The sequence below is a fragment of the Centroberyx affinis genome, unplaced genomic scaffold (genome assembly GCF_046629955.1).
Source record: "Centroberyx affinis isolate AG114_WGS23_722 - 3 ecotype Tasmania unplaced genomic scaffold, CSIRO-AGI_Caff_v1 ptg001292l_1, whole genome shotgun sequence".
In the NCBI taxonomy this organism is placed as follows: Eukaryota; Metazoa; Chordata; class Actinopteri; order Beryciformes; family Berycidae; genus Centroberyx; species Centroberyx affinis.
This window is the reverse complement of record NW_027279798.1, coordinates 228,909-500,000: the sequence shown is the minus strand read 5'-3', so window position 1 is coordinate 500,000 and position 271,092 is coordinate 228,909. Positions and strand designations below refer to the sequence as shown.

Here is a 271,092-nt window from a genome sequence, read left to right as displayed (position 1 = left end):
GCCTAGTGCAGTGTGTGTGTGTGTGTGTGTGTGTGTGTGTGTGTGTGTGTGTGTGTGTGTGTGTGACAGTGTGTGAGCCCTGGCTATGCTGTGTGATCTCTGTGTTCTCTCTGTTCACTCTCCTCTGATACACTCTGTTCCCAAGCCACACCATTAGTGGCCCACTGGACGCTCAGAGATACGACTGCGAACCCAACAGGAGCTTTTACTGACATGCACCAAAGGGATATGGCACGCTCTGCTCCATTAAAAGCATTTAAACTTATTTTTGTGGGCCCGACAGTCTTTTTTTTTTCTATTTTTTCTTTTTTTTTTCCTGAGTTCTGCACGCAGCCCTCTGTACAGAGTTTTGGATTCTTTCCCACTCCTGCTGCACATTAAAAGCATTTAAACCGTGGTTCCCCCGAACTATGGGTTAGGACCAAAAATGGTTCATTGGCCTATTTCTGATCTGTTCTCGCTCAACAAGAATAGCAATAACATTTCATGAGCCTGAGTCATAGGACAAGAGACCTAAATTTTCATTTTGCTGTGAGGGTAAACCAGGCGGAAGAACTCTGAATTTAAAGTTACTTAAGTGAGCGCAGATATTCCTAAAACTAGAATATTCCTTAAGGTAGAAAATCTTTCATTTAGAGACAGATTTGCTACTTTCTATGTTTAGTTAACATTTCCCCAATCATTTTGCACTGCCTGCCATATGTAATTAGATTGTTTAACATTTTTCGTCCTGAAATACAAACTTCAGTGTCAAATGTAGCTCGAAATTAACGGCTGTCCCGGCCTACAAAGACGCTCCAAATGAGAAGAAACGGATATGACAATGAAGTAAGACAACATGTTTTTGAAGGATTATTTCCTAGTGGAGACTTTCATTTCTTCCTGTGGGTGTCAGGTGATTGACAGTAAGCAGAGCGTAACGGAATGCATGCACCAATATGAAAACGCGCCACAATGAAACAACAATAAAACAAACTTTGACAAAACGAAATTAAGCTTCATGTTTACTGTGATGGATTATCAAGCTCGGGCAATTTCCAACTCTGTGGAAGTTGTTTTTTCATATTGCAAGAATGAATAGCAGCAAATGGCTTTTTCTAAAGGTAGACAAATGAGTCAGGATATCTCCACCTAAACTGACTGTGTGCAGACTCCACCTGTAATAATGTAACGGAGAAGGATAACTGCACCGTTTGGCACAAACTTTAAAAAAAAACACCGGCACTATAGACTGGTTTCTTGGCTGTGAACATTTGTTGAGTGAATCATCTATTCCTGTTTAAACAGGCTGAGTCACTACTAGTGTTGGTACTACACTGAAAAGTATAATGGGTTATAATGGAGAAACAATGGCTTTGGCTACAACTGTTGTTTCAATGAGACCCTTGATCACCTGATCATGCCAAAGTGCATTAAGTGGCAAGTCTGGATGCAGAGAAATTGTATTTTCCTCACATTTCTATCAGATCGTCCAAGAGGGAGATGCAGGTGATCAGACTTGCATTGCAATTTGAATTCTTTGGATGCAATGCACATAGAAGCAATGCAAGTGGAATGGGAGAGAAGGAATAAAGTAATACAGACACAGATTTACATACATACACCCACAGGAGACGCACAACAGGCATTTTTAGGCCAAATATGGACATAAGGCGATCTTATGAAGTCCAGTCTTCAGATTCACATCTCAAAAACATAGCAAAATAACAGGTGTAACTGTATCCAGCGGCGCTCCTCTGACAAAACTTTACTTCTGGCAAAAAATGGCTGGTTATTATAGCTATTTGTCAGGTTGACAAATGGCTGCAATTGTGGCCCTTTCACACCGATAGTGTGAGGCTAGATTGACCATTTTGATCGCTACAGCAAATACAAAGATATTGTTGTCTGCCCTGATCAGAGTGAAGTTCATTTATTTATATAGAATGAGCCTGCCTAGATGTAATATGCAACAATATGCAACAATGTAATACAGTATGCAGAGCTGTGCTTGCTTCTTACACACTCGTTATCATATGCAGTCCCTTGTTAGATTAGTTACAGTTAATAGATGCATTAGGGCAGCTGGTTCTACTTTAGACTGGGAATGGGTGCTGTTTAGTATTCTGTGCTGTTTCGTATTCTACCCTTCTATTTTCTTGTCTATTGTATATTTTACCCTTGGAAAAAAAAGAACATCATTTAACCTTTTGTCACTGATGTTGTACCTGTTTGATAAATTGCTTTTCCAAGAGGGTTCCTCGTTATAAATCCCTTTAGCTTGTGCTTTCGATCGCCGCAATAAGTGAGGAGCACTCATCAAAATAATGGCCACCAAAACATCTTAAGACGGCTTGACTCAGACAGCTGATTAGAATAATACTGTGTTTCTGTGTTTGGGTCCGGCGTAAAAAAATAGTTTCCCATGACGTCTTCATATGTTTTCTTGTGGGAAAAGCTGCAGGTGCGGTTCCTTACAGACTCCGCAAACTCTTTCCCTCCCTGTACCTTCCTCTGCTCTTTCAGGAGTTTTTTTTTTTTTCTGCACCCATGGGACAATTATTGGCCAAGATAAATGAGGCCTTTGCAGTGTGATGTCGTTCTTGGCAAAAGCTAAAGTCGAAAGCCAGAGGTTACAGATGGCTCACCGTCGTTCTCCCTTGCTCTTTTTCTTTCGTTTGTTTCATTCGTTCGTTTGTTCTTTCTTTCTTTCTTCATTTCTTTCTTTATTTCTCACCCCTCCTTTCGCTCTCCTTTCTTTCTATCCCTTCTCTGTCTCCATCCCCTTTTGTAATGGTGAGCGGTGTAACAGGGATAGTGGAGGAATATGGAAGGCTTATGCCATCATGCTAAGATCAATGTAACATGACAGGGGGCTTTTTGGCCAGGTATTTATAGACTGCAGCATTATGGCCTCTCTCACACAGAGACACTTCATCATTAGGAGCAAATCAAATCGCTCTTGTGTGTGTGTGTGTGTGTGTGTGTGTGTGTGTGTGTGTGTGTGTGTGTGTGTGTGTGTGTGTGTGTGAGTGAGTGACTGTGTGTCTGTGTTCGAGGGTGTGGAGGGGCCAGTCAAGGAAAGTGGAAAAGAATGTCAGTGTCTCTCACTTGCCTCTCCCGGCTGTCCCTGGTCACAGTGAGTATGCACAGAGGTGTGTGTGTGTGTGTGTGTGTATGTGTGTGTGTGTGGTCACCCATAATGGCACAAGGGCAACATCTTAACGCTTTATGCCGCGGCTTCCTTTTCAGAACAATCTCTTCTCCATTTTTCCCACCTGCACTAAGCCATCGAAACTATTTTCCAAATGCTTTTCTATTCCCTTCAAAACAACATGACATTTTCAAGCGTATTAGCACTTCAATAGACCTAGATTAAATTTGCACTTTGATTTTGCTTGATCTTGTCATCGCATTTAAGTGCCATTTGAGGGGCAAATTTGGGAAGAAGATTGCTGGAAGAAGGAGTAAGGAGCCACTCAGCGAAACTCTATTTATAAACCGCAGGGTGCTGATTGGTTGGTGCTTAGTTGCTCTTGTCTTCATTGGTTAAAAACACATGAAAGAGTGAGAGTGCACGTGCACGCACACACACACTCATGCACACGCCCCACACGCACATACTCATACATGCACAGACACCACCACCAGCTTAGGCATGCATGTCTTCTAATTAACATCCCAACCCCCAAGCTGTAACATACAGTACAGACTAACAATAAATTCACCCTCCTCCCCTACACACACACGCACACATACACACACCTCTGCTAATCCTCTATGTGTTTGCTGAGAGGCATTCCCCTCCCCCCCTCCCCCCCCCCCTTCCTCTCTAACACACCATCTCTCCCTCTCTCCATCACCCCCCTTCTCCCCCTCTCCTCCTCTTCTTTTTCCTCCTCATCCCCAACTGCCTTAAAAGAAAAGACTTTTAAGACTTACGGATCTTAACACTTTTTTTGGGGTGGCTTAGGGGTGTTAGAGGTTGTGTGTGCCTGTGAGTGTGTGTGTGTGTGTGTGTGTGTATGAGTGCGCGTGTGTGTATGTCTGCGAATGTGTATTCGTGTGTGTGAGAGCGAGAGTGCACGTTCATGCCTGTTTGTGTGTATGCTCTTATGCCTGTATTCGTGCCTGCGTCTGTGTGTGTATGTGTGTGTGTTTGAGGGTGTGTGTGTGTGTGTGTGTGTGGGGGGGGGTGTTAAGGCTTTAGGGTTTAGAGGGATAGAGGCGAGGGAGAGGAGGAAGAAGGGGGAGAAACAACCGTGTGTGTGCACGTGCACGCCGTGCGCGTGCGTGAGAGTCAGCGACGGCAGAGAAACAGCAGCGCTAGCACTGCTTAATTAATCAACATCAAAAGGCAGCATTAAAAATGAATGGGACCCGAAGCAACAGTTTGGCTAAAGTGAATTATTCAGGCGTGGAGCTTACCCCGCTGCCCAACATTCTATTAAGAACTAAAATCTTGATTTTTTTTTTCTCCCCGTGCCCCCATTTAGTCTCTGTGTGTACCAGGGCTGCAAAGTTTGCTGCCGAGGATCAATGCCTGCTCCGGCGAGGGAATTTTAGGCAAACAACTCTCAGTCCACTTTTGCAGCTCTTGTGTTTAAGCAGAATGCCATTAGTCTCACTGCTGACCACAGTTACGGGCCCTTAGTTCCAAATTAAGGCTCTATTCCTTTTTCAATTAATTGTATTCAAGGAAGTGGTTTTCAATTAAATGAAAAAGTCGCTGAACTCTGAGATGAGGAGATCTTTAACCTAAGTGAAAATCCATTCTCTTTTCCATTCTTTAAACGTAATTTCAATATCTAGCCCCCCTATCTGAGTGAATTAAACCTGAGATAATACACATTTTAATCATTTATTATGCACTGTGTACTTCGGGAGTAACCAGCTTCTGTCCATCACGACTCATGACTGTGAATGCTGGTTGCTATTATAGGAGATTGCCATCATGCATCTGTCCTGCTTTCCTATGAATTCCTACATTTGCACTGAATTAATGCAGTATCCCACATTCATTATTTAACAGATGTTGTCAAATAGCACTCGATGGGCACGCTGCAATGCAAAACTCTAAATCTACTTGTTGCCAAACCGCACGCCTTCAGACAGCTGAAAAAAGAGCGACATTTGAATTTTACTAGCAATTCCTCTTGGGGGCGGAACAACAGTGCCGCAGCGATTCGCTGTAGCATGAAATGAAGGCAGTAAAAAGTTGAGACTTCCGATGATGGCTACGTCTTTATGTATCTGGTAAACACAGATGCCACGGCTGGCCGACGTGCAGCTGCTCCTACCGCCGCAGCCGCAGAGCCACACAGGAGCCGTAAACCCTGTCGACCAGCCAGAAGCAGTCTGTTGCATTCTGGACTCGCTTCCTGCTACGCCGGCCCAAAGCACAGACTCTCTGTTAGCGTCGGCGCCGGGGGAACAGCCAAGGAGAGAGGATGAAGAAGTGGGGGTAGAGGAAGAGATTTGTGGGAGATGAGAGCACAGGGGAAGGAAATGAGGAGAGTCGGGGTGCAGTGGGAACCCAGACGAAAGCTGCGGGACTTTGTTAGCATCCATTTAGTGTTCTGTTGAAGGACAAACCAAAACCAGATTGTTTTATAATTCACATCTTTTATAGAATGGGCTCAGTGCCTGTAAGCCCGGGCCAAAGCAAGGGGGCTGTTTGAAGATTTTAAGATTTCCTAAGCACATGCAGTATTTGTGACCCTTGTTAACATTTTAAGTCGAAGACAAGCCAAAACAACCCTGCTGTGCAAAGTTTTATTGTTTTAACAAATTAATATTTTATAGCTGGATTTACCAAATCCTCAGCATGGTGTAGCTGCAGGAGTGTAGCAATATCAACGGATGACATTTTTCTTATGTTTCAGCAGTTTTAAACAGCGACAATAGAACTACTTGGAGGGCTTTCAGGGTCTGGAAAACTTTTACTCAGTATTTAATTTCACAACACAGCAACATTGGAAAAACCCATATCTTACTCATGTATTTTTAATTTCATACAGTTTGGTGTTCTGATCTTGCTCCAAAATATTTGAAATACCCAAACAAACAAGCACGCAAGCAAGCAAACAAACTCATAAATAAGTATACAAACAAACAAACAAATAAATAGATAAATAGTTTGCTAAGTACCAGTACCAAAATATAGGTATGGAAACAGACAGAAAGAAAAACATATAAGACACAGCAGCATACAGTACATACACATGGATGCACGCACACACACACACACACACACACACACATACACACACACACACATAACATGAGTGCAATATCTTTTGGAAATCTGTACCCCCATGAACTGATCTCCAGGGACACACTTTGGGCAAAAAAAAAGAAAAAAAAGAGACATCTGGAACAACAGTCTGGGTCTGTGTCTACAGGCTGTGTGTGTGTGTGTGTGTGTGTGTGTGTGTGTATACATGTATGTGTGTGAGTGTATATTCTGCTGTGTTTTACTCAACAGTCGACAGTTCAGTTTCTCCCCAGAGTGGAAGACTGGAAAATATTGCTGGTGCATGTGTATGTGTGTGTGTGTGTGTGTGTGTGTGTGTGTACGTGCGTGCATGCATGTGTGTGTGTGCGTGAGTGCACGTTTTGAATGTGTGTGTGTGTCCATGCACTTTACATCTATGCACAGGCAGTGGAAGCATGTGTGTGTGTGTGTGTGTGTGTGTGTGTGTATGTGGTGAAAGGAAGGCTGGAGGCTTTATGTGTGTGTGTGTTTCTTTCTTTTTCTCCCTTAGCGGATGCCTATTTCTAGATCGGTTTGAGGGTCAAGGTTTGGCCACCGGTGGAGAAAAGCTGTGTTCCCATTTAAAAGGAAAAAAAAAAAGCTCTCGCTCTCTCTTCACAATGAAAAGAAGACCGAACACACATCATCCTCTTAAAGCCTTAACCCCTGCTCTGCCTTATAGCTCCTCACAGCAAAAGGCCTCCCGGGGCCAATGAGATACAGCATTCACAGAGCATAGTTAAAATAAAGGGGGAGATCAAAACATTAAATCCTACCATGCTAGAGTTTCCAGTGTACATTACGCTAGCTGTCAAATTGTTAAAATTTCAATTCAAATGCTTCTTTGTTTGTCCAAGCCAGAGGTAACAGAGAAAATCTGAGAAAAAAGTCATTTCGGTTGCAGCGATTTCATCAGAGAACAAAGCTCAAAGCCTTAACCCTTGCTCTGCCTCATCGCTCCTTACATACAGCAAAAGCCTCTCAGGGCCAGTGTGCTGCACGTTGCTACTAGTTACGCTGTTATATAATTTTGTACGCACTGTTAAAATACTAATAGCCTTGACATAACAATTTTTCAAATTTGCTTCTCCATTTTTGGAATACCTCAAAACACAATTCTGTTTCAGACGCCTTCAATATGTCAAAGACTTTTATTTTAATGAGGTGGCTGAAATCCACAACTTGAAGAGACATAATTATAAAACTATAAACTACCTTATAACTAAACTTATAAACTACCTTTTAATGTGACAGATGTGAATTTTTATGTGTTCTTTTTAATTTGCTCTAGCGTGGTTTATTTAAACTCATACTGGTTACTTGGACTCGAAATTAATGACTTGAAACTTGACTCAGACACGATCTTGGTGACTCAGACTCTGGCTCACAAGTTAAAGGAAACACTGCCATTAATTCCCACAATGTAAAAAGTAATTCTCCACGGCCCCAAACCACCAATCTTTTCAGTGTCGATAAATATGCGATATCACCTTAATTTCAACTGGAATATGTCAGGATGGAGTCCAAAATTCACAAGCCACTTTAATGATTTTACCAGCCAAATCTAACTTTTAGAATAGAAAAGGACTTCCAGATGATGGCTGGTTAACTGCTGCAGAGTTAACAAGCTGACCAGTGTTTGCCTGGTGGTTAGTGTCACTTTTCCAACCCTGTTAGTGATGCTGTGTGGAGTCTACAAAGTGCTTGCCCCCAGGCCCCCTAGCTGGCATAATCTGACACATATTTTCAATAGAAACGAATGGGAGTGAAATCCTGAAAATAGAAGGATCACATTCCTGCAACATAATGTCCCATCAAAGAAAGCAGTCCTAGTGCTCTCTTCTGTGCTGGGGTATTGGAGTGCATTTCCTGGAAACAGTGCAAGTGCAGTGAATCGTGACTAATATGATGATTATGAGCCTTCACTTTCATTCTAGGTCTGGGTGACATGGTCAAAATATATCACAGTGTTTTGCTTATTTTGACGGTATGATGATATTTGACAGTATTTGATGTTGATACTGTATGAAGTAGGAAACCAAGCCATGAGATCACATAGGTCTCTCCTCCATTCTGATTTTTTACCCTACTTACAAATAAATGCTATTTAACCACAAACGAGTCATTGAATACAAAAATTACTGTAAAATATTATTTAAAATACAAAAAATTAAAAATCTTAAACAATAAAAATATAAGTATTAAATATATTGCTGTTGTCCAGTAAAAATTTTGGTGATTTTTGTGTTTTCATTTGAACTGGGTGTTTCTCCATGAGTTGAGAAAATGTTACCATGCTTTGCCTCATGAAACCCTTTCAAAACCTGCTGGATAAACTCAAAAATGCACAGTGGTCAAGCTGAAAACAAGGCTGTTTCTCTTAGCTCCTGAAAAGTTGATTTGGAAGATAACTGGTTTTCACCCGACAGAGACGGTATACTACATCAATATGTATTTGCAAAAACGTCCTGTTGCTCTCATTGTTAAAAAAATGGATCTATAGTGAGATGCTTGAAAAATACAGCAACCGCTCTACCCTACAATATTGCAATTATTGATCTCAGCCATGTCATCCAAAATAGCAATGTCCTCATCAACAAACCATGAGTGGCTCCCCAGTCGCATGAGAACAATGTTTTGCAGTACATCAAGGGATTCACGACATCCAGATGTGATCCCGAAATGAGCATTTTAAAGGCAGATGCGGATAAAGCCTGAGCCGTGGTTGTTTCTGCTGTCAGCATAGAGATGGAGGGCCAGATGATAACCTAAAATCATAACGCAATTAGTGATTTGCATTGACTTTGCCCTGCTGGGGATGGATGGAGCGAAACGATTCTGAAAAACAGTACTGCGGGACATCTTTACGCTATTTCTCCCCCCGTATTGTGGCGGTACTTTGTGAAAATCAGCTCTCTGCACACAACAGAGAGTTTTGAGATGGATGAAAGACTTCTACCAACACAACCAAAGTAGCTGCGGGCCAGGTTGGACTTGTAACCAAGATTGACTAATATTTATGGATTTTTTTGTGTGTATGTGTGTGTGTATGTGTGTGTGTGTAGGGGGGGAATGTGTATCTGTGTGTCTGAGCAGAAAAAGAGAGCGAGACGGAGGAAGAGAGAATGAGAGAGAGACTCAGAGAGACAGAGAGAAGCAGCAAGTCTCTGTGGAGTTGTTTTGGTCATGGTGGTTGAGCACTCTGATTAATGCTCATAGAGAGACACCAGATGGAGAGAGAGAGAGAGAGAGAGAGACAGAGAGAGAGGATAGAGGGAGAAATTTGGGGAGAAGAGTACCGTGGAGGAGGATGATCATAGAGAGAGAGAGAGAGAGAGAGAGAGACAGAGAGAGAGAGAGAGAGAGAGAGAGAGCAAATAAGGGGATAGAGGCAGGAGGTAAGGCAGAGAGAAAGAGATAAGACTTCTGAGTAAGGAGATGATTACAGAGAAAGAGAGAGAAAGTGAAAGAGTTGAAACAGAGAGAGCTGTGGGAGTACATCCCGAAAAAGGAGGGTTCTTCAAGGGTTTTTTTGTTAGGGTAGTGGGTCTATATTGAACTGTAGTGACTGAAAGAAGCCTCTGATTTGTTAAAATAAAAAAAAAAAGCTGGAAAATCTGAATAAAGATCCCAGAGTGGTTCTTTTATACCGCTGGTTTTGGAGCATTTCATACATTCTTAAAAGGTTCTTTACAGCCCGTGCAAAACATTTGAACACGGCACTATAGAAAACCTCCTCTAAAAGGGTTCAGCGCCACGCTGTGATACAAGTCTAAAGAACCACTTTCTACTGCTATATAGACCCTCTTTTTTTTGTTGGGAGTGTAGTTGGGGATGAGGCGTTTGGGAGAGGGGAATTGTGAAGGAGAAAGAGAGGTGAGGGGAAGGGGGAAAATTTGGGGAGACGAGAGTGGCGGGGAAGAAGATGAGGAGAGAGGGTTTGGGCGCTGCGGGATTACTCCGAGATGAGGTGAGTGGGAGACAGGAATACAGAGAGAGGGAGAGAGAGAGGGAGAGAGAGAGAGAGGTGGAGACAGCATCGCTTGCTCCTGTTTTGTAGCAACAATTAAGAATGGGCGTCTGAATTACAAATATTATGTAGTAATTTTGATAACCTTTCCCCAAATAAAAATCTACAAAATACTCTAGCAGGAGAAAGCAGAAGAGAAGAGAAACATAAAAAATTGAAAACAGATGTTGGAAATGCAGATTGTATGTCTTTAGATAAATTTGTCCATTGATTGATTGATTTGATATTATTGGACCATTTGTTGTTGTCAATATCTGACCTGAGAAAAGACGATTCCTTCACTGCGCTCAATGCAATATAGGTGTGTTTCACCAAACTACTCAATATGTAATAAGAATAATAAAAGTTGGTTGCACTCCAAAAGATGACTTGATACACAAATGTGTTTAAAAATGTTAATGCACAGAGGGCAGAAAGGTAGAGACGTTTCAGCTTTCTTCTTTCCCTGATCAATACACTGATGAAAGCCAATTTTTTAAAATGCGTTTGTGTATCAAGTCATCTTTTGGAGTGCGAGCCCCTTGTTTTTCTTATTGCATGCTAATGTCACCTTGTCACAGTTGCTAACCGAATCTGTTTAGAATCTGTTATTTGTTGTTTTTTGCACCTTTGAATTGACTTTGGGATTGGATTGAAACAGCGCGACAAAAACAGAGATTGACACAACAAGAGACGGACAGAACATGAGAGAGGCAAGGGCAGAAAGAGAGAGAGAGAGGGAGGGAGAGACAGACAGGGAGAGAGAGAGAGGGAGAGTCAGACAGACGGAGGGAGGGAAGGAGGGAGCGAGGAGACGCCAGCTATTAGAGTCGGACGGCATTGACCTTCACTCCATCCAGAACCACGTAGAACATTCAGCGCATATGGCTCCACTTAATGTGCCGAGACTTGTGTAAGTGTGTGTGTGTGTGTGTGTGTGTGTGTGTGTGTGTTTATGCCTATATGCGTGCCTTTCTGTGCGTGTGCGCGTGCATTTTTTCAATTTTTTATATATTTATAGGAGTGTGGATGTCAGTGTGAGTGTGCACGCCTGCCTGTATTTGTGCGTATGTGTGCGTCTTTGATTTTGTTTACATCCTTATGTTTATTTGTGCTTGGGCACGTGGATGTGCACGCGTGCGTGTGTGTGTGTGTGTGGATGTGTGTGTGGATGTGTGTGTGCGTGTGTATGCGTGCGTGCGTGCAAACACCGTGTGTATCTTAATTGGACTCCATTCAAGTGTTTAATTACTCATTAGAGATGCTGCAAAGCAATCTATACACCAGCTTTCCCCGTTCGCTCCCTCTGCCCTCTGTGACTTCCAGCCCGCAGAGACTCAAACGCTTTGACCCAAACTACATGGATTAGTTCACCTCGTCAATCTGGATCAACCCATCCATATTAGATGAAGATCCCTAAGCCAGAGGGCGAGGCTAAGGCGAGGCAGTCAGTTAATAGGTCAGTCAGTCAGTCGGTCAGTCAGACAGACAGTTGGACAGTCTGATAGTTTGACACTCAGCCAGTTTGTTAATAAGTACGATTAGTAGACAGTCAGACAGCTAGCGGTTATTTAGTCAGTTATTTAGCCATTTATCTGTCAGTCAGTTGGCTCTCCAGGTATTCAGTTAATGAGCCAGTCAGTCAGTTGGCCAACAAGCCGGACAGTCATTTTTTTCTCAAACTGTCAGTGAGTCAGTTACATAATCGGGGAGTTGATCTGTCAGTCACCCAGTCTGTTAATCTGTCTGTCAGACTGTCAATCATCCAGTCAGTCAGATTGTGAATAAACCCTACAAGATCTGCTGTAGATTTTCTGAATCAATAAAGGACAAAGTTGCTATCCTGGCCAAGAAAAGCCACATTTTCCTGTCAGTCATAACAAAATATCGCTGGACATGCTGATTGACAGCCAATCGGATCTCCCATGAGTAAAAAATGTCTCTGGGACCATTAAAACTGCATCGTAAAATCTCAAAAATGCATGAACATTGATGGAAAAAAAAAACTCAGCCGGTTCTTTTCCCTTCCTTAAACATTGACTTTATGGATACGTGACATTTCTGCAGGGTGCCGACAGAAATCCTGTGCTGCTTTCTTCCCTCCCCGCTGTGATGAGAGACTCGTATTGGTGTGTGTCTGGACACCAGCCACCAGCTCCCTCTCGCTTCGCTTTGGGCCAACCTTGTCGATACTAATACGGCTCCACCGCTGTTTACGCTGCCGACTGTGCCAAAGCCTGTGCTGCATCGCGGTGAATGCCCCTCCGAAAGCAGCCGGACTGATATAGGCATATCATCCACTCTGCCTGTCAGCTTGTCAGATGCACCGCGTGAGGCCGATCTCTCATCGTGTCTGTCTGACTAACTCGTCCTGCCTGTCCATCCATCAGCGGCTTTGTCACTCTATCTATCTGGCCTTGTGTGTGTTCTGTCTGTTCTGTGTGTGTGTGTGTGTGTGTGTGTGTGTGTGTGTGGTGTGTGTGTTTGTGTATGTTCTTTAGATCCCCTTTAACTGGCACCGAGGTGACAATTATCCTTCCTGGGGTCTAGAGACTTTTTCTCAAGATTTTTATGTTTACTCTGTGTGTGGGTGTTTCTTGTTTTTGCATGTGACGGGTTGTATGTGTCTGTATGTACGTGTGTGTGTGTGTGTGTGTGTGTGTGATTGTGCATGTGTGTGTGTGTGTATTTGCCAGGGATTGACACAGGCAGTGCTTAATCCGCAGGGGGCCCATGTTGCCCGTCTAGAAGGAATACATAATAACAACTCAGATGTGCTGAATGTCACCACAGTGATCTATGGGCGACATTATTCAGACTGACAGATGTGGCACTTGTCAAAACAGCGCAACTTGTGTTCTGTATGAGTGTGTGTGTGTGTGTGTGTGTGTGTGTGTGTGTGGTTTTTGGTTTTCTGGTTTATTTTTTATGCTTGCCGCAGTACGTACAGTATCCTGTGTGTGTGTTATGTTCTCTCTGTAGTTTTGCTTGTGTGCGCTTATGTATCCGCACAAGTGCCAAGTGTGGATCAAGAGATAATTTACATAATTTAACATGTACATCTGTGTTTACACATCTCAGTGTGTTAATGTATACATGTGTCTTGGTCTGTGTTATGCGTGTTAATGTAGATAAATATGTCTCAGTGTGTTATACAGTATGCGTTATGTGTTTACACGTGTGTGTCAGTGTGTGTGTTATGTGTTAATAGAAGCATACATGTGTCTCAGCGTGTGTTGTGTGTTGATGTAAGTATACGTGTCTCAGTGTGTGTCATGTGTGTTAACGGAGGTATACTTGCGTCTCAGTGTGTTATGTGTGTTAATATAGGTATATATCTGTCTCAGTGTGTGTTATGTCTGTTGATGTACGTGTCTCGGCATGTGTTATGTGTGTTAATGCAAGTATACGTGTCTCAGTGTGTGTTATGTGTGTTAAGGTCGGTATACCTACATCTCAGTGTGTGTTATGTGTGTTAACGTCGGTATACGTGCACCTCAGCGTGTTATGTGCGTTGGTGTAAGTATATATGTGTCTCAGTGTGTGTTTGTGTGGCGGTAGGTACTGTATTTACTTTGCCCCACATACCTAAGCGTCGGCAGGGATGCAGCGGGAGTTGCAGGCAGAGACGACAGCATGAGAATGGAAAGCCTCATGCTGAGAGAAAAGCAGCTAGAGAGCCTTAGCGAGAGGGGGATGATGAATGTTGGGGAGGTGGGGGGGGGTTGTGTGTGGGGGGGGGGGTGGAGGAGTCATTTTAAACATTCAAAAATAAGGAGCAGAAGGAAGAGGGGGGGTGCAAGGAATACAAATACATGAAGTAGGGGGGAAGAAAGTGAGAGGAGAGGAGGAGGAGGGAGAAAAAAGCGAGAGAATGAGTGTCATGAAGACGGAAAGAGGAGACAGTAACAATGTCAAAAGATGCTTCTGGAGGGAAACAGAGGGAGAGAGAGGGAAATTGGGGGAGTGAATGAAGCTTGAAGTGAGAGTATAAGATAGAGGGAATGGGAGAAAGTGAGACAAAGAAAGAGAGTGGAAGACAAGGAGAGCGAAAGAGGAGCGGATGGAGAGGGAGATTGAGAGTAAGAGAGAGTTAATGGGAGGCACATTGTGGGCTGAAGCTGGAGCGCAACAGACAGGGAAAGCAACCTAACAGTGGCCAATTACAGACACATACTTAGTGAAAGAGCTCTCTGTAGTGCAAAATCTTTTTAAGTGTGTCGTGCCAAATGGGAAATTATGTGAAATCATACATATTTGAGAAGTTAAATATGAAAGTGTGTGTGTGTGTGTGTGTTTGGATTTGGCCAGCAGTGTCTGGAATTGGCCATGGTCAAGGGTGGAAGTAACTAATTACATTTACTCCAGTTACTGTAATTGAGTAGGTTTTTTGTGGACTTTTTTTAAAAGTCAGTAGTTTCACTTTTACTTAAATCTGTTTTTGCTAAAGTATTGTACTTAGCTACATTTTAAATCACATCCATTACAGACTATACATTTGATCAGACAGGCATCTGCAGTGAATGGTCAGTCAGCAAAGAAGAGAAGAGTATTCTGGCTTTACTTTGTTTGTGCACTTTATTTTGTAATTTCTCATTTTTCCAATTAAGAGAATCTAGTTTGAACTCTGTCCTCTCATCCTTTTAGAGCAGAAAAGATCACATGTAAAAACATTCTCTTCTCTAAAAAGTAACTCAGTAACTTTTACTCTGAATACATTTTAAATGAGCTACTTTTTACTTTTACTTAAGCAGATTTTTACCAATAATTTCACTTCTACTTAAGTGAAAAATCTGACAGGTAACAGCAAGGTACTTTACTTGAGCAGGATGTTTCCACCCATGGCCATGCTTATTATAGTGCTACTTTCACATTGTAGCAGTATGTGGTACATGGCAAACCGGATGTTCATTATTTTCAAAAAGAGAATATGTTCTGGCAGAAATACCGCCTATTGCGCCTGCAGATGGTGCTTGGCAACAAAAATTGAATTTTCCCAACTTTTGCCTTCTACTGGGCCGGTGAGGACAAATCGGATGTTGAAAATTCTCGCAAAATTGATGCACGTACATAGATTTTTCCACCTGCTCTTTTCTCCTCTTCCAACAAAGATTAAGTACTGTAATGAATAAGCAACAGATTTCTTTGTTTGGCTGTCCAAGAGAGTGAGATGTAATGCCAAATTCTGATATCACTGGTCTATTCCAATTCCCTGCTTGCCTTCCTATTCATTTACAGTAGGAATCATATGTAATAATTTATGAAAAAAATATAACCTTTAATGAATGAATAATTTCAATAAATGAACTATTGAAAATGCTATTTAACAGATTTATTGTATCAAAGCACCTCAAATGGTCGAACCTCTTGTTAACCAAAATCACCATGGCAACAAGAAGGCATTGCCATTTCAGTTGACTGACATCCCGTGGCCAGTGTGGCTTTTTTTTTTTTTTTTTTAGGCCAAACTGTGAACACAGCATTAGCGAGAGAGAGAGAGAGAGAGAGAGAGAGAGAGAGAGAGAGAGGCAAGGGGGATCAAGTGAAGCTGGAGAAAAAGGGAAAGTTAGAGGGAGAGAGGGATGAGCTGGTGAGAGAGAAAGAGAGAGAGAGGTAGAGAGAGAGAATGGAGAGAGAGAGAGGGAAGCGTCCTTTGATGTTTGTTGGTTGATCCAGCCTGCTGTTTAGGAAGCAGGCAGGTATGGTAAACATCCTACGCCTCTCCTACCGGAGGCTTTGATCACAGCCATGGTGAGAGATGATGTTGATGACTCAGTGGTGCCGGAATTGTAAGGAGTGGCCGTTTCTCACACACACACACACACACACACATGTTACACACACTCGCACGGTACAGACACACACACACACAGCAATGCACACCCACACACATAGCCGCACACAGACACACATACTGTATACACACAATTGTACACACACACACACACATACACTGTATCTCATTCTCTTTCATTATTCTCCTTTCTCTCTAACTCTGTCATTTCGGCTTTTAAACTCCTCTGTTTCTATTTTCTCTTTTCATTCTGACGTGAACATACAATACACAAAACCCATTTGCGCAGCCCCCCCCCTTTTTCATTGATTGTTGTCCAAGTCTCAGATTGAGCCTTTTTCATCCAGATGAGAGCCAGCAGCTAAAAGTCGAGTCCTCTGGCGGTACCGGGCCGGCCTCACCAGACAATTCAATTGCTTTGAATGAATGAGGAGAATCTGTGAGACATCGGGGGATTACAAAAGAAACAAACAGATCACATTGCGTAGGTTTACTCACTGACAATATTAAAAAGGAATGGCTTGAAGAGGCGGAACAAAAACTGAAAAATAGGGCTGCATTGTAGAGACTATGTACTGAACAACATACACCTCAGAAAAGATTGTTTTCAAATATTGGCATATATTAAGCGGCAATCCTTTTAATAATTGTCTTTTTGCAGAAGACAATGCTGGGTTTCTGAAAGCAAAAATCTCTGAGAAAAAAAAGTTGTTAAGACCTGTCTTCCTCGGCAGCGCTGAGGCAAATTAACGAGTTTTCCTACTTTTGACAGTTTTATGTGTGGAAATTATGTTGACTTTCAATATACCAGAAACACAAAAGCTATCACACTCTGAAAATGAAAGATAATCAGGTTTTATCACCCGGAAAATAATTATTGTCCCGGTGGTAAAGTTGACACAGAGTGTTCTCTGAGTGAACGGATTACTGTAATGCAACTTTATAATTTAGCAATGCATTTTACTGTAACCTACTTTAAATAATATTAATATTGCACTGGCTATGAAGGGTTGAATAAGGTCTTGTTTTAAATAATATGCATATTATGAGGTCTAAACCCAAATATGCACATAGAAACAGACGCATACAGACACCAACACTTACAGTGCACAAGTGACACACATACACACACACACACACACACACACACACAAACACACCAGTTCTGTGAGACAAAGACATAAGTGTGAGTGCATTCTCATGTCTTTTGGGTCAGTGCAGTGTGTGTGTTTAATTCCAAATGACACACAGTCTGAGAAGCGTGTGGGTGTGTGTATGTGGGTGTGGTTGTGTGGAAGGGGGGGGGGGGGGGGGCATGTACTGCATAACACGCCTCTAGGTGCATGTTCACGCATACACACACACACACTCAAACACATTTTCACACACAACTGCACACCAACATGCACTGTTTAACAGATCGGAGTGCATTTGCACACCTGCCCACACACCCACACACACACACACACACACACACTGTTACACACCTGCACACACAATTTCCTCACGCCTAGGCATATTACGCATGCAGACAGTGTTACAGGAGCAGGGGCCAGGCTCTGAGAAGCCTAATAAAACCTAATGTATCCTGACACACAAGCCCTGTCTTGGATTGAGGATCCTCACTCATGGAGACCCACTTTACCAATCTACCATCTACCCAGTCACACACACACACACACACACACACACACACACACGGAAACACGCCCGCATATACTAATTCATGCCCAAAATATTAATGCTTAGATACTAGTCATCCATAAATGTATCGGCGCACAATCAATAGGCACAACACATTTGTCTCAGACGGAAATCCACAGTTGTACAAATTGAAATAAAAGACAGAAAAACTCCTCCTCCATCTGCTCTTCCTCCAGCTGGCCTCCTCTTCTTCTGCTCTGCTCGCCCGCTCCTCTTTCTTTCCTCCTTCCATTCTAATCTCTCTGTCTTTTTATTCTGATTCCATGCATCTCACCAATCTCATTATCCCTCTCTCTCCCTCTTTCCCCCTCCGCTCGCTCCCTCTCTGTTTCCCTTCTGCCTCTCTCTCTCCTCTCCCATCCTATTCTCTCTCTGCCTTTTTATCCTCATTTCGCTCCATTCCTACCTCTCTCTCTCTCACTCTTTCTCTCTTTCTCTCTCTCTTTATGTTCTTTCTTTCAGTCTTTTATTCTCATTCTGTGCATCTCTCTACTCTTTTTCCCTTTCTCTTTCTCTCTTTCTTTCTTTCTCGCTCCGTCTTTCCCCTTTAGTTGTTAATCAGAGTTGATTGGGAGCAGAGAGAGAGCCGAGAGGAGCTCCCCAGTGGATCAATGCCTCTAAATGATCTGTTCAAGGATCCCTTTAGAACCTGCGAAACTCGCTCTGATAGGGCACCGAAGCATGAAGACGCTCATTTCACATCTAACTCACTTCCTGATTTGCCCTCTGGGAGAGAGATAGGACTGCCGTTAAAAGGATAATTCGTCCCAAAGCTAAATATCCCACTAACCAAAAGTGCTTAGACCAAAATGTCTTCATTCTAGACAATCAATTACTGCCAAGGTGAGGGGGAAAATGATGAATGTGTTTAAAAAGCCCAATCTGTGTATAGCGCCATTTGCAGCATCGGGACAACTGGCTTTGTTTATGCTTATTTGATTGAAGACATTTTCTTCACTCTCAAATTTACTGAGCTTCATGATACACCATCTGATGGTGTGTGCCAGCTGAATTTTAAATGTTTTTTGAAATGGTAAATGGTTAAATTAAATTGATTACAGCCATGGTGACAGACAATGTTGATGATTGGCTAGAATAGAGTGGAGTGGCTGCTATAGACACACACACACACACACACAGACACACATGTTACCGCATGCAGACACACACATATACACACATGCACATATGCACACACAGACACACACAGATATAGACATACACATGCACTCACACACACACAAATTCATACATACTTGCATGTGAGCTTTGAGATACAAATTTGATAGTGCAGTATGTGGCAGCTGAATTTTAAATGTCTTTTGAAATGGTAAACGCTTCACTAAAGACTGGAGCAAAATGAACCTGCTTTTTGAAACACTGAGAAAAGATGCAAAAGAAAGAGATTATCAACTTCTACCCTAGGGATATACAGCATGTGGACCCATAATAACTGTAACATTTGAAAATAGTGACATATTTTCTCACTGAATGGTGCTGATATGAAATCCAAATTATACAGGACATCATTAAAGTATTAGGTATCTTAAGACCTATGGTTAAAAAAAACAACATTTTGAGGATTCATTCATCATCAGATCAGAAATATCAATTGATCAGTTCAGGTTAAAGAACTTTGCAAAATTCTTATCATATATTTAAAATGCATGCCCCATATTGGGGCTTTACGTAAACATGTGTTTCTCAAGCATGGTTAATTTGGACCATTTCTATAGAATCACTTCAATCCAGTGATTACGAGATTGTAAACAAAAGTTGAGTTCACAAACAAGCATTTACCCACATTACCATCAAGACATTAACATTAAAACCACAGTTTAGAGTTTTACATATGAAACAATACAGCCATATGGTTTTGTTAGTGTATTATAATGTTTTTCCTTCCCAGCTTTTGGCATGATTAGCAGAGTTTCGGTCAGGGGCCGCTGAGGGGGGTTGAAGGGAGATGGCAACCGCATTTTAGCACAAATGATTATGTATGCCTTATGCTAGCTGTATTTATCGAACAAGTTGTACAGTATATCTTATGCCAAAAAGAGGAAAATAGCAGGGAAGATTGCCACTATATATAAACTCTACAATGTGTGTATATAATAATGTTTGCTCTGTAGCAATGCGTGACCCAGTTCTATTCAGTATGGCAACTTCAGTGGTACACAGGGCTACTGAACTAAGCGGACATTCACACCAGCCGCCTCAATACAGTGCTCTAGGGGGTGGGATAATAATGTGCGCTCTGTATCAACTCATGACCCACTTCTCCTCAGTAGTACAGCGAGTCGGTTCAGCCAAGTGATCCGACTGGAAGAAGACGCGTTCCAACCGTACTAATAATTCCCATGAAGCGTAGCTAGCCGAGCTTTATTCAAATTGGAATTGGTCGGGATGCTAACTCTTGTGGCTCTCTTGGCTTTCTCCTGTTTTTTATTGTTTCATTATTTGTATGTATGTACACTTCCATGATGAAAATGTTTCAGAAAGCACACAAACTTGGCTGCACATTTTTTCACCTAGCTGCATCATCATTGTACCCACAATCACAATCACGCCTTCTAGGGTATTATTGCTTATTATTATTTCTACTCCCTCTATTCACCATGCCATATCAGCAAGCATCTGCTGAAGTGTCCTTGAGCAACTGAAGAGTCCCTACCAACTCCAGAGTTGTTGTTCTGGAGCTGATCCTGACCTCCCTGAGAGAAAAGGCAATTTACCTGTGGGGATCAGTAACAATCACATAATAATTAGTATTATCAGGACGACTACACTAAGGACACTCAATTACTTTTATACACTGCAATCATACAGAAATCCAATGCAGGTATTATTTTTGTAGAGGATGTCCGCATAGTCTTCTCTCAAAATGTATGTCTTACACTGTCTCCTTACTAGTAACCTAATCCCGTACCCCTCCCACCTCCACTCACTCATTATAGTCATATTTACAAGCTTGTTGTTTTGGGTTTATTTGTTTTCGTGGTGAAACTTAAACCCAAATCTTCCCCTTGTGTCTGGCAGGTTCTGGCACGGAGAGTACAGGGTGGCAGTGAGCATCAACGACTACCTGGACATCTACTGTCCTTACTACGAGGGTCCTCCGTCCCACGGGCGCATGGAGCGCTACATCCTCTTCATGGTCAACCACGAGGGCTACACCTCCTGCCAGCACAGGATGCGCGGCTTCAAGCGCTGGGAGTGCAACCGTCCCAGCGGTCCCGACGGGCCCCTGCGCTTCTCAGAGAAGTTCCAGCTCTTCACTCCCTTCTCCCTGGGCTTTGAGTTCAGGCCTGGACACGAGTACTACTACATCTGTAGGTTATCAGCTAGGGGAGAGTGATGTATATGTGTGTGTGGTGGAAGAGTGTGTGTGTGTGTGCAAGTAAGGGTGTTTGTTTGTTTGTTTGTTTGTTTGATCTGTGTGTGTGCGTGTGTCTGTGTTTGCGTGTCGTGCACGGCTCTGCTCAATATGCATTTGTAAACGATATGTAAATATGCAATCAACAGAAGTTGATTGAGAGAGCGCACACAAACACACCCTAGCAACTCGCTCGCACACCCACAGGCATACATAAACACACCTTCCATCTCTCGCTCGCTCTCTCTCACCCTCTTTATTTCTCTATGTATCTCTCTGCTTCTGTCTGGATCGTAAGTGGTGTGCTCAGCAAAGTGGTAAAAATGTCACCAGGCGTAGTTTGTAATCATTTTTATATTAGGCGTATTGATGTTTCTCCTCACTTCAACAAGTGATGTATTAGTAATACAGATGGGCCTTGTCCCCCGAGACTGTTCTTCTGAGCAGCGTTAAAAAGCTATCTTTCCCCCACAAGACGCGGGACAAATAGAAGCTGCAAATTACCCTTAAACATTGTTTTCACCTGCTCGGCGTACCAGATGGATGGGATTTACTGCATCCGGACAATTTAGCGCCAGATCAGTGTAATCACAGAAAAGTACACCAAATTGACTTTCAAAAACCTTCCTCTCATTGTCTAAACTTTCTGGCACCGGTACTCGTTCTGTGTGGGGGCGACGGTAGCCTGCAGGCTCGTGACCGGAAGGTTACCTGTTTGAATCTCCGGACCGGCTGAGAAAATCAGAGGAAAGCGAATGAATAAATGTCTCTCTCCTCCCTCACCAACTAGAATTGAAGTGCCGTGATAAAGACAGTGATTGTCCAACTGCTCTAGTGGAATGGCCAACAGCTGAAGCCTGTGGTTGTACTGGGCAACTTCCAGATGTGAAGTGTAGATGTCTTCCAACTGTATTTAAATGAAGCAGGGTGTTGCTGAAAAAGAGTGTGCATGCTCAGTAAACCATTCCTGGATGAATCAAAGTTTTAAAAAGGACCTATCAATGAAGTATAGGCCAAACCAAACTATGAAAAGTATTTGCAAATACTTGGCCCAGGTCTGTTGTCTACACAAAGACACAAAGACACAGCAGGCAAGAGACAGAGAGCTAAAGAGGCCGAGACAACTGCCACCCTAAGTCCTATTGCACTTTCCCCAGTCAACACACACACACACACACACACACACACACACACACATACACTCTTTTGTTTTCAGTCTCATGTAAGGGTGGACAGGGCCCCTCTAGAGTTGTATACTTGCTGACGATACTATTGTGTATCTGGGACCCCTGGGGGCAGTGTGTATTTCGCGAGACCGTAGCTGGGGCTCTGTGTATGCATGCGTGTATGTCTGTGTGTGTGTGTGTGTGTGTGTGTGTGTGTGCGCATTGGGGGAGGGGTGGGTGTAGGGGGGGTCAGTTGTCAAACGATTGTGAGTCCGTGAAAGGCCATGTCCATCATCTTGATTGACAACCACACACACATTTTTGTCTCTCTCTCACACACACAAACACACGCACACACAGGCTAGTATTGATGTGCAACGATGGCATGTTGACAGCTTTTCACCGCCCAGACCATCCGATGTGTGTGTGTGTGTGTGTGTGTGTGTGTGCGTACGTGCGTGCATTAGTGTGTGTTTGTGTTTGTGTGCTTATATGTGTCTCCACAGATACTCCAAGGAGTAAACCACATCGATCTATGATACCGATTTGTGGCCAGACCTGTGTGTATGTGTGTGTGTGTATGTGTGTGTGTGTGTGTGTGTGTGTGTGTGTGTGTGTGTATGTGTGTGTGCGCAAATGCCTGAATTTATGTGTATGTGTGACTGTGTGTGTGTGAGTGTGTGTGTGTGTGTGTGTGTGTGTGTTTATTTGTCATGGGTTTGACATGTTGACAGGCCTGCTCCACCCCTTACTTCTCCCAGCTGCCATCTGATGAGGTTGAATGATTTTCAATGGGTTTTCAGGAGATGGTGATTGTGGATGTGCTGGGAAAAAGAGGCGCTGGGAGAGCAGATAAGAGTTACAAAAGTGACAAAAGTGAAAAGTGTTAGAGGCCACAGAGAATAGGAGAGGTGGGGGAGGAGAGGAGGGTTATCTATCTATTTTTCTATCTAGTCTTTTTCCCCCTAGTATTCCCGTTTTTCATTGAAACAGTAGGAAAGCCAACAGGGAGACACTTGAGCGGAGAGGAGGCCAGCAGGGCTTCGCAGGGGAGCGCTACACTTTCTCTGGGCACCGAAACGGCGGGCGGGTAGGTTGGGTGATTGGAGGGAAATTGAGGCAGAGGAAGTGGGGTAGGGGAGGCATAAAAGGGTAAAGGAGGTGAAGGGCAGAGAGAAGGATGGAGGGAGGAGTTGAGGGCAGCAAGAGAGGGAGGAGAGGGCAGCGGAGAGGTCAGATTTATATCCTGTGCGCTGTGGATCTTGATGATGTTCCTCTCCAGGGTCACTCTGGGCGCTGGCTATACAGACTTCCTCGAGGGAGAAGGCCAATGGGTCTCCGCGCGCACGCTTGCATGTGCCCGTGTGTGTGTGTGTGTGTGCCTGTTCTTGCATTTTTCTGTGTGTGTGTGTGTGTGTGTGTGTGTGTGTGTGTGTGTGTGTGTGTCTGCATGTGTGAACGGTCAGAGAATCAGCCACCCCATCTCCTCCAGGTCGGCGGCTCTATTTCACATCAGAGTGAGGTGGGACTAAGAACCCAGATTCGATTTAATTTGCTCTACTTTGAAGTTTGAATCACAATAACTTTTTAACATTTTTTATTTTTTTTATTTTTTGGCATTCAGCTGGGGCGCTCAGTGGTTAAGTACTGGTTAGTAAGGACCCGGGTTTGATTCCCGGTCCTGGCCCTTTCTGTGCGGAATTTGCATCGGTCTCCTCCCACGTTCCAAAGACATTCGAGTCAGATGGATTGGAGACTTTAAATTTCCCATAGGTATGAATGTGAGTGTGGCTGAATCCCAATGTACAGACTTTCGTTTATGTTGCCTGAAGTGCTCTGCGTGTTTATGTGATTTCACAAGGGTGCAGGGGTTTCAGAGCACTGAAAAAGGCCGTAATGGGACAGACTCCGTAACTGCTAATGTTACTACTTCAATGAAGCAGTGAGGGCAAATCAATTACCTAATAGGCTGCTTTAATAGCTACATTAATGTGAAATCGCAGCTAATTGTTCTAATGTGTGATCACTTACACAGAAAATAACTTATTTGATTGCTTCTCCATCTCCGACATGTTTGCAGCATGTTGTTTACAGTTTTCGTGGTGCATTTTGTGTTGTATCAATAACGCAATAAACTAGGGGAAGTCTGCAAAGGAAGGGAAGTCTCTAAAAGTCTGCTTTCATGCCTTTAAAAGTCTCCATGAAAGCCCTTGTGGACTTTTTTGACAAGGGACAGTCCTAAACTCTGCTGGACTTGGCAAGAGCGCGCCCCAAAATCTGCAAGTCTGCGGAAGCCCAGAGATTGGGATTACAGTATAATTATGTCTGTCTGTGTTAGTCCTCTGATGGACTGGCAACCTGTCCAGTGTGTCTCCCACCCACTGCATGCTGGGACAGAGCGCCCTCGCTGCCGTGAAAAAGATTAAGTGGGTAGAGAAAATTAATGGCGTTTAGCTGGCACTGCTGTCTAAAACGACTTACAATGAGTGAGCAGGTTGGGATTCAGTGTCTTGCCTGAGGACACTTCAACAGGCTGCTGCGGGGATCAAACCTGTGACCCCCCCAGTTCCAGGATGGATGGATCTCTAAGCGCTAGGCCGACCCACCACCTGATAAGAAACGCTGTAGCCCTCCACGACAGAACACAACGATAAAGCTTTTATTAAATGTCGCCAATTACTTTTCGAGCACAATCAGCGGCGCAAATCGTTTTTCTCTCTCTCAACTAATCTCTGCTTTCAATCTCTCCTCCTTTTTCAGCGTCTCCTCACCCGAACCATGTGGGGCGGGCATGTCTAAAGCTGAAGGTGTATGTCAGACCTCCAGGTAAGTCACGCTCTAACTACACACACACACACACACATATACACACCCACACTCACACAGGTCCAGATTGGCTATCAAAGTAACATTAGGGGAGAATAAGAGGTCTGATAGAATGCCCTGGCAACACTCTCTGCTCTGATTCACAGACTAGCCAGGCAACACTTTAACACCTTCACTCACACACACACACACACACACACACACACACACACACCTACACGCACGGCCAAACACACGCACAGACACACAGAAACGCACGTATACACGGAAGCACGCGCACACACACGGGCACAAAGTGGCATACGCACATCACATCAAATCACATCACATCACACTGGGTGCGAGAGAGACCTTCTGTCCTTGTGGAGAGAGAACAGAGCAGCCTGAGAGTGTTCTCTAAAAAAATGTTACTAACTTTCAGTATCACTCACTACCAGGTAGATTTTCTCATAACAGGTCTAATAATAAATCTATCGCATACAGTAGAAGTCTAATCTAATAATAGGCGCCGCAGTTCTTTAGTAAAATTCTCCTCCTGCATCATGTTGGTAAAAGATGAAGCGTGGGGTTTGCTTACCACACAAGCGCTGAGCCTTTTTTCTGAACAGTGTGCAGTCTGGTAAGATATACTCTTTTGAAATTAGCTCCCACATAGATTGGCGTAGACAGAGCGCAGTGTTCACACAACTGTGCCAGGTTGGCCTATGATACCGCCGTTTAAAAATAACCCCACAAAAGATTGGCATAGACAGGGGAGCGGGTTGCGGCAGGCATTACGATACACTTGCGTTATCTTGAAAATCTACCTGTATGTTTTCATTGGCTTCAAAGGCAGATTTAGCCTCGTGAGTGTTGAATCTGGGTAGTAATACATCTCTCCAGATGATGACACGGCTTTTAAGAGCTCCGTAAAAGGAGGAGAGTCGGCCTTCGCAGCTTTCCGGGCGCCGATCGTTCCATATCTGCCTAAGGAAGGAAATTCTCTCCTCCTCCATAATTACTGACACAACATTCATTCTTTTATTCTGTCATTGCTTCAGCTCTTCTTTTTGATTCTGCTCTTTTGCGCTGTTAAAGTAATCTGTCTGACATTGCAACTTCCATCTCATCTGTGAAATATTGTCACTCCAGTGAGCTCTGAGCAGCTACACGTGTGAGTGTGTGTGTGTGTGTGTGTGTGTGTGTGTGTGTGTGTGTCAGCTGCTCCAGATTCCAAGTCTCTGTGATTAAACTGTAATTAGGTTGGTTAAACCCCCTGCAGAGCTCAGTTGCTGTCGTCTTCTCCTCCTCCCTCTTTCCTCTCCTCTTCCCCTTCTGCCGTCTTCTCTCTGCCTCTCCTTGGCTGGTGAAGAGGAGAGTTTTGTGGTTTTTGTCACGCACTTTCCAGGTCTTTTTTTCCCCCCTTAACTGTTCCACTTGTCTTCCTTTTTGTCTTCCTCTAAAACCATTCTCTTGTTCCTTCACTTTGTTTCAAATTGTCTTGTCTGAGTTGTCCGTCTGTGTCTCTCTCACAGTTCAGATGTTTTGTCGTTTTCTCTCTCTTTTTTTGTTTCAGATGGGTCGGGATACGACTCTCCGGAGCCCTTCCTGACTGATGGAGGACCAAGCTGGAGGCCAGGGTCCGTGGCCCTGTTAGCCGGTCTGGCCTCACTGCTCCTGGGACTCTTCTCTTGGCTGTGACCCCCCCCCCCCGCTTCCTGGAGCTCCCACCCAGGGTCGCTGGGCTGGGCTGGCTGTCCCTCTAAATCCACCACCCCTCAGGGAAGCCCTCTGTCTCCGTCCCCCTCCCACCTCCACCTCTGTACTACCACCAACCACCCCCACCGCCAGCCCCCTCCATGGCCCAGCCACGGACACCCTTCCCAGGCCTGGCTGAGAGGGTTGGGGCGCTGGTCTTGAGCTGTCTGGGAAGATGTCCCGATCCCCCAATTCTGGATGGAACGGATGTGTTGCACCTCTCAGCTGGAAAACACAAGGGAAATCTCTTTGCACTCATTTGAGGGGGTCCTTTGATTTGACTATTGACTCTTGGCCACTGATGGGGTAGATATAGCTGTGGCTATGATTAAACTTGTCATTTCAATGCAATTCCTATCATCCAATCAAGGCAGGACGCATTAAGCGATAGGCCTGGATGCACAAAAATTGGATTTTGCTCACTTTGCTATCCAATCCTCAAAGCAAGAATTGGAAGTGTCCAAGCTTGCATTGTAATTGGAATTCTATACTGTCTGGACGCAATCTAGCCACAATGAGCATATGAGCAATGTAACGAGATGGAGAGGGAAAAGTGGCCAAGACCAGAAAAAAACAAGGGAAAAAGTCATGCAGGCACAGATTTAAATAAATATGGCTATTAGAGACACGTAACATGATATATGTTGATATTTTCAGGCCACAGCAATGTGAGATAAAAATCAGACAGTCTGATCTTTATGAGCAACTCAAATATCACACTGTAATGACAAGTGTAACCATAGCCTGTCAGAGGGAGGGTGGGAGGGGTGGGGGTGGGGGTGGGGGGGGTGAGTGTGCGGGAGGGTGGTCTGGGATGCGGGGTGGGTGGGGGGTTTGGGGTTTGGTGAGGTGTATATTTTCAGGTGGGATGTGTTTGTCTTATTCATGTTTCTAAACAAAGCATTTATCACAGCCTGGCCTGCACAGGCGTCTTCAGCACTGTCTAATGTCAATACGGTCGGGTGACTTTTGGAACCATGACTTTCTCATGTATGAATGTACCACTGGTCACCCACCTCTTGTCTATCTGTATTATTATGACTGTGGTCACTTACAGTACCTTCTCTCGGACTGGCAGGATGAATGGGTCGTGGGTTGGGGCTGAAGTAGGGATGGATGGAGGACAGGTGAGAAAAGGAGGCGACACTCAGTTGCATGACCACTGTGAAACCTTCAGATCAATCTTGTTTGTAATGATGATATATTTTTTCATGGGGAAAAAAAAAACAGAAACACCCTACTACCGCTCTCTTGCTCTCCCTGAGACTTTCCAAACATCAAAGGAAAAAAAAAACAACCTCTCTCCTCACACGTTTTCTCCTGTCTGGCATGCGGTCGTTGATGGATTAGCTTGGTCTGGGAGATAAATGGACCTGCAGTGTGAAACTGACTGGAGATCAGCTCTCAGAGCCCAGGCCGGATCACAATGGACATAAACACTGACTGAAGCTGGTCCTGGGTCTGAGGGTTAAACCAATGAGGGAAGCGCATAGGCCATGGCAAATGAGGCAACTGTGTGTGGTACCATCACAAACACACACACATACACACGCATACACACACACACACACACACACACACACATATACACACACACAGTCTCTGATAACGAGACTGTTCCTCTGAGACTGTGGAGCATTCATGGACTTGACTATAAAGGGAACAGCACAAAGAGAGAGAGAGACTGGAGGAGGGAGGGAGAGGGAGAGAGAGTGTGTGTGCATCAGGGGACTGAGACTTCTTTAATGTTGGGAAGTGAACATAATGAGTAAGCACTGTGAACACACACACACACACACACACACACACGAAGACCCATGCACACACGTACAGACAAATGCATACACATATGTAGAAAAACACATGTACGCAGATACATTTACAAACACACATACACACATACAAAGACACGAGTACACACACACACACACACACACACGAGAAAACACAAACAAGGGGAAGCACTCCCTTCCCTGTTTCATCTTATTTTTGTAGCATTTAAAATCACTGTTAATTACTCCAGTGTGGGATGCAGTGATGGGGTATAGCCTGTGGAAGATTTAAAAAAAAAAAAGTGTCTTCTCTTCTTCTATTCCACTGATGCTGTCCTTTTATCGTTCTTCTTCTCTGGTTTGTGATCCATGGTTGGTAGTGGTAGGATGCCTCCAGGTCTGAGCGTCATGTATGAGTTTGTCTCCTTTTCTGTTGTGGTGTTTTTTTGTGGAAGCTGACCTCAGTCATTCAGTCAGCCAGTCGAAAGTAAACACAGAAGTCAGAGCAAGGAGAGAAACACACAAATAAAGATTGTCTTTTTGTCTACTCGAAAAACAAGCAAAGTGAGTGAAGCTTCTTCAGTGTAAATGTAAATTAATTTTCATCATTTTTCATTTCATTTTTTTCATCTTTCCCCAAGGGCAAATTATTCTATTCATTTGTTTTGATGGCACCTGGCTCTTCATTTTGCCCTGTCTGTCTTTCTCTGACGTCAAAGTCGTGGGACCGTGAGCATTGAGCTCTGCCAGTCAACCCATGAAATTATTCAGATGAAATCACCCTCTCCAATCTTCAGCTGTTTCTCCCACAGCGATGTGACAGCTAATCTGAACTGCTGACAACACGGAGACTGAATAGCCTGATAGCCTCTCCTGCCTCCTTTTCATCAGATTTCCAGCAGGGTGGACTAGCGGGTAGAGAGACCGTCCCATAGCTGAAATGTCTCAGGTTTGATCCCCTGTCCGTCAACGGCCATGTGACCCGTCGAGGTGTCCTTCAGCGAGACTTTGAACCTCTACATGCTCGCTCATTTTAAGTTGGCTAAATGCCTAAGGGCTAAATGTCTAAAATGTGAATACGAAATGTTTCCTCTCCCCTTGTGACCTCAATAGGCTTTCATCAGATCCAGACACGGATAGACAGACAGACAATAGCCACTTTTCCCCCCAGTGGGGCTTGTTAAGGCCGGGGCTAGCTTGCAACATTTATCAACGCTGGTTTAAAAGCGTTATTTGAAACCACCCCCCCACTGACTCGTCTCTTTTGGCAGCATGATGCAAAAAGAATATCAGAAATGTTGTTTTTTGGGGAAAACTGAGGTACATGAATAATAGATGAGCCTCGGCTAGCCATGTTTGGCCCTCCCGTGGAAAGCGAAGGCTAATGGCTATCGATGTCTCTGGTTTCCATCAAACTGCTTCATATGAGAGCTCAGTACAAACGGAGAAAGAGAAGATTTCAGTGAAAGGAGACGAGGGAATGAAATTATCTCTGAATATTGAGACACGAGCTTGGTCAGCCAATTCTGCGGCCGGAGAGGTATCAGGTACCAACGGAATTAGCCTAGCGTAAAATGAAGCCTGATCGAGCCTTCCCTCATCTCAATCCTTGTGAGAAGAGAGATGGATGAGTAAAAGTACTGGAACGGAGCCAGATGTGAGCAGATGTGCTCCTCGAAATCATGAGAAACCAGCGATCTGGGAAATGTCACTGACACACACACACACACACACACACAGACACACACACATGCACACGCACACATACACTATAGCTCTATATCCCTTTGTATCCCTCTTCCAGATCTAATTAATCATTTGATTAATTCAGCAATTTTCATTGGCTGGTGTACTTGTGGGACAATTATTGGCAAGGATAAATTTGGCCTATATGTTGTTGTTTTTGGCAACAGTCAAAGTGGAAAACCAGAAAATACAGACGGCAACCTCTATCCATTCTTTTTCTCTTTCTGTCTGTCTTTCTCTCTCTTTGCCTCCTCGTCTGCTGCTTGTTATTTCTCTCTCTCTCTCTCTCTCTCTCTCTCTCTCTCGCTCTCTCTCTCACACACACACACACACACACACACACACACATACACACTCACATTATTAGGCTACAGGCTAATCTATTCTCCGCTCTCCCCTGTACTTTTGTCTCCTCATATTCAACTAACTGGCATGATTTAGGAATTATGGAATTAGGGCAGCGCTCCCATCTCTATTAATGAGGAACGGCATGATGAAAGAGCTTGATCCTGAACGTGCCATCTGTAGTCACTATTACACATTCACTTAATCTCTCACTCTCTCTCTTTCTTTCTCTTACTACTTTACTTTCTATTCTTTCTCTCTTTTCCGATCTCTCTCACTCTCTCTGGCCCCCTGTCTCTCTCTCTTCCTCTGTCAAACACACACACATTGCACATTACTTGTAATTACAGAGGAAATACTAATTCTCAGTTCTTCAAGGACTGTTGGATGTGGCGTGAAATGGCACGGCACGAAAGTTAAGTATGGACCACACACCCATGCACAAACTCACGCACACACACACACACACACTCAGAGGAGTCCAGATGGACCCTGTGTTATAGCTGAATAATGCATGCTATGTAGACTCTATAAAAGATACATGGGCAGAGAGAGCTGGGCACCAGGCTCTGTGGGCAGTGTGCTGAGGGCAGCTCTGGAGCATCCCTTGTGCAATTTGGAGCTGTTATGAGGATGTTCTGCTTGTAGGTATTTAGCTGCAGGTCATCCTACAGGGGAAAATAATTTAGCTGCAGTTAGGATAAGCGTTTGCCTTTTAGACGTTGTCAGTTGATATGTTGGCTGGCCCAATGCCCAGTGTCTTTGCATTCACCTTGAGCGAGCTTTTGTGGTTTTAACCATAAAACTTGGGGAATCAAATTTCAGTGCATCTCTCTCAGAAACACTTTGAAAAACACCCAGCAGTCTGTCTTCATGTAAAATACTGGGGGGGTCTGGGTGGAGGGTAAATGCTGCACTCATGTGGGGAAAATGGGCAGCGTCTCTTTTCCTCTGGAGTCATATGACAGGACATGCGCACCATCATCTGCTGCCTTCAAGTGCCCCTCGAAAGCTCGTACTTCCTACATAACAATACGACTCGTCTCGCTTTAAAGTCCGGACGCTCGGAAAAAAAAACAACCTAGTAAAAAAATGACCTGCAACAAAAATAGTTCTTCGGTGACTGATGTTTTATTTTAGAAATCAAGCGGCACGGACCTATTTTGTGCTAAAGCACCAGAATTAAGTGGAGAAAATGCGCCACCAGGCATGTAATTGATGTTTTAAATCATTTACAAGCCAAACGTCCTTGTTACAATAAAAAAAGAAAACAGAAAAATAAAATCATATATTAATTCTAATTGTGTACACAGAATACCAAACAATAACATATCGCTTTCTCCACGCTCTCGCCCCCAAACGTCACATCTCGGCAACTTGGTTCCTTTATGTTAGTCCAACTTTGTCATTCCGATATTTCCGGTAGCACATGAAGGCATCAACCGACACACTTTTCGGAGACAGCCAGGCAGGCGGTGTTGGACAGACTGAAGGAATCCAGAAGTTGCCACTGCCAAGTTTACATACCGTGAGGAAGGAGGAGTTCCGAGGACATTCTTAAAACAAGGAAGGTTAACTGTAAGTATTAACTTCTCAGATAAGAATCTTTCTCCGTTTCCACCCAACATATTTGTTTGACGGGTAGTTGGTAGAAAGCGGAACTAGCTAACTAGCAAGCTAGCACACCAGCTAACGCAGCTAGGTTAACGAGATACCCGGATCCTGCCCCGTTTGCCATACTTCAGCACAACAGCAACTTTTCAGACAATGTAAGAAAATGTGTTGTGCTTTGACAGAAACTTTGTCACTATCATCTCGTTGATGTTGATTTATTCCATTGATTCTCTATTCAATTGTTATTTTGGGACTTTACAACCATAACTTTGTTGTTTTGGGTGTGGGGGAACACTTTTTCTGTGTGTTTGTTTTAACTAACGTTTCTCATTAGTCTAACGTCACCTGCTTATCAAGCGACTAACGTTAAGTAGTTGCTCAGCACTATTTGGCTTGAAAGTCCAGGTGTAAAGTTATAGCACACAGCCTATTTAAATTTAATACGATGGAAATGATTAACCATCTGCTACAATGTCTCGTGTCCCTTTATTTATGATTGACAGCTGTAGTAGAAAAAGCTTCACACTTTGCCATCTCTCCACAAAGATATATTTTTTCCATTGTCCGTTGTAGATTAGTCATATTCTGAGGAGGTGGTTCAGGCTTTGTCATGGCAGCATGATGTCATGGGCTTGTTGTTTGTGTACACATGGCAGAATTTAGGCAGTCAACCCCCCATCCAGTACATTTCACAACACTTCACGGCCTTCAATGTTGTCATCATATCGGACATTGAAGTGCCAAGGATGAGAACTGCGAGAGGAAAAGGCCTCGAAATGTGGGGGAATAAGCAAAGACGTCAGAGTTTGCTGCAGCTTGAGCTGGAGGAACAGGTTTGAGTTGAAGAACAGGAAATGTGTGTCTCTGTAGGAAGACATGGGTTAGACAGACTGTTGTTGCTGTAAGGAGCTGCACTACACGGCAACATGAATGGGTATGTAAAGGCTTTTTAAATTATTCTAGGTCCTGTTACAAATGTGGTGTAGTGTCACAGCTTTGTTTTTTGTCATTAGGCGTGTGTGTGGTGTGAAGGCGGGGCTCACTGTCAGACTAGTTGATGATGGGCTCAATTTGCACAGGGGCAAAAAAAACCCTACTTGTTAACCATCCAAGACTTAGGTATAACCTTTCATTACCGGGTCATGTGAGTTTAAATCCATGTCCAGCTATACTCGGAGGCTTTTTGATATCCGCTGTATTGTCACAAGTTATTGATCTGTCAATGTTGATATGTTCCTCCCCTCTTGATATGGCATGGCACCGTCATGTTATGAGGACGGTAATTTGTGTGAACGAGTCCAGTTCCAGTGTTTGAGCTGAAAGCTCACCTCAGCGTCTGGCCAAGTTCAGTGTTCAGTCAGAGAAAGCAGTCAAGGCCGTGTGAACCAAGTTCCTCCTCAAAAAAACGCAGAGTCAACAACATTAAATCCTCTGAACTGTCTGCCAGCCATCCATTTTCCCTGTTTTTCTTTCAGGACCGTCAGTTACTGCAGGTTTGAAAGGGAACTTAAAGTTCAGGGGTTATTGCGAAAACAGGAAAATGTCATTTCAACTCCAAAGGAAGGGAGGAGAGCAGGAGAGGAAGAAAATGAAAGGGAAGTAAGGCAGTGTCAATACTAGTACCTAATATGCTGCACTTACAAAAAGGACCGGACCTTTGCTCATATGGTTAACTGGCTGTCCTTGACACTGCAGTCTCTTTGTACCACAGTGCAGATCAGCTTAATTCTTTGCTCATGACGATCTTGATCTCATGTTGCCACTTGCTACAAAGACTGTCTGAGTGCCTGTGCCCTTGGTCTTTAGCTGTAGCTGTTTTCTATTGATTCAGGATCTGACAAAAGACTTCTCCATTTCATCACACAGCCTTTTGGTTAATGTTGTAAAAGGCAACACTGGACCTCGACCGCATCATAACGTGTGCTTTAGATTGAACCTTTTTTTTTTTAAAGCAGTCTAAGCTCATTTAATCAATTAGGGAATTGTATTTCTTTTGCTGTGAAAAGGAACCAATATCCAATCTATAAAGATATTATTGAGGATGTAGGCTCTACCATTATAATGTAAAGTGATGATGATTCAATTAATATTTTGAATTATGGCTGCACAATTAAGCGCATACCGTGATTTTAGTTCACGCAATAAACGATAGTAGAATGTTGGCATATCAGCAATATTTAAACAACTCATTTCATTTCGAATATCCATTGTTGTTGAAAGAAGTTACGATGCAAAATGAGATGTGATGAGATGCAAAATGTATTTTGTTTGTCAAATCATCACGTCTAATAATTGTGATTCCAGTATCTGGCAAAATTATATGGAATTAGCCTATCATTTCAGGCTTTGAACTGACTGAACTGACCTCATAGCTGGTTTCAGCAATGTAGCCAACGCTAGTAATGGTCTGCCCACTTCTGCCAGCATCCAGCATGCAATCTTATGACCCTGATTTCCCTATCGCAGCCTCCTTATCGCTGTTCCCTCATTGTTAGCATACATTCTGCTAGCCACATTGCAGCTAAACTCTATACTAACAAGGAACTGCTGTAGGCTCACAAAAAATGTTTCTGCTTTGTCTGTGGAATGGATCTTTGTTTCCTTCATCAGCAAGCCTCTTGTATGCGTTCAGACTCCTAACGCTCCTTCAGGGGCAGGAAGAGGGCCTGATTTGTTTAGGTTTTGCATCTTCTTTTTCCCTCTCCATATGGACGACAATGCACATATGTTGTTGTACTTGTGCTATCAGATTCTATAGCCTTGAATGTGTTCTCCATATTTAAGATTACACGGTTGAGAAATAGCCTACAGCAATGCATCCTCACTAACTGCCACGGCACACTAATGTGCTGTGGCGTGAGAGTGAGTGTGCCTTAAGTTTTATTTCAGCTGTAAAGAAAACTGTTTTTGTAGACATTGTCAACAAATACACTAATTTACATTAATTGGAATCTGCTTATGATATCCCGCAAAGTTAATTCAGTTTGCTCTTTGGCCAGCAGCGCTTTGCATTTTGCTTTTTTTTTCTTGTATGGTCATGGTCTTTCTCATTGGCCCACAGTGAAGCATCCAATCCCTAATGCAAAAGACTGTAAAAATGGTATTGTAAACCACAGAAGCAATGAAGCTTCACCACCTCTGATCACAGAATAGTTACAAAGACCATTCAGATATATTGATGCCCTCTGGTGTGATGTTACTGAGTGACCTTTGACCTCTCTGTCTCTCCCTTCCAGGCCTCAGAATATCGAGCTCGGTGCCACTGGAGGAGCCGCCAAACAGGACAGCAGCAACATGGAAGACATGTCCGTGGAACAGATCACCATGAGGGCCAACCAAGTGACCGATGAGGTACTGAGACACACACACGCACACACACACACACACTCTCTCTCTCTCCCTCCCTCTCTCTTTCCCTCTCTCTCTCCCTCTCTACCTCCCGCCTCAGCAAGTGAGAAGCTTGCTTAATTCATGTCGAAATGACTAATGCTTAGATGCTAATTAGCCACAAACAGTGCTGAAGCAATCAGGACAACACATTTGTCTAAGATGCAAAACCGGAGTTGCGCAAATTCAAATTAACCCACACAAACAGTCCAGGAGCTGAGCATACACATAGTCTTCTACATAGTCTTCTGCTTCATTAATGTCCAAAGTACAAACACTCGGATGCAAAACATCCACAAATGTAACAATACAGATATGACCTGCACAATTAATATGTAATTAGCACATCGGCAATATTGAAACATTTCGCTTCACTTCACACACCCGCTATAATTGAAAATAGCGAAGATGTTGATTAAAGATCCATGTGATTTGTTCATAATTGTTCATAATAAACAGTTATTGTGATTAATAATAGTGGAAATAGTAGAAAAATAATCGAGAATCATTTTAGCCATAATCATGCAGAAGAAGCAATAGAGACAAAGTTTTGGTCTTAGTCGGAAAAACTGCAGTAGGACAAAATGAAATGAATACGCACACACACACACACACACTCACACTGACTACTGGGCATGCTGCAGTATTGTAGGGTTGGGGAGGGAGGGGGGATATAATTAGATTCATTAGATTCACAGTTGATTATTAAGCTAGGCATTTATAGGAAGTGTGTGACGCTTTACGCCTAATTTAGCCTGATAGCTCCCTTATCCCTCTGTGGTTCTGACATTTTGAATGCTGTCAGCTATATCTAAGCGTTTTATTATCAAGTAGATAATTGTTTAATCAGCACTCCAGGGCATCATATGATCAGCCATCTGATTCAAATGGAGGCAAATGGACTTGCTCTAGCTGGGGATTTAGGTGTGCACTTGACTTTCCTGTGATTCTCGCTGTACTAATCGTGTGTGTTTCTTCTTTTCTTTTTCTCTTTTCTCCTTTCTTACTTGTTTTTTTTTTCTTTTTCTCTGTGTATTCGCTGACTTAACCTGTAATTTTCTCCTCTTCTCTTTCTTCTCTCTTCTGCTGCTGCCTGGTCGACTGACATCTTGTTTTGTGTGGTGGGCTTAGGAGATCGTAGAAGGGTCAGTGCATGCGAGGGTCCTTCTTCTAATGCTAACCACTCATAACCGAAACACAACAGCATTTTGTTATGATATGAGAGTGTCTCCAGGTATTTAGGAAGTCTGAAGCAGGCTGTCTAAAACTGAATTATCTCACAACACAGTCTCAAAGTCTCCTCTCAGTCAAAAAATGTTTTTTTTCTGTGTGCTATTTTCCTAGTCATCCTGGTGTATTGCAGACATATAATAGCTGTAGTGCTTGCTTTTTTGCATCTTTCAGGTTTATTGTTTATTTTGGTGGTGAAACTGGTCTTAAATTTCATTCTGTGTATTAAACAGGTGTTAAAAACAGACTTGGCGCTACTGCCATTTAAGCCATCCCAAACAAATTATAAAAATTGCCACCCCATAGTATGGCTCAAAGTTTTGTCACAGCACCCCAATCTGGAAAATTTGGCAACGGCAACTATTTTGAGCTTAATTAGCCAAGTTAAAGGATTTGATGAGACATAATGTAATGTTTATCCACCCAAGTGATGTTCTGGCTAAGCCAACAGAAGCCTGGCTAAGCTCAACACATCCCTCTCTCCAATTTCGTGTTTGTCTGTTTCTCAACTCACTGATTAATGTATTCAGAGCAAACATAACACAGAGAGAATGAGAAATCTGGTCCCCACTCGCTCTTGTTAACAGTTCATTAGCGATGCTGACAATGGAGTCATGCCCTGAGTCGTCTTCCTGCCTCGCTCCTTCGCTCCTCTACACTCGTCTGGTGTCATCCACCTCTCTTAACACCACTTGCTATTAATAGAGGCACAAAGGCTCGCTCACCTGAACTGACTGCATTCCATTTTGTCGTCAGCGCTTTTTGTGTCTGTGTGCATGTGTGCGCTTGCGTCCACCTGCTCTTGTGTGTTTTCTCCTGTTTGTGTGTGCATGTGCATTTGGTTGGTTGTCTGTGTCTTACTTAGTAGATTGTTCCCCGTTTGTGTCAGCCTCTGTCACCTGATCAGGGAGAGTCCAGACACTGGAACACAATGAGAAGGCCATATTGAGGCGTATGACATAGTCTACAGTTACACTTGCCGTTTCAGTGTGACTTTTATCATTCAATCGCACAAGGATTCACAAAGTGACAGCTGTTAATCAGATCTTCAGAACCAGATATGGAAGCGGTCTGGCTCACATTGTGATTCTACCCAATCTAGACGTAATCCAGCTAGGGCAGCAACTAACGATTATTTTCATTATCGATTAATCTGTCGATTATTTTCTCGATTAATGGATTAGTTGTTTGGTCTATAAAATGTCAGAAAATGGTGAAAAATGTCGATCAGTGTTTCCCAAAGCCCAAGATGACGTCCTCAAATGTCTTGTTTTGTCCACAACCCAAAGATATTCAGTTTACTGTCATAGAGGAGTAAAGAAAAAGCTGGAATCAGAGAATTTTGACTTATTTCTCTTAAAAAATTACTCAAACCGATTAATCGATTATCAAAATAGTTGGCGATTAATTTAATAGTTGACAACTAATCGATTAATCGTTGCAGCTCTAAATCCAGCCACAGTGAGCATGTAAGCGATGTAAAGCGATGCAGAGGGAGAGCGGGGAATCGCGAATGCAGACACAGATTTAAATAAATACAGCCAAAGGAGATACGCAACAGCTGTTTTCAAGCCAAGTGTGGACATGCAATGATGTGATCTTGTAGATTTATACTCTCACAAAACTACTTGTATCGATTTGCTGCCGGCTGTTCTCATGTCGTTATGAATATGGATGTTTTTTTTTATTCTGTGTGTTTATTCTTATTCCATGCATCTCTCCTCATCCCTGTCTCTGTCTCTGTATTGTATTCTCTCTCATATTGTCTCTGTCTTTTTATCCCAATGCATCTGTCTCCTTTCTTTATACTCCCATCGCTCTCTGTCACTTACGGGTGCGTTCACACCAATCAATAGGTTTATGCCAAATGACTGCAGGAACCGATGCCAAAAGGTTTTATGGGTATAAGGAGATGGATGTTGACATCTAATAGCCAGCAGTTACTCATGCTTGGAAAATCAAAGGAAACAAAATGAATCGAGGGCAGACTTGGAGTCAAGACAAGGTACAATACTTGCTCAGTTTATGAGCTGAGGAGCACATTTCCCAACTGCTTGAAAGATCTTAACTGGTACGAACGCCAGAGAAGGTAAAAATTACGGCACAGAGCACCGACAAGTCCATCCTGCTTAGCTAAAGTAACGGAGACTGGAATCAAATTTGTTTGTTTGCAATTGGGCAGTGTAAACCTAAACAAACCAAACACAAAAATCCAACCAAGTAAACTTTTCCATTATGGTTCAGACCAAAGAAAACAAACTGTAGGTGTGATTGCACTCTAACTCTGTCTCTGTTTTTCAGTCTGTCTCTCTCGCTCTCTCTGAAAGTGTTTGTGGGTGAGAAGCTTCCTCGCCTTTCCTCATTTACTAACACCTCCTGTTGTTCCTCCCTAGTCACTGGAAAGCACACGGAGGATGCTGCAGATGGCAGAGGAGGTGAGACTTTGACAATGTTGCTGCTCCAACTGACACTGTATCATCTTACATGTACTGCTATTGTGACGACCACAAAGCACGTATCAACTTAGTTATCAGTGGCTCTAACCCGGGTTGGGATCAGGTAACTTTCAGTTCAGTGAATCGTAATTTCAAAATTATAAGGTCCTATCTGACATTTTGGTCAAAATGAAATATTCATATTATGTAGCTCCTCAAACTATTATTTACATATGGTTGAAGTTAGATTTTTGAAAATGTTTTATTGAAGGGCATAAAAAAAAAAAAAAATTGAAAAGGTTACATTCCTCTTGTTTAATGGAAAGTGAACACTTGTAATTCCCTAAGTCTGAAAAATAGGCTGAAGGCCAATAAACCTGTACAGTTCCAGGCTCATGAAATGTCAAGATGACGTAAATTGAACCGGAATGAAACTGCAGTTCAATTATTAATGACCGAGTGTTCAATCTCACTTATTATGAATATTAATGGCCTTTTTAATTTTTTTTTCTTAAAATTTTCGAATTCTGAACAGAGCCAGCCTCCTAATTAATTTAGTATGAGTTGTCTGAAACCGCGGTTCTTGCCATTCTTTATAATACAAAAATCTATCTGTAATCTTTCTCTTGGTTCTGAGTTTGTGTTTCTCTTGTGTTTCCAGAGCAAACAGACTGGCGTCAACACCATGGTGATGTTGGACCAGCAAGGAGGTAGATATACAACATTAATACCACTAGCTCTGGTGGAGATGCCTCTATGCCTCTTATCATTTTTTCTTTCCTCTCATTTATTCATTTTTCGTTTTTTATTCATTTTTTGCTCTGATTCTGTCACATCTCAAAGACAATGAATGAAGGTAATGGTGAAGTTTTAATCTAAAGTTACAGTTACTCATTTTTGGATGTTCTTCACCCATTTTGAAAGGAGCTAATTCTAAGTGACACATGGTATTCTGACCACAAAAAATTGTTAATTAATATGAATCTTAATCATCATCCTAACCCTATTACAGCCTAAATAGTATTCTAAAATACAATAATATACACATCCTTTTGTATCAGGTTGCTCTTTATTTGTTTTTTAAGTTTTCGTGTAATTGTGAGATTAACCGGATGTGATTGTGCCAAAATATCAAGTTTACTGGCAATTGTATTATTGTATTATTGGTGGTATGTATGCCAATACAGACATTTTGTTTAGGCCTGTATCAGCTGATACGATTGGTGCACCAATTTATCGCTAGCGCCTTAGTGCCTTCAGTTAGTGGTCTAATTATATCCCAGAACCAGTCTCTTGTATTTATACTTGCTAAAAAAATTTTTTTGTTTTTCTGCCTGCAACTTGATGTACAACTGCTGTCTTAGCCATGCCTTCCTTGTAAACCAATGCGCATTTGTAATTATTTGTTGTACTATCTTTAGTAGCTTCTCTTTTTCTATTGTTATCTATATCCAATTTTTTACTGCTGCAACAGCCCAATTATTGACCCAATTTAACCATCCCCAAGGGGATCATTAAAGTTTAATCTAATCTATAAATGGATAAATAAGTTACAAACAAAACAAAATTAAACACTAAGACCAACTCCCAGTACATGAAATATACTTGGGAGAAAAAGGCGATTCTGACATGGTGTGGTGTGTCTGTGTGTTTCAGAGCAGCTGAGGCAGGTGGAGGAGGGCATGGACCAGATCAACCAGGACATGAGACAGGCTGAGAAAAACCTGACCGACCTCTCCAAGTGCTGCGGCCTCTGCGTCTGCCCCTGTGACAGGTAAGCTGTACACTAAACCCTGGTGAAGGCTGGAAGTAACAGTTGTGATTTTATTACATTTTTTTTGGACACACAATTCCCATTCATTGCCAGGTGGAGATTATGTTGTCATACTTTGTCATACATCCTAATCACATCCTGATTATTGCTGGAATGTGCTGGTTTTAACAAAATTGAAATGTTTTAGTACTTGGTTTTTCTGATCTAAAGACAGCCGATAGGATTTGTGAACAATCCCCCAAAGTTTATGAATGTGTATTCCCTACCTAGGGCTGGGTATCGTTAAAAGGTTTTTGGGACCGGTACCAGTTCTTGATTTTGATACTGGTGCTAAATCAGTACTTTTTCTGGTACTTTTCATGAGGCACTCAACTTTATTGTAGGGACTCGTTGAGTGCGAGTAAGTTGAGTGCGAGTAAGTTTACACTGGGGAAAGACGCCGAAAATTAGCACTTTTTTTTCCATACTTTATTGTTTTTACATTGTCACGAATACATTGCGAGGGGATACATAAGACCCACACACAGTACCAACCTGCTTCACTCAGTGCCAAAAAAGTACCGACCTTTGTTACCCAGCCCTATCCCTACCCAGTTCTTAACACGACAGGTGCACTGTGCTAGGCTGCGCACACTTAAAACTCTTCCCATCAAGCCATATCAATATACAGTGTCAGTGTGTGTGCACAGTATGTTCTTACCTGGTTCTAAACATGGCAAAAAATCTTCCTAAAATGCTTTCACATTGGAGGAGAGGATACTTTGACGAATACCAACAGATAAGGTATGGAAAAAATGAATTCAACTTAATTATAATTAACATCTGTAGTAATAGTAGTGGTAGCCTAGTAGTAATATTAGTTGCCATTTAGTTGCCTTACTACTCATGCCGTACAGTTCCACAAGTAGCCTTGTAGTAAGATTTAACCTTACACACTTGTCAGCCTTAACCCAGACACCTAAAGATTTCCTGGTTTGTTCTGATTTTCTGTTTTTTCCCCCCAGGGTGACGTCCATAGAGCACGACTCGCGGTACAAGCGTACCTGGGGGCTCGGAGGAAGTGACGCCGGCAGCAACGTGGGCGACGGCGGGGCTGTGATCTCCAGGCAGCCCTCGGGTGTCCGCAATGGCCAAGCCCCCCAGATGAATGCTTCGGCACCCTCGGGACCCTACGTCAAGAGGTGGGGCTCACTTCCCTCTCCTGGACATTTCACTACCTTAAGAATCTTTGACCACAACATCATCAGAAACATGTTAACTGGTATTAAGAGAAGAAGTGTTTAGAAGAAGTGTTCATTCCAAGTGATGAGTTACTGTCTGTCAAAAGCCTCATGAGAAATTCAAATAATCCCCAAACATGCAAGTTTCAACCAGTACAAACTTTGACAGTTGCAGGTTTAAAGCTGTTTACCATACTTCAAATATGTACTGAGGACCACTGGGCAGATTGCTTAAAATTTAAACTTTTTCTCAAAGAACCTAAATCATAAATGACTATGAATATATTTAGAGACTGTAATAGATGATGCGGATTTAGGTGAATGCTACAGGCCAGTATTTACCTCCTGTAATGCTAAATAGAGCTAGTCACGTGTGGCATGTTGTGATACGCTTGAGACACAAATTTCCCCTTGGGGACAAATAAAGCTCGTCTCACTTTACATCTGTGGTACAGGATAACCAACGATGCGCGCGAGGATGAGATGGAGGAAAACCTGGACGCGGTGGGCAGCATCATTGGCAACCTGAAAAACATGGCTATGGACATGGGCAGCGAGATAGACAAGCAGAACAAACAGATTGACCGCATCACGGACAAGGTGGGAGTCACTTTGATTTTCTCTCAGCGTGACCTGGGTCGGGGATGTAAACTGTTTTTTTTTTTAGATTTTTTAGAAGTTCCTCATGGATCTGCCCCTAGTGGCCGTTAAGAGGCATGACAAAAATGTTTACTGTGTATCAAGCTTAATGGCCAATTAGGGAATTAAGTATAGATATATAAGATTTTCAGGGGTACAATATGTGATTCTACATACTGTGTAGAATTTTGTCTGTCCCCCCCTCCCATTCCAACTATTGTAGTATATTTATATATTATAGTAACAGTGGATTGCTTTATAGAGAGAAAAAGGTTGAAATTGATATTGCCACCTTTCTCAACTGTTCCATCTGTGTCTTTCAGGCGGACATGAACAAAGTTCGCATTGATGAGGCGAACCAGAGAGCCAACAAGCTCATCAACTAGACAAGGAAACCTGCCAGTTTGATCCATCAACCTTGAGCCTCTGCCGCAACACACATACACACACACACCATGCATACTTGCTGCTTGCACGCACGAACACACACACTTTTCACCACAAAGAAATTCAATCAGGAAGAACGTTTTTCGCCAGCGCTGCCCTAGCCTTTTCTGCAGCAACATGTAAATAGAATACACACATACCCACACACCTAATATGCCTTTTTAGAAATTGTCCTCCTCACTATCAACTATCTACTTTTTGACACATCTATTCGTAGTGATGCTGGACATTGAGAAGCAGCGTGGGCATCAGAAACTGCACCAGAGAGGAAGTGACTGACTGCCCATCACTGCTGTTTGATACCAAATATACCCCAGCCTGTCATATCGTATCTCAGCATTTACTGGAAGAGCAGCAGCAGAGGTCAGCTGCTTTTCTTCCTCACTTTCTCTCTGTGTCTCCCTCTTATTCTTCAAGTCAGATTGTGTCGGGTTTGTTCAGAACTTCACAACATTTCTGAATGTGTGTCTCTTTGTCTTTGTCAGTGTGTGTTTCTCTGGTATGTGTGGATGAGGTCACCGATCCATACCGATTAGCTATCTTTAGAAATGTACAGCACATTCACATTCATTTGTGTATCACCCCCTGTTGGTCCTATCTTGATATGGCTGCATCTAGTTTAGTCACGCTATTATGGGATATTGTTCTGTAACAAATGCATCTCATTCAAATCATATTATTGGTTCATCGTGTAATTAAGTTTATTGTATCCATTTGTATTATTTTGAGATTAAATGCTTATTTAATTATTCTTATTAAGCAGAAATGACTTGCGAATAAAGTTGGCGTTTTTTTTTTTAAACCTTTACCATGTTTCTTCTCAAGTCATTTATGCCATTTCAAGTGTAAAAGCTATTTTGAACTATCGAATGTTGTGCTTTGGATTGAGTCACAGCAAATGTTTTTTGAGCTGGATGTCAAAGCACCTTCCCCTGAGTAATAGCAATTTTTATAGGAATGTGATTTCTTAATTTTCTTACTGATGGAAAGTCTAGAAGTTATTTTGATTGTCTGCAAGAAAATTGTACGGCTCTGACTTGCTGTTAGAAACTAATTTATATCAACCAATTGGCATTTAAATGCGAAGGATAGGTTGACAACCAGCGAGGGCCGTTCATCATTACCTCCTTAGGGCAAGGCAACTTGTTTACTTTATAATAACACTGAATGTGGGAAAACATAACAATGATAACGCTGAATATTTAACAATAGATGATTACCATTATCAGATTTGCCGTTGCCACTAGTGGATCAAATGCTGTACTTCATTATTCATGTCTTTCATGAGATATTTCATTCTGACTGCAGTATTGGTGTAAACACTTAAGCATAGCTGTTTCTCAATTGCCTACAGTCAGTCTGTTTATCTAACCTCATTCTTCTTTACCTACTTGGTGCTTAATAGAGGTTTATGGCACCCAGGAGGAGGTTTGCGGTCTATGCAGGGTTCCTACACACGTCTGGAAATGTAAGGAAAATGAATTTGGTGAAGTTTTGGAATTGCACTATTAGTCTACAAGTATGAAAAAAATATTGTTCAGTCCTGATACACATGACTGTTATAGACTCTTCTGTCATTTCTCAAAATGTGATATTTGTCGACAATACGTCATATTGAACACAACCCAAAATCTCTAAATCCAGTTAAGAAATTAGTCTGAAAAGGTGTGTAATTTTGAAATGGGAGAATGTGCAGGAACCCTGTATTCAGAGTAGAGGGTTCATGGTTCATGGTTGTGTTGTAACAGCCATTGTACCACAAACAGCTCCTCTCGCATGTGTTCTGTAAATAGCCAGTTTTCACAGCAGATTTAAAGTGAAATGATAATAACTGATGATGGAAAGCATAATTCGTTTGTTGAAGCCGCAGCCCAGCTGAGAAATTAACGCTGGTGGCAAGATGCAAAAATATTTCATGTAAATTTTGTTGTTTAGGGGGGTAAATTTAGCAGCATAATAAGTCCTGGCTGGTTCTATTAGGCCTCGCTGTGGAAAATTGGCTAATGATGAAGTAATACAATATGCTGAAAATATCACTTGTATGCATCTTCTAGCTTATTTGTTTTGAAGAAAAATGATAATCTGTCTGCTCTGCTGCAGGCGTACACCTATTGAGATTGTAAAGACTGAAATGAACAGTTATTCAGGGCCTTGTATTGCTATAAGTGATTATCTTCAGCTTATGTTACTTGTCAGTTGAGATCTAATTAGTCTAGCCTGAGGCCGCTTCTCTGTCTGGAGGCTGTTTATTTACTGTCTTACCAACAGCCACTGGAATGTAAATACAACAACAGTTTTGCCTATTTTGAATATGTTGACATATGCAACTTGTCTTATCTGAAATTAGCTCGGTTAACGGAGGACTGTTAAACATAGTAATAAAAATGCCTTTTATTTCATGCCTACCTGAGTTTCAGGCTTCCTGTTTAAAATTCAAATTGTTCATATTCAATAAATCTCTTCTGAAATTCATTTTGTCGTACCCTTTTTTTTAATGAATGAAATAAATTAAAAGTTGGCAAAGGTACAACTATGGACATGAATTTCAAAATTGAATGGAGAAAGGAGATGAAAGGGACAATAACTGTTTACACATGCAACTTTTGCAGAAACAAGCTGACAAAGTTAGAGACAAAACCGACCCCCAAGCCATAGTTTTAGGAGTTTATTTTAAAGTTTATTCTCTCAAAATGTATTTGATATTTCTTGTCAACATTTTGTATATTTTACATAGCTAGAGAGTATAAAATGCAGATTAAAAACCACTGAACAGAAAGGGCAGGTAGGAAGGAGCGGAGGGATAAGGAAAGTGGATGGAGGTGAGAGAGTTGGAAGCGTCTGATTGGTAAAACCAGACGAAGCTGATGAACACTTCATCTGATTACTGTAGATACTGGAACCAAGAAAAACAAGACTGAGTACATGGGGCCCGAGTTTCCCAAAGCAGCTCAGGTTGCATTTATAAAAGAAAAAAATCTAAACTCCTAGTGGCAAAGATGCAATATTCTCATGGAGTTTTATGCAGCCTTGAGAAGATCAAATCTGAACCACAAACATTTAAACTCCGATATTTTCTTCCTGTGTAAATGCCGCCTCCGCTCTGAGATCATCATGATGCTACTACCATATTTCTTGGGGAAAACTGGGAGCTGAGCAGTCTTTCTCTTATCTTTGTACCACTGACTTCCATAATTTAGATGAGGTCACTTAAGTTAGATCATAGTTCAGGGACAAAGCCCACAGTACAAGGCAAGAACGGCAGTGGGAGTGTGTGTGTATGTGTGTGTGTGTGTGTGACAGCATCCTTGTAACAGAAGACGATGAAAATGAGGAATAAGCCACGATTGAACATCTATAAATGCAGTTCCATATGCTGTACACACTGTATATTCCCTGTGTGCATATATTGATTTGAATTATCTATTCAATAATGGCTTTTCTGTGGAAATTCCTATATTTACCGAATTCGCTTCCCTCTTTTCTCCATCAATTTCTCTTCCCTTACATTCATAGAACAGACACATTCCTTCAGCTCCATATTGCTACTGTATGATCTTTGCCTCAGAGGGAGAGCATGCCTGGTCCTGCTGTGTGGTTTGGAACAGCAGTCAAGATTCATCTGACCCACAGCTTGTCCTTCACTTTGGCTGACCTGGGTACCGTAAAACTTCTAATAACAGCCCGTTAGGCGTTTTTTTGTTTTTGTTTGTTTTGCTTTAACAACTGTGAGCACCTGGTGGCACATAGAGGCAGGTTATAATTCGAGACTTGGTGTTTATTAAAAGTTTTATGGTGAATTGAATCGAGCTTGTGAGACCAAAATACTTAATAGGAGAATGCATTTTTGCATGCGTGTAACTACAAGCCAAAGTTGAAGACAAATAAGGCAGGTCAAGTTGGTCTTGATTGAAGGTTTAAGAATATCACCATAGCACCATATCAAACTAACGTATAACATCTTAATTCATGCATCTGTAGAGATATATATATGAATATATATGAAATTTGGGGTTCAATACACAAGTGTTGAATATATTTCAAGTTCACAGAAATAAATATTGCCACAGTTCAGTTGAAAATATAGCATGAAGAGACCTATATTCAAAACTGACTATTGATTGATTGTGGTGTAACATGACTGCTCATAGGTCATTCGTTATCAATTTATAATCATCATCTCTGAGAACATCTCAACAGTCAAAACCTTCACAGTGCATAGAGCATTTAGTTTGCATACCTGCAATTCTACCTGGTGTGTGTGTGTGTGCAGCGTACAGCACTGTACCACCAAGTCCTCAGACTGCATTTACAAAGCTTTTTAAAGCCTGCTAGACTCAACCTGCTTCTCTGAGTAGCGTTTAGCGCTCCAAATTCAAACAGCACAGTATTACAGTTCACAACCATTTGATAAGGCAGATTAATAAAAGTACTCATAGGAGTTAAACACTCTCGAGTCACACTATTTCATAACAGGCCTACATATCATACATAGCTATATCAAAGCATGCCATACCAAAGCAAAATTGGCAACAAAAAGGAAGAAAACAAAAAGGAAATTTTACAAACATTCTTTGGTTGAGTGTGAAAAGAGCATTCCTGTGCTTTTATTTAATGCTTTGAATTTGGCATTTGTCAAAAAAGGACAAAAAAGTGGACCTTTGCAATGATAAACTGGCTTAAATACAGGCAACAGAGTGATGGCTTCAATCTAAACTACAATATCTCATCTATCTTAACTCTCACAAAATAATATAAAAAAAATTCTATAGTGATAAAAAGCTCGCTCTCACTGATTGTACACAAATACTTTCTCTTTCCAGGTTGCCTAGGCAACACCCCCGGACGGCTTGCCCATCTCGCTTCTCGTCTCACTTCCTTTCACTTCTTTTTGGCGAAGCGACTGAACTTCTTCTCCTTCTCTTTCTTGGCAGCGCTGGGCTCGGGGAGGGCAGTTGAGGAGGAGGGAGGGGGCAGGCTGTGGGCTTTGGCCCCCGAGGGCCCCGACGCCTCCTCCGCTGACAGGGGCTGGACGGCCTTCTGCATGGCCTGGGTCCAGCGCTGCAGCTCCTCCTGAAATTAGAAATACAAACACACCACAGTGGCTTACAAATGGAAGGTCACCTCCAGTGGGGCAGAGTGTGTTTTTAGTGTCTTGGTCTCTTTATGTATTTGTGCAAATGAACAAGTGGAGATGGTTCCGCATTAAACAGTGAAACACTCAATGAGATGCTGATGAGGTAAAAACACATCCCAACCAGGGTTATATGAATAACCACACTGTGTTTGACTGGTTATAAAGACAACCTCACTGTGTCAATGTTGTTTTTTAGTTTGTGAAAATTTAATGATACCTGTAGGGGAAATCTACACCACTTTGGAAGGCTCATGGAGGTTACGGATAACCTCAACCATGTCAACTGGTTCCATAAATAACCTCACCAAATTAATTGGACATGGGCAATGTTGTCAAACTGAAACAGCTAATAACATCAAACTAGAACAAAACAGAAATTTAAGAAGAATGACAAGGAAAAAGTGTGTATATGTACAGTAAAGTCTTAAAGTCAAAGATCATATCACTTACATGCAAGTCCAGATAATTCAACGATAGTAAGGTTAGTATTCACATGATCATTGAAAGCCATTACAAGTCATTCATTGTTATCATTCAGTGGTTGAAAACTCACCTCATCTTTACACTGGAACAAATACTCACTGCCGTCTCCAAGACTGTGAGAGAAACCGAGACAGAGTTAGTATTCATTGTGTGTGGGTTGTTTCACACTTTTAAGTTGAACATTAGAGTAAAATGAAGAGTAAACAATCCAATCAAAGCCAGTTTCCCAAAAACACAACTTTTAGAAATCTATGCAATTGAGCTCTGACTTGGACTCCCTTCAGCACATTTGAAAGGTTTGGTGTTTTTCGTTTATTACAAATTGGCAGCAGCCTTCTCTTAGCATTTGTTAGCAAATTGGGCGCAAGACAGAAACCAATTGTCTTAAAATGAAAGTATGTCCTTCAACTTCAAAACTATTGTTTCCTCTTTCGACGTGGAATTAGATGGAATGGCTTGCATGTAATTTTAGCGGAATTGGTTTGTTCCCCAGTTGACTTGCACAAACATCGGTAGCAAATGTAAACAAGAGGCCGCTGCCGATTACTCAAAAACAACCGAAAAACATTTGAAAACTTTTTTGACATGACAAAACAAGAGGCTCCTAAAAATCCTAAACTGCCCTTGAGCGCAACATGAAAAATGTCTTTCTTCCATTGTAAGCCAAGGGCACCATGCATAATTTATTTGACTAAATACTTGAAAACCTCACATTTGTTCTAGAAGACTTTAGCTTATGGCTGGAAAATCAACATTTTCCCCTCTTAACCTATCAAGACTTAAAATACAAGCCTTTTTTACTCAAACACAACAAGTGTAAACAAACCTTTTACAGCCTCAAAATACCCTTAAAACTCAAGTTTGGCTGTCACATAATGTCAGTTTTTGTAACAAAATGTCAGACAATGTTTGATGTTGATCCAATAAATCACTACAAAACCCTCTAGTTAGATATCTAAATCTAAAGGAAACCTAAAGATGTGTAGGATCCTCACCGTAGTTTGGCGACGTGCTTCTTTTTCTTGTAGTTGGTGAGGACCTCCCAGCCGGCGTTGCCGAGCGACAGGGGGTCCTCGCCGTGGTACGTCACACCGTGACCAAAGCTCTTGGCATCCTTATAGGCAGAGAGCTGGCCGGGCTTCAGCACGCAGTACAAGTTGTTCCATGACCTGGAAGAGAGGAGGAGGAGGAGGAAGTCGAGAGGAGAGGAAACAAGAAGAGACGAAATGAGAGCAGAACCACAATATTGATAATTTCAGGTAGCTAATGTCAGGTAATAATGCCAAATCAATTCAATTTAATCCTAATTATAAGAGAGGCACCACAGCACCAGCGCTCCACAAAGACTTAACTCAGTGAATTAGAAACGAAGATAGCAATTGGAGCGCTGCTTTGCCTCTGTAAAAATAGTCAATTGTTTTGTATCAAAAGAAACCTGGTCAGATCTTCTAAAAGGCAGCAAGTTTTGTAGTTTGGGTAAAAAACATTTCTTGGGTTGCGTGTGTAAGAATGAACTGACTTAAAGCTGCACTAAGCAAGCCTGTTTTATGAGCTTAAATCATAAAGTAGGCTGCAACAGAGAAGAGAAGAGCATCCCATCCCGTTGTTGAGGGAGAACTGTAACTATAATCCGTCTCCTGTAATCATAATTAAATCTGAACAGGATCATACAGAAAGGCAAGCTCATAGAGTTATAAAATACCAAATCCTTGGGTATCCATCTAACAGTATGTGTAAAGCAGCATTCATTTTTCCTTGAGAAAGGACTGTAAGTGTCTGTCCCAGCTTGGACCAAGACAACACTGAGCCGGGTTATGTCTGACACTCTGAATAACAATTGTCACCATGTACCAGTCCTTGAGACAATGCACATCCTGGCCTACGCTTCCAGGCGTCACCTCACATACACCTCGCTCGCTCCTTCTGTCGCTCTAGAAATGTTCTTTCTTCACTTTGTTGAGACGACTTTACTTTTTAGCAGATGCTCCTGTCTGTTGAAGACTGCTACTCTCCTCTGCGGGTCAATGATGAAATCATTTTCGTACCTCAGATACAGATTTCTTACGTCATACTCAGACTCTTCAAGTGTGTGCATTTATTAAACAACAATACATTATTGTGATAAATAGTTTATTTATCCCCAACACCCTTGTGGCCTAGTGCAGCTTTAAGTTGAGAAATGAATGGTGATGTTTTTGGTATTGCTGCTGTTTGTGTACAAAAACTGAAAAGCAATGAAAATAAGTGAACAAAAACATGTAGACCACAAAAAAGCCACAGCAGCTCCTTTTGTGTTAAGAAAATTCAAAGGATTTTTACTTTTTTTTAGGCTTATCAGAGAGGATCTGCATGTACTGATGTGGCTAAGAGACTGTAGGATTTTCAGTAGGTCCTTGTTTCAGTGATTCAGTTGCATTGGAAGATTGCTTTTTCAATTTCACATTGTATCTATAATGCAATCTGCTTGTGGAAGAATTGCGCTTGTTAATAGATGTTAGGTAGGTTTTAGTTTGATCCTTTGCTGAGGTTGTAACGTTACCATAGTAGGGCTTGCTAAGTGTATGTTAGCAATAACTTTAGTTGTTAAGTAGTAGTAATGAGCTATTATTGGTGATTTGATTTCACTCACAGCTGGCAAGCATGTAACCGGTGCTAAGTTCGTTTTCACTTGGATGTTTTGTGGGGTTTTACCCATGCCATAACACCTACTGTCTTTAAGTAAATCAGCTAATATCTACCTGTTTGAAGCCTTCTTCCCTGAGCCGTCCATGTCATGTTTGCGGCCCAGCACGCCCTCCTGCAGCACGGCCTGAGCTCTGAGGGGCTCCGTGGGCATGGTGGCAGCTCGCTCCGGTTCCCTGGGGATCGGATCGGGATCGGGACCGAGACAGAGGGGTCCAGCTCCAGAGAAGCGCTCTCTCTCATCTCTGACACCATAGCCACCGTGGAGTCGCCCGCCGTCCCCTCCAGTACAGCCGAACTGGGCTCCACCGCACCAGAACCAGACTGGTGGAGAGGGAAGAGACGGAGAGAGAGACAGAAAGGCAGGGAAAGATACAGGCAGATAGACAGGGAAACAGATAGAGACAGAGTGAGTCAAACAGATTAACAAACATAGTGATCAACTTGCAATTTTAGACAGGATAGCAGTGTGTCCTTGCTTTCGGCTCCAGTGAATATTTTTGCTCACAAAAAGTGGAGTCAAATATAGTCTGTTTTAAAGAACAGAAAGCCAAGGCACACTTTTATGTACAAAAGTTAATAAAAAAAAACTTTTGCACATAAGAGTGCCTGATTTTCTTTTTTTAAACACTGATATAGTGAAACAGAGAGGTCATAGATGATAAACTACAGAGGACTGGGGTTGAGTCAGTGAAGTTACTAACCAGAGTCTGTTCCTCAATAGTGTAGAGCTGTGAAGAGTCTTCTACAAAGCCTGTGTCTTCTCTCCTGGAGGGCAGAGGGGCAGAGGACAGCATAGGATCTGCATTAGAGACCTTTAAGAACCGTGGTCAAAGACTGTGTGTGTGTGTGAGTGTCTTCTGTCTGTGTGTGTGTGTGTGTGTGCGTGTCTGTGTCGAGGTCTGCGATTAGAGGTGTGCGTGTGTCCATGCATACGTGTGCGTGTATGTGCATGAATGCCTGTGTGTGTGTGTCTGTGTGTGTGCGTGTGTGTGTCTGTGTGTGCGTGTGTGTGTGTGTGCGTGTGTGTGTGTCTTACCTGCTGTCCTTATCTGAGCGTAGCTCCTCTTTTCTGTACTGCTCCATCTCCTGTTGCTGCTTCCTCAGCTCCAACAACTCCAACTGCAACACATAATAAAATTGTAATCAGTAAACCAATCCATTGCATTACTCCAATTTAGTAACATAATCCAGTTACTTCTGGATTACACTGCCTCCAAATTCTTTAATATTAAACAATCAATTTAAGTAATCAAGTTTAAGACAATTTATTCTGTTTTATGTAGAGCTACTGTAGTTAAATTGTCATTATTGCCATCATCTTCAATGATTAACAAGTATTCCAAGTTGTGTAAACACATCTGAACAATTAAAAAGCTTTTTCTCAGCAGATACTGTATGTTTCTGAGTAATCCAACCTTCTGAGTAAGACCCTCCTTTTTCAATAGTGTAATCTCATTATCTTGTTTTTCAGCAACTATAACAGAACACAATTACTATTTCTGGTAATTAGATTATTGTAATCATGTTTCATGTGATCCGTCCCTCCCCCAGGCCTGCAGCCTGTTACATACAGTAGTGAGGCGCTCCAGGGCGGAGAAGCGCTCTTCCCAGGTGGCGGTGGATTTCTCAAAGGCCTCGTGCCTCTTGAGGAGCTTCTCCACCTCGTCCACCGTCTGGCCCAGGTCCCTGCTGGCCACGTAGGGCTCCTGGGCGATCAGCCAGGCCTCCGCCACCGAGGCGTCCCGTGCAAACTGACACACCTCCAGCACTGGACAGGAGGAAGACGTGGGTCAATATGACGGAGCGGTGTGGGTAAAATGCATGATGTAAAGAATGTTTGCTCACTGCTTTAATGTTTTCAGTTTCATTTTTATCTAATAAACTTGGACACTTCAGTTCAACATGGTCTTCATCAAATAGCCGGTGGATATACAGTAAAATCTAACAAGCAGCATTTCATGCTTATCAAGTAGTAAGACGAGGCACCACAGGTGAAAATGGCTGGATTGGTCACAAACAAAGCAAACAAACAAATCATCAAAAACAACTATAAATAGTTATTGTATATATTTTTATACCAGCTGCAGCAAGTACACCAAGCACAAAATTAGGTATGAAAACAAAGGAAACGGACATATTCCCTGTTTGCAAAACAGTTTTTTTCAACTTAACATTTGACATGCTACTTCTTAACAAAAAACTGTCGTAAAGGATTTGTTTTTAATATCTTTTGTTATTTCCATTGTATGGGGTATTTTACATGAACAAAATAGCAGAAAAGATTTTCACCACATACATAGTACAGTCATAACACAAAAAGTTTTTGTATTTGTGTCCATATTCAACATATAATTTCAGTCTGATAGGATGAAAACAATCTTTTCTGTGGCGTCTGAGGTATTTCCTCCAGACCTAGATATATAAATCATGCATTTCTATTATTTTAATATGGAGGTCTTTAATAAAGAGAGGCATATTGGAAAGATTAAAAGTTGGAGGTATGATTCCTGAGCTGAAGAGAGGGAATTAGCTGGTGTTAGCGCAAAGATCCACCCTAAAATAGAATAGCCTCACACATTTTACTGTAGAGAGATGCTATCAGAGAGCATCCTTGCTTTTGTCTCAGAAACTATTTTTAAGACTGCTCACAATAAAAAGATGCTTATTGGGATGAAAAGGGGTGTTTTAAAGAACAGAAGCAGAGGCACTCTCTCATGTACAAGTTTGTGCATATATAAGTCCCTTCACATATTCTAGTCTTATGATTTTGGGCGGTTCAGTGTAGATTTGTGAATAAGTGAAAGGAATAACATATGAATTTGGTTTTAAGGTGGAGTGCACACCCTCAAGGTTAGTGTAGTGTTACTCACAGAGCCTGAGCCAGTCCCATCTGTCGTCCCACTTGAACATCATCTCCTTCCTCTTCTCCATCAGCTGCACCAGCTTCTCTTTGATCTGATGGAGACAGTAACACACTCACAGTTACACATCAGCATTATTAAACAACTCTCAGCCCCAAGACTGGCTATTATCCTCTAAGAATTAGTATTGTGAAGTAATTAACCGCACGTTAAATTCAGACCCGGGTCAATTGCTCATTTAAATTCTTTTGGCTTACTTTTCAATTTCTAATTAGTGTTTGCTTTATAGTCTCCCTGATGAGTGTAAGATGAGTGGAATTTGTTCTTTTGTGGCAATCAAATTGGTTCCATTGTGCCAGACAAGAACAATCAGTCCAGGAAAAGTAATTAAATCCACTTAAAGCAGCAATTTTAGGCCCAGCTGTGGATAAAAAGAGGCTGTCTTTCCTGCTGAAGCCTCACCTCAGCAGAGTCTCTGTGCTTGCGAGTCAGCAGGGCCTTGCCCAGGTCCACGCAGTCGGTGAATTTCACCCCCCTGGCCTCGATCTCCGAGCGGATCCCCTGGTGGTACTTCTGCAGGAGCTCCACGGATGACACGTCCCTGGCGGAGAGGAGGTAAAGGTATTAACATTTTCTTTCATAACAGAGCGTGTTCAATCCACTCTCCATTATATTTTGCCTTTGTTGAGACAGGAGGAAGGCTGAGAGAGCTCCAGAATAGAGGTGACACAGGAGAAAAGGCTCAGACGGGACTGAAGCTTATGGCAGGAGCGGTTCATTCAGTTCCAGAGCCGGCGGTCTTAAAGGGGAAATAAGTTATCTATGACTTCTATGACTTTTTTTTTTTTACTGTAAGAACTGCAACAACATTGACAGATCTCTGGCACAGCTTGTGGTGGCTGGTAACTGATGCAAATAGTAAAGTAACTTTTTGACACTAGAGAGGAGTAAGCCAGATAATTAGAGCAGAGATCCAACAGAAACGTATAGTGAAGAAGTAATATATCCCAATGCAAATACTGTAATAATTATATTTTGTTATTTCGTATTTTGGCTTGACAACAAAGGGGTAGATTGTGGTTATTTTTTTAGTAGTTTGTAAGTAAAAATAATACTTTTTGCACCTTTAACCACTCCAATGTCTCGGTAACACACACTCCTAAATTCTTACATCACTCTCACACACTCTCATACTCCCCACTGACAAAATGTAATTAAAAAGGCTATTACCACCTTCATGTCACATGTAATTATCTCTACATGGATAAGTGGCCCAATCTGGACCGGTTTGGACCAACTACTGAACAATCAGTACAAACAATAACCATGGCGAGGGACTGAAACCCTGTTAAAAATTAAATCATAACTGACTCATGGGAAATAAGAGTGCTGGAAGCTATGCCTATCACTCTAACTTTATATAACAAGTGACGCGAGCTGTGGATAATGAGAGACATGCTATTTGAAACACGATTCAAATTTCTGAATTAATTTATTCAAGCCTACATGTCAGGCCTTAGCCTTCGTTGAGTTTACTCGTTCCTCTGCTTCCACTCCCACTCCAAAATAAAGAAAATATCAGTCTCCTCAGAGAGGCAATTAATGTTGGAGCACAGCATAATACATGCCAGTTCATTTTCATCATATGTGTTTATCTAAAGTGGTTTAAAGCACTATGAGTACATACATACAAACATAGCCCCAGTAAAAATGGACCTCCCTCTCTATGCAATGAACTACACAAAGTCACCTTACTCTTTTTCTCTTGCTCTCCCAAAAAAAAGAAAATCCAATCCCAATTTTCTTGCTGACTGTTAAAATTTATGTAAATTGCAACTGAGTCAAAGGGCAAGGATTCAGGACAGCAAAAAATACCTTATATTTCAACCTGTCTGATCAGCTTTCCCTCTAGGAAAAAATAAATGCAGCCTCTTGCAATTTGAAAATCGCAGTAATCAGTATTGATGTTTCAAAATTATGATATATTATTATGATATATTTATGTACCAGGTATTTTGGCCTAATCGATATTTAAGTAATAGTGCAGCCCACTCACCTGGGCTTCTCCTGGGTCTCTATCTGCTGGATGATGCTCTCCATCCAGGCCATCAGGTCTCTGACCATGGTGAAGAAGCGGAACTTCTCCGCCGTGTCGACCAGCCTCGCCCTGCGGCCGTCGCAGGCGTCCAGCAGGCCCTTCCAGGCCTCCACCACCTCCCTCTCTGTGGTCTGGATGGCGGCGGCCCTCTCCCCTGCGTACTGGGCATGAAGCCGCGTGGCCGTGTCCTGGAACTGTTGAACCTGGGTGGAGGAGAAAGAGGAGGAAAATTAGAGAAAATTATTCAACTAGATTGGTTTAGCAGAAAAAAAACCTCTGCCTGACTCTTATTTCTTTACTGAGCATTTCTCTATGATTTGAAAGCATTCTAGGGACACACAAATATTTTGTACATTGTCTGGCTGCTGTGGCCTTTTATTCCCCTTTTGTCGTTACTAAAGCTGAAGAAATAAATCACTTAGAAAAGGAGATAAACATTTTATTAAAGCAATTTTCTGGACCCATGATTCTTAAGCTATGAGCCAGGATGCTATTTCTGGTGGTTCCCCACATAACAAATGTTTCTTTTATTGGTCCCAAGTCCCAAGGCAGCACTAGGTTCCCTCTGTTTGGCTGATAAATATGTAAGAATCCCCGTCCTAGACAGCAACTTATGGCTACTCATACTTTAAGTAAACTTTCCACAGTTGCAAAATATCTCAGTACTCTTTCCCCCTCTCGATATGAGTCATCAAAGTTTGCCTTTTGGGCACTTTCCTGCTGTCTTCCATAAAAATAAAAAAAGGCTAATTCCCTGTGTGTGTACCTGTTTGCCGAGAGCGGTGATGTCTCTCTCGAAGGCGGCGTGCATACGATGGAAGGACTCAGCCTTGCTGAAGTCCTCTCCCACGTCATCAGGCAGCTCGTTCTGCTTCTCGTGGATCTGAGCCACCAGCTCCTTCCCATCATCAAAGTACCTAAAAAAAAAAGGGATAAATTTTCTCTTTGTCTCTGTGTTTATTATCATTACCATCATCATATTTATCATCATATTCACGATATTCATTGTAATATTTATCAAGTTCAAGTCAAATTCTTTGTCACATTGTTATTGCATCAAGATGGCAAACCCTCCAGATATTAATATCATTCTTGCCTATTTAGACACACTGTGTTAAATTGTGGGATTAGTCACGAAATCCAAATTTTCTGTCTAATTTGCTGTTTTCCTTACTTGAGCAGTTCGTAAGACGCAGTGAGCAGCTGCGCGCGAGTGTCGATGAGCTCCAGCAGGTCGGCCCAGCTCTCGTTGATGCTGTCCTTCCACTCCGCCATGGTCGCCGCCTCGCTGTGGCCGGCCTCGATCAGCTCGTCTATCGTCTGGTTCACCATGTCCACTCGGTCCTGACCCACCATCCCCGTGTCCCGTGCAAACTCACGGAACTTATCCCTCAGAATCTGTAACCGGTTTGGAAGGGGAAAGATAAATGATGTTTTAAAAAAAAGAAAAATGGGTCTATAACAGAATCTGCATTTCTTTTTGGTATGTAGGTTGGAATTTGCATTTTTATTTAAAGCTGCACTGGCAAAAATCCACGTTGGCCGCCCAAATGGCACTGAGAGAAAACTATTCTTTGCCCAGAAATTATTTAATGAGACGTTGGTAAACTGCACACATCATGCTCATGTTTACCAGCCCAGCTGGTCTGTGATCACTATACACTAAACCGCTAAGCCGAAGGGCTGAGAAAGGCAAAAGATCCACTGGTTATTCCGGCTTTCTGTGAACGGCGCGCTCACTCATTGCTGTTTAGGAGACGGTTTTGTCTTTCCACCTTAAGTTTTGAAAGGAAATTAAGGCGAATTTATGCCATCTCAATTGAGATGTGACACACTTCTCTATAGCAGCTCCACTTATTGATTCAGGCTGATAAGACAAGTGTATAATTACATAAAAATCAATCTAAGTGCAGCTTTATGTGTATTTGTCGGTGCACCTCTACAGTCCAGTGTGTTTGTTGTGATCCCGCCTCACCGTGACATGGTCCAGGTCCTGGCCCATCTCCTGAGAGGAGGCCACCACGTCCCTCTCCGCGATCCAGTGCTCCAGGTCCTCCACCTCTCGGCTCAGCAGGAAGTGGTGGTAGGTGTGGTCCAGCTTCCTCCTGCGGTCCTCCGCCAGCTCCTTCAGCCCCGCGTACTGCTTCTCCACCTGGCCCTGCCGCCGAATGATGGACTCGCTGCAGGACAGGCATGAGGAGAGAGGAAAGAAGAGAGAGAAATGAAGATAGATAGGAAAGAAACAAACAAGCAAGCAAAGAAAAGGAAAAAGTTGCAGAGGGGGTGGAGGGTGGGAAAGAGATGGCGTAAGTAGAGAGGAAGGAAGAGAAAGAAATTAAGATAGATGGGTGAATGGAGACAGTCAGAAATAGGTAAAAGAAGGAGAAAGAAACAAGCAAACAAAGAAAAGAAGAAAGATGCAGGGAGGGTGGAGAGATTGAGAAAGTGGGAAAGAGATGGCGTAAGTAGAGAGGAAGGAAAAAAATAAATGAAGATAGATGGGACAATGGAGACAGACAGAGAGAGAAAGAAAGAGAGAGAAAGAAAAAGAAACAAACAAGCAAACAAAGACAAGATGAAAGATGCAGGGAGGGTGGAGAGAATGAGAAGGTGGGGAAAGAGATTTATTGTAGGTTGACTCTAGATGAGATGTGCAATTAGGAAACACTCTGCGTGCTTCTCACTCTTATCAATCTAAATGACAAATTGATTCCGTCAACAAGCATAAGGAGGAAGGAGTTCAGATGTGGTTTTGTCACTGTGTCAAATCATCAAAGCTCTGACCCGTCAGGATGGTCCTCAGCCAGCATCTTCTGGGCGCGGTCCGCCAGCTTCCGGATGGAGTCGGCGTAGTCATCCACATCCTGCTTGAGGATCAGGTGGCGCTTCAGCATCAGCATGGCGCTCTGCTCGTCCTGGAGAGGCGGAGGAAGAGGTGGTGAAGGAGGGAAGAAGGGTGGGGAGAAAAAGGATGAGGAAAAGCGGGAAGAGAGAGAGAGAGAGAGGAAGAGAAGGAGGAAGAATGGGAAGAGGGCAGGAGGAGGAGGAGGGAGAGGGAGGAAAGGAGCAGGAGGAAGAGGAAGAGAAATAGCAGGAGGAAACAAAGGAGGCAGATGAAGAGGACAGGAGGAGGAAGAGGAATAATAGGGGGGGGAAGGAGGCAATAAAGAAGACAGGAGGAAGAGGAAGGAAAGGAGCAGAAGGAGGAGGAGGAGGAAGAAAAATAGCAGAGGGAAAAGAAGGAGACAGATGAAGAAGACAGGAGGAGGAGGAGGAAGAGGAGTAATAGGAGGGGGGAAAGGAGGCAGATGGAGAGGAGAGGAAGAGGAGGAGGAAGAGGAATGACAAAGGAGGAGGAGGAGGAGGCAAATGAGTTATGGAAGGAGTGAACATCTGAACAAAAAAGTAGTTCAGATGAGCTCTCAAAGGAGGGTGCCACTTTATGAAAAGTATGTCACTTTAATTCAAGAAAACCCTGACCGTGTAATCACGTTAACGCGTGGAATCCCACTTGTTCTCCGCACAACGCGCTCTGCCTTGTTTTGAATTAATGATCCATACCAAATCCATTTTCAATTCCAGCATTCTGACATCTGCGGCCACTTCCCCCTGAGCGAATTAAGCCGCTTTCCCCCGTCTCTCAAGCGAGGCGCACCGCGGCATTTCCTCCCGCGTCTCACCTTGGCCTTCTCGTCGGCGATCATGTACAGCTCCTGCTCCCCTATCCAGGCCTCGGTCTCGTCCGCGTCGTTGTAGTACTGCTGGGCCAGGTTGGAGCCGTTCAGCCTGTCCCTGCGCTTGGCCATCTCGTCCTGCAGCCGCGCCCACGCCTCCTCCAGCTCCTTCACCTGCTCCGTGATTCGCTCCGCCTCCGGCCGGTCCTCCGCTCCGGCGGCGGCCGCCATCCTCCTTCCCCGCTCCAGCACTTCGTCGACGCGGGGCTGGTGGCCCTCGATCTCCCTCTGCAACGTCTGACGGACAGGACAAAAAACAGACAGTGAAGAGTATGCAGCATCACCACAGAGCCGACATGGTAATGAGACAACTCGACATTCTCAGTCTGTATCTCTGTTGAGGATGGTGACCTTCGACCCCATGCAATGTTTGACAGAAGATAGGACTGGAAAAGGTTATAGTGGATGTGAGCAGAGATATAGTGGAGGTTAAACTCTAGACTCAACTTTTATTTTTGAAATTGAATTTAACCTTAACCTAAACTTTCAACAGCCCATATCAACTTTCCTGACATAAAGTTATTGTATAAGGTTGAATAAATAGTATAATTTATTACAAGATAGAGTCCACACACTAGAGATTGCTCCAAATGTAATTAAACACCTTTGGAGCAATCTCTAGTGTGCGGACTCTGTCTTGTCTAGGTATGTATCAAATGTATGTATGCTTGTATCTTTAGTGAATAAATAGTATCAACCTTTTGCAAGATACACAAAAACACTGTATATCATATCCAAGAATATAACAATATTGTTTTTTTCTTTATATGAGTCAATCATTGTTTACTATATATGCCACAACTGCACTGAGATACTGATGTAGAGATTTACAACTGATTGGAATTGTTCTTGAATCCTACATACAAATCATTTACCTGATTCTTCTTCAACAGCATTTGAACAGTTTGAAGATTGTGGCCATGTTCTTGTGACATTGCCAGAGGCATCCTCTCCTCTACCCAGAGCTGAGAGAAAGAGAGAGAGAGAGAGAGAGAGAGAGAGAGAGAGAGAGAGAAAGAAGAAGAAGATTAAATATACAGAGAGAAAGAGTTGACACTGGCCTCTTTTGAAAAAGCAGCTTTACAGATCTCAAACATACACTGAGTGTAAAAAAATATTAGGACCATAATATTGATTTGCCCCGCTTTTACTCAATCCATGTCTACATTTTCTAAAGGATTAAAAATCCTTCTTCAGCCTTTCTACTCCTCTTCATCTGCATCTCCTCCACATGACTGGAGTGGATTTAAGCGGTGAAACCAATAAGGGATTACAGCTTTTACTCAGATTCACCCAGGGAGTCGATTTCATGGAAAGAGCAGGTGGTGTTAATATTCTGCACGCTAACTGTAATTGAAAAGTTTATTTCCAAATCAATACATCATCATTTAGGAAAAACACTCCCTAAAGTAAAGTCAACTCTTCTTAAATCTAGATGATCTAGTCTGAAAAGGTATTATCTTTAGTGCTGAAACGATTATTTGATTAATCGATTAGTCGATCGACAGAAAATGAATCGATTATGATTTTGATATTCGATAAATCGTAAAATACCAAACATTTGCTGGTTACAGCTTCACAAATGCTAAGATTTGCTGCTTTTCTCCATTTCATATCATTACAAAATGAATACTTTGGGTTTTTTGGCTGTAAGTAAGACATTTGAAGAATCACTTTGGACTCTGTGAACTTGTGATGGCCATTTGTCATTATTTTTTACATTTTATAGACCTAATGATTAATCAGTTAATTGAAAAAAATATTCTATAGATTCATCGATAATCAAAATAACCGCTAATTATCTTGCTGTCAGCCAAGGGCCCTACACTAAGTCAGCTACTGCTCTTTAAAATGTAACAGAATTTATTGTAATCAATCTTTTTGTAAGAGCAGGAAGCTTCAACACTTCAATTTCTATTCCTAAATTGGATCCATGCTCACCAGCTCATCGGCCAGGTCCCTGTAGAACTGATGGACGGCCTTGGCGGCCTCCAGCTTGCCCCTGCGCTGGGCCAGCGGGGTGAGGAGCTGCTGGAAGTCCCTCTGGATGGCCTGCTGCTCGGCCTCCAGCTCCGGCTGGTCCTCCCTGACTCCTCCGTGTTTCTGGACGGCGTCCTGGAGCTCCTCCAGCTCCCGCGCCCGGTCACGCACCTGGTTCTCTGTCATCTAGCTCGGGGAGATCGGGGAGATGTGATTAGAGAAAAGGATGAATAATCTTTCGAGAGTCTAATCAGGATGTAGAGGAGGGTAGAACCGTGTGAACTTGGTTTACCCTGCCTTTTATGTGTGAAATAGAGCTTAGCTACGGTTTTCAGCAAGTATACACATTTTTGATAGAAGTTAATAGAATGCATAATAGGAGGTAGTATCAGACTGATGTAAGTTACATGAAAATAAAACATTGAAATTCATGAGAAAATATTGTTTTTTGTTTATATTGGTGGTTGTTTGCCTTAATATGGTCATCAAATGGAGTTCATAGTTAACCAAAATTATATTTATTACTGACTCTAATATAATTTAGTGCTTCTTATGGTATTCTAGTTATTCTTACCAAAAAATGCAATGTGTTACTCTCATGTTAAGATGTAGGTTGCTCAGATTTTGTCTGATTGTGTTCATATGCAAATAGTACACACATATAAAAGGATCCGACACGGATTCTCACACCCTCAAGTAAACATAAGCCTAAAAAAGCACATGGCGTGAAAAGCAAAATCTGATATACGGTAATATTTTTAATCCCACGGCAAGATTTAAGTAGTGCACATATACAAAGGGATCACACACGCTATGCGCATGCAAATATATACACTGTATATGTGGAAGCAAGACACAGACCTGGTGCTTCTTGAGCAGGATGTTGGCGATGGTCAGGTCTCTGACGTCCTCGTCTCCGCCCTGTAGCTGCTGCTGCAGCTCACCCAGCCACTTCTTCATATCAGCCAGGCTCTGGTCGAACAGCTCGGAGCGGTTGGCGTCGAACAGAAGCCGGGCCTTCTCCTGGGTGGTGGACTCCAGTTTGTCCCACAGCTCGTGCAGCTTGGCCAGACGCTCTGTCACTATGGGCTCAAACTCAGGCTTGGACTCCATTAGCTCCTGGCCCTCCTGTACCCACAGAAACACAGACACATCCTGTGAAGAGCTGATATCCAGAATGCTGTATATCCATTTTGGGAAATAAACTATCACCTGGTTTAGCAAAATCATTACCTGAGGTTCATAATTTAGGAGGATGAATAGAAGTGTCAGTAAAGGACGTAAGATACTTAGTATTGTTGAAAAAATGCCATTGTTTGTTTTCATTTTGTGCTTTTTTCAATAGTGGTTGTCACATTTCGGAAAAAAACCCTTGATGTAATATCATCTATTCTATTAAACTATAGTTCAGAATCCAAAAAGGGTCACAGGCCTGTTACTGGTGGGTGAACAGTAGTAATAATATATTTAAATGAACCTGCGTACCAGGAGAATAGATTAAACTTCTCATTTGCGTCCTTGGTTGAAAAGGTTTAACCCTTCATATAGAATACTAGAGTTAATACACCCACACAGGCCAAAGAGAAATAATGTGTCAAAGAGAATAAATAGCTCTATAAATATCATAATGGCTCTGGGAGTTCTTTTCATATAACGCTATTATTATACCCCCATCTCCTATATAAAACCCCTTAACACACACACACACACACACACACACACACACATACACACACAGACACTTATTGACCTGATCTATTTTGTTGAGCCAGTCTTTGTTGGAGGCCAGCTCAGCCATGAAGGCCTGGTGTTTGAGCCACTTGCTGTGGAGGTTCCTGGCCTCGTCGTATGACATGTCCTGAGCTGTCAGCAACTTCTCATTGATCCACAGAGTCAGCTGAACCATGGAGAGGAAGAGCAAATATTATTTAGACTAGATTCAGCACCTGGTTTCCCATCTAAGATCCATGAGGATAACATGCATATCCCAGTGTTTGCCCTAAGAGCAGTTACAAAACCTCTCCAGAGAAAGGAATCGTTGACATATTAAATGGGTGCAGAGGTGACTGTGTGTGCAGAATTTTCTTCTTTATCCTTTGGAAACTGAACATTTACCAATTAGCCAAATGGGACACCCCCTCCCAATTAAGGGAGACACAAATTTAGTCTTAGAAGGTCCCATAAAGTGCTAGTGTGTTATAAACAAAGCAGAGTGAGTTTGAAAAATTGACTACGAAAATCAAGAGACTGAAATATTAAATGAACAGTAATTAGACAGTGAACTCACATCCTGAGTGTTTTGCAGGAAGTGCTGGAGGTCACGGTTGTCTCTGAGTTTTTCGGACACCTCCTGGGCTCTTCTTCTATTGGTGTCGTGCCTGAAGGCCAAACACAAACAAGGAAAACACATCAGATAATTAGACTTTTTGCACCAACACCTCTGTCAGTGATAAAACTCAGACCAGTAAGATGTATGGTTGAATGGCTATGACAAATAGAGAGTAAATCCATAAACTCATGCACTGTGGCTCTGAGCTCCTCCTCCACACAGAAAAATACCTGACACAGTTATCCAAAACAGCCCTCTTACACAGGCTGCACAGTGAAGCGTAGCTCTCACTTTGAGATCAATATCCATCATTGCAGGCGCCTGTCTACCAAGCCGGATGGCGGGAGTTAATGGGCGAAGCACCCATTCCCTCTCTGCTGCCTCTTATTGACACTAATGATGCAGTGCTAAGAAAGCTGCCTCACTGGTAGCGGGTGGGTGAGCTGGTTGATTAACACTGACATGTTAGGCTCACATGAAAGTAAGCGAGGAATTGATCACTTTTCTTCTATACATGATCAGCTTCTCGGGATAGAAACATTAGAGACATGTAAACACGTTTTGCCAGACCACACACTGCAAGAAATGGAAAGCTGTCAAGTGACTTTATCTTGTTTCCAGACCTATCAAGCTTATTTTGTGATATTTTTTGTCAAATTAGCTCACTGCACTGGCAGATAATCTTGCTGGTTTCAATCAATTTCACTTGATACATGACTTCTTTCAAGAAATCATCATAAAACAATGAAGCAAATAAGTAAACATCCTGAAACAAGTTACATTATCCTGAAAAAATATTTTAAATTTTTTGAAACCGGTAAAATTATCTGCCAGTGCAATAGCCCTCCTAGTCCAGATCGAATCAGGATCAATACTAATAATAAAGGTGGCTGAGACCAAGTCAAAGACCGGTCTGACGAACTAAAGCATTGCACCCACAAATCATAAGAACTTGCAGTTTATTTTTCGCATACACCTTATGCAAACCATAACAACAACAACAACAAAACACATCATGACTGACCTGTCTCGGATGGAGTCCATTTTGTCTTGAACCTTCCCAGAGTAGAGGTTCTTACTGTCCACCAGCCGCTGTCCCCCCTGCAGGGTGCTGTCAATCTTGTCCTCGTTGGCCTCCATAGTGGTCATGAAGTCCTCATGCTTCTTCAGAGCCTTCTCCGCCCCGTCCAGGGTGTCGGGCTTGTCTATGTGGGCCAAGGTGTATTCCTGAAACACAGCAGCAAACATAGAGTGATGGGTGAAAAGGAGAGAGATCCAAAGCAGCCTTCTTGGATAAGGTAGGAATACTCAACCAGCGTAGTATATCATTTGACAAATATGCGGTGTGGTAACTGACCACGCTGCATTCTTTCTAACCACATTCTTTTAAATAGCATTGCAATGGTGCTGTTTATGCTGCATTGCTGATGAAGGATGAGGACAAAATGTATCCTGTATCAGAATTCATTTCTTTTATCTTGTGCAATGAGCAAAACAAGGGAAATCAGTATTTTTAAGTTTATGTTTCAAGAGCTGTGCCTTGGATCTCCTGTCTTTTTGAATGTGGCTGCCTGACATCAGTGAACACCATTTAATGTCAGCACAATTTCTCTTTAATTTTTAAACCCCAGTGTATAACTGTACACCCCCATTTTATTTTAGGCAGTTGTGTTTCATGACTTTTCCATTTTCAAAAACTTTCAACACATTACAAACCATAAACTGAAAAGCAACACTTAATAATAACTGATATAGTACCATTGTATCTACTGACACATACAGTACAACATGGTAAAGGGGCAACAGGCCCTCACAGGCCCTTACCCAGTGCAAATCATTATATTTACCTGGTTGTTGAGGATGGCTTCTACAGCCTTGGCATCCCTCATGAACTGCTGGAAGCCCAGGCCCTGGTCCAGGAAGGTCTTGCGGCTGTCCCACATCTTCTGGAGCTCGTACCAGCCGCGGTCCAGGCCCTTCAGCCTCTGCTCCAGCTGCTGGTACTGAGGGTCGTCCTCCTGACCCTGTGTGACCTGGGCTCCAGTGTCCTTCACGCGGAGGTAGTCCTCCTCGTGGTTGTTTATGTCTTCGCGCACGGCGTCGTGGAGGCTCAGCAGCTCCTCGGCCTCTGGCAACGTGGCGGGCATGTCCTCTGACGCTACGGCCTTCTGGGCCTTGAAGAGCCAGGACTGGAAGTCATCCATGTCCTGGAGGAAGGTCTGCAGCTTGCTGACCTCACCCAGGGAGTCCTCTCTGTCTGTCAGGGTCTTCCTCAGTGCGTCCCAGGCCGCGTCCAGCTCCCCTCTGCGGGCCAGGATGTCGGCTGCGTTCTCCGGGTGGTCCGTGGCCAGCTGGTCGGCCTCTTTCCTCAGGAAGGTAAGCTTGGTATCGATGGCGGCCAGATCTCTCTCAATGCCAAACAGTTTCCTCTGGATAGTCATGACGGCTGCCAGGTCATTACCCAAGTCCTGCGTGGACTCAATCACCCGCGTCTTATCTTTGATCCAGGCCTCTGTTTCATCGCACTCCAGCCCGTAGTTTTGCAGACTAACAGCAGAATCCACTTTCCTCTTCTTATCCTCCACCATGGCCTTGAAGGCCTCCCACCTGAGAGAGAGGATAGTTTACTAAATGTGCTATGAGTTTACATATAAAGGATTTAATTCCAAAACACTGGATACAACACTGTATCATTGTTCAATATTTCACAAATATAACTGATTGTATCATCTAATATGTTTTGTGTCATCTATTTTGTAAGAAAAGGTCTTTAGTTTGCTAATATCCTCAATAATAATCCATAGTAAGTTTCACTTTCATGTCACAGCTGTTACAGCAGAATGATTCCTGATTCCTAAGATATCTGACATTTTAAAAATGTTGGATATCTCATTTTACACTGAAACCCTTCATGTGCCTCTGGGGAAGGTAAACATAGAAATATTGATCTTACTGGTTTATAACACTTTTTTTCAGATGTAAAACAAATTTTGATGCACAAATATACAGTGCAATTAATTGCACATAATCTACAGATAACATAATGAAGGCACCTCTTATTCAGACGCATCTGACATTCCTTGACCTCTTTGGTGCGAGGGTGTCTGCTGTCCTCAAGCTGTTTTACAGCTTTGTTGACATCATCAACCCTCGACTGAACATTTGCCATATCTTGAGCTAGAATGCTCAACCTGTGAAGAAAAAAAAAATTATATTAGATATGATAAACACAATACAATCTCATACATGATGCATAAACATGTGTTCACCAGACCTGGGTCAAATAATAGTTGCAAATAATGATAAATATTTATTTTTTCACACATTTTTGTGAATCAGACTATTTGATCCAGGTCTATACAAAATCTCTATATATCTCAATTTCTATCTCTCTCTATATATAGATAGATAATCCCCCTGTAGATACTGTATGTATCTACAGGTTCGAGTATGTTCTTTGTACCTATTCTGTACAACTTCCAGGTCCTCCAGCTTCTCAGGCACCTCCAAACCCACCAACCACGTCTCCTTCTGGCCCATCCAGAGCTCACAGGCATCTGTCTCACTGAAGATAGTGTACAGGGCCATTGTGTCGTCCAGGCTCTTCTGTCTCAGGTCAGCCAGAGACATGAGCTCCATGTACAAGTCCTTGATGTCTTTCAGGCGTCTCTGGATATCTGGGGTGTTTCGTAGCTCCTCTGGCAGCCCGTTGGCCTGTTTGGACAGAGCGTCGATGGTGGCTCCGTTCTTGGCAGTTTCATTCCTCAGGTCTTTGTGCCTTTTCAGTAGCCTCTGGGTGGTGTACTCATCATGGCCCACGTCATCGCTGCTCATCTGCCTCTTGGCGTCCAGCAGCCAGGCCTTAAGGTCGTCAGCGTCTCCCTGAAACTGGAAGAACTTCTGCGTGTCCTGCAGGTTCTGCTTCCGAAACGCTGCCAGCTCCTCCAGCTGCTGCCACTGCATCATGACGTCATCCATGCGTTCTTGGACCTTCGGGGAGCCGAAGTGCTTGGCCTGGATCATCTTATCTCCCTCGTCCATGACCTGCTGCAGGTGGGCACGGCGGGCCCCGAGCTCGTCCTCGAAGGCACTGTGTTTGCTCTGGAGGACCAGCACGCTCGTCAGGTCCTTGCCATAGTCCAGGGAGGAGAAGATGTGCTCCTTCTCCTTGATCCAGCTCTCCAGCTCCGCCATCTCCCACAGGAAGTTCCAGAAGCGGCGGGACTGCTCCAGGCGAGCTCTGCGCTGGGCCGCCAGAGCACACAGTTCCTGGTAGCACAGGTCCAGGTGCTGCACCCGGTCCCGGATCACCTGGGGATCACATGGCTTGTAGCCTAGGAAAAAAATCAAGGAGAAGAGAAGGTTTATATATTGATTTGTTTCACTTTGTCTACCCGGTTAAACCTTTTCAGGGTCGTGGGGTGCTGGAACTCAGTATCCCAGCATACACTGGATAGAAGGCAGGGAGATACGCTGGTCAAGATGCTACTCCATCACAGGACAAACACATATAGACAGACACTCACATTCATACCTATGGACAATTTAGAGCCTCCAATCCACCTGATTTGCATGTAGGAAACCCATGCAAACACAGGGAGAACATACAAACTACACACAGAAAGGACCACGGAAATGAAGGATCAAACCTATCAAGTCACCATTTGTGGCTTATCTTACAGACACAATGTATATTAATCAAAATTACTCTGAATGCATGTATAGATAAACTCTAGCATAATCATGTTATCTTAGGTTTATTATTTTGAACATTTTGTTGTTAGATGACATGTATGAACTCTTTATCAACCATTTTTACTCAGGATCCAAATGACAAATGTATTGTCTTGCCCTTGAGTCAAGGTCCATGAAAGACATTGCCTCCTCAGCCATGTGGAGAAACCACCAATAAAAGGCCTGCAACCCATTTAGGGTCCCGACCCCTAGCTAATGACACCAGGCTATACGCAATAAATGCATTTGCAAGGGCAATAGATGAACCACTGCACTTACTGTCTCCATTGGCAAACTTAAGGGCGGCTGCGTTGGCATTCTGTACCCTCTCTGCCTGCAGAGCGATGTCATTCTCCACCAGAGCGTGTTTCTGTAACAAGTCTTCCACTTCCAGCAAGTGTTTACCGAAGTCAGGAGACAGCAGGCGAGCCTGAGGAGAGAATCCAAACGGTTAAGAAGAGGCATGGGAGCATATAGAGTATGTGTAGAACTGCATATGATATTTAGTGATTTACTGATACTATTCAGAGCAAATAGATATGGATCGGACTGATAGATCGATAAAGATAAAGATAACCCTCTATAAAGATAACCCTAAAGATACATTATTATGTTTTAACAAATATTATGTTTTGTATGCACATTTTATAATCAGATTCATAACACTGTTTTTCAAATGATATTCAATTCCTGCTTGGACTAATATTCAATTATAATGGAGTTAGTTATTAAAAGCACACTCTAAATGTGTACTTTTAGTGCTTAAGGTTCACCGATCATTTTATTTTAGGTGAGTGGTTAGCGACACCATCCCCATAATCAGAGCATCACAGGTTCAATCCCTGCACTTTGATCCATTCTGTCAAAGTGTCCTGACAGTGAACACTACTTGCTCACTCATTGTAAGTCGCTCTGGATAACGGCATCAACTTAATGCCTGAAACACAAATGTAAATGTTATTAGTTGATGTGCTGTGCCTTCCCTCCTGTACCTTCATGTCATCCATCCAGCTGATGATGTAGAGCATCTCCTGGAAGATCCTCTGCAGGGTCAGGTTCTTATCCAGACGCCCCCTACGGGCCTTCAGCAGCTCCTGCAGGTAGTCCCACAGACGCAGGATGTTGTCTTTGCGCACGTCGATCCGTTTGGCGTCATGGTAGCGCTCAGTCTCCAGCTCCTTGGAGATGGCCACCATGGCCTGAACACGCTCCTCATACGCCGCAATGTCCGTCTCAATGGCGTCGTGCTTCTTCTTCGCTGCCTCCACCGCTGGCAGGTCATAGCCAAAGTTATCCTGGGAAGAAGAAGAGGGTGGAGGAACTTTCAGGGCACAAGAAGCCTGATGGTTCACTATCTAAACAAATCTTATGTAAAAATAGGGAGAGATAGTGTGTACTGAGGGGGTATGTCTTTGTTAACATGTACCTATTTGTTAACAAATGGAAAGGAGGTAGAATAATAAAATAATAAATTGCAACACACAAGTTGAGCTGTGCTCTGCAAGGGAAGGGTGGAGCTCGCTCACTGGTGATGGTGTAAATCTCTTTCTATGCCTGCTGGCATGACAAAGTTATTATTTACCATTTTCCAGTTTGCTAACGGCAGAGACATCCAATTATAGTAATGCGGTAATTGGTTTTTCTAGTCTAATTACTTACATATTGTGCTAAGAAACTCTTTTACTTGCAACTGACACACTTTAATTAAAATGTAATCTTTGCATGTTTTGTAGGCAACCATTTTCTCCTGCACACCTCTCACCAACAATAATCAGGCGTGCAAATGACCTGCTGTTTTCATGAATTAAAGCAAAATGGAATCTGCACTCTTATGTAAATCTGTAGTTCTGGTGTTGCGGTTTTACCTGAGCCACTAGTCTCTGGTTCTCCAGGAGCCACGTCTCCCTCATGGCCGCCTTCCTGTCGAACCTCCTGGCCATCTGCTCCAGCTTCTCCTGTCTGATCAGCTCGTCTCTCAGGACTCGCTCTCGATCGTGCTCCGCCCGCTCCAGACGCTCCCAGGCCTGCGCACAGACGCATGAGATGTTTCAGAGGGGGTTTGCAGTTTTTGCTACTTGTTGGGTATAATCATAATGTTCACAGTTATATGAAATTCTTGAATGCTTGAAGGTGAATCGTCTGGTGGAAGGACAGTCTCCCAAGTGGCAATCAGACCCGTAACACTGTCTGTGCTAGTGATATGTTCTTCCTGTTGACATATGCAGGACCATTTCTGTTGTCTCATGTCTGGTTGTCATGCTATCATGTTACCCTTACTTTCTGCTAGAAATGGCTTTTACAGTATAGTTTTACTCTGTGCCATTACTAGTATAATTCAATTCACTCATGGCTTAATCGTTGCCTCAGGATTGTATTGTGATAAATGATTCTGTTTTGTCTGTCTAACTGAGTTGTATGTCTCAGCTTCAAACCAGACTTTTGTATAACAGGGACGCTGGTCCAAAAAGAGGCAATCTAGTGGGTGACAGCAGCTACCAAGACCAGACTGACCAGAGATTTTCTTTTTAAAAGAAAATATACACGACCAGTCAAAAGTTTGGTCCCACCTGATTGAATGTACAATGTTTTTCATTATCTTAAAGCCATTTGGATCTAAAGGCTTATGCTTAAATACTTGAAATTTGTTTTTTAGACAAATATAAATAGTGAAGTCGATGCCTATGTATGAAATTCTTTCCAAAGCCTTTGCCTTTCCATCAAGGCAAAGGGGCAGCTACTTTAAAGAATCTAAAATATAAGATAGTTGTGATTTGTTTAACACTTTTTTGGTCACTGCATAATTCCATTTGTGTTATTTCATAGTTTTGTGTGTCTTTACTATTATTAGAAAATGTGGAAAATAGTAAAAATCAAGCAAAAATGTGTGTCCAAACTTTTGACTAGTAGTGTATATACTTCTATGATTGTATTGTGTCTCTGTGTGGAGTTAGGGGGTCTCTCACCCGGTTGATGTCTGCGACCAGGGCTCCCTCTTTCGGAGTGTAGACCCTCTGGTTGTTGGCCCTCATACGGCTCTGGATGGTGAATAGCAGCACCTCAAGGTTACCTTTCTCCTGGAACCTGGGAGACAACACAAATCACACAAAACAGCATAAAAAAAAACTGTGATATTTTATCCACAAGGGGATATGCAGAGGCCCATTGAGAATTCTAATGGGATGGGTTGTAGTGAATGTGGAGAACAGCACAAATCATGCAAAGTCATGCTGAAATTAAAATGATTTTTTCACCTTTTCAGCTCATTCTATCATATCTATTTGACAATTTATGCCAAAAAATGATTTAAAATATGTATTTTATTGTATTTTTTATATCAAAATCTCATTCCTTTCACTTCCTAGAAAACGGAAAACCTTTAGTGGTGACTTTGTGTACCAGTAGGCGACATAAAAATTCCAACCAATAAAACCATCACAGATTTTTGAACACATCCCGCTTCTCCGCCCCTCCCATCTAAAAACCTGCCCCTCTCTCTCCCTAACTGATATCCCATTGGTTCACACTTTTGAATGATCCCTCCATTCGTTATGTCCCGCCTTTAAATATGGGATGTCCTACATGCGTGGAGAATGAAAACGGTGGACGACTTGAATAAAGAAGAAGAATAGAGTAGAATTATACGAATATATATGAATTAAATTAAATGAATGCAACACAATGATGGCCTGGTCAGCTGACTCACTTGGGCGGCTTCTCTACAGTGCGGTAGGAGTTGAAGGCCTGGAGCTGCTGCTGAACTCCAGTCAGAGAGTTGGCCAGTTTGCGGTTGTTCAGCACGATGATGGTCTGCTCGATCCACGTCAGGAGGTCTGATGCGAGCGTCTCGTACTTGTCAATCATCTTCTCGGTCTCGATGGCGTGATCCAGCACCTGAAGCAGAAGAAAACAGGAGGTCAAAGACGAACACGGGGAAGTACGAACTCACATTATCGCACGCAGCAGGCCCGCGCATCCTCACCTTTCCAACCCTCTTGCCCTCGACGGCGAGCTGCTTCATCTTTGAGAAGTAGTGGTAGAACGCCACGACGTATGTGATGATGGACTTCTCATCTGGGTTCTCTGTGAACACATCTACAAAACAGACCAGCAGACAAGTCAGTCACAGGCGAAGCAGAAACATCACTGATCCCCGAGGTTTCTTTCCACCAGGCATAAAGCTCATAAACATTTAGTTCTACATGAAGCCACAGCCTCTGCCACTTGCCTTCTGGGTCTAACAGTTTGGTCACGCCGAGCTTCTGCTCTGCTACGTTGAAGGCATTCTGGAGGTTGTGGGTCGGGTTGGACCTCTTCAGACTGTTATAGTCCAACAGATCTGGCCTGAAAGAGCAAGATGGAAACAAAGATGGAGAGAGAGAGAGAGAGAGAGAGAGAGAGGGAGAAGTGAGAGAGAGAGAGTAAAAGAGCAAGACAGCAAGAGAGAGTGAAAGAGATGAACGAGGAAAGGAGAATGAGGAAGAGAGACATTGAGCAGACGGGTTTTGTGCGTGTTTACATTCAGGAGACAGAGCTTGTGAGAGTGGATTTGGCTATTCATCTCCCCTTACCGGTGTTTGTGTATGAGAGCGTTGAAGGCCATGCCGTCTTTCCAGCTGGTGGTGAAGTTGGTGATGTTGACATTGGGATATCTGTGAAACAACAGCCAGGGGACGTCACTGACTAAACATGAGGGACATTGCTGAGAAGCTCCTGCTCTAAATCAATTTCTGAGACCTATTCTGTTTCGCACCAAGGGTATTCATCAAACCACTGGCCTACACAGAATCAGATGCAGTGCCGCCTTGTCACGATAGCAACCATATGCTTTAAAAGTCACAAAATGAATCAGGGATCCTATGAGGAAACCTCAAGGACGGGTTCTAAAATATGATATGAGTGGAAATGGATGCGAGGATATTGCTGCTACCAAATGAAAACTTTTTATCTTCACAAAGTCACCTCTTAAAAGGTTTTATTGGTTTTGAATGGGTTTTACGGTCACAAAACAACTTCTCCTGTAAAGGACCATGTAAACCTTCAGTTCAAGTAAAAAAAAAAAATCAAAATCACCAGAACTGTCAGGTTTTTCTGTGACAACAGCAACAGCAATTTTAGAACCAATCCTTGTGGATCCTATTGAGTTTTTGTGCAATCAAAAACCCTGCAGGACTCCCATCTCAATCTTATAGGACTCTAACAATCCCATTGCACTGTCCAATGGAAAGATTAGTTCTACAATATATTAATTCTGATTCTATTGCAGAAAAAGTAGACACTTAATCACTCAGTTTCAATTACTTAATTTTTCATTTTGCAAGTAAACAATTGCATACTTCACGGTTTTTGCATGATGAAACTTTTAAAAGGTCATTTTGAAACAACCTTATAATAAAATATAAAAAATTGGCCTATGAGTGACAAACCCACTTTTAACAACTAAAAGAGTCACAGCAGTGTACAGGACACCATATTTCAATTCGACTTTATTTCAGACACATAGGACCATAGTCTTACCAACCCCATAGGACTCTCATACAGATTCCCAAGGGATATTTAGAATGGGTTAGTGTTGCTAAAGGTCACCCATCCCACTCACCCTGCTGTTTTCATCTGACACCACAGAAGAAGAGCGTCCTTGGCCGAGCGTGTCTCCTTTTGGTCCGCCTGGCCGGTCTCCACGATAATGTCCTGGATCTGACAAGAACAACAAGAACAAGAACAGCTGGATGATAAATAATACAACTTGACTAATGACTCTGAGGTTTCCAATCAAACGAGCGTAATTCACAGCAGAGAATAAAAACACAGTAAAACATATTTTCTAGAACATGTCACTAATAGGATGTACCAATAGGGAACATTTTGGCAAAGTGACACAAATATCCCTTTGAAAGACATCATTTATTACAGCTTGAAGAAAAATTAGGGGGTTTAGTCAAAAAACAAGACTAATATCAAACACTACATCTATGATGCTATTGCCCTGGCTGGATTCTTACAAATCTAATGCTAGGGCCAATTGTTTGATCGAGGGGTGTTAATTATTGAAGTTCTTATTTTCCCACACAGTAGGCCAGTAATTAGAGCAGTGATGTGATCTGAGAGACAGGCCCAGGGAGAGGGCTAAATTTAGCCAGCTTTGGTTCTCCTTGGCTTTTTCAGACTGTTAAGATGCAGACAGGAGCGAGTCAACTCCTTCCTTTCCCTTCTTTTTTTTTTGTTGAAAAGGTTGAATAATGCAGCAGGCCATATTGTTTGAACTAACGTGTCTAAAAATAACAGTGTTGCTGTCAAATTAAAAATAAATACATGCCCCCCCTCCTCGCCCAAGCAGATAAAAGAATGAAAAAGACATGTTCTGATGTTGTGGATGTGCTTCTAACAGGAGATAATGAAGGCTGGACCCTGAAGGCATCTCATTCCAGGAAACGGAAAAAAGTCAAAAACATCTCCAGGCTGGTTGGTCGGGACTGTTTCTGTGCTGTTCATACAGAGCCAAGTTACACTGTACACTTGAAAGTCACTTTTGTCATTCGATCACACCAGGATGCATACTGTGGCCGTGTTTACATGCACATAAAATATTGGATTACAATGTGATTGAGGCAATAATATGAGTATGGCAGAATCCATGTAAACAGTAGTAGTAGTAGCAAGCATAAGCACAGTAATACATGTAAAGTACTGTCATTTTATTCACATAGACACATGCATACAATTTAGTTGCATTTCTTGAACTGTGGTCAAGTTGCGCCAGTGTCCAGTTCATCATGTTATGTGGAGGTTGAAGGGAAAAGTAGTCTGGACTGGGCTAGACCAAGACGGCGGGCAGCAGGAGTCAACACTTTTAGAGTGTGGAAGAGACTGAGTTTATGTTATGCATGTTGCAAGATATGGATATGATGTGGTTTTTAGATGGGAGAAACATTGTAATGGTGACAGTTTTAGATGAGTGTCAGAAAAACTTCAGAACAACTGAAGAAGTTTGCGTCTGTTGGAAAGCACTGAAGGTTGTATATTGTAGAGCTAAAAAGCTGTGGTAGTGCAGATTCATGGCTGTGATTGTTTTAGTAAAATCTGATAGTGGTGTGACAAGAAACAAGTTATTTTTTGCAGCAAAAAAATTCCCACAATTCCCACAATTCTCCCTGGAAAATCGAAATAAGTGCTTCACTCACAAAACAGGATTTGTGGAGTTGTGGAATTATGAAATCATGTAAACAGCTTAATCAGACTATTGCCTGTGTGTTCGCAATAGTCACATTATTGTTCACAGTAAACATAGTCAATGACCCATCTGGATGCACAGAAATTGGATTGCTATTAGATTATTCAAGCCTGATTTTCAGGCATTTTATATAACTGATGTAAAGAGATGAAAGGGAAGAGTGGGCAAAATCAATGTTTACACAAAAATAATGAAATACATATAACAGAAGTTGGGTCCTGGTTTACCTGGAAGCGCAGGATGATGGTCCAGATGAGGCCCAGGATGAGGCGATGGTTGCCGTCGACGATGTCGTGGGAACCCATGTTCTCCAGATGGACCCGCTGCTCCTTGAGGAACTGCAGGGCCTTGTCCACATTCTCCAAACAGTGGATACGCATTCGGCCCTTAGTGGGCTTTGGCTGGGGAGAGAAAGAGAGAGAGGGAGAGAGAGAGAGAGAGAGAGAGAGAGAGAGAGAGAGAGAGAGAGAGAAAGAGAGAGAGAGAGAAAGGAATGATACAGAGAAGACAAAGAGAGAAAACCATAACAATATAAGGCAACAGATTAAGACCCAGAAGTGTGTTGCTGTAGTGTTGGTGAAAGACTTCAGAGTCAAAATCTTATCAAATCATCTCATGCACACACACACACACACACACACACACACAAAGATACAGCAGAACAGCCTCTTACCAGTCGTTCACCGGAGAGGACCTCCAGCAGTTTAATGAGCATGCGTCCGTCCCGCAGGTCCAGGTAGAGGTCAGAGATGCGGCAGCCGACCCGGGACAGGATCGAGTTGACCCATTTGGTGAAGGTCTTCTTCTGAACCGCCTCACGCTCATCTGACAGGAGAAAAACATAAAGAAAGACCATGAGCTCTGTGAATGATGTGATCTGCGCACAGGTTCAACTACAGAACAACACAGGGATTCAGAGTCTTGCTCAAGGGCACTTCAGCAGAGCAGATGCTTGCTGACATGGGGGCTTGAACCTTGGTTCTCCGGTTGCAGATTGGAGTTTTGACAAACATTTCTCTGAGGCAGAGCTGCTCTGGAGGCAGAAAAAGTTCAACCTCAATGGGCGGAGCCAAAGAACTGAAGTTTATCTGGTTAAGGAACGTTAGACTGAAGCCCAGTGAAAAAACACAAGGGGTAAGAGAGGAGGTAGCTAATGTTATGAAGCCTAGCACTGAAAAAATGCAATCTAGCAATAGAAAGTTATCTAGGTTAGCTAGTTAGCCTAGCTGACCTTCCAAGTTCACTAGCCTATAGCTATCTAGGTAAGCTAGTTAGACCTAGACCTGCCAACATCATGAATGAAATGGTCATGAATGAATAAAAAAATTATTTCCATTCATATTTTTGATTTAGATACTGACCAGGGTTTCTTCTTGCCTTCCTGCCTTTCAAGTCTGCTAGTTAACTAACTTCCACTCCGAAAAACTGTTTTTTGGCTCCGCCCAGAAGCTTAAACTCAACCAATAAGATTATTTCTGCCTCCCCAGTAACTGTGCCTCAAGTCACTATTCCGTCCTGCTGCTCAAACCGCCTCACTGTCACTGCCGTGTCAAATGGGGAGACCATTAAAACGGAGCCGCTTACAGATTTGGATCAGTCACATCATTCCCAGTGAATCGTCACACAGTGCAGTCCATCTGTGTTATTCCTGATAGTGCAGTATGTCAAGTGGTGAAAGGTCTCTTCTAATGACAGCATCGCCCCATTCGAATATCGCAACCTCTGAAAATGCTCAATAATATTGCAAAGATGATGCATGACTATCACCTCAAGTTGCAATCCAGGTCAAAATGAGGTCTGCTGTAAGTGTGCAGAGGGGGGATTGGGGTGGAACAGTACAGGTTTGCCTTTTTCAATCAGAGGGGACCATTTGTTGCTCCTATTTTGCCGTTTAAACCACTGACTTGCTTGCAAGACTCCAAAATTTTCAGTTTGGGAGATCACTGGAAGCTTTCTGCTAATCAGAAGATACACACTACCACAAAAAGGACATTTCCAAACCATAGAGAAGCTCTCATTTAATCTCTCCTTATCCTCCCCGTATGGTGGATAGAGGAGCCGTGGAGCATAATCATATCATGCACATAACGAGAGAAGTAAACACAAACAAGACTCAGTGTATGGCTGAGTGTAGGTGTATTTATGCTGAATTCCCGGACTGCAATTTTTACATGAAAACTTGGGAACGGCGGGGCAGAGAGATGCACAGAGTGAAAGCAGCAGAGACTTTGAGAGGTTTTGGAAGGGTGAGCAGCACTTCCCACATGGTGACACATCTTGCTGGGCTCACACTCACTCTTTAAATCATATCGCAACGCGCCGGCAGATGTGCCACCTACTCAGCGGCAAAAATAAAACTGAATTCGATGCCACCATATGTGAGTATGACCCAATGTACTCTGCTCGGTTTATTGTGTTTGTTTACACACTTAATGTGAATGGGGGTGGGGTGGTGTGTGTGCGTGTGTGTGTGTTTGTGTTTGGGAGATCTATCTGCAATCAGCAAGGGTGTATGTTAAATGCCAAAATCGACCTGCAGGATTTAAACATTCTCGTATTACATGCTCAGTAAAGACTGAATATTCAATAGATTCTTACAACTGTCTGTTAATATCATAACAGTGTTAGTTTTAAAGGCAGTCTGTATTTAGCATTAAGTTCCACCATAACAAATGGTAGTTTGGACTTGAATCATTGCTCCAAACACTAAATATCCATTTGGGGAAATTCATGCTACCTTATTGATTAGCCAATATTTCCAAAATACAGACGATTCTATCCACAAAAACTGTCTTACATAACTCATAACTTTAATAATAATGCATAAGAGCTTTACTTTCATGCTAGCAATTATTCTATAAGGGTAGGCCTAATTTTTTCAAACAGTGGAGATCTCATTTTTGAGTGAAACTCTTGGTACAGGTGAGATATATTAGAAGAATCTAGGACAAGGATGAAGGGACATTTCCCTGTGAGACAATACTATGTTGAATACAGTTACCTTGGTTGTACCCCACACATATACAACTCCCAACACACACACACACACCGCCCTTCAATGTTTAACAGGTTAACAATTCGTGATGAGACATCCTCCCCCTCAACCGCTCCATCTTGTACCGTGTGTGTGTTCCCCTGGTCTCCCTGCTACCATGCGCCCTGTTTATTCCTGATCCCAAATATGAGTGCAAAGGACTGCATCCTTAATGACTTGTGTAATAAATGATTCAGACCCCCAGGCTGCAGAGAACAGGCAAGGAACAGCTAGAGAGAAGAAACAGGAGGAGAGGGAGGGAAAGAAACACTGAGAGGGGAAGAAAGAGAGGGAGAGAGAAAGAGAGAGAGAAAGAGAGGGTGATAGAGAGAGAGAGAGATGGAGTTTCAGATATTGGAATAAAAGTAGACATCGGCCCAAGAGAGGGAATAAAAGGAGAGGGAGGGAAAGAAACAAAGAGAGAGAGAGAGAGAGAGAGAGAGGTTGGGCCAAAGGTAAATCTGAAATGAGGGGAGAAAGAAAAGGAGGACAGATGAAAGAGGGCAAGAGGGATCAGAGAGAAAGTAATAGAGAACGTGATTGAGACGCAGGCTTTCAGGTTTAGTCTATGGAGACCCAGCCAGGAAAATAGAGCAGGAAACATTAGCTCTCTCCAGAACTGCTGAAAATGACCTAGTAAGTACCCGACGCTCCACTCCCAGTCTTAGCATCCGCAACGACCACAATGTAAAGAATCGATGGTCATGTTGCGTTAACCATTGCACTGCAGAGTTCATTAAATAAATCATGGGTTCATTCTGCTCCCCACAGCAGAACAACAGCACACGCCGCCCTACCACATCCACCAGGATAACCACCCCTATGAAAAAGTAATGACAATTAAAACATGCAAATAACCTTCTGCTGTGTTGGATTCAGAGCTCCATTAGGGGCGTCAGCCTTGATTAAGCCCATCAGAAACACTCACGTCACATTTCTGTCAGCGGCGCAGAAAACAGAAAGCCCCGATGGAGGGGAAAAAAACATGACAGTTACCTTAAGTTGGTATTACAGTGCATATATACCATGAAAAAGAGATAGCTCATGACAAATGCTTTCTGAACTATTTGGGGTGCCGCCTCCAGAGGATTGTAGAGCAGAAGTGACTAGGACAGCGGCAGAAACACGGGACCGCTACATCCCCAAACGGTTCTCCCATATCGTCTCGCATCACAAGACCTTGAGAGGAGACACAGAGCAGCTCGCTGATGCTCTCGGCCATTTAGGAAGCATGGAACGGAGGGAAGGGTTGTTACTGCATGCGTCCTGCTGAGCTGTCTCCAGATGAGTAGTTCAACAAGCTCAGTATGACAACAGCTCTCTGTATACTCACTGCTGAACAAAGCCTTCAGCGTTTGTTTCCCCATGAAAACCCTGTTCTGTTTAGCCCTAAATTCTTGTAAGGGGTTTTGTATCCAGGATGCCATACAAGCAGGAATTCCCAAGCTGGATTGCAGACCTGCTCTATGAGCAAAACATGCAACGTATTAAGCTGTTCAGGTAAATCCATGTGAAAGCAACAAATCCTTTATTGATTTTATTTATGAAATCCACTTTAGTCACATCAGGGAAATGTCGGAGGAGCTGGATTTTAAAGACTTGTGCCAAATGAGACTTGTGCCAAATGAGACAAATTTAGTGTAACTCATAATTAGGAAAGTGGACAATAAGTAGTAAAGTAAGTAGTAAAGTACTGTATAATTCATGTTTGGCTGTGCTGCTGCACCATATGCCGCCACTGTCGTACAATGAACAGGTGTGTGTCTCTACCGCTTTTAATCTTCTCAATAAATGTACAATTTTTGTATCAGCGCTACGGTTGTACAACCAACGTTTGTACTTCCAGTCCCAGTTTTTCCACAGCGGTCTGCACCTCAGCACCAGCACCTCATCAGAGCTGCTGCACGTTCCTTTCCAACTTCCCTGCTTCCCTCTCTGCCAGCTGTGTATCAGTACAAGCCTTACTAAACATTCCTCTGTTTCACATGCTTTTACTTAGTGATCTCTCATGCACTCTTTTGACTTTAGTGAAAGCCCCATGAGTTATTCATGCTGATGGATTTTCCCTGTATACGGCCTGATCCGTCTTTTCCCACAGTCAGCTCTTACTGGATGTGGCCCAGTGGTCCCAGAACACACACCCCTGCATGCCTGAGTCATGGCACTGCCACTGCTACCTGTCCTAGGGGCATGATACCTTGTTAAAGGCCTGGTCTGTAGTTTCAGCAAGGCTATCCCTGGTGAAACACTTGTGAAACACTCCACCCCTCAACTGGCTTTGTTTACATGGTGATTGAAGATGTTTTCACTCTAAAATGTATTGTCTGAGCTTTTGATACAAGGACTGTCTGAACCACTGAACATGAGATTAATGCATATTTGAGGTTGTAAAAGTTTGTTGATGTTGGAGCAAACAGACCTGCATTTTGAATTATGATGGCTTAGGAAAGTTGCAAAAAGATTATTTTCTTTGTACTACTGGCAAGCTCGACAAACTCTTTAAGAACATATGTGAATATTCACAGAATTTAGAGGCTCAAACACATGCCAGATTGTTGGGGGTTTTTTTAACAGGAGGAGTAGAAGGATACAAACACTGGAGGAGGAAAGTGTGGAAACATGCAGTAGCTGAGGAAAGTTTAAAGGTTAAAGGTCAAGGTGTGACAAGAAAATGACTAGGCAAAGTGAACAGTAGCACACGCAGAACAGAGCAGCACAAATAAACAGAAATGAGCATGTCAGACTCTAATGAAGAGATCAGAAAATGGGTGAATGGTTAAAGTAAGTGAATGCCAAATATAGATTGAAACTAGTAAGTGTTTCTCCAATCAGACTATCTAATACTTATTATGAATTTTTTTTATTATTGTTCTGTCTGACTAAATGTTCTGCTGCTGTCTTGGCCAGGTCTCCCTTGTTAAAGAGATCCTCAACAGCACTAACCTGGATAAATGAAGGTGAAAGTAAATAACATTTCGTGGAATGCAATTGGTGGATCAATACACTTGGCTCCAAACAACCCCTCTGATTTGGGAACGCTTCAAAGTTCGCCTCTTCGTGTATCAGTTTCCTCTGCACTCTGTAGAATCAGTCAATACTTGAAATCTACCAGAGGCAGAAAAAAAAGTATGTTTCCCTCTCTGTTCCTCCATCGTCTCCTCCATTTTCTTCCACTCACTAATGCACTCTTGTCATCAGGGAGTTGGATCGCATAGTGCAAGCTAACAGAAATCCACAGTGACGGAAAACCTCGCTCGCCCAATATCACGAGGAGGGAGAATTAAACCGTCAGAGAAATTGATTCTTTTTTTTACACCGCCTACGTAAACAAACATTAAAAAGTGAGACGTTAGAGCCAAAAAGGGTCAGCACACTAATGCATTGTCCACTGAAACAACTGTGGTATACAGTTTATAAAGGGATGTTCATAGAATGGGCCATATGGAGAACGGGCAGCAATCTGAAATGATAAACATTATTTGTTATTCTAAAAAAAATGGAGCGCATAAAAGTATGTAACGCTAACTAGCAATGAATGGCAGTGGGGGGGAAACAGCACAACCTTTTTAGGAGTTTGCTCTATGAAATATTCAAAGCCAAGTCAGTGAACAATTGGGGCAGAGCCACAGCTTCCTGAAAATAAATAAATAACTACCCGATACATTTAATGAAAGGGCCACTACTGTGGGAGCACGGCATTTCTTTCTGCTGCCTTTTCCAGTTCTCACAACAGGGTGACAGACTAACCTCACACACGCTCTCACATCACAGCACCCCCCCCCGCCCCCATCCTGTCCTGGCCCAGACACAAACAGAGGCTGGGGGAGGGAGGGGCATGTTGAGAAAAGTGTTATCTCTCTCATCTGTGAGTTGGGAGAAGATGGGCTCACTCTCTCTCCCTCCCTCTCTCTCACACCCACACAGACACACACACACACCTCCTCCATCTCCACAACCACCTCCTTGCCCACAGCCTGTACCTTGCAACTGCCGGAAGCGTCCATCCAGGATGGAGTTGAAACAGATGTTGGAAGTGCTGTAGCTCAGCCAGCGCGCCCGCTTCATACTCTTGGCCGAGGAAGAAGAGGAGGAGGAGGAGGGTGCGGGGGGAGGGGGAGGAGGGGGAGGGGGAGGGTGCAGGGCAGAGGGCCTCTGACGTCTCGGGGTGCAGGAGGAGGACGAGGAGGAGGACGAGGAGAAGGGGGAGAGTCCCAGGGGCGCCACGGTGAGAGGGACGTGCAGCAGGGTCCCGTTCCTCTCCGGGTGGTGCGCCGGCTCCTGCTGCTTGCCGCCGCGCCCCTCGCCCCTCGCCGTCCTCCTGCTTTCGGCTCGCTGGGCCCGGTGCACCGGCGGGGTGCTCCTGCTTCGGCTGACGCTCACGCCGACCCGCGCCGGGGCCTCTTTCTCCGGCGGGGCATAGGGCCGGCTGCCGGCCTCCTTGGTCACTCCGCCGCTCCGGAGGGCTGCGGTCTCCCTGCTGCTGGTCTTCAGGCTGATCTTGACCTCTCTGAGCCGGGGCTGGCTGATAGGGGCAGCGCGCAGCAGGCACGGGCTGCTCATCTTGACCCCCAAACAACAACAACAACACGCAGCCTGGAGCCGGGAGAGGAGCTTGGCACTCCACACGTCTCTCCTCTTCTCTCTCTCTTGTCTCTCTGTCCTCCTTTCCAGTTCCGTCTCGTGTTCACTCCTGCCCCCTCCCTCCCTCCCTCCCTCCCTCCTTCTTTCTCACTCTCTCTCTCTCTCTCTCAGTTCTCTCTACCTCTCTCCTCACTGCTGCGGTGATGATGCTGTGCTCCCACTCTCAGGCGGCACGGAGGCTCAGGCAGCCTTCAGTTCAGTTCAGAGTGGTTTCTCCAGCCCCAGCCATGCATACAATATGTTTCTGGCTCCGCGTCCACGTGCTCCTGATGAGGCTGTGAGGCTCCCTCCCTCTGCACAACACTCCCACACAGTCGTGACATCACTGGATGGGAAGTGTATGACTGACACAGGAGTACAGTAGAGATGCACTGTGCTGGTGATCGAACATACATCTACCTATCTATCTCAAAGGAATGTGTTTTGTATGCTTATGTAAGGAGCAGTGTAAATTACTGTATATCCAATATGTACGATCTTCGAAGGCATACATATCTCCGAGTTCACAAGCTGTAAATCAACACTGGGTGTCAGTCAGAGCCTCTCCTCTCTCTCTCTCTCTTTCTCACTTTCCTCCCTCCTTCTCCCACTCTCTCTCTCTCTGACAGGAAACTCTGATTGCATTACGGAAACATCAGTGCAGCAGCACTCTAACACAATGCTGCCAGCACCCACACAGAAGCACTCCTCACTTAAAGAGACAGCGAGGAGAAAAGGGGGGAAAAGTACAGCCCGGTAAACAGTCTAGACATTTACTCTAACCATTTTGGCCACCCAGAAGAGCCATCTCCACACAGTCTAATTCATGTTGGACCACCTCACGGCTTACCCCTCCTGTGTCTGTGGCTTTGCGGACATGAACATCGTGTGACCCTCACCTCCCCACTTCTGCGATGTTTCCTTCTGTCCCAGAAACCTTGCTATTTAAAACCCCTACAGACCCCGGGCAGCAGCCTCACAGGTGGGTCACAGCTTACAAGCTTAGCCAGAAATGCCAGAGATGTGTGCTATGGGAGGCAGACGGGCAGGGCAGCTGTCCAGATCGGTCAGACGGGGGGCATTCTGGGAATGTGCAAGTGATCCCAGTAACTTGCAGGGCGCGGAGGGGTGACAGGGCTCAGCTGCTGGGGATGTGTGGGACCACGAGACACATGCACGCACACAAACACACACATACACTCACAAAACAACTCCAGCAGCTATCTAGGTGGGAGCTTTTGTAGTACAATCACAGCTCAAAGGGGGGTGAGTTCTTGTAACTTTTTGACTAATAAATCTCAATCTGTGAAAGTCTGTCACACATTGGAGACCAATCAAACCTGCACAAGTCAAACAAACACTAACCCACTATATTTTGCATCCCCATCCTTTCTCCAAAGCCCACACTCTTAAAAAGACAGAAGTCATCTTCAACAAATCTATTTACAGGTAGCACATCTTCTTCCCACAAAGCCTGTGAATAGTTGGACAAATACGGCATATGTTCCTACTTACATACAGTAAGTAGTTATACTATAATAAGTTATACCAGTGATTCTCAACCTTTTTCATATCAAGGACTCCTAATTTAGCACACATTAGGGCCACAACCCCCCATTTGATGAGATTTTGTCTCTCAGACCCCAATCTGTGAATATTTTTTATTGTTAGATATGATTTTGTCCAGAATTCCATGACTATCTGTGTTGTAAATAGAGAGATAACAGTGAAACTATGATCAAAATATTCATTCTTCTACATTCTCTAATTGTGTTAACTTCTTGTAAATGAAATAATAGTGAAGTTTAACATTTCATCAATTTGCTGGGGACCCCCTGGAACCCCCTCTAGGACCCCTGGTGGTCACCGGACCCCATGTTGAGAACCACTGACATATACTATGCATATACTAGAAAAAGTAACGCTGTATGCGCTGTGCCTCTCTAGACACACAAACGCATGGGAAAGGACACAGCCTGTTTACTATGCAGCCGCTCACCTGCGAGGGCCTTGATGCGTGAGCGTTCAAACAGCCTGGCGGAGCTGTTGTCATTGTCTAGCTCCTCGTCTGAGAGGTCGAAGCGGGTGTTGATGCGGCTGTACTGCTGCGTGATCTCCACGTTGTCGAAGTCTGTGGTGGACGTCATGGCGGCGGCCAGCGTGGCGACTGGGGCGGGGGACGGCGGCGGGCGTCCTCAGGTGCTGCGGGTGGGGAGGAAGAGGAGCGGAGGGGGAGAAACGGCAGGATGGACCTCACACACTGGAGGGAGTCTAAAACACAGAGGGGGAAAACATAGAGATGGTATTATGATTCATGTTTTTCTATATCTGTAGTTCACGGCACAGAAGACTGAGAATAGCTTCATACAAAACTGCATCAGTGTTTACAATAAGGAAGAGAGAAATCAGCATAGAGGTGCAGAAAACAAATGGAGGTTAAAGTGTCAAAAATATAAACGATGATGTGAAGAACAGACAGTGGGAGGGGTTGCTAAGATAAGAAGAACCTCACTAAGTGCTGCCTGGCCTATTGCTATCTGCCATTTCAAACCCAAACAAGACGTGTCACCCAGATCATTGAGCAGGTAGAAATCTGCCACCAATCTAGGTCATTCCTCCTAATGGAAAATGAAAAATGTCACTCCGATTTCCATCATCATTTTTCTTTCATTTCAGCCCTTAAAGCGGAAAGCGGCATTAGACAACTTCTCACACTGGCAGCTACAAATGGCAACAAGGGGTAACTGTTTGGAAAATTATAACTTCAATAGCCAGAAATCATGTGGAGCCAGTAAACTGCACACAGCACACATGCAAAGGGACGAGACAGACAAAACGGTGTAACGCTGGTGAGTCCAGCTTTCTCTGGATGTAGCGCTCGCTGTGACAGTTTGGATTTCGCTCTGAAGTTTTGATTCATCACTTTCTGTGAGGGCAGAAGTGTCCATACTCCAGCATTTTTAATTTGAGCAAATAGCACAAATCTATAGGGTCTTAATTAGGAGAGATGGGACACTCTTCTCTCTTGCAGCCCCACTTTGTGATTCAGGTTCATAAGACGTGTGAATTTTTACATAAAAATCTTGCCTATAGCGCAGCTTTAAAATTAGCCCCTCGTGTCCCTCAGGATCTCCATTTTGTGCGTGACACGTTGCCCAACTGCCACCCTGCAGTGTGTGTCTGTGTATTCTCTGTGTGGAATGGCGGGTGAAGGTTAGCCGCTCAGATAGCTCTATCTGGGCGCAGCATAACTCTCTTATCATCCCTCACAGGGGGAGGGCAACCCCTCTCTACTGGAGAACATGACGGACGCTTTTCAAACCGCCCTCTCTCGAATGATGCAGCTCACGGAGTTTGAACTGCGAGTGCGTGTGTGTTTGTGCGTTTCTGTTGGTGTGTATCTGCGAGAATAAGTGTGCGGATATGAGGGAGGGAACCTAACTTATGTTGGCACTATGGTGTGTTGGTACACAATGCACAGAGTTGAATGAACATGGTAGAGTGTCCTCATGTGGTGCTCAACCAAAATGCATGCACTGATTACTAAATATTCTGTGAATATTCAGAGTTTTTCATATCATCAGAGGGGAGAATGATCAGGGAAATATTATAACTAGAGATTTGGTTGCCAATCTGCATTTATTTAGCTTTTTTTCATGTTTTAATGTAATTAATGTGCTATATAACATTTTTATAATAATCTAGTATAATATCAAATTAAGTGCCACAACAAGAAGAGCAGTGCACCATCTCTTAAGTTTATCATTAGGATAAAGTACAGTTGATAGACCAACAGCTTGTCTCTGAACTCGCTTAGGGGAGGTTGACATAAGTTATCCTAATGTAGAATTATTATATCTGATATCAGTGTGTTTTCATCCATCCCTATATGAATAAACCAAAGACAAATAGAGTCAAAATCTGACTGGAGAGGAGGTTTGTCCGGTGTGTTAAGAGAGAGGAAGAAGAGGCCCTGGGTGACAGACAGTGATGACATCCTGCAGGTCTCCCTCCTCCTCCTCCTCAGTATCAGGACTCTGCAGAGGGGTGTTATCAGCCTGGGGACGCTCCACCCACCACTGGGGATCCCCTTATCACCTCACACACACACACACACACGCACACACACACAACCTGGACAGGACGGCTGCACCACTCTCTTTACACACTCATATCCACAAACTGTCTGCGTGCACTGTACTGTATACAATACCTACAGTACGACTCTAATCATGTCTAAGGACCAATTGAATGCTTAATTTAGCTGTCAAACACAAGCTGCATTATAATGCGGTTGCAAATGATGCTATACTAGCCTGCATTTTATCTCATTTGAGCTCTATAGAGGCAGAGTGGCCTAATGGTGAGAGACAGTCCTGTAACACAAAGGTCACAGGTTCACTGCCTGCCACAGCCAATGTGTGTCCATCAATAATTGCGGTGTCCTTGAGCAAGACACTGCACTCCTACCTGCTCACTCATAGTTAAGCCTTAATAAGAGTGTCGGCTAAATGCCAATAACGTAATAGATGTGTCAAAACACCCCAAATAAGATGTAAACACTCATATAAAGAGTTGGGACAGAGCCAGGGTGACAATCTGAAATACCTGTGTGGTGTTTCTTCCTGAAACACATGTTGCTGTCACCTGCATGTGCATGTTTAGCATGATGAAGATCACAACACCAATAAATGTAACCGACTTTTGGTGGCACATTGCTGGCTGTACAAATTAAAAATCCCTCTTTGATGAGCCCGAGTCATTGGGTAAGTTGTTCAAATATAGCAAAACATCAAAAGAGGGATAGTTAATAGGTGTATTGTAAGTTCTCCATACATTCTAGTGCTGACAAAAGATCAAATCGCAATGCTTTTTGCTGAATATTACAATTGCAATATGAATTTTGATGTGTGCATATAGCTTGTTGTACATAATTACTTTTGCAGCCTTTGGAAAAATGGCAAAAAGGTGGGAATGAGATGCTAATTCTTAAGATTTGCTGAGTTTGAATATAATAAAGAAAATTCTCTGCAGTTCAGCTTGATTTGTAGACCTGGGATTGTGCACAACACCAGAATACCTTGTTTAGGAGGTGTGAAACCCTTTTCCCTCTGACGAACACTTGCAGCCACAAAGTTGTTGTAATGTAATTCTGTAATAACGAGGAAGGTGCCACCTCCCTTCACCCTCCCTCGAATCACCACCTGAGATGAACAACAACTCCGGAAACCAATCTCACAGCTGTAAGATCCATGTTGATGCTTCTACTGGGGAAGAGTACAACACATTAGCTGTCTGGGAGTGGGCGCATTATTCTGAGCAGCACAGAGTCAAATGAAGAGGATGAAATAAGAGATGGGTGTGGTCAAGACGTGTGACCTACAGTGTGTGTGAAACTGTAGCAGCAGCAACTGGACTAAGGAGAGAGAGGCCCATGGTCCAGTGGAGACTGGTGTAGTGTAAATCTGAGACAAAAACACAGAGCGGATAGAAATCAATATGGAGGGTGGAGAGGAGGAGGCCCGGCTGCACGATTGAGCGATCATCAAGGTCTGCTGAAGTAAAAGTCCTGCAGGTTTGACTTTCTCCTGAAACTGCCAATATCAAGATCACACCAATCAATGCTTATGAATATTAACCAGATACAAGGGAAATATTTGTGAATAAGAACACCTAAACACACTAAATGTGTTTTGCATAATCCATACTGAACATTGATTATGTAGGCTACATTTCCATGTGGAAAAATTCCACTGTTGTGGTCAATATTGTTTTGACTGGAACAATACCGAGGCTGATCTTGTGAGAGGTTACATGAGGAATCGATAGTAAACTATTCCTGGAGTGTGTTTACACCAAGTCCTGCTCATCCAGACTGTTCGACTGGTTGCATGGCGGCACACTCTCACTTGTCCTTTTAAGGGGAATAAGGGATAAGAGGAACTCATTTGTAAAGGGGACATCTCATTTCTTTGTTATTTCAAAGGCTTTGACACCACACAGCTGTTTTCATTCACCGATAGGCATCATCAGGTGCTTTGTTTGGCAGAGGGAGAGAGAGAGAGAGAGAGAGAGAGAGAGAGAGAGAGAGAGAGAGAGAGAGAGAGTCTGCAATACTGGACAGTAACATAGGGTTTACATTAAAACTATGCATATGAGCTTTGAATTAATTGGGACAAGCACTTTTCTAGGCGCAAGCGCGCATCAAGTGCGTTATGTCATTGTGCGCAAGTTCAACAAAGTAACGGGCCTTGCTGCGGCCTACATAAGTAGCCTGCTGTTAAATGACTTGTCAAGAATTTACCAAGGTTTAATTAAAACAAATACTTATAAATCATAACAACGACAGAGCACATAAGTTTAAAATAAACAATTACACCATTTGAAAAGAACGACCTTGTTTTACATGGCAGCCTGGTCCAACAGGTGGTTTGGAGGAAACTTGCAACTACACTACAAACAACGGCAAACAACTGTAAATGGAACGAGCGGCATGAAGTGACCAATGACAGAAACTATTTGGCCGAGGATCAATAATTTTATTAGCCATAGCGCATTAACGGTAGGACTACCTTCAATTTACACTTACTTGCTTCTGGATGCTGTCCTGTCCGAAGGTGTTTATCTTGAGCCTTCTCCCTGCCAATAAAGCAATTATAATCCCATTGAGGCAGAGTGGTCCTGGTCAGAGCGGAGGTCTCCACAACACGAGCGGGGAACGGTCCTGGACGGGGGACGAGGGAAAGGGGCTGTAGGCGCCGCGCACACCACGGTCATTCCCGAGAGCCAGAGACTGACCCACCCTGCTGGGTTAAAAATAAAGTGGGCGCATCCAGTACATGATCTCTCCGCGCAGGGGAAGGACATTCCTGACAAGAGCTGGTGACTCTAAATGGCAGAGACACTTGTGATCTCCTGTGCGCCCCCACCCCTCCCCTATCCCGCCCCGGCCTGCCCGCCTGTCCCTCTAATCGCACACACACCAACACCCACCCGCCCACCCCCAGAAATGTCACCTCCACTACTGCCACAGTGTGTCCCATTCACATACAACATAGCTCCTAAAGTTGGGCCCGGGGACCACCAATTGTGACATGGAGACACTGCAAACACACTACAAAAGATGTCCATCTTAAGAATTAGTGTGATATTTTTTCTTAAAACAAGTGAAAACATTCTGACAAATTGGGTAAGATAATTTCACTTGTTTCAGGAATTTCCTTGGAACAAGTTTCAATATCTTGGAATGAGACAGAATAAAGTAGGTCACTCCACTGGTATAAAAAATTACACTTGCTTCTAGAAAATTATTGAAAACAAGCTTATTTGCAGTGGAAGCAAGTGAAGTTATCTCACTCCACTGATAGATTTCTTTTTCTATTCTATTTTCTATTTCAACCTCATTTCACACAACGAGAGAATGTATAAGGATGTCTATTCGGATCAGAAGTTTCACTCTACCCAATGTAGTTATCAACCCACCTACAGACAGCTATGCAAATCTGTACCAAGTCATATCAAACAACAATAGGACAAGTTACTAAATAGGTCCTTGGTCTAATGCGCGTTTCTCAAAAGTTTGGGAATCCCTCGTATGAGCTACAAATTATTAAAAGCCCAGCTGAGATGTTGAAATTCAAGATGCTGATCTACTGTTGACAGAATAATTTTTCTAGCAGGCTTTTTAAAGAAAGAGGACATGTGATAAAAATGAAAAACACAAACAACTCGATATGTGTCAAGTGTATTCATAAAAATAACATGAGCACATGGGCTAAATTGCATCTCATTAGCAACAAGGACGGTTTCATAATAAAATACATTTAGAACACATTATCAAAACATAATAAAACATAAATAACAATGCTTTTTACACAGTGAAATAAGCACTTAAAAATATATATAGATACATATAAAATGAAATCAGTACAAAAAGTTGCCACTGCATTCCTTCATTCCCTGTCCCAAGGGAGTCTCAACTTCAGCTTTCTTCTGTTCCTCTTTGGTTCCCCCAGGAACTTCTTCAGTCACAAACTGAGCACTGCAGCAGCAATGCCAAAAAAGTCCCGAACCTTCATCTACTGTAAATTATATGGCTTCATATCTGGATTCAGTCGACCCAGCTTTGACTAAGGACAGTCGTGCCTTTGATCAGCTTCTGCATAGTTTCAAACACTGTACAACAATGAAAAAAACAAAAAAAAAACACTTTTCAAAGTGAACCTTCATAAATGCATTTACCATTTTGTGCAAGCAACTGTAAACACAGTGCCGTGCTCTGCAAAGTCAAAACAACCAGAGCTATGAAACATAATCAACAGCATTTTAAACAGAGGACAGTAGGAACAAATATAAATACTAAAGACTTCAGAATCAGATGAGAACAAAAGCCCTTACTTATAACTCAGCTTATACAGAGGGGGTACCATATAGTACAATAGTGATATATATCTTAACGCAGCTTTAATAATAATAATTATGTGATACCTTTTTGATCCTGTAAGGAAATTCTCTTTCTGCTTGCCCCCCTCCGCCGGGAGGTCAGAGGTCAAAGGTCAGCTACAGAGCAGCCCCCCTGGAGCTGGTAGGGTTTCAGTGTCTTGCTCAAGGACACTTCAGCAGGGTGGATGCTTGCCAACACAGGAGCTTGAACGCAGGTCCTCTGGGTGAGGGCCGGTCTCCCTACTCACTACCCCTGCTACCCAATACAAACAAATATAGAGTTTCCCCTTTTACTACAGACCTGTTTTTAGAGTATATTTTGCCCAGAGGGAGTGTCATTTAGTGGTGTAAAATTTGCAGTGCCTAGGCAGTTAAACGAAACATAACAGACCAGGGTTGAATAATAATAGGAAACAATTCTTAGCATTTATGTGGGTGGGGTTTGCTGTATCACGATGCAAGCCTGCTACCCGTTACATAGCTTACATACATATAGCTTCCCCCTTTTGCTGCAGAACTGCTTTTGAAGTATACCCTCTGCACAGGGAAGGTCATTGAGTGGTATAAAATATTCAGTGCCTGGGGAGATAAACACACGTGCATCACAGATCTGGGCTAAACAGCAGTTGCGAATAATTCTTAGGAGTTTGTTTGAGCGGGGCTTACCGCAAAAGTATACCAAATTGTTTTTGAGACACTTTCCCTGGGGAGCGTCTAAACTTCCCCGCTGTCTTTGTATTGTCCTACCTGACAAATTCCACCCAACCTATACCTAAGTAGGCTAAAGCAAAGCATAAAAGTATTTGCAAATACTAGTTGACCCAGATCCGGCAAGAAGTGGTGCTGCCTATATGGTTTTAATCTCAGGTGTATGGACATGTCCTTGAAACCACAGGAACCACAGAAAAAACAGGAAAAAAAACCAAACATGCTTGCGTAGTAAGTATACATATCATACAAACTATGTAATTTAAGATTAAAATTTAGTTTGAATTTTTGCTAGCCCGTCAGGATGTTTAGGAGGGGGAACTTCATAGTTTCGCAGGCTGGGATAGCTAACCATACAGTAGTCTAAAACTTTATTTAATACTAGTTATGCTGAGTGGGTCGTGCTAAGTCATTCCCTTAGCCTTATCAAAACAACAAAATCTTTGGTAAAAATAGGATTATGATTGTTAAAAGCATTCATATATACATTGATGTACAAACATGAAAACAATATTTCAATATTAAAAAAATACCATCATACAAAAAAAAGCTGTATGAACTTTGTAACTGGATATCAACGTAACATCAGTGCTCGTAAAAACAAAAAGTCAAGTAAATAAAGCTCAGGTGCAAATTCAAAGAGAGACGAGTCCCAGGCTGGGGACCGTTTAGTCTAAGTGCTCACTGCTAATGTGTCTCCATGTGTCCTGCGGATTTACAGGGAGAGGAGAGCATCGAGCTCAGCGATGACAGCTGCCTGTCCTCTAGCTACAGTGTTCAACAGTCGGTGAGGAAAAGACGGAGTCCCTAGGTCCACCTGGAGGAAGGGAGGGGAGGGGAGGAGAGGAGAGGAGAGGAGAATTAGTAAAAAAACACCATGATAATCCAAAGACTAGGATTATTCACATACCACTTTAAATAATCATCCTCTCTCACCTGCAGCAGGTAGACGACCCTGGTGACCTCCTGTCCGTTGCGTCTGACGGGCTGAAGGACCCAGGCGCTGGGCATCATCTCCCCTCGCACAGCGTCCACACTGGGACGAGGCAGAGATTCCTCAAACACAGACTGCATGGCCAGCACACACAGGCCACCCTGGTGCAGAGAAGAAATTCATTAACAAAACAGTGCACACTGTGTCTTTTGATCAGTCAAGAGGCAAGTGTACACTGACAGGCAACAACTACTTCTGGATGAAACACTCCACGCTGTTTGCTGTAAAATAGGAGGCAATTTCTAAAGGTCTGTTTTCAAGACGGCATTGTCCTCCTGGTTTCACACCAGACTAAAGACAACTTTAAATGGAAATTTCCCCATTCAAAGTGTGATTTTGTGTGTGGCTGCGCTGCAGATGCTCACTGGACCTTACAAAATGACTACCACCAGTAATTATCTGGATCGGCTGGTTGATTGTGCAACTGTACTGACCTGTTTGGACTCGGCGCTGATGCAGCAGAAGTCCCGCGGCTGGCTGAGGTGGCAGGTGGACGGATCTGTTAGCAGATAGACTAAACAGACACAGAGGGAGAGAAAGGATGAGTTAGATAGACAGACAGATAGTTGAGCAGCCACAGATACAAACCTGGGAATAAAATAGGACAGAATAGAACGGAGGAGACAGAAGAGAACTTTACTGCTTAACCTGGTTGGAAAGCAAATTGCATGTGGCTTCACTTTTATTCAAATTCGATATATATCACTACATTCCAACACATTAATAATGGGAAACATTCAACTCTACTTCAGCGCATAGAGACAATCAAACAGACAAAATGTACACTGTGTGAGAATAGGAAAGTTTTGAGGTGTGCGTTGGAGTTTATGAACTAAGAAAGGTCATATGCATGTATGATAAGTAGGTGTGAGAATGCAGTTGATCATGCAATATGATGAAGTGCTACTAATTGAAGTGAACGTATTCACAGGATTCGTAAATACCTTTGCAAGGTAAATTCCATAATTATTCCATCACATATAGCTCAAATTCCAAATAACCAGTATTTGTCAGTGTCTCATAAAATATTCATTTTATTGTTGAGTAACTGATTTTAATGTCTTGGGTCTAGTGTTGTCTGACTGACTGTAACTATATCATCTCAAATAACTTCCAGAAAACAAAACAAAATAAAGTAAAATTCCATGACTTTTCCAAGTTTTTCATGAGTGTAGGAACTCTGTATTCATTATGCTGTGATATGGAGACCATGTGAGGACACAGACTATTCCTCAGCCAGGCAGGCAGGTATCAGCTCACCTAGCTGTGTGCTGTCATCTAGTGGTCGTGTCCAGACAGAGCGGACCGACTGGTGATACATGTGGCTCTTGGACGGTTGGCAGAGCAGACTCCACAGACTAGCGAGGGGCCTGTCCAGCTCTCCAGCCCCCAGGAAACCATGGACAGACGGGCAGGAGGAGGGTCTGTAGTAGGCCTGGATGCCTCGTTCTGCGCCCTGGTACCTAAACAAACACAGACACAATATATAAGCATATGAATGATACTTCAAGTAAAGTAAAGCCTGCCCTTTGCAGCCAATTCTTTTTATTTGAAACTAGACTGGGAGGACGTAGTGAGGAAGTAGATCCCATGGTAGGTGATTAGGTTGTTGCCGCAACCTGTTCTCTTGAATTGAAATCGAACCAGTGAAGACCACCATCATAATTTTCAGATGAGTTTAATACAGGGAAAGGATCCAGCTCACCTCCACCCTGCTGTGGCCTTGCCCATGACCAGGTTGCTCAAATCTCCAGAAGAAGCTAGTCGCACCTGTGGAGAAAAGATCTTACGTTTATAACAATTCCAACCGCCATCACATCTACCATTCATCTGAACTGTGTGCCCACATAAAGTGAGAATCATTATGATATGCAGGGGATGATGACAGCGGACGAATGTGTAGTACCATTTAACTGTATTTATCATGGTTGGATGTATTTGATGTTTTTTTAATGAAATGCAGCAGCAGTGTGAAGTACAAGGACATTTTCTCATCAGGGCACCGCATTTAAAAAATATAAAAATCTACTCTCATCTTATCTATATTACCTCAGCAAGAGCTCGACTGAGGAGACTGGATGTGATGTCCTGATAGGCTGTGGATATGGAAGAGGAGGAGCCAAAGGAGGCGGTGCGTTGCCGTACACAGGTCGAGGGTGATGGAGATGAGGTCATCAGGGGCTCGAACCCTGTGACAGGAGGCTCGAGGCGGACATCTAGTCAAACACATGGATGATAGCATGGGTTTAAGATACAGAGAATCAGTAGAGGAGGATGTAGTGAGAGTCTGGTGGCAGACTTGGGCAAAACTGTTTTGGAAGATATTTTCAAATTGAGTGATTTGAGTTCATATTTAGGATTTTCTGAATTCAAAATGATGGCAAAATTTGTATGTTTGTAGCGTGTAGCCATTTCCTCTTTATAGTTAAATGCTTTTTTCCACATAGTTTGCAACTTTTTGCATCCTTTTGAGTGTGGAACACCCTTAATGGGAATTCTGAATTTTTGTACATGATGGTGCACACCAATTTGAGTCTAGAACTTCCACTAGTGTTTTACCAAGGTCTGTTTGGGGTTTGTGAATCATGGTCCAGTCCTCACCCTGGGCAGACAGCCAGGCTCTCTGGGTCTTCACACTCTGAGGACCACATATAGGAGGACGCGTCCTGACCTTCAGCCCTTCATCCTGGAACCCTGTGGCCTGAGCCAAAATAACAACATCCATACAGTTAGCCTCTGTGATGCTCATTCAAAAAGGAAAATTACTACAAATACACAGCGACTTTATCATTCAATGAGGCATTTTCAGTGTTTTATTTGAAATTATTTGAAATGTGGAACATAGCTTTTTTTTTTTTTTTAAAAGGTTTGGTGTAAAACATGATTACAAGCCTTCCCAACGCTAAATATTCAATAAAAATCACCAAAAACAATCAACACATTTACATTTTTACATCTTAAGATATAGATTCTTAAATCTCAACTATTTAAAATCTATTGAAATGTGCAACATCATGCACCAACCTGTCCAGTCAGAGTGGGTCTGCTGCCATCTTTTAGTTGGGCTGTGTTGCCACTGTTGTAGCCTGATGTTGGTCCAGAGGAAAGGCTTAGGCTGGATTCTGTGTACAAGGTGCTGTTGCTGATTCTCGTCCGATACCTTAGGTCCTCCTGCACCACACATGGATGGAAACACCAAAGAAAATATCTGTAATACTGCAGTATAATGAGCAAAATAATAGATCCCCCAATATCCACTAAGTATCTTTCTTTAACCATCTTAATAATGTTAATGTCAATACATCTAAAACATACATGGGCCAAATTGTATTTGTAAATACATTTTAGGGTTTGTTTTAGCCTACTTAGGTGCCAAATGGGTTGGCATTGCTGCATAAGACAATGAGTGCCAGAATTTAGTATCAATTTAGTATCCTGTCTGTGATTGACAACTTTCCTAATAGAATCAAAATTATTCTGACGTTGTAAACTCCACCCATCTGATGTCCCAAGTGGATTAAAACAAACACTGAGAATTATTTCCAACTATTTTTTGCCACAGGTCTGAACTAAAACTTTATATTGTGACACTTGGAGGAAACTAACTCTGATGGCACACAAACTAACCTTGACTCCCTGAGACAGAGCCTGCTGCTGAAGCCTCCTCTTCTCCTGCTCCGTCCTCTCTCGCAGCCGCTCCCTTGCCTTCGCGATCTCTGTCCTGGCCTCCTCGCGGGCTCGGCCGTAGTCCCGCAGCAGCTGCTCAATCTCAGACGGGTAGTGGCCCTCTCCTCTGGGAGGGTCTGGTATTCTGTCACATAGATACTTGAGTGAGAACTCAGACTCAGGAAATGTGAAGAAACCTTGAAATTGAAGATGGTTGTCTGCGAATATGTTTGTGGGGAATTGTTCCACATTATACTGGAAAACATGTATATATCAAATTGAAGTCTAATAATGGGGATTGTCCTTTGGCCTTGTGGGCAGTACAGTGTCTTACCTGGTGCTGTCTATCACCTCTTGGCGGAGCTGCTGCAGGTACTCCTTACGGCGGCTGAGCATGGCAGAGACTCTGGAGGAGGACACGGCCTCCTGAGGAGGGGAGTGAGGATGCTTACTGGGACTCAGACTGCGAGCTCTCCGATGCGTCTGGAGACGCTCCTCCCTCTCCTGCCTCAAACCCTCAATACTTCTTCTGTGTCTGAGAGGACAGGATCACAGAAACAGAAAACATCAAAAAAGTTGATTTCCACTCATTTTACAACACATTTGGCTCATTTTAATGATAATACCAAGTATAAGAAGAAGAACTGTCACAACTTTGACTTTAAACCAAGGTGCATGAAATGACTAGAAAAGGGAAAAATTCAGCTAGACTTGAAAGCCGATGGATGCTCTACAAAAAAATTAAATTGATGCAGTAAAAACAAACGCATTTCGGAACCCTGATGAAGGCATGTTGGTTTTTACTGCATCAAATAAAGGTTTTTTGAAGAACATCCATTGGGTTCCAAGAGTAGCTGAATTTTTACTTTTCTAATCATAATACCAAGGTAAGAGCATTTGCCCCAAGATGAGACACTTTCATCACAAAAAGAATACATGATTTGATTTTACAAAGAATGTCTGGAAAACACATATCTACATTTTGTCTAGAAATTTGATTTCACCTTATTTTTATCAAATATTTTAGCCAAGTTTAATCATATCAAAATAGGACTATCAGGGCCATTTTCATCCTTACCTGTCGTACAGCTGCTGTTTAGTAGGAACAGAGGTTGGTGGCTCCACCTCCCCTCTGGACCGAGGGGAGAGCATCTTCAACAGTGTATCTGTCTCTCCTAGGCCATAATGGAGCTTGGCCTCTGTCAGCTCCACAGTCAGCGGTGGAGGGTTCATGTTGAGACTGACCGTAGCCATCACCTGCTCTCTCTCCTGTCGTAGCCTCTCTATCTCCCTCGCCTTCCTCTCCCTCTGCACCACGGACTCCACATTCGAACCGTAACTCTCCATCTCGTCCCACTCGGCACAGTTTCTGCTCTTGTCATGGACGTTGGTAAGAAATGCAGCCAGTTTGTTGGGGAAACTAGAGCGTTGTTGTGATTGCTGATGACTGATGCCAGACCAGTTGGTGAACTTGTTGTGCATGGGCAGGTCCTCTGGGACCCTCTGGGTGTCTTGACATGGGGGGGCACTGGTGATGGGTTTGATGTTCACCAGGACGTCTGTATTGCACTCACTGGGTGCCAATGACACCATGTCGTCCTCTTGAAGTAGGACGGTCCTGTCACTGACAGGGGAGGGGTTGTAGGCATCATTACAATAGTCTGCAGAATCAACTGTTGGTCTTGGTTGGTATTCTGTCAGTTGTGTTGTACAGCTTACTGTATTGTCATGTGAAGGTTTAGCTTGCTGTTTGTGTACATCAGCCTGTCTGAACGTGGGAGAGGTGTGGTTCTGCATAGTTAAGCCATTACTAGAAGTAGGACTCCTCCACTGAGGACTTTGTGCAGAGGTCATCTGCCATTTGGTATTGGGTAGGGAATTATCCTTTTCTTTATGAATGACATTTGTCCTGTTAATGTCTGTATATCTATCCAGTGATGAACTAAGGCTTGTAGAGCACTTATCAGATCCCTTAGGACTTGAGCAACTCATTTCACTCACCTTCTCAAGTGATATGGATTCAACTGATTTACCGGTGGAAACATCGCAATTCTGTCTGGGTATTTGATCGTTGTCTGAAACAGATGTGCATGCTGATTGTTCGCAGAGACTAAGAGAGGGCATAGTAAGGCAGTTATTAGCAAGTGAAATGTGTTTTTTATTTCCATCTTGATGTTTTTGAGGACATAGTGTGGATTGTTTTCCTCTCTGTTTCATACTTATCCTTGCTCCCACGGTGAGAATGGGAGAGGACGCACGGTCTGTGAATCTAGCCTGTTTCTTTGAAAAAGGAGATGGGTCATTTCTTATAGAGGGGGTGTGATTTTCTTGGAGGCTGTTTTTTGATGATCTGCGGGTGATTTCAGATATTGCACCACTTTTGGGGGACAGTGCCTCAGGCGTGCTTTGCTTTGAGCTTCTAAAACAAGCAGATCTTATACGCTTCTGACATTCAACTGCAGTCTCCGCGGGGGATATTTTGTGAGGGGCATTCTCTGATTGCAAACCAGATTTTTCTGTTGCAGCAGAATTGTTAAATGTCAGGTCAGGCGTGCTCTGTATCTTTTCATCTGTGTTGGCTTTAGTTTTGACCATACCAGGCACATCCTCCTCTTGAGACACATTGAGAACCTCAGAACCAATCACTTTGACTATCACATTGACTTCATGGGATTTGGACCTTTCGATGGGTGCTGTTTGATGGACAGCGACTTCTTTTTCCACTGGAGTTGAAGGCCTTTCTGTCTGAATCCCAATATCTACCGCTGTTTGGGTTGAGCAGTCTCTCTTGGTGCAGTCTTTAGAGTAACTATAGGAGACATTACTGATATTCGAGAGGTTAACATTTCTCCTCGGGCTGGATCTGAGGACGTCACCTGTTCTCATTCCCTGGACGTCCCCCAGCAGGTCTGAGGTGCTGTGAATCAGCTGGGAGAGGTGAGCAGACATGCTCTCTAAACTGGCCCATGTAGGGGATTCTTTAATGTCTTCTGTGGTTTTCCGTGTTGCAGGTACATGAGTGTTGCTCCTTTTGTGGCGCTCCTTCCTCTTCAGAGCACTACTACTGGTAACAGAATTAACCAGAGTTGTCTGAAGGCCACGCTCAGTCTGAGTGCCATGTTCACATGTCCTCCTTCTTTGGGCCTGGGTTTTGTTTGTCTGAGACTCCTGCTCAGAGGAGTAAACCAGCATGATCTCATCCACCTGACCAGAGGTGTTACCAAGACCACCAGGAACATCATTACTTGAAGAATTGCTGTTCATAGTCAGATTGGCTAGGTGATTGTCAGGACCAAAGGACAGTTGTTGACATGGTGTAAGTTGAGGAGGTGTGGTGGTCACTTGTTCTTTATAGTCCTCAATACTGCTGAGAGTACTGGAGAGCCCCTTGTTGTTGGCGTAAGTGCTGAGATGGGAGTTGAAAGGAGAGTTCTGCCCATTCAAACCATTGTCAACACTACAGCATCTTGTCATACGCTTTTCAGCACAGTTCAAAAGTGGAGATTTGCAGGTTAGGTCAGCAGCACTTCCAAATGCTGGGTTCTTATAACACCGCTGATTTGCTTCATCATCTTGCCACTGGTGAACAAAGGGGTTAATGTCACTCGAGGCAAAATGCATAGGAGAGTCCTGAGGCTTCAATGAATGTTGTGGTTCCCTTTCTTTAGAATAGGGGATTATTTTCTCTACATTTGCCTTTTTTGACATTGCTTGAGGGGATAAAATATGTCCTGTCTGGCTGTACTCTCTACTAACTCTAACCTGACCCTCATTTTGGCCTGGGGTTCCAGTAGAACAAGTCTCCACTTTAGATTTGTCCGCTGACCTCAATGTGGAAATACCTCCGTTGTTACTTCTAGTCTGTGTGGCTTCTTGTTGGCCATTACTCTGAGTTCCAGGCTTTATCCGTGTTGACGAAGGCCTGCTGCGATGCACCCTGGAGCTTATATTGTCTTCCTCATCTGATGAAGACTTGTGTGAGGAGTCAGAAGAGGAGGTCATGTGAGCCTGGACCATGGACCTTCTGAACCTCTTAGACTTCCCCTTTTTAGGCTTAAGAGCAGAATTACCCTGTTTACCACCAGATCCGTTCATCTCCCCCTCTTTGGACATGGGATATCCATAACCACTTATGTCTGCGTTACCGTTTCCCTTTGGTATGCTGCATAGAGGAGAGGCAGAAACACTCGTTTCATTTTTTGATTCTACCAAGATCGCTGGAGCCTGTGCTAGTGTTTGGTGGGTCAATGTCCCATCGTCAATTTTGACCACAAGTCCACCTTTGGTATTGTTCTGGGTAAAGTTGTTGACATTACACTGAGAATTTAGACATTTTTTAACATGACATTTGTTGTTATAATTCATATTGACCACACAAGTCTGAGCCAAGTTATCAGACTGTGTTTGTGGATGGCTGGACTGATGCTGTGCTGTAATACAATGTATACCTCCTGTTCTGGTCTCTGTTTCACCGTTACCATCATGCCCAGGACTAACAGCAAATGCTTTTATCATGGCATAACCATCAGCGGAGGTATTTTGGTTGCTGTGATGTTCGTCTGGCGTAAATTGCTGGAATCCACCATCAGAGAAGGATTTCATGGATACAGACATGTGAAGAACATCTTGGAAATGTTGTCCGATCATCCTTGGCGAGTTCTGTTTGTATAAACTATTGTCTTTATCTTGGACATTGGATGTTGATTCCATATTGGCATCCTTTATATGAGTACAGTCAGTTTTCATTTGTGTGCTGCCTATGGAGTATAATTTGTCAGGAAGGATTTGGTGAAGTTGTGGGCTATCAGGATTCAGGTTGTCCAATTGTTTAGAGCAAACATCATGGCTGGTAGGAGTAAGATGGCATGTTTCGGTTTGTTTAACTATATCATTCATTTCCAGAAATGAGGCATCTTTCTCTGCAGCCTTTACTTGAGAAGCAACACATTTTCTTGGTGAAGTGGAATCATTTACGGAGTATAAACTAATAGGTTGCGATGTGGGGCTGTCAGGGTATTCTGACTCTCCATGGCTGTTCAGTGTCAGATGTAATTGGATCTTTTGGCTTTTAGCAGAGGAGCTTGGGGAAACAGAATGATCGTTTACTGGCTTATTTGATTTCCTTTCAGAAAAGCCAGAAGCACGGTCAACCTTGTGTATTATTTCAGCAGATGTAAGTATTTTGCTCTCATGGCCAGCACTCTGTTTGATTGGCATATCTGACACCATGTGCTCACTTTGGTCCGCTATCTTTTCACTTTGAATGATACCCTGTCCCATGGAAGCGTATTCGCTATGGATCGTGCCTTCTTTCATCTGATCACTCCTTTCATCTCTCTGCTGCCTTTCTTTCCCTCTATATTCAAAGCTGTGGCCAAAATGACATGTAGATGGAATCTTTTCTTGGCTGTTTGATGACAAGGCATTCAGGCTTTGGCTCCTACTCTCACAGATACCATCTGCATCCATCAATGACAATCTCATGTGCTCTTTCACCACTTCTGAGATTCTCAGGTCAATGGCGCTACAGATGGCATCCCACTGACGTATGTCTTTTCTATTTTCTGGATGCCTTCTCTGGTCATCAGTGTGGGGCTCTCCACCTTGCTTTTCTACAACCACTTCCTCTCTTGTTACATCTCCGTTTTCAATTACTTTCCTCTCTCCAACAGAGGTACCAGAACAAATGTAACCACGTTTAATAACACATTCAGAGTCCTCAAACATCTGGCAAATTTGTTCAAGTTTCCTGCACACTGGGTCAGACTCTGGCAATGCCACTGTAGCCAATGTGTCTTGTTTGATGCTGCCATCAGTGCCAGTAGAATCAAATCTCTGGCTGTCAGCTTCCACGACAGCCTGTTTCCCTTTAGCGTCACTGGTGTTATTATTGTCATCAGGCCAAAGAGCTTCCTGGCTGCCGACTGGTGTGGAACAAAATGTTACCAACTCTCCACCGCTGCTCCTCTTTGGAATTTTCAAGCTGCCCATGAAAGCATCCTGTAGGCCTTTGTTCCTCTTCCTGGAATTTTTACAAGCAGATTTAACAGGTTCCTGCTCAGTGCCTTTGGTTTCGACCTCATGTAGTGTTTCCTCAGTTTTCAGTGGCACATCTTTGGTATTCCCAACCTCATGTCGCTGTATATCCTTCAACATTTCTGTTTCTCCATCTAGATTGCATAGTTCATCATCTTCAGTGGAAGGCTTGAAGGCACTTTTAATTTCAGACATCTCTCTCAATGTTTCACCTTGGTTGCTAAGATTTGTTGATAAACAGGTTTTTGATTGATAACCTGAGGTACAAATTTCAGTGTCAGAGGACATAGTTATACCGACAACCTCCACATTAGGCACATCTGTAAAAACCTGATGCAATTTTATATGCTCCTGTATTGCTGGTGTGGTGTAGTGAATCTCAACGGGTGACGCACAAGCAGTTCCATCTGAAGGGGACAAAGATGCTGGGCACTTGTTGCTGGTGTAGTTTGGAGCGTCGATAAATGCCTTCCCCTCAGTTTCTGATGGCCCCCCAAAGAGCTTTTCTACCTCCTCCTGACTTCCTGACATCAGGGCATCCTCTGGTGTCTGAGAGTCTTGGAAATCCAATGTATCCGACGTACCCCCTGAAACCGCGGGGCTCTGTTCCTCCACCGTTACATTTACACCTTCAGCGCTACTGGATGTTGAGCTATTGCTTCTTGATCCGCTCTGGGAGTCGGAGAGGTTCATGCTGATTGGGCTGGGACTGCTGCTGCTCTCTACAGCACTGAACATCATTCTTCTTCGGAAAGGTAGAGAATCCCTGTGAATCCTGGGACTGTCTGCTGCGTCGGTGGAGGACCAAGCGTCGGTGAGTGCCAGCAGGCTTTCTGGCTCCCTAACACTGCAGCTGCTGAGGGACCGTGGGCTGCTAGTCGAAGTGGCCTGCGTGTTCCCAAACTCCTCATTCAATTTGAGTACAGCGTCTCTGCCTCTGAAATCTGCTACGGGTGGATTATAGGAAGGCAGCTCTCTTGTTGTACAAATATCCCCACTCACTCTTGGTTTAGTGGAGCCATGTTGGCTCCAATACGCCACTGCTGGGATTTCCTGACGTTTCTGACAGGTGTCCCTTTCTGAAACAGAACTGATCTCTGTCACCAGTGAGTATGTGGGTACCATTGTCCGACTCAGTCTATCTACTGTAGAGCTTTTAGATTTCCCACTGTTGTCCACAGCCAAGGAGTCTTTAGACATCTGGCTGTCTTCGCTCTCTGCCCCACTCTGAGCTGCCTCCTCATGTCTCAGCTGCTCTGCTAGGGCTGTTGCATAGGCGGAGGACAGGGAGTCAAGGGAGAAATGGCTGTCACAGTCTGAAGAACATTCATCCCTCTCTCCATCCTCTTCCCTATCATCTTCCTCCCATCCAGCCAATCCCTGCTGCCTCTCTACCCATCTACTGGTCTTGTTCATCAGAGCTTCTGTACTATGCCACCGCCTCTGTCTAATATCCTCAAAGAAAGTCCTCTGGTCAAGCTCCTCACATGAGACAGCTGTCTTAATGGTGCATTTGTTTCTGCTCATATTGGTATCTTTTAGGCTCCTGTCTCTGCTTTGTCTCCAGTGAAATTTGCTCACTATCCTCCCCAGAGATTTTGAGCCTCTTCCTCCATTCACACCCGATGGTGGTTTTCTGAACACTTTTGACAGAGCCGTCTTTAACCCCACCGAACGAGAGAAAACCTTCCTGATGGTGTCTAGTCCCTTGCTACCTCCGCGGGATGGGGTCCTCACATTCATACATGGGATGTGCTGAGAACTGGATTTGTCTGGTTTGGGTCCCTTTATGTTTTCATTGCTGATTGGCTGTAAAGCAGTTCTATGTGGTGACTTCAGACTAACTGGTGGGTTCTGATTGTTCTTAAAAGTCAGGCCTCGTTTGGGGAGCAGAGGTTTTCTTTCTGGCCGTTCCCGGTAGGGCTGAGCTTGGGGCTCGTCCTTGATGGTCTGCTTGAGGTTTTCAGAGGAGCCGACTCTGCTCCTGCAACCCTGACTCTGTCCTGAGGAGACAGTGCTGGAACAACTCCTGGTCCTTTCCCGTGGAAGACACTCGTCAGACACCCACTTCCTGCAGCCGATGGACTCCGACGTGTTTGAGGAATTCAAAGTCAGTTCTGTGGATCTGTTTCTCTTCAAGAAGTGGCTGTTGAGTGAAGTAAAAGAAACACAAGTAAATTATCATAGACTAATTTAATGCGATTCAGCAAATTCAGCAATATATATATAAGAGATTTAAACAGGATGCAAGCAACAACCAGCAAAATTATGGTACATTTTGCCTGTGGCTGGTTTATCTATCTATCTATCCATCTATCTATCTATCAGCCACAAATCTAGTTGGCTAGTAAAATTGTCATAGTGGTAGATTAATTTTGGGCTGTACGAGCCCCTGTTGCAGTTAGACGTTAAGAAGTTATCTTAGAAGTTATCTTCCTGCCATGCATGCATTAATTCTCCAGATATCATGATTCCTTGCGCTGACCTGAAGATGGGGGTGTTCTGGGGGTAGAGTCGGGACAGGAGATCTGCTGAGAACGAATGTCTACGTGAAACAAAGGGTCGTCCTCTGGGCTGAGAGGGGGATCCCAGCTCAGGAGACTCTGGGCTCTCTAGCCCTGGAGGTAGGGCCTTTTCCAGCCGCTGCAATTCCCTCTTAGCTTCCAACAGATGCCGCTTGCGAGCGATCCTCTCCAGCTGGTAGTGCAGCCTTTTTCGACGGATGCGGCTCTCGGCACGGCGCAGGGCGTGATGTTTCAGTAACTCCTCCTGCACCGTCTTCTTCCTGGCCCTCACCACCTGTGACAGACGCTCCACTGTCTGACCTTCCTGGTCCTTGGGCACCTGACTAGTCAGACTCTCCAGGAGCGGGGCAGGGATAAGGTCAGTCTGAACTCCAAACTCTTGGGTCCCTCTCTGCTCTGTGGTCACCAGGCGCTGCTTCTCCTGCAAAATCCACTGCTGGACTGTTGGCAAAAATTCACAGAAGGGAGTCATAAGTGGGTCGACATCTTTTACAAATAAAAAACATTTATCAATACACAATCACTGATGCAACTATCCATTGTGCTATTAAACTAGGGTGCCCCTCTACACAGAAACATGGCTTGGATTTTGGATGTTGGAGGAAATGGGTGGGGGGGGTAGGGTCAATGTGGTATTGGAATGAGCACTTGCCTCCCATCACGATGTTTTGTTGCCAATACAGCAACTGCACAATTAAATATAATAATATATACAATACAACCAGTGCTATGCATTTCAATAAGTTGTCTAGGTCACAATGTTCCTACATAGTACGTTTTTTCCTTTGTAATAACACTTGTACATCAATACATTTTTCTAACGTGTTTGGAGAGTGCACTTACTCTCAGTGTGCTGCTGTCGGAGGTGGGCCTGCTCCCTCTCCAGCTCTCTCTCGGCCCGTCTCTGTTCGGCCTGTATTTCCTGCCGCAGACACTCCACGTATCGCTGCTGCTCCTCCACGCGCTGCCTGGCAGGAGGCTCCTCGGGGGAGAGACTGGCGCCCGGCTGCCCCTGCGGCTCCACTCCTCCAACACTAGGAAACAGACAAACAGATCCGGGATGAGAGACACAGACTGAGAAGCTGTGAGGGTAAAAAAACCCCACAAAAAGCCAAATAGATTACATATAATGCATCTTTATAGCCTGTGATAAACATGTTTACAACCAATCAGTTTACCTCAATTTGTTCTGTGTCCAGAATTCAGTGGTTTCGGTTCTACAACTCTGAGTGACTCCTTGGCAGGTTTACAGTGAAAGCTACTGTTGTTAGTTTTCAAAGCACCTCGGCTGTAACCAAGCAACGCCTGAGCCTGTCCTGTAAACAGCTAACTGGGATTGCTCATGCAGGAGAGCTGATGAAAACGCATACCATCTCCACCAACTGGAAGGAAACACGCATGTAGCATTACCCTATTTCTACTGCATGTACACTAGTGGAACACTTGTACCTCTTATCAAATATGTATGCTGTGAGTTGACAGAACAAGCTCAATCCTTTTTGTACACGCACAGACACATACACAATATGAGAAACATTATCTTGAAACGCTTGATGTGTTCTTTGAATTTATTTTAAGTGGCAGTATGTACCTAGGGTCAGCGGTCAGGGGGCAAAGGTCGCTGTAGCTGCAGGTCAGCCCACCCTCACTGGCCTGAGAATAGGAAAAGATTTATTAATTCTAAAGCTCAAAACACATTTTATACCAATATTATCATAACCTCATAATCACCACAACCCAATATTACTTCCAAATGTTCTCAATTTTTATATTAACCAAACTCATCAACATGTTTTATACTAATATCATCATCATATCATCATAAATGTCTCCTCATCAACCCCATAATATCCACTAACTAAATCATTATCATTAATAGCACTAATTTCAGATGAAGAACGCTGCTTTATCTGAACCAATTTCATATTTATCACCAACATCATACCACCCATAGCAACCCAATCTGTCTAATCATCATCATTATTCTCATTATTGCCACCGCCACCATCAATATTATTATTTTCAGCTGAGCAGCACCCACCCGTCTGCGCTCCCTGAGGACAGCTGCCTCTGCTGGGTGGTTGAAGCGGAACTTATGCACTCCTCCCAAGGTGATCACTGTCCCTAGAGACAGACAGAGAGACACATTCATCATCACAAGCTCTGCATATTGTGTGGCAGTGTGTATATGTATGTTGGTGCGTGTCTGTGTGTTTATGCTGGGGATGCATCTGTATCCGTATATATGTGATATACAACTACGTTCAAACCGCAGGCCTTCATGCTCAATTGTTGATCATATCTGATTTTTTGGATGACAGTTCATAGCTATTCCAATATGCAACCCACATCTGACACAAACTGACAGCATCAGCAATGTTGAAAAGGCGTGTGTGAGCAGAGTAATAATAACACCACATGTCACATCGGTTTTTGTACCTACGCTTCTCCCGCTTGTTTCAAACACATTTCACTTACGGTATGTGCCTTTGAGTTTTGGCTGAATTGAAGTGTGTGTATGTGTGCGTCTCCCCACACATACACACACACAGAGGCAGGCAGGAGAGGAGGCACATACACAGGAGCACACACACAGCTATTTCATACATTGCACATTGTACCGTTGGATGTATATATGCACATTTTAAGATAAATTCTAGAATTTTAGCCAGTCAAGTCATCTATTTTGCTTTCTTTCAATTGTTGTATCTTGCTGTCCTCTATGCTAATTCAAGTCGTCGGATTTACTAATTCTCAAATTCTGTTTTGAGCATTCAAATACAAGTCACATGTAAGTCGCATGCCTCAGGATCTAATTTGTACCGCATATCTATGTGGTTCAGATCATTACTGCAACTCAGTGTAGCTTTTTGCTGTTCACGCTTATTAGAAAATATCACATCTGTGTCACATGATGCAGAAAAAAAAACAAAAAAAACCCCAGAACATAATTGGTTACTTTCAGCTGCATTATGAATGTAAACTATGTGATTTGTTGAGGACATGGACTGACCTTGAGCCAGTCTACAAGGCTCAGTGATCTCCCTGTCGTTGACCAGGCAGACGCACCCTGGCACCGGCCTGAGAGTCACCACTCCTCCCTGGTTCTCAATCTCACAGCTGGCACTGCCCTGCAGAACTGGAAAGATAATGCAGATGCACAATCAGACTCACCGATTTAGGAAACTCTGCTGATGCAGCTACTGTGCTGATAACTGTATTCAGCGCTCAATGCAGCATTTAATGACCTGTCACAGATTTTTCATGTATTATGTCTTGTTTTTACCTCTGCTGAAAAGCTAATTGCCCACTTTGGGAGATATTGTATGTTGCACCATGAACCTTGTAGCCCTAGTTTAATCTGGGATTTCCATTATTTTGGCTTTCGCCTACATTTTCAAAATAAGATTTATATCTTATGTGTGTGATACTTAGTTAATATACTTGATATTCTAGTGCCTCGTCTTTCTGTCCTCTGCCATGTTTCATGTGTTATGCTGTGTGTGTTGTCTATAGCTGCCAGTTTATTATATATTTACTATATTTACTGTGATGATGCATGGTTGTGAGGGGCTTTGATGATTTGCATCCTTGTGATGTATGTTTACAACAAGCTGGGATAAGATCCTCCTCCCTGAGCACACTATACTGTAGATGTATCTAAGATTTGAAAGAGAATATCAGTGGTTCACTGAGCAAACATGGAGACCAAATGAATGACTTATACCTATTTGCGGTTCTTCTAGCTGGTCCTGAGGTCCGATGCGGGTAACCCCTTCCTACAACAGAGGGCCAAGATTTAAACATGGCAGCCATACTCTACACCACATAAACAAAAACATCAAAACAAGCCTTGTGCATACAGTAGCTGGGTGTGCTCAAAACACACATCCCACAGTAGATATAACTGCGAGAGCAGCACATAATGTCCTTCGTAGAACTATTCTCCTTTCACTTCTAATCTTCCACTTAGCTGTCAGGAAAAAGATCATTTGTTTACCTTGAAGACTTATCTAATGGGATTAAAGGCTTTCTTATATGATGTCAGAACCACATGTGCTCCCAGGTGGCCTCAGCTCTTCACATGCAGGAAGTGGTGTAATTGTCAGGCCTAAGGGTATGCTTGTCATTGTCAGAATCAGGACAGCTTAAGCTCCCCTGAGTCCTAGCCTCAGAACTAAGAGCCTCTCATCCAACCGTGTTTTATGCATTTCAGAAAACACAGAGAGAGAGAGATGGGAAATCTACAGGACAGTTGGAGGGTAGAGTGAAAAGAAAGAGGAGAGAGGAGAACGGAAACGCACCTTTTCTCAAGAGTTTTTCTAGCAGAACAGAGAGAAATAGAAGGAGGAGCGGGGAGGAAGAATCTAGTAGACAAAAGAGAGGTGGTTTTAGTCAAGACAGCTGACAAAAACAGCAGCTGGAGAATTGTGGAAAAGTAGAGCGAGTGCATAGATTGTATGTACGTTTTTGAGAGTTTGCATCATGTTGTTCATACAAATGTGTGTTTGCAGAGCGTGTGTGCATGTGTGTGACATATGTATCTCAAGGGGATGAGAAGAAACTTACAAAGAGAGAGAAAGAGTGAAAGTATGTGCTTGATGCTTATACTAACACTACTACTAACACTACAAATAGCAACACTAATACAAACACTAACAGTAATTTTAATACCTAAACTAACACTAACACCAATATCAATATTAATACTAATACCAAAACTAACACAACTGCAAACACCAACACTAATACTACTAATACATCTATAGTACAATACTAAAACAAAACAAGGCAACAGTATGTCATCCCCAACGAATAATCAGTCCCTCTCACAACCTATCAAACGTAGCAAATATGACACCTTGCGCATCTATCTGCCTTTTTATGTGCATACCCTTAGGTGATAGAAGATGACCCCGGTGCTGAGCACATCTCTATCCAGGGTAACGAGGTGTGGTTGGAGGGAGTTGATGAGGAAGCCGGCCCGGTCTCTGTTGATGTCCACACTGTACTGCTCCAGCAGCTCCTTCTTGTCTCTCCAACTCTCTGACCAGTCCTTCGTCAGCTGCTCCACCTGAGGAGGAGACACAGACGGAGACGACTACTACTACTGCCAGTACCAGTACTACTACTACTACTACTAATACTGTCTCATCTAATTTCTATAAAGACTATTATTCATATATAGCTGTGCCATAAATACTGTGAGGGGTCTACTGTCTGTTGACACAAGTTATGATATGCCTCTCACAATTTTGTTTTGCAAAATTCAGGTCAAACCGATACTAAAAATTCAATTGAATATGAACACACAGAGGCTAGATATATCAAGGACTACAGTATCTGTCAGGCAGTTTTAACTTGACGGCGGATAGACAGATACAGATCTCCACCCTGTGTTACCTTTAGTTCGTTCTGTAGTACAATGTCAGAGAGATTTCCATCCCTCTCATCACTCAGTGATGGGCTGGGATTACGCTGCTGTCAATCAAGAGGGGGAAAAAATGATCAGTCAGCATACTGTGGGAGAGGAAAAATGTCATCCAGTACAATACAAATGTCATGAAGACACAAAGCACTACATTAAGCTTTCAAGAGCTTGCCATTTGGTGGATAATTTTACTCAAAGCGCCTTACAGTACCATGAGTGTACCGCCATACCATTTCAAAGCTGAGCAGCATGCTCTTCAGCCTGTCAATCTCCTCTCTCAGTTCCCTGATCAGCCGAACACTCGCATCCTGCACAGAAACCAGAACAGGCATTAGCCTACTTAATATATTTAAATAAAGCATAAAATCTCAGAAACAGATATAGTTAACGAGATACTGACCTCGTTAACGCGGGGTTTGTTGACGATGTTTCTGGCGTGGGCAGCATAGCGCAGGGTGCTGAGGGTCTCATTGTAACTGCTACCAGAGGGTGAGACGGCTGCAATACACACACGCACACACACACACACACACACACACGCACACACATGCACACACACACACACACACGCACACACACGCACACACACGCACACACACGCACACGCACACACACACACACAGCACTTAAGACTAACATCACAAGAAATTCTATTGAGAAGAATGAATGCATGCAGAATGCTCAAGACTGAGGTACTGTAGGGCTGGGCAATTTTGACAAAATCAAATATATTATTATATTATACAATATTTTTGACCCAATACCTTGATATCAATAATGTGACAATATTTTGGGTATGAATTTTGAGAAACAAGCATTAGTAGGCTAATGTGGATATGATGGAGAAGCAGGTAGAGGCATTCACTGTTCACTCTAGAACGCTAGAACAGTCAAATAAGTTCAAAAAATTGTATAACTGTAAAAGATAACTGTAGCCTTTAAGACCAGGGAAAGACAAAATTAAAGTTTTATCACAATATTACGATAGCCAAAATCTCAGATGCCATCTCTAGTCTGATATCACAATATCTCTAGACTGAGGCTTAACAATAACGTTGACGCCTCCGACACTTACTTGCGATCATGATGGTCTTGGAGTTGCCGCCCAGGCTGTCTTTGAGCAGCCAGGTGAGGACCGAGTCTCTGTAGGGGATGAAGCAGTGCCTCCTCCCTCCTCCTCCTCCTCCTCCTCCACCTCCACCTCCTCCTCCCCCAGACAGGGAGCTGCTGTGGCTGCCCACCATGCTGCCGTCGCCCTCAGACGCCATGCTGTTGATACTCTGGCAGCTGCTGGACATCTGGGAGTTCTGGGCTGTGGAGGAAAAAAAGGGGGAAAAAGATTTAAGGAAAGAGTGAGAGGAAGTATAGAAAGAGAGAGAGAAAGTATGGTAAGAGAAAAAGGGATTAAACGAGTTTCAAAAGTTTGGAGGAAGTGACAGAAGGAGGAAAGTATGGAAATAGTGTCAGAAATAGAAAGTAAGAGGGAGATTTACAGTAAGGCAGAATGGAAGATAATTGGTTTAGTACAGGCACAGGAGCACAAAATAGTGCAGGTTACAGTTCATTCCAAATAACTTTTCCAAATAAAGACGTTTAGTCACAGATATCATCACTTTAACTCCAGATTTAATCATAAATTCTGGATGACTAAAACTCTTAACATCTTTAGTTTACCAAGAGCAGAGATGACGATGCCCAATGTGACCAGAGACTTGTTGATGTTGGAGCCCTCTGTCAGTCTGTCCCGGCAGTAGTTGGTGTCTGCTCTCTCACTGTCAGAAAACAAGACAAAGACAAGATGGGTTCATATTATTAGAAATAAAAAAACAGATGCTGGAGAATTCAGAAAATCTCAGAATAACCGCTGAGATCCACTAGGGGGCAGTTGAGTCAATGACATCTACTCACTAGATGTTGAGGAAAAGCTCAATAAAGCTTGACCTTTTAAAACCTCTTTCTAAACCATCCTTGGACATAAAAAGATCTGTTAATCTAAATAAAGGCACACAGCAGAGTAAAAGAACAGCCTCACCTCCCAGCCAGGTCCACCAGGTTAATCTTACTGACAATTTCTGAGGGAAGATTATTCTCCAGTATCGCCTGTGGAGGAAAACAGGAGTAATCAGACAGGGCTCTGCAAATTAAAAACAGTCAAACACTGATGACTGCTTCCCATTAAAATGCACAATCAAAATGTTTATTGCACGTTAGAATACGAGAAACAAATATTGGCTCTTGCAGAGGAAGATCACGGAGCAGCATAATAAACTGATATGTGAATAAGAGGACAGCAGCAGTAACAGAGAACATGACTGCTTGACAGAGATCGTGACCTGTGTGTACTGGATGGTGAAGATGGCGTGGGATCTGCTGCTGGCATCGTGGTTGTGGGTTGCCGCGGTGATGCGGTTGGCGATGCCTTCCTCCAAGAGGTCCATGGCCTGCTTGCAGTCTGAGACCACATGCTGCGACAGGTCTGATCGGACAGAGAGCAAGGCGAAATGTTAAAAATGTGAGCAGATAAACCAGGAGTGGAACAAAATTGCCTCTAAGGTTTTATATATTAAAAATGTTTATTAATGGACCTTATTAAGGTCATAGCCACAAAATGAGAGAAAAAGATTATTTACAAACTATTTAACACTTTCTGAAAACACTTTGGATGACTTAAAATGATTTTGTGGAAAGACAATTTTGACATTAGGCCCTGCTTTGGGCAGCTCTGAGATAATCAGATAGATAAAAATACAAAACGGCAAAACAGTAAGACAGATACTTCGGCAACCAAGAAGTAGACATTCAGGCAGGAAGAGAGACAAGTAGAGCGATAGAGATGTGAAAGAGAGACAGAGCGGAAATATGTCTCATCAATACTGGCTCACATTTGATTCTCTAATATTTTCCCATAGGATGTTATAGCGAAAACAAAATCTATGACAACGCTGCTCTCCAGGGGTGAATCACTTGAACTTGAGCATCTTTCAAACATATGGACACACACAAATTCTTATTATTATTCCTTGTTATCATTTGCTTGGCCAGTACAAGACTTTTGAAATATTTCTGTGGAACAACAGTGAGATTAAAACCACATAACGTGGCTAAGGGTTGAAGGAGAAGAAGGAAACACTGGGAGCGCTGAACATGACAATGTGCTCTGTGTGTAAAGTGGAGCGATCTCTTGGAACCACAAGGAAGTGACTTCACTTCCTCTGGTCAACTGGGATTTCTCCTGATACAGACAATGAGTGGATGTGGGGCTTGAAGTAGAGAGCGGGGAGGGGGGAGTGTGAGTGTGAGAGAGAAACAGAGAGATGAAAATGAGGAAATGAAGAAGGGTTGGAAAGAGAAAGAAAGACAGAGAGAGAGAAAGAAAAATGAAAAGAGGATGTTGGCAGCCAGGATGGCCAATTCTGGAAAAAAAAATCAAACGCTTAACTAGGAACAAAATTCCACCGCTGACCACATACCACAGTGACCTATAAACTAAACTTACAAGACACAAGCATTACTCAAAATACTTCAGACCATGTTACACATCCAAATCCATAATTTGACCAAATTATGCGTCTGAGTATGTAGTGTGTGTGTATGACAGTGTCGAGACAGAAGATTTACCCTTGGGTGTCCACTCTCATCCTTGCTCTCTCAACACTGAGATGTGGAAGTAGGTGCTTAAATCATCCACTGCTGTCTCTTCCTAAGTATTACACATGGTCATTAGCAACTTGCAGCTACTTTTTAAAGCTCTCAGCCTGGCTAAACCGGCAAACCATGAATGTGTGATTTGTGTGTGACCATGAATGCTGAATAATACGTCCTGTCTCAGTGGCTCTCAACCAGGGGGTCTGGATGCGCTTAGGGGGTTGCAAGATGATTGAAAAACATGTGAAGTAATATTTCCAATATGCAAATTTATTTATATCATGTTTTTATCGTAGCGAGAAATGTTTTTTTTCCTGGGGAAATAATGAGCATTTGCAGCCTCTAGGCATCTTTCAATAATGAATCAGTCAAATAGCTAGGAAAGGGAAAATGGGGAAAAAATCATTAATTGGTGTCTGAGCTCACCATTTTGTGCAATTACGCCTAAAACAGGAGGTCAGGAGTAGGTGTCACTCTGTTTTTTGGGGGTTGTGAGCTCTAAAGAACCACATTACATAAAGGCAGCCGCTCTGACGCCCTCACCTTGTACGTAGGGTCCTTTCTCGGGGTGCTCTCTGACCCTCAGGGAGGCTCTCTTCTTCTGCTCCCCTCCTCTCAGCAGGTCTCGCACGCGCTCATTATAGATCTCCAGGAAGCTGCAGGGACAGAGGGATGGGACAACAACCTGTCATGAAGAATCAGCCTAGATACAGTGCCAGGCGGGCATCTTTAAATGCTTGATTTATAGACCCAGATAATCACACAAATGTATATCAGTAGACTCACATACAGTCACATCTCACATTATGTAAGTTTCATTATGTAATGAATGTCAAATACAACACCTGCATATGTCTAAAGGCATTTTGGAAACAACTGGGGGAAGTTTCACAAGGCTATATTTTGCAAATCGTCAAAAACCTAATTCCTATTTTTGCTGGTTTGTGAATGGCAAAGGGAACTGAGAAAACAATTTCTGCAGTCACAGAGGAGAGCAAACTAACATTACACACACACACATGTGCCTGTGGCCAAGTTGGTAACAGAACGTTGAAGATGCCTCCGGCGCTGGATCAGTAGCTCCAGTTGTTTTATTTTTCCCCCCTATTTTTGTTGTGTGTAGTTTTATTGTGCAAAGATCTGATTTTGTTGTGTAACGACCAGGTCTGATTTGAATTACAACATCAGGGAAAAGCTGAAAACCCCCCGATTAGAAGGAGTAAGACAATCACACAAAGAGAGAGAGAGAGAGAGATAAACAGACAACCGCACGATACCTGATCTCCACTCTGCTCGAGTTCTGCCCGTCAGGAAAAGTGTCTTCAGACCTAAAGAGACCCTGCGAGGACAGGAGAGAGGAGTCAATGATCAGACCCTACGAACTACAATACTTTATACTATAACACTACTATATAATACTACAGTGTACTGATCTATATAGCACTCATGTCATCCTGTGAATCCACTGTCTCACCTGACAGATCCTGGGGGTCAAGCCATTGGAGTCCTGAGATCATACAGAAGAAAACAAAAAAACAAGAGAATGAGAGTAGAGCAGGAATTTACTTTAGTGCCCCAGTTCTTCCAGCAAGTGTAGCAAAGGAAATATAGAGGATGCCATGTAGAATTGGGTCACAACTAATGGAAATATTTTGTTTCACAGAGTGTTTACATTAGCCTGCTTGCAGTGCGATATGGTTAGGGTTTGTACTTTGTGGAACAATCCTGATTGCCTCCTTTGTGCTCAGTGAGATCAGTTAATGTCAACTGAATCAACTCAAATAATATTTAATGCTATGTGGTGATGCCAGACCGCCCCGCCCCTCCTCCTCACCGGTGTCCCCATCATGGTGTACGTCTTTCCAGATCCAGTCTGGCCATAGGCAAACAGACACACATTGTAGCCCTCGGAAGCTCCTGCCAGCACCGACACACCCAGGTCCTGGAACACCTGAGGCACATAACACACACAATCACAATCAAATACACACCCAGAATCACAAATACACACAAAGGCACAATAAGAGATGGCTGTATAGAAGAGTGGACCGAGCCACCCGTGTCTCTCTCTCTCTCTCTAAGCAGAGTGCTGATTCAGGATGAATATCAGATCAAATATACATGACAAGAGATAATTCTGCTAGATAAGTATGATGACAAAAACATGCTTACTTTAGGAAAAAAAAGAGAGTAGGTGGTTCTTTTTGGGCTGAGGAGGTGTTTACAGTGTAAGCCAATGTCCTTGATCTGATATGCATTGTGTTTCTAAATGAGTGCAGATTCAAACCAAGGTTTCACAATCACAATACTGTGGCAGCAGGCCAGCGGAGGGGAGCTAATGTTGCTTCCTGGTGAGGTGTTTGGGTAAGGAGCAGGGAGGTCAGCTAATACTCAGTGTAAACAACCTAGAGGAGTGTGTGTGTGTGTGTGTGTGTGTAACAATATGTGTGTGTGTGAAGGAGTATGCACACGTAAGAGCAAAAAGAGTGTGGAAACTTTCAAAGCGTCTGGGTCAGGAAAATAAACCTTGCTTAAGGTGGTGAGACTGGGGGTCCCATGTAAAATAATCTACCAAGGCCCCTTGTTTTCCATTTGCCACAGCCTCAGAAGGCAAGGCCAAATCACACCCACCTTCTTCTATATGAAGAGTATGACTTCTTGTACAAAAAACATCTTGGATGGTGAATAAAATGTGTATCTATGTGTGTGTTCATGCTAGTTCTGTGTTGTAGTTAGTAACAGGTTACAGGTATTGACAAATCATCTTTGGTAAATGCATTATTTCTTTGTACTCCTGGTTAGTGTTGTCAGAATAACAGAAATGTCAATACCACTTCAATAGCAAAAGTTTGAACTGAATTCAATATGGAATTTTAATGTTCATTTCTTTCACCAAATGCCTTCTGCAAGTTGAAAGGACAAAAATGTGTGGATTGGAACGGTGAAAAGAAGAGGAAGAAGGATTGGAATAGACTGAGCTACAGTCTGGCTCTTGACAGTGGACTTCAGCAGTGGACTCAAGTCAAACAGCTGAAAACATGGCAACAGCATCAAACAGTCCACCACTTGAACTGAATCACATTCATTCCACCTAAACCGGTTGGCAAAACTGGTGCCAGAAGCAAAATATGGAAATAATTCACTTTCAGAGCTGACAAAGATAAAAACCCATCCAGCATATTAAAATCCCTGTGTAAAAGCTGTCCAAGTCAAGTGTGGTAACACATGGCTTGATGGTTTTTCTTGTTTGCTGTGGCATCGTAGTCATATTGAATTTTTAGATATTAAACTCAAAGATAAAATTCTGGTGTTGTAAAAAAAACACCACTTCTGAAAATTAATAAAAAGACATTGCTACACAGAACACATTTTGAATGGTGAGCAATGTGGGTGTCTACGTGCGTGTACACGAGTTGCAGGTAGGGCAAATGGGCAAATCATCAATCTCTATTAACGTTCTCTTGCTTTGTTCTTTACTGATAACCAAAAACAAACTTTATCAGAACCCGTTCCCACCCAGAACTGAGGACATGCGATCAGCAACCCAAAAGCTCAGTCCCAAGCAAACACAGGCCTGGGGGAAGCAACCTGATCTAGACCAGATCCCAGACGCAGCACATTCCCCCCCCCAGAACCATAACACACCCTGGGATCAGCGAGGGGTCCCCTCCCTGGCCCCCGGCCCCCAGCCTGGGCCAGGGAGACTGGTGGGCAAGTACACATAGGAGAGAGGAGGAATGCTCTCCCCGCTACCAGGATCAAACACAGGAACACTTTCAACATACCTCCCATGTGTGCAGTGTGTGTGTGTGTCTTGGTGTGTGTGTACCAACCACCATCACAAGAACCTAGAACCTGGATCTAAGCCTGTGTATACTCTAGGCTTGCAAAACGGTGGGAACAGGTTTAAGTTGGATGTGGTTGAAAGCCCTTGTGAGAGGCCCCGGCCTTGTGAAAGAACCCCAGAAGGATTCATTGGTAACATAACGGTCATCTGGTTGCTCTTCGGAGTGTGCGAATCTGTGTGTGTTAATATTCAACAGCCTTGAGTTTTCTCTGAGCGAGGTAAAACGTTCAACATTGACTCAGAGAGAGAGATTAACTTCTTATCTGACTGCTGTGGCCAAATGAGAAAGCAGAAAGCCGTGAATAAACAAACACCCAGGGTTGGGAAGGACAACTTCAGCAATGTATGTAATGTGATTATTTTTTGACTAACTTTGCTCCCAAAATCCATAGAATATGCAGTTAAAAAAGCAGTTTATTCCCATTTACAGACTGTAATTTGTAGTCTGTTGTCATCATTTACAACTAGCATTAACCATACTGTACACACACGCGGCATTCAGAATGTGAGATTACATTTTACACTTATGGAGTATAATGGATCTGGCTGTAGATTGTTGTACCAATATAGAATATATTACCAAGCTTTTCCACAATAACTGTAATATAACGGATTACAAATGCCATTGTTTAGCAATCATATTACTGGAATAGTTCCACACTTAATCTGTTACTCCACAACCTTATCAGCACTATTTTTCATTCACAAGTATCACTGCGTAGCCTAGCCGACCATGTTCATGCTACATCCACGTGTCACTTGTAAAACTGCTGCCTTACTGAATGACCTTATAAATCACCCAACAGGCACTGGGGCAGGGTCTAGATCCAACACCTCATTATTCCAATGTGCACATAAATCTATTGTAAGATTTATGTTTTATTTAAACTCTAACTAGCTTGTCCTATATATATTGCTAGTATACAGCAATATACATGAACTAAGATACAATAACAAGAAAAATCCACCTAAAACATAAGAGCAAAGTCAAAGTGGGATCAAAGATTATGTTTTCTTTTACTCAAGTGACGAATCTAATCACCTTACCCAATTATTTCTCAATACATGTCACTATCACTATAAATGTCTGAGTGTGCAGTCCGGTGGAGTCCAGACCACCAAGCGTTGCCCCCTGCCTCCTGGCTGAATAGAAACTCAAACACGAAGACAAAGAGCAGCGACGCCCCCGTCTTGTCCTCATCCAACTATTCAAAACCAGAGACAGACACCCTCTCCTCCCTCAAACAGAGAGAATCAATACAGCCCTTGTTAAACTTGACCCTCTTAAATTCACTCCATGGGGTCCAAAGCGAGGCTTGGGGTTCCTCCTGGCTTCGCACAAAGAGCAGGAACTTCACTTTCAACCATCCTCAACCTTCTCTGGACCCCCCCCCCCTCTCTTTCTCTGTTCCTACAGTATTCCTATTGTTCTTTCCATTTTGATCAATTTCGCCTGTTTCTTTTTACCAAGACTCTGCAAAACAGTTCAAATGACCTCTGATTGAACAAAAACACAAGTGGAAGCATAAACTTATTTCAACCTCTTGGAAGAATTTAACCGGCACAAAAGTGTTCTACAAAGGCCATTACAGGCTATATTCAAGTTTTTTTTAAAAGTACTGTTGTGTCTCATCACTGTCGCATCAAATTAATTCAGCAGAGTGCAATTTGTGCCATTGTACTTTGGCTTCCATAACCATTGCTTAAAATGGGCACAATGGCCCTCGCTGTCACAACCTACTTTCACAGATTACAGCACCCCGCAACACTGGGAGGCATTTGGGGTGAACAAAGCAGGTGAGGTAAGAGGCCAAGTGCATTGTGGGACTGGAAACAGGCTCCAGAACCAAATGAAGCAGGAAAAGCAGAGTCCAGAGATAAAGAGACTGGCCAGAGCCACAGCAAGCCTGGTCGCCTCAAAACACACCAGGGACAGACTAAATACTCCCATCAACAGGAAGGCCCCAGCCATCAGATGGCCTCTGCACGTGTGTGTGTGTGTGTGTGTGTGTGTGTGTGTGTGTGTGTGTGTGTGTGCGTGTGTGCCGTGTCATAGAGCTGCTCTCTGCCCAGTCAAACAACTCGGAGGAAACGGCATCCAAAACAAAGACAAAGGCCTCAGAGTTTGCTTTCCTCCCTAAGAAAACATGTACCAACAGTCATACAATGAGAGAGGAAGGCAGAATATAGATTTCATTCTTGGCCAGGAAAATGCAGGTCAGATTCATCCGATAAAAACAGGGCAGAGAAGTGAGGAGCGAAGATAGGAAAGTGTGAGTGACTCCAGATCTAACATGCCCCATATTCATGATATTGTGGGTTCAAATCTGATTCATAACTCATAAACTCCTCCTATCTTATCTATCTTACCTTATCTCCTGGTTCTCTCTAATGCACACTATTTAATAAAGCAAAAAGAGGAGAGTCTGCTAAAAGTGGGTCAGTTGGTCAGAGGCTATATTTATCTTTTCAGTGGGAATTTTATCATCGGACCACACAGGGACGCTTTCACAGAGATCTAGCGGCACAAGAATCTCACATCACTATCAGATCTTCAAAACGAGATATAGAAGGAGCCAGGCTTGCATTAAGATTGAAAATGTTAAGCAATGGAATGTAAAAGGATGGAGAGGGAGAGCGGGAAAAACATACATACAGACACAATTAAATGAATACAGCTGCATGAACAGCCATTTTCAGGCCAAGTGTGGGCATACAGTGACGTGATCTCATAAAATCTGATCTTTAAAATTACGTCGAAATGGCAAATGTACCTGCAGCCAGAGTTGGACCAAACATCTCTGAGGAGAATGACGTCTCCTGTTAAAACAAGGAACCAGCTGGGTTTCATGCCAGAGATCTGAACCATGAGATATATATACTGTGTTCCGCGTTTGTGTGGAAACATGGGAAACACTTTTTTTGAAAAAGTGGGAGCCGAACTTGTGGCCTGTCAACAGAAAAGGAGAAAAAAAAAAGGAGTGAAGGAAGGGAGGTGGGAGAAAAAGAGAGAGAGGGGTGGGTGAGAGAGGTCGAGAGAAAGAATGGTGACTGAGAAAGAGGCTGAGAGAAAGACAGAGAGAGAGGGGAGTTGGTGGGAAAGAGAGGTAGGCGAGAGCGAAAAAGTAATGGTGTAATGCCTCTATAATGGGTTTAATCCTCTAATCATTGGCTGTGGAAAACTTCAGTTGCTGGACTGGTTTTATGTGGCCTGCTCTACACTCAACCTTGAAGAAGTCTTTATTTATGTCGTGTGTGTGTGTGTGTGAGAGAGAGAGAGAGAGAGAGGGAGAGATGTCGTCAGGATGGTGGCTGAAGGCCAGCCAAGCAGAGTGAAGCACTTCGCCACATTTAAAAAACATCAGCTCCTCATTGCCGTCGCCAGCTTTGACGCAACAAAAAGGACCCAGATTAATTTTCCCTCCACAACCGCTCTGACTGGGAAGGAGTCTCTGAGATGAACGCAAAGAAACAAGACTGCAAAAAAAAAAAAGGAAAGAAAAGAAAAAAGCCATGCATAAAGAGATGCACACTTTCTCCCAAACAATCTGTCTAACAAACAAGCAGTCATGCTGCTCCAAAACTGAGCTCCTCTCTCTCCTTCTCTGTGTCCCGGGCTGAACAGCTGCAGAAGAGCCGAGGGTCGCTCGGTTCCCGTCCCACGCTTTCCAACTGGGTTACACAAACACAACAGCTGGGCCCTGAGCAGCGCTAAATGCTTTTGTATAGACACAGGAAGAAATGTCATTGGAGATGCCTGTCCTGACTTCCAGTGAGGAATCTGATCAGAGGTGAAAAAGAGGGATATATATATGAAGATAGGACAACAGAGGGGGGCAGGGGGAGGAGACAGGCGGGGAGACAGAATCACGAGCAGCAGCAAGAAGAGACAGAGAGGAAGTTGTTTGGCCGGAGTTCAACAACGCTCTCATTTGTCGCACTTTGACAGAATTTGTAGGTCAAATTAGCATGGAAGGGCAGAGAGGCTGCACGGGTGGGAGGAGGGAGAGATAGAGCTGCGCAGGCCAAACAGATAGGCCGCTCTTCATTATCCAGGCCTGCCTACACATGGGAGAGAGGGAGAGTGGGAAAGAGAGACAGAAACAGACGAGGGAAAGTGAAAAAAAAAACGGGAGGGGGGGGGGGCATGCTGGCAGTCCATCCCTTTTTTCAGCATATGCTCCAAACCCCCAACTGTTGCAGCAACTGACAGTGGGGCAAAGGCTAGACTTTATACAAATAAATAAAGCCATATCTGGAGAGGGTTTTGGGGGTTTTGCCGCTCCTCCCCCAACGCTCGTTAAAGGAGCCAAAGCAGAACGCTGCAGAGCAGAGCCGAGTGTCACAGTCTTTATACATGGCAGGCTGGGAATGACTTCTCCAGCCTTCAGACTGATGGGAGCCTTGTCTGGCGTCCATAGGGTGCAGTAGTACAGTATAGATTCCTCCACTGGGGGATAAACTGGTGCAATGCATGCTGCTGCAGCAGACCTTGTGTTATCCTACTTAGGCGCCAGATGGGTGGGGTTTGCCATAAAGAGTCCCATAAAGTTTAGTCAATCACAGGAAACTGTTTGAAAGTCAATTAAGTATACCTTTCTGTGATTGACAACTGATCTGATATGATTGTTCTGATGTGGTAAACCCCACCCATCTGGTACTCCATGCATATTAAAACAAACGCTGAGAATTATTTGCAAATACTACATGACTCATGACTCACATGTGCAATACATACTAATAGACTATTGCTAGCAGCAACATATCAAACCATTTCTGTTCATCTTTTTCTATTAACACTATTCCTCTGCCATCACTGATAGAGCAGAATTTTTCTAGATCTATAAATCACAGGTGCGATACCTGCGGCCGTCCATATGGCCTAGATCTCATATTTCTGTGTTGACAGCATGTGGTTTGTTTAGTGTCCTGTGTGTAGTTAATAGGATCCAGGCTGTTCTGGGGTTGTGGCTCTCAGTCCAGCCCTGTGCAAGGGGGATTAAATGCTCCCAAGTGTGCGGAGGATTCCTCCCAAACACAGAGAAACTATTCTTCCCTCAGTCTGCAGCCACCACTGACACACAGACCCAGAAACACGGAGAGCATAATCAAATCACGCACTGCATCGACAAAGGCAAAGAGAGAGAGAGAGAGAGAGACAGAGGAGGAGGAGGAGAAAGCGGACGGGGAGAGAGGAAAAACCCCAGCAAGCCGACTCCATTTGGCAATAAAAACACAGCATTGTGCCCCGAACTGAATCCCCAGCAGTGACGTCTTTGCACTGAAATTTAACAGCAAGAAATGACTTAGTGAGGCAGCTGTGAGTTTGGCAAGCGAGAGTTAGGGGGCTGCAGAGGCACAGTGGACCCCCTGCCCATTCCCCCCCCCTTCTCCTCTTCCTCCTCCTCCTCCACCCATGGAATTCACTTTCCCACTTTCTCATCGTCTCCAATCTCTATCCATGTATCATCTTTTCTTCTCTTTCATTTCCCTTCCCCATGTATCTTACTGTCAAATTCAATAATAATATGTCAAACAGTGAAGTGTTTGTGTTGATTAAATAGTGGAAAATGCTATATATTAGCCCAATATCTAGAGTCCAACACAAAGGCAGCGTTAAGAGAAATATCCCCCCTTCTCTCCAAAGCAACAGCTGGCTTCCATTATGGATTATAGTTGTGCGTCTACCCAGTTCCAAAACTCTACCTCTCCTCACCTAGCAGAGACTTGCTCCTTTCTCTCTGTTCTACTTTCTTCCACAAACTTTCGTCAGCCCAAGATCCAAATTAAAAACTCGAGTCTCTCTCACCCTGCACCCAGGCTTATTAAAACATATTGCTACTCTATTCATGTGGGGACCCACCAGCGACAGCGACGTAACCAAGTTTGGGTCCCAGTCTATAGTTAAAAACACCACACTCTTCTTTTTTCTCTCTCCACTGGGACAGAGTGTATGAAGACAGAACCCTCCTGGAGCATCTAGTGTAAATGATAAGTGATGCGTGGACATCTACAGTAGACAGTGTGGAGCAGCAGTGGGGTGGGAGGCCAGTCTCAGAGGGGCTCAGGGTGTGGTGGGATAGCACTGGACTGGAAAAGCAGGAGCCAAGATCCAGCTTCCCCTCGTCTCGTTCCACTACAGGCTCAGATTGTCTCAGTCCCATGGGGACTGTACAGGATGAAGATGCCAGAGCAAGTCCATCTCTCTGCTCTGACACAAAAAAAAAATAGTAAAGCATGCTAAAATACATTTTGGAAATAGATACCATGAGAAAATCCAGTACTGGCAAAAACGGCATCAATTCATGACACTATGGGAAATGAAGCAACACCAACCCCCCAGCCAAATGTTGCTAAATTTTGGTCGTGGATGACAAGTTTGCCTACTGGACCAGCCACTTAGACAGGCTCTTTTCTATTCTAAAAAGCAAATTGTCTGGTAAAATAGTTAAAATGCCTCTTGAATGTTGGAGTCCACCTGCCATTAAGTGCTCCATTAAGTTGGTTTCCTGCCCTGCTACACAAACACAGATTTTCTACTGTGATCTACTGTGTCTTCAGATCCCAGTGCACCACAGACAGATTTGCCCGATGCTTAATTCAAATGTTTTCGACTGTGACGTGTGATCGCTCAAGGCTGACGTGGTCATCTAACAGAGTCTTCATCACAGAGAAAATTCTTTGGCCTCTAGCGCTGAAAAAGAGGTCAGATTTAAATCCAGCAGCCATCCAGCCCTTCATTGGTGTCCTTTGTTGCCTTGTTCGCCCACCCCGGGTCACCAGAGGAATGTCTGTGGCAACCAGGCCGATCTGACTGGACGCAATTCTGCCAAGGAGAGAGGCAGCCAGAGACAGAGCGAAAAAAAAAAGAGAGAGAGAGAGAGGAAGAAGTGCTGTGTTGTCTGTTGCAGTGCACTGTGTGTAGGCCGTCATCACAGCCCGGTCTTTCTCAAACACATACAAAGACGGGCTCTGACAAGAGCAGAGTCAGGCAGTAAAGGAGTGGCAGAGGAGGAAACCCCATGGACAAAGGGTAGAAAAAGAGGATCTAATGTAAAACCAAGGGTGTAGCTATTATGCTGGACAATGAAAACTTGATGTGGATACAAATGAATAACAACTAGAAGACAATGTTACTTTTGTCTAAAAATAGATCTACCAATTTGAATAGGTTTTTGACAGATATCTGTAATGGATTAGGCACCACTTCCTCTTGATTTGGGGCCCTGCTCAGGTTCCAGCAACACCCTCCAATCAGAGCAACACAAAGAGATCTAATCACCCAATCACAGCAGGGACATGAAAGGCGAGCCGACTATAGCCATGTCAGGTCTGAGGCACAGAGACTTCTGGGTAACAGATGGAGCTGATATCCTATCCCCTGAGTGGCCATCTGTACAAAAAAAAAACCCCAGCATAACACACACACACACTCCTCTTGTTGTGGTTTGTCTTCAAGCAGCATTTTCCCTAGGCTCCTTCCTTGGCACAGAGGTTGTGTTTGCCCAGTGTCAACTCCTGGCCAGAGTCTGGATTGGCACGCACATGGCCTCCACCCAGGAAAGGACATGTGACATGGCATAACAATAAGATAAATCCTACGGTAGCAGCACACAAATAGCTGCCTCTATCACCCATAATTTATCAGTGAACGGACCTATCCATCTATCTAAAACAAAGGGAATGCAGCGGTGTCTAATCTCCATGAGGGGGTCAGGACATTACCTCCTCCTGCGAGGCATAGTGAGGGTCCGCAGGGTCCACCGACCAGTAGCAGTAGTCGAAACCGAACTCTAGAAGCTTCTCCCTGGAATCTACAGCACCATCCGTCCGTCCATCCAGCTGCAGAGAGGAACACAGATGTGTAAGAGAACGTACAGTTCACTTTTATACAATGTTGTTTTACTCACTTTCTTAGTTGATATTAACTTTGATAACAAATGATCATCATGATACAGTAGCAAGGTCTCTGATTTGTAGTCAGAAATATAATCATGTCATTTGCCAAGTATAATAAATGTCTTGGTGGTATTGGTGCAGAGACATATCAACAACTAAGACAGTGACACAATGCATACTGACACACACAGTACAGGGACAACATGTTCTTACATTTACAAACATAAAAAATTTAATAAAAACAGATACAGGAGGAGCTAATAGAATAGAAATTACCGGTGACAGAAATCAGGTGCTGCTGATTTTGTTTAATGGGAGTGTTATGGTGTGGAGTTACAGCCAAGCTGTTTCCATTCGTTAGTAAACGTAAGCACTACTCCCCAGCTCTTTATTAGCCTGAGTGCGCTAACACTAACCCCCCTCCTGTTTACTGTGAGTGGTTCCTGGACCGGGGAAAGACAGCACAGCAGCATTTTGGACATGCCTAGGCACAACAGTTGCTCTGGACAACATCTGAGCATCACTTCTAAATCACTGCATTCAACCTTTGGTAGAGAACCATCTTGGCTCCTTAGTTCTCACTGACAGCAGCTGAAACAAATCCACCCTTGGCTATATCAACCCTCGGGTATGTGATATTCAAGGCATTCCAGGAGTTATTTTGTGATGTTTACTTTTTTGATGCTCCCACTTTCCCTCAACTTGCCTCGTCAAGCTAGCAAACTAGTCAGTGAACACTTGGGTTTGTCTATGATTATCTAGTCTGTTGAGGCTGCAAATATCTTGAAGTGATGCCACATTGACTATGTTTGGCCAATTACCCACGTGAATAAAAAAATACACCACTGGGCCTAGTAATGCAACATGCATCGCATTTTAACAGGGCTGAAGTGTTTTAGGGTGGATTTTTGCCATATATATAAGTAAATTAAATTATAATATCTCACATAAGAATACTATCTTCACATGGGTGCATAATAATGGAGGAAGAAGAAGAAGAAGAAGAAGAAGAAGAAGAAGAAGAAGAAGAAGAAGAAGAAGAAGAAGAAGAAGAAGAAGAAGAAGAAGAAGAAGAAGAAGAAGAAGAAGAAGAAGAAGAAGAAGAAGAAGAAGAAGAAGAAGAAGAAGAAGAAGAAGAAGAAGAAGAAGAAGAAGAAACAGCTTTATTAATCCCCAAGGGGAAATTCTCTTTTGGCTTGACCCCCTCCAGGGAGGTCAGAGGTCAGCTACACAACAGCATCCCTGGAGCTGGTAGGGATTCAGTGTCTTGGTCATGGGCACTTCAGCAGCGGATGGAGGCTTGAACCAGGGTCCACTGGCTGAAGGATGACCTCATACATCAAACAGAGCCAATGCAGAATATCCAAATGATGACTTCTCTCAATTGTCTATCTAAATAACCTTTCCTTTCTCTGATTGCAGCATTAGGCAACACTAAGCTCTGGGTATCAGTTTCTCCCAGTCAACTGACCGGCCTGAAAGCATGATTGCTTAGCCCCACAGCTCTGTTATGAAACTCGACAAAGGCCTTGCAGCACCAGGCATTAGCCAAGAGCAACACTGGCCACAAGCGACTCTTTAGACCACCAGAGCTTCGACCTTTCTCTCCAACTCCATTAATTCTAAAATGTTATGTTTTATCTCTCCCCTTTTCACCTTTAACCTCTTTTTCAATTTAGTTCAATTCAGTAGGTTATATAGCTTGTGTGTTACTTGTTGTTAGTGATCCTCAAGTTTATTGTCCTGTAAAATCTATCCTTTTTTCTCCGTCTCAGATCCTTCACAACTGTCCCACTTTCCATAAATAATTATTCCCATGGGACCCGCAAGAGCCTTGGAGTCTTGATCCCGCTCCCCGACAGAAGGAGGCCATATGTGGCTCGTCTCTGTCACATCATTTGTAACAGATTTCCTCCTCCCACCTTCTTCTCTCTATATACTGCAGCATTTAAAAGTCTGAATGTAAACAAAGAGGGCAATTCTGAAACAAAAGAACTCCAGATCAAACTGATCAATAAAACTCTTGATATAATGTGTAACTGTATGTGGTAGCTAAATAGGAGTTTTGAAATTATTTCCAAACTGTTAATGTTTTTTTTATGTTTGTATCATTTGTAAATCTTTCAACAATCTACAAATATAACCATAAATTATACACTCAAAAAAAGTTGTAACATCTCCATTCTCAACAACTAGTGCAACTATTCACATTAATGTAAAACACACCACAACATTTCCCCTAAAGATTGCTCAGAGACAGCAACAGACTCTGCTCAGCATTGCTACAGCAAATGGATTGTGGAAATGTAGCTTCGACCAATCTGACAAGTCCCGGCCTTTCAGTCATCTGACAGATCAGGTTTGTAAATACTTACTGACAGCAAAAGTATGAGCTTATAAGACTATGTAGCTCATAGAATAATCACTTCCAAACATAGAATTTGTCATATTTCCAAAAATAACCCTCTCAAGCAAAGTGAGCCAACATATGAACCAACCATTCAAAATGCTTATCGTCTTGTAAATGCAGTAGGACTATCACAGCTAAACAGTTATATTCCTGCTTCAAACAGTGTTACAGCCATCTTCATTCAGTACCAAAGCTATATAATGAATCTTTTTGGATGTTTTGGAGCTTCAAATTTCCATCCTAAATCTACTCAGAGTAGCTTTAATCCCTTAGTTACTAGCATTGAGGTTTTTAGAGCATCTGAAGTGTGCTGTATTGCTGTTTGTGTGTGAGCTGTGGAGTGTGTGAGGGCATGTGTTTGACAGGGAGGGTCCCTCAGTCCATGTGTTTCTGTGTGTGTGTGTGTGTGTGTGTGTGTGTGTGTGTGTGTGTGTGTGTGTGTGTGTGTGTGTGTGAGGAGAGGCTCAACACACTTATAATAAACAACAGTGGAATCAAGCAGGAAGAGGTCGATCCAAAACTGTAAACATCCTGTTACTGAGATAGATAACCCTCTGAACACCCCAGCTTCACCCAGACCTACACACACACACACACACACACAAATGGGATTCTTGTACAATGGAATACTCACCTTTACATTTCGGATCCTCACACACTTATCCTCCACCTGAACAGCTAGCCTTCCTCCGTCAACACTCTCCCTGTGGGCAAGAAGAGAACGAATGTCTTTGCTTCAGATTGAACTACATAAACATCCATATTAGGAAGTGTAAGGAAATGTGAATGTTGATGAGAGGAGAGAGAGAGAGAGCTCAGATCGGGGAAACATATGAACACATCCTGCGGCTAGAGAAGGAAAGATCTAAGAGATGCTATCAGTATCTATCAGTGTCTCCCAATCCAAATGTAAACATGTGACAGAGATTTAACTAAAGCTTCACTTTACAGTCGCCGCAACACCGGATTCAAATTGGTTTGAAATCACTGCCTTGCCTGCAAAAGATGTCACATCCTCTTTGTGTTGTTTTTATAATTGAGAGTGTCCAGACAATTTTAGGCTTGTTTCTCTTGACACGAGACCATCACATGACAGCTATAACAATGTATCTTTGTGTGTGTGTGTGTGCATGTGTGTGTGTATGTGTGTGTGTAATCCATGAAATTGCCGAAGCGAGAGTTGTGAATGTCGATGACCAGTTCGGATTCAAATGAAAACAGACGCTCATACTCTCCATAGAGACTTGCTCTGATGAGGCAGCGTAGTCTGTTTCCAGAACAAAGTTGAGCGTGCATGTGTGTGTGTGTGTGTGTGTGTGTGTGTGTGTGTGTGTGTGTCACAGCCAGTGTGTGTTCCTGCATGCATGTGTGCGTGTGTCTGTAACAAGGTCAGCTGTGTGCGCTTCGGCAGCTGGACCAAGCACATCTGATGCAACAAAGTGAAACTGGATGCAACCACAGTGTGTGGAGTAGAGTGATTTTTAATCTCCTGCAGTGATAATGATGGCAAACGTTGCCGTAGCGTGCCCCAACACTCACAGCGCTCTGTGTCTGTGGTAGGTAACGGGCCGACGAGGAGGCTGTCGTAATCGTCAGCTCTCCCTGCTCTTCACCACGCTGGATTCATTTTGCCAACCCCAACAGCGGCCCAACCCAAAACCACAGCCTTCAAACTCTAACCAGCATGAAGGAGAGGAGCCGGGGGATGGAAAATATGGTAAAACCCCCGAAACTCTGTTTTGATACAAACCTACGTAGAGCAATTTCATGACTGGGCTGACATGTTTCTTGCACATGTAGGGGCTCCCTGCACTCTCTGAGAGGCCCAATGCTCCATACAGAAGCCTATTGGTCAACTAAAACAAAAGAGAAACATACTTCTACACCAGGCCCAGTGAGAAATGCGGCTGACCAGGCCCTCGTTAATGTTATCTCTGTGACACAGCAGCGGCTTATCCAAATATGCTAGTAAATCACTTGAGATGCGTCCACACACACATAAAAAAACAACAGGAACGAGGACAGTGCGGATGTCAGAACCGGCACCAGGAAGCATAGATTTGCATGACAGTGAACATTAGGTATAAGATTGTCTTTTGTCATGCAAAATACCAGGAAGACCGGTTGAAAGAATCATTGTCCCGGCCTTCATAGCTTGAATAATGCTTTGTTATGGTACTGTAGCAGCCTTTAGTTAAAGCACATCAGCAAAACAGCCTGCAGTAGATCCATTTAACTGAATCTATATATCCCCAACCCCTGGAGACCTGTAATTCAACATGTTGTAGCAATTTGGCCCTAAAAGTAGTGGGGTGCTCCAGCGGGGCACAGTAACTTTACAACCTGCCTGTGTTACTATGCTACTTCAACATTGGATTTTACAGCACTGTAAAATAGGGGGAACTTTTTCCATGAATGCTTCCCTTCAAACAAGAGGGAACAGCCAACTAAAAGGAGCAAAGAAATTAAGATTATAGTCTATATTATAAGCAAATGCATCACTGCAACAATAAACATTATGCTTTCACTTTATAGAAGCAATAAGATGTGTATCCATCGTCATACTGAGCATTAATAAAGGTCATTAGCTTTCATGTAAAGAAAAATTAGAGACTGTAAAATTAGCCCAGTTTATTGTGCATGTGCATGAACACACACACACACACACACACACACACACACACTCCCTTCTGCTAGACAAAACTACTGACAGCCACAGTTGTCATTATTCACCATGTGTCCCACTAGTTCTTGTCACTCCACAGTGAGTTGGAAACTACTTTCAGCGAAGATTTCAGTCATGACAGAAAACATTATGGACGACAAACCAACAACTAGCTACATGACGAAAGTTATGGTGTTTGTGTTTTCATTGTCAGCAAGCAGCAGCCCAATTCCCAAGGTTGGCAACACTGGCAACAGTCGACAGCGATGGAAAGCAGCAGATAAGCAACTCTACTACTATCACTAAACATCCCGCTGTCCATTTATAACCAAACTCGTTTCATTAGCTAACAAGTCTTTTTAGGATGAAGCTGTAACTTACCTTGCGTTGAGAGGACGGACTCGAATGGCAACTTTCACGTTTGCCATGATGCCTCGTGAAGATTTTACGCGCAACTCAGCGGACGAGTTTGGAGGCAGAAACTACTACCCATGTTGTGCGCACATTGTGTCTTTCCTTGCATTTTTTGTCCGATGAAACTTGGGGAAAGTTGTCTTGTCATCCGCCGTTCACGCCATTTCTACCCCGGCTAGTGAGTCCAGCCGCTGCCGCCGCGCGCTCCTTGCCCCAAACTCTCAACTGCGGACTGAAAACTTCCTGCTAGACTGACGAGGGGAGGAGGAGGGGAGGGGGCAGATGCTGCAGGACACTCCTCCTGCTATGGGATATTCAAATCTATTAAGTTTTGTTTTTCATGTCTGTTATTTTTTAAATTCATCCACAGTACAGTGTTATCGTGAAGCCCAAAGTTTCTCTCTAAAAAGCAAAGAAAATAAAGAAGTAGTTTTTTTTTCCTTTCTGGTAAAGAACCAGAGTGCGATGGTGGGTTCATACATGGGCATCAACTGGGTGTGGCAAGGTGTGGCCTGAGTGAGTCCAAATTTGATCTTATATTGTTTATTATTATTATTGTTTAGGCTTGAAATAACTGGAGAGACATTCAAGGGAAACTGTGTGTGTATGTCTGAGTGTGTGTGAGACAGTGTGTTGATGCTTTGTACAATATGGGGTGTAATGTGGATGTTGTGGACTTCCAAGATTCACCCCTTCTGACACCAACATCCTTTATAGGCCTAAGCAGGTTGTCTGAGGTCTTCTTGATTTTTGTAGTTGGTGTGATGTCATCAGCTTAGCCTAGATGCTGGGAATTATTGGAATTTTGTTTAATGTACAATTGATATACTGGGGTTTCATACTTTAAGCTGTTATATTGGTCAGTTTCAAGGACAAAATGGGTGGTGAGCTTGAAACTAGTACTTAGCTAGTTTTCATTTATCACTATAATGGAGAGCAAAGATCAAGACAAAAATTCCCTGAAATCTATTTGGAAGCCAGATCTACAAAAACAATAACACACACACACACACACACACACACACACACACACACACATTAGGGGAGCATTCAAGACCAATGTTCCCTCCAAGCTTTGTGTGTCTGTACAAGATAGTTTGATGTCCTACATTTAATAATTTATAACACTGAGCAAACAATATCTTGTCATTGATCCAATGGTCCCTCAAAAATGAATCAATATAATCAGATTTGGAAGTTTTGGTGGCAAATTATATTAGATGCTGGACATCACTATACCCTGGGTTCATAAGGATAGTGATGATTTTTATAACCACAAATTGCACACTCTGTTATTGATTACAACACACAATGAAAGCTTTAACTAGAATACATCTTTATTATTAGAATTTCATTTTGTGACACCATAAAAATATTTCAATTTAAAAGCAGCAAAGAATAAAGCATGTTCAACATGAACTAAAAAGTATTACAAATGCAGTCTTGCATTCATGAAATAAACATGCAGTCACTAGTTGTGGCGGTCAAAGGCAGTGTGTGAAAAGTGCCGTACTAAAATAAAAACATCTATTTTCCCTGTTTGGCCTCCAAACTAAACATTGTATTTTTCAGTAAATTTTTAAGAACTGTCTAGAGCAGTGTCTCTTAAACTATGGCTTGTCTGCTGGGTCCCCATGTGTCAACAATACTAATATATTTGCTGTATATTTTAATGAGCCTAGGCCTTGAGGTGACACGTTACTCAGTTTGAGCTTAAGAGCCCCTGGTCTTGACATTATCCCGCCTCCTGTCTTTGATACTAATCTATGGTCTAATTATGGTCTTGACTGCGTTAAAAATGTTCTATCATTTCATATTTCCCATTTGAGAACATCCTCTATCCAGGTTTGGATGCAATAAGGTTCCCCAGATCTAGGGAACAAGAGCGTCTGGTCATCCATGTGTCCCTGGCTACTAATCCTGACTGGCAGGACTTTCTGCTTCCCATTTGCAGCTTTGCAAAAGAGCAGAGAGGGTCGTGAAAGGCGGCTGTCACGTCTCAGGTGCAGAACAAAAGTCTGAAGCTTGCAGAGCCTATGCTGAAGCTGACTGTGTAATAAATGCAACTGGCTGTGCAGAAATACCAGCTAGAAAATTGGACAGCAACAACAGGTCACCCAGATCTGTATTTCCCTTGAACAACAAACTCATGGCTGAGATATAAAACACTGTAGTGATCACTGAAAAGATACCAAAGGATCTTGCATATTATTAGTTTTGTCAAGTAGCTCCCTCTACTGTCTGATGTGAGACCTGCAGCATGTCCATGTGGCTTTGTAACTCAGGCAGAGGCGAGGAGGGGTTGATAGTCTGAGACTGAAGCTGAAATTTCTCGATCAACTGCTGAAATGAGAGAGAGAATGGCAGAGGAAGGAAGGAAGGAAGGAAGGAAAACAGTCAAACAGGCCGAATGACAGGTAAAAGACATAAGGGAGTGCTTTTTAACCACGCATCAATTTCAAAAGAAAGCATGATGATTGCAATGAACAAGGAGAGAGACCCCTCACCGCTGGCAGGGCCAAACTTGACAGCTTCTTCCAGTGAGACATCACCTCTTCCTCTCCCAGGAGCCCTCTGTCAACCAGCTGTCGAACCAGGAACAGGTAGTTGTTCCACTGAAAAGGCAAAGGAATACATGACAGAAGCTCCAATAGCACAGACTCACAGCTTTCAGTTAAACAGACATCATAGAAAACCTTAAAAATAAAGAAAAGAATTCCATGCACATAACAGTAATACATTATGTATCTGGACAAGTTGGACCGTGAGATATACTTAATTTACAATAAAACTCTGTGATATTCAAACAGACAGCAAGTCTTCCCTTCATTATAGCTTCATGTTTTATTAATATGATTGCTTTGTTCCTTCTATTTTACAGCACCTGGTAAAAGCTCTTTTTGAGCTCCATATGATGAATTTGTAATTATAAACAAAATTTAAATAAAAGGAGAAAATCAAAAAGACTCAAGAGAAGACTAGATTAAATTTGGTAGAAAAAGGGCACAATCGCTTTTTATAGAGTATCAAATTACTCTCTGTATAAGTATGAATGGTTCATATGTTATGTTTTGAATACAGATGATGCCACTATTTAAAGCTTTGTTTTTACTCCGCTACATAATTCGGAAAATCTCACTTAGGCCCCTTTCGCTCTAAACACTTATATATATACATTGATGTAAACAAAATGTGCATAATGGTCTGCAGCAATGGCGATGCATATATACAGAAAGTGTCTAGGCATGTAGAGGTGAGTCATAAAAAGGTAGGTAGTAGTTGTAATTGTATTAGTAGTAGCAGCAGCAGTAGTAGTACCTCGGAGTCGCTGGCCCTCAGCACGGCAGTGACAGTGAGTGGAGTGAAGAGCAGGTGGAGGGGGGCGGAGGAACAGCAGTCTCTCTCCCACAGCTCAGCAAGCTGCTCCAGCACTGATCTCACTGCAGGCTCAGACCCTGAACCAGGACCCACAACAACCCCACTGCCTCCACTGCCCTCCTGGAGACGCAGCACCGGCAGCTCTGCAGACACTGAACAGACACAAATAGAACAAGGACTCAGTCTTTTAGTAAATTAACCCAAATGAAGCAGACTTGATGTTGATGTGACTTGATGTGGCTTGCAGCTGAGCAGCACCGTGCAAATCGTAGTAATCCAACAATGATAACCTAAAAATAAATGCAAATATTTAAAAAGCACTATAGACCTTTTTCACAAACAACACCAAGGCTAACAGTAATTTCTGGGCTGTTAGCATTTTGTGACCCTCGATCAAATCAATTTTTATAGTCGTGCTTGTGTAGTCGTCTGGCAACAGAAACAGAAAGATATGTCAATGACAACACCTGCATTGTGTTATAAGCTATATTGAAACACAAAATAAGTGATCACAGAGTTAGAGGCGACAGAAAGTTGCCTTCTTAACATTGCTGGCAATGGTGAGAACTAAATCTCTACCCTGCGAAAGTACAGCAGCCATGTTTGTGAAAGAGGTCTATTGGGAATTAGGAGACCATCAAATTAAAAAGCCGTATTTAAAACAGTCGATGCATAACAATACCAAACCAAAATGTATTGTACATGTCAGAAAGATCGTCTCCACCTAATCAGGAGTTTATTCTTGACAGCTCAGACTCTCTTACCTAATTTGCAGGCTAGTAGGACCGTGGAGCGCTGCAGCATCTGCTCCGACACTGGGGTTAAGAACTAAGTGAGGAGATGAGAGGACCAGAGAATGATTAATGACAAAAAAAAAATCAAGAAAATCTGACAAAAAGTGTTGTTTTTAAGTTTTAAGTAATTCCCCACTGTTCTTGTTAAAAACAGACAGTATAAAGTTCCTCCATGTTGTGGGTGGCCCTGCTGTACCTTTCTGCAGGCCAGTGAGTCTCCCACTCTCTCCAGCAGAGCTTTGAGCTGAGAGCCAGTTGGCAGCTCCTCATCAGTCCTGGGGCCGACTGCGATGCTCAACACTTCCTACACACAATCCATTCACAATCAATTAGACTGCCATTCCCTTTCGATTCTCATCATCCATTTTTACTTTACTCAGAAAGCTTTAATCTTCACATGTACAGGTTGTGATTCCTGAATTTCCTTTCAACCATCTGGGCAATGCAATGATATAATATAGAGATCAAGAGAAATGCAAACTTAAAACTCATGAAAAATAGAAAAATTCTTTAGGAATATATCTACTTTTGCCGTTAAATTTACTGTAATACCAATTGAGTACGATTTTAGTAGCTAGAGAGTGCAGCCAAACAATAAAATACTCATTCAAAAATCACAATAACTACCAGGTACTTCAATCAAAGGTCATACCTTTATCTCAATGAGGATGTCAGAGGGCAGTGAGGCCGTGTGGCCGCAGTCTGGAGGGCAGGCGGTCACTCTCTCACTCCCCTGCTTTCTCTTGGGGGTGATGGGTTGCTCCTGGGCGGCCAACACATCCCCGACCCCCTCCACATCCCCGGAGTCTGGAGCCGCTGGGCTAGCCAGAGCCTTCATCACACGATCAAACCTGCTCTTCCACTCCCGCCTTATTAGTGCTGACGGTGAGAAAAGGTGAGAGAGAAAAAACACTTTAAGCTACATGTGCACTGGGAACCTCTCCTTACAGTGCTGGATTCTTTTTCTCGTTGTCTACAATGGCAAGGATGTGCTGTTGCATGATCCCGACAGCACTGACAGCTTAACCTGTTCTTAGATCTCAGAGCGCAGGCCGCTTTAAGCTGTAAGTATTTGAGCTTTCAGCAAAAGAGCCATGGATGTCACATAGCTACAGCAGGAGCTACCAGCGCTTCTTACAAGTGCTACTAGATGAAAAAGACTTGCCCAGTGGACACAGAACCATAGTCAGGCAAGAGACAAGGTAAATATTGTTCCATTGAACATTTGGACATGACATGTAGCAGCAAAATACATGTCAAGCTACTCAAGTGACCCACTTTCCCAGCTACCTGTGATGTTGGCAGAGAGCCAGCTGCAGGCTTTCTCTGTTGCAAGACGTTTAGTGATGTTTTCAGACGTGGTCAGGACCTGCAGAGAGATGTAGTCAGTCATAAAGATTGAATAAGACTCAACATCTCCAAAAAGCCCTACATTTCTGATGTGTTTGTTCTCCCTTGTTAAATCTATATTTATGCACTTTGTTTGCGCTGTAAAGCAATTTGTTTGAAGTGCTTTATGAGTTAATTTGACTTGACATGGTTTGGTTATTGTTGCAGAGTGATTTTATGAGACTTACAGCAGGAGAGGTCTCGTCAGGCAGCAGAATTCTTATGGCTTCAGGACTCTTCTCACTACAAAACCTGCAGAATCACATAAGAGTGTATGATAAAAAAAGAGATTGCCACATGGTCATTCATCCATTCATTCATATTGCTTCAGCAACTAGGTAAGGCTATCAAAAATAACTTAGTACTAATAGCCTTTTAGTGGTGACATGTACAAGAAGCTGTAATACCTGGTAGCTCTTGCCAGAGCCTCCATGCCTCCGTCACACAGCTGAGTGCAGATGGAGTCGTTGAGTTTTGGAGGACTGGAGTTTGGCGACTCCAGTCCGTCTCTCAGCATCTTCTCACCTCTCTCCACCAACTCACTCACCAACGTGGCCCTGTGGAACAACCGCACTTAAATTTAGACAAATTCACATAATGACTCTACACTTTCTTTGCACATATGTCTTATCCTTGTACATATGTGTAAACCTGGTATATAACTTTTTATTTTTTTCTATTTTATTATTTCATAGTTTCTACTTTATTTTACTATTTCATATTTTTCTATTCTATTTCTATTACCTAAACTGCAATGTACAGGAGTCTGCACATAAGAATTTCACTCGCTTTTGTACTTGCTGTAATTGTGATGTGACAATAAACAATAAACTAAACAATAAATTAAACTAAACTACACTTCAGTGCTAGTAATGTGAAAAGTAGACACTTGACACTATTGCATGTACAATAGGATGGTGGTATATATATATATAGGGTTTTAAAATAAAATGCTGGCAAATTTAGACTGTGAAAGGTAGGTTTGTCTGCACTACCAGCCACTTAGGCAGGTACCCAACCTCCAACTTTGGTTGGTTACCTGCCATTGTGGAAGTCCTTTTCAATTTTAAAAGGTAATTTGGCTGGTGAAAGTGAAACGGTGAAAGTGAATTTATTTGGAAATCCATGATACACTGTGTGCAGTGGACAAAAAAAGCCCTGGATACATCCAAACACCCACACCACACACACAGCTCTGTGATACCCACTTCATATGCTTGACACAGTTGGATCCAACCCTCTCAGCTACAAACTCCACAGTGCGACGCAAAGACGGCGGCTGGTTGTGAAAGAAGGCTTGCTCAAGGTCCACCTTTACAAAGACAAATTTGTCACATTCAAATGATTGATTTAAATACTCGCATACAGGCAATTCAATGACCTAATCCATACCTCTCTTGACTGCCTCTCACCTGTAGTTTCTGCTGTGACCTGTTCGTAGTCGGCGTATCCCTGAGCTCAGCAGAAGTGGGAGTGATTTTGCGGATAATTCCTCCACTCTTGGCTGTGCTTCCAGACACAAAGGCAGCTAGGAGCTTACGGAACTCACCTGGACAGAAGAAAATGAAGCCAAAACATCGATCCAAGAGTTCAAACACGGACAGATTATGTACAGTCCCACAGCACATTTGTGGTGATGATGTACAGTATATAGACCTAATTAATTAGCACTTCATTCTCTCTGGCTCCCTGGTTGATCAGCTGCCTTACTCTCTTCTATGGAGTACACAGTAATATTAGACTACTGCTAGTTAATGTTCGTAACAAATATTACATGTATGCTTAGGTGTACTGCTTATACAACACTGTGTTATTATTATCAAATGAATATGATGGGACTGTCTGTGCTCTTTGCCGTAATTTACCTTCACTGGTGTTCACAACAGTTAAAAACACATGAAGAAATAGCCGAATATAAGCCAGAGTCCAGACTGTGGTTTGCCCCTTGGTTCATTTTGTTTTGCTAGGCTTTCCAAGTATGAGTACCTGCTGGCTATCAGATGTCAACATTCATCTTCTTTTACCCATTAAAACTTTTTGTTTTGGGGCTGGCTCCTGGCGTTGGTTCAGATTACATTCTCACTCCTAACAAACCGCACCACAGCTCGCTTGGAAAAGGACCAAGAGTTGCATTTTCAGGCATTATTTGATTGTACATGAATTCAAATGAAATTGTTCTTACCTGCCTGAACAAACTGAACTAAAGCAGTCAGTGCTCCAGAATTAAAATGCACTGCCCCAAACATGCTGGGTGTGAATGTGCCCTTAATAATGAATGTTAGTGAATATCATTATCAAAGTATCAAACAACATTTCCACTCACCCAGAAATGGACAGCATGTATAGAGAAGCTGCTGATCCACCAGGGGAATGCAGTCCTAAAATATAGAAGAGAAATCTCAGTATGCAGGAAGAACAACCTGTGGGATTTTTATGGATAAATAACTGTTGGAATAAATATTTAACTTACAAGTCCCGGAGTACTTGTGTTGCTGCCTTCCAGTTTTGCAACCTCAGTGAAGTCACTGGTGAAGAAAATGTCCTCAGGAATCACTGGGATCTAGAAGATACACAGAGTTAAATTAGTCAAATTAGTCAAAAGTTATTTTGATTCTGACACAAATCCATAAGTGACAGTTAATTAGTCATACGGTGAGAACAAAACAAACAACATCAAGCACTTCACGTCTCACCTGAAAAAGCCAACCCAATACAGCCACCATTAATAGCTTGTTCAGGTAACACATTTCTCCACATCTGCCCAGCAGCATTCCCCTAAAAGCACAAAAAACATATTGAACATATTTGTCCGAGAGGGGCAGAGATAGGGCCAACATCAGTGAAAAAGAGAGAATGTGTGTCTGAGGTTTTGTACACAAATTTTTCAGAGTTTTACTTGGAAATGTTTTAGGTTCGCTATTTTTTTGCAAACTTTCCAGTGACAGTTTGAAAAATTAACAGTTTTTCCACTGACAGTGCAGTTCTGCCTGTCAGTGAGGCCAGCGTGAACTGAGTTACTACGTGTATGAATCTATTCTCACCACTTACCGAGTTAAAAACATCACATTAATTTCATAGTTTAATAAACAAAGCTCCCCAGATACATTTATTCTCTAAGAAACAAGCTTGCAGTTGTTGCCATGCAGTGTGTGAGCCTTATAATGTAGAGAGGATAACAATCTGAAAAATGTTCTCTGTCCACGCCTGCAGCTAAACCTTTCATTGGCTTTCAAACTATTTCCAAAACCAGGTCCATGTTGGTTCAAAGTTAAAATGTCATCACAAACACCAGAAATGTGGATTTGATGGTTTTGAAGGAACAAAACTGGTTGTTTAAGCAATCCCACCTTACTACACATCTTGCTAATCTACAAATCACAGCCTCAAGCAGCTTATAGTTTAATTATGGAGTATAAAACGGTGGTAATACAGCCAACCAGAATTGAGGATGGGAAAAAAAAAACATAAATGTGAAGGAGTCAGAAATGGAGACGGACCTGTACAGGAGAAGCAGCGTGCCCAGTGCGGTCCTGTAGCAGAGCAGCAGGGGGCCAGTGAAGTCCAGCATGGAGAGGAACTCCACCAGCCAGGGGACCGTCAGGACGGTCCGCCTCCTCCGCACACAGCTGCGCAGAACTGCACACACATCCAGCACTGGAGCGCTCTGAGGGGGAAGGTGGAGTGAAAGAAGGGAGAAATTTTGAATAAAAGTAATAATCTGCAGCATTTTCATATCAATAAATGTCTGGTGTATGGCACAGAGGAAGTGATGTGATTTACTTTTCCAACAGCAGCAACAGTGGTTTGTTTGGAATAAGTAGAAGAAATTGGTAGTTAATTTGACCAGCGGTAGCCACCATGGCTGAACAGACAAAGAAAAGGCCGCCAGTACCTAAAGACACTCAAACGTCATTAACAGAAAATTCCAAGGAAAATTACACTGCGGTACTGGCAACACTGATTGCAAAGTGATCTCTAGAGTGCAGTGCGAAAACATCACAGCATTGACCTCTTATTGCCAAGGATGTCACCAGGAAAAAAAAAAAAAATACATGCATCTCACGATACCACATCTAGTTTGAGTGGGGACACATAGGACAAACCAATGAGTGCAAGAAAGTTTGGACAACTAAAGGGAAGTACAGGAAAGTCATTTTTTTTCTGTTACTGACAACTTACCTGACACTATCTCAATTGTCCTAATGTAGTAAAACCCACACATCTGAGTACTTAGAGCAAATAATCCTCCACACTGTTTTTTGCCAGCTCTATTTATATCTAATTATTTATATTTATATCTAAAACAAGGACAACATGATGAACAGAGGTAAACCTAAACAGTTAAATGTTAAATGTTTAGGTTTACCTCTGTTCATCTTGTTGTCCTTGGTTTTAGCTGTCAAATTCCTTGTATGTGTACATACTTGGCCAATAAAGCTGATTCTGATTCTGATTCTATTTCACCCAGGCATATTTGTTCATAAACATTTATCTGCTGTTTTCTCACCTTGCTGCGGAGGGCTACTGCGGTCTCCTGTATCTCCCTAGACGGTCTGTCAGATGTTTGGTAAGGCAGAAAGGAGATGAATCCCAGAAATTTGGCCAGGAGACGAGCCAGGAGCAGAACTGAGGAGAACCGCTGCTTCTCATCCTGATGGGGACAGACAGAAGGGGAAGATAAAAAGAGACAGAGAGACATAAGTACAAATCTGCCATGTCAGTCATTTTTACAGACTGCGACCAGTAAAAGTTCTGGCCCATTTATGTCTTGTAAAAATAACCTCTTATAAAAGTCTCATCCAAATCCCTGAGGTTGCTGTTAAAGTTTTTTTTTTTAGAGATGTCGAGATCAGACCCAAAGTCTCAACTCTGGTCCAGCTGCAACTTCACTCTGGTAGCCATGGTGTATTGTTATTGTTATTGTTTGAGCACGTCAACGATAATTGCGGAAGTTACGTATGACGCATGGCACTGTTTTGGTGTGATGACAATGTGTAATTGGAGTAGATACTCCCATCTATGTAATTTTGGAGACGGATTACAGAGATCTCTTATCCTGTGTAAATTGGCCATTACTATTTCAGATGTCCTGTGTTAACATTTACTTTGTCCTCAGAACCAATCCTGTCAAAATAGCGCTACAGAGAGAAAAAGAGAGACAGAAAGGGTGTCACCAAATATAATAAATTAACTAAAAAATTCAGAATAAAAGCAGCAGGGCAGGTTGACCCTCATATTCAACAGTACTTCCCTATGGAGAGAAAAACATATTTCACAAGTACCATGAATTGTAATTAAATGTTTGTGTGTAGTGTGTGTGTGTGTGTGTGTGTGTGTGTGTGTGTGTGTGTGTGTGTGTGTGTGTGTGTGTGTGTGTGTGTGTGAGAGAGATAATAATGTGTTACTTCAGTAATCCTTGGAGGGAGATTCTTTTTGCTTCCCCCCTCCAGGAAGGTCAGAGTTCGGGGCCAGCTACAGAGCAGCGCCCCTACAGCTGGAAGGGATTCGAATAATGTCTGCTTGTCTGACTGCCATATACCTGCTGCTCCATGTCCCCGTCTCCCTCCTCCTCTCCCTCCCCGGTGGAAGCAGCGGGGCCCAGGATGGACACCTCATCCAGCTGGAGGAGCTGCTGACACAGGCTGTCCTTCAGGTGCTGGTTCAGCTGGCAGCTGGGACACAGTGTGTGGGACATTTTAGGTCACAGAAGGACAACAGATATAAACACCTCTAACTTAGAAGGGCAAGGCCTACAACCCGGATGAGCGGCCCAGTGATGCAGCTTTTGACATACACACTGTATTGTCCTGTAAATATATATGTAAAATAAGAATTCAATCTGATCTTCAAGTATGATCATTAATTTGTTTCTTTAATAGTAAACCACCAACACCACCATGTGACAGTATTGTGTTCATTTCTTTTGTTGTTTGTTTGCTGTAATTTGTTTTATTCTATTTTAATCCTCATCCCCTGCACCCAAACAGGCTTTTTAGCTTTTTGCCAGGTTGTCATTGAAAATAAGTTTAATTTGATTTGAAAAGGAGACATCAACCAATTTATAGTTACTATGTAAATTAGCAGCCAAGTTAAGACAATTGCTTTTGTTGAAAGAATTTTGTGCAATTTTGAAATTGTTGCAATTTGTTTCCAAGATGGATACAGAGTGTTTTGGAATGAAACCCTCCATGAAACCCTTGCTTTGATCCTAACTGGCCTGCCAAGTTAAGCAGATCTAAAGTAAATTCAGCATTTTAATGCCCTGTGGCAACTGTTTTTTTTAATGACATAGTGTAATTCGTGCTATTTGCTTGGAGACATCATCTCACCAGCTGGCAGTCTGCAGGAAGTCCCTGAAGAACTCCTGGTGTCCAGGGAAGGACGGGGGAGGGCAGGGGCCGACGATGCCGTGGGGCTGAATGAGACGCTCCTCTAGGCGCTTCAGACGGCCCAGGCTGTCTGCTCCCAGCATGCCTAGCAGGTCAGCGTCAGGGGTGTCCCCGGGAGAGCTGTTCACACGGGGGCCTTTACACATCTGGAGAAAGATAACAATGTTGTAATGGATTTGGGTTCCTTACTATGCCAGCTGTGTGAGCATGTGCGATGTGCTAGTTTATTCTTTGAGTTTCATCCTACACCTATTGTGCGAGTGTGTGTGAGATGCCACTATCTACCTGAACAAGCTGCTTCAGGAACAGACGGGCAAAATGGGAGTGGTTTCCGGCAGAGGTCAGCTGACTCACCATTCCTCTAAAAGGAGAGAACACAGAGAGGGCATAAAGCAAAGTTAAATCTCATAAAAAGATAGACAGACAGACAGACAGATAGATCTAGTGTGCAAAAAGTGTGTGTAAGAAAAATGAGAAAAGTAACAAATCTAACTTGAGATTAAAGCAGAGTTTGTCATTTCCAATTATTTCCCAGCTCTAAATCTTTCTTGTGCTCCTTTTCAATTTTAAATCACACATTGTCCATGAAAAACAAAAAATGTTGTTGCAAATGAGCCAGTGGACTGACCTGATCCTGCTCCCTAGAGCAGCCTCAAAGTTCCATCCTGGTTGTTTGTGAAAGTCCTCCCACTCTCGCAGCGCCTCATAAAAAATATCCCTGAGAACAAAAGGACAACAATGTCATTGACGTGCACAGGTGTAATTTTTTTTTATCATTTATTTCTTATTGTAACACCGTCAACTTATAGACAATACAACAGGTTGCCAAATACATTTTGATTGTTTAACCCAACTATCCCTCTACCCCCATCGTGCACAAGTGTAATTGATGATCAGCAGCCCTTTTCATTCAGTACTTTGACTCTTGTCTTGAACCATGAACCTCCTGTGTGATCACAAAGTCTAGTACACACTGTTCTATCCAATCTGCCATTTGAAAAGGATCCAATTCAAATGGCAAGGTGGGGGTACTTGTCTATTTGCTATATCACACTGTTTCAACAGGCGGTTTGCATTTTGGAAACATGGCAAGAGGGTAGCTTTAAAAAAAAAAAAAAAAGGGTTGTGTTATACCTTTGTTTTTTAAAAGTGTGGAAGGCTTTGTCACTGCTGAAGTTGGACCGGTTGTCAGTAGCAGGCTGGAATGGGACTGAGTGGATGAAAGTGGAACCTGAAGGAGAGAGCTGGAAAGCAAAAGACAGAATACAAAACCTCTCAGCTAAACAAACAGTGTAAAGTTGTAGAGTTTTAAATCCAACATCAAATTTGAAGTATCGGGACCAGTATTGCAATATTTCGAACAATAGCCAGGCCAACATAAGTATTAGCTATATAATACTGTTTGTTACCTTGGCTGTGCTGGTGTCCTGGGCCTGAGTCAGGCGGTCCTGGAGAGCTGGGGAGAAAGACGCCACCCTTTCGTTCTCTGCCAGCAGACGCAAGGTGCACTTGTCCAAATGAGCTACCAACCTGACACACAACAAGACACAGTTATGAATATCTCAGATACAGTCAGACCAGGGGAGCAGCAGAGTCACTTGATTTAGGGGAGATTTGGGAGATTATTTATTTGTGTGAGTGGATATGAGAGCACTGATATGAAAACACAGAAAATAAGAGACTCACTGAAACTGATTCTCCAGTACCCTCACTGCAAAATATACACAGTTGTGCACTTGTCTGAGATAACCTCTCTCCAAAACATCTGAAAAAGTGAAACAGAACAAGGTTCGTTTTCATCAACATTCATTCAATTCAAATAGAAGTTGCCTTGAAAATCCTATGTTATATGACTATTCTTGATATAATCAATAACTTGATAGGCCTTTGAAAGAGATATCAACCTGTTTTCACCACACACACACTTTCTTCATCTTCCTCGGAGGTGGAAGGGGACCGAGATGTTAGTAACTGCATCACAAAGAAAAGCTCCAGGAAAATGTTTGGCACCAGGTTTTCTGTGAGACGTGAAAAAAACAAAAAAAAACAAGTTCATTGCCTTCATCATCTTTAGAGGGACTTAGGCTGGCAGAAATCAGTCATGTTTTAAATAATTTCTTAAAATATGTTTTTATAGACAGACACTTTTTTACCCATTTTATTTCCATTGTATTTACTGTTTTTTCTAATCATGTTTTTATGTCTGACTTATTGACCATTTATCATATTGGATTTTATTCATTATTTCCTGTGTAAATAACTTTGTAATTGCCTGGTGAAGTGCTGTACAGGTTAAAGTTTATTGTGCCATTTACACTTAATCTTCCAGGTTCTTCAATGCAACGGGCAACCGTCACCAGCGTTTTCACCAGTCCCTAGCAGTTTAACTCCCCCTTGTGGTCATTTACCAGAAATGCAGGCACAGTACAGCTCTGCCAGAAGATCCAGTTCCGAGGCAAAGGTGACTTTGGCAGCTTCAGGACAGGCTGCCTGCATGTCTGGTGTAACTTTAGACCCCATCCTAAGGCCTGATTTAGTTGGGGTGCAAGGCTCCAGAGAGGACGGCAGAGGAGAGCAGACCTGCTGGGCACGCTTAGTCCTGAAAACAAGGAACTCATGATTATGAAACAGTCAAGACACTGTTGAGCAACTGACACAAAAGAGTACAGGCTGTTATTAATAATTAAAGAGAGAAAACAATGAAACCAGTCACTGGAAGAAATATACAGAAAATTATACATATATTATTGCCCATGTACTACTGTCCAAGTCTAGCTTACATTACCCCCAATCATTTTGCAAAGCCTGCCACATGTAATTAGATTTTTTATTTTTCGTCGATTTTAAAATACAATCTTTACGGTGTCAAACCTAGATTGAAATTAACTGCTGTCTCAGCTAACAAAGATGCCCAAAATGTTTTGTCTACATCCTATGTTTACACTGTGACACAAGCGCCCTGCGGTCTTGTTAATCCAATTAAAGAGCTTGAAATATTCTCTGGTCCAATGAGAGGTCTCTGACTGTGCACTGATATGAAAACACTCAATTCGGTCACACTAAGGCACAATGAAATAAGATAAGCTTTGACAAAACCAAATTAAGGCTTCATGTTTACTGTGATGAATTATCTAGCTCAGCGATTTAAGTCTGTGGAAGTTGTTGCAGACAGTCTGCAACAGAAGTTGTTGCAGACTGGTAGAATTGGGCAGGTCACAGGTATAAGTGCATGTATGTGTGTAAAAGTAGACTGGTTCATGCCCACTTACTTCTCCCTCTTCAGCAGCTCCCTCTCTTCCTGCAGGCTTAGAGGACTGGCCGCTGTCAGAGACGCCCCTGGGGCCTCTGCTGCTAATGGGGGACTGGATGGCTTGCTGAATGGGGTGGAGGTGAAGCAGGTCTTTGGTTTGGAGTGCGGCCGCTCTGCGCTGACTGGTGTCGGGTTTATTCTTCTGGACGGTTTGGTCATTCTGAAGGATAATGGAAAAGAGTTAAACCAACGTGAAAAAAGATGATCAAATCAATGCTGAATTCTGACAGAGAAACCTGGAGAAACAACCTAACTATATATTCAGAACCACAATGTCATGCTACTGTCTGTAGGGAAATTTAAGGTAGGTAAACTGCTGGCTGCCGCACTATTGGTGCTGCTGCAATACACAGGTCATAAAGCAACACTAGTATGTGGCTGCTGATGAGCAACATCCTGGCAGCTTCCTTGCGAATAAAAGCAGAAATGGGGCAACTATTGTCTAAAACTGTCTACCTGTCTCTGGTCACACAAAATAAAAGTTTTGACAACTACCTCAAGATGCTTGCAGTTGAATGCAAATAAATAAGTAACAAATGGATGGCAAAACATTGCATTAGGTGTCCATAAAAATTATTTCTAAATGCAACAGTGAGAGTTGTGTGGACTCACGCAGGTGAAACAGGTGATGACCCAACAGGAGGGAAGTCCTCCAGGTTGCTTAAGTTGAGCTGAGCCGCAGCTGGAGGTGAAACCTGCTCGCTCATCTTACTGTACCCTCCACCTCCTCCTGCTCCTCTACCCGATCTCCTCCCCCCACCCTCCCACCGCCCAGTCTCCTCATTATGGGGTCCTCCGCGCCCTCCTCCATGTCTTCCTTGTCCCCCCACCCCCACGCTGCCGCCGCCGCTGCCGCCACTCCTCCTACGGCCCTTCTGTGATTGCAGGCTGGGGCTGTGCTGGTGTTCAGGAGGGGAAACCATGTAGTCCCCCAGACTGATCCTCTGGGCAGACCGACGCTCTGATCCTGACGGTCTGGAGACGGGGCTCCATGCTGTGGTAAAGGAAGGGCTGCTAAAGGCACTGACACCACTGAGACAGTGGGACCCAGACTGGCCAGCAGGACCCCACTCAGCTCCGGGGGACACAGAGGGGGCAGGGGAGAACAGCTGGACCCGGCTGGCGCTCCGGGAACCAGCTCCACCTCCGGCAGACCTGCAGCCCCTCCGCTCACTGAAGAAGCCCTGAGACGGTGCAGTAGGCCTGGACCGGCTGGGGGTCTTGGCAGGCGTGGCAGGGCCGTGGGTTAGGGCTTGGCTGCTCTGCTCTCTCAGGAAGTTCAAAAGGAAAGGGACAAATTCTTGCTTCTGAACTGTCACCAGAGGCTCACTGAATGACAACCTGTCACCCTCCTGTTGGAAAGAGAGGCATGATTGTAGGATGGTTAGCTAGTAGCGTGCAGCATTAATAAAGCAATAGGAATGAAATGGCTCAGATGGTCAACGCTAGCTATTCGACCCGTCACGAGCCCAAGATAAAGAATAACAAGGTCAACAAACGTTGCATACCTGAAGATATTTTTGCAGAAAATAGCCAGTTAGCTAACAGTAAACTGGCTTAAATCTGACGATTTGCATAACCCTCATCAACATAGATGATGGTAACAAGCAGGCAAGTTACCATTAATTGCTTTTACTTGGAATGCAGGAATGTTCTTGACTTGTAACAAAGCTGCCAGCGTAGCCTCTGGTCTGTAAACTCAGGCCAATTTGGGCCAAGGCTACATGGCTAAGCTCACTAGCTTGCAAGCTAAAAGTTTTGTTTACATCAATTGTGAGCAATGTCATCTCATATCCCATGCTATAAAAACGCTAGCGTATATCAAATGTTGCACCCGTGTGGCTTTTGATTATTTTACACTTACCTCGACATTTTTTAGCCAGTCCAAGGCCTTATTAATATCCACTTTATTTTGTAGAAGCGATTCCAAAAGAGCCGCCATCCTGGCCAAGTGCTGCGCGGCTGTAGCACTGGAGGGAAGGGGGTGGAGTCAACGTGTGCGCAGGCGCGTATTCCTAATGACGTATGCAAATAATACGTTCAACTCAGAGCCATTGAGAGAAACGAGATGTAAGTAGAAACCTATTATTTCAGTCTGTTGAAGAAACCTAGAAACCCACAAATTTGGTCATAAAATTTATAATTAATGTGGCCTCCCAAAATGACAACCACTTAAGAATAACTGACACAAAAATATGTCAAGAGATATGATATTGTCTGCATGCTGAATGAGTATTTTATTTATAACCAGTTTATAAAAATAAAATACAAAATAATTTTAAACAACAGAAAAAAAAACACTGTACAAGGCATTGATATGATACAAATGATAGAATAAACATAAATAATTACAGTTATGTACAATGCAAAACTTCCACTTGTTACATTCTTTCCTTGAGACTGTACAGTTACATTTCAAAACCATGACATACATTACAACACAAAAATATCAACCATCCAAAAAAAAAAAAAAGAAAAAACATCCAAATATTGAAGTCATACTGATGGATGGGCAAATTAGCAAATGTGACAATAAATAATTTCTGTCAAGTATTTATAATTTATAAACAAGTAATCCAATGTTATGACATGAGAAGAGTGCCAGTGCACACCAAAGCTTTCATTAGTTTCCACCTCCACTAACGGTTCAAAAAGTTGGTTTGTTCAGTTGGCCTATAGGTATCCGTAACTACAGATACAGGCAAGCTACTATATATATATATATATATATATATATATACACATATATATATATATATATATATATATATGTATATATGACGACACCTTGCTATCAAGCAGGCCAAAAGTGACAAAAAAAATCTCATCTGGAAGGAAGGTAACACTAGTACTACAACTACACACCACTTTGTGCAATAATAAAAAAAAGAAACAGAAGATGAAATCTGATTATCTTTTCTTAAAACCAGCAGCACAGTTTAGTGTCTGTTCCTCCCTTTCACTGAAGCTTGTCAGCAAATAAGTTATGGTTTACAATGATGATTTTGTTTAAATAATTACCTTGAACAGTTAACAGGTATATATTAAAAGTCTGTGCACAACAGCGTTCTGAAGTCTGAAAGCTTGAAATACCTTGAAATTTGTACGCCTGAAATAGAGAGTTCAAAGAGGAGGATTCAGAGACTGGGTGCTGGCGACATATGGAAATCTGCAAGCGCCTGTATGAAAGCATACAATTATCATACCACCAACGATCACACCTCGAATACTGCACTCTCAACTTCTCACTTTCCACCACATCATCAGTAAATATTTCACACAGTCTCACAGAAAAACGGGGAGCACTCCAATATAACCACAGATCTGCAGGAGCAAATCTGAAAGCTTCACAGCAAAATCCTGCACTGATTTCAGCAGTAGTACTGACCACGCTGACCAGGCATATGGTGGCACACGCCATTCATGGACAGAGACAGTTGACAGAAGGCTTGGCTGGCCTAACAGTGGATGATCTCCAACACAGACAAGGCTCAGTCATCCCTCGCTATGCACAGAGGGGGAGAGAGGAGACATTAAGGCAGCTGACTGACTGAACGCTGTCTGCCTTCAGGATGAGTCATCATAGCTGCTCTAAGAGACTAGCGCAGGTACCTGCAAGATCTGCATGAGTCAAACAAAATGGCACAATTGACATCTACAAAGCAATGCGCCCGTTTAAACCCTAAGCACTCCATACACTCCAATGTTTATCAGATCACAATTCAAACCACAATTGCAAAATTTATCAAAATATTGGCAATGTGATTTTTTTTGTCCATATGTGCAGCCATACCATATTGTGGCTTTCATTGCCATCAATCTTTCAACCCATGTGCCATCTCCTACAATGCAAGTGCTTAAAACAGAGCAAAGTCTATTCTTCTCTTTCTCATGGAATAACTGTTTTGTGCATCATGTATGCTAGGTGGAATTCAGCCAGTTGCACTGATGAAAAATACAGTCCATCATATTTAAGCTACACAATCATCCCAAGTCAATGTATGTAGCAGTCGGTAGCGCAGAAAACTAGTGTTATAGATCAGATGGCAAGAGGAAAGTCAAAGAACATTGTGAGGAAAAGAAGGGGTGTCAAGAGAAAATATACAAGTTTATAGAAATTAAACTGCACACCCAACAGGAAAACAAATCCCTTTCGGGTTATAATCTTCACAAGATAGATGGAGTGTGATGGGAACTGGTATGCTGCTTTTACTCAATAGTTTGTTCTGATATTTTTTCCTCTCTTTTCTCTGTAGAGCATGCAAAGAGTAGCGTTGGAAGCCGGAGTTATTTTACAGTATCTTACAAGCAGAGGAGTGGGAAGAGGTTGTGGAGGAGGGTTGGAGTGAGGAATGTGGAAATAAATTAAACAGTGGTTCTCAAACAATACAATGATTCCTTTGCCTTGTGCACAAACATACTGTATGTCGTTATATAAAAGACATTCTCTGGCGCAAGAGGAACGGATAAAAAAATGTTTTTCTGGCCTACAGAGGCATGGAACATCATTTTGGTGTGTGAAATACATATGGCATACATATATGACATTTGACAAAATGTTTTCTTGAGGTCTGGAATTCACATTTGTTCAAAGTTTTATCTGAGAGTCAGACGCTGACCTGGTATCAAGGTCATACAGGACCGTTAAAACTGGTTTTACTTAAAATATTTCCTTTTGTCATCACAAATAATAGCTACTCTGACTTCAAGTAAATTGCTGCTCAAATTTTGTTTGATTTACAAACATTCTTGTTGCTTCCTTTTCTACTTACAAGAATACTGTTACATCCAGGTGAAAAGGGTTCTCTAAACCGCTGGCACAAATTAACGCAAGTCTGTTTTTGGCTCCCTTTGTTATAATCACAAACACACCAAAGTGAATCCCCAAGCTGCCCAAAGTGCCAAGGCACACGCTGAGACAAACATCTGTGTCCAAACATTACTGATTAATTAGTGAATTAGAATACATGTACCTTGTTTAGGCTTATTACTACCACCACCACTACTACTACTACTGGAAGGACAGGATTGAGAAACATGTTACATCAATGCAATCATTTCTAAGCAACTTTCAAAAGGAGTTTCACTTAAAGGAATTCTGACCTGTAATTCATTCATTCATTCAGTGTGACATTTAGATTCCTCCTTAGCAACACAGTAGGCACAAGTAGGTGTGTGTCCTCACACACTTTACATGATTGTATAAAGGATCACTTTGGAGTAATCCGCTCTGTTAAACATTTAAAACTAATGTAAGGGACACAGGTACCATACATCCACTATCATAGAGAGGGTAGGAGACATAAGCATTGCTAAGCGTTAAAATAAATAATATTTTAATAAATACTACTGTACACTTATTCTGGCTTTATGCATTCGCATATAGTATAAAGTAAAAATTATACCCTGCCTGCAGTCTCCAAATAAATGCAGAGGAGATAACCGAGTCAACCCCAGGCCAATATTTAATTAAGTAGTGATCAGCTATACTGATATTCCATCAGTATAATCCAAGTGCATTAATAATGGGGCTAAATGAGTTACTATATATTGTGGTGCAGGATGTATCAAATACTAACAAACAGGGAGCTGATTTATATGCCCACTGGCCCAACTATTGAGTTATATACTACAATACTTCCTGTATTAGGAAATCACTGTTTAGTTTCACAGCTACACTAGTTTGCTCTACAACATGGTAAACTATACAAATTGAGTACCCTGAAATGTCATCATCCCCCGTCTGATTAGGTACCATAAAACTGGGCACATAAATGGGTGAAAAAAAACCTGTGTGCAAATGGAAGGACTGAAGAGAACAGTGTGAGGTGGGGAGACACGGTGAAGTTCAGATTGACAGGGAAAAAGGGAGACAAGAATTCTCTTGTCTAACGACACTCGGGCGGGACGACGCAGGCCTTCGTCCTGACTGCGCTCTTCCCCATCCTGATTGTAGCCTTCCCCTCCTCTGCGGTGGCAGAGCATCCCGGTGGGCGACTATCTGCTCAGCTTGCTGGAGCACTTGCCCTCTCGGCTGCAGCCTTTCCCCCTGGACAGGTGGAAGGGGCCTGTGCGGGCCTGCCGGCTGCAGCAAGTCTCCTGGTGGTGGGGGTAGGAGCGGCGGGGAGGCGGCGAGCCGGAGAAGCTGGGAGGCGAGCGGCTGCGGCCCAGGCAGCCCCCTCCCCCACCGCCACGGTGTTCATGGCGGGAGGGCGAGGAGCTGACGGAGCGCTGCAGGGAGGAGGAGCTGCGTGGGGAAGCGCTGGAGCTGCGGTGGTGGTGCGGGGAGCTTGTCAGGCTGCAGATGCCCATCCTGGAGCCCCCGTGCTGGGCAGAGGAGCGGTGGTGGAGGGGGGAGCCGCGGGAGCCATGCATCAGCTGGGCCAGGCAGGACAGGAGGTCTGAGTCGCTGGTGCTGCCTGCTCGGATGCGGTAACGCCTAAGTCTGGGTGGGTGGGGGTGGGTACACAAAGCAGGACAAATTACAGCCAAGTCATACAGTCTTAAGCAAAACAGGTTGATAAATCAGCTTAATTCATTACAAGAAAAATCATCAGCCAAGTGAGATTTCATGCACAATATCTACTCATTGTCATATGTTGTCTTATGTTTTTTGTGCGACACAAGTTAATTTAATATAGCATGTCACATGAAAGCAAGGCAGCTGATTGACAAGTTACCTGCCCTCCACTATGGGGCGGCTAGGTGGCTTTCCGGGGGGCGGGCGCGGCATGAATTGGGCAGCCAGCTGCTCAGGGGCGGGGGTGGGATTAACGGGACGAGGGATCCTGCTCTTGCGGGACAGGGGGCTGGAGGAGGAGGAGAGAGAAGGAGCGTCGTCTCCCTGGCGGTCAGAGCGGGAGCCCAGGAGGGAGTCTTCGTCCTGGGAGCGGTCAGAGGCGGAGGACAGCGGGTCCCGAGGGAGGGAGGCCACCATAGGGCCACGCCTGTCGGAGAGGGACGGGGAGGCGGTGGGAGAGGGGACCGGGCCCTGGTGGTTGGCCTTCTTCTGCAGAAGCTTCTCTTTAGCGGAACCTGGAGGAGGGGGCTCCAGCAGACTGGAGGGCTCCAGCACAGGGATGCGACTTTGCCTGCGGGTGGGGTCTTTACGGGGGACAACAGGGGAGGAGGCTGAGCCACCGGTCTCCTCTGCAGCCTGACTCCCTGCTCCCCTCCCCTGCCCACCTGGGGCATGCTGCTGGGGCTCTGTGGCATAGGGAGCGAGGCCAGAATCATTCTCAGGGTCTTTCAGCTTGGAGAATGCTCCATTGCTTAAGTCCCTTTGGCCATTGACAGGGGGAGAAAGGTGGCCGTTGGCAAACACAGGGCTGTGAGGACAGCAAGGGGAGCGCGGAGAGGAAGGTGAGCGTGGAGAGCGTGGGGAAGACACTCGGCTTGGCACAGGGCTTTGGGCTTTGGTGTGGCTGTCTCCGTTCACCAGCGTCTCAACCAGGGGGTCTGTGGGCATGCCCGCCTGGGTGGGCACATGGTACTGGGGGGTGTTGATGTCTGCGGTGTGGTCCAGGGGCTGCTGAGCATCAGCCTCAGCTTCGCCACGCCTCTCCAGCAGGAGGCACTGTGGGACACTGTCTGATCCTGACTGGGAGGACAGACCAGAGGGACGCTGAGCCGTCAACTGGAGGGGGAGGGGAAGCAGAGAGACAGGAGTAGAGGAGGGAAGAGAAAAACACACAGGTGTTACTCTAGAAATACGCCACACTATAAAATGGGAGTAATATTCTAATTGTCAACGGCCTGTTGCTGATAGACTACAACATGTCGAGTTGTGCTGTAGTTCTGTAGCAAGAGCCTGATTTTTGTAATATGGGGTATTTAATGGAGATTAGTTGGCAACAGCATGCAATGCCATAGCTACCATTATGAGACCGAAACACACAAGTGCTATGGCAGTGTCAGTCAAGCTGTGAGTACTAAACCGGCAAGTAGGACAGGAAACGTTCACGCAACTTCGCAGGGGGCTTCAACGAAGAGAGGGTGAGAAACAAATACAGGGAGAGAGAGAGAAAGAGAAAGAGAGAGAAGACAAAGACGATCTGAAACAAAAGAGACCATGCAACCTGTAGTCATGACTCCACATTCCAAACACACATGCCACAATCAGACAAACACACACCCCTATTCAGATCACAAGAACACATGTCCAGACACAAGGACACATCTGAGCATGCTCTGCCTGGCCTGCACAATGCCCTTCCTGGTTTCTGGAGAGAGCTGACTGACGACAACACAATGACCAAGCCCACAAAAAGCAAAACAAAACAAAAGAAGCCAAACAAGAAGCCAAAACAAACAGCATAACAAAAAAAGAATAAAAATGGTGGCAGCTGACAGCTGGTGTGCGGCTAGTGAAGTATTAAGAGAGAGAGGAAGCTGAATGGATGAGAGTTTCGCTCTGTGATGCTACGGGATCGTGATTGGCTAATCACCTGCTGGAGCTGGGCGCGAGTGATGCGTATGACAGAGGGAAACTTGGTGTTGGCAGCACCCGCCGGGATGGCAGGCAGTTTCCTGCGGCCGGGCGAGCGGGTGCCGGGGGCGGGGTTTGGTGGTAGTGGTAGGGAGGCGTGGCAGGAGGAGGAGGAGGAGGGGCGTTCCTGCTGCTGCTGGTCGGCAGACTGGCTGCGCCTCATGCCCGGCGGCTGGCGCTGGTGCAGCGGGTCCGACAAGGTGGTCAGGAGGGTGTGTGGGCTGGGAGAGCGCAGGAGGATGGGGCTGGATGTCCGGATCGCAACCTCCTCAGGCAGGGATGGAGGAGAGGTGGGGAGCTAAGAGAGGGGAGGGAGAGAAGTGGGAGATGGGAGAGAGGAGGGGTTGTGAGATAGGTGAGGGAGTGAGAGGATGGAGGGTGGAAGAGTCGTGGGGCAGGGCGAGTAGGGCGCAGTGGGGGGGTAGCGCAGTGTCGAGTTGTTGAGGTCAGGGAAAGAGCGGCCAAAAGAGGACGGAAGGGTTTTTTGGGCGGGGGAGGAAGGAGGAGGAGGGGTGGATTAGGGGAAGGCAGTGTACATTTCAAAATTAGAGGGAGTGGTTCTGGTGGTAAGGGGGGGTGAGGGGACAGTCAGGGCATTCATTCCTCTTGTATTAAAAACACTGCTCTACATTTTGAGTGAAAGCAGTCTGTGTTGGACTTTGTTGGGCAGGAATCTGGACTCGGTGAAAGGGCTGGTCGGATACTGAAGGTTATGAATAGCAAAGGAGCAAACAACTCATTTAATCTAAGCAAACCAAAGCAGATCTTGGAAATAAATCATTTAATTTGTGAAGTAAATAAAATCAACCCAACGCATTGCAAATGAGTGTCTGCAAATAAGATAAAATATGCATGATATCTAATGCAAATCAAAGTGCATTTCAAAACCATAAGCTCTCTCTCCCCCCTTGCCTCGATCTGATAAAAGCTCCGCAGTTGTCTCAGGAATATCCTTTTCTAACAAATACACACAAGCAAAGAAGCGCGCACACATAAAGCAGTAACATTTTGCTTCAAACTAGAGCAAGATGCAGCTGGTGGAACTCTAATAGTTGTATGATATTAGCATTGAAGTTCTATAGCTAGAACTCTGACTCTGTGCAGCTTTTTAACTTTGTAAAATGCTGACTACAGTCAGTATCATGTATGTCATGTCATGAGATGGTATTCGAGTGAAGGGGCTTACCTGAGTGAGAACTCCCTCTGCCAGAGCTTCGGCTGGGCTGGTTGGAGTGATGGGGGGCAGGTTCCCCGCAGGGCCCACACTGAGCTCCAGCCTGTCCACCTTGGCAGCTCCCATGGGGGAAGCTAGGGTTTCGTGATTAGTTTTGCCAGAGTTAGGGCTAGGGATGCCCTTCTCCCATCCAGGAGACTGTTCCCCTGGCTGGAGCACCTCTGGCTCCTCCTCATCCTCCTCTGAAGGGCTGGCGGTAGCCTTGGCCCCCGGGGAGCCGCTGGGCCGCTCCACCATTACCCACTCCCTCGAGTCAACGTCCTGCCTGCCAGAGCTCAGGTTGAGGGCCACGAAGCCCCCGCTGCTGGCCGCCCCCTCACCCTGCTCCAGAGAGCCAGGAGATACTGGCTTAGGAGAGCCACCACCAGACAGGAACTCCTCATCATAGTGCCAGACCCTTTCAGGACGCTCCCCAGCAAGGACAGCTTGGCCATGAGCTACTGGGACCCCTGCAACCCCCTCAGCCTCCTTCTCCTGCTGCTGGGGACCGAACTGGTGCTTTGCTGAGCTGGACAGACACACAGACAGATGCAAACAGTCAAGTCTCTTTAAAACAGAATGAAACAGTTGATAAGATAAATGGTAAAATTGTTGTTGTTGAGAGGGGCAATGGACAGACTGACCAGGCCTCCAGGAAGCGCTCTGGACTGGGTTTGGACTCCAGCCCAAGCCTCTTCTCCAGGTCAAAGCTGTGGATGTTGCGGAGCTTCCTCAGCAGGGGGCCGTCGCGGTCTGAAGCCATGACCTCAGAGTGCACTTTGACTGGGGAGCCCAGGCTGGGCCCGGCGTAGGGGCTCTGGTGGCCCTGGTTGTTGCTATGCTCCTCCTCTGTGGCCGCCTGTGGGAACCAGACAATTAGTGGGACTTATTAGATAAAAGAACAGATGAATTTCAATTGAGGTGTGGATTCTTATGAGAGTACTTCAGGGGTGACCAAACTCTACAGAACCAAAATGATGGAACTAAGAACATGAAAAGGTGAGTTTACCATTGCTTACCCCCCTTCACAGGGAGGTCAAAGTGCAGAGTCAGCTACAAAGCAGTGACCCTGGAGCAGGTAGGGATTCAGCATTTTGCTTTGGGACACTTTAAGCAGGGTAGATGCTTGCTGTTACAGGGGCTTGAACCCTGGCCCTCTGGTTAAAGGACAGTCCCTCTACTCACTACACCACCCTGCTGCCAACTGAGGTTTCACTGAGGTTTTATTACAACACAGACATATAAAATCAGATGGTCTCTTTCTTCCACGGCGTGACAGCGTGACGGCATGGCGATGTGGTCATCAAGAGGCAAATTCAAGTCTCTCAGTCAGGGGTGAGACACTTTACCCCTCTATACCTGAGCACTATCATTTTACAATCAATTTACAGCACTTGAGAAAATAATTTTCTACAAATCATGTCTGTTCTTTATTGTGAATACATGGAAAAGGAAGCAACATTTCTATTTTTGTGAAAATTTACCTCAAACTGTGAGTCTTCACACCTTGGCTGTGAATTATCACACAACTCCCACAGTAGTCTAATCATATTAAGAAAGCACTATGCATCACCACCACCAATGGGCCGTGGGACTGTAGAGAATCGGCCATTGTGTTTTCTGTAGCAAACACGCCACCTGACATCCCATCCGTGGAACGCGTGTGTGTCCTCACGTGCAGCCTACCTTCCAGACCGCGGTCCTGATGCGGTTACGGTTGCGGTCCAGCTCCTCCCAGACGTCAGCCTCCTGGTTGCGGAGAGGATGGACGGGGGAGCCGGGCAGGCGGTCGGGGGCGGGGTTGTTCTCCCCGTCGCTGAGCTGCTCGTCCTGCAGAACCTCGTCCGTGTTCTCCCTCAGCAGGTCGCCAGGGATCAGAGAGGCATTCGCCATTCTGGAGAACAAAAAATACACACATTTGAACATTCATTTGATGGTTGAGACCGTAAAAGAGACTACTGATAACCATGCAGAGACGAATGTACAATTTTAGTCACTCAATTCAAAATGTAAAATGAATTGGCTTTTCAAAAAACAACTACAGTATATAGCCTTCATTTTAGGTTTACAGATTGGCTAGCAAAACCTTTCTATCAAAAATAAATAAATATCCACCTCCTGAATTGATTGCACTGAAAGTGTCTCGACCTCAGCCTTGACTGAAATGGCTGCTGGGCTGCTAGACACGTACCCCATGTGTGCTGGCGTGAGGCGGGTGTGGTGCTGGGGTGTCGTGGCGCTGGCATTGATAGTCAGAGTGCCATCTGTGCCGGTCCTCTCCCAGTCATAAGGGTCGTTCTCCACGACGTTGTAGGTTTTCATGCTGTTGTCAAACACTGACATCAGCAGCTGTAACAAAATGAATTAAATGGTAAACATGTATGCAATTTCTTATGCAGGGAGATTCAGACTAGATGTACCACAGGATAAATAGGTTCCAAACACAAACAGATGCCGTAATCATGGATTCCACAGGCAGAAATCTAACAGATATTACCCAAACAACCAGACATTTTACAGACAGTAAGATACTTGTGTTGACATTATATTCTGTTTAACTGCAGACAGACCCTATTAGATAAACACTTTTTTAGGCTGTGATCACATAGTTGAAAAAAAAGGCAGAGGCACATTCAAAAATTCATCCTATTTTCAATGGTTTGGTCGCAGCAGGTGCACGTTTCCTCCAAACTATGTGCCTCACATCTTGGAAGCAACACTTTTTGAGGCGCTCCCCTGGGCTCGCTCCGTTACTAGCGACACTCACAGCCGTGAGAAAAAGCATCCTATGGGATCACGGCTTTAATCAGCGCTTATTTTCAGAGTCAGACAAACTAGAGCCCCTTACTAAACCACAACATAAACATCCATATCACCTGGTAGTCTGGCTTGGTGAAGTAGTCGAGGCTGGAGATGTGATCCAGAAACACAATGAACTCTGCCGGCAGGTGTTTGAGCATCAGCCGGTGGTCATAGGTCTCCTTCAGCTTCCCCACATGCTCCTGAGAGTGAACACACACACACACACAAAAATATATATACACATACACATCACACATCTCATCACTTACAGCTACGTAGCCAAGGCTGTTTAGTTTCCAGGAAGGATAACAACTATTGGTTGTCCTTACTTTGTCCTTGATCTTTCTCCATGGCAACTGGCCGACCAGAAACTCCACCAGCATGTAGAAGAGGGACCAGAGGTCATCATGACGACCCATCTCCTGTAGGTTTACACCGGGGTTACGTTGTTAACATTATGATCAGACAGCTGGCTAGATCAATAATGTTTGATCACCAGAAACAGAACTGTGGCGACAAACAATAACAAAGCTTGTCCCAAAAAAACTAAAAAGGCACTGATGTGAGAAAGTTGTTGTGGAAAAGCACGTGAACGGGCGCGTGTGGGACAGAGTGATGGATTACACAAGAGCTGTGGTGCAGAGCAGATACTGACCTTATTCTTGTGTGCATTGACAGAAGCGTAACGGACTGTTCCCCTGAACCCTGCCACTGGACGGGGCTGACAAACACAAAGAGACACAGCAATCAAACGCTACTGCTGATATAGTCTAATAGGCTCATAGCCAGGCCCAAACTGGATCTGAATATTTTCTTTTGTGTATTTAACATAAAGAAAGAGGTAGAATCCGCACACTGTATTGATAGCTCCCAATAACTTAAATGGCAATGCAACATTTCCATTTTTCTACTTTATTTAACATAAAGCCATATTTTAGGGGTTTTTTTTATGTATTACACATAAAAGCAGTAGTAGTAGTCTGCAGAATTCACTGATTTTCATCCAGAAATACCACAGAAAATAAAAAGAAATGTCTGCCAGTTTCATTTGTGCCCGCTTCTTATCAAACCTCTAACCCAAACCCTTCATTAGCAATTATGCCAACATTCCCTACTCACATTAGACCCACTATACACTGATCAACATAAGGCGGGTACTTACAGGTCGGACCTCCTGGCAAGAGTTGGTGAACTGGCGAGCTAAACCAAAGTCCAGCATGTAGCAGGTTCGGCAGGTGCTGGGGAACCGGCCCATGGCGAAGTTGGACTGAAGCAGAAGCAGAGATAGAAGGTCGTAATGAGGCGATGGTTAAAAAAATAATAATACAGATTAGAAAGTTATAAATCCAATAAAACTTTACAGCTATTTATATTCTTTTCTCCCCGAGGGAATAACTTTTATTTCTACTGTGGAAAATAAATTAATATGGCAGTTCAAAAGACAGAAGACATTTACATTCCATTACATTTCAGGCATTTAGCCAAAACTCTTATTGAGCCAACTTACAGTAAGTGCAACAGTCGAAAAAGCTAAAGCCCTGAATCAGCAACATTACCGTCAGCCAATAATAAAGAGTGCAAGGGTCAAAGCAGCACTGCCCAGACAATAGAAATAAAATATATTCCTCTGTGCCCAGAATATTTATGAGTAACAGACAATATTTATGCCCAGAGTATTTATGAGTAACAGAGAAGTGCGAGTTAAGGAAATAGGAACCAAACGAAAAAAATACATTTATTCTCTGCCGCACCCAGTTCCCAGTGACTCACCGGCTTGATGTCGCGGTGCAGGAAGCCGACAGAGTGGATGCTCTCTATGGCCTCCAGGATCTGGCGCCCCAGCCGCAGGGTGGTGCTGACGCTGAAGGTGCCCCGGGTCATACTCCTCCGCAGGTCGGCCAGGTTACGGCCCTGGAAGAGACAATGTATGAGAAAAGTAAGCAGAGAAGGAAAGTAGCTTTTGTCCCCAGGCCACAATGATAAATCCCCCCCAAATATTCACCAGTAGCATTATTTTCCCAGCCGACTAGGCTTTTAGAATAGAGCAGTGATAGTGGACCATCTGCCAAAGTGGCTGCTGGAGCTAACTAACTTACCAGCCACAACAAAAGATTTAGCAGCATTGGCCATGTGGCTGGTGTTATTCCCATTGTGCATGTTAGTACAATAAACAGCATGTCATCATAACAGACAAAAAATACTGAACTAATTTAATTTATTTAGACTAGCTCTATTATGGCAGCAAAAATATTTATTTAAAAGAAACAATAATCATTGATAAATGGTGTCTATGACTGAAATGTTTGTGGTGATGGCCAAATATGTTACAAGTGGACACAGAAAACAGGCCATAAATCCCACCCGGCCCACACTTTCAGCTCATTCATCATCAGATTCAGGGAATTCATGATGATGACTTGGATATTAAGGCCAGCTGCGCTGGATGCAATAATTGAAACTAATTTGACGCTTCTGTGGCACACAGTAGGACAGTGAACAGTCTGCAGCACTGGTGCCTGCATCTCTACTATATTATTTTTTGCTGTTCGATGGTCTTTTCTACAATCTGCTTCATATATTTGGAAAATGGACCAGGGACACTTAAGCTGGGTGGATGCTTGCTTGCTGGAGCAGCTAAACTATATAGTGTTTATTTACCCATACATCTGGACAATTGTATTTTGGCTGCTAAATTAATCACATATTGCAGGGCATTTTGGGATTTTATGTCTTGGTTTCCTTTCTCAACAAGAATAATCTAATTCAAAACATGGATGATGTTCTTTTCACTAAAATTAGATAAATGGTCACCGCGGTCCCGAGAAAACTCACAAAAAACAGCCGTGTTGTTCCCCTGCTGACATTCAGAGCAAATGCGTCATGGCAGTTTGACACACCACTTGACACTGGTGCTGGTGTGCATCGGGCCATTAGAAACAATAGGCATTGTTGAAAAGCCAGTGTGTCTGACTCTTCCGGTGCTTTTTCTGCATTTTACACCCACCTGAAGCTCCATCACCACGTAGTTAAAGCGGTCGTTGCGGCCGCAGCCCACGAAGCGACACACGTGGTCCTTACCTAAGAGACGGAGGAGAGAACAAGAGATTCTCAGGATATTCTCAGGGGCAGAACAGGAGGTTCCTTCACGGGGACTTAACAGCATCAGCAGTATCATTTTATCATAAGATGCGACATGCTGTATGAATCATGATGATGTGCGTGTCCATATTTCCCCTGCCCTCTGCCGCCGCTACAGTTCACTGCCCCCCCCCCCCCACCACTCTATGACTACCCTGCTGATTTATAGCGCACGACATCATGTGTACACGTGTGTATGACTGTCTCTGTGTGTGTGTAGCTGTCCGCCTGTGTGTGAGTGTGTGTGTGAGTGTGTGTGTGTGTGTGTGTGTGTGTGCTCTGGTCCCAGGGGACACTGCTGCACTGGCAGCCTGACTGCGGCCACACCCCGCAGCCCTTCAGTGCACAGTGAAACGGTGCAGAGCAACTAGCCAGCACACTCCCATACAGCAGCACACATGCAAACAGTTTCACTAACAAGACCTCCATGATGAAACTTCTTGTTTCTAGCTTGCTGCTCTGACCCGTCTTGACTGCCTGCTTGCCCAAATTCATCGCCACCAAGAATAATTATTATCTCAGGGTAGAATAAATCAAAATGACCCGATGAAAGAATCAAAAACAAAAAACAAAAACAGCCTATTATTAGCTCAATAGGACCTATTTGTCTTTTTATGAGGCTTCGGGTCAATGTTTATTCTTTAAGAGTGGGCGGGTACGCAGTGTTTGGGGGCCGGGGTTCAGCCCGTCTCAGGTTACATCCTGGTTCCCTCAGGAAGCAACAGAACCATAATGCCTCAGGCCGCAGCCATTAGACAGCAAACATGATCCCAACCCATTGATTTTCCTCTCAGAGGAGAGAAAGAAAAAGGCATAGTGGTTAAAAAAGAGGCAGGAAGGAGGAGGGGAGGGAAAAGACAAGGTTAAAAAAAAGAGAGAAAAGGCAAACAAAACGCCCCCCAAAGGAGCGCTCCTAATTGCTTTGTTGATCCTCTGCCTCTACGATGAGAGACTGGGAGTGTCCAGGCAAACAGACGTTTTAGTGCGTTGTCACCTTTGTCTCTGTTAGATTAAAAATCCCAACACTTAAACAACTGAAACACTTCACCCTTTAGACATTAAAAAAACGAGATGTGAAATACAGAATGATAAATAAATGACTGGGATGTATCAGCAATTCCTAATGAATGATGGCTTGCTTTGCACTGCAGAGACCGAGGCAAACTGAACTGAGCTGAAGCCTGAGCCAAACTGTGTTTTAAGATGAGTCAGATGATCTATGTGTGATCTCAGAGGGAGGGATTATTCTCTGCTGCTATAGATGAACACAGGCTATCCTGGTATTTGCCGCTAGCGTATAATTTCCTGGTTTAACCCGTTTCTTTGTGTGTTTCTGTGGTCTTGTTATTCCTGGAGCAATTACTGACTGAAAAGCGTTCAGTTTGCTTAAGCTTGTGTCTGCCAAGAATGCAGACGATACCCAGGATGTGCACTTTTGGGACAATTCAATAGGTCACACCATGCCAGGGAGGATCAATCAACCCCAGAATTGTAACAGAATCCACTTGATCCATTTCGACTCACCCTGGAGCTTCTTGAGCACGGCCACCTCCATCTTCAGCACCTGTTTGGGCTGCTGGGCCGACTCCACCTTCAGCGCCACGCTGACCCGCGTCAGCAGGTCCAGCGCCTCGTAGATCTCCCCGAACCCACCGCCCCCGATCTTCTTCACCTGGAGGAAGAGGAGGATGAGACGTGGCATGAAAACCTGACATGTGCAGAAATTATATTTTTATATATGGAGAGTGGCATGTATGTAGTGTGTGATGCTTTAAAGATTGCAGAGGGGAAATTCTCTTTGCGCTTGGGCCTGGAGCTGGTAGGGCTTTGACATAAAATCAGATGGTCCCTTTTCACTATGGTGCAATCGCCATGGCGATGTGGGCAACAAGGGGCAAATTCAGGTCATTCAGTCAAGGGAGACACACTTCACTCCTCTATAACTGTGTGCTACCAAAATGTACATATCACATAAATGTCCATTTACCCTGTATGTGAGGTCCCATTATCCTTGTACCATGTATGTCAGTATGTAATGTTAAACTATATTTCGCTAAAATGTCTCTGCACCTATGACAATTAGAAAAATTCTTGTAGCTGCAGAGTAAAATTATTCTGATTAGGCCTATTGCTGATTTTACCATGCTCTTTTTTTTTTTGCCCTTTCATGTCAAAATTTCCTAACCGCATTTACCCATTCATTTTCACCTCTCACTACTAGTAAGCGCTTTAATTTCCGCTAAGCTCCCACGTGTCCTTCACTGTCCTCAACACACACACACACACACACACACTCTTGTGTCGCACTAGGAGCTAAAGTCGAGGGATTAGCTGCAGCATTGTTACGTAACTCCTCTCCTTAGAAGACGGAAGTGGCGCCAGGCTGCCAGTTAGGAATAACAGCCTCACATGGCACCCGGGCTGGTACGGCAGTGGGAGACATGGGCCCTGGGGGAGCACTGCTGCTGCTGCCTATAGCACACTGCACTGCCACAAATAGCTATGCGGGCTATTTTTAGGATCTCCCTCACAATGCTGCAGCAGCACTACCTGGACAGAGAGAGACACGACCCCAAACTGTCCGAGCCACAGGTGAGAGAGGAGAGGTGAAGGACTCGCAGGCAGGGGAAGCCATTGTTTGAGTGAACAAAGCGAGCGTTGTGGTGGATTGTTGTCCGTGGGGACGGCGGGAGGGATGAGGACGGGCTTGGGACAGGCAGCGACGGGGTTAGACACACACACCGCCTATTGTCACTAAACGAGCACGTCACTTACCACTTTCCATCGTTCCTTGACCAGGGCGAGCACGCTTAGGATGTCAGCTTGCTCCGCTCCCCCGCTCATCCCGTCAGTGGACCAGGACCGCTGTTCTCAGTGCTTCCCCGACAACCAACAGCCTCAGACTGGGCCGGGCATCTGGGCCGTGCTGGAGAACCCTACGGAAGCCCAAGAGAGACACACAACTGTCAGACGACCAATGAATAAATTCCAAGTTTTAAAGTGAAGGAATTCAGTTGATTTAGTGATATTAGCTAATGTTCTTTGGGTTTTCAATAAAAAAGTCCTAAAAGCATGACTGGATGTAGTATGACAGTGAGTCTGAAAGTCTCCCCAGTTGTGAGAGAAAGTTAACCCCTCGGTTTAAGGCCTTAGCTGCAGCTGCCACACCTGCTGCCAGCAGCTGTCTTTCTAGACAAACTGGTTGGTGGGGTTGACTGACCGACTGAGATTGGATCTCAGTCAGTCGATCTCACCAACTGATATGAGTATTAAAGTATTTCTAATGCACTCATACTCTGCAAGGAACCGAGGTATAAAAATCTGGCCACATTCTTAGGTCTAAAATGACAAAAGGTTTCATCTGAGTATCAGTTGGGTTTTTTTTTACCAGCCTTTATCTCTTGTGTTAGAAGTTAGGCCATTCTGCTCCTTGGCTAGGCTATATGGTAAAAGGCTGATCTTATGAATGAGGTACTGCAAGTCTCATCAGATATACTGAGGCTGTTTAATCTTTGTCACCTCTGTATCTTATTATAATATACAGTGTGCCAGACCAGTGATTCTCAACTAATTCTGCATTCTGCATTCATTTGCAATGAAATGATGACCCAATATGTAAGGAGAGCTGGGTGACATGGAAAAAATGAATATCACAATAATAAGAAGAAATTATTTCAATGACGATATATAGATCTGCTAACATATGCTAAATTAGTTATTAAATAATCAAATTGATGAACTGCATGGTAATATAATATAAATCTGTAATGTCAAATAATATCCCCTAATTTGTTTCAGATCTCATTTTGTGAGAGATTTTATTTAGTATTTAGACAACCAATTTGTGTGTCACTGTAACTCAATATCATTATTTCATCACGATATGATTCTATTGAAAGACGATAAACAATAGTATTAAATTACTGCCCAGCCTATATGTAAGATAACTCGTGAATATTGAGTTATCTTACATATAGGCTGGGCAGTAATTTAATACTATTGTTTATCGTATACCATGTAAATGCTTCTTAGTCCACTGCCCTATCAAAACAGCTTGTGATCCAACCACTTGAGAAACACTATGCAGGACCAGCTCTTCAGATCTCACCTCCCAATGCCACCAAACACAAATCTGAACGCTAAGATGAATTTATTGCCTTCTGCTTTTGTCCACACTGCACAACACTCGCCTCACAAAAATAGCAGGCTGCTTCTACAACAAGGTTCAAATGGAGTTTCCCCTGGAAAAGCTGTGTCTGTGGTCCTTTATTATGCAACAGTCGTGTCATAGATAATCATCTCTCAGGGGAGCACACGCTGGCAACTTCCTCTCGTCTGGCTTCAAACACACAAAGCAGACCCGGAAAACTCAACTTCGATTCATCATTCTGCACACAGCGCGCAGGCATCTACGGTTATGCAACGAACCTTCAAAACACTATTTGGTTACAGGGCATGATCCTGACATCAAGGAGGCAATCAATCCCATCATGCACCGCGATGAGGTTGGGAGCCACAAGAGGGCAAGCATGGTTGGACTAGATAACAGTGAAATGAAGACCATGAAATCTGACACAAGGTCAGCACGCAGGAGTGAGGTGGCCTTGGTGCAGCAGCACCGTCCCAAAACAGAGATGAAAGGACTGGACAGGATGTCTCAAGCTATACTGTGATAACGTTTCAGATGAAATCATGACAGCAGCAGCCATTAAGCCTTGTTTACCAGTGAAGCAATAAGGGACACATACTAAAAAAGCAGGAAAATAGTAACATCCCATCAGAAATTAATGGAAGTTGTATGCCCAGAAATGAAAAACCCTTGAAAAATTCCCTCTCTGTATTCACAGTAATAAAAAAAGTTTATTTTCATATTTGACTTCTGCTCAAGAGAGAAATATGAAATTGGAGGAAATGTGAAGAATCTTGCTTTCAAACTTGCTTTGTGCCAATAACTCTGACAAAAGCTAGACTGACCAAAGCTAGAGTCTGAACCAGAATTTTGCTAGATTACATAACAGAAAAAAATTATTTATTATTTACTATTTTTGGCTATAGTCTGCCTAAAAAGCCACATTTTTCACATGTGTAGATTACAGCATCTGCGGGTCTGCAAGTCTTTGTAGATAAAGCTAGAGCTTGCGAGAGTTAGGGGATGTCTTCTAAAGAGATGAGTGGAATTCCTGATGATATGCTAAAATCTGGGATGACAGAAACATGAAGCACACCATCAAAAAAAAAGATGCTGTACAAAATGATTCAAACCCACAGGATCAGCAACTTGCTGTAAACACTGTGACTGGATAACCTCTGGGCTGAGTCCCATGCTGGAACTTCAAGGTCACCCGGTATACTCCAGTATTTTCCTTCAAGACTTTCACGGGAAAATAATTTTATGAGGAAAATAGCACTTTTCTGAAACAGCTGAGCTATCATGCATGGGACGTCCTTTCCAGGCTGAGTAGGACCAGGAGGTAATTTGCTCAAAATTCATCAAGGGGAGAGAGTAAGCGGGGAAGCTGCTGTTTACCACATGCTTCCCCTATAATTTTATAGTTAAGAGGGGGAATGTGTGCTTTTGAAGGGAGAATAGAGGGAGGAATAGAGGGAGGTAGGTGCGGGGGGCCTCCGTTACTTTTTTGTTTTGTAGAGTAAAGATTTAATCAAATTCAACAGCGATCAACGTATCCGCACATGATCCGTGATTTTTCTCCAATACTGCACTCTCAGTAGTCAAAACAATGCAACTGCTGGCCGGTTTCCCCAGACAAAACATAACAACAACATTTGACCTCGGCCTCATTTACCTGACCTGGTGAGCTAGACCTTCCATCCAGCTGCTTGGGTCAAAGAGTTTTATTAGGACCAGGCGCATCCTTTAACTCCCCCGCCCCTCCAAACGGCCCAAGTGGGACAGAGAAGCAGAAAATACGACGGGCTGCTACCTGCAAGTGAGCAGGCTATAGAGCCACTTCACCAACACACACACACACACACACACACACACACACGCATGTCATCTGCACACACACCTACAAACACACCCGCCTGGTTTACACTGTGACTAATCTCACACCTCACAGAGAAGCACAGCGCTGCTCCTCTGCCTCCTCCATGCAAATCATCATCATCAATAAAAAAAAAAAACCCCAACCAGGAACAGACTTTAGACCAAACGGACCCATCTATGACAGCCAGCCCGTTCACGTCTCATCGTGAATCATACTTCCTGACCCCGCATCTCCATGGTGACGATGGTGCAGTGCCATTTTCATTTGCTGACTGCAGCTTGTCGTCTCCTCTGCCCTTTGGCTCTGCTGGAAACTGCAACTTTACGGCTACATAAAGCATCACAAAATGTCAAATGGCTGATCCCATCCCAGACCATTCCTCTGGCTCCTGGACTGAAAATCATTTTAAACCAAAAAAAAAACACAAGCTCTGCCTATTTCTGTTGAAAGAAGAGTATGCATAAGCTCTGGGCATGTGCATGACAAATACATGTACGCATGCACGTGCCTGCCTGCCCACACACAAACACACACACACGCTTCAGCTGAAAACAACTGGGCAAACAAACTCATCACGAACAAAAACTCTCCCCCGCTTCACTTTCTAATCTAATTCATTACTTGGTGTGTGGCCTGGTCCAGTAGCCGGATAGGAAGACTTGATGGGAGATGAAATTAGTGTCTGGTCTGACAACTCTCTGTGTACAGGACAAGCTCTGGAGAGGAGCCAGCGTGGGGAGGCCCTCCTCTCTCCGGCTCCGTCCAACTCACAGCATGGATGCAGCCGCTACAGTCAGAAGAAACCGTGCAGACAGCAGAATGATGAGGCCGTGAATAAAGACTAGATTCATGGAAGTGTGTGTTCATAAGGCAGAGCTGCTGCGTTTAAGTGTGTGCTGTCAGGGTGCAACATTTAATTTCTATTCTCTACTTTCATTCAACAGTGCCTCAAATCCTTCTTTCCAAGTACCTTGTATGCAAAACAGGGTTTAAGGAATAAAAAAGAAAAGGGCAAACACCTGTGATAGGGTGATTTCAACTGAATCTGGCAGGTAGCAGGCTGCAGTAATGCCCAAATACATTTGTCATGCCAGCATACCGTGCTAGTCTGCAAAATTAAATGTATTATCCAGTGGACTGGTGCTGGGAGAGCTGTTGCATAGCAAGACAAGGTGGTTGCCACAGCAGATTTACTCAGGCGCGTCCACGCACATTGGCCGTCCACAGGCCACGCTAGCTCATCCTGCTCGGCGTGGAGGAGGTTAAGCTCTGGCAACATGCAGAATAACAAACTCAACGCATGCAGCTGGCTCGGCTAGCCGTCCGAGAGAGGGAATTATTTAGGATAGAGGGGTGAGGGGGGGGGCGAAGCATGGCATGGCCGCTGTATCCTTACCTCGGGTCCTTGCTCCCAATCCTTGATCCACAGAGGAGCCGGGTGTGGTTACAACAAATCCTCTCCGTTTGGAGGCGGTGGCGACAGCATCGAGCGGAATCCCATAGCGAACGAACCGTCCATAGGAAGAGGTCGCGGCTGTCGCGCTGGTGATTAAAAACAACAGAGAACCGTGAATGTGTTTGTGTGCGATCGTCCCTTTTCTCCTTCTCCCTGTCACCTCAGCATCTCTCTCGGTCGCTGCGGATCCGTGACGTGACGACTCTCTGATGATCAGCCTTCCTGCGCGCGCGTCCACGATTCGATCCCCCCTCGCAACAGCTCGGGCGCGCGCGTCAGGGTCTTTAAAGCTCGTTCGCGGATCATCACAATCGATGCGCGCGAACGCGCCGTCTATTCGGTCCGCACAATCATGTTATCAGTTTTTCTGATCTGATTTATTGTTTTTACAGCTATAACATTTCGTTTAATATTACATCATACAGATATCGAGCAATGCAAATCCCAGATGTTGCAGATATTCACATTGCAATCGCAGACACCTATCTAGTATTTGAGGATAGGATCGGGTCGTTTATTTGGAATGCGCCCAGAGAAAAAAAACACAGACACTTCTCGCAAAGACTTCTGGGAGGCGGCATCAAGCCAAAGCTGGTGTATCGGGATGATGACACACACAGTAATAAAAAAAACTGCTCCATCTTCCGATCTGTATGTAAAAGTGGGCATTAAACCTTTGGGTTAAGCAGGGAGAGCATGAGCATAGCCGATTTTGTGCAGTCTTGATGTTGTTTCAAAAACTACTCGTTACAAAAATGTAAATTAAGCTCTAGATGTTACCAGTTGTTTCGGCTTGGGTGCAATTTGACCCAAATAAGCATTTGTTTGTAGATAATCACAATTTTGAAAATATCTGCAACAAAAGCACAATCTCACAACTTTCCAATTAACGCCAATATATTTAGAGCTAATACTGGTCTGCATTTTGTGGTGCCCGGAAATATTGTCAGAGTGGGAGCTCACTATTTCCTCCTGCTGTCACATCAAGTGATGACGTTTCCACATCCAACCGGTCGGTGTTGGTAGGTAGCTAGCAAGCTAGCCAGCTACCTCCTCCGCCTCTGAAGGCAGCTGGACGGATCCGTGAATGAAGATCGTACCTCAATGCATCTCTCTTGGCGGCGATGGAAGCAGCAGCCACGGTCTGACTCTTACCTCTGAGCCATGTAGCTAGCTTGTCCGCTAGACCCGTAGTTAATGTTAGTCTGCTTCGTGCCCTTCCCTTAGTTAGTCCCAGCAATAGCTAGCTTTTCTGTCCGGGACAGCAGCAGCTAGCCCGCTCTGTCGCCACTACAGGAGGATGCTGAGGCTGTTCGGCGCGCTGGTTATCCTTGGACTGGCCCTGGCGTGCATCACCTCCTGGGTGCTGGAAAGCTACGACACGGCTTGGCACCCTAAACGGAGTGTTCAGCGCCTCGCTGCCGGTGATGGAGATGAATCCAAGGGGAGTTTTCCACCATTCCCCGGCGGCGAGCTGGATAATATATTCTGGTTTATACAGGTGAGGTGTTATTCTGTCTTGCTAGCTAGTCTTGTAAGCTGTCAACCATTATGAGATGACTGCAGCCCAGATGCAATCGGCATTTCTGTATTAGATAGATCCTCACACTGCTGTGACTTTAACATCAGTAGAATATGTGCCACTGGCTTGGTATTGTTGTAGGTAAGGTGGGTTGCCCACTGAACTCTTGCTGAATGATTGACTGAATGAGGTCACTGACCAGCCATCTGTGTCAGTGCCATGAAAACAGGTGAAACATAAGTAGTAGTCAGACTTTGAACTCTGTTGTAATATGCAGTCTGGGTAATGCCTGTAATAAAAAAAGAGTGCACACATGCCAGATCTGTGATAATTTCTAACCTCTCTCCTCATGTCATCACTGTCATTACATGTCAAAATAGACACCTTGTTGATTATTAACCCTGATTCTGGTCTTTGTGTCTGATTCAAGGTGTCTGACATCCATATTAGCCGATTTCATGACCCAAGACGCATTCCAGATTTTGAAAAGTTCTGCACTGACACCATCGAAGTGATTAAACCAGCTCTAGTGCTTGCGACAGGTAATTCCCCTGATCCTTAACTGGTTGAATTTCATTGTAAAGTGGGTGTGGCTGTCATCTCCCTGCAGTCCAAGCCATGTCTTTTTTTGCCATTCGTGTGTCACATGGTTTGTTCCTTGATGCCACATCGTCTCTCAAATCTCAATGTGTCCTTTTCCCCACCGCAGGAGATCTGACGGACGCTAAAACGGAGAGTAAGGTGGGTTCCCTTCAGCACGAGGTGGAGTGGCAGGCCTACCACAATGTGCTGAAGAGGTCGCGTGTGATGGAGCGCACTAGGTGGATTGACATCCGTGGAAATCATGGTGACTAAACCGCAGCACTTGGCATCTTCTCCCCTGTGTAATGTTGCCAAATTCACTGGTTGAACTGAAACATCTGAGAATGTAAAGTGTATTAGAGGATGGAAAGAACCCATTAACTGTGGTGTATTTTAGCATCAGAGGAAGTCAGCCTCCTCCTCCTCCTCCTCACTGCTTTCCCCTCTGTTATTGGATCGCGAGCTATTAGATGTGGAACAAGATATCCCCACTTTGTAACTGTCCAAAAAAAAAAATCTATGATATTGAATCTGCAGGGATTCTCTATCAGATATTCAGCTATTATCGATCACAGTTGTTGATGTGTGTCCTGTGAGTTCATCAGTTCGTCTGTTTTCTGGTAATGGCTGGTTTTGTTCGATGTCTTGCAGTAATATGAGGAAATGTGATCCCGGAATTAAATGTGCGCCATCCCGTGGGAGGCTGTTCATTAGACATTAGTCTGGCCCTTCACAGTGAAGCTCATACCACTCAACTGTCACTGACCTCTTGTTTACCCATCATCGTGCTTGAACATGCTGCCCAGTATCATAATTGTTTCATTTCTCCTGACAGATGCCTTCAACATTATGTCATTGGACAGCATCAACAATTATTACAGGTCAGTATGGTATGGTCAGTACCACAATCAATGCACTGAAGTGACATGTAGTCTGAGTTCATCCATTCAGAGCCTGCTCCCGCATGTCAGGCTCTCAAGCTGGGTGTAAAGTCGATCACAGTGCCTTGCCTCTATAGTGGGCTGCCTGCCTGTGAAACATGAGTAGTAGCAGACCTATTTATTGACATTAATCCAAGCTGTCTGAGCTATCTGAGGCCCAAAATAGAAGCACGGTCTACATGGACAGACTGCCTCTTCTGTCTTTTGACACAAATTATGCTTTATGTGCCTTTGCTGTTACTCTTAATGCTGATTGATCTCTTGTCTGCTTAATATTCTTAATGTTGTGGTCATTTTCTGCAAGACAAATCCCCTCTCTTGTGCGTTCCTCATTCATTAATTCATGCATTAGATTATCTCAGGGCTCTATTAGGATAGTAGCTACTGGCTGTGTCCCAAACTTCTGTATCTTGTTGCTAACTTTCACTTCCCTCATTTCTCTCCAGAAAGTACTCCGCCAATCAGAAAGTGGGCTCTTTCCACTATGTTCACAAAACTCCCTTTGGCAACTACTCCTTCATCTGCGCGGACGCCACCCTCACTCCAGGACCCAAGAGGCCGTATAATTTCTTCGGTATTCTCAACCAGGTATGCCTCTCTAGCAGCTTCTCTGGACAGATGATTAGGTAATGCAGAAAACATCCATTCACTGAATTTATGACAAGGTTCACAAAGCAGCAAAAACACTGTAATTATTGGGTCAATCATTTATTCACTTGGATCTGTTTAATCCCCTGCACTCAGACCCCTCTGGTGAAATGCTTACACTTATGTGAATCTCAGAGGGCTTTGCAAAAAAAAACAAAATTCCTATTTACATTTTGTGTTACAACATCAGATGAAATTGGCCAATGAAGCAGGAAATAGTTACCAGACACCAAAGAAAAATGTAGAAGAGCAAATTGGGGTATTATAAACATACACAGCTTCAACACTAGAACATATGGTGATACTTGACTATATTATGTGATGAATGAGTGCTCTAAATTCTAACTTTCTAAAATGAAAATTAGCTCGCCATCAGTCTTTCTGACCTTAAATCAATAGAAGGAGTTACACAATGATTGATGAAAGTAATGGAATGTTGATTTAATAAAATTCATTTAATAATGTTCCCTTTTTCAACGTCGTACAGACTCAAATGGACTTGCTGGCCACGTTCAGAGCTGAGAGTCTGAAAAGCAACCAGTCCATCTGGTTTGGCCACTACACCACCTCCACTGTCATCTCACCCTCTCCAGGAGTCCGGGAGATGATGAGGTAAGAGAGGAGCGCGTGTGGGATCCTGGGCCAGTATTCATAAACTGGCTGGGGAACAAACTTCTTTTTTTTTTGTCTGGCCATTTTCCAAAAATTCAACAGCCTTTGCCTTTTTACCAGCAAGCTAGATTTTTAGAATAGAACCTAAAAAATCATGGTTGGTAATCTGCCAGAATAGAAAAATGCAGCACCTATAGCCAGAGGACAGCAGCACTTGACTGGCAGCTAATTTCATCATGTTGAGTATCTTAAAATAGGAGTGATGATCTGAGACAAGTCTTTGTTAAGTCTTTATGGTCATGTAACATGTTTTTTTTAGGATCAGTATTTCTGTTTGAAGTATTTTTAACGATAATGCTGTTATTCTGCATTGTTGGAAATGTAATTACTAGACCAATTTGATTAGCCTGCCTCATTTTGAATACTTGGACTGTTCCCTTCATGTTTAGCTCTGCTGTTGCCTATCTGTGTGGCCACCTGCACACTCTGGGGGGCCTGATGCCCGTCCTCCACAGCCGACACCCCCGAGGCACCCTGGAGCTGGAGCTGGGCGACTGGATGGACAACCGCAGGTAAGACAAAATCATAACAAACTCTTTCTTTCCCTCTCTCTTACTGCTTCCGTTGTCCGTTGTTCCGTTGTGCTCAGTACATTCCCATTCTCTTTTTCCAGGTACAGAGTTCTGGCCTTCGATCATGACCTGCTGAGTTTCTCTGACCTGAGGTTTGAGCAGTGGCCTGCAGTGCTCATCACCAACCCCAAGGAGGCGCAGTACCTGCATCCCGGAGTGGAGCCACTGGGGCGAATACGGAGATCGACGCACATCAGGTGTCTGTGCTGTGTGTGTTGTCCTGAATCCTCAACTCCCTCACCTACTCCGCTACATGTGCCATACACTCAGCTTTATAGAACACCTGTCATCATATCATATTAGTCTGTTTGTGAATGATTTGTCTCCCAATATTGCTTGTTTGGGGATGAGAATTTTCTGGCTTTCTGCATTTTAGGCTTTTGGGCAAAACACTCCTATTAATTCCCACTTTAGTTTTCTGTTTTCCTTCTTCTGTCCCTTTTATAACTTAACAAAAGAGGTTTTGTTCATCACAAAGTGCTACACAGAGACATAAATACAGATTAAAAACTACAGAGAACAAACACATGATGAGATTGTCTTCATCAGATTCTACATATTCTAACCATTTTTTTTTCTCCTGTGTCTCCATAGGATCTTGGCCTTCTCCGAGGCTCCAATCACAGCGGTGCATGTGAGCGTAGATGGTGAGCTGTTGGGGAAAGGCCACTCTGCTGGAGGCCCTCTGTATGTCGTGCTATGGGACCCTTCTCTCTACCTCACTGGGCTGCACACCGTTAGTGTTAAAGTGGAGGTTGGTACAGCATCCATCTTCCCAGCATTTGTCTTCCCATTAAAGATGTAGGTGTGCTCTAGGAATTTAAGCCTATTCTACTGTTGTGTCATTTTAAGTTGCTCTGGACAAGAACATCAACGAAATGCAAAATGTAGAATTAATCACATTTATGTAGTTAACAGTCTGCTGCCTTTATCATCGTTGTATGTCTATGTGTGTGTCCATGTGTGTGTGTTCAGGACTCGGCAGGCCGGTCGACGGTGCGGGAGCAGCAGTTCACTCTGGAGGAGGACCTGACTCCCAGCTTTGGTTTCGTGCAGTCCTTCATCCTCCTCACAGACCACTACATCCTGGGCCGGGTGGCCTTTGTTGTCACGATGCTGCTGAACATTGGTGTGCTGCTGGTCTTCAGGTTCCTGCGTGTTCCCTCCGGCAGAGGTTAGCCGACACTGACGACTCACGCATCAAAATGTCTCTTTATTTACACGCGATCGCATTGCAGTTCCATTGACATTACACTCACATGTAGTCCGCAGAGTCTGATTGTGGACAATGCCCAGAAGAAACCAAATTGGAGACTTGCTCTTTTCAAGACTGCATTTTACTTTGATGTATGTGTAGTTATTTGACCTACAGTAATTATTCTGTTTTCTTTACTTACCCATTTCTGCTCTTTTTCTCTAGCATCTACAGGGTTGACCTCTCAAGCGTGCATGTCGCTCCACCTGGTCAGTAAAATGGACACCTTCTACTACTCTCTCCTGCTGTTCAACCTGTGCACAGCCTTAGGTGGGTGAACTGCTGTCTGTCTCTGTCTCTGTCTTGTGTTCAGGCTGCACACTCCTTCACTTTGAACATAGTATTGTGATACCAAAACTGTACAATATCTATGATATTAAAGATTTTGAGATATTGTAGTATCATAAGTTGTTGTTCCGTTGAACCAAAGTTTGGGTATGGCAGCATTATTAAATAAACAACAAACGATGCATCCCAATGTCCGAACTCTAAAGATTGTAAGCACAAGACAGATTAGCATTCCCTATGATCTGTTTCAACTATTTGAATATTGATGAGCAAGTAGTTTTCTCTACTATCCGAGATGCTATCAGTGGTGGAAGAAGTACTGAGATCTTTTACTTAAGTAAAAGTAAAATACAACAATGTAAAGATACTCCATTACAAGTAAAAGTCCTGCATTCAAAATCTTACTTAAGTAAAAGTACATAAGTATTGGCAGCACAATGTACTTAGAGTATCAAAGTAAACGTACTCATTATGCAAACTGTCCCCTTTTAGAGAGTTATGTTTTTCATAAATTATTGGAATATTAATACTGATTTATTGACATACATGTACATGTAAGCAGCATTTTAAAATTGTCAACGTGAAGCTAATCTTAACAATTTAGCTATACTTTTGGGTAGTCTAATCTATAACAATGCTATTAGTAAAAAGTACAATATTTCCATGTAGTGGAGTATAAGTACAAAGTAGCATAAAATGGAAATACTCAAGTAAAGTACAAGTACCTCAAAATTTTACTTAAGTACAGTACTTGAGTAAATGTACTTAGTTACTTTTCACCACTGGATGCTATGATATTTAGTGTGGTATGGTATTGTAATATGGTATTGTTAAAACACCCTGTGTTGGCTCACCCTGTCCTCCTGCAGGTCCGTGGTTCGTAGGAGAGCTGATAGACGGGCACAGCGGCGCCTGCTTCGCCTTCGGGGTGTTCATCGATGGACACTTCCTGGAGGGCAGCCTCACTTATGTTGTTGGAGTTGTTCAAGTAAGAAAGCGTTTTGTTTTTTTAAATAAATTATTCAGCATGTCTGTACACCTAGATGCTTTCTTTGCATATGTATGGCCCTCTGTAACCGTGCTTATGTGAATAGACACATTTGTGTATATATATTGTTTTCTTCATGCACTAATTTTTCCCAAATTTGTTAAATATTGCATATATTTTCTTTTTTTTTTACTTAATTTGTTATATATTTGTATATATTTATATATATTTTATGTATTTCTCTTATATTTCTTTCATTTGTTTTGTTTTTCTCAATAAGTTCTACTGCTACTAATGCTGGTATTTTCACACCCTCTTAATCCATACCTTTTCATACTTCCATTCATACATTTCTACTTAATGTGTTCTAGTGTTCAAACTGTCATTTGCTATGTCTATATAACACCCTTTTGTTATATTCTTATCTGTCTTCTGTTGTTTCCTTGCTGTGTCCTAGTACTATTTGCAACAGCTTAATTTCCTCTCGATGATTATTAAAGCTTCATCTTATCTTAAGGACCGAGAAGTCAACTGATCTCATTTAACTGTGAAAGTAAACGACTAACTCCTCATCTCCTCCCCACCTCTTCTCCCTGCCAGCTGGTGTTCTTCAACATGCCCCTCACCTGTTACCTCTGCTGGAGCCTCCATCAGCGTTGCCGCGGCAACACCTTCCGTTCCCACTTCCTGCGGCCGGGCTGCCGCTGGCGGACTCTGGCGCTCCACCTGTCCATGCTGCTGCTGCTCACCTGGCAGGCCTACTCCTGCTACTTCCTCCTGGAGACCTACGGCCCCGTGGCCTTTTTCCTGTCTCCGGTTCGCACGTGGGCACTAGGGCTCAGCCTGCTATTGGTCTACCGCGCCTGGACAGGCCCCGCCCCTCAACTCCGTGACAACAGCAAGAGCGGCTCTCCCTCTTGACAGTAATTGCACTGCGTCGAGCCTGACTCACGGTTGTATTTTGCCGTCTCTCTCCACCCTGACACGCCTCAGACGGTTTTCCCCACACAGCAAACCCCTCCTTCTCTTTCGCTCTTCCTTCCAAAGCCACTTTACATCACTCACTATCCTGTTTCTAGATAGTATTGTTTATTTAATATGCATGTTATCGTAGAGCACCGGTGAGCACATTTCTGGCCATATTCATAGCAATGTGTACAGTGTAAAAAAAAAAAAAAAAACATGGATACAATGAGGGTTATATAGCCTATTTCAGCTATGTGAGGACTAGTCCAACGTATGCTGCAGTTGACAGTATATAAGAGCTGTATTCTGCTGTGGTTTAAGCTGACTCATTGACTTGAGCTTTAGCACTTTTTGGAAGTGTTGCCTTGGCCAACTGCCACTTCACCACTGCCAAAGGATGAATAAGAAAGATATTACCTTTTACCCCCCCCCCTTAAAACCCATCCATTCACTGATGAAGGCTGGATGTGCCAAACCCCCCCCCCATGTTTACCTTCCTACACAAAAATCCTTTTGCAGGAGAAAGGAGTGCACCGCATTTTTCTATGAGCTTTTTCCCCCCTACACAGGCCTAAAACACCCGTGATTGAGAAAGTGTGGAAGTCCCTTTGGTGGAGATGACAATGCCGCCGCCTAAATGATCATTCTCATATTTTGAACTTGTGCTCTCTACACATGAATACAGGAAATACATTATGAATCAAACAAGTAGTTAATTCATGTACGAGTAGTTTATGAGTGAAAGTGTGTGTACAAAAACAAAAAAAAACAAAAAAAAAACAACAAAACATTAAATTCCTTTGCACATAGCTGAACTGCCACTAATTACTGTTCTCAATATTCACATTGGAATGGTCATATCAAAATAGAGACATTCGTATATACTGTAGCCCTGCACATTTTTGTACAATTATTGGGTTCTGAACTTGTTGTAATGCCAATTTTCACACAGACACGGAGAAGCAGGCCTGACTTTTCATGCTCCTTCTGACGTCACTATAGAAAGCAGCTGTTTGTTTCTCAGGAATGTGAGCACTTGAACAATAGGCTGGTCCCAGTAGTATTTCAGGAACTGACAAATACGACAATGTTTTTATACTCCACAGTAGCTCAGTGAACTTAAACCATGTTGAACAATCGAGATGTGTGGTGGCTTTAAAAAAAAAAAAAGAAATGAATGTGATATAGCTGTGGTGAAATGCGATGATCCTGTACTATGCTGTTTTATTTATTTATTCTGATTGTATTGTGTGATTTATTTACCCCCCTCCCCTCCCCTCCCCTCCCTCCCTCCCCTTATGTTATATCTCTGCACTGGTACTGGGCATTCCTCGCCCGGGAGGCTAGCCCTCCCTCGCAGCGAGTCTGCTTAGGAAAAGGTGAAGGCATTCCCTGCTTTTTGAAGTTTTAATTTGACAGCTATTGTGTGTGAAGTCGTGTTTGTCCCGACTGTGCAGAATGTAACTTCCTATTTGTGACGGTGTGAGAGCAGTAGACAGAGTCTGTTGCACTCTACTTCAGTCCTTTCTAGTCGATAGCGGCAGGTGCCCCGGTTCCACAAGAACAAAACTGATTCAAATATGTACGGGGGAACCACACTCATCTGGTGTTTTCACAGAAGCAAAGATGTAAAAAAAGTTAAATCCCGGTGTTTCTTAAACCATTCCTAGTGCAGAAGAATTGCTCGGTGCAGCGATAAGCCAAGAGTTTCAATATTAGGACTTTGTTAGTGTCTAAAATACAAAAATCATGCACACTGAGCAATAATTTGCACTCGCGTCTACCATGGTTTAATTCATGCAACAAGATAACTTTTTTGCCTCTGCTTAGGCAAGTGTGTGTACTTTTCCATCTGTACGAGAGCAGCACCATGTGTATATTTCCAGTGTTAAGACAGATATCTTGAATTAATGAATTTGTTGTTTTTGGGGAGCAAAAAACTGATCTTCTCTATAATGATGCTCAGTACCTCTCTCAAGCTACGGGACACATCCACTAGGGGGCAGTATTGAATGGATTTGGAGGGTAAAGGGGGACGACTGAGCCGCATTTTTCTTAATGTGCTTTTTACCTCACTTTCACTTTTCACTTTCAAATTATGCATGGGACTTTTTTTTTTGTTTCTTTCTTTTTGCATAAAAGCACCAAAAGTTTGTCTTGATGAGATAAGCTCGAAAGCTCATTGATATCACAATCCAAATTCACTGATGACTATGGTAAATGAAGTAGAAGCTGGTTCTAATTGTTTCGTACTGTACACTGGTTGATTGTTCACCATGAGAAAATCAAAGTTTGGCTGTTTTTGCTCTGTTAGACACATTTTCTCCTCATGGTTAACCACCAGTACGTCTCTTGACAAGCAATATAGTTGATGTACTGGTGTTTACTTGACTTGCTCTGCATCCCCTCCTGTGTTACCATAGTTAAGTATATGAATGAATAGATGATTTTACACCGGCCACATCTTTTTATTGTGACAACTGAAATGAGAGCAAACCACGATTTTATTTTGTTAATGGTTTATAGTGCTGTGAAATAAATTGTTCATTACAGTAAATCATATTCTGTGTTTGTCTCTACATCATCATCACATAAAACTTGTATTGCAATTCCATTATCATAATGGAGAATTAAGAGAAAAATGCACAAACGCTGACCTGAGCCATGACATAATACTGCAATACATACTGTCGTGTAATACACCAAATATAGTGATTCAGTACTGCAATATTCTGCTTTTCTTCCATTTGACTACAGTACCAATTAAAAAAAATTAAGTTAATAAGTATTAAAAATTCAAGACTTTTCTGACTTTCAAGCACTCTTCAAAGATCATTTTATTATTCTCAAGAACATAATTTCAGAGAACATTATATGATTTTTCATTTATAGCCTTCAAATGGTAATAAAATATTAATAATTGTTATCAACAAATCAATGCAATATCTTCCCCGGGTTCATTAACTTCATGTTAATAGCGGTGATAGAAAGGCAGCGGTGCGTTTATTTCCCAAGGCCTTTAGTGAGTGCGGTCTCTACTGGAGGAGAAGTCATTTCCTTCACTCTGATAACTTTATAATTTGCTTGCCGACGTTTCCACCTTTCATCATGGAGCAAAATGCCACTGCAAGAAAATGAGAAAATCATTTAACTCCCACTACAGACATTCTGCTGCTCATCGCAAGGCCAAATAACAAATAGTCACACAAATAGAGACGAACGCTAGATTTAAAAACACACGTACCTCCCATATTCTCAATGCCGCTCACCACTGTTTCCAGGACCTAAAAAAAATGGAAACAAAATGACAACATAAATAACAAAGGTAGAGAAGAGCAAGAGGCATGTGAGTGAATAAGGACTCAGCTGCCCACACATCATCATCATCATCATCATCTTCATCTCCTCCTTACCTTGATTTGGCCTGATTTAACCCACTGGCTGAGCTGGAGGAGGGCGGCCTCTGTTTTCTCCATGTAGTTCAGCACCATGAATCGCTCCCGGGTGATGCTCTTGCTTCGCAGCACCTCCTGTGTCTCCTCGCTCAGGGGCGGAGGGTAAGGCACGTCCTTGTTGTACTGGGAGATCTGACCGCACAGGATCACATGGCTGCCATGGTTCATCTTAGGGTGAGGAGGAAGGGGGGGGGAGTGTGTCAGATCAAAGAGTTCATAAGAAACAACACAAGCTGATGAGGAGCGAGAGAGGAAGCTCTTCTGGATCCATAGCCAACACTTCTTCAACACAACTGGTGTGCAGGTCCAAATAATGTAGAACTTTATTATGATTGGTTGAAAATGTTTTATCATTGTCTCTGCATCCAAAAAAATCACTCCGAGACCAAACCAATAGTGATCGTTTTGGCTGTTTATAGTTATTGTTGTAGTGGGAACACAGACATGCTATTTACTTACAATGATTTAAATCTATTTATAGTTATAGTTATCTTTATAGTTATCATTCTAGATATGAATGGGCCTTAAGTAAATGCAAAATATCCTGATTTGTGGTTGGAGGTTGAATAGTGGTTTTCCCCTTATAATTTTAAGGGGGGAAAAAACACCTCACAGAATCTACACATTTTACCAGCCAGAAATACCCCAGAAAATGAAAGAAAAACATCCACAGTTTCTCTTTGGGCCTGCCTTTATGCCGCCACAATAGCACACACACAGACACACCTGATACAGTACCTGTGCTATTACAGTGTCGCTGATGGGACCTCCCACGTTGTCGAAGTAAACGTCTACGCCGTCCGGGCAGCACTCCCTCAGCCGAGCGGGAACGTCGTCCTGCCGATAGTCGACGGCCGCGGAGAAGCCGAGGTCTTCCACTAACGCTCTGCACTTCTCAGCAGAACCGCAGACGCCGACCACCTTCACACAGCCGTCCAGACGGCCGATCTGGGGAAACAGCGTCAGGGTTTCACTTCCTTTCATGTGATCTAATCTAAGTACTCAATATTAATGTTCATGGTTAGCTGGAGCAGATGTGCGGCCCCGAGTGTGATTTCCCAAATGTAGTAATTATAGTTCCATCACCTACCATCAACCATCTTTCTCACATCTTTCTTACATTTGAATGAGACAAAGATCATCTCAAGAAATGGCATGGTTCACTGAAATGTTTTACTGATTTACAAGATAAATAACTGAAACAAGTCAGTCTATGGGCGGATAAATGTGTGGAAAACCTACAGTTTTTAGAAATGTTGTTTTCTTGCATCATGCATTTTATCAGTATCACAGTATACAACCTTAAAGTCTCCATTAAATGAACTCACATTACTTTTACTTTATGGAAAACAGAGCATCTTTAATGGTGACCTCATGCTGCACCAGTAGGGGTAAATATAAATTCCAACCATTAAAACCATCACAGATATTTGAACAATCCAGCCCCTCCGCCCCTCCCATCAAATAAAACAGCCTTTCTCTCTCTGACTGATATTCCATTGGTTTTGACTTGTGAATGATCTCTCCCTTCGGTATGTGGAAATGTGGAGTTTCCTGTGTGTACCTGTCCAGCGATGGAGCCGCAGGCCCCAGCCGCTCCGCTCACCACCATGGTCTGATTGGCCCCTTTGGTCACATGACCCTTCTCCCTAATGCCCAGCAGCGCAGTGAGGCCCGTTATACCGACTGCACCCAAAAAGTAGGACAAGCGTCCGTCGACCAACTGTGGGTCCAGCTGCAGTAGAGAGAGGGTAAAGTTTACAACTGATAATATCAACTGATATCAATATCCATACTAGTGCTGAAAAGATTAGTCGATTAATCAATCTACATAAAATTAATTGATTATAATTTTGATAATCAATTCATAATTTTAGTTATTTATCGAGTGAAAATACCACATATTTGCTGTTTACAGCTTCACAAATGCTAAGATTTGCATTTCTCCATTTCATATCATTATAAAATTAATGCTTTTTTTTGGCTGCTGGTCAGACTAAGTAAACAATTTTAAGACATCACTTTGGGCTCTGGTAACATGATGGGCATTTGTCATTACTTTTGAAGTTTTATAGACTAAATGATTAGTCGATTCATTGATAATGAAAATAATCATTAGTTGCAGTCCTAATCCATACATGGCTTTTCTCTTACATGCAGCGTGCTATCAGTACGGGGCATGAGAAATTCAAAAAGTTCAATAATAAATGTTCAATAAGATTGACAGGTGCAATTCAGGGGAATGAAGGCATAACAATGAAGGCATAACATAAGGTAATAATAATCATATTAGAGCTGCAACGATTAATCGATTAGTTGTCAACTATTAAATTAATCGCCAACTATTTTGATAATCGATTAATCGGTTTGAGTAACTTTTTAAGAAAAATAAGTCAAAATTCTCTGATTCCAGCTTCTTAAATGTGAATATTTTCTGGTTTCTTTACTCCTCTATGACAGTAAACTGAATATCTTTGGGTTGTGGACAAAACAACATCATCTTGGGCTTTGGGAAACACTGATCGACATTTTTCACCATTTTCTGACATTTTATAGACTAAACAACTAATCGATTAATCGAGAAAATAATTGACAAATTAATCGACAATGAAAATAATCGTTAGTTGCAGCCCTAAATCATATGTAATAATGTAACATTTGCTGTTTGCTTTTAAAGTATCATGAGTGCATATATTTTTTAGCCAGGATGGTCCAAGTCGAACCCCTAACCCTGGATCTGTTAATGACATATTATATCCATTGAGCTTTACAAGAACACATCCTAGTTGTCCACACAAATTATCAAATGCATCGCCCTTTTTGGCAATACATTTGAAGGCAATTCTGACATAATTTACCTGGGGACCCTCAAGCAGAAAACATGCCACTGCTGAAAGAGAGCAGTAAGTCTCACCTTCTGTAAGACACTTCCTTTTACAACGTCATGGGTCTGCCAAGACCAGTTGAATGAAGTGACCACATCTCCCTCAGAGAGAGCACCGCAGCGGCTGGACTCGACCACACCGACCCCTCCACCGTCCACACACTCAGACAGACCCCATGGAGTCAGGTACTCTGCACCTGTGTCTTCATTCAGACGGCATCGCTGAGAGCCGCAGGGGAGGATAGAGAAGTATCATAAAGCAGGAGTTAAGTAGGGATGGTGGAGGAGGTGAGGGAGTTTTTCCTGTGATTTTATATTGACGTATGTGGGACTGACTGAATTTGCATAGCTTGAGTGCAGGAAGTTTTAGTTAGATGCCACAGGTGGGCTCCTACTGGCTCCCCTCCAGTTTTTTTTTTTTTAATTGAACCAAAACTTTAAATGCAGACTGTCTATTCAAAAGAGTTGCGTGTGATAACATTCATTTACCACATAGTCTGTAAAATTAACGATGCTAAAAGTTGTCAAAATATGTCAGTTCTGAATGCAATACCATGTAAGGGTCGACAGAGAGGTAAAATGTTCGGACGAGGACCTCCCCCTCTTTCAGGTCAAGTGGTAAAGTCGTCTCCTCAAGGCGGAAATTTTCAGGAACTGGCACCCCATTTTTACCTTGATGAAGAGAATTTGCAAAATTAAGTAAACGCTAGCCACCAGGGTTCAGTAAATTTACAGCACGGAGAGACACGAAATGAGGACAACATCTTCGGATATGAAAAAAATGTTATTTTACTTCATACCAGGTCGGGAGTTGAGCACGACTCTTTGCACCTGCATCCTTAAAGTCGTAACGGTGTCTGTTTTGATACACAGACCTGGCAACACACTTCTGACTTTTTACACGGAATCACTGCGTTAAGAATGTGACTTAGAAATCGTTGTATCTTAAACAGCAACAAGAAAATTAGCCAACAAATTACAACATCGACTCTCAGCGCTGTTTTTATTAGCAAACATGTACCAGCTGCAGTCTGGGTCAGAAAGAGTAGCAGGGCAGTAGCGAGAGGATTCACTTTTAACAACTTCCGTCTTCGCTTAAATCCCGTTAGGCAGACAGACCGCTTCTTCTTTTTATCTGGAGTCAATGAGACTGTCCCAGTATATATTTTTGTAATATTTAAGAGCGTAGTAAGCTACTGATAGTGCTGTGAGACAGGGAGATGTCTTTAAATTAGAAACAACAACAGTTTAGCAGAGGACCTTTTCGCGCATGCGTAGTATGGTGACCTCTGATATCAGTGCTAACTATTAATCAAGGTTCTTAAATAAATTAGCGGCTGTATGTAGTAGTTATTTAACCTGCTAGAATACTATTCATTAATGTTTAATTTTAAACAGTTGTACGCAAGTGCAAGATGATTTCCTGCCCTACGGTGTTCCGGTGTAGTCTGGTTACTATCTTGACCGTACAATGTAACGTCTTTGTCTAGGTGCAGTGTAGCCGTAAGGCAGCTACAGCACGTTAGAAACGGTACGCGGCCTCAACCAGTGTTGTTATGTCAGTTGATCAAGACTGCAGCGATTGAACAGATTCAGCAGCGATTTTTACATTTGGCATTGCAATCGATCATTACCGGAGCAATCGTTGTCGTTTATCAGCTATCAACGCATTTTGATTTCCACATGTAACAGTTTTTTTCGTTGAGTGTTTCCAAGTGGTACTGGGAAGTGACGCCTTGTGGAGGAACCAGGAAAAAAAAGTTTAAGGGGGTTTTCTCTCACTAGTAACTCGCTAACGTTAATTTAGATGAACGTTAACGTAACGTTAGATGCAGCAGAGCGACGTTAGAACAGGGAAATGGCGTGGAAATGAAGGCTTGTGTGCGTACCATGGAGGGACCGAGTTTAATGTAAGTACTGCAAGATTATACGCTTATGCATGGCAGCTGCTGTTGTTTATAGCAGAAACAGTTGTTTTATTAGTTAGCTAGTTATTGTTATGTTGTTAATGAACTAGCCAGCTAGCCGTTGAAGGAGCCAAAGTTAAGGTAGCTAGCTGCCTCTATTCCGCTCCACTCGGCCTTCACGCAACGATGTAAAAATGAGAAAGTTTGAGAGAAGATATCCAGTGTGTCAATTATAAATGATCAGTAATGTTTCTTGATTCATACCCTCTGCCGTGCACAAGATCCCCCGTACAAAAAAAAACGGATGACACAGGCGGAATCAGTTGTATTTATAGTGATGTGCTAAATGTGTGACCGTTGCTTGGATTGAAACATGCAGAGAAAGAGGAAAGGATGTTGTTTAACTGGAGGACATACAAACACACACACATACATACATACAGACACACTCAATCCCCAGTGTAATGACAGTGTCATAAGAGGCAGGCATGTTAGTCTGACTCGGCTTCTTGTCAACTGCATCTGTGAATGTTTTCAGGCTTTGCACGTTATTTTGAGGCCAGAGAGAGAGAGAGAGAGAGAGAGAGGGAGAGGGAGAGGGAGGGAGAGAGAGAGACATGCTTGGTCATGCCTATTGCCATGATATTGCACGGGTTCTAACGTTTTCTGTTATTTGATTTCAATCAATGTTTTATTTTTGTACTTCAGTAAACTAATGTCACGCGTTTAAGTGAATATATTCCTGGGATTTCCAGGAATGTAATATGTAATGTCCAATTCAGTGTTATAACATAGAGAGACCAAAGGCATGATGATATATGTTGCTATATTATAGCAGTGGAACGAAATGTAATCGCAGATTGCAAAGAGTATTTTCACCAGCAGGTTTTACTAACTCTCAGTGTAAATAGGGGTAGTTTAGATTGCCGTTACTGTGCTGCCACTACAGGGTGAATGATAAGATACTATGAAAATAAATGCAAATGCATCAGTAGTTTTCTTTCAGTATCTACGCGTGTTCATATGAGTTGGAGGATTAAAAGAAACGAGTAAATCCTTAACCAGGCAAACACGTTCTGTGTGCTGATGCGGTACATAAATAAAATAAAAAGTGGGTAAACTATGACCTGATCATCGTGAGGCAAACAACCACCAATACTTTACCATAAATGTATGCCTTTCTAAAGGCCTTCATATAGCTTACATCAGTGTGACACTACTTCCTGCATGATGTATAATATGAATTCCTGTCATTCAGGGTTTTTTTTTTTTTTGGACAACCTGAAAGAGTGAGTAACAGCTAGTGTTGGGGTCAATTCATTCATTAACTCAATTTCCAATTCCTCAGTTGAATTGGAATTGAAAAATAAAACCCTACAGGAAACAGAATTGGAAATTTTTTTTTCATAACACACATCAGAGATTGCACATAGTGACATATTTCAAGTGCATTACATGTAGCCTAATCATAATAGGAACATTATGTTGTTGAACTCTTTCATTTGATTCATAATATTTGATCTATAATGTTAAGACAATGTTAGGAGTGGAATTAGATGGAATGCAATTCGGTTTCCTGTCAATCCAGTTCAATTCCAACTGCAGGAACTGAATTTGACTTAACCACGCATTCTCAATTCACACCTCCCAACCCCCGATGAGTAAACTCATACTCCGCAAAAATGAAAGTGTTTAGGCTGTGTGTGTGTGTGTGTGTGTGTGTGTGTGTGTGTGTGTGTAGCTGGGTTTACCCCCTTTCCTCTACGTCCCCACGGTCCTCCCGTGTGTCGGAATTTCCCGCATGGACCGAGAGGGATCTTGCTCCGTAAATTACAGCGCGCTGCATGGAGGAGGAAGGCCTTGTATGGGCATGGAAGTGGGTGTGGCGAGCGAGCTAGAGGGGGATCACAAGACAGCCACAGAGAGAGAGAGAGAGGGGGAGAGAGAGAGTGTGTGTTGCTCGATACACAGCGAAAGGCCGCATTGCCAGTGTGTGTGTTTTTTTCCGTGCAATCCGAGTGCAATAATGTGCAACAGACAGCGGCGGCATTGCCCCCGCGTTTCTGCAGATTAGCGCTTCCTTTTTCGTGTTGTCGTTGTTGTTGTTGTTGTTGTTGTTATATTTCCGCCCGACATCGACCCCCTTTCCTCCTGACTTTGGAGCGGGGAGGGGGGGAGAAAATACTAGTGAGGTCAGCAGCATAGCATGAGTCAACCTTGGGGATGTATGCAGTCATCATCACAGGTCTGTGCTGTGACTGTGCGCGGGCCTGTCGGGTGCACGGAGCTGCGAAGTCTGCGATCATCCTGCGGGCAGCGTTGTTAATAGCAGCTTTCATGACAAACACAGTAAGTATCGGGGTAGAAAATCCCCGGCGTTGGTGACTGCAGCCATCGACAATGCATGTTATTATGGAGACAGTGTGTTGACAAAGTTTGTTTACCTCGTTCAAACAGACTGGGCGCCCACTCCTCGCGTTATGGCTGTGGCTCGGATCAATGTGGCGGTGTGGCATGTGCTATATATCTTAATCGAAGCGGATTTACGCACGGAAAGTGGAAATATAGGCGACGTGTGACGTATTTGCCGTGTTGACAAGTTGAGTCGACCCCGCAGCGTTATTATATATCCCCACACTTTGCCTTGAAGCTCCTGTTACACTTACAGGCTGCATTGTTAGCTGGGTTTGTTGCAGCGGGGCATGGCATTAGTGACTGGATAATCCGTTTTCTGCAACAAAGGGTTTCTCGTAAATAGCGCTGAGCTGGCTGGCCACAGGGATGTGGAGAGAGAGAAGGGGGGGGGGGGGTCCAGGAAGAGGGCTGCCGTGTAGGACGCAGCATGTTTTTCGTTTTCTCCTCTTTTATTTCTCGTCCCACGATGCTTTCTTTACCCTCCTGCACAGTGCAGGCCGGGGTGTGCGAGTTGGGCGACACGGTCCGATTTAAATTAGGAAACGCGATGGATTAGGCGGCTAATTGCGCTTGACATTTATTTTAAGCCAATTTAACATGTTACTTTGTTTATTGGGTTAAACCCCATGAGGCTTGTGTAATGTTGCACTTGTGATACGTCATGATCCCTCACTTCAAATAGAGAGAGTGGCTGTTATGCACAGACTGTCCATACTGCATGCTCACTGTTACTCTCCATAAACAACAGTAATGTTTTGCTCCGAAGCACTGTCATTCTGCAAGGAAATCCTAATGTTTTTGCATACACTGTTCACAGAGGAGTCTGAGATTTAGCTTGTTTCATAGGCTTTGATAACATGATTCAGTCTCCATGTTTGTTAGCCTTCTAGTGTGGTCATTCAGGTTCCTCAGTCAGTGGTGCCCCAGAGCCAGTGCAGGATCTGAACAGCTGCAGCTGTCTATTTTAAGGTGTGTGTGCATGTGTGTGTGTGTCTGTGTGTGTGTGTGTGTTTTACTAGGCCACCAGAGTAAAGGGTGACAATTGACAGCCACTCCTTCAGATATCAGAGAAGCGACAGCCATCGCCAACTCTATGTTGTAGATTCTAATATTAATTAAATATAATCATCTTGACAGATTGTTGTATGCAACCTGAGTCCTGCAGTAGGCAGATGGTTTGATCCTGATGATTCTCGCAGTGATAGAAAAGTTCTGTCTGTTTAGATTGTTGACTGATGCACAAGACTGACAAGATGTGCATTTTATACAGATGGACCAAAGGAGTAAAATTGCAACAGAAACATTCAGAATCTGTGTGCATCTGAAGACTTGGCAGACTGCATTGTGTCAAAATCTGCTCTGAAACCCTGCCATCAGATAATATTTTTGATGATGATAATGGGTAGCCATAGCAATAGAAATGATCCCCTAAAAGCCATCAAGTCGTGCGAGGCCATTTTGACTTGGCCTTTCAGTGCTCTTTTTTTCCTGCTGTTTTTTCCCTGCATTTTCCTTGCATAGATTGTTTCATCATGACTCATGCTTGCTCACTTTCATTTGCCCTTCCCTTTTGAGGATGAACACATGGTTCAAAGGGCACAGGTTCCCTTTTTTGCAACTGATGAGTCAGAGACTACTGTTAAGAGTGATTTTTTTTTTATGTTACATTTAACCTACTGTGTGTTTGGTCGGCGTTGGCGGGAAGGAGAACTTCCTGTCTGCTAGAAGTCAGTGCAGTCATGCAGGGCTTTGATAAAGATATCAAAGTTATCAGTGAGCCTGAATGATGAACTTCTGTTCTTCAGTGCATGTACTTCACTGCTATTGTCATTGCATGTACATCACTGCTGCTCTTATGGTGTGGCCCGTCCTAAAAATGTGATGCAATAATATCCTCTAACGTCATTTTCAGGAACTATTGATTTAGACATGATCTCTATTAACAACCACCCAAGCCCTAAGGACCTTTTAATATATGTGCTCGCCTGCATGCAGGTCCTTATCCCTGTGTCATGTGAGCTTAGCTAATAATGACACAGCTTAGACCCGCCCCTCCCCTCCTCTATTCTCCCACCCGATACCTTTCAGTGGAGGTCTATTGTTGAAAAGGCACACAGCAGGTTTTTACATTGCTGAGGCGGGGCTGATAATGAGCCCCCCCTGCGGGTACCTCTTTAGTCTGATGGCTCCATGCTTGACCCCTCTCTCATTTTCTCTATACAGGGTGTCGCCCATGAATGAGCAAAACACGTGGACTCCTTCAGCACCGCTCACCCCAGCCCAGCGGCCACTGCGTAGGTCACAGAGAACAGCAAAAGGGAAGAGAAGATTACCTTGTTTAACCTGGCCACTGCTCTTACTGCTGTCCATGTAGTTTTGCCGTTTTACCTTACTGTGGTTGCCCTGTCCATGGGTATACACAAGTTTTTTTGCGCTTTGATTGTTGGATCAACCAATTCAGGTGGACACACTCAGTGGAACATTAATAGTTGGTGGGTTTGATGGGCAGTGTAGGCTAGTATTTTGTCCACATAGCTTACTACCCCCAGCTTTTGTCCCCCTCCCCCAAAATATTCTCCTGGGTCTGTTTATTCATGCCCGCCATGAGTGTACCAGCCCAGCAGAAACCCAGCACCAAAAGAACAGGAAAGCGCATCACATTTTTCAACGAAAGCATCGCAATGAAGGAGACTTCTCAGCACCCTGAAGGTTCCTATTATGTCCTCGGAGGCACTGCTTCAGATGCCGGACAGAGCGAGGCTGCTAGCACCGTGTCCTCCAATCCAGAGGGCCCTCACATGTACCTCAACTCAGTCATCTTCAGCCCAGATAAGGGTGACCAGAGCAGGGGTCATTATCAGCAAACTGTGCCCATGAAGTGGCCCCATCAGGAGCCTAGTCAGCAGCAGCCATCACAGTCCCAGCAGCAGAGAGCTGCTACCTGGACCACCATTGCCAACTGGGGACATAACTTTGCTAATTACATAGGAGGAGTTAACGTAACAGATTCAAGGGCTCAGACTGCCTTTGTGAAGCCGATGCATGAGACCTCTGGCTTACAGCCTCAGCAACAGCCCCCTAATAGGGCTGCAGACAAACAACCACTGGGGGCCAACCCTGTGGAAGAAGCCTACAGGGATGTGGCTAAGGCCCGGGGTCTAGAGTGGGAGCAGCAACAGCAGCAGCAACAGTCCCAGGCCTTTCAGCAGACCCTTAAACCAGGGGTGCTGAACACCCAGCAGCACAGCACATCCAACCAAGGGGGAAGCTCAGTCTTGCAACCTTTCCAGTTGGCTTTTGGCCAGCCCAAGCAGCACCTGACAGGTTACTACCAGACCTTCCAAGGCAACAGGACAACCTTACCCAATCTAAACTACTCAACACAGGCAAAACCCCCACACCAGTTACAACAGCTGCAACAGCAGAAGCAAGAGCAAATACAACGCCAGCAACAGCAACAGCAACAGCAACAGCAACAGCAACAGCAACAACAACATCACATACTCCAGCAGCAGCAAATTCAACAGCAACACCATCAAATGCAACAACAGCAAATCCTTCAGCATCAACAGCATGTACAGCAACAGCTACAGCAGCAGCAGCAACAAATACAGCATGAGCAGCAGCAACAGCAGCAGCAAATACAACAGCAGCAGCAGCAGCAACAGCTCCAAATTCAGCAGCAAATGCAACATCAGCAGTTGCAACAACAAAACCCTCATGTGCTTGACTATTACCCCAGTGCACAAAACGCACACCCTCACCCACATCCACAGCCTGTGGTAGTGCACTCCCAGGAGTCCGCTGCGCCAGCTCCCCCAAAGATCCAGGAACCAGTTATCCAGGACATTACCCCAGAACCCCAGCAGCCCACGGAGCCTCTGCAGCCCCCTCTCCAGCCTCTGCCCCTGCCCCAGTCACAGCCCCTGACACAGCTCCAGCTTCAGTCCCAGTCCCAGCCTCAGCCTCGCAGATCCAGGCGGCTCTCCAAAGAAGGAGGGGCGCCGTCCGACAACCCTTTCCTCATCTCGTCGGAGCAGGCGGCCCCGGGGCCACAGGGCTCCCAGAACGGGGCCCGTGACATCCAGGCGGCCCCGACGGGCGTCATCCAGAGCACACGCAGGAAACGCAGGGTCTCCCAGGAGGTCAACCTGGAGACGCTCGCACAGAAGGCCTCGGAAATGGAGTCTCTACCGTCTCATGTTGTTAAGGTAAGGGACCTGGGTGTCATGGTGGCTCAGGCTCAGTTTAGGTATGCCACATGTTAGTTTCAGTCTTCCCTCTGTCTTGCTTTCTTTTTCTTCTTCCCTCTTTTGTTTTCAGTCTCTCTTTCTCCCTCCATTTCTTGTTCTCTCTGTCTTTCTCTCTTTTTCTCTCCATCTTTCTCTCTCTTTCCCTCTGTCACGCTCTTGTCTGTCTCTCAGCTGTTCCCTCTCAAGAAAAAGAATTCTACAGGAATAATCTGGAACAAAAAAGGGAACAAAGTGTCCGTAGTGCAGATGACTGTATTGCAGTTTGTATCTAAACTTGTTGTTGCAAGCTGAATGCCTTTACTAAATTGAGAATATCCTGGTAAGAGCTAAAAATCTATTTTGCTTGTGTTATCCCAAGGTATAATTGCAGTGGGATTTCAGCTCCCCGCACAAGAGCGGGAACTGGAACAAACGGCACAATGCATCTGCCAGGCAAACTGTGCCAAAACTTGTGTTGGTTGTGATTAACGCTTTGCTGGAAGACATGCTGAATCTAATCAACACCCGATGAACTGCACACCACAGAGCTGAGCTCTGCCTCGCAGGGACAATCTTTAGCTACCTCAAGATTTGATATCGCAAACATTACCACAGGCTAAATGCATTGTTTGTAACCGGAATTGGTATACGTTTTTTCTCATGAGAAGTTTTAAATAGACATCCCACATGATGTTATATTAACACTTATTCATCTTGATGTGTGATAAGCTTCTTGATGCTTGGTGCAATGATTTATATTGCTAAACAGCCACAAGTCTTGTTAAACAGTGTGGCTGTGCCCTGGGCTTGCCTCATGGGTAGCTGATCATACAGACAGTGTGTTAGTTGCGTGCCTATACACCTCCCCCCATCCCATCAGAGGACTGAAACTCCAGCCTGGCCTCCCCTACCCCCTCTCTCTATACAGGGGAGGGGTGCGGGGTTGCCCTGCCTGCAGCGCTCAGCAGAATATCTCTCTCCTGCTCTGGTGTAAGGGCTGGAGTTTTCCATCAGGAATAATGAACATGGATCTAGCATAACGGCATTCCTGCACGCCCTCTCTGCCCATGAAGATGCAGTATGAAATGACAGTATGCTTCTGTCCTATGATGTGGTTTAGATGGCTTCGAAGTTTCTCCAGAGTTGGTCATTATACTAAAGCACACAGGCTGCTCATGCCCACTCATTATGGTTTCTCAAAGCAAAAATGTGAGGAATGTGTTTGTCAACAGTTGCTTTGACATGCATGTAAGGTCTGTGACTTAAGTGTTACACCTTACAGTAAAATATCGAGGTGCAGATTTATGAAATACTTTTTCTTGTCCTCATTTGTTCCATTTTCCAATTGCTTAGTTTTCACAGCAGTTAATTTCCTGTGTGGCTACTGTCTCTTATGAATATGTGTAATGTTGCACTGACTTATCGTTTTAACACTCCATTTGATGGTTAACTTAATTTTAGTTGCATATTGCTTTTTTCTCTTTTCTCTTATCCGGGGTGAATTGCAAGGTTGCAGGGTTTCCAATATATTGATTATAATGTGGCAGCCCTCCCAGCCACCCAAGAAATTTTTTGTTTTAGATTTATTGTAGGTGCTGTCGTGTACTAAGCTGGTAAGATAAGCTACAAGCACTGAAAGTTGTTAGGGAACTACACTGACCACAATGTATTGCACCTGTGACATAGTGCATGGTATTGGTTGGAGCCTAATGATGGACTTGATGCTGTATGTTGAGGTAACCCATTTATAATTAGCTGTATGTTATATTTGTTTCACAAAGCTACCAATAGTCAAATGGGCGTATAACTGCTAATAACACTCAAACATAACTCATAACTCGAACAAACAACCCCAAGTCCATCAATTTGACTAGATTGAACAGAGGAATAAGGAACGTTTCCCTTTTCCCTTCTCCTAACTCCCACTTACATTACCTATATTGTTGGTACCTTTATATCATGTACTGTGAAAGTTAAAAAAAAAAAAAGTAAAATACCATATCCCCATCTTTCCTAGGACCCCCACCGGCCTTGGAGTCCCACTGAGTCAGAGGGTCTGAACACCAAGCGGCCTCGAGACGACAGCCTCCTGCCGCTTGTCATCCCTGTCTCTGTTCCAGTGCGGAGGCAGGACCCCTCCTCCCCAGACAGGGAGGAAGCCGCCCTGGGCTCCGGCTGGCCTCCGAGGCCTTCTAACCCCCAGGACCTGGGCTGCACCGACCACAAGCCCTCGGTCATTGTCACCAGACGACGCTCACTCAGGAACTCTTTGTCGGAGAGCTCAGAGCAGGTGGGTACAATCCATCCTCGCTGCTTTAGTTTTGTTTGATTTGGGTTGTTTGAGGGTGTCCTTTTTTTGATACTGGTGCAGATACTTTGACAATTTGATAGCGGTTCGGAATTGCGTCATTTTTTCCGTACCTTTCTTCTTTCTTCTTCTGTCAAATGAAAATATATTTGTGACAGTAAATAATTGTCTGTGCAGCATTCCTACAGGCCATCTTCATTTTGAAATAGAATTAGCCCACGCTCAGTTCATTTCCTTAATAAATATATCCACAAACTAGAAGAAATTGAGTTACCATCATAAAATTGACAATTTGCTTGTGGTGGTTGTTGGCAGGGAGAGGGGGGTTGCAAGAGTCAAGCTACTGTTTACAAACACATGAGAGTTTGGAGCAAATTGCAGAATTTTAGGTTTCACTTTGGCTTTTATAACAGGAGGCTCTGTTGGATTGGCTGCAATACTTGCAGTAATTGGATGGGAAGTGATTAGTAGATCAGTCAGGCGATGCACCGTCACTCGCCTATATATTTTTGACCATCTTAAACACGCACATGCATCCCGATAGCCTACCATGCCACCTATATTGCTTATGCAAATTTATACGGATCATACTACAGAAATCCATCATAGGGACAGAAAACTTTTATCCCTGTGCAGACTAATTTACCTAGGTAAACAACAAAGGAAGCCAAACCGTGCCTCGCTCTTCTCTTACTGTGTGCGTTTAGTTGCACAGCAGGAAAGAGGGGGAAGGGCTACATCACAAGCTGAAACTCTACTGATCTGTGTATTGCGAAATTATTGAATGTTGCAGTCAGCTCTCTATAATGTGATGTCAGTTTGACAAATTTGGGATTAAAATTAAAGAACATTTTGAAAAATCTTACTGGGTGGAAACTAATCTTCCTGGGTGTGATAAAGCCCAGGTAAAGCCTGAATATGGGAAATACTGCATCCTAAGGAAATGTTCTTGAACACTTTATCCCTTCCAGCTCCAGGGGCGCTGCTCTGTGGTAGAGCCTGCACTCTGACCTCTGTGGAGGGGGGCAAATTGAAAATATGTGGGGGGGGGATTATGGACTGAGGTTCCACTGTCTTGTTCAGTCTGTTTTTATAATCTGTTTAATAATCACATCCATAATAATCCTCCCATTAAATCCCTACATTTCTGCCCCCCCACCCAGACACACACACACACACACACACCACTCTCCCTGCCCCCCACCAAACCCCTTCATGTCCATGTCTGCCCTGCCCCCAATTCAGCACTCCACGCTTTCTCCCCTTCTCTCTTTCAGTTGGGGGAGATTTGGTGAACTGGTTGCCCTGTCCCAGATCAGGCAGATTATCAGGGTTTAGCTATGCTACTGTATAGCACTGCTATACTGTACATTATGTACAGTACTGGGGGGCCTCATTCTCTCTCTGTAGGATTTCTCTGGATAAACAACCCAGGGAAGTACAACTTACAACGTGTGTGTGCATGTCAGCTATTGAGTGTATATGTCTGTTTACTGACATAAAATGAGGTATAATGTACTATAATACTTCCTCTGGGAACAGTGTCTCATAACCATATATTAACAGCTCATAATTTATCTGCTATTTTTTGTGTTTTGCACAACAAATGTTTTTTGCCCATTGGCCACAGTGACTGGTGTCACTCATCAGGCATGTCCACTATTTTACATATATGCCATATGCTTTACATATACATATATGATTTTTGAAATAGATAGGAATCTCTAAATTATGGTTGGTCACCTGCCAAAGTGGTTGGTAGAGAAGACAAAATATTGACCTGACATGGAGGTGAGGCACTCATGGGAATACATCTACCTATCTGATGTCTGAAGAAGAGCACTATGGCTCAAAACATCACAGCTGATAATACATTAGTTCTTGGGATCAGTGCAGTGTGCAGACTCTATTCTTTTTCATTTGTAATTGTATCTCTCAACATCATCTCTCCTCACCAGAATGGCGGAACGGAGGGGGAGAAAGACGACGACGGCAAAAAGTCCAAACGGCGGCCGCGGCCCGAGCCTCTCTTCATCCCGCCGCCTAAACCCGGCATATTCATCGCCCCGCCCGTCTACTCCAGCATCACACCCTTCCAGAGCCACCTGCGCTCCCCCGTTCGCCTCGCCGACAACCCCCTCAGCATGCCCCCCTACACCCCTCCGCCGATCCTCAGCCCCGTCCGCGAGGGCTCAGGCCTCTACTTCTCCACCTTCCTCTCCTCTGCTGCGGCCGCTGCAGCCGGTGTCCAGGGCCTCCCTCCGCCCGCCACACCCAAATCAGCCACACGCAGCCTGCTGCGCTCCAGTAAGTCCATAAAGAACAAGCTTATATTGTTCAATGACTTGTCCTTAAGAATCATGGAGCACTGGACATAATTCTTGCAATTGTAATTAGGGCTGCAACTAACAATTATTTTCATTGTCGATTAATCTGTCGACTATTTTCTCGATTAATCGATTAGTTGTTTGGTCTATAAAATGTCAGAAAAAAAAAATGTGGATCAGTGTTTCCCAAAGCCCAAGATGACCTCCTCAAGTCTTGTTTTGTCCACAACCCAAAGATATTCAGTTTACTGTCACAGAGGAGTAAAGAAACCAGAAAATATTCACATTTAAGAAGCTGGAATCAGAGGATTTTGACTACTCAAACCGATTAATCGATTATCAAAATAGTTGGCAATTAATTTAATAGTTGACAACTAATTGATTAATCGATTAATCGTTGCAGCTCTAATTGTAATACGCATGTAACACTTATTTCCCCTAAATTCTGGCATATCAAACTATATGTACAGTCTGTAGTTAGGAATGTGAATTTTGATAGTTACTGCATGGATATTTTGTAGCTGGAGCCCTAACTTAATGACTCATCTTGCAAATATTGTAATAAACACATACCATTTGTTTTTTTATTAGCTCTTTCATATCAAAATACACCTCTGTTTCGAAAAATCTGCTTTGATACTTTCACTGAGTGGATTTTTTGTTTTGCTGTGCTGCTCCTTTAGACAGCTGTGACATAACGCCACCGATTCTGTCTGCTATGAGCGAGGCCACTCCAGTCAGCATAGAGCCGTAAGTACTCACCACTCCACATTCCAAAATCATCTTCCATTAATGAAAGGGTGGGTTTTGGGTTTGTGTGTCATTTTTCAGAGAAATGATACGGCTGTCCAAAAGCATGCAGCAGCATTTCTAAGGAATACTAACAGTAGTTCTGCAATCAGTTATTCAAACCATAACACTGGGATGAAAGGAATCTTAGTCATAGATGGATAACATAGACTACTTGAAATTATAAACCCACCCTTTAAAGGAGTCGTCCCCTCTGCCACTGTAACCACTGGAATCTCTTGCCCTGTCATCCACATCTAGCATTAATGCTAACAGTTGCCTTCTGATCTCACTATGCAGTCTATAGATTTGAGTTTAATGTCTCTGTTAGTAAAAGTGCACTTAATAAATCAGTGGTCTGTGTCTGTGCTTTCAGTAGTTAGGCTTACATGCACAGAGAATTCTGTCCTTAACTTGGTTACTCAAGTAACCTGGTTTTGGTCTGACTCATGTAAATGTCATAACTCTGTTACAATAATCCAAGAAAGCTCATACTCTGATTGTGGGGAACTCTGTTAAGATGGCTGGCTTGCTCCATCTGGTACATTTTGATTTGAAAAGCATGGTGGTGAGCAGTACTTGCTATCACTTTTGGGATCGTGATTTCTTTACCCTCTATTAGAAGAAACCTACTATTGCTCAGTTGAAGAGCGATGGAGAGGACAGCTGGCAGCCACACCTTTTCATGCTTTTTTTGCAAACAGACCGTTCTAGCTCTGGGCAGGACACCACAGGCAGACGGGAATATTCTGTTAATTGCTTTATTCACAGAAACAGGGAGTCTCCATCGCAGGATATCAAAAGCGCATGCAAACAGCTTAAACCAAATAAGACCTTCAATGGAGTATGGCCAAGAGCCAAGTTATTCCATACATGTAAACATAGCTGTTGATAGTTTGGAAGTTTGTTGAAAAATGCAGCAGCAGAAAGGGGGAGCAACTATTGCTGTGGGTTGAAAGGACAGCGAGACTCCATAGGGTCTGACCCACTTAGCATCAGTCAAGGATTCTATTTATTTATTTAATTATTTATTCATTTATTTATTTTTTAACCACAAAGAGAGTGGGGTGGGGAGGAGCCAGGGTGCATTGTGGGAGCTGTTCACTGACTGGTACCAGCTGCTCAGCAGTCAGTCGGGGACAAACCAGCGAGGCTCTCCATAAATCAGGCTTTCAGCTGAGCCCGCCGCACTCCCAAACACGCATGAGCCATAGCAGCTCAGCTTTCAGCAGCCCACCCACCCTGGGGGAGGCTGCCAGAATACACACATATACTCAGCTGGAAATACTGCAGGCCCCTTAGAGAGGCAGAGGGAGGGCGGGGCATCCTTGGACAAGATTGTCTGTCAACATGATGCAACACGATTTCCACTAATTTAGCACTGAGATTTCTGGTTTCGATTGACATGCGATTGCAAAAAAGATGACACATGTTGATAAGAGCGGTTTATGATTCACATGTTTTGATTGGCGTATTAGTGTTTGTTCCTATTTGACTATGACCTTTATCACTCACCAGGGTTAAGGTCCATTCACTTTCAGTTCAGCCAATTTAAGAAGTGCATTTTGTTTAAAATCCTAATTTTGAAAGACATTTCCATTTTACGCATTAAGCTGATGCTCTTATCCAGAGCACAGCATAATAAGCTTAAATTCCTAGATCAACAAAGCATTACATGGATTGCAGTGGTCAAAGCCATAGTGCCCCAACAATATTCATGTGACCACTGAATGATCATGTAAGAAAGAAAAGCTAGAAAAAGAAACAAAATATGAGCTTAGAAATAAAATAAACAACGTTTGGGTTAATAAGAGGCTGAACTAACTCCAACCTTGTCACTCGCATCAATGTCCTGTCCCCAGACGGATAAACATTGGGTCACGGTACCAGGCGGAGGTGCCGGAGCTGAGGCAGCGGTCAGCTGTGGAACTGGATCAACACCGGGCCGAGCTGGTCTGGACTCCATTGAACGACCTGGAGGCAAAACCTGACTTCCAGGAGAAAGGTAAGACCAGTACCTAATACAGTATTTCAGATCATTAAGATGCAAACGCATAAATATTGGCAGACAGTGAGTTTGTTTTTTGCTGGAGTAGCTGGCTTAACACTGATAGAGTCCCATTATAAAAAGCTGACAGTCTGTTCTTTGATCTCATATTCATCCTTTTATGATAAGCAGTATTCTTTTTTATGAATAAATCAACAGCAGTAAAGACTGACTTGGTCTTAATTGAGTTTCACTCTCTGCAATGTTAACTGTGAAATCATCAAAATCTAATTTCCTCGTTTCGTGAAAAGCGGAAGTCACTGAGAAATAATAATTTCTGTTGTTGTGATCGCACTGGAGAGCAAACATAATTTTTCAGCAAGTCATGGTCAAAATGTTGCAAAGAGAACACTGGGGACGTCTCAAGCAGCAAGTCATTTCTCCAAGTTTCATTTCCATTTCTCAATGCAATGCATGCAGCCCAGTGCATCCTCCCCAGATACCGCTACACTATTTATTATATAAATACATTCTGTTATAGTCTTATGTATATATATATAGTTATAGTCTTCTCTCTGTCTCTTTCTCTGTTTCAGTGGAAGACCTCATGCACCTGGCCTGCTCCAGTGTGTTGTGTGGAGGAGGCACCAACCAGGAGTTGGCCCTGCATTGTCTGTACGAGTGCAAGGGGGATATCATGGTGAGCACCGACTGGCTGGAGGTTGCCTTGACCCATAGAAACCGAACAAACAAAACGGTCATTCCCATTCAAACTTCCACTCTGACAAGGAATATTTGAAGAGTTTGAGATATTCACCATTTAAAAAATGACACCCACAACACTCTTACAAAATGATTTATTCAAAATTAAAACAGATTGTAATACTTTATTGAGGAGAGCAGGTAGCTTAACTATTCAATGATGAACTTCAGATTACTGTTTTTTCTTTTCTTTTACAAAGTGAACATATGATCTTTCTGTCAACAACATGAGCCTTGTTTTGCTGAATGAAACAAAACATAAGGTCTCATGCACTGTTCACACATTATTTGCATTATTTATTTCCATAGCAACAGTGATAGAATTGTGGCCATTGCAAAGGTGATTACCACAATGCACCAATAAATGCCCTGATCTGTGAACCCGTTATCACTACAACGGAAGTGACTGATCTGTAGAATTTCAGTATGCTCTGCACTGAAACTCTGTGGTAGCCTGAGATGACTTGAGATACTAGAAAATGGTTCGTTTGACAGTGGCGGACTTGACAGTGATGCCACTGTGTAGAGCACAGCAGCAGCTGCACACTCTGCGTGGCAGGCCCACTGTGAAACAGGTGTGCTGCACAGGGGCTATTGGTTTAGCGCGGTAACCATATTCTGCCTGACAGCTTGACTTTTGTATTTGTCCTGAGATATTCTCAGTGCTCACAGAAAGCTCACTCCCATTCAGACAGCGTAGAGCAGAGGTCAGGGTTTCCCCCGAGATGGTGAGGGAAAGATTTCCGACTTGAGAATGCCCTGTGGACTGTACAGCATTATAATTCTCCTTATTCTACTGGTATTATACATTTTCATGGGTGTGGACATGCTTACGGGTTGACATGTGCTGTTCTTAGCTCATCTGTCAAGTCAGTTGCCAGATAAACAAATGATCACAAATATGCATCAAACAATTGGGAAAAATCATAAATGTTTCTTTAAGAATTTGCAGATCACAGACCTGGCCATGCACAGTCAGACCTGCACGTCTGAAATACAATTATAATTTATAACACTCTTCTTTTTCTACTCTCTTTGCTCTCACTTGCATTATTTAGTGTCGCCAAGCAATCTGATTGGTCAAATGGGTGCTCCAACTGTTTAAATATACTGTAGCAATAAAACACAAGTAGTCCATCTCATCCGTACCAGCATCTCGTACCTGTTGCATCACCATCATACCCATAATTGAAGTAAAGCTTGACTTCAGAGGTACTTTGGCTTTTATACAACAGTTACCAACATTTTCTTTAAAGTACCAACGCTGTAATAAATCCCAGATCACCAAACATTATAGGAAGTAACAGCTCAGTTGGAACGCATGTTTGACCAATCAGATTGCTTGGATAAAACTACCCATTGTATAAATTGGCTGTACAGAACTCTTAGTCATGTTCAAATGAAACATGGCTTGTCACAATAAATATCACTTTGCCATTAATTCAATTTAACAAAACCAACAACATGCTCTGCGCTGGATTCAGTAATGTCAGGCCAAACAGCGGTCACAGTTAAACTGGCATGAGGCAGCATCGCAAGTGCCTCTTTCCTGACCACATCAGTGCCGTGGCAATAATAACAGTGGAGAATGCAGTGTGATGTAATATAATTTAACTGCATTAAACAGAATTCAATACTGGGAGGGATACAGAAATAGCTGCAGACATTAAGAGAAAAGCAAAGGGTGGCATCTTAGAATAGCATTTCTGCGTGCGGCCAGTTTGCATCTTAATTCAAAGCGAAGTTGAATAGTTTGATATCCGTGACACTTATTCTTGCAAAATAATTGGTAGAACAAAGTTTAAATATATTCTTGTACTTTTAAGAGCATAAGTAAAGGGATAATAGCTAACTTGGTTAATGAAATAATAACACAGACTGGCAGATTTTTTATCTCAATGGTTACATAGCGTTTTGGAAATGAACTCCTCATATGGCCTTCAAGTGACTTAACCAGTGATCCTAAATCAATACTTAATGAACGCATACAAGCTCCAGTCGACTATAAACCCTGATACAGAATAACAACAGAACAGTCAGGGTGCTTTGTGGTAGTAGTGGTGGAGATTTCAGGCCCTAGCGACCAGCACTGGTCCAACGTTGTCAAGGAAACTAAGGGAGGAGGAAGAGGAGGAGGGGGGGGGAGTTGCTGTCAAAGCGCCCACTCTTAAGCGGTCAGGCTCACTGCTGTCTTTCAACATTCATGCACAGTCAGACACACTCGCTTCTCCACGAGCACAAAGTTTACACTTATTCCAGTAATACTCAAGAGGGAGTACATGCTCAGAAATGAAGAAAGATGGTTCGCTTGCTCCCTGGTTACCTGTAGATAGCGAAGCAGCTGATTCATAGCTTGGCTAGGTGCATTTTACAGGCTTATAAAGCACAGTTGGAGCGCCTGTTAGACCAAGAGTCCGATTGTTTGGCAGGAGTTACCCACTGTATAAAGACTCATAACAGAGTCATTGCTATGCAGCTATTTTTTGTTTAAAATGATGTTATAAGCTTCTGTTTATTTCCCAGGGTGCACTGTCCCTCCTGATGCTGAAGAACCCCATATTCCCCAAGTCCCATCATCTGTCAGACTACCACTACTCAGGTTGGTCATGTAAATACCACTTATCACACCTGGGTCCAGTAGTATTTACATATAATTTTTAGCGTTTCTTTTAACCTACAGTGCCAGATGGGTGGGATTTACTCCACCAGGATTATTCTGATAGTGTCGGGTAAATTTTTAATCACAGAAAAGTATTCCAAATTGATTATGAAATACTTACCTGTTGTTGTCATAACTTTCTGGCACCTATTGTATTGCTTTATGCAGGAAACCCCACCCAGCTGGTATTCAGAGACAGTTAAAACAAATGCTGACAATTAGTTGAAAATCCTGTTTGCCCCAGGTCTAATAACTTACTTCCTCTGCAGTTGAATTGTGTGTGTGTGTGTGTGTGTGTGTGTGTGTGTTTGTGACAGCTTGCATCCATATTGGTTCATAATCATTCCCGTATCAATCCCTTGATGCCCTCTTACCCTGCAACAGTGAAGGACTTTGCAAGCCCCCTGCCTTGCCTTGAAAACCACAGCAGCTGCAGCAGAGAGAGTGTGGCTGTGGGGGGCAGGGAGAAAGGAGCTGGGGTGTAGGGTTGAGGGGGTGGAGGGTGGGGGGTGGGTGACTGTGGAGGATTGTCAGGGTCAACGTGATGAGGGATGGAGAGGAAGGAGGGAGGGGGGGAAGGAGGGAGGATAGAGGGGGTTTACAGCATGTGGTTAATCCCAAGCAGAAGACAGGAGAGCCATTGTTTATCCAGTAGTCTGTGTGTGTGTGTGTGTGTGTGTGTGTGTGTGTGTGTGTGTATGTGTGTGTGTGTGTGTGTGGTTTTGAGCAGACGGGGGGTAGTTGGGGGTCTCCACACACCCAGAGTATAGTAGAGAAGCTTTGTGAGTGGTCTAGTGTCTTACTAACTGCCCACTAACATTCTGTCTATCTTTTTTTCTCTCTCATCTCCCTGTCCTCTTCAATGCGGTTGTCTCTCTCTCTCTCTCTTTCTACCTGTCTTCCTCTGCCCCTCTCTACCTCCCTCCCTCAGGATCGGACAGCTGGACAGCAGCTGAGAGACGCCACTTCAACAAAGGCATCACTGCCTACAAGAAAGATTTCTTCATGGTGCAGAAACTGGTATGTGTGTGGCTTCAGATCAAAAGGACAGGAAAATAGAAACTGTCGATTCTAGTTGTGGTAGTAAGCTGCAAAGCGAGCTGCAAAGCAAGAGTTGCTGGTTTGATCCCCAGTACAAAGTGTCCAAACCTGCCTCTGAGCAAGGGCAGCTAACCACTATGTGTATCCATTAACATGCTCCAAGCACAGGTATTGAAAACTAGCTAACATGAGGTAAAATGCTGCGATACAACACAATAGACAGTTGCTGGCAATGTGCAGTTTTATCTGTACTTGTAAAAATAAACCCTTACCTTCACACAGTGTGCACATGATAAAGTCTTGGCCTGGCTGTGGAGGGAAAGACAATGCAAAGGAAAATACAGTCACACTGGAACAATGTTCCCTTCTGGTTTCATTATGTGCCGTGTCTCAATCAAATATTGTCTTTGTATGAGAGCATGGAACTATTTGGTATTTTTCTTGTCTTTACTGCCTCACTGACGAAGGGTGAGGCCAAAACATGTCAGTTTCATCCTGTTTATTGATCTAGCCAACAGATTAAAGGCTTTTAAACTTTATTTATGAAGAGTGCCTTAGGCCCGTGTTCCTCTCAGACACTGTCTTTGTAAGGCATACTGAGTAGCTGCAGTGGATCTTCTTATTGTTCAACAGTAGAAGACTGTGGTTGTACTTGGCACCTCCGAGGTGTGAAGCACTCTGAAAAAGGAGCTTGCATGCTCAACAGGCCTTCCATGGATACGTGAAGCCAAAAACAAAAAATCTGCTTTAACATGAAGTGTGTCTTTGGTCCACAGGTGAGCACTAAGACGGTGGCGCAGTGTGTGGAGTTTTACTATACCTATAAGAAGCACGTCAAGATCGGCCGCAACGGGACCCTGACCTACGGGGAGGCGGAGCCTCTTGAGAGCAGAACCACTGAGGAGGAGCTGGACCACAAGGCCAGTCAAGTTCATTATCATTAGCTCACACAACAGTAAAAATACTGAACACTGCAGTGCTTCAGACCTGCTTCATATTTAAATTTATTTAATTAGTGATACACTGATATCGGCAGCCTATCCGTATCAGCTGATATCGGCTGATATCGGCTTTAAAAAGCAATATCAGTCTGATGTTTTTACTGCCAATATTTGGCCGATTGTGGAATTGGCATTTTTGTGTCCCTTTTTTTTTTTTTTTAAGTGTGTCACTTAATACAACTGTTCAATTAACACCAGAATAAAACTAAAATGGTCTTCATTATCTTAAGATAGGCATGTCTGAAAAGCTTAACCTGTTTTGCATCTGCATTTGTACCAGATTCTTACAAAAATGCATATCGGTATCGGCTGATATGGGTGGGAATATTTTGGATATCGGCCTCATAAAACCTTATGGGTGCATCCCTTTATTTAATATATCCATACATCAAACAAGATGTGTTTTGTTGTTGCTGTAGAGACACATTAAGTAAGGGATAATGTACAGTGAGTAATTTTTTGCTAAATAAGCCCCGACAGGGTGAATCCAGACCCCAATGCAAAGTGGACCGTATTACACAGCTACTTACCAGAGACATGAATCATTTGACAAAAAATATTGATTAAAAATGATTTTATTGCAAGCTAAATAATTTAAATTTAAAATTTAAAGCGTCTGCCAAAAAATAGGCCGGCAGAACAGTCTGCAGTAAAAAAAAAGGAGTAACGTCTTTTTGGCACCAGGTGTCGCGGGTTAATTTGATTGGAAATCAACAGCATGAACCGGACTTGTTGACTGCAGAGTGATATGATTAGATGAAACAGCAGTGTGTTATTCAGAAACAACAGACTCCACAATACCTTCATTGGCCAATCAGTTCAACAGAGCCGTGTAATAAATATTTAAATATAACAGGTCTGAGAGGAGAGCTGCTGTGCACAGGGCATCCATTACCTATGGTATATTTATTATCTTTAGAATTACAAATGTCCATAAATATTAGATGGATAAAAAACCCACATACCATGTACTTGAGACAGTATAAGTTCAAAACTGCCTCATGATCTTCATCACATGTCACCCCCTCTCCCATTTCTCTTGGCAGTATTCACCGCATACTATCTAATAAAGTAGTGCCTCAAAACTAATGTTAACGGAAGATGCTGTTTGGATAGTTTTGTGTATAAAAATAATTCAAAAAAATAATTTTAGTCAGTCAGTCATCATCACAGTACTTCAGTTTGCTCCACTACAGAGCTTTCACATCCAAAAAATGCAGCTTCGTGGTTGTAAATGTAGAGGTTTTGAGGCTTGTGTCTAACTGAAGTTTCAAATATCAACCAGATGTTTCCTAAGAACTGAACAGAGTGCATCTCTGAATATGCATCAGAAATGTGATTCAGCTAGTGGTTAGATTTTAGATACTTCTCTAATTACGCTCTGCTTCCTTCGGCCAATAGGGCTCTCAGAGACTGGAGTCACGGAAGGAGGAGGAGGACAGCAGGAAGTGGGAGGGGTCAGCTGACAGGAAACAGGATGCCGGCCCCACCAGGGTGACACACACGCTGCAGTCCACTGAGAATGTGAGTGTGAAATGGATCAGCAGCACTGCGTGGGAAATTGAATGAAAGTGTGAATAAACTGAATGAGCGGATGAATGGTGGAATATCTTGTTCCTGTGTCAGACCACAAATGCAGCTCAGCCTGCTTGGGCTAATAAGACACAGATGACTTCGCCTAAAACCTTATGTTCAGCAGGGTGGTTTGAATTGTTGTTATGTTGTTTTCTGGCCATGGTGTTTGTGTGTGTGTGTGTGTGTGTGTTGCAACTTAAAAAATAGATTGCATGAAAGAACAGTATGTGAAGAGTTCTATTTCAAAACACTCTATATCCATTTCGGTGACAAAATCATTACCTAAAGTTCATCATTCAATATCTGTAAAATCTAGGTGATATAGTCTGTAAAATTGTTATAATTCTGTCAACCAAGGACTTCAATTGCATACTATTTTTGAAAAATGCCAGAATAGATTTACATTTTTTGCCATCAGTGATGTTTTTTCAAATGTTGGATATATCATTTTGGATCAAACCTCCTCATGTTCTTGGTTAAGCCACCTCAGTCGACTTCATCAGGTTTGACGTATTTGCCCTTTTGAACTCTGCCCCAGTTGACAGAGGGCTGTCCTGGTGGAGAGGTCATGGGTTTGCTGCCCTCTGCTGGCATTTCCGATGAGCTATTTTGGCCGATGTCCACCTCTCTGGATTGTGTAACCTCAGTGCGTCTGTCAGTAAACAATGACTCGACAAGAAACTTTTAACCTCATTATTCCCATTGCACTTCACTGTTCAGCAGCCATAATAAGTTGTTGACAAAAGGACAAGGCCACAGACTTTATTTGACTTTTTTGTGTCCTTCTCTGCTGAATTGTGCTTTCACATGGTCTATTTCATGGTGCAACCATAAACAAGATTTTTGAAGGTTTTGGATTTTAATAGTGGTTCGGTAGATTTGGCTTTTTGGATGTTAGTATATGTCCATATGTATGTTAACCAGCACATGTTTGCATGCTATTGTGCTAACCCTAACCCTAACCCAAAAATATCTGTGTAAAGTGTTTTCTGATGCTTCCATGTTAAATACACTTTACATTTCATTTCATTTCATTTGTGTGTGCAGACTGGTGCGGTCCTGATCCTGAAAGGCAAGGACGACGTGGGGAGGGAGCAGCCTCTGTCCCGGGTCATCCACCCCCCTCAGCTTCCCCCTCCCAGCTCCACCTCCAAACCGCGCAACGAAGGCAACGCACGCAAGACGGGCCCGCCAGCAGGCAACAAAGGCGTAGCTGGCCAGGAGGGAGAGTTCCCCTGCAAGAAATGTGGCAGGTCGGTGTTCAAAAAGGTCACATCGGTCTACTGAGGCCAACTCTCGATGCTCTCCTGTTAGAGACGTTGGCATGGGTCTGTTTGCTTATGCAAAGCAAAGATACACTGACAGCAGTAATCGCCTGGGTTACGCAAGTGGCCTTAGACTGAACTAGTGAGTTAAGATGTGGAGGTTTTGCAGGGGGATATTGCTATTGTCAGACCCACGTTCCCCTGGACGAGGTGTTGGTAAATAGTGGCAAGTGTCTCATGGTGTTTGTTTGAACAGGAAAGAATCAAACAGCCCTGACATGCTTTGATTAAATAACTAGCTGTCCCATGGCAACGCCAGGCCTGTTATTGCCAACTGTCTCCTAGCAACTGAAACACAGAGTAGATATGGCACATCGTGCCCCTAGTCAATGCAACTCTACCCAGCGACTGTGAACAAGATCTGCACACGCCCCTTACCCACTTATACTGCCCGTAGTACACTCTTATAATGGATTAGTCACCACTGCAGATACTAATAAAATCTGTTAAAAGAACTACAACCAGGGCTCCTACGCAGGTCTGACAAGACTTGACTTATGGAATTTAAAGTTGGTAGTTTACAGTTCTTGAAAGACTTGGAAGTTGCACAAAAAGGAGTCTGGAGAAGTTATCAATGTTAATGCCCTGTACACACATGACTACACATTTTATGTAGCTGTAGACCCACTGCCATGTCACATATTGTGATATTTGTTGTTGTGGATAATAATCTTCAGTTACAGTGATACGGCCTAGTTGATGGTTGTTACCCAAACCTTGTTATCGTACATCATACTGAACCTTGACCACAATCTTCATATGCAGCCAAGAAATCAAGTCTAGAGAAGTATGGAATTTAGAAACTGAAAATGTGTTGTAAGTATGTTGAATCAGGTCTATATTTTGCTCTGCTTTAGTATCTAAATAAACTCTATTCTAGGTCTACATACAACCCTAATTATTAGTTCAATGTATCATGTATAAATTTGTAAGAACCCCTGCAGCAAAAGAAAGCTGACCTTTGACTTCCTCTCTGTATCCCGCAGGATTTTCTACAAGGTGAAGAGCCGCAGCGCCCACATGAAGAGCCACGCCGAGCAGGAGAAGAAGGCCGCGGCGCTGCGTCAGAAGGAGGCCGAGGAGCGGGCGGCAGCCGAGGCCGCCGCCATCCTGGCCGCGCGGCAGCAGAACGGGACGCGGCAGGGCGGCGGGGACAGCACCAACGACGACTCGTCAGACGGAGAGGACGACGACGACGAGGACTGGCCGTAAGACGAAGGCCGCGCGCACAGACTGAATTCACACCGGTCCGTTGGCATCACACGCCCCCGGCTGTTCTCCTGCCACACGCCCCACCTAACGCTGCCCAAGCAGCATGGCTCGCTCTCCGTCTCAACAGCGCAGTGGAAGGAAAAACTTGTGGATGGAGGGAGGGATAAAAAACAATCCTCCCATGAACTGCTTTTTGTATATTTTGTGGATCAAGGACTTCCTAGCTTGACACATTCAGGGACAGATTTCCTCCCATGTATGCGTTTGAGCGTGAATGTGTGGACCTGGGTGGGTGGGAGTGTGTGTCTGTGTGTGTGTGTGTGTGTGTGTGTGTGCGCTTTCCAAAACTCGCCATCCCCCCTTTACTCTGCCTGAAAAGCTTTTCAAGAGTTACCTCTCTTGGTCACAGGGCTCCATAACGTCAAAGCCATGCCGCTTCTCTGGGCGCCGCCCCGCTGTCCGCGCCGGGCCGCGATCCCCCTCAGCACTTTCGAGTCTCGCTCCTGCTTTCTGTCGACGGGTGGGAACTCGTCGGACCCTCCCCCTTTTCTCGCAGCCTGCACTCGTTTAAAGACTCATTCTGACTCGTTCGGAACCAAATGACGTGGCGATATGAACGCTGCAGTGTTGAAACTGGCAGCAGGGGGGGGGGGGGGGGGGAAGCCTGGCGAGGCGAGCGGGGTCACGCTGTCAGGGTCTGGGTAAATCACGCGCCGGACAGACTGATAGACTGATAGGATGGCGTGTGCAAACTGCGGCCTCCGTTAGCCGCTCTTTCCCCACTCGAGGCTGCCAAAAGCTTTCTCAGACGCATGATGTACACCAAATGGGTTCCCCCCTCGTTCTGAGCGCTGTTCGTTTGGGCTTTAGTTCTGTGAATCCCCCCCCCTTTCGCCCCCCTTGTCACTTTTTATAGTTCCTCCTTTTGTTCCTCACTGTTGATGCCTTGGATGTTTTGATGCTTTTTATCTTGAAATGACAATCAATTTTACACTGTTGTTTTTTTTTTTTTATATATATACAGGTAACTGTTACTTTTTCTGCCTGTGTATCTATATATAGTTATTGTTGTTTTTGTGAATATTCTTGTTGTTTATTATTATTATTATTATTATTATTATTATTATTATTATTATTATATCCTGGTTTTGGCTGCAATTTAATTTGGAGCGGTTTTTTCTCATTTGTCGATAGCTTTTTATTTAAAAAAACAAATAATGCTCCTTGCTGCCTGTTTATAACTGTGAGATTTTGAAAGCCAGAGACGAAGAAAAAAAAATAGAGGCAGAAATGTGCAATAGAACAAGTTGCCCCCGGTTTCCAGATCTCTCTCTCTCTCCCTTTTCCTCCAAACCTTCCTCCCTGTCAGTGTCATCCTTATGACTGAAAGCTCTGGATGCCTCGCTGTCGACTCTGTAACTGATAGGAGGCAAAGAGTTGGACTGTTGAAACTGTAGGTCTCTATAGATACACATGGAGAGGCAGAAAAGAAAAGAAAATTATGACACATTTTGAGATCATCACTTGCTAGCCATAGAGTCGTAGTAGCTGTGTTGAATGTTATGCTTTCCACAGACTGTTAATGGCAAGAGTAAATAATTTATTGATGCAAACCGGCATTAAGAGAGGCTGGAAGCATCGTTAGTGAGTTTACTGTACCCCGCATTAACCTGGATGGTCCGGTTGTTAGGGTTCGACTGATATGGGTTTTTGAATGCCAATAACGATTCAGTATGTTTAAATTTAAACCTTCTCATGCCAAAAAATTGAAAGGATTCAGTATTTCTCTCAGAGTTTTATTCTCAGCAGCCTTAAAAAAGCCTCTGAAACAGCACTTAGACCATCATGTGACTCTAAAACTCCAGACAGAAATCCAGACTAATGAATTTCTTTTTAGCTGGGTTAATGTGATGCAACCCATATATTCAATAAACAGCATGCAGTAAACATTACTGCCAATATCGGCCTGATATAGCGACAAAGCGCTGTATCCATCTAACCCTACCATGTGTATCTATGGTTGCCTTTTCTGTTTACCTTGTGTTGATAGGAGGCACTGAATTGGACTATTGAAACAGCACGTTTTTATCTATCTATCTATCTCTACATATCTCTATCTTAAGCCCTTCGGCCCAGAGCCAGTCTCTGCCGCCATAGCAACAAATGGGTTAAAGGGTTATTTTCCTGTAAAGGACAACCACAGTGGGGAGTTAGGGAGTGGGGAGGAACGGCTCCAATTACCAGTTACTCCACAAGTTAAACCTGGGTCTATGCACAGACTGTGTGTGTGTGTGTATTTGTGTGTGTGTGTGTGGCCGTATGTAAGAGTGTGCATGTGTTTGTGAGTGTGCTTGAGGTCAAATGTTTAAATGTCAGCCAATTGAGGAAAAAAAGTTTTGCAGACTGTTCACTTTTTTGTTATCTTAATTTATATTTCCTTTTCTTCTTCTTTTTTTTATTTTGGCTTGTCATGAGATTGTCGAGGAGCATTGTCATGAAATGGTTTTCATGCTGTAAAACAGAATTATGGGTGAAATTGAGGCCATGCCACGAGCACACAGCTGTATTAAACCTTCCTCGTTTCATCCAGTTGGTTAAGGGAATTTGGGGGGAAAAAAAGGTTTATTTAGCTAAAGATTAGAAAAATATATATGAATGAAATTCTATGTTTGCATATTTTTTATGCTATTTTCCTATGGGGTTCACACTAATGATGAAAACAGAAAGGAATCTCAAGTGCTTTTTACTACAATGTAACTTATTTGTTTCAATTTGATTTTTACCACCTGTGTTTTTAGTAATGATTTATGAAGCACTGTATATTAAAGTTTTACAATATTCATGAAGTTCTTGAAGTCTTCATTCATTTTTCTTTCCTATCAACCAAAATGATGATGTTGTTATTGATGGTAATGTGAACTGGTGTTTCAGAGAGGTATTTCACCACAAGGGGGCAGCATTGTTGCAGCAGTTACTGCACAATATTACCCACCGAGTGCAGAGGAGGGCAGTATTGTGTTAATACCAAGCTGTGCTGTGCTGTGCTCCATCACTGCCTGTCTGATGGCTCTGATGGCATCATGCTCAGTTGTGGTTGTGTGGTGGAGTCTCTTGCATGCAGTGGTCTGATGGTTTAAGGGTGTGGCTCTTACCGTATTTACTGATATTTACTGAAACTGTAAATTTACATGGATAATTTTGCGGCCAAAGCTTTAGTTCTGTGTCTGTTAAACTGTTCCATGTGTCCTGTGTCTCCATGTATTTTCATACTTTCATTCATACATTTCCACTTAACACGTACCAATGCTGAAACTGTCAGTTGCGTATGTTTATATAACCTGATTTTGCTATAGTCTTATTTATATTCTATTGTTTCTTTGCTGTCTCCTTTTACTATTTGTTGCCATAATGGCCCAATTTCCCCCTTCATTAAAGCTCATTAAAGCTTCACTATAGGCAAGATTTTTATTTAACAATCCACCCGTCTTATCAGCCTAAAACACAAAGTGGAGCTGCAACAGAGAAGAATGTCCTATCCCACACAGTAAATTCTCTCTTTTTTGCCCAAATGAACTTCTGGTTTGTGGTATGTACGCTTCTCCACCCACCGGAAGAGTTGAATCAAAACTTTAGAGCAAAATACAAACTGTCTCCTAAACGGCAGCAACCGAGCGCCCCGTCCAGAGAAAGCTACTAGATTTTTTTGCCTCTCTCATCCCTTGGGTTCCTTTGGTATAAAGCATCACAGACCAGCTGGCTTGGTAAACATGAACATAATGTGTGCTGTTTACTGACGTCATGTTGCATATTTCTGGGAATTGAACTTTATATTGGAGCTGCCAACATGCAAAGTTGCCTAGTGTAGCTTTAATATTTCATCTTAAATATCAGATTTTGACCTGGCACTGTTTGTGCAGAGTTACAGTGATAGTCAGTGTTGAAGTCTCCCCACTCCACCATGTATCTGTTCTGCATTCTTACTGCAAGATTTTTCAGTTTATTGTTCCCATTCTTCTTTTATTCAGACCTGTCACCAGATTTTGTAGTCCCCCGTGTGTTTCTTCCTCTTTGGTGTGCAAAAGCAGCAGAGAAGCAGCACAGAGAATGTAAGAAGTAGGGCTTCTAAAAGAGCCGTGTGTGTTTGTGTGTGTATCACTGTGACAGTGTAGCCTGGTGAAGCTAACTGCAGCCTGGTAGGATCTGACAGTGGAGATAAAGTGATGAGGGGAACTGCCAACTCCCACCAGCACCGGGGCCAGCAGCAGGGCATTCTGGGAAAGGCAAACAAGAACAGCATGCGGCTCAGATGTGTCCTCGGTAATCTCTTTGCCTGTTCCAAACCGTGGGAGGAGGAAGGAGGAGGAAGACAAATAGGAGGAGGAGGAGAGGAGGGATGAAAGGAGCGGAGTTGAGGAAGGGTTGCGATATCTGAACGCAAAGAACGGCTATCTTACAGCTGGAGGAAATCAGAGAGGAGAGCAAGGCTTCAGATGATTTCGATGGGAAATACTGAATGACAGGACAGCATGAAAGCCCCATTCACATCCATCTCTCTGTGTCACATTCATTTAATCAGTGACAGAGCAAGAGTTTGACCTATTGCAGTCTTTGCATGCGAAAAACACTTATGAGAAATTCCTCCGACTTAATAATAACTTGTTTTTGCGATAGTATTGCAGAGCATCCATCAGTGAGACACAGAAACCACAGGTCATTTATCATAACCTCCATAAAAATCAGCCTGTCTCCAAATCCCCCAAGGCTCAGACAGCATGTTTCAAAGAGAAAGCCTTCGCAAATGTGGCCAGGTGCTGTGTGTGTGTTTGTGTGTGTGTGCATGAGTTTGTGTAGGAGTCAGAGAGAGGAAATTAATGTCTCCTTTGTTTTTCCTCGCTCTCTCTCACACATGCACACACACACACACACTCATCATCATCATCATAATCCTCATCCCCCAATATGATATGTGTCTGGTCATCAGAGCCAGGCCCAAGTCTGTGTATGACAGGAGGTGTGAGAGGAAGACTCTCAGCCTGGAGTCCGACACCTTGCCAAATCCTGCATGTATCTGCCACAAAGGAGTGTGAGATTTCTGTGAAAATCTGGCCGCTAAATCTGCAGGATATAAGGTTTCCAAACAGGGGCTACAATTTCAAGCTCCAACTTTATGACACACACTCACAAATAATTACACAAGAGAGGAGGCGAGGGGGGTGTAAATCTGTTTACAACAAACTAAACTAATGTTGGTGTCCAAGGTTTAATTGCAGTCTAATAGGAAGATCCTTGTTAAAGCCTCCAGAAGCCTAATTGGAGGAGAGGACTGTTTGCCAGGCTCTTAGCCGCTGGCTCATACAGAAAAAAAAAAAGATGATCGATGCACCATAATGTTTTTCCTTTTTTTTGGGAACCCGGGCCCAGGTTGGTAGGCCTTGCCACCTCATTATCTACCCCAGCGCAGAGGCTTCCTCCTGGGCTTGGAGGCGCTGATGAATCCCCTCTCTGTGTGGTTTAAGGGGAGCTGGCTGCCGTACAGATGCTTATGGCAGCAGCTCACCAGGGCAATCCTCTTTTCTCCACACACTCTATCCTTATTAGCAATTACAACGCCAGAGGGCCTATTTATACACATCTGCTGAGACGGGGCACTGCACTGGAAACAGATGCATCCAGCAAGCCGTAATCATCCGCAGCCCAATCCTGTCAAATTGGATGGGAGGGAAGATGGAGAGAGGTCGGGAGTGAAGTAGGTAGGGAGGGAGGGAGGGAAAGAGGGGATGGATGGAGGGTGGGAGGGAGGGAGGGGGGAAAAGGAAAGAGGGAGGGAAGGAAACAAGGAGGGAAAGAGGAAAAGGAGGTAGACAGGAGAGTAAGAGGGAGGGAATGTGAACGGTGGGAGTATCTGAGACAGCCATGCATATTCAATTACCAAAATGAGGACCAGATTCTACTCAGTAACCGCCGCGGCTCTCATCCCTCCACCGCTTGACTGGTTACCCGCTGCAAATGAAAACTCTGCTGGAGCCTCAGAATTGATTCGTTTAAAGCGAGACAGACTCCGACTGGGGACCGGGGAATTCTTCACAGGGTTGAAGGCCGTCCCTGTGTTACCGTTTCTCAAGACGGAGCGGTCACAAAAGGCATGTTTCCGAATTTCACACACTGTGCTTTATTGGCCCAAGTGGGGTCAGTGGTGATGATGGAAGGGCGGAAGACTCTGTTACTGCAAACTCACACAAGAACGTGTGAGGAGTTATGTCCCGAAATGAGATGTCTGCCATTTGTTAAATAATTTTAAAAAAAGTGACACCTACTCTGTAGCTACACTGGTCCAATGAAATAATGGCCATGCATCATACAGATATCTTCTGAAGTTTTATTTTATCTCTCTCTCTCTCTTTTGTCAGCAGACACCGTGAAAACTACAAGAAAATAAAAGATATAAAAGGTTCAAAATATACATCTCTGTCATTTTAAAGTCTCTCAAGTTAGTGTCCATTGATATACAGGCCCAAACACGTTAGCACAACAGAAATGTGCTGATATCAAATAAAATTACTGAAAACATATCACATTGTCCATGTAAACAAACACTATACACAAATATAAAACAAATGAAAAACTATTACCGTGTGCGCCTCTTGGACCACGTGCAGAATAGGGTTAGTTGGGCCGTATGTCTTTTCTCTGCAGTCATGTTGGTTCTGACCCATAATGCCATGGTCTTGCCCTTAACTAAACTCTGGTCATGTGACCCATTACACTCTACATTAAATAAACCTTACATAAAGCGCACTACATTTTTAACCAAACATTATTTTAAGGTGGTATATTTTAGACAAATTTTTTATCAATGTTACCCTTTTAACATCATATTTATAATACATTTTTAATCATTGTTAATGACTGTATGAACTCAAATAATCATGAATTTATGACAAACATAAAATAAACATCTCAAGGAAACATGTCGCTAAGACAGTTACATACTCTTACAAAATGTTTGATAGATAACCTAAGTCTTTGGTCCTCAAAAATTGATGAGCTAATGTATTTTTTTTCCTAAAATGGTTATATAATATTTTGGAGTTGAGCTCTTCATGTCAGAGGTGTGACCAAGTCAGCTTTGCTCGAGTCCCTAGTCAGTCTCAAGTCTTGATGCACAAGTCACAAGGCAAGTCCCAAGTCTAACTGTCGATTACCAAGTCAGGTCCATGTCATTAATGTCAAGTCCCAAGTCAAGTCCCAAGTCTAAATGTAGATTACCAAGTCAAGTCCATGTCATTAATGTCAAGTCCCAAATCAAGTCCCAAGTCTAAACGTAGATTACCAAGTCAAGTCCATGTCATCAATGTCAATTCCCAAGTCAAGTACAAGTCTAACTGTAGATTACCAAGTCAAGTCCATGTCATTAATGTCAAGTCACAAGTCAAGTCACAAGTCTAAATGTAGAACGCCAAGTCAAGTCAGAACAAGTCAAGAGTCCAGTATCAATTTAATTGCATGGTAAGTGCATTCCAAGTCCCAAGTCACCAAAACCCAAGTCAAGTTTCAAGTATTCTCTTCATGCACCAAGTCAAGTCTCAAGCAATTAAAATTGTGACTCACGTCTGACTCGAGTCCAAGTCATGTGACTTGAGTCCCCACCTCTGCTTCATATGTATTTTTAACATGAATCCTATGAGGATTGCATGTACCTCAAAATGTGATTTTGAGTCATTTTTGTTTCTTGCTTTTGTACATTATGCTGCTTTTCTGCAACTTTATGTCTGTCTTGATGCTGCTGTCTTGGCCAGGTCTCCTTTACAAAATATTTATTCTCAATCTAAATGGGACTGACAGGTTCAATAAAAGTTTAAACAACAAGAAGAATGTCCCAGCGTAAGCTGTCATTGCACATTCAGACAAGTAAGAAAACCATGTATTTCGGTTTTTATGAGCCAACAGTTGGACAAACAGACAAAATGATATGCTTTGGCTGTCATCAAAGCACAAAATCCCTCACATAAGGGTAAAAAATAAGTGGAAAAAATCCTCTAACATTTGTATTTAGAATTATTAATCATTAACCTTTTAAACAAGTACATGGTTGATTTGATCTCCTGTGCATCTCTCTTTCACACTGTGAAATTACAGCAACAGGAGAGAGTGGAAACTCCACCGCACACAGACCACACATGCACAGACTCTATAGTGCTAAAATTATTTACACAAACACACTATAATTTTTAAGTGGTCTACTTGTGGAATGTCCGATCGTGTAGCAAAAGCTAGACCTTCAGATTAATAACGACTTGTGCTGGCAAAGCCGAGCATGTGTTCATTACTGCATGTTAGGCTTTATTTTATGTGACTACCATGGCTTTGCACATCTGATATAGGTTAAAGTATTCTCTGTAAAGCTCAAGGAGATGAAATATCTTTTTCCCATTCTCCTGTTGTGTTGCATTCGCTCACTTATTGTCCATTTTACGGAGGGGAACTTAAGAAATATCCTGTCGTAAAAGCAGGAAGAGCGAGCACGCTGCCTGCTGTGGTAATCTTCCTGCCTGAGCTCTGAAGAGGCCTGCAGCTCTTCTTGCTCAACACTTCATGAGTCTGCTCTCTCACAGCTGTAGTGTCTCATTCACATTATATCTATATATAAGTATTTAGCTGACACTCTTGCAACTTACAATGAGTGCAGTAGTCTGTCTTTCTCTCTCTCTGTCTCTCTTTCTCTTTCTCTCTTGTTGATATTGATGTTTTATAAGTGTTGTAATATCTGTTGTTTTTAAAATGATGGACTCTTGGACGATTTACCCTTGGGCTAAAAGAGATCCAAATAAAATAAAAATCAAAAAAATCAAATCAAGCAGTAGAATAAGCTTAGATTCCTTGAATACTAACATTAAAAGCAAGGAATAGTAACAAGTGCAAGAGTCAACTCCACTGTACCTGACAATTGTTACATGTGATAGTGAAATGAAAGCAGAAACAGAAAAAAGGCTTTTTACTCTTACTTAAAGAAGGCAGGAGCATTGTTTTCCAACACAGTCTCACAAAATTGTATGAAATGTGCACAAACTCTGAAAAGCAGATTACATGTTGCAGACATGAATAATGTGAGTATTACGTTCCTCCACCACAAGATAATTATGTGACAATAATAATTTTCATGTGTTCATCACGTAAAAAGCTGAGCTAACGGTTAAGTTTAGATAACTAAAACAACTTGAGTTAAGGGAAGGGTTAAGGTTGGGCAAATAAAACTTTGGCTAAGTTTAGAAAAAACAACTTTGGTTGGTAGGGTAGGTTTTTCGTCATGGTTTAATAAGAAAAACTTGTGCCGAAAATGAAAACTTTACTCACAGCAGAAATCGTCTTTGCATAAGTGAGAAATTGAACCCAGATTTCCAGAGTTACCGCCCAACTTCCACCCTCATTTTCCACCATGCTATTTCAGTGCTCAGTGAGTACAGAGAGATCCGAACTGGAGGAGGGGGGGGCCGTCAGAGAGGTGAGGTGAGGTGAGACTGTACTAAGTTTGATGCATTGAAGTGTGTAATGGGGGGTTATATTTTGCCACGGGTGCCCCATATTTTCTAGCAGCACCCCTGGCTTGAGAGCTGCTTTGCTCACATGTCACTCAGCAGATGGGATAAATCAAGCTGACTCAAGGCATCATCCACATCCAGGTCCAGATGAGTTATAATATCTGGGAGAGAGACACTTCTTCACTGGTTTTCCAGCCGTTAATAGGTTTATGGGTCTTATTTTACAGCTTGGTGGCGGAGGGCCACAGATTCATGCTGATGCAGCAGGTCCTTGTTGGCAATTTCCTCTGACTTTCCTGTCTTCATCCTTGACAGAAAAATTGGTAACACTTCAGTTGAAGTGCAGCGTAAGTCAACATAACGGCTTTATGAGCGTGCTTACAATATGCATTATGCTTACATTATTATCACATCAGAACGTTATCCTCATTATAATGCATTATGTCACACAATACTGTATATATCATGAATCAGGTATGTGTTGTGAGATGGTTAGAAACTAGTTTTGCCGGAAAGTATTCAGTCTCCAAGAGTTTTTCCTCACTGTGTAATTAGCCTGTTTTAATTAATAATTCTAATTCTATTCTATTCTAATATTTTTAACTAATAATTCTGCTTATGGTGATTTTTCATTTTATTGTATTTATTTAACCATTTAATCACAGTATGTTGGCTAAGCATGGATGCTCTTTTCCAGCAACGGCCTGCTCCACCTACACAATTACAAGCACTATGTGAGTGCTTGTAACTGTATTGTATTGTATTGTATTATTAAATGATAACGCCTCATGAGTCACATTTCAAAGTCAAAATGTCCAAAAAATAGAAACAAAATCCGCTTAAAAGGACTTAAAATGTTGAGTTGAAGACATTTTGCCATGCATCTGAAAGGCTTCATCAGTTCTACTTAGTGAGGGGGAATTCCCCGGGATTTAACCTCTGTGGTCGATTCACACCAAGAAGTCACAAATGAATCTACACAGACATTTCAACTGTGAACTACGTTCATACTGCAGGTTTCACTTCAAAAAAAACTTGGATGTGTCACCATGACTACCAAGGTGTCAGTTGAGGTGTTTCCTGTGCTGAGAGTTGGGTGAGAGAAGAGACACTGCTGCCAAAAAGAGCGCTATCATTATCAGACCAGAAAATCTAAACTCAAACCAGCAGACCATGTAAAAACAGTCTGTCTCAAAGACTCCTCCATCTCTTTTCTCCTTTTCTGCAACATAACTTTAGTCGCTCAGGTGATATTTGGCATTTGGCACAGAGAACAATCACGCTATCTATTGAAGCATCAGTTTATCATGGGCTGTTTGCACGTTTACTTTATCTGCGTAGGTGTGTGTACATAGTGGATATACAAATGCAGGGAGCAGCAGAGTAAAAGCCGAAGCATGCACCCTCGCCCGTTTCCTCCGCTCCTCCCTGTCGCCTGCATCAGCCGGGCATGCCTCAGTGTCTGTGGCCTTGGTGGAGATTTGTGTGACAGTGAAGGTCTTTGTCGCAGAGGAAGAGAGGGACGAGCGAGAGGCGTGAGCCGCTCCGGGTGTCTGTTGGGTCTTGTTTGTGTCTGTTGCCGTGGCAACCGTCAGCCTGTGACGCCAGAGGCACGGAGGTAGGCGGCTGCCGGCGGTTCACGGCCTGCGCGCGTATATGTGAGTGTGTGTGCGTGTGTGTGTGTGTGTGTGTGGACCATGGAAGATGAGAGTGACTCTGCAGACCAAAGAATGGCACTGGAGCCCACAGAACCCAAGAGGAAGGATCTGGTGGATCTGCTAAATCTCACACTTGCCTCAGCTTCACCACAGCTGCCACTAAGGCTCGGCCTCCCACTATCCACAACGCACATACTGTGGTCCTGTTTAGCTCAGTGGGTAATGACTCCCACTGTTACACAAGTTACACAAGAGAGAAGGCGAGGCGGTTGTAAATGTGTTAAAAACAAACTAAACTAATGTTGGTGTCCAAGGTTTAATTGCAGTCTAATAGGAAGCTCGATGGGTAATGATTCCCACTGGGGCTATGCATTGCTAAAAATGTATGCATTGCACTGTAAGATGTTTTTGATAAAAGCATCCACCAAATAACACATTACTACTATATTGCTGCAGTCAGGTGAAAACCAAGACTTTCATGTTTTTGATGGTCCTAACTTTAAATTAAGAAAGTTTCATGACTCTTGAGCTCTTGAAACCCTTACAAAATTCGTCACATCTTTGCAAAAATACATAGTGTATAAATAGTGTATAAATAAAGCTGTTTCTCTTACTTTCTTTACTTTACGTAAGCTGGAGATTTACCCAGCAGCAGTGCTAGGCCGATGTGTTGTCCACAGTTACATGACAACCTCTCAGTAGATTACAATCTTTGCAGCACTTCATCTCACCGCTTTGTGTGATAAACCGTGGGGGATGACGTTATGGCACAGCGGAGCTCAGGGGGTTTAAGCGTTGCGATACAAGCCAGACTTAAGTGTGAAAAATGTAATTTGATTCAGTTTCAGTCGAGCGGTCATATCATTTTGAACAGAGAGCGTGTTCAACCAAAGAATTCCTGTATGTCATGGCTCTAAATGGATTAGTTGATCGCTGATTCGATTACACAGTGTGGCGAGGCATGCTGGCACTAACAATGTAAGTGACTGGAACGTCATCAACTAATTTCTCTAATTCATGGGTGTTTTTACTCAGGGACGGCATGTACCGAATAACTCTGCATGGAGAATAAAGGGAAAAACAATGAAGCAATGATACAAACTTTAAAAAGCCTTTAATCAAAATGTCCACATAATTACAGGAAGAGACTAGGGGACAACTGTTTTATCACTAGTGGGAATACATGATACCATCTGTGCTCTGTCTTCAGACTGATATGCCCTCTGTGACAAAAGTGCAAAAAAGAGAAGAGTTTGGTTGCTGGTTTTGGTTGAACGAAGCTTTCAGGCAGCATTTTATTGCGGGTCCTGAACCTGACAACAAAACACACAAAACACGGATCAGTGTAAAGTACCAGGATGGATTTGTTCAGAGTCACAGTCTATGCTTGTCTGATCAGAGTGTATGAAAATGAACGGGAAACCAATGAATAACCAAATGAATGTAAGTCTGTGTACCTGTGTAAGTCTATTTGAATTCGTGGCTCTCAGTTCCACCATGTCCGAATCCTGAGAGAGAGACAGAGACAGAGAGAGACAGAGAGAGACAGAGAGAGAGAGAGAGAGAGAGAGAGAGACAGGGAGGGAGACAAGTTACATCAGCGCACTTTCATTCGCACTAAGTTTAGGGATTTAGTTTCAAGCGGATATGAGAGTAGCGGAACCACAACAATGGAAACTCCCGTGTTCCCTGACCCCGCTGCCTGTTGATGGACTCAACATGGAAGCAACAAGGCACGTTGCTATGGCAACGCACATCCGAACCTGGCACAGAATTCCAACTATTCCGCCCTCATTCAAAATATCTCAAAACCGAGAAGTGGGACCAATTATGTAATGACTGGGTCAGTGAGAATGTGACCCTATCAGATTTGATGAGACCATTTATAGACTAAACACAATCGGATACAGAACATTGTCCTTACACAGCCTTCCTGGCCATGATGAAGTCTAGACCTTTGGGTCCCTAGGGTGTTGGGTCGTAGGAGTTTAAACCTTACATATTGTGATTGGGGTGTCGAGAGGTCAGAGTGAGCTCATTCATTGTGTAAAAAGGCTTATGGGAAGAAAACAGGATGATGACGGAGCAGATAGGAACCAGGTTCACCCCATTAATTAGAGTGTGAGTCCCATATTTCTTGACATCTCTCTCTTTTTTTTTATTCAACACCCTGAGTGCATAACAACTTACCTTTAGGTCCAAAAAGTGCAGAGTAGCAGGGTTTGTTACAGTATGGCTTGCCATCATGCTGTAAAAAGAAAAGTTGTATTAGCACGAGTCATGTTGAAAATGTCCAAACATATTGTTATTGTATTTATTACTGTCTGTAAAGCATTCTCTGTTTAAAAAAGAGCTATACAATTACATTTTATTATGATTAGCTAACTGGACAATCCTGTACATTATCATAACATTAACTTAACAGTATTCTTTATTTTATCATTGTTTTGTCTCTAAAATCCCTCATACCTGCACTGTAACAAGTGCTGTCAAAATAAAGTTTATTATATTATCTAACATGATGAAACCATCCTGTATTCAGTTATTCAAATCGGCAGGACAGTTCATGTCAGCAGCATGTACTTCAGGTGTCTCACCTCTGAATGTGAGCCCGCTGACAGCGTCTTGTTGCACTTCTCACACTTCAGACAGGGCCGGTGCCAGTCCTTGCCCAGTGATGTCACCCTCTCAGCTGCCAAACACATCAAAAAGACATCATTAAGAGCCGCGGCCTCTAAAGCTTCCTGCACATTTACACACAAAGAGTGCCACTGTAGTCTGCAGAGGGGCTGCAAGTGTCCCGGGGTCATGGGTTAGTTCATGAACCCCAGACCAAACTATGAGTGCATTTTGGCTGATAACGCTCTTTATATTCTAGTCAGATCAGCAAGATGTTCACTTCTTCCGTTCACCAGAGCAGATAAGTTGAAGAAAATTGTTTGGGTGTGGTGCTTGAGGGAGCAGAGGACTATGACAGTCCCGGAGGAATTTGCCCTCCCCTTCCATCATAAAGCCCAATAAAGAGCGTCTTTATCTGCGGGGCTGATTTTCACAAACACCCATCAGGAGGATCGTTAAACTGGGGAGGAACGCCACAGTCTTGTGTTTCAGGTCTTTACAGGAGGAGATGTTCAAGAGTTTTGGACGGCCGTCGACTGTTGAGACACGTAACGCGATTATGAGGCAGACGGGGGCCAAGAATCTGCATGTGATTTGCGCCCGAAAAGCTGTTTGTGCCCTGAACGCATCAGGCCAAAGAGGCTGACGTCCAAGAAAAAGGACAGGAAATGCTGACAGTATAAAAAGAGTGTAATGTTTTTTTGTGCACTGAGGCTGTTTCTATTACACTTCTGTGTTAATAGAGGAGCACAAAATAATGATTAGCATCTGTGGATTTTCTAAAAAGCACACGAGGGACTAACGGAAAAGTCAAACGCAAGCCAGGAAGGACAGTTAATGCGTCAAACAAATGAAAATAACTCAGGTCAAACAGGTTTTAGGTCAAACAAACCACAAGCCTTCCTGTTCTAGAATACCAGATCGTTCTGTTATCACTAAAATACATGTTACACCATCATATCATCGTAATCGTAATCAGGATGTGAAACATTTCCCAGTTAACTCGATTAAAAACGGACTGATAAGACATGAGATGTGATTGCGTAAGCTGTGCAGGGCAGGGTCACAGTCTCAGCCCAGCTGGCTCAAAACATTTCAGTAAAAATGTGGCGGGGCCTGGAATACAACCCTATCCCGCACTAATTAGTGCACTTTACTTCCAATAACAAACCACTGGAATGAGGAAACAGCGAACCCTACCCTGTCCTGCTCTGGGCCAGGCAGTAAGTGTCCCAGGTTAACCTCTCTATAAAGTATCAAAGTCCAACCTGAAGACTCATTCTGCTCATTCTTTAGTCTACTGATATGATTCGATAATGTGTACTTTTTACTGTTTAATTTACCTGATGTTATGATGACAAATGGGGTGTGACGGGAGCCTGAGAGACTAGCAGAGGAACACACTGATCTGCTCTCTGCATCAACTCATGCTGACTGGAGCATTATGGAGCCCATCCAACACACACACACACACACACAAATCTGAATGGAAAAACACACTACGGCCGGACGGCGTTCAACTATTCACTACATTCTGTCCAAAAAAAAAGATTAATGGGAGTGTCGTGTAACATTTTTCATTCTAAAAAATAATTAAAAATGCAGTCTGGAGCATATGGAATATAGTGAACGACTGGGTTGATGAACTTGAGGTCTTGAGGTATTGAAGACGAGACGTGAACCATGAGTCTTAATCAAACTCAGAGATAATGCCTCCATCGATCTCTCTCTCTCTCTGTAATGTCTTTTAATCTGCATGAATACAGCAACACAGTACATGTTCCTCTCTTTGCTTCCAACTCTCTCTCTCCCTCTCTCTCTATTTTTAAGTCGGCAGTCCTGCACCAGCAAGCATGAGCGCCTGCAGAGTTTCCACTGAGAGCAGGGGGATTCGTTTTTTTTGGGTTTTTTTTATATTGTCTTCAGCCCTCAGTCTCTCTGGAATTGGACCACGTTCCCCCTCCATCATTCAATGAGGCAGGCAGCGGTAGCATGATTGCTTTCATCTGAGAGTTTAGTTTCACTAAGACAGATGAGAAGAGAGAGTAGGAGAGAGAGAGGGGGGGGGGCTGTGAGGTGTGATGGAGAAGATCAGGCGGTGGCAGATTACTACAGTGTGGAGGGTGAGACAAATTACATGGAGCAAGTTATATTAATAGAACAGGTTTTGAAGAGCTTGGTGAGCAATCACCGGCCTTACTGTGGACATCTGGAAAAGCAACTTTTGAGCAAGGGGGATTTGGTGTATTGGAGTATTTCCCTCATGCCTTTAAGAAGATATTATTGGCATTATGAACTGATTTAAGCAGCACATTTAAATGGCAAACATTTGCCAGCGAAGGAAAACTGACACTACGGTGCATCGCTGTAAAGAAAACAAAGCTTTTTCCCCTCTGCACTTTTTTTTTCCCTCAGCTATTTTAGACAAGAGACATTTTCTAGCACCACATGAAAAAACGATCGGTTAGCTTGTTTTGGCCGAAACAAATTGGTTTGCTTGTTTTGGCCGAAAGGGTAAAGTCTATCCACGAAAAGGAAGAATGGGAAGGATGGCTCCCCAGTCGCAGGGTCAATTCATCTGACTGACAGTCCAGAGGCTCAGCAGAGAAGGGGGATTGTATTAGACTCATCCTCAGTGCGTCTCCAGAGAAGATTTAGCCTACTCTGCTCCACTACCGAGCTGGGGACAGTGCGGTAAATGGATTAAGACGCGAATAAAATGGAGCTATCCCCCATGTCCCCAGACGCAGTAATTGGTTCTTCTTTGATGGTATCCTCATGGGACGGACCTACAGGAGCGCGCTGGAAAGATGGAAGCATAACTCTGGACAGCAGAGACTTGCTTCCTCTCCTCCATCTTGCCATTTTTCATGCAGCTCATCACTCATCAAGGAGTATGAAAGAACAATTCCTAAAGGGAGCTCAGATCTTCACCACTGAACTAACTTTCACCCTCTGATAACAAGAGAGCTTAGAGAGTGCACTGACCTCTTTGAGCCTACCAGGCATTCATCTGCAGGAATACACATATATACATGCATATATACATACATTTACAAATATATGCATAGCCTATATATGTACATACATACACACAAATACATAAACAGCTAGACAGATAGATAGATAGATAGATTGTAATAGTAAGCAAATAATTAAAATAATAATAATAATACATTTCCAGAATTGCCAAAACGTATTATTCAACATTTTCCAGCAGTATAAATATTAAAACATTTTTTCCTTATATTTGATGACGTGAAAAATATTTCCTGGTTTTGTGAGAATAAGCGCGAGAGTAGCACATAATGTAACCTACACACTACAGAGTGACAGTTGAGCTCAGCATCAAGTCTGCAGCACCTGAAAAAAAAAAAAAGGAACAAACACTACAGATTCCTGCAAGTAAAATCAGACTCATGACGACATGCAAACATGTCAAGATAAATAAACAGAAAAGTCTTACCAAAGTAAACTTCCTTCTGGCACTTTGGGCACTTGGGCATTTTTGCAGTTTTGTGTGGTAATCTCCGGGAGATAAATTATCCTTTGCTGTAGTAAATGACAACCTTACTGGCCCACCTGTTAGCTGTGACCACGCCTCGTTCTGAAGTGCAGATGTGCGGTGGTTCCTGTATTTATACCACTCAGGAAATAGTTGCGCTCACTGAAACTTTTTTATTTTTTTTTTAATAGAGGGAGAGGCTTCAGCGCGATTGTGTTGCCTGTGTCGTGTGTGTGTGTGTGTGTGTGTGTGTGTGTGTGTGTGTGTGTGTGTGTGTGTGTAGAACATCACAGAGGAAACCGGCTAAAATGAAAGAATTACTTCATCTAAACTTTCCCTGTCTTTAGCATTACTTTCATTCACTGCAACTATCCAACAGGGATAAGTACGGTTTTTTTTAATGATTTTTAATAGGGAACTATTATAGGGATTCAATTTATTTATGATAGAAGATGATTATAATCATAATAATAAAAGTTATTTGCATAGCACTTTTCAAAAAGCAGAGTTTATAAAGTGCTTTACATAAAAATTAAAACAATAAAAGCAATATATATGGTACAATATAAAAAAAATAGGCTACACACAATAAAACAGTATTGAATGAAGTATGAAGTAATGATTAATGAGTTACAATTTGATTTATTTTCAGTGGTTGAATGTAAAGTAATTGCATTTTCAAAAATAAAAATAAAAAAAGAAAATAAAAAAGGTCTTGATTGGTTCCCCTCACTAAACAATTACTAAAATACTTCTGATGATAATGTTTGCAAGCCTTCACTCAGCACGTTGCCTCATTTACAGTAAATCAGAGGAGCTAGTGTTGTCGACCAATCAGGGTCCAGTATTGTGACTGTGAGGAAAGACCCTGCATTCACCAGATATCTGATATATCAGAAAAAAATGTCTTCCTACTTAGAAATTTCACATGAGCACCAGTCAAAGTCAGATGATGGAGTCAGAAAGTCTGAGAAAATTGGGCAAGACCTTGTTTCAAAGGTCAGTTCCTCCCTGCAGATCTCACCATACAATAAACTCTAATAAAACAATCGAAGCATTATCAGGAAACTGATAGTTGTGACAGCAAAACACAGAAAACCCTACATGAGGAGAGATTTAACGTAGGTCTACAACTGGACCAGGCTTTGCAGCATGGCCCCTGATCTTTAGTCAGGTAATTATTGGGATGCGGTTCATGCTCCGCTGTACTACTTAATCTTCACAACTCCTGCAAAATGCCCCCGTGGAAAACACTGAATTATTAATAGCCCTGTACCAAAGCCTTTATTTTGTTCTCCCCTCCGGGCCTAATACCTTTTGGCAGCTTCATTTCACGCCTTCCCAGAGTTCAACAGAGAGAACAGCTGCAGAACTGTGTGAAAAAAAACTATTGTATGATTCGTCTTAAACACTGCTGCATCATACATGATTATTCTGTTGTCAGTGGTGCTGAAACCTGCGCTCCTTAATGTTGCCGATCTACGAATTCATGCTTACTGTCAGTCGCTCTGGAGAAGAGCATGAGCCAAATGCACAAAATGTAAATGTAATATTGATTTGTTCTCTGTAGCCAAAGCCGTTGTTCTGATCCTTTGTGGTTTTGCCCTCAGCTATAGAACATGACACGAGCAAAAGGCTCCCCACTGTAATGATCTGCTTGAAATATGATACGTGATTCAACCGATCTATTCACTGCTGAATGGCAAGATACCCAACCTGATGAGTAATCTAACTCAATAAATGATCAGAGGAAGACACACACCCATCTCTGTTCTGCTTGTTTTGTGCCTTTTATTTTATGGTACTTTGTAACTTTAAGAAATGTGCTAGACAATCATTACTGATGATTTATTATTATTATTTGATTATGATGTTGGCTTTATTTGAATGCAGTTGCTTTGATTTTTTTTCTCTTATTTTGTTTTTGTGACTCAGCACCATTGTGAATTAGGTTATACATATCATTATTATTGATTTATTATTATTATTTTTATTTATTACTATACTCAAGGTTTAGCCACACCTTGAGTTAGCATGACCTCATCCAGCCTAGTAACCATACATCCTCCCATGTGAAAGCTTCTGTTTATTGGCAACAAAGTGTGGCTGCTTGGCTTGTGATTGCAGCACGATGTCGTCAGCAGGACTCTGTTCTGACGCCTAGTTCAGAGAGTCCAGCCCACTCAGATGGGTGTAATCATTACAACATGAGCTGATCACCCCCAAACACTAGGGAATACACTCTGTAAAGGCAACTTTAGACCTGACCAGTGGGTTAAAAAGGGTATCATCACTTTATAGCCTATAGCCCAACCTACTCAGTGTTATGCGCTGTGCATGCCTGCTGTACGTTCAGTATAGACCTTCACAGTGAAGTGTGTTTCTCTCTGCTTTCCTCCACAGTTGACTGACTTCAAAAAGACAGCAAACCCTCTAACGATCCCTTAATGAAATCACCATGACAACCAAACAAAGAGCTCTTGATAGGCTGACAGTATGCAGATGAAACACAGACCTTTGGCACCTAATCTTGCTGGGTATGGAAAGGAGGCATTGAACATGACTGTTTGACTTTATAAGTTGCTTGTCCTTGTTTTCTTAAAGTAATAAACCATGACATTTTCATTTTGCTACTCCCCATCAATGTTTGATATAACACAATAGTGTTCAACCTGTAGCCAGTTCATGAAAGCTTTTACATTTGCTGCTTTAATCACCTGATAATGGGTAGGTCTTTCCTGGGAAAAATCTTCTGGTAGAGAAGTGTTTTACATTACACACAAAATTACAAGGCACCTACAGAAACTATAGAAAGTGATCTTGGGGAAGTGCAGTGCAAAAACACCACAGCAATGACAACTTAACACCAAAGATGTCACCAAAATAAAATAAAAACAAAACAAATAAAAAAAGAAACAAGGATCTTGCATGTTACCACTTGAATTTAAGTCTGTTCTCCCATCCTCAGTACTGGAAATTTTGGGCTTGCACCTCGTGGGAAATTATAATGACAATGACAGACCAAAAATAATAAAGACTCAGTTTAATGATCTCATATCCTTTTCAAATTCAGTTCACACTGACAGATTTACCAGCAGGTCTTGCTGACTGGTGGGGGGGGATCTCCAGAGTCCTTGTGATGAGTGGGTTGTCTTGTAATTTTCTGTGTGGGATGGTTTCCATTAGATCAGGGATGCCAGGCGGCTCGGCCCACAGCGGCTCAATCAGACAGATAATCTCTCCCAGCCAGGTCTCCCTGCCACCCAGGTGGCTGGGCGTCACATCACTGAGCCCCGTCCTCTGCTCTGTGGGGCCCATGGGCTCGCTTCCAGTCAGTGAGGCTGGCTCCTGTCCTGTCACTGCTCCTGCCTTGTAATTACATCATTACTCTTTTAAGTAAGGGAAGATTCATATGGAGGTTTCATGTGCCTCATCCCCCCCGAACAAGTAAACACACACAAATAATACTACCACATGTAGATAGGCTACTAATGTGCACAGAAATGCACATGTACACACACACACACACACATACACACACACTCCCAGGCACATCCACACACACCGCCCCCACTGGAGTTTTACTTATACAAACATTTCTCGGAGGCAGAGCTGCTCTGGTGGCAGAAATAATCTTAGTGGTTGAGTTAAACCTCAGTGGGCGGAGCCAAACATCCACACTTTTGGCTAACTGGCAAACTTAAATGGCAAGTTTGATTAGATTACATTTCTTCGGTTAGTAGCAAGTGCACTAGGCTTCCCTTTTCACTGGGCTTCAGTCTAATGTTTCTTAGCTCCCAGAGGTTTATTGAGGTTTAACTCAACCAATGAGATTATTTCTGCCTCCAGATCCAGAGCAGCTACCATCGCTCTCCCCTTAGGCTCGCTGCTGAAACTGGATGGAGGCCTCCAATGCTACAGAACCAGCACTCTGATGGGTTTTTTCCTCCTATCCCTCGTCTATCCACGGGGCCATTCTGTTCTTGTCATGTTCCTGTTGACACCAGGCCTTTATCTGATCCCTCAGCCTGCATGGGCTTCCTGTGAGGCAGCCAGGCCATGACTGCAGCTGGGAGGGGAGGGGCAGAGACAACAGGAGCAATGTCACACACAGAGAAATAGATAGAAGAAGAGACCAGCAGTATGAAAGAGATCTTGCAAAATATTGTTGTTGTAATCTAAAACTGTCATATTGTTCTTGAGTTATGGGGCTGGTCAGGAGGCAGTTTGGAGGTTTATCGACACATTCCCCAAGTCCTCTAAAGTTTACTTTTTGGAAATACAAGGTTTCTGCAGGACATTGATAACATTTAGAGGAGCCTCTTTTAATTTGCTGGAAGATCATGGGAAAAAATCTGCACACTTGCATGCATGAAAATTACTGTGTCTGGTACGGAATTACAACAATTTAATGAAGACTAATACATTTCCTGTCATGCATCTGAACATAATCTCTGCTCTGCTTGTATAAACTGAACCACTATTTTCTGGGTTGCGTTGTATTTATGGGCGTACTGTAATTATACACAGTGATGGATCGGGGTCCATGCAGCGGGGCGAGAGAGTACAGCCCAATACAAGCAAACTCTGCCTGTTTTTAGGCAATCTGGGAGTGAAGTAAAACAAGCCGTGGCAGGGTGTAGGTCATCGCTCCTACAAATCTGTCAGATGGAGACCAAGAGGAGGGAGACGGGGCTTGGGCTGCAGGAGCAATGTGCTGCAGAGAGACCGAGAGGCCAGGAAGGACCAGAACTAGTCAGGGTAGGACACTGTGTCCCCTCTGCAGCGAAGCACATGCCGTCACCGAGGGACACTGAGTCATGGAGGAAGTGCTTCAATTTCACATGCTACTCAGTTTCACACTTTTACAGATAACTGTTAACGCATAATTTCAATTTCACATGCTATGTCTTTGTGTGGCAGAGGTGCATGCATATACATATTCACACCAGCTAGCATGGATGCACACACACCAACACACAAAACAAACACAGAATTTAAGTTTCACATGCTACGCTGTCTTTATGTGGCAGACACGCACTCTCTCTCTCTCTCTCTCTCTCTCTCTCTCTCTCTCTCTCTCTCTCTCTCTCTCTCTCTCTCTCACACACTGTCCAGGTTTTTCCAGGGTCACCGTCTGCGCTCCTTATCTCTGCTCTGCTTTGATGCTCCCATTACCTCACAGTCAAAACAAGCTCCCTGTGATCTGAGTTGAATGGGAAAACACTGAAGCAGTGCTTTGTTGTGGTTGCTAGGGTGATTAATGGTTACTAGGGTGATTAGTTGTCCCCACATCAGAAGTAGTCTTGACTGGACCTGTACTGTAAGCACCTGTGATGTCAATCAGAGCTGTAACGGTACCTCCCTAATCAGAGGAGGAAAACTCTTGTACATTTAGGCGAGCTCTCGTCCAAAACCACTAAATGGACGATGATGATTTTTTTTACCTATGTAGATGTGTTGTATTTTGTTCCAATCTGAGTGTTTTTTTTTTCTTATGGCATTAACTTTGTTGTTAAATGCCTTCATTACTCTTTTACAGACATGACCCTCTATATGAATGATAAACTTCATGCAATCTTTTAGTAGAACTGGAAGTAGAATGAGGAATGAGGAATGAGAGAAGCATATTACATACTGCCATACTGCATACAGTATTACGTAATGACGTCTATACCACAATACTGTATGCATTCATAAAGATTTTAATTGCCCTAAACATCACCACCACTTCTTTCGCTGACATAATTGTGGAGTCATTTGTCTAACATCACTCCATCTGAGAGGCGTTCCTCAGCTTTCATCGTGCTGTTTGCCCTCACAGGAGTTAAACTTGGCTTGTTTGAACACACTCAGTACCCTGTACTGCTGTAGGATGTGAGAACAGATCCGCTTATCAGCTCGTATGATACTGATGGGAGTGAAGGAGGGAATGCTGTTGTGATAGGTTGGTGAGTGTTGGTGTTGTGGTGTAAATGAACCCAGGGGAGATTTTCTGAGCTTGTTCACTCATTTTCAGAAAAGCTCTGCTGACACTCATTCTGTTACAGACACTGACTACATTTACATGGGCAGCAATAATCCGATATTAATAGTCTGAATAAGAAATTGCCATGTAAACAGCATTTTCTGATTACCTTAACCCGAATAAGGTCATAGTCGGAGTAAGCATAATCGTATTAAGACATGTGGAGTATTCTGATTTTAGTCGCATTAGTGAAGGGCATTTATGTCTAAAATGGCCTTCAATAATGTATGATATACATTTATATATACACCTTAATCTAACAAACTAACTCTTTATCAGAATATTCACAGCTTTTTGCGACACGTGGCGATCTGATGCACGCTCTACCTCCCAGCGGTTGCAAATTTATTTAGAGAGGAAAAAGATGACTGACACCAGAAAGAGGAAGTCCCCACATTTTTGGGGTGAGGCTGAAACTGGCACCTGAAAAATGAAAGTGTGAAACTGTCATGCTCAGGAATCTATTTGCAAGTCTATTTGCACCTTCAATAAAGGCTTAAACTGTCCGTGTCCTGTAACTTCGCCTTGTGCCTATTAATCAGGCTCCGCTCCGTAATACGTAATGCCTCTGCCCAGGTTTTGTGTACTTCGTCCTTTTCTGCTATGGTTGCAAAGTCCCACCTAAACATTCCAGAGCCTCTGTGCAAGAAGTCAAGAGACGGGAGACAAATTCAAGCTGTGTTTGACTTGGATGTCTTTCAGTTGTGGCCCACAATCAAAACAAAGACACACATGTAAATGCGCACACACACACACACACACACACACACACACGTACAAACTTAACACTGTCGGGGTAAGAACAGGTCAGGCATTTGAATCTTCATGGGAATCATGTGTTTGTTGAGGGAGGAAAGCCTGAAAAGGACATCGTCAACAATCAAGATGAAAACACTGTGCAGACGTTTCACATTAAAAGGAATCCCATGAAAACCAGTCAGATTAGACGAGTTCAAAACAACCATTTAAACCCACTGGCCTCTGCCAAACCATTGTCATTAAGACCCCAATTAAAGTTGGTCACAGACCTGGCAGGGACACAACTATTTTTTTTAGACAAAAAACAGCTCAAACAAATAAACAGTGTGGTAAAACGACGTTTCCTTGGCAACCGGTAATTATTTGTGTCCACTACCATGGCAACCAGAAGTTCCTCAATAACAGGAAATGAACAAGCTGCATATTTTTGACGCTACTCTGTGGTCATTTCCTTTTAAAGACATTAAAGAAAATTCCTTATCGAGTAAAATCCAAGTGAAATATGTGAAACAGATATGGATAAAAATCAGAGAGAACAAAGATCAAGAATATTTGCGACTACATATCTCTCAATCCATATCTGTGTATCTGTGCATGAAAATGAAAATAAGGAAATACAATTGAAAGCAGAGTTAGGGTTATCGCTGTTTAAGTTTTGTGGTTGCCAATAATATGACACTTTTTAAAAATAAATCTGTAGAACAGTTAGAAATGCAAGTAGTTAGCCTGAGAAACCTTTACCTATGATAAATCTGTGAATGAAATTTGGATGCATGCTCAAACAAAACAAGTAGCCTGCTGCCTGGATGCATCGGATGAAATATCTTGCCCAGGAGTGTCTGTATATCATCAACATCTGGTTTTGCCACTGCAGTGTAAAAGCCTTCCAGTTTCCCCCTGAGCCCCATTTTGAGCCTTTACGGCGTTGTCATATTTAGAGCCTTAAGATTTGCTGTACACACGCCTATTCATTGTACTGCAGCCTACTTCACATAGCTTTCCCCGTAATTTGTTATCTGGCTGAGACAGAAACTTCATATTTCACTCTTAACAACGCGGGTGTGTTTTCTGGATTGCTCTAGCAGCTAGAGTGCGCGTTCAGGTTTCTTTCAGAGAGACTGATGCGTTTGCTCCCTGTGCTTGTTGACAGGAAGTGTCTTGTGATAAGCTGGCGTTATGCTCCTTGTCAGCCAGGGAAACCTTGTGATGATGCTCGCGATGATGCTCGCGATGACAGACTCCTGACCGCCAAGAGACACATCACCTGGTCGTCACTCAGCCTGAGGCCTCGCCATGGAAAACACACCAGCCTACCACCACACCAACTCCACTGCTGCTGCTTCCTCGCTCCTTTTAATAACCGCCTCGGTTTTTACGGTCCCACCTAAAACTTCTTGTCAAAAGCTGGCTGTGCTGGAAGTCATTAGCTTGATGGGTAACCAGTAGAAAGGCATGCTGATTGAAATTATGGGGTGTTTTATTCTTAAGTGCATGACTCCCATTTTCCGCAATCAGACAATCGCTTTATGGTATAAGAATAGCGCTGGGATGTAGGTGGGATATTATTTTGAATGAAAGCATAGCAGAGACCAGTTAGGCAGAGTAAGACCCAGGATCAATGACGCATATTTCAATTGTTTTTAGCGGTGTTCTTGTTGTTGCATTACTGCTTTTATTGTGTTTTCTGTTGCCTCCTGCAAACTACTAGCCTTCTTAACTTGCCTCCCTATTATTATTATGATGATTATTATTATTACTTTATTTTATTCTCTTTTATTCTCTCCTCTTTCCCAACAGGCATTTTGCCAGGCTGTCATTACAAATATTAATTTGTTCTTAATTGACTTGTCTGGTTAAATAAATGTTAAATAAAATAAAAAACTAATAAATTAATCAAATTTTATGACGCCATCACTGAAAAAAAAAAAGGATATCCACCCCATGAACCCTACTAGCAGAGCAGCCTGCCATGCAGTTATTTCTTACCTACTTAGCACAGTTAAGTACTGCCTCTCCACAGGCATCGATAAATCACTAAAAAAGACAGAAGAAATATTTAATGAGCAACAGTGTTTCTTAAATATTTACACTTTGTTTGGGTTGGAACGAGTTTCCTCCAACACTCCAACAAGTACTCAAAAGACACAATCCGCTCTTTGTTCGTTAGCCTCCATGACTTCTGCTGCACAGTCAGTAACTCAAGTCTCCCGCCTCCTCGGTCCTGGAGGTGTCTCCCATTCGCTGTGAGTCGAGACCAGAAGCGAAGCGTTCCTCCATAAACCAAGATCCTTGCCGTAGATCAAGCTACTTTTCACTGAGAGGCGTCAAATATCTCCTGACCACGGCCCCATAACTTACCACCTGTTGACACTCTCTCAGTTGTTCGAGTCTTTTCCTCTGGAACCCCAAAAACCTGAACCTGTTAGGATTTCTGCTCATTATGAGCCCTTTTTTTGGCTGTGATACCAACTCACGCTGCTTTATTACAGCGCCATCGGGCCTATTAGAGGTAAGAGAAGGTCCGTAGAGAGATTTATGTATTTTTTGAACATAACTGGCAACACATTAACACAAACACGGCATTTGTAGTTGCTAGATCAAGAGTCATTTGTCAGTTTTAGGAACTGAATGGGTCTAGTCTCACCTCATTGTAGACTTGGCACGGTTGAAACCATCACAAGCCAAGAGCCAACTCTAGTCTGAAAGCTGTTCCCACTCCCAATTCTGCCTTTTTTTTCCACTTTTGTAAAGTTTATAGGTGGCGGTCACATGGTGGACTGCATCCCTGCTTTGACTTGACCAACAAAAGGTGGTTCATAAATCCTTCTTGCACAACATTTGGCTACATTTCCCATGTCCAAGATCTATTTCCATGCCAAGTTGGCCTTCGAGGCTGGATTTCAGGACCAGACTCTCTGGGGAAAACTCTGATCTCTGTGTTTTTCTGCCATGGTAACCAAAACATCTGACTAGTGTTTGAAAGAGGACATCAGGCTTCTGTTCTGAACGACTACTGTCTTCACAGTTTTGGTGTTTCTTGTTGTGGGTTTAAGTAAAATCCCATGGTCACTACTGGCTTCTGTCAGCGGTGGCAGGTCTAGGCCATGCTTACCACTAGCTCTCTGTTTCTGAGTAGCTGGGTCTTCTTCCAAGGCAGTCGGCTACTGGAGGAAATACATGACTTCATTTTGATTGAGGATTAAAGCTGCCTCATGAATGGTTTACTGCACTGTAAGGAGGCGTAATCACACACACATGCTCACAAGGTTAGCAGGTCTGCAGAACAGGTCTGGAAACGAAGGCCTGCCTCATCCACCGCTCCTAACGGGCAATTTTCACTGCGCAGCGGTTTTCTTTTGATTCTTTTAAAAGCTTCACGGTTGGTTTCAATCTTAGCTAAAACTGCATTTAAATCGCGAACACTGTAAGTAATCATCGACCGAAAGCTTTGAATGGTTACATTTTTATCCTGTATATGCCACATAAATCCCACTTCAAATCAATCACTGGACTAATGGCTCACAAACTCCAGGAAATTACATGCTTGTGCTCTGCTTCTCCTCGTACGTCATGTAAGGGACAGGCGGCAGTAATGGTGACCAGCTATGGACTGTAAACCTTACCCAGGCTCACTTTATGGTCATTAATCAATAATTGAGGTAGCTCACCACAATGATAAAGATACAGTACATGACTTTAATTGATTGGGGGTTAGATTGTTATGTTTTGGTAAGTGCTTAATGTCACAGAGATCGGATTTGACTCTGATAATGGTGGAACAAGAGGGAGGGAAGTGTATCCAATGGGACGGAAATGTATACAACCTAATGGAGCAGTGATACATTATAGGGATGAGGTTAGACTGCTATGTCTAGGTAAACACATGACGTCATGGATCTTTCTATTTTTATTCTGATAATGAATGAGCTAAAATGAGGCAGTTTGGATGCACACATAGGCAGATGAGCCAGCTATGCGTAATAGCCACTATTACAACCATTGATGGTGCTCCTCCATCACGTTTGGCCCTAAAGGAGTGCTTAGTTGTACTAAACAGTCTCTGCTTTTTGTCAGAATTGTTCGATGTGCCTAACAGCCTCATTATTATTCCCTCTCTCACACTTCCTCTCACACCATTTTTAGAATAGTAGTGGTCCAAAATAACTGAATGCTGGTATTTGGAAAATACCCGCTGTATGCTTAATGCAATAGGAGCAGTTCAGTGAGTGAATGGAAAAAAAAAAAAATAGAACCAAAATAGGTCTCATGATATTTTTGCCTCAAAGACATTGTGTTGCTGGAGAAGCAATCAGTCTTTCCTTTGGACAGGATCAGTGAATGGCAGCGGACCAGTTTGATCCAACATCAAATTGCTGTTGGAGATGCACTAATCGTTCCTGTTAGACTCTCAGTGTGCAAGTCTGTTTGTCTGTATTTCCATAAGCGCTACAGAAAACCCTGCTTAGTCTCTTTGTACAAATGTTGATAGATACTTAGATAGAGGTTGCATAATAATATGAGCTTGACATAATGGGAACACGGTGGGACCTTTGGCAGTTTTTGACAGTGATTTTGACTGTGATTTGCTCCTTTGTCACTGTATACCATCCCACATCAGTGTCATAAACGATGGTCTTTTTGCCGGTGTTTTCATATAACCTTTAACCTAATGAAATACACACATTTTCAAAGGTTTTATGGAACCTTGAAACTTGACTCTAACTGCATATTTTGTTTGCTGTTGCCAGATCCAGCGGTTCTATTACCAGAAGTATGGCGGGTGGCCACCTTTGTGGTCTTCTGTTTACGATTGCTGTTGTTCTCCATAAATACAGCCCATTACCAATGGCAGAACTCTAGTGAAGACCAGTAAATCAGTGGAGGGCTATGAATGGTGGGATGCAGTAATGAGAAACATACACACGAGGATTATGGTTCTGCAATGACCAATATACGACAAAAACATGTGTGTGTGCGTCCCAGAGTGTGTTTACTCTGTCGTTAGGCCTCAGATGTACAGCAGCTAGCCATCAAGCTGACAGTGCACCTCCATCCAGCCAAAACCATTCCACTCTCTGTACTTTCCCTCTTCATTCAGCTCCATCTGGATAAAACAGCATTATTTCCAAATCAGTACTGTAGATTTTGTAAGTGCGGTGTGTGATATGGTTCTGTCCTGGCAGCTCGGCAGGGCTCCTGTATCTCAGTGAGGAATCTGGATGTCTTATTGAAACACTGAACACAGAACCAGATACTGAGATGTTTGTGGGTGAGGATGCAAATGGATTTTGACAAACCTTAACTTGCAAATGGTTGCATAATGCTGTTTTTTTTTTTTTATCCTTTAATCATCCAGGAAAGTTTGACTGGGCATGTATGCTCTTTCTCATTAATGACGCAATCACCATCACGCACACTCACATTCATATTTGGGAGCCACTGACTTCTATCCTTTTAGCAGTTCTATTGTTTAACAATTTTCGGTAACACTTTATAATAACCATCATTAATAAATGGTAAATTGATAGTTAATTAAACTTTAGTTAATAGTTATTTTACTGTTAACAAACAATGAAATGATCATTAATAATGTTTACTAATTATTAGTAATGCTATAATTTATGTTATTTTATCATTAGTTTGTGTAATATAAAATAATTTGTTTATAAATTATATATTGTATCATAGCTTTTTACCCTTTTTACCGTCTCTTATCAGCTATGATACAATATATCATTTATAAACAAATTATTTTATATTACACACACTAATGATAAAATAACATAAATTATAGCATTACTAATAATTAGTAAACATTATTAGTGATCATTTCATTGTTTGTTAACAGTAAAATAACTATTAACTAAAGTTTATTTAACTATCAATTTACCATTTATTAATGATGGTTATTATAAAGTGTTACCCAATTTTCTTTTGTTGTCCACTGCTCAAGGGCACACTGGCAATTGTTGTTTCTGAGGGAGGGGAGACAATTTCTCATTCGCTTCCCCTGCCCAGAATTTCCCAACCAGTCCAGAATTCAAACTGGCAACCTTCTCATCATAACCCCCTTCTCCAAAGTTCCAGCAACCGTCACTCCTGTAAATCGCATGTTGCTTCCCACCTACAAAATACAGCACAACAGCTTGCAAAAACACATAACATGATAGTTACAGAGGAATTGATCACTGAATAATAAAAGCTCCTTCTGAAAGGATTTTCCTGACGCTGGAGAGTGTATTTTTTGGGGCAAACCGCATTCTTTCCTGTTGGAGGGAACCATACAATCCTGTGGTTTTCCTTGATCAATCTCTGCTTGGACCAAATCAAGTGAAGGTTCTTGTGGTGGGGGGATTTTGAGCCACATATCTGGCAACGCATCCCTGCCTGTCCTGCTGCACTCCAGCGGCTAACAAGGCGTCCCTTAATCAAGTGCTAATAACATATTATTTCTATAGTCAGAATCCTCAACATGTTTGGATATAGAATCAGTGTTCATCTAGACTAAATGTGTGTCTGAGCCTCTTCTCCTTTCCTTCATTTCCTCCACTCCTGAGAATGAAACAGAGTAAATCTAATCAGTTTTAAGACCCTAACTTCCTCTCCAAGATATTTTTTTTTACAGTAAGACGCTCCCCAAATGATATAAAAAAGTACAAGATGTTAGAAAATAGCTTGAAATGCCGCTAGTCTGAGAACCCACGTCTCCTTGGAAACCGCCTCCTCAAAACACAAACAGGCCCCGATTCCCTCGCCAGGCAAATAAAAGGCAAGGAAAATGTTTTCCCAAGTGATAGGCTCTGGAGGGCCCCTATGGTGGGCTTCCAGCATGTGGGAACGCTGTCTGACCACTGAAGAAAGGCTGTGAAATAATATCAGAGCAGCAGCTGGGATCTGTGCATGCTAATGTGTGCAAGAATTGGGATTCTGTCAGAAGCCCCCTTTTTGCTGCATTTGAGATTTGTTCTGGTTTATGTTTCATCTTCATCTGTCTGGTGTATTTGCCGTTACGGTGAGGCTGGCATGAAGCGAAAGATGTTGAAGCGCAGACTTCTAACTTACAGTACAGGAAAAACTACAGGAAAAGGGTCACTGTTAAGAATGTTAATCACCACTTTTTTCCCCAGGAGATGCGAGTCTGATGTTAAAAAAAACCCCACAAGCTTCAGAGCTTGTTGACATTGTCACAGTCGGGATTGTCATCTTTGCCACTTTTGTTTCTCCGTCTACCGTCTCCTCTCATTGACATTCCAGTCATCTCTCGTCCTCCTCTGCAAGTGACAAGAAACTGTCTCCAGCACTTTAGTTCAGCGCCCCTCCTCACTCGTTTTCCATCCCAGCCTGGCAGAGCGCACACTGGGTCCATTGTACAGGGGAGAAGCCTTGCCCATACGCTGGATGCTCGAACACGAAGGAAGGTGCCGTGACATCAGCGGGTGTGGCCTTGGATGCTGATGCTCTCACTGTCTGACATCCAGGAATCCTGCTGTATTTATGTAAGAAACCAAAAAATGTCAAAATGTAAGTCTCCTTCCTGTGGATCATGCTTGTTTTAGACTAGTGTCCACAGCAGGATGAAATTTAACACATTAACACATTTTATTCAAGACTGGCACTGCAGCTGATAACCGGTTTCCAAGGAAGTCTGACTGATCGGTGCCTCCAGGCCCGGGATGAAGTCATCGTTTTTGTGTGCTCAGTCAAAGATAAGAAATAGGTGGAGGTTGGCACCGTGTCAGATGACTGCTGCTCCTCACAGACAGACATTCAATCACTCATGCTGCAGGCCTAGTTAATGGACTCGTCACTAGTCTTTTAGATACTGGAAGACACGAAAAGAAAAGAAATTGTTGCAGTGAGCTTTGACAAATTCCTCTTCTTCTTGTGTTTTTGCTGGCTAATATATAAGCTAATAGAACAGAGTTTACAGAGGCTACATTCATATAACATTTTAATCAGAATAACCTTTTGTTGCAGACGGTGAGGAAGGCTATGGCTATGGATGCATTATATACTGTTGCTTCATAAAATCAGAATCATGAAAATGATCAAAAACATGGCTGTTATACCCAGAGATAGTGAAGTGGTTAAGTCTGTATACAACTGCTGGCCTGGCATTGGATCCATTGTTTGTGGGTCAAAAGTGAAACCATTTAGCATATTCAAACCATATTCATATCAAGTAGGTTCTCATGTTCACCTGCTGGCTATTTTATGACTGTTTGTATTGAAAGTGTTGACTGTTTTGTGAATGTTTCTCTGCCTGATGCTCACAATAACTACATTAGTTCTTATTATCTTCCACCAGGTTGGAAACACCAACCTTTTGGCGGTCTAGTGCAACTTGTTTGCAACTGAACTGACTGATGTGAACGTATTTGACATAAATATGATCTGAATATACTCAACTCTTTCACCTGTGACCCGCAAACACCCAAAATAAGACGGAAGTGGACCTCTAATCCACAGTCACAGATGAAGGCCGTATAGTGCTGAAAAACGTTTTGTACATCTCAGAATAATATCCACTTTCTTGAGTTCGACCCCGTTCTTTTAAATGAACATTTGATACGAGGATGACGCACCGACTGTTCTGAGCACAGCGGCCCACCTACGAACCTGGGATTCAGTCCCACCAGAACTTTCTGTCCTGTGTCTCTGCTGCTCTCTCGCCCTCTCAGCTTTCTAACTGGCTAAATACACATACAATACTAAAAGGTGAGTGGACGGCCAACTTTCCATCGAAAAGACCACAGCTCTTCAGGCCACAAATGTTTCCATATTAATTTGGAGACCCCTTTTATTAATTCCATCACTCAGGTTTGGTCCTGACCCAGAGTTTGAATTGCCGCACTGTAGATCCTGTACAGTAGGTGTATGCGTATTGAATTAAGATGCACAGTGGAAAGCTCAGCGAGGACCTGCGGTAAGTACAGAAAAACAGGAAAGGGTGACAAAAGAGGGAAAAGAGTCAGGACAGACATGATGATGAGGGGCAGACTGTTCCCCATGATCAGTTTAGCAGCTGCTTCTTGCCGTCTGCTGGGTGTGGCTGACCGTTATGTAACTGATCTGACATCGGTACACACACACAAAAGCACATTTTTAAAAAATGAGACCGGGCATCCATCTTTAGTGCTTCTATTTGTTTCGATATTGCAGAAAGAATAGACAGGAAGGTCAAGAGGGAAATGTAACATGAGCTGGATTGAATTCAGGCAAAGTACATGATGAAGTTCACTCAACCAGAGCTTCAAAAGCATCTTTCGCTAACTCAAACACCAGATCCCCTCTGCAACAATGTTTTTATAATGTCACTCTTAGCGTTATCTATTCTGTCTTGCAGAAGCAAAGCAGGACTATCTCCTTCCCTGACCAGGTCCACCTCCACAGACCAGATAATAAAGCGGAAAGCCCTGCTGTTGCTCTTGGAGTTGCAACCAAAGGGAGCGTCTGTGTATTCAGTTTGCCTTGTTAACTAATCTGTGATGTGCTTTTCGAGGCCGGTGAAAACCAGCGGTGAGCCAAAGCTGCACTCATCCCCGCTGTCTTCGCCACCGGCCCCGATCACCTGTGCCATGTTTCATCACAGCTTTGACACAAATAGGTGTGAGATAACCTGAAAAGGCAGCTGGTCTCTTTGAGTTATAGATATCTGCGCATAATAGAACTCCCTTACCAAAAGCATGATAAAAATCCCTTCATCACAGGCTGGGCCGGCCCTGAGGGACCAGTGGGAGAGAGGGATACAGAGGATTCAGAGCGTAGGAGAGCAGAGGGAGGGAAGGTCTTGGCTCCAGGCCTGGACAGTGGCAGCTTGCCATAGTGTCATGTCTCTCTGCTACTTTCATCAATTTGAAACAGCAGACAGCCCACCTGTGCTGAGTGATTATGTTCTGTTCATGTGGGGCAGCGGGGGCAGCGGGTCCACAATGGAGAGAGAGTTTGCGGAGTTCACAGTTTGGGCCATCAGGGTAGCAAGGAGGTTCTGGAGGTCTGCTTTTCCGGCCTTTTATCCCCATCGCACAGCTTTAAACGCCGGTCCATCTGTCTGCGTGCGGTCCGTCCCGTCGCAGCCACAGGGAGGATGTTATGAATGAAGGAGGGCGAGGCTGACTGACCGATCCATGATTCAATTCTCACATCTGCTTCCATCCAATAACAGCTCAGACTCTTGCTACAGACAGATAGGACGAGTAAAGTGTGCTTGTGTTTTGCAGTCAGAGAGCATCTGTGGGTTAGATCAGCAAAGCCATCTGGTACAGTGGAAGGATGGAGAAACAGAGACGATGATGTAGGATTGTCACTGTGATGAGGAAGACAATTATTATGAGTCACCAACATACAGGATCTGATGCACCTCTGCTACTAAACCAGGGTGAGTGCCTTCATAGAAACCTGGCTTGAATGTCAGGAAAGCGATAGTGAAGTATGTCATCAGGGTGATTAATGGGCACCTCCCATCACAGATGTTTTGTTGAATCACACTCATGCCTGGAGCGATGGCGATTGGAAAAAATCATAACCATAACTGTAATGTAAATATGTTATGCTTAGCGCCAGTCCCTATAATCACTGCAGATCAGTAAGGAAATTTGGAAACTAATTACTAGGAGGCGCCTCAATAATTCATTCAGCCTGCTTAGCTGACTGGGAAAAAGAGCAAGGCTCTGGCAGTCTGACACCCAGCTGACTGGGAGTCTGAAGTTAATCTAACATGGGTGAGATTCAGGCTGCAGAGAGTTGGATGGAGACTGTGTACAGCTGGTTCACAGTGTTAATGAAGTAAGTATCACACCTGATCAATGAATGGTTCCACAGGTTTTTTTTTTGAGGTAGCACTTCAACTCTGGCCAAAACCAGAATCCTCCCTCAGCAGTTTGCGCTGACTTATGTCATGGTGCGAAGAATGCAGACCGCCTCTTTTCCATCAGACAATGCCGTGCCTCCCTCAGATGGAAGCAATTGATTCATCTGGATAATCTCTTCATTTCACATCTGTATTACAAAGCAAACCTCCCCTGATCCTTTGTAACACAGGAAGTTGTTGCTTTATAAGTTTAAAGCAAAATCGGGCTGCCAGGGAAAGTGACAAAGCGATCCCCAGGGACTTGTCCCGGTTCCACTGAAGTGACCCCTACACTCCCTTCATTCCAATAAGGCTGCTCTGGCCACTTTGCTGAGGCTTTTGGCCATCTGGTAGATGAGTTGAGACCATGGAACGTTCACAGCCCCAAGTTCTATTTAGGGAATTACTGTAGATGGTGGAAATATTGTTTTATGATGTGAGACAAAATCTCGCTGCCCTCAATGAAGCGGAAATGGTCCAAAGGAAAAGAATGAGACGGGGAGGAATTGATATGCCCTATTGGAAGAACGATTATTAAAGAGATCATATAAAGAAGGGATATTCCCATATCTGACACCTGCGAAGTGCAATAAATGTACAGTTGTCTTGATAGCATTGTCTGTCTTTCCACATACAGTATACACTACCAGTCAATAGTTGTGACACATGCATTTTTCTTTATTCTTATTATTTTTCACATTTTAGAATAATAGTAAAGACATCAAAACTATGAAGTAACACAAATGGAATTATGCAGTGACCAAAAAAAGTGTTAAGCAAATCAAAACTATCTTATATTTTAGATTCTTTAAAGTAGCCGCCCTTTGCCTTGATGGAAAGGCAAAGGCTTTGGAAAGAAATTCATACATAGGCATCGACTTCACTATTTATATTTGTCTAAAAAAACTAATTTCAAACATTTAAGCATAAGCCTTTAGATCAAAATGGCTACCAAGATAATGAAAAACATAATACATTCAATCAGGTGTGTCCAAACTTTTGACTGGTAATGTATATAATCTATAAACACATAAATATACATTCTGCAACTATGCATGCAGTCAAACGGTGCTGGGTGGACCTCTTTCTATTCATGAGGTCATACATCCTACAGACAGAAGTCCTCTGTGTCTAATTTTGCCTTCAACTGACACAGTTTCATTTGGCAATCGCCTGCTGAATCAGCCCAAGTTGCATGTGCAGTTGTGCGTGTGTGTATGTGTGTGTGTGTGTGTGTGTGTGTGTGTGTTGGTCTGTCGTCACTGATTTCAAAACAATAGGAGTTCATTGTAAGTGGCCCTCTACATACGCACACATTTGCCGGAAGGGACTTCTGTTTGGTATCCAGGCAACCATATTATTTCCTCGGGCGTGGTCCAGTACAAAGGTGCAGTGGTGTTTCCATGGTGTTTTTGGAACTAGCCAAATATGGAAAATTCGAGTCCACTATACTATATAAAAAGCAGTGGTATATTAAGTTCATATGGGTCCACATACTGGATTGGGACAAAATGCTTAGCCTCAACTCATATTATCAGTGATTATGTGGCTAATAATGATGGCATAGTTTGCAACTGTGTATGTGTGTGCATGCAAAAGCAATGCTTCTGTACCTGTTATGATGTGAAACTGTTACACATTCCTAAAGTGATGTAAGGCTGAAACTGTGCAGTACGCCATTCTTCTTGCTGTCAATCATTGTGTGTGTGTGTGTGTTTGTGAAAGAGAAAGAGAGAGCTAAGTCTTGCCTCACTGACGTGTACCTGACACCCTCCAGTCATTTCATACACACATTTATCCCACTTTTACCTCTTTAAATACTGACACTGGGTGTCATTTTCAAACTCAAACAAAGCAAGATAATCCTGTGCTAAAAAACCCTCCATTGCAGCATGGTGGTGGTTTGGTCCTTGCACAGTGGCACTTTACATACACCGTTACTTGTCCTTAGCGGTTCATTACAATGAATGTCTCTCTCTGTGACACCTGTCAACATCAGCGAATAGATTACATTGTTGTGACAGGCAGTAGTTTACTCCTGACAAATGGAGCAACAAATAGATCGAAGCCACGCTGCTTATTTGCATCATAATAACACGCTGCATTACAGAGTTATTTATTTGAGTAGGACTTGTCAACTCCGATGACAGAAGGGTGAGAGTGTATTTTAGCCAATGATTCATGCAGGGAAGGCTTGCTGAGCATGCTTGCATTTCGTTCGTGTTTCACATTCATCGCAACACACTACAATCACACCTGGGAGAAGCCCAGTATAGCCACCATCTTCTACTGGTGGCTACTGGGCAACTACACAAGCAACTGCAGATTAGTTGTACAGGGATCATGACTCATTCACTTCCCATGCCCATGCTGGTGACCTTTCAGTTTAAAGACCCATGAACAAGCTTCATCATCCGGACTGTGTTGAGTATATATAGGTCAGACTGTGTGTGAATACAGCACCATGATTTATGGAAAAGTCTGATATAAGCCTGATCTACACACTAACTGTCACTGGTCATGATGAATTTTCATTACTGTAATAAAATCAAACAAATAATTGGTAATCACAAAACACAAAAATCACACCACATGTAGTGTTTGTTTACTGCAAGTCGTAAACAGAACACAGTGGAGTTCAGAATTGGTCAAAGAATAATTGTAGTAACACAGATGAAGAGTTTATGAAATATTTATTCAAGGGATTAAAAAGACAAATGCAGCAGGGCTTAAGTGCAGCATTTCGTTCTACAAACAGTGAGCCCTGCAGTGTCTAACGGCCTACAAATGTAGAGTAGGTAATAATCAACACAGTAACAGTCATACAATACTAGAATGCACATTCTTACAGAATGACTTGTCTGCAGTGTCTGGTTTGTTTCTCTAAGCTAGCTATACGCTAATGGCAAAAAGGTATAATACTTCAAATAGCGCATCATCTCAAGGAAAATAACAGCAGGGTTATTTACTAGAAAATAATAATAAAAATCTTGATCTTAGAGAATTATACAGCTTATTTTGCCTCGTTTCACCTCCTTCATAACATGTCCCATAGGGGTAGTAGTACATTGGCTAATGAAATTTAAAGGACTTGAATTAACAAAGCAATAAATACACCCTGTCCCCTCATAAGAGTTACAACCCATTTATCACAGCCCCCTCTTCCCAATGCTGCAGCCACTTTCTGCCTCGAAGAATGCTTCACTTCAAACACATCCATGCATAAAATTTGATAAGACACACATTTGTGTTATTTATCAACACACCATATGTTACTACCTATAGATACTGACATATACTGTAGGTTGTTATCAAAATATGCTGAAACGTAAAACAAATGTATGTGATATCAAGATAGACTCATGGATGTGTTGAAAAGTGAGTGGACAGTGCTTGTAACAGACGCCTCAGAGATCCATCGCTCTAAGTGGAAGAATCTTTAGACAATATGTAGACATTTTTTAAACTGAATCCCACTTTCTTTTTTTCATAAACCATATGGCCAGGAATGTTGTCAGGCAGCCAAACTGTAAATGTGGCATTTTAAAAAACAGAAAACCTCTCAGATTTATTGGCAATGTGCTCCTGAGCACCACCTGTGTGTGCAGCAGCCTCCGAGGTGAAATTCCTCTGGCTGTCAGCACATCACCGTAAACGCACCGCACCTCCACCCACAATGCAACTCTCCATACCTGAGGATCGCTTTTCCGATTTTATTTTTTTACTCGCATCATCTCAAAACTCCCCCTAACCACACATGTTCTCAATTGCACTGCTATAGCGGTGCAAAATTTATAAGAACCAAATATGTAGTGACATTTTATGTGTAGCTGTAATGTGTACATATCCACATGGCATATCAACATGGCAAAAATTTAAGTGAAGGACCTCCATGCCCTGAAGCACAATAACTTATAGCAATCACGTGGGGATACTGGTACTGCATGCAGTACAACGCTTCAGTGTAGTTATGTATGTTGTGATCTAGTGTTGTCTAGCACTCTCCTGGAGCGAATATATGTAACATGTCTAGGCAGCATCTCTAATCAATGAATCATTCCCATTGGTGGTGAATCTGATAGAGGACACTGGTAGAGGAAAGTCAGAGTAGAGGAGAACAGCAGAGACTCAGGAGAGGATCGGGGGTTGGGGTGGGGGGGGGGCCTGGTTGTCTCAGGTCTGAATGTACAGGGGGAGAGAAAAGGGCTACAAATAATACTGTGGTGGATGGTAAGTGTTGCGTAGAGAGGGATGAAGCTGGGGGACAAGGGTTCAGGGCTCGGCCACGGCACTGGGCTCCTTGTCATAGATGTAGCTGCCCACACCGCCAGTGTTCACCCCTGGAAAAACCACAGGCAAAGAGGGTGTCACGGGTTGGGAGAGAGGGAGAGAGAAGGTACAACGTGAGCATGCATGACGGGTTGCAAAACAGCTCCTGAGTGGCTACCCAAGTCTCACGAAGCTGCTGTGACAAAGACAAAGCTATGCTGAAATCTCTCTTCGGTAATACTTGTTTTGTGCAAGATCTGCAACGTGCGCAGCATGGATCAAGTGCTCAGACAGACAACATTCAGTTTCAAGTGTAGCAGATAGTTATTTGGTGTGTTGATAGCACCCTCTAGCGGTTACCTTTGGGTCCGAACAGAACGGCATAGCACGGTTTGTGGCAGTAAGGCTGGCCGTCATGCTGTAATGAAACAAGACAAACCATTAACACCAATAATGAGACTCTCTTCCTTTCTGTCTGTATTTCTTTTGTTTTTCTGTATTTGTTTATTTTTTTATTTCTGCCCTTTTTCTTTCTGTCCTTCCTATTTCTTTCGTCTTTACTGCCCGTCTTTCTTTCTGTCCTTCTTTCTTTCTTTCTCCTCAATCCCTCTTTCTCTCACCTCTGCGTGGCTGCCGGCTGCCAGGGTCTTGCTACACCTCTCACAGCGCAGGCAGGGTCGATGCCAGTCCTTGCCCAGTGACGTCACCTTCTCAGCTGCGTGACACACACACACACACACACGCCTAAGACAACATGGCAACCACTTTGCGGGTTCCCGCTCCTTGCCCCAACCCTTTTTCTCACCTTGTTTCTTGGAAGTGTGTGGAACTACTTACCAAAGTATACCTTCTTGTTGCATCTGGGACACAGGTTGGCCTCTCCGGAAAAAGTGGTGATGCTGCCAGCTGCCAACACATTACAAACACATTACAGTATTGGAAAAGGCTTGGCAGCAAGGAAAACGGTTCATTAGAAGACCATGAATCTCTTCATTTAGGTTTGAAACTCAATGTATTAGCGGTCTAAGGTTATAGAAATAAAATCAAGCCAAATTGTAAATAGATTTTATATGTTACAAGATGGAATTGTTGACAAAAGCCGACTAGAAGAGGCTGATCTTGCCAAGCAAAATATCTTAGTTGCCAAGCCAAATTATTTCTTGGTCTTACTCAAGCCCTACAGCTCCCAAAATTCACTTTGCCTCCCTCCCACTGGAGCCAATGTAAGTTGAGCATACAGGTGGTGCAGTAGGCGGTGCCAAAAGGCAAAGACACAATTCTTATATCATAGATGAGTTTTCTGACTTCCTAAAAACAAGTGGGTGGAAACTGCTGCGAAAATTGAAAACTGCACAATAGAGATAAAACGACCAAAGAACATCAGCTGATTCTGGTCTGCGTTCCCTTTAACATACAAAAGCTGACAGGGTGTATGTCCTCTGGCTGACCGCTGTGGGAAGTTCCTGTCTGTCAAGCTTCAGAAAATCCCCTTGACGTCCCAGGAGTCTCTCTGTATCGAGGTCCTTATCACTGAGTCAGCTACTTTCCTTCCATCGTACCACTTCTTCAAAAACACCCAAATCTCGTGGGACAAACTTCCCTATTGAGTAGCTTTTTCACACACTTTCCTATACATGCGTGGTGTACGCAGTATGCATACATGCACGGCACACACACACACGCACACTCTCTTGCCATTTACCTTTTGCTGGTCCCTTGGGTGCATAGACTCTCTTCTCCTCAGGTTTGGGGGCTGAATCCACAGAAGTGGGAGAAGGGTTGTTGTTGACTGGAGTGTCATACACATAAGAGCCTGCTCCGCCAATGTTCACACCTGTATGGTACGGGATGCAGGAAAATAAGCCATTGCAATCAAACAGAAGGACAGATTAATTTGAATTAGATACCTAAGGCTACTGACTTTGCTACTGAAATATTCTACTTGATTTTGCTGATGTCTAAATAGTCATCTTTGTTTACAATATGAAAACTGCGTCTTATATCTGACAAGCTGTGTTTGACAACCAGATTTGTGAAGTAGATTGTGTTGAATGAAATTAAATGTACTACACCTTTTGGCCCAAAGAGGGCAGCATAGCACGGTTTGTGGCAGTAGGGCCTTCCATCGTGCTGCGGGAGAGAGAAACACACCATGACTGATACAAGATAAAACAAAGTGAATCAATAGACATGTAAAAAAAACTGATGCTGCAGCGAGGGTAATTTCCCAGTGACAACCGGGACGTGTCTGAGGAACCATATTATTTGATAGCACCATGCATTCTGTTATCTTGTCTTTTGCCTTTATTTCTGCGTGGGAAGAAAAGAGGTAGGCAGAAGAGGAGAAAGAAAGAACGTATCTAAAAAAGGGATTGTGGGCTTCTTCTGCAGCTCAACCTCGGATGATGTCAGTGTCACAAGTTCCCTCAACACATAATAACGACACCAGCGGTATCCAGGAAACAGGACCGTGTTGATGGACCCAGTGCCAGACTTAGGTGCAAGCTATGTGTCTGTACGTGCGTGTCTGTCGGTGTTTCCACTTGAAGAGCAGAGATCCCAGTGTTAAGACACAGATGACCTGCTGCTGATGCATGCTGGGAAGGCGGGGGGATCAGCACTGAGGGTCAGAGCGGCCACTGGTCCAGAGCCCAATGCCCATAGATGAGAAGAAGCAAGAGGATGGCACCGATGCCATGGGCGAAGCGCCAGTCCTTGGGGGAAAAAAACTGGCGTGAAGCAAGAGACATACTACCCACAATCCCTTGCGCCTCTGTCACACGTGGCATCTTTACAGCGAGCCGCATGAGCTCCTTTTTCCCCAAGAAGACGGTGAGGTAGAAAAGGGCCTGTTCTCTCACCCTCAATAATGCATTAGCCATGACAGGATCAGCTACTGTTGAAGCAGCCACACACACCCACATAACACACACACTCCTTTCCTTCTCTCACACACACACACACACACACACACACACACACACACACACACATATACACTCCTTTCACGCACCCTGGTTGACATTTATGAGCTCCGTGCAGATCTGGCTGTCCATGCTAGGCCGTGACTAAGCACTGATGACTTTCTCAGGACAGGACAAACTGACACAGAGGGCTCCATTGTCCACTAAACTGGCTGGTTCTGGTACAGTCTACTGTACAGTATGACCGCGGCTCTGGCCCTGCTGTACCTCGGGGGCAGGAAGGACCCTAAAGATGGATTATCCGTCCCGCCACACAGCCCCCTCACTTCCCACATCCTCACATCTGAGTCTGTCTTCTCCATCCATCCATCCATCCCTCCTCCTTTTCTTTCCTGCCCTGCCTCTAGGGCTGAACGATACTGACAAAAAGTTTTTCTTGTCATACATTTTTTTTTAAACTTTAAAATTGTTTAAAGAAAAGTGATTTTGTTAAAAAAAAAATAGATGTCAGTGTGCAGGATTTACTGAGTTTGAGTATGCTGAAAGGGTTTCACCAATATAATGACAGAAAAGAATATAACAAAAAACACTTTTTTGGCCATGACTGCTAACGCGTTTCGGTATTACACCTTCATCAGAGCATCAAGAGGTGTAATACCGGAAAAATAAAGTGGTGAAAATGAGGTGACGTCTTTTTCGTTATTTTCTTTTCTATCATTATATTGCTGCTTTCTTTCAACTCGAACACTGATCGTTGAAGTCCAGCGCCCAGCTACAAAGTAGCCTTTTGGAAGAAGTGCACCTGTTTCTATTTTGTACTAGGGTTTCACCAATACTTGATTCATGAACCAAAGATCACCCGCAGCACTAAAACACCTTGTTCAGAAATCCATTTTGGACGCCCCCCTCTCTCATAAGCAATTAACTGCAGCCTCTGTGATTTGGAAATTGCATAAGTTTATACTGAGATTTCGATTTTTTTTAGATTAATTGTTCAGCTCTACCTGCCTCCTCCTAAACTCCATGTCCCCTCCACCCCAAACTCCACTCACTGCCTTGCTAGGTCCAGTCCCTGTATGAGACCATGAGGCGGATTAATTCAGCCACGATCTTATATGCTGGACAGTGGAGACTTATGACCTTGTCTTTGGAAGCTTGGCAGTCTGCCATCAGCCTCAGGGAGCTGCTGTCCTCCTTTGGCCCTGACCCTAACCCCCCTCCCCCTTTTAAAGAAACAGTCAGTATTGCTCCGAGGTCCCTAACCTTTTGCATACCGGGCCGGGGATAACATCAAACACCCTCCCCGACCCCACAATCCCCTTTACATTCCTTCATTTTTCATGCAGTATCTCCCAGGTTCCCGGGCCAGCCTCCTTCTGTTTCCATGACGATGATCGGGCATCGAGTTTTTTCCCTACTAAAGCCAGGCTCTTTGCCGTGGCGATGCAGCCTGGGGCGGGATTTGGATGCTGTCCATGGAGAGAGGAGAGAGGATGGAGAGCGGGAGCGAGTGAGTGAGTGTGTTAGAGAGACAGAGAGAGAGAGAGGGAGAGAGAGAGAGAGAGAGACAGTGAGAGAGAGAGGTAACAAATACAGAGAGACTGCTGTAGATTACGTGTTACTGTAATCATACAGAGATTAAACGACAGGACAGCATCCTTTGGGGTCTGCAGGGAAATTGCCTTTGTGTACAGAGAGGCTGAGGTCACATCCTTCCTGTGCAGAGAGAGGAGCAGGGGCAACGACGTGATCAGATAAAGGGGTTGGGGGGGGGGGATTCACTCATGTACAGAGAGGGTGAAAATTGAATCGTTGGCTGGGTCATGAAAGGCAAAAGAAGACGAGAGAGATAAGAAAATCCCGAGGGTGAAGACGCCAGCTAGTGAACAGCGCTCGTACGTTAGACCACAGTCGGGGAATTAATGTTGAGACGTGATACTGCAGTCTTGATTACGTAACAGAGGAAGACGGATCTGAAACCAGCTCTTCCTGTAGTGCTAAGGGGGTTCAGTTCCCACTAGGGCCACCCATACTCAGGGATGCAACCAGGAACAAGAGAGCAGAGCAGGAAAAAGGCAAGTGCACAGTCATTTCCTATAAGAAATACATGGAACTGTGTGAAATGAAGTGGATAAAACCTGAAAAATCACATCCTTGCCTACTGAAAAAATAAAGAAAACACTTAACGTTGTACTGTGTAATACTATGACTTCTCATTCTACATGTGTATTTGTTCCTACATTGTGTTGTTACATGCTTCAATGTGTTGGGAGGTTTTAAGGCCACTGCAGTTTTACCTAAAATTTTACCCAAATTAATACACTCGCAGTACTGAAGAGCCCTGAAGCGTCCACCAAATGGTTTGTGTTATCCATCAATGATGTACTGTAGAGAAAGTCTGTCAATAAGTCAGTGCATAACCAGCCGGCACTGGCTTCCCCAGTTACATTTCACAATAGCAATGTATGCACTGTGTCATCAGGGGTTGGAGGCCTTTGAACCCATGAGATCAACACGACTGCAGTGTTATTTTATTAAGAAAAACAACATTCATGCATAAAATAAAGGACTGACACTAACAAAACAGACAAGAGAGAAAAGCCCCAGTCCATCAAGTCAGTTCAAAAGAACATAAGCCATTTGGTGGACACTTTTATCTAAAGTGCTTCCAAGTATCATGAGTGTATATATATTTAGCATGGGTGGCCCCAGTTTAAATTGAATTCCTAACCCAGGCAGTGTTCGTGACATGCTCTACACACTGAGCTATACAGGCTAAAAAGAGTCCATGTCGCTTTCCCAGTCCCAGAATAAAAACCCACGTCCCATGCTTGCGGACAACAGGTCCTCTCTTTTTTTCCTCTTTAATATTTCACCATGGAGCAGTGTGTTGAAACCCAGGCCCTCTGGCTACAGGACAGTCTGTCCTTCAGCCAGAGGGCCTGGGTTTCATTCCTTTGCTGAAGTGTCCTTGAGCAAGAAGCTGCATCCCTACCAGCTGCAGGGCAGCTGTTCTGTAGCCGACCCTGACCTCTGACCTCCCTGTGGAGGCGGGCAAGCAAAAGGACTGATTTCTCATTAATAGAGTGTTTCACGGGGGTATTCACCTATGTGGCATGGAGGGTCGAGTGTATGCAGGTTTTTGTTCCAGCCACAGACTACAGCAGGTGATTTCACTGATTAACTCACCTTCAACCAGAGAGGAACTAATCAGTGAAATGATCTGCTGTACTCTTTGGTGTGAATGAAAACCTGTGTACACTCGGCTCTCCATGGCACACGGTTGAATACTCCTGGTGTATTATGTATGACACACTGTTATGTCAATAGTGAGCGACAGTGCTGTGCTGTTGTTGGTGGTGTTTTACTGACCTCAGCATGGCCTCCTGCATTCAGAAGCTTGTTGCAGCGGTCGCACTTGAGGCACAACTTGTGCCAGTCCTTCCCCAGCGATGACAGCTTTTCAGCTGCACGTGAAAGACAAAAAACAGAGAAAGAGGGATGTGGGGGGGAGGTGGAGAGTGTAGGGGACATTGTCAGTGAAAACATTCAGATAAAGCAGCATTTATATACGTTACTCTGAACAATGGTCTTTATTTTTTCCGTCAATTGTGTCGGCCTTTGTATGTCTTATAATGTGCCGTTCAATCTCTCAGCTCAGAGGGGAATTACGTTCTCCATTGCTTCACTCTCCAGAATAATGATTAGCCTGTATCTCTGTACCGCTGCGCCCCATTGAATCCTGCTCAAAACACTGCCATCATGCCAATGAGTGGTTCCACTGGGGGCCCGGGGACACTGGGAATGCCTGTGAACCATACAGGATGCCGTGATGATGTCATCGCGGGACAGACAGACGGTGGCGTGAGTCCCAGTCCAGCTGGAGCGGCGGGGGGTGCCCGCAGCTAACCCAGATCTCTTTGTGTAAACCCCGCCTCCTCCCTCCCTCCCCCGTCTATACCCATCCTGCTGCGGACGGCCCCCAACCCCGTTTCCGTCCCTTTTCCATCCCGTCTCCCAGACCGACTGCCCCCCCCACCCCCAGACGAGCGAGGGACCCTAATTATACCCCGTCCAATTATAAATCTCTGCTGCTTCCACACAATGGGCCCTGTGGAGTTGTGCAGGCAGCAGAGGAAACACCTTCTCTTATCACAGCAGGGCACAATCAGCCGGACACCACCGTCTGTTTCCTACATACCCTTACTCCCCCTCTCTCTCTCTTTCTCTCCCTCCCTCTCCCATGCTCAGAGGATTGCTTTAGAGGACCTGACTACTCCCTGCAGGGGTTTCTGTTTACTCTCCAATCAGTTTCACTGTCAGTTTTCACTGTCAATTACACTGAGACAAACAGTCAACAACAAGGCCCTGGAGAAGAGCCGGGAGTGTGTGTGTGTGTGTGTGTGTGTGTGTGTGTGTGTGTGGTGGGGAGGGGGGGGGGGGGGGGGGGGGGCGACCTCCCATCAAGACAATATAACAGAGAAGTGCTGACTTGGACAGAGGAGGCTGGCAGTAATATTAAATCACTCTAAAAGATACTGTTAGTCAAGAGTAAAAAGCCCATCATAAATCACACAGTGATTCATTGATTTCCTCTTAAATCGGAGGATAGCCGCAAAACCTCCAGACACCTCTAGACAGTGTTTCAAGGAAATGTATGAATGGGACCAGCAGCATGCGTGTGTGTGTGCATCATTGACTTCTGTCAGAAATCGGAGGATAACCGCAAAGAGACACATAAACAGTGTTTATCTGCTCTGATTGTGTGTATGTTTTAATTCCTCCTAAATCAGAGTATAGCCACAAACCTTTAAACACCTTTAGCCAGTGTTTAAAGAGAGTGTATGAATGGAACCAGCAGGGGCTCAACCAGTCTCATCTGAGTGTGCGTGTGTGTGTGAGTGTGTGTGATTTATTTCCTCTTAAATCTGAGGATAACTATACACCTCTAGACAGCACTGAAGAGATTATGAATGGGACACAGAAACCCTCCCAGTGTGTGCTTTCTCTCTGTGTGCGTGTGTCTCATTGATTGTCTCAGAAGCCCTGACACACCTCTAGACAGTGTTGAAAAGAGAGCGTATGAATGGGAACAGACATGCCAGTGTGGCCTCATTTCTCTGTGTGACTGTGTCTGTGTGTGTAGTAATAAAGTCCACTGTTTAACAGCTCCCTGGTTTAAAGGGCAGTTGTTATTGTAAGAGGGGCGAGCCTGTCAGAAGGGTGTCTGTCTGCATTATGTGTGGAGGGAGTTATAGAGTGGGGGGGAGGTGGAGGGGAATCTGCATCTGGTCCAGCTGTTTATCCCCCCCGCTACCAGCCACGCTCTATCCTTATTATCCTTATTCATAAACCCCCTATCACTGAAATAACACCAGAAAATTTGCCTTTGAGTTGATATTATCGCATGGATGCATTTGTTAGTGCTTGAGTTCATAAAAGAAGCATTTGCTCCAAAATATGTGTGGGCCCCATATGCCTCCAACACACACACACACACACACATATACAGTGACTATGACTGGACCACCGCAAAGAGAAATCAGTCAATATTCAGTCAGAGGTCTACCAAGTCGACCAAGTCTATAGGAAACGCGGACACAAATGAAGCTTACATCCTCGCCCGCTAATGAAAAGCCACCGCCTCTTCCTCCGCTTCGTTATGGCAACACCGTGAGGATAAATGCACACACTTGTGTAAACAAACAAGCTCCTGTTCACAGGAAACTCTCTCCGGATACTCACATTAACACTGTCAACACTGATGAGCCGGATACTCACATTAACACTGTCAACACTGATGAGGATGTGCCAAATCCTTTTAGCCAATCTATTTTCTCTGCCATTAACCTACAATTAGCCTGACTCCAAAGCACACAGCGAGGGATTCCCCTGTGGTTTAATGTACATAGTGCAAATACCTTAGTAAATGACCGTCTATTTTTACGGTATGGGATTTACGTTTCTAGCTGCAAAACGTCTGGCCTCTCATTGCTGTCTGTCTTTGCTGCAGGCCGACTAAAAGATATCTGGAAATAAGTAGGTCCATTATTGCAAGTTCAGTCAATATGAAATGAGTAGAATCCCCACATTTTCTTTTATTTTTAGTGTTAGATGCTCCAGTTTTAAAGCGCATAGTGCAGAAGTGCTGTACAAACTTGACATAATTCAGTCAATAACATGAAATGTGTATGTTTTTTAGCATGGGTGGGCCCAGCAGGAATCAAATCTCTAACCCTGGCATGGTTAGTGCCACATTCAGCTGTTATGGACCAGTCAAATTTGCTTGCTGTTAGAAAGTCTCCGTATCTGTGGGATTTAGGCTAACCCTAACCCTTTCACAATGATGTCATTATTAAATCTTGTCAAAGCTTGTGTCTGTGTTTGGAAGAAAAAATAAAAAATAAAAATCCTGTTTCCTTTTTTATGAACGTCATTCTTGATACAGTGCTGATTGACAGATGCTATTGCAAAACGCTTAGCACCAGAGGAGAAGAGGACAAATGAAAGCAGAGTGCCAGCAGTCAGAGGTCGTCTCAAAAACCATACGATACCTGCACCACTGTAAGCTGCTTAGCTTCGTTCATAAGTTCCTGACCTAAGCTCTTCATTCTGGCTCCTCTGATTGTATTGTCAACATGGTTTAAATAACTGAGATAGTTTGGCTACCTGACTTAACCCCAGTGTTTACAAATGCCTGGTTTAATTTGTGATGACAATTCAGTGGAAAGTTGAGCTGAGGTCTTATGATAGGAGACAATGTTTTACTTTAACCGTACTATTATGTACCATGCAAAACCGCGAACCCAAAGCACGAGTATTTGATGATTTAGATGCTTTTACTTCGCTATATGGAAAAAGCATTTAAATCATGAATTACTCACGCTTCTGGTCTTCATAAAACATGACATAGGCTATTTATATGTAACATATACGTATGTTTTTTTTTTACATATACAAGGATATAGGCCTATTGGACACCTGTTACAGAACACAACTAATGAGTAACCACACAGTTTTCCTCTTTTGGGAAAATCCAGGCCCAGAGAACAGGTAGAACACAGCTGCTATTGTTTGTTCCAGTAACATAATTCCATAATATCTGTCCATAACAAAAAATGATCTGAGGCCAAAGCATTAACTGTCTTCATCTGACAAGGCTGTTGTGTTCTCTTATGGACTGAACTCATTCAAAGGACCTAACTTTCCCTCTTCCTGGTAAATTGGAGTCATAAGGCATCTGACGGAAGGGGGGAATTCAACAATTGAACATCAAATAGTTATGGTGTCTTTGTAAACATGCCAAGGCGTATATGAGATTAGCCATGTGAGTTTCCATTCTACCTGCAATGACAGAGCTGCATCAAAGAACATCAATCTACGCTATAATCAAATCAACTTTTATTTGTTATATTACATGATGCACTTATACTTGGGATCATATTGTGAGGGAAACCAATTATTCTGTGTGTATGGGCAGAGATGCTGCTCCCTCAGCCAGGGACAACAGCAGTATGGGAGCAGGCCCAGGGCAAACAGTGTAAAAACACACTGTAATTGGACGGGGCATTAAGCAACAGCACTTGTACATTAACAAGGGGTCTACAGGGGCGAACATTAATGGCCCATTTCTTCAAATGCCTTAATTACAGTTGCTTAATTATCAACAATAACAGGCAGCTGCACCCAAACACCAGAGCTCACGATGGACTGAGTTTCACCCCGGGCCAGGAGAGGAGAAGATTTGTCCTCTTTGCTTTACTCAAGGTCTGAAAAGTCATGACAGATAAATAAGCACAAGGTACTGGACAACATTTACACAGCTGAACCCCCAGCATGCAACGCGACAGGAATGTCCGCCAGGGGTTGGGCTCTGAAATCTCATATGGGTGCTCTCTTGTCACTCAATAATTCGATCGGGGTGCAACGGGGGGAAATCCAATGCTTTCGACAAAGAGGACGATGCCATGTCCGCTGCTTGGCGTGCTGCAGGAGCTCATCTCTATAACCGTTACTCACTGTTGGCCTGTTATCGACTGGGGCCGAGATAGAATCAGCAGGGACTGAAAAGGCTAATGTTTCTGGATGTCAGACGGCTGTATGAGAGGCCGGGAGAGAAGTGACACGCTTAATTCACTGAGGGATGAGTGGGGAATACCAGCCATCAAGATGCTTCATCACCACAATCAGCTCTATAACTGTATTCATCATTCTTGCAATGGTTTACATCCCTTTCTCACAGACAGGGCTGACATTAAGCGGGTCTATTTTAAACTGACATTATCAAATGGCCTATATGATTAAAGCTGTAAAGGAATGATCAACATATTTGGGACAAATTAAGGTTGAGCCATGACGTAACCATGTTACAATGTTATTTGTAAACACTTCTAAATCACGGCTGGCTGGATTCAGTTCTGTTGCAGCCCTCGGTAATGTGGACCCATCTGTTCAGCCCTTCGTACTGTAACCCCCTCCAAAACACACACACACACACACACACACACATAAACACACAAACACACGCACTGCCCTATCCCCATCCCCCCTTCTCTTTCTCTCCATCCATCAGTGACAGCTGAGTCCACGCAGGCATTTTTCTTTTTTGTCACAGCAGTGTGTGATAACTCCATGTCCCATTAAACACCATATACCCGACTCCTGGGGGCCCAAAGGCAAAGCAGGGGCCACACATGGAAGGTGCACAGAAACAGGGAGGGTGCAAACATACAGCTTCCAACTCAGGGCCTGTGGCAGGAAGGAAAAAACAAGCAGCCTGTGTTTCCGTCTCTGCATCCTCCCTCCATTCTGCTCTCTGGAGTACAAACACCCTCAAGGACATGTGGCCTTTTACTTGGATTAAAGACAATGGCTATTCAGTCGGGCACACACTGGCATTCAACCCCACCCAGTGCACTGACTTTGGATGTGTTTTTCAGTAGGGGAACAGGTTGTGCACCAGGCAGCATCACATACCCAGGCTGTCTACGTTTTGTGGGTATGTGTGTGGTGGGTTGGTGTCAATTCGTCCTCAATTCAAAATGTAAACTGAAACTGCAATTTGCAAATGATTATGCATTCACCATAATCTCTTGATAGAACGGCTGCACAATTTTGGCTAAAATGATAATCCTGATTATTTTGCTAGATATTGTGATTATGACTATTAGTCTTGATGATTTGGGGAGCGAATTTATTTCACAGACTAAGTGTATCGTAAAACATGATTATACACGATTAACAGTCCAGCCGTACTGGATAGATGGTAAGATACAAAAGACTGGCAAAAGATTTATGCAAGAGGATGTTTCTGACTTTTGAAGAACATCCTCTGCTAGATTTGAGTGAACAGAAAGTGAACTGACCCCAACAGTGGTGTGCTGGACATAAGGATTGATTTGTTCAGAGACCACGTGTGCTTGTAGTTTCCTGTGGTGATGGCAGTGGCCCTGCAGAGTGGGGACTGACGGCAACAAACCTCTGGGACACATGTGTCTGGATCCCTCTCTCCCTGTGGCTGATGCAACCCCAGAGCAAAACCTCGCTCTGGAGGTCGTCTGTCGCCTCAGTCGAGGCGAGGTTTCCTCTCCAGCCTTTCTCCCTTTCTCTCCCTCCCTCTGTGAATAAAGAGGCCGACCTCGTGAATCCTGCTGGCTGACGTAAATGAGCTGCAGTTAACTCGCATCCTGTCTGCGTTTGGTCAGAGGAGCCGCAGGCAAAGTGCCGTTTCACAGTCCCTGCCTCTGCGGCTCGTTCACCCCTCCCTCACCCCCGGGCCCGCTCGCCCCACACCGCATCTCATCGCTAAGCAGCCAGGACACCATGTCCCTGGCTAGAGGGACTTCAAATAGGTCTGGACTGCATGACTAGCCTACAAAGTAGTGGACCATGCATTCTACCGTGGGACTAGACCCGTGTCGGTAGAAGGGCACCAACCCTGTTATAGATCTAGGCTGTGGTAATAGGATAAATATGATGCCTCCAGGAATAGACATGTGACAGAGCCACAGAAGGTAGTAGCTTTGAGTGAAATCATCTGAGTCTTGTAAAATGTAACAAAGTTAATAATAAAGTTATAATAAAGTCGTTCCTGTCTTCAATCAATAACTGAAAACGTGGTGCGTTGGAGTAATTCCCTTTGACTATGATCTGATTTTTTCCACACATGCAAAGTGAATAATTTGGAAATGCTTTAACTGCAAACAACCAAATCAGTTCCTCTATTCATCTGCTGTTATATAAAAGGTCACACTGCAGCAAGGTGGAACCGTTTCACCTGTGTTTGGGTGCAGCCAGTGTAATGCCATCTGCATTAGAGGATCATATTTGTGCCTCAAAAAGGCAGAGAAAAAGGACTCTCATTGACTGGTTTCAGAGGCTCACAGGTTATGCAATGGCACAGAGCAGGAGGCATCGACTCAAGAAATGACGTTACATAACTGACAAGGCACATTCACACAACCCATGGGGCAGCCAAGTGGAAAACAGGGTACTCTAGCGTTGACAGGAAAGAGCGGGGAGGGGAAAAAAAAGATATTGTGTGGATGTTTGGGGTAGAGGAGGATAAAGAGGTGTGTGTGGGAAACAGTGTGCTGCTCCACACCGTCAGGGAAGGGTTGAGAGGACGAAGGTATTCTGCCCCCCTGAAAGGACAAACCGGAGCAGAGACAGAAAGAGCCTTGTGTGAATAGAGATGTCGTTTCTCATTATAATGCATGAGGCACTTTGAGAGTCTCCGTTTAAATAAAGGCGAGCCATCCCATCCCATTTCCCCCTCTTTCCCTGTACTTAAAATCCAGGGGAAGAGGAATTCAGGGCCTGAGGCAAGACCCAGTGATTGAAGAAAGGGAGAGTGAGAGAGAGAGAGAGAAAGAGCCCGAGTGAAAGAGAGAGAAAGTGAGTGAGAGAGAGGGGAAAAAGAGAGAAAATCTCACAGCAGAACACCATTAGTTCCCATTAGTTTCTCGTTTATTCACTTAGTTGCACAAAGAGCCACTGCTGCCATTTGTCATGCACGAGAGCCACCGCTGCTGCTGCTGGACCGCTCAGCCACATTCGGGTCTGGGGTTGGGAGATTTAGTGAGCCATGCTGGGTGATGTGCACTCTCTCTCTCTCTCACACGCTACCCAATGCATTCCCACCGGGTCCATGACCTGGTCACATGTCAGTCAATAGTCCCCGGTGTGTTTCTCAGTATCTCTGCACCACTGGAACTGACAGATGTGAAGCCGCAATGTGGGAACAGTGGGAATTTGAGTTCAGCCACCCTGCTGCACTTAAAAAAAAGTAATATCTGAGCAACCCTTGAGATGTGGTTGCATTCTTTTAATGCCAGGGTTTCTTCTCCCTCTTTTTTTTTTGATGTTATTTATTTGGGTTTCTGAAAATAAATCTGCGAGACATCCCTTTTTAGGCTGTAGACTCTTCTGAGTGATTGAAAAGCAGAGACAGCAGCTGCAAGGAGGGGACAGCAGTTCAAACCTACAGTCAACATTTGCCTTTTAGTGGCAATGAAATTAAGCCATCTGAAGACAGCTATCCAATAAAGTAACAGACGGAAAATAATAAAACATTTCCCCGCAAAAACCCTCCAAAAAAGTTTCCACTCCAGACGGTGGCTCACCGCCGCCGTTTGAAATGACGTTTTTGCAGAGGGGGAGAGGGGCGGAGTTACACGCCAAGCCCGCTGATTCCAATATTGGGCAACGCCAGCTGGAGGACCAGGTGGGTGTACTGCAGGGTGGGCCAGTCCCCGCTCTATATAGCAACACCATGAACCACTCTCCCTCCGCAAGAAAAATGGGAGCACATTTTGATCCTTATACGGACGGGAAAAAGACAATTTACTCTATCAATAACACATGTCCTCGTGTGGATCAAAAGCAGCAGGCCTGTCTCTTTCCACGTTTCTCCCCCTGTTCATTCCTGCATCCCAACTCCCACCAGTCTACAGATCTAACTTCAGCCCGGCACAGGATGTCTTGCGTCTCTCTGGAGTCTCAAGAGAGCGCCAAGTGGCTGAGAGGAGGATGTATGTAGGTGGAGCTGCTCGGCTCATTCTATAGAAGGAGTCTGACATTCCTCACTGACATCATCTTGATGTTTCAGGCCGTGGGCAGCAACAGCCGAAACCGTTCTCCCTCCCTGACCTCTCCCTTGCCTCGTCACAGCTCTGACAGCGACATCCTCCCCTTGCAATGACTGAAACCTTAATATTACGGCCATTAACTCCTTCGCTCACTTCCTGCACTCCTCCCTAGTTTGACGTCTAATTCCACTCATGCTGGTTAGCTGCTCCCAGCATCATCATCATCATCATCATCGTCCCGCTGCTCTACAGTCAGGCACTCCACCCAACACAACACACCCCAGCCATGGTAAAAATAACTTCACTAGACAGGATCTCAGTGTGTTACATAAAAAAAAAAAAGAAGATAAATCATAGAGGAGCTGTGACTAACTCGCCGACATGCTGCTGCGAATTAAGGCTACAGCACAAAAGAATAATCAGATGTGCATGACTGTATTTTAGGAAAATAAATCTTGTTAGCCCGCGTATTATTCCGGTCCAGCGACTCGCGGGACCCATAGGATGAGCAGCAGCTGTGATGTTCACTGCCACTCCGGTTACGTAAGAGGACTTCCATCCACTCACATAATTGATTTTGACCCCGTGACAGCTCTGGGTGCTGCGAAGTGTAGGAAGGATCAGCACCGAGGAGCGAAATTTGTTTTTGTTGCGCCGCAGACAGCAAAACACAAACATGGGAGGATTACTCAGGATTCAACAGAACGGCAGCATATGCTCCCCTAAAAATAAATCCACCCTAACTCAGAAATTGAAAAGGGAGCACGCCATGTGAAATCTCAGATTCAAAGCAGCCGTGGATATTTTCGATTATCTTCACAAGCTGATCTCTCTTATTTCTCTGCTTTGCTTTTGCACTTGTCAATGTATGTGTGAACCTCATGCCGAATAAAACGCCACTGTAGACCCTTCTTATCGTAAATATAACATGTCATCTTCCTCAGTGTGACCAAGTGTGAAGCAAAGCTCTTTGCCCAAGTGGGTGTTTTTGTTTTGCATCTCTGTTTGCAAGCAGGTTTTCTTCCCACTGACACAGCATGATGTTACTATGCTCCTCTATGAGTGGGCAATATCAGCATATGGCATTACTGCACTCTTGGCAAGGGGCGCCCAGCAACCTCCAAAGCCAACTGCCAAGCTTGGATATTTACCAAACACAACAAATTAAATATGGCACAGATCAGACTCAAAATAAGATAAATCATTAAAAAAAAAAAAAAAGTCTTGTGCAGACAGGGAATGCTTTCCATCACAGAAGTCATATGTATTTTATCTGCTTGCAAAATCATAATTCAGTGAAATGTTTGGAAATGTTTGCTCCTGTGGCCTACGTTTACATGGACCCTTTTAACTGCCAGCTTTTGGTTTTCCCAGAGTTTGTCTCTATCAATCATTTACAATGCAAGTTGACCAACTCTTGCTCTAAAATAATGCTTAATCTAAGGAATGCTATGAACTGTATGTGAAGGATTCCTTTGGGAATTGTAGGCAGTTTTTTTCCCACCAATGGTTCAAAGTCAACAAAGTAGTATTGAGCTTGGGGGACACAATATTAGGCTGATGACATGCATTACATATGTTAGAATATGTTTATGGTATGTTTCAAAACATGTATAAATAGGCCAAAAACGTACTTGTAGATGTAGATGTTTATATGTCATGCATTTTGGCCAATTTATGTACATTTTGAAACATACCTCTAAACATATTCTGAATGTGAAATGTAATTTTGCCATAATATAGCTATAAAAGACAATTTCGTATCTAACTAAAAGCACTGTTTCATAACATTTGCAAATAAAATGAAGAGGTTAACCATAGCCGTTGTGTAGGATAACAGACAGCACTAACAATGAAAAACAGTGTAACTAGTGGGGTCCACACGCAAGACACGTTGATCCTCTATCACGAGTATCATTTAGCTAATGAGCGGGATCACCATCATGTGCTAAAAAGTAATTGCAAACCTGGGAGCAAAGCGGGCAGCACTCACCGAAATACACCGTCTTGTCACACTTGGGACACTTTGAAGCCATGTCGCGATGTTTCGGGTCGAGTGCAGACGGTCTGTTTTGTTTACTAGAGCGGCGTCCACTTTCTTCTTCCTATGACTCTCCAGAGCAAGTGCTGCTCAGTTCCGTTGATCAGTTCACAGAAGCTGGGAGCATCTCTTCGGTTCGCCGCTCCTCATTTGCATAGCCCCGCCCCCCGCCACGATGCCCGTCCTGATGCTGCCTTCGGGTGTTGTCGGGAATGTTAGAACTGAAACTTGAGCGCACATGGACGACCCAACAAAGTGGCAAATACTAAAGTCAAAGTCAAAGTGTCAAAGTGTTTTTATTTATCAAATGCACAGTGTAACACAAGGTCATTCTGAACAGTGAAATTCTTAGGACAAGGCAAGCAACAACTACGTAAAATATATATATATAGCCTATATTAAATTGTTAAAAAGAATCACAAATAAGGGCAAGTATTAGCAAATATACTACTGGGAACGTTTTAATTTTTTATACCCGAGTTGCCAAGATGTGACGTTTATGGGACCGAGCATGGAAGACATGTTGTTGTTCTTACTGATGGTGAAAGTGATGTATTTTTTTATGTTATTGATTTGCACTCTATGTAAATAATTATTTAATGTTTCTCTTTTCACTATTTGCTTAATTTTTACTTGTCATTTCTGTCATTTTCTTTTACTTTCACATTTCTGTTGTTTTATTTCTAAAACAAATTTCAAACAATTTGCTGTGCCTAGCCCTTTATGTTAGCATGTATGGATATTTAGCAGTGCTGGCTTTCCATTGTCTTTTATGTGATGAAGAGCACTGCGCTTGGCAGTGTTAATAAATGCACACATCTTTGGAGCAGCTTTCAGTGTACAGACTCTACTTTTGTTCCATAAAATCAAACAACAGCCACCATTGATCACAGGGTCCATTTGTTACTATTTCCGAATGTCTTATAATCTACGAATTTACGAGCAGCACCTGAACACAGCACCACTCTCTCTTTGGACCAGCCCGCGGTCAGTCACAACCAACTCAGGCGGGAGAGAGGTTTGGGCAGCCGGTGGAGAAATCTACAGGGGCAACTTGCACTCCCACTTTCTTTTCCCCCTTTCCACTATAGGAGTAGGCAGTGTTTAGTTGAACTACAATGCGCCCTTTCAGAGTGAGTGACTCGTAGGAATTTGTTAGGGAAAGGAAGACGCTGAAACGTGGCCGGGGTGGATCAGCTTTCTTCAAGGAGGCTGCTTCTTCTTCGTGGCATTTAGGCCTGCAGAGGGAGATAGGCGGGCACTGAAAAAGCAGTTTTTGAATTTCTCAGAATCCAGCCATTACATTCACTTATACTGACTAATTAATAGACCCATTCATAAGACTTTATCAGTTACTCCAGCAGTGTGTCTGGTTCTTTCCACAGGGCCTCTTGAGTGTCTGAGGTCACTCTCTTTCACACATGGGTGCTGTCTGTCTGTCTGGGTGGTGACACAGTGCAGGTCCCACTCCAGCAACGGACATTCTCCTGCTATTTCCCACAGCTGTGTCCCGGCTGATTAGCACCCCTCCGCATGCCTGTGACCGGTTCCTCCTTATCTCTGAGCTCACTGTTTTTAAAAAAGCATTAAGGTCTTAACGGTCGGCCGGAGACTCCCCTCTTAAGGTAGTGCTACTGTACACAGGGCAACTTTTAGGGCAATCCTGTTTGGCAACGGTGCCCAAGGAGCATTGTTGACTGGATCACGTAAGTAACTTGTAAGATTTGAATGGGTTTTTGACCCTGTGGTTCTCCTTTCTGCCTGCTGCGGCAAAGTTTAAATAGAAAAGGTGGGAAACCGTATAATGCACAAAACAAGAAGTTTAGAAAGAGTGCCAAGCTTGAAAAGCATTGCATCTGAGTTGCTTTGAAGTGCCTGTATTTGTTAGCACTATTTATAGCAAATAAACATTGTGTTTTGTGCATTATATGGTTTCCCACCTTTTCTATTTGAAGTTCTCTGACCCTTAGGGAACCGATTATTTCCACTGCCTTTTTATGCGGTGTCCCAAAGTTTCCCATCTTCTATTCCACCCCAAAAATTGCCCTATGTATCACTGCTCTCACAGTTAGAATAGAGAGTCTGCCTGTCTCAGTGATGACGGTTTGTTTTCCAGAGAGGACATGGGTTCATTACCGTTCACCTCCAGTCGTTTGCTGCGGTTGCAGGTTTGTTGCCAGTTCAGCTGCAGTGCACAATCAGACCTGCTGAGAGGAGAGGAGGTCAAACAGACTACAGAGGGGGACGGAGAGAAAGGGAGAGGTGGGAGATTGAGATTGAAAAGCCAGTGTTTTCTGTAGTCCTCAGTTCACTGAGCACGGCGCCCGCAGCAAAGACGGGGGGTGGGGTGGGGGGGGGGGCTGAGAAGTGAAGAGACTGTATGATTCCAACTATCTGTAATATAAAACATTTATGTGAGTCGGGTATTGCTGGAAAAAAGAGAATGTGAGATCAGCAAACCTTCCCTTGACAAATAAAGTTTAAAAACTCTCAGTGAGTTCTCAGAGAGTCGGGGTATTTGGGGCGAGGCGATAAGGGATGATGAGTTGATGAGTGATATGGATGGATGCTCTCTGAGGCACCGTGCCTTGATGCTGCTGAGGAGTGGGTTCGACCAGGGAGACTGACATGGACATATCCAGGTCACCAGCTTTACTTCTTTCTGATCTGGTGCCTGGTTCAGACCCACACTGCTTCTCCACTATACATCAGACAGACAGCTCCATAGAGAAAAACAGGCATGGGGATGGGGGAAGGAGGAGGGGGTCTTAAATTCCCCAAAGTATTTTAGCACTAACATCGTCTTCTGTCATAGCCTTACAATGAAACAAGGCTGTCTTTTTTGCTGAGATGTTCTTAGAAAATAACATAATATTTACGATTTGGTAGATATTTTTAGCATGCATGGTCCCAGTGGGAATCAGACACATAACCCTGGCAGTGTTAGCAGGGGCGTAGCTAGGAATTATGGGCACTAGGAACAGGAAGGGCCCCCCTCCACACCTCCACACATTAATTTACTCATCAATTTTCAGACACTTTTGGGCACTTCCATGCTAGCACTAATCTAACTTTCACC

General features: G+C 43.4%; 11 protein-coding genes across 18 annotated transcripts in view; 4 read left to right on the top strand and 7 right to left on the bottom strand.

The window, feature by feature from the left end:
- LOC139649104 (ephrin-A2-like) overlaps positions 1–26,790 on the top strand; it is a 60,596-nt gene extending 33,806 nt beyond the window's left edge. Inside the window, exons 2-4 of the mRNA XM_071525421.1 lie at positions 20,782–21,074; positions 25,045–25,110; positions 26,666–26,790. Of these exons, the coding sequence (XP_071381522.1) occupies positions 20,782–21,074; positions 25,045–25,110; positions 26,666–26,790 (484 nt within the window). The remainder of the gene's footprint in view (positions 1–20,781; positions 21,075–25,044; positions 25,111–26,665) is intronic.
- Positions 26,791–32,161: 5,371 nt separating this feature from the next.
- Positions 32,162–45,928, top strand: LOC139649096 (synaptosomal-associated protein 23-like). Of its 3 annotated transcripts, none has more exons than XM_071525411.1 (8): positions 32,162–32,288; positions 35,561–35,675; positions 39,335–39,376; positions 40,038–40,086; positions 41,033–41,150; positions 42,155–42,331; positions 42,826–42,970; positions 43,333–45,928. In XM_071525411.1, the coding sequence occupies exons 2-8, from the start codon at positions 35,619–35,621 to the stop codon at positions 43,393–43,395; spliced, it is 651 nt and encodes a 216-aa protein (XP_071381512.1). In that variant the 5' UTR covers positions 32,162–32,288; positions 35,561–35,618; the 3' UTR covers positions 43,396–45,928. The 3 variants fall into 3 exon arrangements, with proteins under 3 accessions (XP_071381512.1, XP_071381511.1, XP_071381510.1); XM_071525410.1 differs by lacking the exon at positions 32,162–32,288 and adding an exon at positions 32,342–32,479; XM_071525409.1 differs by lacking the exon at positions 32,162–32,288 and adding an exon at positions 33,074–33,258.
- Positions 45,929–46,124: 196 nt separating this feature from the next.
- sptb (spectrin, beta, erythrocytic) lies at positions 46,125–91,220 on the bottom strand. Its single transcript, XM_071525398.1, is given in 38 exon segments — positions 46,125–48,526; positions 49,144–49,186; positions 50,069–50,242; positions 51,812–51,951; positions 51,954–52,079; positions 52,460–52,523; positions 52,795–52,877; positions 53,330–53,526; positions 54,629–54,713; positions 55,082–55,220; positions 56,676–56,920; positions 57,484–57,634; positions 57,892–58,115; positions 58,693–58,897; positions 59,502–59,632; positions 60,398–60,688; positions 61,327–61,416; positions 62,393–62,617; positions 63,293–63,559; positions 64,182–64,328; positions 64,719–64,809; positions 65,785–65,987; positions 66,608–67,367; positions 67,814–67,951; positions 68,224–69,094; positions 69,774–69,924; positions 70,487–70,789; positions 71,360–71,518; positions 72,458–72,575; positions 73,198–73,385; positions 73,474–73,586; positions 73,720–73,835; positions 74,063–74,143; positions 75,091–75,188; positions 76,950–77,123; positions 77,396–77,547; positions 86,376–86,647; positions 90,966–91,220. Coding segments are annotated over 37 exon segments (7,083 nt in total). The 5' UTR covers positions 86,524–86,647; positions 90,966–91,220; the 3' UTR covers positions 46,125–48,334.
- Positions 91,221–92,108: 888 nt separating this feature from the next.
- stard9 (StAR-related lipid transfer (START) domain containing 9) lies at positions 92,109–133,115 on the bottom strand. The gene is made up of 34 exons (XM_071525425.1): positions 133,026–133,115; positions 130,614–130,683; positions 129,169–129,180; positions 127,396–127,512; positions 117,658–117,774; positions 117,298–117,330; positions 117,101–117,162; positions 116,367–116,479; positions 114,512–114,654; positions 114,211–114,278; positions 113,853–113,950; positions 113,254–113,490; positions 112,579–112,676; positions 112,409–112,486; positions 112,151–112,228; positions 111,642–111,821; positions 110,475–110,526; positions 109,761–109,886; positions 108,789–108,871; positions 108,339–108,400; positions 107,591–107,781; positions 106,708–107,188; positions 104,656–106,368; positions 99,265–104,208; positions 98,521–98,721; positions 98,148–98,331; positions 97,545–97,691; positions 97,122–97,221; positions 96,570–96,736; positions 96,226–96,290; positions 95,781–95,983; positions 94,955–95,034; positions 94,463–94,621; positions 92,109–94,343 (listed from the first exon to the last, which is right to left on the bottom strand). Exons 1-34 carry the CDS (start codon positions 133,070–133,072, stop codon positions 94,242–94,244), a joined length of 10,611 nt encoding a protein of 3,536 aa, XP_071381526.1. The 5' UTR covers positions 133,073–133,115; the 3' UTR covers positions 92,109–94,241.
- A 1,307-nt stretch (positions 133,116–134,422) lies between these two features.
- cdan1 (codanin 1) lies at positions 134,423–150,264 on the bottom strand. The gene is made up of 28 exons (XM_071525412.1): positions 150,183–150,264; positions 148,931–149,670; positions 148,278–148,478; positions 147,417–147,607; positions 146,913–147,026; positions 146,695–146,773; positions 146,418–146,538; positions 146,143–146,252; positions 145,637–145,726; positions 145,294–145,369; positions 144,949–145,154; positions 144,159–144,291; positions 143,127–143,270; positions 142,117–142,283; positions 141,313–141,394; positions 141,090–141,179; positions 140,943–140,997; positions 140,032–140,168; positions 139,828–139,931; positions 139,027–139,176; positions 138,808–138,871; positions 138,521–138,599; positions 137,883–138,109; positions 137,427–137,534; positions 137,201–137,264; positions 136,377–136,588; positions 135,566–135,673; positions 134,423–135,401 (listed from the first exon to the last, which is right to left on the bottom strand). Exons 1-28 carry the CDS (start codon positions 150,258–150,260, stop codon positions 135,279–135,281), a joined length of 4,053 nt encoding a protein of 1,350 aa, XP_071381513.1. The 5' UTR covers positions 150,261–150,264; the 3' UTR covers positions 134,423–135,278.
- Positions 150,265–154,315: 4,051 nt separating this feature from the next.
- ttbk2a (tau tubulin kinase 2a) lies at positions 154,316–166,925 on the bottom strand. Its single transcript, XM_071525420.1, has 15 exons — positions 166,735–166,925; positions 165,484–165,631; positions 163,826–163,899; positions 162,592–162,732; positions 161,984–162,088; positions 161,477–161,542; positions 161,151–161,243; positions 160,896–161,021; positions 160,211–160,368; positions 159,706–159,913; positions 158,664–158,878; positions 157,993–158,548; positions 156,766–157,104; positions 154,999–155,954; positions 154,316–154,763 (listed from the first exon to the last, which is right to left on the bottom strand). Exons 1-15 carry the CDS (start codon positions 166,801–166,803, stop codon positions 154,316–154,318), a joined length of 3,702 nt encoding a protein of 1,233 aa, XP_071381521.1. The 5' UTR covers positions 166,804–166,925.
- A 5,602-nt stretch (positions 166,926–172,527) lies between these two features.
- tmem62 (transmembrane protein 62) lies at positions 172,528–180,248 on the top strand. 2 transcript variants are annotated; one of them, XM_071525422.1, is made up of 14 exons: positions 172,528–172,565; positions 172,720–172,924; positions 173,376–173,487; positions 173,655–173,792; positions 174,363–174,408; positions 174,915–175,056; positions 175,604–175,728; positions 176,178–176,300; positions 176,402–176,557; positions 176,955–177,114; positions 177,336–177,534; positions 177,790–177,885; positions 178,773–178,891; positions 179,492–180,248. In XM_071525422.1, the coding sequence occupies exons 1-14, from the start codon at positions 172,528–172,530 to the stop codon at positions 179,810–179,812; spliced, it is 1,980 nt and encodes a 659-aa protein (XP_071381523.1). In that variant the 3' UTR covers positions 179,813–180,248. The 2 variants fall into 2 exon arrangements, with proteins under 2 accessions (XP_071381523.1, XP_071381524.1); XM_071525423.1 differs by lacking the exon at positions 172,528–172,565 and having other exon boundaries at positions 172,724–172,924; positions 177,781–177,885.
- A 38-nt stretch (positions 180,249–180,286) lies between these two features.
- ptgr2 (prostaglandin reductase 2) lies at positions 180,287–187,201 on the bottom strand. 3 transcript variants are annotated; one of them, XM_071525413.1, is made up of 8 exons: positions 186,997–187,201; positions 186,750–186,868; positions 186,227–186,418; positions 184,877–185,047; positions 184,051–184,260; positions 183,271–183,480; positions 183,102–183,141; positions 180,287–182,981 (listed from the first exon to the last, which is right to left on the bottom strand). In XM_071525413.1, exons 1-8 carry the CDS (start codon positions 187,031–187,033, stop codon positions 182,917–182,919), a joined length of 1,044 nt encoding a protein of 347 aa, XP_071381514.1. In that variant the 5' UTR covers positions 187,034–187,201; the 3' UTR covers positions 180,287–182,916. The 3 variants fall into 3 exon arrangements, with proteins under 3 accessions (XP_071381514.1, XP_071381517.1, XP_071381515.1); XM_071525416.1 differs by lacking the exon at positions 184,051–184,260; XM_071525414.1 differs by lacking the exon at positions 184,877–185,047.
- Positions 187,202–187,791: 590 nt separating this feature from the next.
- Positions 187,792–214,546, top strand: mideasb (mitotic deacetylase associated SANT domain protein b). Of its 3 annotated transcripts, none has more exons than XM_071525406.1 (13): positions 187,792–188,106; positions 192,742–194,729; positions 196,768–197,040; positions 199,017–199,365; positions 200,069–200,135; positions 202,037–202,179; positions 202,758–202,861; positions 205,447–205,522; positions 206,514–206,602; positions 207,400–207,543; positions 209,026–209,148; positions 210,247–210,452; positions 211,511–214,546. In XM_071525406.1, exons 2-13 carry the CDS (start codon positions 193,113–193,115, stop codon positions 211,734–211,736), a joined length of 3,417 nt encoding a protein of 1,138 aa, XP_071381507.1. In that variant the 5' UTR covers positions 187,792–188,106; positions 192,742–193,112; the 3' UTR covers positions 211,737–214,546. The 3 variants fall into 3 exon arrangements, with proteins under 3 accessions (XP_071381507.1, XP_071381509.1, XP_071381508.1); XM_071525408.1 differs by lacking the exon at positions 187,792–188,106 and adding an exon at positions 190,333–190,452; XM_071525407.1 differs by lacking the exon at positions 187,792–188,106 and adding an exon at positions 191,372–191,487.
- A 9,481-nt stretch (positions 214,547–224,027) lies between these two features.
- Positions 224,028–229,176, bottom strand: crip1 (cysteine-rich protein 1). Its single transcript, XM_071525405.1, has 5 exons — positions 229,016–229,176; positions 225,528–225,622; positions 225,121–225,178; positions 224,388–224,438; positions 224,028–224,243 (listed from the first exon to the last, which is right to left on the bottom strand). Exons 1-4 carry the CDS (start codon positions 229,053–229,055, stop codon positions 224,398–224,400), a joined length of 234 nt encoding a protein of 77 aa, XP_071381506.1. The 5' UTR covers positions 229,056–229,176; the 3' UTR covers positions 224,028–224,243; positions 224,388–224,397.
- A 20,199-nt stretch (positions 229,177–249,375) lies between these two features.
- Positions 249,376–268,089, bottom strand: crip2 (cysteine-rich protein 2). Its single transcript, XM_071525404.1, has 8 exons — positions 267,966–268,089; positions 257,256–257,350; positions 253,032–253,089; positions 252,662–252,793; positions 251,797–251,865; positions 251,580–251,674; positions 251,320–251,377; positions 249,376–251,030 (listed from the first exon to the last, which is right to left on the bottom strand). The coding sequence occupies exons 1-8, from the start codon at positions 268,006–268,008 to the stop codon at positions 250,963–250,965; spliced, it is 618 nt and encodes a 205-aa protein (XP_071381505.1). The 5' UTR covers positions 268,009–268,089; the 3' UTR covers positions 249,376–250,962.
- Between the last annotated feature and the right edge of the window lie 3,003 nt (positions 268,090–271,092).

Bases quoted from the DNA above. Each gene is read 5' to 3' on its own strand.
- crip2 (XM_071525404.1), bottom strand. From the start codon at position 268,008: ATGGCTTCAAAGTGTCCCAAGTGTGACAAGACGGTGTATTTCG. The intron at 257,351-267,965 runs GTGAGTGCTGCC...TTTCACGTGCAG, and splicing joins TGACAAGACGGTGTATTTCG to CTGAAAAGCTGTCATCGCTG. The intron at 251,675-251,796 runs GTAAGTAGTTCC...TGTGTCACGCAG, and splicing joins CAACAAGAAGGTATACTTTG to CTGAGAAGGTGACGTCACTG.
- crip1 (XM_071525405.1), bottom strand. From the start codon at position 229,055: ATGCCCAAGTGCCCAAAGTGCCAGAAGGAAGTTTACTTTG. The intron at 225,623-229,015 runs GTAAGACTTTTC...TGTGTTTGGCAG, and splicing joins CCAGAAGGAAGTTTACTTTG to CTGAGAGGGTGACATCACTG. The intron at 225,179-225,527 runs GTGAGACACCTG...TTCTTTTTACAG, and splicing joins CAGCGGGCTCACATTCAGAG to CATGATGGCAAGCCATACTG.
- LOC139649096 (XM_071525409.1), top strand. The intron at 41,151-42,154 runs GTAAGCTGTACA...TTTTCCCCCCAG, and splicing joins TGCGTCTGCCCCTGTGACAG to GGTGACGTCCATAGAGCACG. The intron at 42,332-42,825 runs GTGGGGCTCACT...TCTGTGGTACAG, and splicing joins TCGGGACCCTACGTCAAGAG to GATAACCAACGATGCGCGCG.
- stard9 (XM_071525425.1), bottom strand. From the start codon at position 133,072: ATGGCAAACGTGAAAGTTGCCATTCGAGTCCGTCCTCTCAACGCAAG. The intron at 104,209-104,655 runs GTGCCCAGCATC...TAAAAATTCCAG, and splicing joins CCAAACTACACCAGCAACAA to GAAGAGGAACAAAGGCCTAC. The intron at 98,722-99,264 runs GTAAGGATGAAA...CTGTCCTCTCAG, and splicing joins AAACAGCAGCTGTACGACAG to ACACAGAAGAAGTATTGAGG.
- mideasb (XM_071525406.1), top strand. From the start codon at position 193,113: ATGCCCGCCATGAGTGTACCAGCCCAGCAGAAACCCAGCACCAAAAGA. The intron at 194,730-196,767 runs GTAAGGGACCTG...CATCTTTCCTAG, and splicing joins TACCGTCTCATGTTGTTAAG to GACCCCCACCGGCCTTGGAG. The intron at 207,544-209,025 runs GCCAGTCAAGTT...TTCGGCCAATAG, and splicing joins AGGAGGAGCTGGACCACAAG to GGCTCTCAGAGACTGGAGTC.
- ptgr2 (XM_071525413.1), bottom strand. From the start codon at position 187,033: ATGCAGGTGCAAAGAGTCGTGCTCAACTCCCGACCTG. The intron at 185,048-186,226 runs GTGAGACTTACT...TCTCTACTGCAG, and splicing joins AAGGAAGTGTCTTACAGAAG to CTGGACCCACAGTTGGTCGA. The intron at 184,261-184,876 runs GTACACACAGGA...CTGTTTCCCCAG, and splicing joins GCGGCTCCATCGCTGGACAG to ATCGGCCGTCTGGACGGCTG.
- cdan1 (XM_071525412.1), bottom strand. From the start codon at position 150,260: ATGGCGGCTCTTTTGGAATCGCTTCTACAAAATAAAGTGGATATTAAT. The intron at 146,774-146,912 runs GTTGATATCTCT...TCACTTTTTCAG, and splicing joins TGTGTGTGTGGTGAAAACAG to ATGTTTTGGAGAGAGGTTAT. The intron at 146,253-146,417 runs GTAACAAACAGT...TTTGCTTTCCAG, and splicing joins AGGACACCAGCACAGCCAAG to CTCTCTCCTTCAGGTTCCAC.
- tmem62 (XM_071525422.1), top strand. From the start codon at position 172,528: ATGCATCTCTCTTGGCGGCGATGGAAGCAGCAGCCACG. The intron at 172,925-173,375 runs GTGAGGTGTTAT...GTCTGATTCAAG, and splicing joins ATATATTCTGGTTTATACAG to GTGTCTGACATCCATATTAG. The intron at 175,729-176,177 runs GTAAGAGAGGAG...CTTCATGTTTAG, and splicing joins GGAGTCCGGGAGATGATGAG to CTCTGCTGTTGCCTATCTGT.
- ttbk2a (XM_071525420.1), bottom strand. From the start codon at position 166,803: ATGAGCGGGGGAGCGGAGCAAGCTGACATCCTAAGCGTGCTCGCCCTG. The intron at 162,089-162,591 runs GTGAGTCACTGG...CTTCTGCTTCAG, and splicing joins TGCACCGCGACATCAAGCCG to TCCAACTTCGCCATGGGCCG. The intron at 158,879-159,705 runs GTAGGCTGCACG...TGGTTCCCACAG, and splicing joins TCAGGACCGCGGTCTGGAAG to GCGGCCACAGAGGAGGAGCA.